General features: G+C 38.8%; 4 protein-coding genes across 5 annotated transcripts in view; 3 read left to right on the top strand and 1 right to left on the bottom strand.

Moving 5' to 3' along the window:
- Positions 1–15,779: 15,779 nt before the first annotated feature.
- Positions 15,780–101,736, bottom strand: VPS50 (VPS50 subunit of EARP/GARPII complex). The gene is made up of 28 exons (XM_082293745.1): positions 101,612–101,736; positions 99,180–99,248; positions 92,923–93,045; positions 92,243–92,314; positions 87,589–87,642; positions 82,117–82,187; positions 81,596–81,713; positions 81,464–81,499; positions 78,941–79,023; positions 77,289–77,331; positions 74,451–74,549; positions 71,324–71,464; positions 68,082–68,217; positions 63,324–63,421; positions 62,530–62,624; positions 61,785–61,883; positions 58,463–58,553; positions 56,761–56,937; positions 51,694–51,812; positions 50,240–50,346; positions 42,880–43,001; positions 38,864–38,944; positions 26,871–27,019; positions 25,040–25,136; positions 24,735–24,893; positions 22,199–22,320; positions 19,149–19,338; positions 15,780–17,726 (listed from the first exon to the last, which is right to left on the bottom strand). The coding sequence occupies exons 1-28, from the start codon at positions 101,642–101,644 to the stop codon at positions 17,607–17,609; spliced, it is 2,904 nt and encodes a 967-aa protein (XP_082149871.1). The 5' UTR covers positions 101,645–101,736; the 3' UTR covers positions 15,780–17,606.
- Positions 101,737–104,353: 2,617 nt separating this feature from the next.
- Positions 104,354–126,491, top strand: HEPACAM2 (HEPACAM family member 2; the record flags this gene model as incomplete). Its single annotated transcript, XM_082293764.1, has 10 exons — positions 104,354–104,423; positions 109,938–110,288; positions 111,416–111,700; positions 117,265–117,561; positions 120,439–120,564; positions 120,649–120,673; positions 120,799–120,836; positions 122,112–122,185; positions 124,349–124,461; positions 126,455–126,491. The coding sequence occupies 10 exons, from the start codon at positions 104,354–104,356 to the stop codon at positions 126,489–126,491; spliced, it is 1,416 nt and encodes a 471-aa protein (XP_082149890.1).
- An 11,279-nt stretch (positions 126,492–137,770) lies between these two features.
- On the top strand, positions 137,771–146,478 carry SAMD9L (sterile alpha motif domain containing 9 like). Of its 2 annotated transcripts, XM_082295958.1 has the most exons (3): positions 137,829–137,873; positions 138,058–138,158; positions 140,305–146,478. In XM_082295958.1, exon 3 carries the CDS (start codon positions 140,306–140,308, stop codon positions 145,067–145,069), a length of 4,764 nt encoding a protein of 1,587 aa, XP_082152084.1. In that variant the 5' UTR covers positions 137,829–137,873; positions 138,058–138,158; position 140,305; the 3' UTR covers positions 145,070–146,478. The 2 variants fall into 2 exon arrangements, with proteins under 2 accessions (XP_082152085.1, XP_082152084.1); XM_082295959.1 differs by lacking the exon at positions 138,058–138,158 and having other exon boundaries at positions 137,771–137,873.
- An 82,683-nt stretch (positions 146,479–229,161) lies between these two features.
- The window catches only part of CDK6 (cyclin dependent kinase 6), a 126,176-nt gene continuing 103,283 nt past the window's right edge, over positions 229,162–252,054 (top strand). Inside the window, exons 1-2 of the mRNA XM_082297156.1 lie at positions 229,162–229,243; positions 231,427–231,913. Coding sequence (XP_082153282.1) covers positions 231,681–231,913 — 233 coding nt within the window. The 5' untranslated portion in view covers positions 229,162–229,243; positions 231,427–231,680. The remainder of the gene's footprint in view (positions 229,244–231,426; positions 231,914–252,054) is intronic.

The following is a 252,054-nucleotide window of genomic DNA, read 5'->3' as shown; positions in this document are numbered from 1 at the left end:
ATCATCATTTTAAAATCTCCTTGAAAATAAAGAGATGAAATGCAGCAAACAAAACTCTGGTTAGATGACAGGAGATTCATTATTGAAATTATGATCCAAGTTGCCACAGAAAAGCAGTGCCTCTTTACAGAAGGCATGTGCATGTTTTTCATTTGCTGGGCTAATCTCACCCATAATTACACTCCAAGACCCCAGGGCCTCGTTCCTGCTGTTGACTGACAAAATAGATGAGGCTAGTTTTAAGACACCCACAACTCCCAGATATGAAATGAAAATATTTTAACGGCATCTGTGAATGACAACAAACAACATTAGGGGAAGGACGCTCTGGATATGCAGGATGAGTTGAAAAACGGCCATTGTTCACAGAAATTATCTTTCTAACTCCTAGCAAAATTGAAAAGGTTGCATTTCTATATGAGAAATGACCTCAGAAAATTGTCATCAAAATGCATCATGTAAGTCCATTCCCCACGGTAAGCAATCCAATGGAAGCTACTATTAGAGGACTCTGACGCTACTTGCTGCCATTGTGTTTCACAGGATATATCTACACCCAATTTTTACCCACAATTACTTCAGCCAGGCCTTTCCCTGTGTGTTACTTGCTACCACAGCATCAGAAACCCTGCCTGACAGCAGGTGCTGGCAGCAGCACCTTCGAGTCCTTGGGTTGAAGCAGGTTGAACAGGGACCTGCTCTCACCTGAACGGGGAGCTGCTGTCTGTTCCTCAGGGGTGCTCTCTGATAAATTACTGTAGGCTTTTGTATACAATGCCTATTGATATTTGTGTCCTTTAATGCAATACACTCTGCATTTGTCCTTCATAAACAGAAAGATTTGGATTAGGTGCATAACACCAGGAGAGGAGCACAGCAATAAGAAAAAGAGAACAGCACAGACTGGCCCCAGGGCTTACCGTCTGAGTCCAGCCCTCTTCCAGGACATTTTACTCCTGCCTGGCTTAGCCCTATGGGGCTTTAAGGCATCCTGTGTGCATGTAGCATTTTACAGATAAAACTCATAGTAGAGGACTAGGGAAGCTGCTCTGCCCAGCAGTGCCTAAGTCCTGGGCTGCTACCACTGCCCTCACTCAGTTTTGCCTCCTGACTCACCCTAGGTCACCGGTTACCTGCGTTTAATATAGCAGTGGTTTATATTGCCTACATATTTTGCAGCAAAGATCAATCACTACATAACATTTTCTCATTCAAACTATACTCTGATTCAGCAAAGGACCTAAAGAAACATTTCATTGTTTGAATGATTGCATTTCCTCCAGCACAAAGTCAAAAGATTTTGAAACATACACTGCAATAATTCTTGGCTAAGTGCAAATGAATAACAAAAGCCGCTTCTCTGCTGGTGTCCGTCAGAGCTACTCCTTCTTTCCATAAACTGGAAACAGAAAAGAATGTACTCCTAAATGAGGAAAATAGTATGATATGAAACATTCACATTTTATACAAATGTAAGTACTTGAAGCACTTCCACACAAAGCATAAAAAAAAAAAAAAAATGGAACTAATTTATACTTCTCAATTTTTATCTTAAAAGGAACCATTTTTTATTTGAGAAATAAGCAATATGAAGCTATGTTGACTTTAATATAAGGAAGGTTTCTGGGAAGGCTTTTTTCCACAAATCTGCTGCTTTGTGGTTTGGTTTTTTGCCTGATGCCTTTCTCTCTCTGGGGCTCCACAGGAGGTTCCAGTCTGAAACCCAACAAGAGTTGCATTGCTAGCAGAAACATAAAGCATCTTATGGCCTGTCTGGTCCCAACTTATTTACTCTCAGTAAACACACACAAAACACCCAAACAACTTGTCAGGGAAATGGACCCAGAAGAGTAAGCATGCCTTTACATAAGAAAATGAATCAATCTATCTGCTTCAGCAGAAGCAATTGGGATTGCAGAATGGGAAATAGGAGTCAGCTCTAGACAGCACTGCTCACAAGAGCTTGCTCTGGGTGTATTGTTCTTCCTTTGTATGAACTCTCTGTATTACTCCCCTAAGTGAAACAGTGCACAGAACCTGACTTCTACAGGCAAAGGCAAAGACTTTGAGAGTTTAAGGATTTAAGATTTAAAGTCCATTGACTCCATGTATTTTAGACCAACCTAAGCAGTGATTGTCTAAAACACCACCAATACAAAGAATTAATGGTATTATGTACTCAAGGGACTGGGCCTATTTCAATAGCTACCATGCAGCTTGCACACATAAATAACCATCTTTGGAAGAAATGCAACAGTAGCCCATAGAATTATGCAATCCACTATGCACATACAAATTTACCCTCAAACTTCAGACTGACTTGGACTGACCCAAGAGGATGGAAACTGTCAACCTGTGCCTGAAAGGGATAAAATACCCATACATTAAAAGGTAAATATAAGCCCGGTGCAGAAGTCACATTATACTGAAGATCATTCCTAGAAAATTACTTCCTACCAACTTTCTCCAGACCTGAATGGCCCCTGCTGCCAGCAGCAAAATGGACTTCCAATGAATTTGACGTAACAATGTCCCAGTTTCTAGCAGCACCGGCACCAAATTTTTGCAACAATTTTCTCCTTTTCTGAATTCCCTCAATTCCACCCTTGGTTGGACATCCAGGCCCAAAGAGTGGTGGTGAATGGTGCTACATCCAGTTGGCATGTGGTCACTTGTGGTGTTCTCCAGGGATCAGTGTTCGGCCCAGTACTATTCAGTATTTTTATCAATGATCTGGGTGAGGGCATCCAGTTTACTCTTGGTAAACTTGTGGACAACACCAAGCTGGGCAGAAGTGTTCATCTGCTGGAGGGTAGGAATGCTCTGCAGAAGGACCTGGACTGGCTGCATGGATGGGCCAAGTCTAATTGTGTAAGATTCAACAAGGGCCAAGTGCCATGTCCTGCTCTTGGGTCACAACCCCATGCAGTGCTACAGGCTGGGGGAAAGGTGGCTGGAAAATGTCCCAGTGGAAAAGAACCAGGGGGTGCTGGTCAACAGCAGCTGAACACAAGCCAGCATGTGCCCAGGTGGCCAAGAAGACCAAGGGCATCCTGGCCTGGATGAGCACTATTGTGGCCAGCAGGACCAGGGAGGTGATTCTCCCTGTACTCAGGACTGGTGAAGCACTTTGAGTCCTGTGTTCAGTTCTGGAGCCCTCACTTCACGGAGGACACCGAGGTGCTGGAGCATGTCTGGGGAAGGGCAGTGAAGATGGTGAAGGATCTGGAGCACAAGGCCTGTAAGGAGCAGCTGCCGGAGCTGGGGATGTTTAGCCTGGAGAAGAGGAGGCTCAGGGGAGACCTTATCACTCTCTACAACTGCATTAAAGGAGGGTGCAGCAAGGTGAGGGTTGCCCTCCTCCCAGACAACCAGCGAGAGGAAAGAGGACACAGTCTTAAGCTGTGCCAGGTGAGGTTTAAGCTGGACAAGAAGAATTTCTTTACAGGAAGGGTGATTTGGCTTCAGAATGGGCTGCCCAGGGAGGTGGTGAAGTCACAGTCCCTGGAGGTGTTCAAGGAAAGCCTGGACGTAGCACTGAGTGCCATGGTCTAATCGACATGGTGGTGTTCAACTTTAGGTTGGACACAATGATCTCAGAGGTCTTTTCCAACCTAACTGATTTTGTGATTCCAAACAATGCTGAGGAATCAACCAAGATGTGAGAACCAGGACATTTCAAGGCTCCTTTCTTTACTCAGCCCTAGACACTGGAACATTCAGAGCCCATACTCTATTAAAACTTGCTGGTTTTGTGAGAAGAATGGCTGAAATACAAAAAACTAATTGTTTTTCTCTGGTAAAAGAGAATGTGTCTGTTGTGTGAGTATGGAGATGTTGCACAGGACTCCAGAACATGCCATTCTTATCCATCTGACAGCTAATTATCCTGTGCAATATATCATGCACAACTAAAAAGCCCCTCCAAACATCAATAAAAACTAGTCATCCTATTTACTGTGGCCTGCCTGAAAGCCACAGTTGGATCTGTCTAAGCCTTCCAACGTAGCTTCTAACAAAATCAAGGTATTCTGCTAAGACTGAACAAGAATCCAAGTAACATAGGGCGGTAAATGGGATTTTTGCCATTACAACTTACAGGCTCTATACTGAAGGCTCTATACGCCTGAAAATGCATAGCCTGAGGCCTTGACTTGGACAAGCCTGAATTTAGCTGTTTAACTATGACAACAGTCCAATGTCTGGTACTTGTGGCCTAAGCTTATTTTGGTTGACTTATAGTTTAATGAATACCTGTATTGTGTGGACCAAAGTGCCTCTGAACTGCCTGGAATGAAATTGGTGTGGAAGATGGCAGGTGCAGGAACATACTGGAGGTCACAGATTATAAAACAAATCATGCTGATAAAGTCAGCAGTCCCTACAGGAGTGCAACCTTGCATTGCTCTGGTAAAAAACTTTCTAGCAGTAAGAAAAAAAATAGAAAAACTAAGTAAATGGAAAGCAGTGAACAGAGCACAGGAACAAACTGCTACAAAAAGCAAACAAAATAAACCCAAGTAGAACCCAAGAGAATTGTGCACGAAAACTTACCACTATGTTTGTCCTGGCAAAGTGGAGGGAGACAGGACACCTTTCTCTTCCCTGGTGAATGCTGCAGGGTACTGGCAGCTCTTCATAACCCACCCACAGGTACACACACTGAAATTTAAGGCCTGTCAACTGGAGAAACACTGCAAGGGTGAATATAAGAAATGTACTAGGAAGGAGATTTTATTTTATCACATTTTGGCTTTATTATCAAGTATTAATTTGAATTAGATATATGGAATATGAAGATATACTATTGTAAGCAGACTAATAATGTTGTTGCTATTATTATTAAACACTAATACCTTTTCATTAAAGCAACAACAAATTCTTATTTTCTCATATGGTTATATTCTCCTTTTTGCCTATAAAAGGAATTTGAGTGTAAGCATAAAATCTTCCTAATGCTTCCCTCCTGGCCACCGAGTTGCTTACCTTAGCTGATCTCCCATCCAGGCAAATTATACAGCATGTCTTACAAATAGTAATCTGTTATTAGATTGTTATTGGATCAATTTTGTGTTGTCTCAGACTCTCAAATGCCACGGTATTGCAGAGAATGACTCATTTGCACCGCATAGCAAATGTGTCTGAAAAAGCCAAAGGTGCGTGTTGGCAGGCACTGGGCAAGTGAAGCTTTTGTCACAGTGCAGTCAAAGTCAGAGTTAAGAATTACTCACTACTCACACAGGACCTGAGTGCAATCAGCCATTTCAGGAGTTTTATTCCTGGTAAACAAAGAAGTGGAGAGAAAAGGAGAAAGACAAGAGGAGCAGGAGCATGCAAGTAGAATCCAGAAAAGGGGGTAGGATAAATACAATAGAGAAATAAACTGTAGAGCAGTTTGACAAATTGCCCTGGACAGCATGTCTTGAGTAGATGGCAGTACATTTGACTCGTGCTGGTATTATGTATTCTCCTACATTCTTCATGAATTTGACGAGCATAAGCCTGTCACCAGTTTCCAAGCAACTGGAAACTGTAATATGAATTAATAAAAATGTAAAAACACTACCATAAAAGTTAGGGGTTTGAACTGTAAGCAGGAAGCAGAGAAATATGCATAAATTAAGTGGTTTGGGCTTTTTTTAAAGCACTGCTTATTTCAAAGTATTAATGGACTATTTATATTCAGAACTGTTTTAACAATTTTAGACTGAGACAACATGATACAGTTCCTAATGTAACTCTGGAATTATACAAGCAGTAATTCCATGAAGTATTGTAAGTAGAAATCCTTCCCATGCCAGGTAGAACAACACCAGCAGTTCTAAGAAAGATACATTTCTGAGGAACAACCTTGTAAGCTCCTAAATCAAATGGTAGATCTGTTCCATATGCTCTTTCTGCTAACATAAATTCATTTAGAAACAACTGCACATTCTAGATCACCCAGAAGTTTTGCTGATGGTTTCAGGAAATGTGTATCCAAGGCTGGCAGGTCTGAGCCAGCTCTCTTTCACAGCTGTGGAAGAGTCATTGAAGGTTAGCACGTAGTTTAGCTCACAGGGAGTCATTTTGATTTGCACAGGGTTGCCAAAGCCCCCATGCAGACATGTATATTTTAGAAATCTTGTGCATGCTAAGTCCAGCACCTTCCAGAATCTTAGGAGCCCCAACTCCCACTTGGTGTAGTGAATTTAATCATTTTCACCCCACCTTTCTAGACATAATATGTTTCAATTCCTATGACATTGTTCCATGAATGATTTATTCTACTAAATTGAATGCAGGTAAAATTTCAGAATAAATATATGGATTTTATCTATTCTGGAGGGGCTTTGGAGTTTTAGTATTTTTCCAGTTTTTGGTGTGGTCAATTTTAAAGATTAAATACCTGGGCTTTTTAAATAGCTGATTTGAAAATGAGTAAAATCAGGTAGCATCATTCTTCTTTCACAAGCAGAAGGATCCATTCCAGGGCAGCTCTTCAGTCACAGGGTTTATGTTTGACTGTGCTCAGGAGCTGCGTAGTGAAACTCCTCATGGTGTTAGATATGCATGCAACTGAGCTGAGCACTTAGAAACCCACTGGACGGTCTCCTAAGGGTAATAAATAGAGCTCCTGCCTGATCAAAGGAGTGTGTAGCTTCCCATAATACTCAGCAATTCCTCTACCAGCACTACTAGAGGTGCTGTTAAGTATGGCTTAACATAGGCAGAACAGCCAGGTCAGTCTCATGAAGCCCCTCCTAGAGCAAACTTAGCCACGGCCAAATCTTCCAAAACTGCCTAAGAAGCTCACACCAGAGGATCTCTTGGCAAATTATAAAAAACAACACACATCCTGTTCTTTTGAGACTTCAATTAAAATTTTTAAAAATCTGAAAGTAAAATTGAAATATAAAACCTAACAATACGGAAATAACTTTCAAGTAATAAGAATAAAAATCAAATAAAATAAAGTCATGAAACCAAAGAAACAAAAGCAGGGGGTTTTTTATGGATCCTGAACTCTTGCTCCTTCTGTGTTTCCCAAAAAACCCAAAATAGACTCATATTCTCAACCAAGAAAAGGGCTGGAACTAATTCCTGCCTTTCACAAAACACCTCACCTGGGGAAGTAGAGGATGGATAGAGACTAAAACTAAAGGTATAGAAATGTCTTCAGCAGCTCTAAGGCCAAGGATAACGGTAATCTAAGCTCTGATACTGGTGCATTAAAAAAGATCTATTGAAGGCTAAGGACCCAAGACTCCCCACAGATCATTACACAAGTTAAAAAAAAAGAAAAAGCAAGGGGAAAAAAAAGAAAGAAAATTGATAGTGTATTTAAAATTAATGACCTAAGTTTAATTGGTACTTCACTGACCCGATTTGCAAATGGATGATGATGGAGAAAAGTGTCTTTCTGACAGAGTTCACACATAGCAGTGGCCCTGAGCACATACATGTCTCTGTGGAATAAAAAGTACATTTCACCTTCCATGGAAGAAACTATTTCCTTCTCACTTTACTAATGGGTTTCATCTCAAAAGCTTATTTCAGAGTTTTTTGTATCTAATTGGAACTCAGTGTTTGATTTACTATTTCAAAACATATTTTTATGGAAGGCTGGATCTCAGCATTTTGTTCAAGGTGTTTCTCACCAATCCTTCCTTGCACTGTCAGTTTTTCCCTCACTGCCTTTTTGGTGGCTGAAGCCAGGCTCTGCCACCTTCCTACTCCTTCTGTGATCCATTGGTGTTATGGAGAAACAATTCTGGACTTCCATTGCTTCAGTCCTCTTCCCTTTACCTCAGTCATGACAGTGTCCTCTGTCTTTTGGGATTTATTACTTCCTACCTTTGAGAAACTGTGAAAGCTTCAGTCATATTCCTATCTAGCCTAAACGAGCACAGTGACACTGAGGCTATATTGTATCACAGCAGATGGTTAACTTCACAGGAAATCTCTGTGAAGAAAACCTGATAACCTTGTTTACAAGATTGCAGGAAACAGAGACCCTCACCATTTCCTCTGGCCTTCACATTTGTGGGCCTTCCTATCCCTTACAGTGGGAATTTGTCTTCCAAGCTGGCTGATGGAATTATTTAGCTTCTAGCTGCCTTTGTGCATTTTTATATTGAAATAAATGCCCCAGTGTTCTAAAAACCTCCTGTTTTCAGACACTTTATACCTTGCCCAGGTTTCTTCCTCAGCCCTTCCAGCTAAGGGCACGTGATTGGAACATGAGGGGACACTGGCAATGGGCTGGTTGCAAGGGCAACACCACCTACTTGATCCCACCTCTCCTCCTGTACTCATAGAACTCTTTGGGAGCTTTAAATTTCACAGGGAAAATACAGGCCATGGTGCTTCAGGTAAACCTTGAGACCACATTAAGGAAGATGGTGGGATGTACACATGTACAACCAAACTGACATTTGGGTAAAATGAAGGTTGGGGGAGGGTGGCTGAGTCAGAAGAGAGAATGATCTGGCACAATACATAAAAAAAACAGTCTGTCTTTTGTCTGTGAGCTATTGTGAGAAGCAAAAATAAAAGTTATTTGTCAGAGTAGTCCCTTTTTCAGATTATCTTGCTCTTAGAGACTGCAGGAGGAGTAATGAAACTAACTTTTCTTCCAAAGCACATTCAGCCTTTTTGTAGCATGAATATGCTTCCTCTTCATTACACCCAATTATTTGGACCAGCCTAATTTTCACAAAATAGGCATTCTAAACAACAGGCAATACATCTACACCAATTCTGCAAATGACTTTTCACTGACACCCAGACAGGTATTTAATGTACGGTGAAGAATGACTGCTTATATAAACACAATGTTTTCTGTATCTTCTAGAAGAAACTGTTCAACATATTCGTCATTTTCATTCAATAGGTTTGAACACAAAATAATGATTTGAGATGAACAGGAAAAACTAGGTATTAGGCTGACTTAACAGGTAAGAGGGGAGGAGTTAGAAGGGCTATTGTTCCCTCTCCATGGCAGGGGACAGAGAGGCCACTTTGCTCATTTGTCCTCCTACTCCTCTCCATGTATTGGGGTAGATAATGGGAGATTCCGTCAAAAGTGCAGAGCATTTTGCATTTCTCTGGTCCTTCATTGCTTTAGTCCTGAATCTGATCACCACAAAATCTATATAAAAAGTCATCCATTTCGTAGTGGGATTTTTACCATTTGTTCCTCTCTTCAGCCCAGGAACATATTGGAAATATGGTCTCTGCAAGGTGGTGACTCTGTTCAGCCTGCAGCCTGGCTACTCAGTCTGTATCCTGCTGATACCCTCCATCAGCCTCCCTCCAGGGCTGGCATGGGAAAGCTTCTGTAACCAGAGCCCAAGTTCCAACATGTGCTGAAAGACAGGTCCCTATTGTCTCCTTGGAACGTTCCATTAAAACCAAGATTAGATGAATCAGATCAGATTAATTTCCTCCTCTGATTGTACTTGAATCTCCTCATCCATCACTACCAAAGAAAGGCTGGTGTTTCAGAGTGATGGCCTAATTCAAGCTCCACTAATACAAAGGGCAGGCGGCTGAGACTGGCTGGTGATTTCATTAGGAGGAATGTCCTCCCTGGGCACTGTGACCGAGAGCTGTGACCCCGAGAGAGAGGCAGCCCTCTGTGTGGACCCCCAGGCCGCTCCCCTGCTTCAACAGCGCAGGGAAGGCAGTAAAACAAACCAGATTACTTTCTCTTGGCCAGCAGATCTCCTCTTGTCACCAGCCCCTGGGTCCTTGTCATCCAGCCTGGGGGTTTTGCCCAGTTTCTCCCAAGGTTTCTTTGGCTGGCTGCCACCACAACTTCCAGCCCTCTCCTTGGAAGATCCACACAGCCAGGATGGGTGGCACAATGCAGGTCACAGAGCTCCCATGAAGGTGTGGCTGAACACCTCGACAATTGGGGAGCTGGATTCTGCTTTCCACTCCAAGGGCTGATGTCTCCAGCCTCGCTGACACCAGTGCTAACCTGGGTATCTCGACAGAAGGTGTTCTCAGGGTTAGTCTCTGGGGACAGGGGAGAGAAGTGTTTCCACTGGGTGACTTTGCGTCCCTTTGGAAGGAGAAATGAGGCAGAATTCTGTGCTGTGGGTATACACAAGCTAGCAGAGACTAGCCAAACTCAGCTGCAACCTATATTATTCTTAGATTCAAGCCCTACTGAGGCAAGAGAAATCATTAATTCCATATTTTAACTGGGTGAAGATGGGGCCCACGAACAGAGCTCCCAAGTGCTGCTGGCAAGACTCATATAAGTTGGAAGTAAAGCGCAGGGAAAGGGCTTCCCCACAGGCTGCCACTGACCATTAGTATGTTATTTTTGGTCTTGCAGTGTGCAGTAGAATGCAAAAGAAAAAAAAAAGCCAAAAATTCACCTGTCAGTTGTGTGCAAAAGAAGCTAATGCTTTAATCTCTATTCTCCTCCATACTGTATAAGTAAAGCAAGGTAAACATATTATTAAATATTTAAAGAAGCCCAGTGTTCCGCATTTTTTGTAATTTTCTTTTCCTAAGAAATCAATGTTTATAGAAGAGCAAATATGAACACTACCCCATTTTCAGGAAAACATGTGAGAGTACAAAGTAGAAGAGCCCAGTCTGAAAATCCTTCACTGACCTCATGAAATAGTGAGAGCAGAAAGGTTCATCATGAAGTATCGGATAACCCCAGAGAATACTATATTTCTATTTTTCAGGTTGTGATACAGGCACATACTGACCTCCAGAAAATTATTTATCTACTTCAAGATTTTTATTCTCATTCCTACAAAGAGCATGGTTCAAAGCATCCTGCATGAGTGCCATTCAGTCCAGTTCCCAGTTTTACTGACCATTCATTAGAGGTTAATAAATGTGTTTTAATTATTCACACTATTCCCTTCTTTCAAATGCAGAAAACTGAAACTTAATACAGAAATGAGTCTTAACCTAAAGACATGAGATGAGAGCACCAGAGTTCATGGGAACTAATCATACAGAATCTTAAACAGAACCTACCAGCTTAGAGTCTGCATACTCACCCAGGCAACCAAAGCTAATCAATTTACAGCCTCAAGAAGAAAAGTCCCATGAGCTATCCCATCATTTTCTATTACTGAAGACATAGATCTAAAAAAGCATGGCTAGGCATTGAAAAAAATGTTCTCCAACCTCTTTACCTGATTATTTTATTTGTAAGAGTCTCAGATTTGGGCTTCACAAAAAAATTTTATTTTTAAGAAAAAAATAAATGCCCAATAATTTTATGTCTTAGTTTTCTTGTGAGCAAACAAGATCTTAAATCTCATCTACACTCTCCTTGTACCTCCCGGTCTAGCTTTTTTGCATATTAATTCTGGTACTTAGGTCTTAACTCAGTACCTTAAGAAAACTAACTTGAACTTCAGGGAAAACAAAAAGGTGATCCACACTGGCTGTTCGCCTGCTGTTACCCCGTGAAAAGAATCAGTTCATCTTCCCTGGGGTTAAGTCACCAATGGCTGCTAAAAGTACAGCTCGTGCCTAATGAACCAGAGCCTGACAGCGCCTCACAAAACATGACAGATAATGTCATTTCTAAAGAACAGGAAAATATAACAAACTTCCCTACATCAGGGGCTGAGACACAGCAGAACCTGAATCAAAGCTCAGGATGACTCTGTGACCTGGCTGCTGTGGTATGCAGCAGTTCTAACATGTTCCCTGATGTGCCACCCACGGGGGCATCCTTCCTCCCGGCCAGGGTAGCCATGACCACCAAGAGCTCTCTTAGCACACAAGGCAAAAGCACTTGTGCATCACCCAGAGCCCTGCCCTGCATCTCACTGCAGATATTTTGAGCAATTGAAGGCAGAAGTAAACACCTCACTAAAAATAAACAGAACTCAGCATAAAGGTCTGAGAAGGAAATGCCTTTTTGAACAGCAGAGACAGCAGCCCAGCACTGGGCTGCATCTGCAAGGGGGAAGGAAGGGCTAATGGCATTACAGCCATGACGCACCACTACTATTCATGGCAAAAATTTTCTCTAGTGAAATGTAGCATGTTATAAACCACCCATGACCACCCAGCTGGTTAGACTATTTGGCTGCTTAAATATTCTAACCGTGCTGGAGGAGACAGCTGAACTAGCTGCTCAGGGCCAGGAATCAGCCCCAGGTCAAATTCATTTACATAAATGACATTTTCCTACACTTCTAGAAAGAAATGGTCCTGAAAAATCACAGATGCTTAGTACTGCGCTAATAACTGCATCAGGCATCTAAATTCCTGCATTTATTGGGGTCTGAGGTTTCAAGAGGACAGCAAGCTGTCCCAGAGCAAGCTACAATTTCACCAGGGTGCCCTTCCACTTGATCCGCCCATGCCCTGACCCAGGAGTGCTGTGCATCTCAAACAAGTATCCTCCCCAAGCAGCCAGGACAGCAAGCATGACTATCCATGAGCTTTCCTTCAGGGCAGGAGCAACCTGCTCCACCAAGTGTCCAACCTGCTGCTTTCAATGTTTTGGGCTGTGCTGGAGCTCCTCTTCAGCCAGCTCACGCATGGTGCTTCCTGCAGAGCACACAGCAGCAGCACACACAGGCAGTGGCAGTGGGAGCACAATGGTAACTCAGGTGTACTCAAAGCTCAGAATTCAAACCCAGATTATGACCTTATCCTCAATGAACACCCATTACTCCCACAAAGAAACACTTCTGCTCTACCTACCCAGGCTTTAGGGTCAGTGTCAATGATGGCAGAGAAATCAATAGCATGTGGCCTGTTCAGTTTTGCCATTCTTTTTTGGTAGTTCCTTACATTGCACACAAAGCTCTGTGCGTGTACATATTTATGCTATATTATATGGATGAATTTCAAGGAACACAATTTTATGGTGCATATCTCACGTGCCATCCCTGCAGCTCTCAGACAGCAGCCCCAGGATGATTATCCTGTACAAGGATTCTTTTTATTTTAAGGCTCAAGTGACATTTCTTTTTTATTGTTTACTGAAATGCAATGAATGGGATGACTTTTTATGTATGAATAAAAATTACTAGTGATATAGGGTAGGAAATACCTGCAGTCATTTTGCACATCTGATCATTCATTTTGTGCTTAGTGACAAGAGGTACCTCACTGCCTCTCTTCCCCTAGATCTTCAGCTTGCTCATATACTTTGTTTTTCAAATCTCAACACATTTAGACAGTTATTTGACAACTTTAAATCTGGCAATATTGAAATCTGTGCAAGATAATCTACAAATGTAACACAGATCTGTACATCTCTGCTCTGAAAGTAGATTTTTTTCACATATGTATCCAGATCCAGAGTTTCAGACCAAACCAGCACAGCTGAGAGATACTGTAGAGATTTTGTTTAGCAGAATAGCCAAGTAGACTCGAGTTTAGTTCACATACAACCATTTTTAATTTAGCTTGTACATGTAAACTCTTTGGGACTGGACAGAATACTCCACAAAATTAAGCAGTGGATTCACAACACAAAAACCAAGGTTACTCATGTCATCATTTGTTTCTCAAGCATGTATTTTATCATATGGCATGGTACTGACTTCTGCCTACTTCAAAAAAACCAAAACACAACACGTGTTTGTGAAGTTCTGAGTATTAAAGATACTGCTCCATATAACACTTCATGATCTCATGGATGAGCAGAAGATCCTTAAAAACCAAGTCTCTGCTGTGATGAAAACCAGCTCTGGCAGTGCAAAAACAACACACTCACAAATATCCTTAAATAGCCAGCAAGCACAGAAATCTTGCTGCTTGCAAACTGCATTATTTCCATATTTGCACCATAATCCCACTGTCAGTACATTTAGCCTTTATGCTACGCTGTTTCAAGCAGTGGTTATAAAAAAATAGATACCATCAAAACCACAATAAATCTGCAATTTTTGTCCATCTCCATTTGTGTCATTTACAATACAGCAGGTCTTACACAGGGAAAGACCCCAAATAGATCACTTTCATCGTAAGAAGAGGGGATCCTTATAATTTTGTGCATTCTGTGACACAGTAACAAGCAAAGAGCACAACTCACTGATGCCACGAAGATTTTTTGCCTTTACTTTTATACCTATTACACCTTTTTTACAACTTCTGTATTCCTAGTGCTTTTTGCCTACATTCTTGGACTTGTTTGTCAAGCTAGGAGACTAAACATTTTAGAAGCTTTGTAGGTAGGGATCAGTGCACCCCAGACCCCAAGGTCCTCTCCAGAACACATTCTGTAAACCAAGATAGAACCATCCAGGGGAAGGTTCCTTGGGGAGGGGGGCTCACTCAAGCCTCTCATTGGGGAATCTTTGATAGATATGCTAATTAGTAAAACCTATAATGTTACACCAGATCTTTCGGGGTGTGCATTGTGGTGTGCATTTTGGTGCATTCGACCTGGACATAGTGCACCTAAGGATCCTTAAAATGAGTACCAAGGTAAAATCCCTTTTCCCCTTCTAACCATGTCTGACTCTTGATTTTAAGACCAGGAAAAGGCATCACCACATCCACAGCTTTGCATCTGGTATCTATCACAAGACATACCTTTATCATTCACATCTGCAAAAAATTAAGAGGGAATGCAAACCTTTCACTGAAGCTTTGAGGCAGCCATTGATCACTCGTCCTCTTTTGTCCCCTAAAGGAGTAAGGGCAAAGAATGGAGGCTGTTCTTTCAGCGAACACAAGCTATAATCTACACTCCACATCAAGGGCTTGCTAAGCAGATCCGGACAGGGCCTAGTTTTTCCCACTGAAGATCAGAAGCAAGTCAATGGAACCGAGAACAGTCAATTACCTGAAAATGTAGCTACTTGCCTGAAAGCATGGAACATCCATGTGCCTACCAAGATCAGGCATTTGAATTAACACCGCTGGGGGCTGCTCTGTGTACTATCCCTTCAGCTGAAGCACTGCTGATCCAGGATGCTCTTTCTCATCAATGTCGTTCTGCTTTGAATAATTAAACCTATACTGAAGCAAGGACCTCAATCTTACACCAGGGCCATGCAAGCACTCAGCTGGCTTCCCCCTATTTTTGTCCCAGTAGCTGCTTTTTTGAAGAACAGTGTCACCATGAGATATAACTGAGAGAAGCTGACTGTAGAAAAGCCAGTTGTGTGTAAGGATAGGCTTTGCCTAACCAGACTTGAAAACTGCTCATCTGTGCTCCAGATGAGTTTGACAAGTATCAGAGTACTTCGTGTCTGAGCACCAGGATTTAAAGTCTTCATCAGGCTAAAGAAGGACTGACAAATGCCCACTTCTGCACTGCTGCTCAGTCTTCTTGGAGACTGAAGGAAATTTTCTTCAATTATTAAAGTATTGCAAAACACTCCTCTAAAACATGAAGAATATTTAAGCCATATTCTCTATTGCAGAAAAAGCAGTTATAAGAGGCTTCTTATTGCACAGGAGAACAAAGATGCACAGAGATGCTCAAAAATCAGTGGTTTATAAAAAATTCTCATTATCAGAGGATGGAAACTACCAAATATATCCTTAATAAGATAACAGTTCAGCACTCAGCAAGAACTTAGCTTCATTAGTCAGTCAGAACAAAGTAATAAAAAATATTCTGAGTTAGAATGGACCCACAAGGATCACTGAGTCCAACACCTGATTTCAAACAGGGCAACCTAAAAACATGTATCTAAGAGTGTATGTAGGCCCTTTAGCTGTGTGGCTTCCTCCTTGGCATCAATCCTGGACAGCATGGGAAGGTTCTTGTGGAAAATATAATGATTTCTGAGGCATATATGAATGAAGATCAAACACTTGTTGCTTAACACTGCTTCTTGCACATTCTTTTATTTGGGGGCTTACTTAAAAATAACAAGTCAAACTACAGATATACTACAAAAAAAACCACTCCTGATTGCAGTTCATGCAATTGCTCACCTTGACCTTGCATTCCAATGATTACACCTCTACCTTCTGGTAAGCAATAAAATTACAGTGACCTAAGCAGTTCAGAAGAAATTAAATGTGTTCAGCTCACCAAAGCTCTGGTAAAGATATTTGAATTTCTTATTTCATCCCAGAGAAGAAAATTGAAAGATACTTTACACTAATAGTCCCCAACATGTTTCTGTTTCTTCCAGGAGCTCTCGCTCAGGATTTGACTCCAGGGCAGATACGCTGACGCAAAAGTCCACACTTTCATTTGAATCACCTTTTTAATGAGGGTGAAACGGATTCAGCCTCAACACATATGGTAACAAACCACTAAGCAAGTTTTAAACGGAACTAGGCAAGACAGCATGGTCAATAAAGAACAGTGTTAAATTTTGTTCTAAATCTTATTTCCTTTAAAATACAGATAAACAAGGAAGCTGAATACCATGCAGTCAATATTTAAAATGTAAATTCTATCATTCTTCTAAAACTGTACACAGGCTTTCTCTAAACTCACACAGTGATGCTCAGGACACTTCTGAGGAAATTAGGCCACAGAAAAGAACAATTATGATGACTCCATGGGGCAATTTTCTGTCACTACACTACTGCTGACATTCACTAAGTCCTGGTTCCCCCACGTCTGAATTAAAGTACAATGGCAAGTATGAATCCCAAACTGAGCATTTACCATGTTGTACACATTAGAGGATTGCAGCCTAGGTAATTTATTTTTATTTATAAATTACCTATTCGCTCCATGTTTCCTTTAAAAAGGTCTGAGAGCACTGCAAAAAGTTTATTGTGTAATAAAAAATAAAATTCCTGAAAGTTTACATACTGAAAACAAATGTGAACCTGAAAACTCCAGTGAAGTCAGTGATGCTCTGACAAATTGATTTCTAGGACACATATGCAGTCAAGTCATTTTACTTTCCTCAGGATCATTCAGGATATCTACAGCAGCGCAGGAAACAGGAAGATTATCTTAGTATCAATCCAAAACTTCAGTCAAAAAAACATTATTCCAGTTCCCTGGCATTATTGCCATTTTGCATTGTTGAATTGGAAAAATAAAGTCTCACAAAGAAATCATATTAGCATACAATTTTATTACCTTCTATTAATCTGAAGTCAATAATTTTGATATGACTAAATTAATTCTGAAATAAACAGACATTTTAAATACATATAAAGATGATGGGCTTTAACATGAGGGTATTTGTTTGATCTGCACTCTTAATCCACATGCAGGATACATCAATCAAATATTATACATATCCTTTCATTTTACACTGGTCCATAATACAGCACAATTTCTGAAGGTGAAAGCAGGGAAGAAAGAAATCATATTTGCAAGTAGCCCTTTTATTTCAAAAGGGCATCAATGATATATTAAGCCAATGTGTTTCTCTCTGATTTTGATTTTACTTACAGTATACACTTTTGCAAAATATACAGCTCATCAATGATACACAAATGGTGGCCCTTTACTAAGGGCAAGTAACCAGAAAAAAAAAAAAAAAGAAGTACAACAGGAAAGAAATCTACAGATTAGAAAACTCATATTTTAGAACATTATGTCACTTCAGAGTGCCTCCAATGTTGGTAAGAAAGGTCATGCACAATGTTTCTAATGTTGTCATTAGTCCATGAGAGAAATGTCCGTGTGCTTCACATGAACAGAAAAAGGTACAAGTCAGAAAGAAAGCAGCTTTCGCCAGTTATCTCTTAGGCCTGTCTATGTCATCAATGGTAGCTAACAGCTTCTGTCTTGCCTTTTTGTTGATGTAGGTGCCCAGACAAATATTCACCAGATTGGTCAACTGCTTAGTGGAATATTCCTGGCAAACAAAAGCAGATCATGTTAGAGCAGAATAAAACACCAGACAAAGATAGAAAATTTTAAAAAACGCAGACATACTCAGTGTGGATTTTACAACTGATAGAAGCATCAGTACACAAGGGAGATTTAAAGCTGTAGTTAAGTCATGTCTGGATAGTTTTCATAGTTGAGGCACAGAGAGGACAAAACTGTATTTTGCTACACGGCAGCTTATAATGGAAAATGCTTATGACTTTAAAAGTACTGGACAGAGTTCACAGAAAGTAACTCTGGGAACATGTTTATAAATCAATTTTTAATGTATTTCCCTTTCTTTGGGAGGCTTGGTGGGAAATACGTATGCAAATGGTTAAGCTTTTAACACAAAAACTTTGTTTTAACAAACAATGATAAATGTTGGTGATCTTTTTTATTTTGATTTCTCATTTCCAATAAGCTTCTAAATGCTTCTGTCCGCAGTGTCCAAACAAGTTTGATTTCAGTACATAATGAAGGAAGAAAAAATGTCAAAAATGTGAAGAAAATAATTCTTAGTACCTGTGAAAACACCACATTTGCCAGTATTACCTTTATCTAAAACTATCCAAAACATAGCTTCCACCAATGAGTTTAAAAAAGTTTTTCCCTGTAGGTCATCAAACCCCATAGCTCACAATCTCTCTTGGGGCTCCAGGCAATACAAGGAAAATTCTATCAAAGACATACTTTTTTCCTCCATTTCTAGTGGGATTTAAAGTAATCCCAAAATACAGATTTCAAGTGCGTCACTTTAAAAGACTTACTTTAAAGATGGGTATCTCCAATAGCATGTGACTATTACTTACACAGACCTGTTCTAATTGTTAGTTCATGCTATAGTGAAAGCATCTGAATGTTCTCAAAACACAAATACAGACGTCTCAGGAAGAAATGCTGATTAAGCATTATCAAATGAAGAAAAAGCAATAAATCTTCTCCATTGTGCCATACAACTTAGTTTAAGCAATCTACTCCTAAAGGCAATACAAAACCTAATGGTGTGATCCCAAAACATAATTCTTGATGATCAAGCTGTGCATTTTGGCATATTCTGAACAGCTCACAAATGCTTTCAGTTTCCCTTTGCCCTAGTTCTCTGCGCTTTTTGATCCAATAGGCAGGTGTGACTGGCTCAGTCATCCTCCCCAGTCCTCAGATGTTGAACCAGTTCAAGCACATACTAACTTCATATGATAAAAATGAAAATGTACATGCACACATACATTTATATTTATACTGCTTCCTACATAGGTTTTACTGTAATAAATGAAAATATACTTATATATGCCTATATTCATTTTTAACACATGGAAGGATTGATTATTTATAGTTGTTAGCATGTTTTTATCATCATGGTGAATTTTCTCAATAGACAGGAAAAGAATGCAAATTTAATTGTTACCCTATGTTCTTTTATCCAGCATTCCATGTCATTTTCTGTCAGGTAGTATGCTTTAATGTAGGTCTCCACAAATTCCTTATCTGGAATAGGCCTAATGTCTGTTAACTTTTCTAGCTTCATTAAAAACTGTTGAAAATCCAGTTGCATCAAGGCACGTCCTTCATTGCTGCACTTCTTTACATTAGCATAACTAAAAAGAGAAACAGTGAAAAGCAAAACTTAGAAGGAAATAAAAATGAATTTTGCTTATCAAAGTTAACTTAGTCTTTTGAACATTGAAGAGGAGGAAAATTATGGTCTTAAGTCAAAAGCAGACAAGAACTTCTCTTAGGATGTCTGCTGCAGAGCTTTATTCGCAGTAGCATAACACATTTTAGCCCAGTCATCGAACAGAACCCCACTGTACCCAGTGATACTTAGAAAAATCACACTCTCCTCTCCCAAAAGCCACTAAAAATCATCCTACATTGAACAACTTACTATAAGTAGGTTAGAGGAAATTAAACCAATGCTCATTAGCACACTGGACAGTGGTTTCAAGTGAGCACGACCACTGGAGTCTGAAAGGTACCATGGCAGCTTTAGGAATGGTCACCAGGAGCTTGCTGAACCAAGTAGGAGCATCAAAGAAAGACACAAAGGTATTTGTTCAAAAACAGCCACAGCAAGCAGACAATAAAGGGTAGCAGCACTGCTCATCTCTGTGAGAAGCTGATGTTCTAATGAGAACAGATTGACAGCAAACTAGTGACAGGTTAGAGGAGACAGGAGATGAACTTAACAGCAGGGTAATACTAGCAAGGATCACAGTGGAGTGATAGGCAATAAATAAGGAAAATGATCTTTGCAGTTCTTCAAACAGATAAGGGACTGCATTTGTCAAGATCAAAGGAAATGATACTGCAATGGCCTCAAGAATGCCAGTTTCAGCTGTGTACAGGGTCTGAGGCACAGTGTCTTGAGCAACTTAATCCAGCTCATCCACCAGTTGCACCCACAAGTGACAACCCTGTCTAACTGTTTCCACTCTTCCCCTCTACCAAATATAAAACAAGCTCAGTTTTTCCATAGATTCATGAAGGTGATCCTAATTATTATACAGTCCCTAGACTATTAGGATTGATGCAAAGGAGGCAGCAGAAACATGCAGCTGGGAACTGGATACACAGCAAGGTCAGGTAAAGAATAAGAAGAAATTTCACACTTTGAGTGAGTTGGTACACAGAAAGAATTTGCAGAATGCAAAACTGAGGCAAAAAGAGAGAGGACCAAGGCAAAAGTCCTCTGGAGCTTCATAGAAGACTAGAAGATGATTTTCAATAGGCCCAAGAAGCCAGCAGGGAAAGAGGAGAGAACACTGAACGAGGAGATAGGGAAGGACAAAATTTAAAGAAAGATATAGCTGACTGCAGTGGAGGTAATTCTTCATTCAGTGAAGAGCCTGATGAAAGCAATGTCAGTTGACTGCATGACTGGATGTGAAACATCTCCTTCATGGCTTTTAACTCCATACATTCATTGAATTCAGAGATAAAAGAAGTTATGAACGTATTCAGAGAGCCAGCTATTCAGAACACCTTCCTTCCCTTTCCACAGTGGGAAAAGAACCTACAAGATATGTAAAAATTAACAGAACTGACCAAGAATAAGAAATTCCAGGCAAATATTTGGGAGATGATAATGAGTAGTTTTTACACCCTCAGAAATGGTACAGGACAAATTATATCAGCAAAGTATTCCTAGTTCACCCTGCTTAGGTGAAAGTAAAGGTCAAAGTTTCATGGTAAGTCACAAGCATGAACCTTAAAATGGATTAAATGGTTCATGTACACTGAGGCCACAAAAGATGAACGAGATGTGATGTAAGAAAAGGAAACAAGTTGAAAACAAACACAAAGGCTGAGGTAGAGGAGGTTGATAGTGACTGACTCTTACCTATTTGAAAGGTAAGAGGAACAGGGGGAGGAGAAGAGATATGCATTTGTTTCACTTCCTTTTATTTGAGGCATGATAAGTGAAAAATAAAATTTCAAAAAGGAAAGCTAGTTGTATAGGCTATATGTCATATGAAGGAATTGAGAAGCCAGAAGCAGGTCATGGATGGATTCAGTCACCCTGAACATGAACTGATTTCTCTAGAGACTGCAAAAGGATGATGGCATGAAAACAAACGGGCATGAGATAAAAAATGATGGCTTTATGGAAGCAGTGGAAGCTGATGATCCTCAATAGGCAGCCAACACTTGGAGAAGAAGGGTGTTTTGTTGAGGTCCTAATTTAGAGCAGACAGCAGGAGAGTGGGATGGAAAGAAGTAAAATAAGTAGTAGGGAGTGAACAGGGTAAAGATAACCAGGAAAGAAGCATGGAAACATATGTAGAAAGAGTGGAAGACAGCACATATTCTATGATGCAGAAGTTCCGATAAGAGCCCAAACATGTAGCAAGGGGACAAAACCATAAAAATAAATGCAGTGGATGAAAAGTCTGCAACACTCAGGCTACAAAATTGCATCTGAAAAGACTGGGACACTGATTAAAAGAGAGAGGGATGAGCAAGGTGTAGCAGTTCCTGACTAAGGGGCTCGAGCCTCTTTTGATCAAGCCAACTAAAATACCTCTCTGTTCTTGATGAATTTGGAAAAATCATATTCCATGGCTACTTTAAGATAACTGATTTTCTTCCTGGCAAAGATAAATGGCATCATCATAGAAGTACTGACAACTATATTTTAACTTCCTTCTTTGCTCTGCTGGGAAATCATAATTTTCATATAGAAGTTTCTTTGAAAGAGTAGTGTATTTTCATATGCTTCAGTAAAACATTCATTGTAATTCTTCAGCAGTATCTAGGAACAAGACCACCCCCTTTAGGCTCAATGCTGCACCAGACTCTGTGAAACAACTGCTAAGGAGTATTTTAAGCATTGATAATTTTTAGGGTCCCCAGAAGAACATGAACTCACAAGAACACTATAAAATTAGAATTTTTAACTCTAATAATAAACATTATCATTCGAAACATACTTACCCAAAAGCAAGACTTACTTACCCTTCCACAAGAGTTCTATTGGCCAAGCGTATGCAGTGTTCCCAAAGGATGTTGGAGACTGGCAATGGAATACGGACTCTCTTAGACACATCATTCAACCTCCTGTTAAATTCTTCAAATTCCTGATAAAACATAGAAGATGTTTATTCCTTTAGCATAAAATGGATCATACTCTGTACATCCAACAACAGCAACAACCAATTAGAAATGCACATGAGAGAATACTGAAAAATAAGAGCAAAGCAGAGAGGCTTAATAGGCACAAAACGTAGAGAACTTAATGTGTAAAGTAGAAAACATAGCACTTTCTAGTGTATCACTCACAGCATTACCTCAGTGACTTTTTTTAAACCAACTGCTGCTCTGTTCTCCAGAGCTGTAGTTCTCTGTGAAACTGACACCTCTGAAAATGAACCAAGTAGCTTATCCTTCAAATGCCATTTTCACTGCCTCACTCCCTACACTTATATTTAGCTTCTTCAAGTCAATATACAGCCACTGAAGAAAATCCAGTGATGATCTCTTTATCCCTCTAAATACCTGCCCCACCAGCTTTCGAAGAGAAGCTCAGAGATATTGTAACCACTTTTCATTCTTCAACCTTTCACATGAGATAATTCCTCAGCGCTTTAGAAGGAGCTGAGAGCACCCAGTGAAAGAGGCCAAATCTAACAGTTTAGGACCACACTGCAGCTTTAGATAACAATTCCAGTTAAGGGAAGGCCCCTCTTTCCACATGGATCATCAATGGACTGGATGGATTTGAGCTGATACTACAAGTGAGAAACTAGTCATAACTAAATGCAATTACTGCTACAATGATTTTGTGACTTAAATAAAGTGAAAAGGAAGTCCTGTGCCAATGATTAAAGCCTTTATCATTTAAAAAAGTATCGAATGACTTCAATATCAAGCAGGCTGATAATGAACTCCTTTGTATAACTAGCAAAAGCCATTTGATGTGCATTCTTTTAAGATCATACTTGCCCCACAGAGATTTTACTTCCAAGGCTGTTAATCTAGGGTTTCTTCCTTTTCCTTTTTTTCTTACACCCCCCCTTAAAAATTCAGTAAGTGAAGAAAATCAGAAGAGATTTTTTCAGTAGAAGAGAATCTCAGTAATCAACTGGCATTTAACACAAATTTTCTGAAAGATTAATTTGGCAAGAAGATGCAGGGTACCACAATGTCATGCTTTAACAGGCAGACAGCTCACTCTTCTGAAGATGAAGATGCCTAATGCTCCAGGATAATAAATTTCTTCAACAATCCTCTTTCCCCACTTTATCTGCTTCCAACATACTATGACTGAATATAGAACTTTGTGTATGTGTGCACATGACTGAAAATAGTTGATTATTACTTTAAACACTGTGCTTACATTTGACGTCCCTGGAGCCCCAGTGTACACAGAAAATCACTCATTGCTTAGCAGTTATCTAAAAGATTTTGTAGCAACTAGCGCTAGTTATAGAATAGAGAGACCAAAATTGGTTTTAAATGGTATTAGCTCTGATTGTTCTGAAGCAAATTCACCAGCAGTTGCATACTCACAGAAGGAAAAAGTTTTGCCCCAGAGATCAACTATTTTAAGGACAAACTGGTCTCAAAAAGTCACGGCAGCATAAACAAGGATAACCACAAGGATTCCATCAAATTCAGTGCAATGATATATCCTCTGTCAAATTCTTCCTTCTTTGCCTTGATTTTTTTTTTTAAGCAGAGAAGAGCTACAAAGTATGAAGCTGTTATCCAAACTGTTATTCCACACAGATGTGTAGCTTATTCTGTGATTCACACTTCACACATCTTTAAAATAAAATTTTCAGTTTCTCTGAAAAGAATTAGTAATTAATATAGTATAATTAATTTGCAGAATTCTACCACTGCCAGAACTTCCCTCTGAAGACTTTTAGAAACATTATTTAGGCATATATAAAAGGATGAGGAAGGGCTTGTCCCAAGAACTAGTTCTGTATGCCATAAGACGTGGCAATTGTATAATGACATCTACGGAATGCAGTGGACAAGTTGGCTGAATAACTTCCCTTCCTTTTCAAATTTTAACTTCTAAATACAGCAACTTCAGTCAGATACTGCATGATCATTTTTGGTGCTCAATTGACCTACAGCTCATATGATACATCTCAAAGACAATCAGCAAAATTATTTGGAAGAGCAAATAGTGTGGTTTGGGTTTTTTTAACTATCTCCAGCTAAAGGCTATCTCTGGCCACTGGATTTCCCTGAGTGTTACTCTGTTTACTACAAGTTTCTCTACCATTCAAGACTTAGACATGAGACTCATGAAACTTTTGCGGTCACTTTCACACACCATGTAGTCAAAAAAATCATCACTGAAAACAATGCTTTAGAAGCAAGAATAATGAAACTTCTGGACAGACCTCGTAGTAATTTCCCATTTGTCAGGATGATGTATTGTCCTAGCCATGTCACTTTAACAGTTTTAGTGAAGTATTACAGCAATGTAGCGTTTATATAAACTCTAGCACACCATTTCCCATTAACTATTCACCTTTAAAAGAGCATCTACATATACATTGTGCTGTGACATGATTTCCTTCACATCCCATTTCACATTAGCCATGAGAAGCAGCATTTGTTCATAGTCAATGGCTTTAGCAGCAACAATCCAATAAACTGGTTTACGTAGTTCACTGGCAGTTGACACTGTCTGAAAAAGAAAAAAATAAAATTCAATGCTTTAAATTTCTGGCTAGTAGGAGCAATATATAACTATGATGTACAAGTATTTGCACCATAATGTACAAGTTTCAAATCTTCTGTATGAAAATCAGCTGTGAATTACACAATTCTGACCTGAGAATAGAACTGCTGAAGAAAAGGCTTCTTGGCAGCTGGCATCACTGCATCAAGATGAGGCTGAAGAAATTCAAACTGCTCAGCCAGAAATACCCTTTGAAAGCAAAGAAAATTTATTGTGAACTAAGTGCAATATTTGGCATGTGTCCTTACAATTTTTACTCCACAGCTGACATATTTGGCAAAAACAATATGCAACTCTGGAAAATTTGGTCCCAAGAAGAACTGTATCAGTTGCACGCCAGCATATCAACTAGCATTCTCAATTCTGACAATTTTAAAATGTACTTGTGAACAAGAAAATACTTGAATAAAGAGACTAAGGCTTGAATATCAACAATTCATATTTCTATTTTACTGAGGATACACTGCAAAAGTCTGAGCCAAGGTCTAGTAAAGTCAGTGTCTTGGGGTGACTTTGTGATGTGTATCCCCTATTGCTGCCCCATGCCCAGAAATTAATTTTGTGTCTTTCTGTGCCTTTAAAATGAGCCTGAGAGGGGAGAGGAAAACCCGAGCAAAACTTCTTCAAAGCAGTTTGCAGCTTGTTCAAGGTCACACAGAGATAGAGGCTTTTTTTTCAGCTGCGGCAGCAGAGAGAGAGTGGGGAAAGCACCCGGCTTGTTTTCAGCCAGTTTTTCAGCTCCTTTTTCTTTCTCCAGAGAGAGACAGAGAGTTGAACTTTTGTTTTCCTGGGACTTTGTTTTGTTTTTTTTTTTCCTCTGCTGGACTGTTTCAACATCAGAATACATCAGGAGGAATTTCCACTGAGGCCTTGGCCCTGGAGGTGGGCCCACCATCCCGTCCCAGCTCCAAGGAGGGGGAGAGAGAGATCTACGGAAGGACTCTGAAATTTTCCCAGGTTTCTCTCAGCAGAGCGAGAGGCTTTATTATTTAGCATCATTATCCTTTTCCTGTGTGTTTGTTAAATAAATAGTTTTTATCTCTTTCACTTTCTTTCGAGGAAAATTCAATTTTTCCCAAACCTGGTGGGGGAGGGGTGGTCTGTGGCCTGCCTTCTCTCAGAGGATGTATTTCTAAATTTGGCCAAACTGGAACAGTCAGTGACCAAGAGTCATGCAATTCCCACTGCAGGACAGTCAACATCAATATTAATAAATCCATCTCAGCATTTCAAAATAACATACCTAATTTTATACTAGTGAATCTATAAAATAGAACTTGATCTCATATTCCTTCTCAGGGATAGAATTTGTTAATAACAACATAATAAGGAAATACATTTCTATCTAAGCATAAATGGAAAAAAATATTTTTAAAACTAACTTCTAATCTTTAAGTGTCATCTCGTGTGAGGAAAAAATAATTCCCATCTGGCTCTTACTATTACTCTTATCAAATAAAAATAATTTTGTAACACTTGCATTAATTGCTGGTTATAATCTCCTCTTCTCCTGTGCTGTGACATAGGTACACTTCCACCTTGCAAAGAACATGGTAACTCAAGCCAAACCAACTTAAACTAAGAAGTTCTGAGTCAAGTATTTAATATAAGGTGAAAATGAACCATACAGATTAAATATTCCCATTAGAAACATTGTCCTGTTAGATTTGGCCATGTATTGCCACAAATTACTGGATCATCTGCAGTAAAATTTCATTCCTTGTGCTTGCATGTTGCTAGACCAAAGAATTAAGACTCCAGTACCTTTAATAAAGAAATTACCTTCATCACTCATATTTAAAATCACATTGAGAGATAGGAATTTTTGACCTGTCAAGAAGGCTTTGGATTGTAACCACAATTTCTTAAACAATCAATAGCTTTCAGTGATCACAAATACAATGAGTACAGTAAACAACCTACAAGGATTCTGTGGCCACCACTCTCTCTGCCAAACCATATAGCGAATTGCCAGATGTCAAAACTACGAGGTGACTGAGATGTGGGCTTGGCACCTTCTCTTTTCTCTCTTCAGCAGCTGTGAGAGTTCCTGAAGGATCAGCAGACACCTCCTGAAACAAAGGATCAAACCAATTAAACCCCACAAAACCAGCAAGGATGGCTCCAGCTTCAGATGCCAGATAAGATGAAGGAATATTTCAAATTCTAAGGTGTAATTTAAATCAAGCCTATTTCTATTTGAACACTGTAGTAAAATAAGTGAAAAAAAATCATCTCATGTAAATCAGTATACAAGGAAAAAATAAATAAAAAGAGAAAGGCAGCAAACAATCTTCTCGCTACACCTTAACACCCAAACAGGCTTTACCCCAATTGCCTTTTGGGAGACTGACTTCTCATCCTTGGAGACAGCATCTTCAATCTGACAGCAACCAAACAGAGAGACTTATCAAAGGAATGTTACTTATGCATGGGCTTTACTGCTTATATGAGCTGTGGCTAACTTAGGTAAAATACAATTGATGTTCTCAATCAAGCTACCATTCCATGGAAATTTCTATCCTGCAGACATCTTGATGCTAGAAAGCAAGGAAATATTCACAGCAAAGGAATAGAATCCGTAGTGAGAAACAGTTTATACCAGTGCCTTGTTGCAAAATTAAAGGAAAAAAATAGAGGAAAAATTCTACCCCCACATTTAAGGAATATAAGTACAAGGTACAGCTAGTAGAGGAATCACAGAAGGAAGAAATTCCCAGAGCAGGCGTACAAAGGGACACCCTCTGAAGCCTGGCTATTTCCCCAAACTGTTTCAGGCATGAAAACATGAAAACATAAAGGTAGTTCTGGCTGGCTTGGATTAATTATTCATACCATGCTTATACACAGCCCACAAGAAGATGAGAAATGCTACAAAGTAAAGGTAATACTGCACCCAGAACAGGTAAGAAGACAGGATTTGGCACTGATTTAATCAGAGCCTTTCAAGACCCTAGGGATAGAAACTGTGGCCATAGTCTACAGTCTATGGATGCTACAACGTTTCAGCCTGTATGTACGGAATGAAAACAAATAACAGTAACACAGTCCCAAAGTAGTGGAAAAAATAACTTTTACAAAAGTAAAATCAGCGGCCTAACATGGCTGCTGTAAACAGCGTAGAAATAACCAACCAAGAGGATAACAATAATGCTTAAACATAATATTTACGGTTGGACTCAAAAAAAAAATCAGTGGAATTCTGAAATCGCTGTTAAAAAATGGAAAAAGATAAAGCCAAAAACAACATTATGAAAAAAAGCAGCTTTCAAGTTTTTGAATTGTTTGTTTGTTTCAACTAGAGATAGAAATAAAAATAGAAGAAATTGCAGTGAAGTAACTAAGGAAGGAGGGAGAAAAATAGACTCAAGCTAACCACAACAGTAGCCATTAATTTCTTCTGGGCTTCACAGCAGAGAACAACTGTGAAGAGTGACCTGAAAGAGCATACTTGCTATTCAAACAGGTTTTTTTCAGACACTTTTGCTTAAGGAGAAGAGGAGAGCAGTGAGCACCTGAAGCACTGGTGGAACTTAGTAGCGGTGTCACTCATTCTGTATGTCAGGATTCAGACAAAGAGGAATATTTCATTGCAGACCTTGAAATGCCAAGAGAAAAAGTATTGCACATATGATCAGGTGAAAACTGGAAAACCAACAGGGCGGTTATTCTGATAGCAAAATATCTGACAGACCCATTGTGGTTGTATTGCAGCAATTAAAGGTAAGGCAGGTGAAAATTGATTATGTCAAATGTGTAAGGACCTGGTGAGAATTTAAGTTATACAGGATGAGCAGAAAGATCAAAACTTTGCTGCTATAGACAAAGCAGCACCAGAATGTGTTTACTGCTTGGATGAAAGCCAAACCAAAAGTGACATTAAGAATATACGACAACTGAGAAGATAATAGCATGCAAGCTGTTAAAAGCGGTTTGAGGTGTGGAGGAACAAAAATTCACAAGTTCCACTTTAACTCTCTCGGATTTTATTTGGCAGTTTCCTCCCGTGGTGTGACAGCCCAAGGCAGTAGGGAGGTGGATTTGCTAAATCAGAAAGGCTCCTTCAGTTCTGCATCTCCAGAGATGTCAAACACAAGCATAAAAATGGGCTACAGCAGATGGAACAATGCACAGTCTGGGAAGGCAGAGTTCTCACTAATAAGGGTGAGGAAGTACCTTCGGACTTATAAAAAATATATTGTAATAAGGTTACAGACATAAAAAGCAAATAAAGCAGGGAACCTTGATGGTTCCCCACAGAAATTTTGACATTAAAAACAAGGACTGCTGACTGACCAATACCATCAACACATCATTTGTAGCACTAAAAGATCTCACAGAAATACATCAATGAGCAGAAGATAAAACTTCTAAAAGAAGCTTATGGTAAATGCAATCAGATACAGTTGCACTGAGCACAGGAACAATTATAAAGGCTAGCTATAATGTTATGTTATTTGAAAAATTAACTTTCTTTGCTCTGATCTGTGTTCACATTCAGCCGGATAAACTTGGAATTAAACTGACTAGATGCTTCACAACACTATGAAGTTTGCATTCTGCTGAGTCTATCAGAATGGATAAGCAAGCCAAAAGGCCTGGATATTTGCTAAAGCTCATGTAACCTCTTTCGGAGAACTCAAAGGTATTTCCTGAGCACATCCACATGCTTACTGCAGATATGCAATGACATCTAACCATCCAGCCACAGCAATCAATTCTCTGAAAGCATTAACTAAGCCAAAGACCATATTGATTAAGTATTAAAATTCCCTCTTTATCTGCCCTCTTTTCTTTTTTCACTTCATTCCATTCTGAAAAACCCAAACCAAACCAAAACAAAAAAACCAAACCAAAACACAAACAAACAAAGATGTTTTGAAGTGTTTACACAAGACAAAAATAGCCAAACCCACAGCCCATCAAGCAATGCTTATCCTTAGGAGAGACAGCGAGTGACAGAGCTGGGGGAAGAGTATCAGTAGTAAACATTCTTTCAAAGACTAATTACAAATTATGTAAAAACCGAGTATTATGAAGACTTCATTTTGTATTCATCGCACTTCAGAGTTGCCTGCCACTTTGGACACATTTTAAACATTTTTTTCTTCCTTTCTGCTTCCCATGAAGGTGAGTAACTAATGAATCTTTTGAAAGCCAAAATTGTGTTGTATCTGAAGAACACAAAAGGTACATGAGAACTGGCTAAATCAAAGATATGCTAGCTTCAACTAGGGAGTCAAACTCTTGTTCAAATATCATGGCCAAACAGCACAAGCATTTCATTCTCTTAATTTGTTCTAAAAAGCAGGCACTGCAAAAGCATGATGACAGCAAAAAGGAAACAGCCAGTGCGCCAATACCCCAAAAAAGCACAAGATCACTCTGAAAGGGCCTTACTGATGCAGGTGTTTTTTCCTCCTGCCTTCATTAACAGAAGTGATAAAAAGACTGAAAGCAGAAAATAAAGGGGCAAAACATACAGGCTGGAACAGGAAATAAGGCTACAGACTATTTAAAGAAATCAGATGTTTTTCAGCGTAGTGGACTTGTTAAAGTTAACCCTTCCAGTAATGAAGAAAATCTGGAAGAAAATGTCTGTTGCCAGAGTTTCCCTTTGTGTACCACAGCAAACAATTATGAGTCCTGTAAAACTGCCAGCCTCAAGAGGAAGAGGAGAGGAGGGGAGTAGAAGCCAGAAAACTAAATAGCAGCCAGCCAAACTTTAATTTCAAGAAATGTCAAGTTACACTGAGAACATATTGTAGCACCCAGTATTAAGCATGTAGAGAGCAATACTAAAGCAGAATAAACTTGCTTAGCTTTTCCCTGCATCAGACTAGTAGGTCTTGCTGATCCAGCAGAACCGTGATATGTCAAAGACATATCACAGCCCACACAACATCCTTGTAAGAAAACTGGACAAAACAGATTTAATAAAATAATTTCAAAGTATACATGGAACTGATGCAAACTACAAGGTGCTCTTTTCCTTCCTTGACAAATAGGAAAAAAACCAAAGTGTTAAAAAAAAATTTTAAAAATTATTAAAAGCGCCAGACTTATCTGAACAATAACCCAATGAACTGTAGCAGGCACAGCAGGACAGGTTAACCAGCATTGCCTGCAGACACCTTACAGCAGGTCTTGCATATTAAATTTTCTCTAGCCTTAGTTTAATTTCCTCATACTGTCATAGGAAAAGAACCGAGTTTTGTAATGCTATACCTGATAGGCATACCCAACTAGCAATTATTTATAAAAGCTGCTTTGCTATAAAGGCCTGAAAATATCAGGATGAAGCGTTAAAGCAGGCTTATGACTGCTTTGCCTATTTAAGGGTTGCTAATAACAGTAGTGTGAACTACAGTGTGCGCTTTGCAAAGTATCTTTGTAAGATACCTACAGTTGAATACAACAAAAAGGTACGCGTTAGCAAATAACAGGTATCAGATGAATGGGAGCATGATACTGTTTAATTGCTGGGTATTTCACTTTATCATTTAATTGTTTACTCCCAAGAAGGAAATTTTTAATGAACGGGTAGAAAAATAAAATCTATCTGCTTAAGGAACAAGCCTCTCCTTCAACCCCTTCCTCTAAAAATGTCATCTGTAACAAGAGAACGTTTTCAAGTTTGGCTGAACCCAGTGGTAAATCTCTGTTAAGCCTTCCATCTCAATGGGAAGAGGAGATTATAAAATAATTACCTAAATTAGAAGTATAAATTATATCAGGTAATTACCTGAGTTAAAAATTTGACATTCAGTTTGCAAGAGAAACATTTTTACAGGTCTGATCTCATCACGAGAACAGAAACACTTATTTCAGTTATAAGAAATAAAGAACTTATAACTGAAGTAACTGATTATCTGCCAATTATGGTGAAATAGCTGACAGATAATTAATCATGCACTTTCACTAACTTTAAACAAAATACTGTAAACTCCACAACCTGTCCCCCGCATACAAAGTGCTGCAGATCACACTCATAACCAATAATCTTTTAAAACTGCACTTCTTCTGGCCTAATACTTTTTGCACAAGATTACAGTTTTAGAATCGTTGTGATTTAATATACATACACAATAGCAAAAATTTTAGGTTTGATTTTATATTAACTCTAAATGTTACTGAAGAAATTCTGATCTTAAAGGAGTCAGTGGTGTCCAAAAAGCATGGACAAAATGGTACTATCTGAAAAGGTTCTGGCAGCAGAACAGTCTACAGCACCTGTGACATACTAAGACTGTTACCAAGAACTTATGTGTGCTGATGGACAAAGAAAAGCATACTAACCCCAAATGTTTACATAAAATAGGCTAGCTCTATCATCTCTGTTTATAAAACTGCAATTAGTAGTTTTTGTAATATCACGAGCATAGATTACAAGAAAACAAACTGATCAAAGAAAACATAACGCCTTACTGTATTCAAAAGCTGTCTGAAAGTAAGTTCAACTAAATCCAAGTAGACGCTTAATATACAAGAATTTTTTATCACAAGAAATGCACTGAAGGCTTTTTTCCTCCCCTTTCAGCTTGCACATCCCTAACTCTTCTTGAAACTGAATGCTGAAAATTATAGGTAGGGCCAATTGCAAAAGCACACTGCTTTCAAGGTAAAAGTACATCTTGAATATGTTGTAAACGTGTTAAGGTTTCAAAATGGTACTTTACAATACCCCTACTATGTTTTAAGTTGCAAAATTAGTATTTTCTTGCTGAGGGGCACAAAACTTACCAAGAAGGTAATCTTGCCTCAACCTCAGGAAAGTAAATCAAACATAAACAATGTAAGCTACTACAATGATCGCTACTCTACCGACTTTAAGAAAGCAGATCTTTAAAAAACCAAACAACAAACCATCTGGAGAAATAATGCTTCTAATATTCGATTATTTTCAATCCTTTCCAAGCCAGTGATATCTTTATAGCATTATTGAAGAGCCATAAAAGGGATCCCCAAGCTTCCCAACACTTATAGCACACACATTTCACACTGTCCCCAGGGTTGAACTGATCAGCATTGCCTCACAGCAGACATGAGTGTGGATCCTCCATGTTCTTTGTCACAAAAAAAGCATGTCCTAAACTTCAGTTGGGTCAGTCCCACTGACTTCAGTAAAAGAGTTCAATAAAGTTTGCACTGAAACTTCTGGGATCTTTGCATTTCTTTTGTTTTTTAATGTTCAAAGTTAAATGGCAGACTTTTTGCATAAAAAATTACAAGAAGCTGGAAAGTTTATTTACTATCTTGCCTCAACCAATGTAACAATGCCTCTATCAGGAACCACTGTGTACTGACAGACAACTGAGAAAATGAGTCATTAACTACGCCCTAAAAAATAAATGCCAAATGAGACTCCACAGAAAAGCACACACACAGGCAACCTTAGGAACCTGAACCACAACCTTGCAAAAAACCCACATAAGCTGGTCTGGTCTGCTCATACACATTTTTACTGCAGCACTTTCTTGTCAAAGAAAGTTTCTCAGGAAGAGCTGCTGCTGGTTCCCAGGTGCTCAGCTGTGACTCTGTGGGCACCTGCACTCCTCTGGAACCAGCCCATTTTGGGTGCCCAGAAAGAAGAGTCTGAAGTGACTAAAATGAGATGTCTGCAGAGACTGCTTAAAGAGAGACCAAGCAATTGCCAAAATCCAGAAAATGTATCCAATTAAATAAGCTCAAAAACTTCAGTATATTATTCCAGTCTACTTGGTAATACAGTCAAGTAAACAAAAAAAAAAGATGTATGAAGAACTCTAAATGAATAATGTGAGGAAGGAAAACACCTGCAGAAGTCCTAGCATAATTTCAAAGTGCTTGTCATGTCAGAACTTTGTATACACAGAGTTCTCTTCCCTTGACAAGCAATTCATACAACAGCTTAAAAATTGTCATTATGTACATTTAGAAATCTTTTTTAAATAGAGGAAAGAGAAAACTCACAAATTGCGTTTTCTTCTTTTTTTCTTCAGGTTTTTTTTTTTTCCTTTTAAGCAGCAGGAGACCAAGCATGGATAAGAAACATTGCACAAGTTATCTTAAGCCAAATAAAACCTCACCAAGAATCACAGCTACGATTTCACTGAGGACCTTAACTACGCCCTTTAGGAGCTGCCTCCTGCGCTAGGCACAGCCATGTCAGGTAAACAATTCCACAGCTAAGACTCTCCAGAGCTTGCCATTAGTATTTTGCCAAACCATATGTAACAGGGCACCCATCCACAGTAGGTAATGCAGGACAGTGATGTGACATTTTAAGTAAAACCAAACGGTTTGTTTCCAGCACTGGGGCTAATGTAACTGAACTGTACCATTTCACAGGATCAAAGAGTCAAAGCCAAAATGGGATGGGAAGTCAGGCATGAAGAAAAAAAATTATTCCTACCAATCTTTATCTTATTTGTACAGCTGAAAAATCTTCATTTTCCATCTCTGCACCATCAATCTCTAACCTGACACTGCCAAAAGACGTATACTTTCTGGGGAAAGAGTCCAAAAGGCAAAGACAGATTCAAAGATACAGTGACCAATACTACTTTACATCAGCAGTTCCTCCCATCTACTCTTCTATACATTGCATTGCAATGCTTAGATACTTTATTACATTGATTTATTTTCTACTGCTGTAAAACACAGTAACTCTAAGAAACTCCGTTCTAAATTTCAGTTTTGCTTGAGGAAACCTGTTTGCAATGAATAATTTATGAGCATTCCATGGCTATTTGCCCCCCAAATCTCTCTTTGCAGCAGTATCACTCAAAGCAGCTATTTACATTCACAGGACATTCACAAACAACATCTAAGCAATGGCTGTATGACAATTACATTACATTTTGTGAAGATAAGGAAGCTGCTTAAAAAACGACAAAGCAAGGAATCAGAAGTAGGCATTTTCCTTCCAAAGCACGAATTACCACAACAAACTGATCACATAACAAACTTACTGATGCCTTGTACCTGGGGGCTCACAGGTCCCAGTGAACTAACATGGACATCACTATTGTGTAAAAACACATTCCTGTTAGAAATGACAAACACAAGGACATAATGTGTGTAGGTACCTCTACACACCTGACTCGGAAATTGCCAGTGAGGAGATATAAGCAACTCAAAACAGGGGCTTGTTTTGGTGTATTCAGCCTAATCTAAACCACATCTGAGTGAGGCTGAAAGAACAGCACTTCTTCGTCCCCTTTTCACTCTTCTCTTTCTGTGTTTTCTTTTTAATGCAATCTGCTTATATGAATGAGTAGAGTGTTTGAAGAGCGCTACTTTTGGAGGATCCAGAAGTAACTATTAAATTATTAACTCTGAAGCTGCTGCATAGCAGAAATCTGTATGAAAGCTTCGTGCTAGATGTGGAAAGACCTGACTATGAAGTTCTGATACACATATGAAGTTCAGTACAGTGTAGCCAAATAAATCTTTTAAAGTCATACTGTTCTCTTAACTCTCAGACATTAAACTGGACTCCAACCCACTTAAAAAAAAATATTCCTAGTGCTTTTATTTTTTATACTCTTGATTTATCCTAAAGGTATTTCTTTAAGGCAAAGACAAGTAGGTTATACACAGAAAACTGCTTACTCAATCTCTGTAAGCTGTCAGCACATTTCCACATAACTTACTATAACAAAGCAAATAAAGTTTTGCTAATTTGTAGGCCTGTTTTCTTTTTTTTTAAATTAAGCCTGTTTATCTATCAAAAGAAATTTCAGATCATACTTAAACCAGTATCAGCCGCGCAGAGATTTTAAAAAAAGCCATAATTGGACTTCATTATTATTAAATTTGTAACACTTTGAAATTGGAAGCATATCTAAAGCAGTAGTGTTTTAAGAACCTGCTTGCTCAATTAAGGCCTTTCATCATTGTCATCATAAAGTCCTTCATAACTGTCATTTTGATTACATCATACAGAACATCCAAATTTTTTTAAAAGTCCAAATTAAAAATGCTTTTGTATCACAATTACAACCAGCAGGGGCACATTTACTACCAACTGAAGTGGTTTGGTCATTGCTTTTTGTTTGGGGGGTTTTGTTTACTATAATGTGGTTTATCATTTATCAGTGTAGGAGAGACATACTGACATTGAATAGTATGTATCACAGCTGAGGTGTCACAGTATTGCCTTGCAAAGAAGTTAACAGGACTAAACACATGTTCACATCTCAGCTATTTCCTGTTCACTGTCTAAAACATTAATCTAAACTGCAGGAGGACTTGCTGCAGGTATTAAAGTACATTTGGTTTTGCTATGAAGTTTTAGACTGCAAAACAGTGGAGAAGTGATTCAGCTATAGTTGAATACTGCTCAGAAGGGACAAGGACCCCCAGAAGAAGCAGGAGGCACGTGATGCATGGGAAGGGACGGATGGAAGTAGAGGAAGTGCTTTAAATTGCTGCACTCTTTTGCACACTGGCTACAAGTCAGAAATTTGAATTAGTCTCTCAGTGGTCCAAATAAAAACCAGACTTACTTCTTTTCCAAGTGTGGTTAGTATGCTGTAAGCACAGTATATGCTAAAGGACAGAAACCTCTTGCACTGTAATAATGGGAAAATAGAGCAGCTCCATAAGGAGTTACAGGGAATGCCTCCAATCGACCTCCATACTCTTCATACTGAACATGCTACAAAAATGCAAGGAAGAACATTTAGTGCTTTAACTTGCCAGAAGTGGAACTCCTACTCCACATCGCTTTTTCCTTCACAAAGGAAGCTTAAAATTCAGCTCAATAACAATAAAATAGTATTATACAAAAAAAGGTATCTGGTATAAACTAGATAGCATTAATTCAATCTCAAACAGAAACTCCCAGAATTCTACACAAAGCTGGAGGGGGTGGCCACTAAATTCTCCAATTATTCCTCTAACTCCTGACAATAAACATTGAGTTAAGAGGCCTTCATCCACTGATATCTCAAAAAGAGGAACAAACAAAGTCCAAGAGGAAAGCTAGAAATGATCCAGTCTAAATTACTGAAGAGTCTGGATACAGATCATGTAGTTCAACCTTCAAAGACACTGACAGATTTGTGAAATTATTCTGATCTACATGCAAGTCTGGCTGAGCTTTGGTCACAGATTCAGTATTGTCAGATTCAGACTATCTTTATGGAAATAAAATATTGATGCTGCCATCAGGAACTGAAATGTGACAGAAATGAAGCCCTTAATAAAGGTACCATGCATAGAAGACAAGGCAACAACCTTAAATTCCCAACAGGCCAGGGGACTGAATGCCACAATGCAAACATAAATACTTTCAGAAAGCAATTTACAAAAATCTAAAGTAAGATAGGAGAATCCCTTGAGCGGTTCAGAACTGTCCATACAGTCTTGAGAAATACCCTTTTTATGACACAATGAAAATGAACCTTGACTTCCACAAACTCTTAAAAATAAGCAAACAGTAAACAAAAATACCCAGAACACTTTTACTTCCTCATAAATCAAAAAGTGAAAAATTTCCATTTATAGTATAAGACTAGCATAATTTCATAAGATGTTAATAAATTTCATGGAATGTCTTTAAGTTAATAGCATTTAGCTAAAATTTCTTTCTTCTTTCAAATCTCACATTGTATATAGCTATTAATTTCAATTGTCAATAACATTATCTGTTACAGTACTACTAATGATTGAGGAAGAAAACAAACTGCTGTTATTTTTCCATTTCACTCCTAGAAATGTTTCTTTTGTTTTTTAATCATTTTAACTGCTAAAAAATTATGAAGTCTGCAAAGCAGTCAGGAATCATCACTATAGAGAAATTTTAAAAATTAATTCCATAACTTTCCATTTTTCCATAATCTTTAACTGATTCATTTGCAAGTTCTTCCTAGAATTAATTTTTCTTTCTGCATACACTGCCTTTGAGAAGAATATCAAGAAGCAGTTTTCTGTTTTACAGAGGCCTAGGGTTATTAGTTATCTCATGCTCCCTCTACTGACTGTGTAAGAAATGGCCCCCAAACCCTCTAAGATGCTTCTCTGTGAGAACAGTTTAGGACTCGATATAATGCTTCAAGGAATTAAAAAAGCATAAAGTAAATTTCTGTGGAGTGTCAAATCCTTGTGCAAGTCAGAGCAGAACATCTTTTTCTTCCTTCTAAGATAGAAGCCTCAGAAAATAAAACCTCCCTGTAGCATCCATGGTATTAACTACTATACAAGCCATTTATGATACCCTTAGGAAACTTCTTCACAATGCTTCAAAGGTTTTATATTTAGGTGGAATATAAGAACTTCAAACTTCCATTTCTGGTGTAGTTTTTAGCAATATTTTTTTTTTATAATCTGTTGTTCAGTTGAATCCACAAAAACTACCTACAGTCTCCTTTACCATCCTCCCGTGAAGGACAGTAATCTACTGCCAGTGTGACACGAGCACCATATTTACTCTTCACAGTCTGAAAATAAATCATGAAATGACTGATGGGATATAATGTAAAAAATACATCCGGGAAAGTTCCCCAAAATTAAGGAAGGACTTAGTATACTACCTCTATTATCTTGAAAAGCAAATAATCTTCAGGATAGCTTACTGTTTTGCTATTCTTTAACTGAAGAAAAATGAGTCATCTATTTCTTTTTATAAAATGTGTCTTAGTAGGGATAATAACTGAATGACTCTCTTTATTACATGAACCATAATAGAAGATTTAAATGCAGAATTTCATTGTTACATTTAGCAAAATCTATTTAATTAGTTTTGTTGCACATTAGAAACAAGTGATTTCATACAATAATGACCTCTACATCATGAAACTAAGCCTTTGTTATTAGACACTGAATGTGAAAAGAGAAAAAAAAATCAAAAAGCCATGATGAAATATAATTCCTGAATGTTGTACACAGACCTCTATCCCACTGAGCATTAACAAAATCCAGGTACTTACCAGATCAATCAGACTCTCCTGGATTCTGTTCAGTGTGGTGCGTAATCTGCTGCTACTGAGGCCCAGTCCCGTTGATTCAAACTGGAAGACATACATTCTACTCAAGCTGGGAAAGGAAATCTCATTGGTTTAAACTTTAAAGTTGTACAGCAAAACTTAAGTTTGTAAAAACTATCTACAACTTACTTACATTAAAATTTTAGCACAGAATCATAACCGTACAAAATGAAAATCCACAGAGGTCACAGCACTCAACACTGCACTGGTGTGAATAATGACCTAAGTATCCTTCATGAAGATGACAGTGTATCATTCATACCAATAAAACATCCAGTATCTTTTATTGTTGTAATTCTGTATTTGGCTGCAGGACTCTGGATTTTCTCATTTGGGTGATGAGCCCAGAATGGTGCCCCACGATGCCCCCTCCGAGCCTTGCATTCACATCTCACCCAAGTCAAATGGGCTTCACTGCTCTTTCTAGCTATAAAATCTCTTGTATTATCAAATATATATCTTGCATTTATAAAAATTGTAACTACTGATCTTTATAAAACAGTCATTACTACTTAATGCCTATAAAGATCTACCTCAGACATGTGCCATCTTCATGTTCATGGCTCAGGAGTGTGTGGGGCAGAATATCAGCTGGGATATATAGTTATATATACACCTGTGCTATATATATGTATTTATTTTATATATATATATATATATATACATATACACACACATATATATAGCTACACTAATTTCCTGCTAAGTGCAATGGATTATACCAGCTGAGGGTCTGATGTGACATGCATAATTATTGTAACTACTTGTCTTCTACTGTTAATAAAAAACCCCAACAAACTAACACAGTTAAGAAAGTGGAAACAGGACATGTAAGAAACACACATTTAAGTCAACAACCTGAAAGGATTTGAATACAGTTCTGGTATGTGATTCACACCAAAAGGCAATTTGCTGAACAATATTTAGGGCACTGTTGTTCACTGCATTATTAGACTTCCTTTCAGTGAGCTGAATCAGGCAAGGAAGTATTTGAGCTCACGTGACCTCCTCCTCTCCTTTTGAATACAAACAGGTATAATTTAGGTCCCCATTTACTGCATCTAAAGTTTCTGATTTAAGATGTCCATCTGCCCAAATTCTTCTATATATTAAATGACAATTTACATCTGAGTTGAATTCCCACCAGAAGTATACTCTGATGAAATCTAAAACCTGATCTAGGAGATACATCCACATTTGATAAACTGATAAATAGAAATGTTCATGCCTTTATTTTATTGCAAGTGAAGTAACCTTTTTTACAAAAAAAATTTTTATCTTTCTTCAAATATTTACTGTAGAAGCATCAGTTCTAAACTGTCTTTGACTTTGCAGGTGTATGGGTGAAAAAGAAAATAACTTTTTTTCCTTAAAGAAATCCATCCTTGATTCTCCATGTTATCTTTTTTCCCTTCTTAACATCATATAGTACTTTTTCAAGACATGGACATAAGGACTGCAAATTCAAGACTGACTATTCCCTCTGTTAAGGTAAGAACAAACAGAAAAAAAAGCCCTGCTTAAATGTAAAAAACCCACATATGTTAAAAATATATTTGCAAGTTTCAGCCATTTAAGGAATTTGCATCATCAAATCTACCATTAATTCTTTCTCTTTCTGCCTTTCAATTGCTAACTTCCAATTGCTAACTTCCAATTGTTATCAGTAACTTCTACTTATTTATTCTATAATGATATATTTCTTTCTAAAAACTGGTAATTTTGAATTGGAAACATATCTGAATGAAAAAGAAAGTAAAAACAAACATAAATTTCCATGAAACTTTACATGTTCACAGTACTCCAGATTTACCAGGCAACCAGTTACACCCTGAAATCAGAATTGTTCGTCCATATGTATGAGGGAGGAAAAAAAACAAGAAGCAAAGTAATTGTTGCTCAGAATTTTTCCACAAGGACAGAACCTCATGGCTTCACAATGAATGTTTCACTCATCAGTACATCCGACTCGCTTCATACAAGATTCTGCTATTTCTATATGCAGAACTACAGATTTCTAAATTTCACAAATTGATGGCCTAGTAAGGCTAGTAAGCAGAGCATTAAACAATTTGAAGAATATTTCTATTCACCAAAAATTTTACCCTTATAGTTATCAAAAAAACATTAAGTTTACAAAGTAGTGCAATGTCCTGTCAAAAAAAATAAAACCTCAATTTTTTTCTGCTAAGGAAGACTATTTTATGGCATGTTCATTAATGTCTTACGTTTTAGTGAACAGATGTTAAATACAAGGAATTCCTTTTAATTTTATTTTGTTTTGCTCCATAATTTGAAACAAGGCAGGTTTAATTTGCATCCCACAAATAAAGAAAGTTTGGAAAGCAATTCTAGTTACAACCATGTTTAATTTTTGGCAGTGAAGAAAGCTAAATACTGACTACATAGGATAATGATTCTAAAGAGGTCTGGAAACAGCAATGACAGCATCATGAATGGACATAGAACTCAACATGTGTATTTTAAATCCCTAGTTTTCACTGAGTGGCAATGAACTCTGTATAATCAATCACTCCCCTTATGTGTGTACTAACTGACATATACAACATAACCACAAGTATTCACAAATAATTTTAAACATTTAAGGAAGTCATACCAGCATACTCTAAGAATCCCATTTGACATTATTTTCTGAATAAAAATAAAACAGGAACACTCTGAGTGGTCTAAATCACATACCATCACCCATCTCTACTTTCTACTACGGGGAGTGAGGACATTTAAGCAGCATTACAAGAGGATTTATTACAATCATAAACCCTTGTAAGCATTGTGTTTCCCACGGAAAACAATCTGTCAAAACAAATACTAGGCACACTACAAAAACATCACAATTTTACCACTCATCTGCTATAACATTTACCTGCCTAGCACTGTGCTGTTCTCTGTTAGAAGCACAGAGTGAGGAAGTCAGTATGGGCTTTAGAAACACAAAACAGGAGGGGCAAAAAAAAAAAACCAAACAAAACAATAAATGCAACACAATATGATTACCAGAGCAACTAAGCCAATGGAAATCCATTATCTTAACAAAATACCTAAAAAACCCCAAACCACAAACAAACAAACAAAAAACCAAAACAAAAAACCCAACAAAACCAAAAAAACTCCCACCCATCTTGTAAACACAAATTGCAAATACATTTGTCCTGCCAAATAGAACAGTTCATATTTAGAACCATATGTTGTCTGAAAATTCCTTACGATGTGCCAACACACGATGATGGATTTGGAACCCCTAAATAGTGTTACTTGTGGAGTAATTTAGGGGCCAAGAAAGCAGAAAGTTGTTTTTACACGCAGCTATTAAGACAATTCTATTGAAAGTTGATCTATGCTATGTAAAGACATTGCCAACAAGCATTTATTTCAACTACAAGATCACTCAAAAAAACGTTGTTTCCATTAATGCAAGTAGTTTGACAGAAGAATACTAGATCTGAAAAAGTCTCTTTCAAACATCTTAAACTTGAGTTACTGCTTAACTTTCAGGGCCCCCTCCCTTTTCCTACATTTGCTATTCTTATGTAAACTAGAGAAATCCATATAGAAAAATTCAATCACCTTATACTGTCTAGGCTCAAACCACCCTCCTTGTGCAGACTGTTCCTTTGCTTTGCTACCCACTTTCTACCGCTACTTCTAGGTATTTAACATTTTCTTTCCTACTTTTCAATACTGCTGGAAAAAAGAATAGAGAATCTATCGATTCAAAACATAATATGATTAATGTCTCAGTGACAATAATGCTCCCAATACTTCTTTCCCTTATTGCTGATCTAATCAGCCTTTTCTTTCTCCTACATTCAAATCCATTCTCTTGCCACTAATTTTTCTGTGGATTACATATTAGGTAGTATCTTAAGCAAAGAGATCTCCTTTGTATTTTCATTCTGTGTATATAGTGATACGTGAAAAAGAAAAATGCTTCCACCTACCGTGTCATTTCGGCCAAAAAATGTATAGACTGCATACAGATAGTAATCAAAGAGCTGGGACATGAAGTGGATCACATCAAATGCAATCGGTTTCAGAATATTCATCATCTGCATGTATTTCCCTTAAAAATTAAATATAGAAGATCAGTTTCCTCACCACAAGTGCTAAAAAGACAGTGCCAGTTTTACCAAACTCAAAACCAGCTTTACAAAGTGTATTATTTAGCCTTCAACGTTGATTAACAACAACTTAATAATAGTTTACAGATTGGGAGGTTTAAAAACAAAGCTAAAATGATGGCTTAGACACCACAATTGTCTCAAGACTTCTCAAAATGTAGATGTTAAACCATACCAAAATGTCTTCAACCATTCTTGGCCTTCTAGTACCAAATTCAAAACATAGAACTTTCTGGATCCTCTACAAGTTTCAGCTTCATTTAGCTAAAAAATAATAATCTGCTAAAGTAGTCTCTGGCAAATACTATATAGAGCCACTGAAGATTTTATGCATTAGTGTGTTTATATATGCACATATGGATCTTTTTCAAGCAATAGAAAAACACGGTATAAAAATTATATGTCCAAGACTGGATTTTACTCAACAACTCCAGGAATTATGTGCTTCACATGGGTGATATAGCATTTTCTGCTCTCCTTCCTTTTTATCGTATGGTAAGAATCCCAAGTAGTTTTAAGATTTAAGTTTGAAATGTTTCCAGGGGGACAGACTGTGAGTAAAGGAGCATGTCAGTACCCTGGCACATCCAGGGAGAAGAATAATTCCTTCTCTTCATTCCTTGTCTCTGTTGTAACACACTTGACTTGGGTAAATAATTTTTTTTTAAAATAATAAAAACACCCCAACAGGACCTTCACCTATATGTTATGTAAATCAAATTGATCATAGGATTTGGACACCAAAAGGGATTTTTTCCTACAGACCTAGCTCATAGGGTCAGTAGCTTTCAGTCATTTTTATTTTCCAGCATAGGACATGGCTCTTCAAAGGGTCATAAAAGAAGCATACTTAAAGAAAACCCTGATATTGCAGAGACCCCACATTTCCTGCTGGCTAGGTCAAAAATGACATCCTACTTGCCTTTTTAGTGTTTTAAAAACAAAAAGAACACATAACAAGCTTTTGGTTACTATAGTAAAAGACAGAGAGCAACTTTTGAACCAAAACACAAATGCAGACTACCCAGCATGTAGGATACAGCAGGTCATTTCACAAAACGTCATGTTCGAGATGTGTTTTGATGTGACAGATTGGAAAAATTACAGGAAGGTGCTACAACAATTTATTTTTCTTGTAGTCAGCAACACTTCTTTTCAAGTTAATACTGTGCCCAGTAATAGATAGAGAAAATATTGGTTTAATCAGAGAAACTGGGTAACAAAGAAACAAAAGCTAGCTTTTAGTAATGGGGGAGTTACTTGAATTTTTCAAGCAAGTAATTGAGCAGGTCAGCAAGGATAACTAAGTTGAAAAATACATGATACAGCTACATAACCGATAAAATGGTAGAGCACTAGAGTAAGAATCAAGCAACAGCCTGATATTGCTACCTTCCATGTTTCTATCTAATTTAGACTCCCTATTGAATACTATGTGACTATGCTCCTGTTTGCTAAGACACACAAGAATACATTTTATTATTTTTGGAGATTTGACACAGGTTGTAATAATTAATATTTGTCAGTTTAGTCCATTTGTTAACTCTATAATACTTAATTATTTATGTTGAGACCCACAGCATTATGAACAAACTGAAAAGTGGACTTAAAAAATTTGGATGTTTGTGAAATGATGGTACTAGTACCCTAATTCAAGCGTCACCTTCATCTGTGCTATCTGAATATTCTGTACTGCCACAGGCTGACTTTTTCCACTTACTCTGTGATAAACACATTTTTAAACTTGCCTGCAACCCAAACACAATATAAGAGTGATAAGTCACATTCTGGACAGTTAAGACTTCCAAGTATCTGTGCAGCTGGCATGAATACTGAAGGTAATCTCTTGGGCAGTGTCTTATGCTTTTCCAAAGGGCTGTGCACTGTACACTGCCCAAGTATTGTCCCTATAAAAATCTTCCGATGCCAAGAACATTTCTCTATTACTACATCACTCAGCATCTTGATACAACAAGTGTTCCAAGAACATTTCCTCCTCGTTGCTCTCTCTAACAGGACACCAATTTTTTTAATGTCTACACATTTTTACCTACTTGTGCTAAAGTTACTATTTTGGGTTAAAAAGGGATATATAAGAACATTTCCAAATAGCACAAACACACTCCAGGATCAATATCAAAATAGAAACTTCCAGAAATACCTGAAAACAACAATTAAAGTTTCAGCAACTGAAAGTAGCTTGAATTTCTAGAGACTCCAGATAGCTAAAACTGCTGAACATTTGCCAGATTTCTTTTGAAGTATTTCTTGCAGAACTCCTTCTGTCCTTAGGGATAGCAAGTAGAAAGTATTCTTTAAGACTAATCTATATAGAACTGATGCACCTCACAAATTAGCACACACAAATCTTTGCCAATAAATCTCTAACAAGTCAACATGGCAAAGTGAGCTTTAAACTAGGAAAGATGGGGTAAGGGGAGAGTTATAGTGACCACGCATGCAGCAAAATAAGGTTTAAGTGGGAATACCTCCAGCAAGTACAAGCAGCCAAAGACATGAGTATAAGACAGGACTACGGGACATCCCTTTGCACTCCCACTGGGATATTGACACACTCAAACACCTCTGTAAAGTGCCTGTCCACCAAAGTACACAGTGTAGGGAACAAAGGGCAGGAATGTTGGGATAGCTTGTGTGACTGGAATATTGTCATGAAGGGCTACATGCTGTTTAGGAAAGACAGACCTGGAAAGCACGGTGGTGGAGTTGCCCTATATGTGAGGCAACACTTGGAATGTACCAAGCTGTGTCTTGGGGTGCATGATGAGTCAGTGGAGAGCTTAAGTTTTCGGGTAACAGGGCAGACTAGTAAGGGTGACACTGTCAGGGGTGTTTGCTACAGGCCACCTGATCAGGAGAAGGAAGTGGATGAAGTCTTTAACAGACAAGTAGAAGTAGCCTCATGGTCACAGGCCCTGGTTCTCACAGGGGACTTCAATCATCCTGACATCTGCTAGAAGAACAAAACAGCAAAGCACAAACAGTAAAGCACTGACAACTGACAGAGACAGTGAAAGATGCCAATGCAGAATGGTGTGCTGCTCAACCTTATGCTAATGAACAAGGAAGGCCTTGTTAGAGGTGTGAAGGTTGGGGACAGCCTTGGCTACAGTGACTATGAGATTGTGGAGTTCAGTATCCTGCATGAAGGAAGCAGGACAGCAAGCAAAATTGCAACCCTGGACTTCCGGAGAGTTAACTTTAGCTTCTTGGGGATCTTTTTGGAAGAATCCCATGGGGACTGGCCCTGCAGGAAAGAAGGGTCCAAGAGAGATGGTCAGTACTCAAGCACCACTTCCTCCAGGCTCAAGAATGGTGCATCCTGATGAGCAAGAAATTAGGCAGAGAGGGCAAGAGAAGAGCATGGATGAACAAGGAACATGTGTCAAAACTCACTAAGCAGGAGATATAAATGAGGTGGAAGCAAGGACAGGCCACTTGGAACAAATACAGAGATGTTGTCGGAGTGAGTAGTAGTAAGATAAGAAAAGCCAAGGCCCACCTGGAATTAAATCTGGTCAAGAACATGAAGGACAACAAGAAGGGCTTCTTCAAATACATCAATGACAAAAGGCCTGCTACTAAATGGAGAAGTAACCCCGGTGAGGGGATGCAGAAAGGGCTGACATATCAAATGCCTTCTGTCATCAGTCTTCAATGACAAGACCACCCCTCAGGAGTCTCAGACCCAGGGGACCAGGAAAAAGGAATGGTGGAAGGAAGACATACATTAAGAGCCAAGATGCCACTTTGAAGTGCAAAGTGCAAATTCCATTGTAGCTAAGTCATTCTGAAAGACTATGTGATTTACGGTTTTTTATGTCATGTGAGGGTCTGTTATGTGACCAATCACTCACTTCAGCTACCGACTTCTGCTGTGAGAAGCATGTTTGTCACCACCATTATTATCTTCTCAAAAGATAATGGGGTTTAAAGAAAGCAAAATCTAAGAATTTGTCCTCAAAACCCATTCTTAACACATGCAAAAATGAGACTGAAAAAGCATTAAAACCCTTCAACATAAGAAATACCCACTAACCTATTTCTTAGGTCAGAATGATATTAATTAAGAGATCACTGAATCAATATACATAATGACATAGTCATTAATTATTCTTGTTGATATATAGCGCTTAGTCAAAATATTCCACACAAATTTAACACAAGTTTACTCTTCCTTTACATTTTAAGTCAACATGCAACGGCTTGATAGGAAAAATTAACCTTATAAATTAGTCTAATGGCTACTTCATACTAGAAAGAGAAATAATTACATTGGATTATTAACGCAAGAGAAATCTGATTAATTGTTCACTTGAAATTCAAACACAATTGTAGCAGCTCCCACTTAAATTATACATTAGTAACTCATTTATGTAGTTTATAAATATTAAGCTACATTTTTTTTATTCATCTAGCTTACATACAAAGCATACAGCACATAGAAATAGTTCAAAATGCTTAACAAACACTGTCATACTCATTCAGTGGGTACTACTACATTCATAAAAAGTAAGGCAATGATTTCTGTTACTTGACTGGGCAACATAAATCTGCATCTTCATCACTATGACTGAAAAACAGCAAAGAAAAACATATTCAAGAGGGAAAATAGTCATCCAAATAACTACTGATCTACTGTATTAACTTTTAGGGTGCAGAATTTCAGATTGTTTTGAAGCAAGTATGGAAATTACAGAAACAGAAATACAGAGACAAAATTAAGATAAATCTAACAGAAGTGAACTGTACCAGACTAAGGTACATGATTTTCTAGACAAAGGACACAGTACATTTCACTATCTGAGATTTAGTGAAAGTATTAATTTAAAAATATTGCACAGTAAGTATGTGAAGCTAGAGTGTGTTGAAAAGGGAAGTAACTGAAAAAGCTACTAGTGGAGCTCCCAGCAATAGGCCATTTCTTTAATATTGTCATTAATTACTCGGGCACAAAAATGAGTGACAATAGAAAAAAATAAAGGGGCACCATCAAAACAGAAAAGAACTGACATATGTACAGGAGTACTTGATGACTGTTGTAATAAAAAATGGATGAAATCCAGTAGCACAAATTGTAAATCTATTAATTTAGGGGACAATTAAAAACACGCATCTTTCTATTATAAGCTAGCAGCTTTTCTCTTGGGAAAAACTGGGAAAGTGAAGGATCTGCTGGCTGTACAAGGTTGTTACACATGAATTGAACTGCCAGTACAAGGAAGCTGTAGGAAATCAAAAGAGGTGCAAAATGGAAGGAGCTTGTGACCATGATGTAATGACAGAAAAATTAGAGAATGCAGGAAGATCTCATCCAAAGTATTGCACATGATTTTGGTAAGATTATAAAAGGAACAGAAAATTTAAGTTTCTAGTGGATAAATACAGAGGATACTAAAAATCTTGGCACATTGTTTAGCAAATCAAAGACTGAGAAGAAATAGGATTGCTTTCTGTAAACAGTACACATCAAAAAACAAGACGATCCGTTAATCCTGAAAGTTTCTTTTGTCATAAGATCAAGTCAGCAGAAAATAGGTGGATTTTTTTTTTTTAATCTATAGGTTTCTGGAATAGAATTCCTATTAGAATGAGTGGTGGGAACAGAAATATTTTTAAGCTCAAGCTCAAAACAAGCATATTTAAAGGCAGTGTTAAATGACATCTTCCTCGTGCACGAGGTCCCTTTCTAATTCCATGCTATAAATAGCACTACTATCACTCATTACAAAAACAACATAAAACACCCCAAACAGCAGAAAAAATGAAAATTAATAATAATCCTAGAAGGAGAAAAAAGCATATATATGAGCTTTTAAAATAATGCTTAATTTTGGGGTTATGAACACAATCCACAAATAGAAAGACTCCTCACATAAAATTGGAAAACCACAACTACTGCTTCACCTACTTGTACAATGTTTTATGGCAGGGACAAAGGCTGGAGTTTGTATGGAAGTGCCATGAGCGGCTTCCAGATTCAATCCTAAATTTTCTTAGAGCAAAACCTTATAGTAGAAAGCAGCAAACAAATCTCTCCAACCTAAGTCACAGATCAATGCCAGAAAAGTCACAACAGAATGAACTCTCATTTCAGGTCTCTATGGTAAATGTTCAAGTGAAAAAAAAGGTTTTAGCAGACCTGCAAAAAAGGTTTAGAAAATTAATTCCCAACTCTCATGTTGCCCTCAAAGACAGCAAAAGGTACTAACCAGGTGTTGGAGTAACCTCTTTTAAAAGGGCTTACTCTGAAGTGCAACAATCATTTTCAAGCACACAAACATTGAAGGCAAACCTCATTAATGTAACACATACAGAATTCCTCTCTCTTCTGCCTACTCAGATAAATTTAGCAGTTACTTCCCCTTCTCTATAAATAAAACAGAAGTCAGTAGCAGAAAATTGCTATCGTACAATTATCCAGATCATCACACAGAAGGCATGATCACGAAAAATCAATCCCATCACATCTAGAACTGGAGGCCAGTGTTTACATAGACAAGTTTGGCAAGAAAAGACCTCAAGAAGTGGCCTAGTGCAACCTCCAGCTCCGAGCAGGTCTAAAGAGAGGAGGCTGCTCAGCAGCCTGTTCAGTCACATCTTGATCACCTCCAAGGACAGAGATTCCCTAAACTCCCTAGGGATTACTAGGATGTATGAGAGGGCTCTTTTCTTCTAGCTGATTACCATGCAGTATAAACAATTATTCTGAGTATGAGGATTTGAGTAATGAAATGGAAAAAAAACCCCCAGTCTTAAAGTTCTTACTTGTGCAACTATTCTACTTTAAAATAAAGGATTTAATAAAACACATTAAGCAACATAGAGCATTCATCTTTTTGCTTGCTATCTCCACTCTTCTAACACATTCAATATTTTAGACAAATAAACTACCATTACAGGTTAAAACCAACATATGCATGCAGATTAATTTTCCAGTTAAAAATAACTCACAAGATATAAGCAAATTTGTCTATTTAATTTAAAATATTTGTTTAGTGCTTTATTTCTATTTTATTAACGTTTTCAAAGAGTAGAAATAGACCCCAATTAGGGATATTTTTCAGGGCCTTAAATATCATTCAACATATTTGCTATAATCCATAATTTTGCACAAAAATCAAAAACACTTATAAAAAACTACAATTATTCTACATACCAACAAGCCTTATTACATTCAGTGTAGTGTTTGTTAAAATAGGTGCATTCACTTTATTGAGGTTATAATCTGATCTCTTTCTGCTCCTCAGAGTTTCTCGAGAAACACTTGAAAGAAAACAAAACAAAACAAAACACAGCAAATGTGAAAACATTCAAAGATATACAAACAAAATTTAGTGGAAAATATATTATTCCTCCCCCCTTCTTTCACATGACGGTATGTCTTCCAGTGCAGTATTTTATTTATGCCAAAGCACAACTGGGTTAGGATTCTAATATTTAGAGAGAAGCCTGATCTAATTTACATAGAATTGTGCTGGAGAAAGGAATTTTTGACTTTTATTTTAATGCTGGAGTTCTGCAGGCTTCTGTCTTGCCTCAACAGTCATTTTAATCACTCTGACCGAAATTCATAATTCATAAAGAGAATAAAAACAACACAAGTCACAACAAAAAGAGGAAGATTAGTCACCTACAGCTGAAAGTTACTATCTAGAAACAGAAGTAATATTGAGGAAGGTTAAGCTAAAATAGTCATTAAATTTTTCATAAATGTAATGCCTGAAGGAGGCAGGAAGTTAGACTTGATGATATTTATCCAACTAGAGACATTTTCATTTTCTACAAGAGAAACCTTCTACCAGCTGCCATACCTCAAAATTATATTCTTAGAAAAATTTCAATTTTGCAGCATAAACCTATGGACAGCAACTCTTGTACATTACTCTGCTCTGACCCAGGTGATGGCACTCTAGTTGTCCTGCAAACCCTACATAAAAAAATGTTAGCCTGCTTCACAAAGTCTGAATGTATATCCAAATTGTACAGAGTCCTAGACAGAAACTTTTTTTCAGATCCTTTTAAAGGATACGAAGTTGGCTCTGCTTATATGAATATATATAAATAAAATACTTTTGTATATACATCAAAATAGAATATGTATATTCATTTATATATCTACGTGTGTATTCGTAAAGAAAAAGAGAATTTAAAATTCAAAATTACTGCCTTCAAGCTATGGAAGAATCTATTTTTTTTTTCTTAACCTGAAGAAGTTTACTGTTCTGCAGAAGCAGAAGCCCAAAACTCAAACCACTTGTCTGCGAACAACTGCTTTTGACACAACAGAAATTACACATATACACAACAGCTGCTATAGAAGAACCTTCAGTTAACATCTATCCTTACTAATCAGTTTTCCACTACCTGCTTCAGAGAGCCTTTATATGCTTTCAAAATGTTCCTTTCTTCAGGTTTTGTCTGCAATAATGATGAGAGGTTTAATGCTCCTCCCCATTCTGGAGATCTAAGTGCTGAGCCTTCTAACTATGCAGGCAGCATAATGATTATTTGATTATTATTCCACTGTTGTAGATTAAACAAACTGAACTAATTAGAATACTGAGATGAAAAGCAGATAAATTATACCAAGGATGCACATGGCCTACTTACCTTTTTATCGGGGCATCTCCTGTCTGCTCATCCACATAATCTCTTTTCAACTCTTCAGGAACATCACTGTCGCTATCATACTCCTGATACGCACTTTTTTCTTGTTCATCTGATTCATACTGTTAAGAAAAAAAAAGAAAATAATAAATTGACTACGATTATTTTTCTTATAATATTGTCACTCATTAATGTTGCACTTTGGTCACTTTTTGGCTTTTACCTTGATTGCAATACAAATAACTTTAATGGCTGAAAGGCTGCTGACATGTTCTTTAAAAATGCAGCAGGCAAATTATATTATGTTGATTGAGTAAATATTTGCATCATTCTATTTCAGCTACCGATAGTTTGCTTTGCTTTCTAGTCGATGTATAAAGTACCCACATATTTGAGCTTTTATAATTTGCTTTATAATCTGAAAAAAAAAGGGTAATAAATCCTCAAAATTCATCTATACAGTGGCAGTAAAACAAACAAACAAAAAAAACCTGGCACTGCATAATACTTAATTATTATTGCAAGAAGAAAAAAACTATTGCTTCACAAAAATACTTGTTTATATTGTACACATTTAATTAGGAAAAGAAACCAAAACAAACAAAAAAAAACTTGCAGTCTTCTTGCACAACTCCAGAATGCACCTGCACTTGAAGACTTGAAGAGAGAGACTTTTCCTTAACACATACATCGCTTTGAAGCCACTTCATACACACAGTCAATAGTGACACAGGTAACACACTGGCTCCAGGATCCTTAAGAAATGGCAGCCAAAACACACTAGGACATGTATTTTTTCAGTCATGCATGCCCTAGCCCCAAGTTGCTGAGACTTTTAAAGGCTAGCACTATGAAAGCACTATGTTATAAATGCAAGAACCCCCCATTTGTACAAACAAATTAAAAACAAAAACAGCTCCGGTGGAAAAAAAACAATATAGTATGAGACACTCAAGAGAAATGTTCAGACCATTAGTATTCCCAGGCAAAATATCTGCCTTATGAACATTTTAGACAAAGGAAAGTTGTAATGAAAGCAGCTCAGTTTATTTCAAAAATAAGCCGAGGTCAGCCTTGACTAAGAGCAAAAAGAACCACAGTTTAACTAACTTGGCTGGAACATCAGCACAGAGAATTACCACCACTTATTATGCATTAAGATATAATAAATGATGCGCTGATTCAATTAAAATCCAGTGAGAGTAGAACAATAAATTGACTAAAAACTGTTAACTATAATTCCTATTGATGTAAGAATCTGACAGTTGACATTAATTAACTGTTTTAACATCATAGAATAAGAGCTATTTTGAGAATTTTTTTTTTTTAACTTGGAAAAATACTTTATTAAGTTTCCTCAATCTAATGCTATTAATGATCTGGAAAAGCTATTTATGAGATAAATGCATCTGTATTTTAAAGTATGCATTAACTCACAAAAATTAAATAGTGACCTCAACCTGAAGAGACCTTATAAATCTATTTTGAACATGCACAGTCTGCAGTAAATTTTAAAGTGCTAAAATGAATTCAGACATCTTGTAGCAATAATCAGTTACAAGTGTTTAGGCAATCCACTCAAACCAACCCATAGGCAGTGGTAAGATTGATCAAAGTTGAAGAGCATTACAATACTCGAAGTTAACTGTACCACAACAAAGACATTTTAAGAAGCTACAGAAAAGGGACATAAAGCATCTCACTGATGCTCAAGATACATAGCTGAGGTGACTGGGCCCAGGGGCAACAACTAAGCACTTCAAAAGACTTTAAAATTCTCAAAAAAAGTCCTCACAGTTCTTCCCACCCTACAGATAAACTGACAAGTAAATTAACTGTTTATGTCCCTATCATGCTACTTCTTTCTACATTTGGTAACATGCCTGCATTCTCTGGAAACAAAATTTTGCAACCTCCATTTGAAATAATTCCAATTTTCAGTGCTAAAATGTGCCTCCACCTTAACTGGTCAGCCAAGACACCGAAACACAAAACCTCAGTAAAAATTTTATCCTACATTGTCCTAGAGCAGGTTATTTATCTTTCTATGTAAAGAATAACAAAACAGGTGTACCTTCTACTTTTTAAATAGGAGTCCTTTCTGTGTCAGCACTTTGGAACAACAGTCGTGAGAGACTGAAATGTTACAGGTTAATGGCTCGAACAATCCGCAATTTGCAAGAACAGCAGGTGCTCTGCTGAGGCCAGGTTTGCACACCCCAGCTGTGTGGTGACAAAACCCCTGATGTACTAAGACAGAGGGGGTGCACACCCGCCACCAGAGCATGACCACAACAAACCAGCCTTTGTTTAGCAACAAGCCATTTTTTGAGCCAGATAAGGGAAAAGGCCAAGAATAAGCAGATCCTGTGAGATAGGATAATGATTTTTATCATGCCAATGTCCTTCCCATGAGGAGGTATCACATAAGCCTTAAGGTATTTCACCCCTTCTGATAAGGCATAGCTGGCTCAACTAAGCAAGGCCAAATAGCAGTCAGGTCATTTAGAAGGGGCCACAAACCATCGAAGACCCCCAAAGTGTCCCCAGACTCATTTCTGGGGCCTTCCACCGAAGAACTGCACATGATCCAGAGTGTTGTAGCAGACAGTGTAAAACACCCCCCCAGGGGAGGTACCTGGGTGCTCCTCCCTGAATGTGAATGTCTATTAACCCAGTGAACTTTATGTTTGGTGGGTTTCACTCAACCCCAGCAGATCAAGACTGTGACCATCACTTTGACCAATGGACACTGAAATTGCAAAAATCAAGTCTCAGTTGGATCCACAAGTGATGTTATCTTTCCACTATCTACTCTTACCCTTTCCTTCTTTCTTTTCATGGTATGTTTTCTTAAATTATAACTTGATACTTTTATATTGTTATATTACTATAGATAATAACATGCTAGATAAAACTGCTACATACCTCATTTCCACTGAAACCAAACTGTTCTAAAATGAACCTGCCATGTATATGTATGTATAAACACCAATCATTCAGTGGTGTTTCACTCTAATCCATCCCAAGGGATCTATTAACAAGAACCTCAGTTACCCTGCCTCTGGAATAGTAACAGAGAGAGAAGATTAAAAATGTCAAAATGGAAAGTAGGATGGTCATCTGTGGAGTATAGTCACCTCAGTCACAAAATACCTTCATTCCAGTACTGGCCCTGGTAGATGTCCTGTACACCTACTCACAAGTTAATTAACCTGTCCTGTGCCTCCATTCACAGAGATAAATTTCTGTCTGATTTACATTTATGTTTTGTAATTCATGAAGGTTACAAAGAGTGCCAGAAAGACCTGCAGGACCACTACCTCTCATAAGCCTGCAGTGTCTGTGCCAGATGGTACCAGAAGTGGGATGCCGTAAGAGACTTCAAGCACTACTACTTCTGAAAAAGGGTTCATCTTTGGAGGAAAGAGGGAAAAGATAATATTCAGCTGAAGTCAGAAGAAGATATTACAAGGAGCTACTGGAGAGAGTCCAGTGGAGGGCCACAAACATGATTAGGGGTCTCTCTTATGAGGAGAGACGGCAGGAACTGGGCCTGTTTAGTCTGGAGAAGACAGAGAGGGGATCTCATGAATGCATATAAACATCTCAAAGGCAGATGCCAAGAGGATGGTGCCAGGCTCTTTTCAGTGGTGCCCAGCAACAGGATGAGGGGCAATGGCCATAAACTAAAACACAGGAAGTTTTACCTCAACATGAGGAAGTGTCAGAGAACTGGATCAGGCTGCCCAGGGAAGTCATGGAGTCTCCCTCTCAGGGACATTCAAAACCCACCTGGACACATTCCTGCTCCAGGTACCCTGCCTTGGCAAGGAGGCTGGACTAGATGATCTCCAGAGGTCCCTTCCAACACTAACAATTCACTGATTCTGCGATTCTTTTTTACTGATAGAAGACTGCTTGGCAGCAATGTGACACTTCATGCTGGCGAAAGCCAACCAAAACAGTGTCTCCAACATATTCATCAGCATTTGCTATTTAGTTTTTTCATCAAATGATTTCATGCTTGTAAAAGCAAAAGCTTAGCACAGAGTAAGACAATGTCTTTTAAATTTTTCTTGAAGCTAGGAGAAACAGATTTCTGCAGCATAAAATGTTAGAAATGGAAAAACCGAAGAAGGTCTGTTCTAACTTGTTTGCAGAGTTTTCATACCTCATATAAATGTGCAGATAGAAATAAAAATACCTCAACATATCCACAGTCAAGAAATGAAGACAATTCTAGCCTTCTACAAGTGTAAGTATGTGCTTACAAGTCACTAAACAAAAAATATGGGAACAATGTAGGCTCTCATTCACTAGCAGCAATCTGCAAGGTACCAGAGGAGTTTGAAATCACCAACCAGCAATTATTCTTTTTTGTTCTTGAGATGTTACCCAGTCTCAGTAGCACAAGTTAAGCTCAAGAAAACATTATTCATCAAAGGGATAAACAAGAACAAAAGCTTTAACAAAAACATGCTAAAGTAGTGTTTAACAGAATGGTACAAAGCTTTACATTAAAACTCACTGCTAGATTTTGACAGACTTCTGAAAAAACCCACACAGTTGTTGTTCAGTTTTATAGAAGGACTCACAATAAAGAAAGTGTCCTGAGCATTTAAATTACAACTAAAAATGACGTAACAAACATCAGGAAATCCATGGCAAATCACGTAGGTGTGAACAAGCACAACAAAAGGAGCAACCCACAATGATTCTTTCCTATGAAGCCAGAAAGCAAGTCCTAAAATGATAAAATTATCTCCACAAAGAAAGCTAACTTAAACCCCTGGAAAAATACTAATTTAGGTGGAACATGTCTTGCTAACCTTCAGGAACACTTGACTTCAGTGGAAAAAAAGTGCTGATTCAGTGCAAAACAAACTGAACTTTAAACAGGATGCCTGGCTTTCTGGCACGTGTAAAAGCAAAGCAGCACAGTACTGCAGGCAACAGATTCTTGTACTAAGACACTTTGCCATCATTGCTACACAAAATAAATCATAATTTACTGAAAGCACCATTTGCTTTTATTTTTTTTTTCTATTTTCCTGAAACACTCCATACCCCATTGGAAGCTAATACGTCTTCTGTCTCATCATCTTTGCTGTCGGCCTGAATTTCAAAGGGGTTTCCTCCGTTACAGTACTGCTCAAACAACGTTACCGTTGATGAAATTGCTGAGGCAGGTTGCTTACTCGGTGACACAGATGGGGACCGTGACTGCTCCATGAACTTAAATTCCTAGCAATAGAAATAAATTACCATTTTAATCAGGCATTTTCAATATTATTATGACTCCAGTTCCATAAAAACAGAGGATAACAACAAACCTGTGGACAATTAACTTTTAGCCAAAGTTTGCTGCTTATTTTGCTTTTCAAGCTGGCTCAAGCTAATCTTGAAAGTGGCAACCTTACACTGCTTGTCTTTGTAATTTTAGCAGTTTTCTGCTATGACATGCAATATAGCTGCATTCTGAAAGTATTCACTGCCTAAAACTAGGTGAAAACTAATTGGGTCTTTTATTTCACAGAAATAAGGAGATAGAAAAATACTTAAATTCTACCAAAAATGCAGTTTGCTTTACACAAGTTACCTAGTAATTTACTAAAGCTGAAATTTTCTTGTCGATACTTTACTTTTAAAAAGTTCTCAAAATTTTTTACTTCCCAAATGCACTGCAGAGTTTCTGATCATCGGGTGAGTACACAAACTTTTGCAAGTATATGGACCAACCAGGGTCCATGAGGCATGATTTTTGACTTTTTTTTTCTAAAAAACACAATTTATCTCAGATGACATACCATTTTTATCTGTTAAACTCTAGCTATTGATATTCATAAGGGCAAAATGTATATTTTCAATTTACTAAAGGTTTAAAGATCAAAACACACGCAGCTAAAAGGACTACAATGTTAGATTTCTGTTTGCTTAAACAAATCAGTAACTTCCTGCCATTTCTGGCTGCTCCAGTCCCTTGAGCAGTATGTATGGATTTATAATCCCATTTCTTTATTAAAAATATTATTTCTTTTGCTGCTAGATGCTGCTGAGGGTCCTCCCTTCCTTTCCCTCTGTACTTTTAGTGACCCAGTAGCCTATTGCTTACTTCTACTGTTAACTCCACAGAAGCTGCAGAATGATCTTGCTTAACATTGCTGTGCTAAAAGATTTTTGAACTTTAGTCATAGTTTTAATCACAGGCACCATGTTTTATTTGGCAAAACAAGTTAATTTCACCTACCACATGCTAAAAATCAAAAAAATCACTTCAGGTGATTGGAAGGTGAGTACACTAATTACTTGTTTTCAGTTGGCTTCACCACAGAAGAATTTTTTTCCTTTCCAAATGAGCCCATATGACCTACGTTTTCAGAAACAGATGCCAAATTGGTACAAGCTAGTGAGTGCTCATGCAACTACTTTTAAGCACCCATCTTTTAGCATCTTACTGTCAGATAAATAATTTAGAAAATAAAAACAGACATATTAACAGTGCATTGAAACATGAAAAATAAAGGCTAACATTATGCTTACAACTCTAGCATCTTCCATAAAAACCTCTGCCTGCCTGAAACAGAAACACTACTGTTTCAAAACCATTTGACCCTAAGTTTCTAATACCATAGAAGTAAAATTGAGGAGCTTTTAGAAGCCATTAAAAACATTTGTACAGTAGTTCATGGATCTTACTATTTCTTAGAACACCTGGACTCTTAGTTATTCAAGTATTAATACATTTGTATGTTTTATTCATAGAACGTACATGAAGCTGCAAAATACTAAAGCTTGATTTAACAGGACAAAGTTCCCAGGTCTCATTCTCCAAAAACATTCTTAGTTCTTCAAGACGGGTTCTGAAACACAAATGAATACTCTTAATTGGCAGAAAGTAAATCACAAAGTTGTCAATTACTTCACTTCTGCAGTGAAAAACTTCTAAAACTGTACAAAAAGTTACACCTTAAAACAAGTATTTAAGTAATTCTTCCAACCAACAAACCACCCAAAAGCTGTGCATACTAAAACAGTGTATTTTTTATGACACCTCTGAGAAAGATATTCTTTGAGACTATCTCCAAAATTTGTAAACAAATTTTTTTGGTTGAAACCATTACGAATTATAGACACCTACAATTATGCAGAAATACTGGACTTTTTTTTCCTCTGTAAACTGTAGAAAGCAATATAATACATACAAACCCTCTACTAGCAGCACAACAGCTTTCAAGAGCTCACATAGGACAGATGCTTTTTTTCAAACACACTGAAGCCAACAGAGAGCAAAGGGAATTGGACAGAACTAATATTCTACAGACATCTCAACTTGTCAGAGAAGAAAAAAAGTTAAATGGCTATAAATCTCTAATTTTCTTCATAGCTTAATTTTACTTTGGTGTCAATACAGTAATAAGGAAAAGTAATCAAGCCATTACATCTCTGCATTTTTTGTACTCTGCTTTTAATCACTAGAAAAGCCTCCACTCTGTCATAAGCAGAAATATCTTTAATAATGAAAAAATTTTGCCACATAAGTGGAACACATATAGGAAAAGACAGCAATGAGTGCTTTTTGGGATCATATTACTCTATCTTTTCTTCTTAATATAGGGCATATTGTTTCGTTTAACAAGGAACAGTTGGTAAATTATGCACTGGGTTTCTAATCAGGCAATAAAATATTCTAGCAATACCACAACTTCAATAATAAACTACAACCACCACTAAAATTAAAATTTGCTTGCCACGATGAGATAAGCAATGTGTTGAATTGTGCTGCGTCTATTTAAATTCACCAGCTAAATACAAAGAGACTACAAGTGCTATTTTCAGGGCATTGAGAACCCATAGCTTGCAGATCTTCTCACAGTAAAGCCAACAGAAACAGTAGATAGAGGTGCTGTGAAAACCAGCATTACAGATTAAAATTCTTTGTGAGGGAGACTAAGGCAAAAGAGTCATAGAAAAGCAAACATTTAAAAGCCACACAACAACAGGTTTTGTAGCATTTCAAATCTGAAACTGAGGCTCTGACAGTATTTGAATAAATGCTGTAAATTTTCACCAGCATATACGTCTAGAAAGGGGAATGCATGAAGACCTGATGCATTCATTCTCTGAAAAGCTTTAGTGATCAGACACACCTTTTTACAAGTGTATCAGTACAAAAAGTAAATTGCATTTCAAAAATCACCTTACTGATGCTCTTTGCCAAAAGCTCATTCTGATTTATCAGAACAATCAATTTCCATCCAAAAAAAAAAAAGCCTTTATGTATGCTCTAGTACTATGTTCTCTTCTATGTTTTTTGAAACACATGGCCAGTTCCTTTCAATATTTTCTCCATGTTGGCCGTTCTCTATAACACCACACTGGCTCAGGAGGCCATATATGTCAAATTACAAAAACAAAGAAATGATTACTCCCGGACTCTAAGCATTTCAGCTCTGTGTAGCTTTCATGTACTAATGAATCCTTAAAAGCACTACTGCTTTTTATTTTTCCCCTCCAATTAAATACCCAAGAGGAGTGAAAGCCACATTGGCTTGATCTGAAAAGGCAAGATGCTTAAAACTTTTTTTTAATACAACCTAGGGGATACAGCTCTGAGACAGGGTTTTTTTATATTTTTCCTTCTGAGGATGAAAACATCATTCAATTAATCTTCACAATACCCATGCAGCATAAAACATGTAGAAATTATTAAAAGGTCTCACATAACTTAAGTCATGTCAATAAATATTTCATATTCTTTTCACAAGAATTACATTATCCTAAAAAACACAAGTTATTTCAAAAAAATTATTATTTTTATACATATTCCATCAATGCTCCTTAACCTTTATTTTACTCAAAGACAATTCAGAAAATTAGTCTATGAGTCCTTAAGCTGTTAAGCAAAACCATAACAGTAAAAATGATATTTACTTAACCCAATAAGGCATTAAGTGGTAAGTCAGTGTAGGAATAGATGGTTAGGTAGACCAAAATCAGTTCATGAAATTCAGTTCAGGATTCAGAGAAGTTTCAAGAAATAAAAATAGGTGGTATCTCTTGACAAGACATAATGTGGATCTGACTAAGGCTCAAGTTTTTCAGACAACTCAAACTGAGGTCTTCATCAAATGTCCAGAAAGAATTCCTAGCTACAAACTACAAAAGCTGGAAGAAATTCCAAACCACATTCTGATCTTCTGAATTTAGACACTGCTTCATGTTCTCCTGCCCTAATTTTCATACTTTATACATTTTAGGCAGAAAGTCTCGGACTTTTCAAATGGGCCTGGATTTATTAGTTGTATGACAGCTCCCAAAAAACAGAGGACAACAGATCAAGACTAGAAAAGTAAGCATTTCTTAGAGCATGGGGTGCTGTATTTCTTCTCATATCTTCCTAGCTTTTTATAGACAACTAGAATTAAAAAGTTATCAATGACACAAACCAAAACATTTGGAAAATCAAGACAACTAAAACAAACAAATAGAAAGACAAGTCTTGAAGCTGTCATAGCCATATACATATCTGAGTCCAGAGAATGCCTGTCCACAACAACACATGACTGGCCTCGGATATGACAAGAGCTGACTGAAATGTAATTCAATCCTGCCAATGAAAAAGCTGTGAAAACACGACTCAAAAGGATGGACTCGGTTCTAAATACCTTATTTGATGCAAGACAGAACTGCATATTGAAAAAAAATATTTCATAGTCATACATGATGAGTCTCCTTAAGCAATAGCATAGAAAAGGAAGCCACAATTTTGCTACAAGGTATGGACTTCAGAGGCATTCCTCCTCAGGATACCAGGAGACAAGAGGCAACCTAAAAAACTATTGAAGTTCTACATAAAAAAGCTTTTCACCTTTATCTGGCTTGCCTGCTTCAGAGCTATGGTTTCCCACAAACACGGTGGAAGCCAACGCTTCTCTATCCTCTTCCCTTCTGCAGGCTTCAGAGCCTTATCATGAAACATACTCTGTCATCCCCAATGCAGGAACATTATGCAGTGGAATTCCTTTGGAAAGCGTTTACCCAACAATAATAAACATCATTAGAATCATTCACTGCACATGTAATTGTCTCACCTGTGGTATGTTTTGAAATAATTAACGCTTTGTTTTCTGATAGATTCTTGCAAAACTTCAGACTTACTGCCACAGAATTCTTCTCCAACCTGCATCAGCCTAGAGTAATAAAACAAAGTTTAGAAATACTTATTGATTTCTTAATACTGGTGTTCCAACTGTGAGTGTACATGTATCTTCATAAACGGAGAGCATCAGTGTTACGTTGTAATGTTAAGGTTGCATTCCACAAAAGTCCATGTCTCATTTTCCTTCAAATCCTATCATTGTGTATCATACAGAGAGAGACAAAGAGCCATAGCAAAATAAACGTATTTCTGAGAGCCCACTACACAGGGAAAGCTGTCAGTTCACAGTCTCAATCTGTCATTTTATTACCAAAATAGAAGGCTATAATATTGTACAGGTTGGCAGTACCACAGTATTTTTCTGCTCAACTGAGACTCCTTTTAAAAGCTCTTAGAAAAACAATCATTAGACCTGCACATCCCAAACCTTAAAGGGAGACAGTACTGAAATCATATCATGCTTAAGCACTACTTGGGAGCAAAGCAGTTCATGCTACCTCTCCCAAATACATCCTCATAAACTCTCACAATAAAAAAGAATTGCTCTTCAAGCTACCAGCACATTTGAATGAAACTGGCATCAAAATGCAAGTATCAGCCTTAATCAACAGTGCTATCTTATCACAGCTCAAGTTTGCAGACATGTACTGAAAGGTCTTACGACCACACCAGCATACCTGCTGATAATATCAAGTACAAATATGAAGTCATCGTATTTGAAGTTAGACAGATCTGTTCCCAGAAGATATGTTTTCACTTTCAATTGAACATCCTGCAAAACACAAACAAGTGTTTGTACACTTTATACACTGAAGACAAAAAGTGAAGGTTTGGATATCTGGTTTATTAACACTTTTTGGTTTCTTGCACTTATAAATTATTTTTTAGAGATTTAGCGTAGAATTCTATTTTCTATAACATGGGTAATTTCTCTAAAATAATTTTATAATCAGTGTCTTTAGCACTCTATAACACAGACAGAGTCAATCCTAGATGCTTTATTGTCAACACAAAAACAGAACTCAGCTTTTTCATCATACATTTTGGGTGACACTGCCCATCAAACTGATCCAGCAGTCACACCAGGAAAACTGTGAAACCAGGCAGGTTCACAAGGCTTCAGGTTCTTCATAGCTATGGTTATACCAGAAATATAAAGCAGTATACAGAGAAAAGCACATGATAAGAAAATAGATTGTGTGGCAGCACAAAGGTTGAAAGAAATAGAATCAGACTGAAAGTCCTGTTACTGTGTTTTGGTATCTTGACTGAGTTTGGAAGCATTGCAACCACTGAGTCATAGAAATTGCATTTCCATGGTCTTGATACATTCAAATCAAAACAAATCACTTAAAAAAAACCTGGAGAAATTTCTTAAGAACATTAGCATAAATATAACTGTAATTAATACCTGAGAGCTGGAGGGGGGGGGAATAAATATTTAGGGGGAAACAAAATTCAAAACCCATACCTGCCATATTCGTGAAAGCCCATGTTCCAATTTCTTTTTTACATAGTTGCGGTCAAAACTGTTCTCTTCAGTCCCAATCGCATTGTTGCCATCTGAAACTTCAGGTTAAAGGCATTGTAAATATTTCCAAAAGCTTTGAAAGTTATCCTACACAGAATCAAATTTCCTTAGCTACTACCATATTATCAATTATGCAAACTCCAGAAGAGCTACTTTGCTCTAAACTTTTGAACGGAAATGAATAATGCACATATAAGCATTATATGCTAATGCAGACCAGGAGAGTTTCATCACCTGCATACCAAATACCTGTCCCAATAGTGTTCCTTAGGTAGCAATGTGCTACAAGGATCACACAGAGAGCTAACTCTGACTGACCTTTGCAATTCTTCATTACTAGGCTTCACAGCTTTTGCCAGAAAAACTCCTGGTTTAGTTTCACCTTCCTTAGAGAAAAGAGCAATTTTTCATGTCTAATTTTGTTGTCTACTGAAGAAGAGTCCAGAAACATAAAGAATGTACATCTGTCCTCCATTTGTCAGCACTCAGAAATTTTCATCAACAAAGTTAAATGCTCTTTCCTTGTCATGCCTTGCCCTGAATCCAGAACTGGCAGTCTAGGTGAATATCATGCAAATATTGTGTGCACCTTACTAAAGAGGCCAGTAAGGAATGGGATGCTGGATACAAGATTTTGATCAACCTTTCAGATGTGTGCAGAACAGACCCTGCAACATTGCCTGGACTACCACATATTTAAGAGAAGGAAAGAAAAAACATTCACTAACAGGAATTGTTATGACTTGTATCAGACACTGACAATTCAATTAAACCAAAATACACAAGAGCACAGCAGTCTGACCATGTTTTGATTGTACCTTCTTCAGATCATCCAGTGCTTACTGTCAAGTGAGCAGAATTTCCTTCTGCAACAATCACCAATTATAAACAGCACTTAGCAGTGACTCATTCTCCCAGTCCTAGGCCAGACTCTTTTTAAGCCGAAGAGTATCATTTACATTGTCCTTCTCCCCATCAACCATCTGGTTTCTGATTCCAACCTTTCCAGAGTATGTTTCTCAGAACAAGAACTATTGCCTATTATGTTTATGTAAGTTTAACAGGAACGACAAAAATATGGTATCTTCTACATCTGTACCTCCATTTAAATTATGTGGGGAATATGAATACTGAGAAGGATGCTGGCCTTGCTTGATTTCTTGCAGATGGAGCCATAAGGTGTGTCTGGACATGTTATTAAATTATGAACTTTATCAAACACTTAGAAAGCTTTACCTGCAAGCTAGGGATTACAGCAGTGAACATACAAACACTACCAAGAACAACTGGCAAGCCAGTTGAGTTAAAGTGTCTGCCCACTCAGCTGGAACTCAAGAACACAGAACCAGCATAAAAACCAGCCAGAATGTAAAAGCTCCAGTACTGTCAATTGAATAACTCCTCATCAAAATTAAAAACATAATAAAATACAGTTGGGAATTTGGGTTTATATTAGGGATATTAATTTCTTCCAAGGCTGCAAAGCTGTGTTCAATTTTTTCCTATGTAAAGATATTAAGACTGCTTTTGCAGGTTAACTGAGAATTTACCCTAATAAGTCAAAATGAGATGATGAATGCCTTGTTTGCACATAAAACAGCCTTAAACATAATTCCGTACTACATCTACTGTTGCAGGGCATGCAAAAAAGATTTTACTTATGAAAGAAAAATCATAAAACAAATATTACCTACTGCCTACATAAATTATAATTTAGTAACTGCACCCAAATATGCTCATCTTCTGAAAGCAATAATTCTGACAAATGCATTTTCCTGATCTTCCACAGAAGATTAAATGAAACATAAACAGAAAGAATAACCCAAGCAGAAAACCTCTAAGTGGATTTAACCTTTCTCAGACTGTCCAAGGAAACAAAACCAGCAATCCTAGCAACAGCACACTCTTCATACGTTTCTGCAACCTCCTCTCTTCTAAACTCCTGCAGACTGAAGCCAATCCTAAACAAGTCAGTGCCTTTGACCAGTTCTCTAGATTAAGACCATAGTACCTGTACTCACAAGCTGCCATTCATGAAGGAATGGTTGGACAGACACTGCAACATAAATGTTATTGTTCACTAAAAAAATCAATGGAATATTCTCTCTCTGTCAGTCTCCCAATGCTCCTGGTTTATGGCCAGTCATGCTAGAATGTCTTGTTTCCAGTCTTTTAATGAACTGCACTGCAGCTAATTTCACACATGCAAACACATTAATTTAGGATAACTTCCTTGAAAATCAAGGACTGGACAAGCATTTACACATTCTGCATTGAGGAATTTGGAACAGGTAGAGAACATATAAATATTCATAACTACACATAAAAATAAGGAACAAAACCACCCAGGAGTTATTATTCTAGATGCCTGATTTAAATACAGTAATTCTTCAGGTTTTTCAGTATTTCTCAAAAATTCAAAAAGGCAGCTTTCACCCATAACAAAAGGTTTTTGTTTAATCCTTGTATGGTAGAGGAAAGCCAAAAAAAAGGAATCAATCAAATCTCTGTCCTCTAGCTTCACTCTTTGAATACTAAGCAGGTCTTGCACAGAATTTACACAGTACAATAAATAAAACATTTTGAAAATTAAAATGGTTGAAATTCAATTTACATCCTACATCATTTTCTTCTTGCTTTTCTTTGAATCTTTTACAGATACTAGAGTTGTTACCAACTTTTACCCCTAGGATTACACTTGTGAAATCAGGAGTTTAAATGCCATAGTGATCATTTTACCACTCACTTTCAAGTCTTTTGTTAAATCATTGTCTCATGAATACATGTAAATTGCATCAACATCATAGTAAATTTCATGGTATGTGAAAATCCAACTGAACCAGGCATGCCCTCACACAAACCAGTGACTTCGAAGTTAACTTTGATTCGAGCAGGAAAGACAAAAATGATCTGCATAGGTCCCATTAAAACTCATTTTCTGTTTGACTCTCTACTAAAAACATAAACAGTGCTCTGACTACAACAAACAGTGTAATGGAAAATTTTCTAGTAAGTAGTTTATTTTCAGGGATGAAACCCCAAATTACAACAATCTGCTGTTTACTGTACAAACAAAAAAATCACAGAATAAGTAGCAGCTCATTGAATATGACGTAGAATTAATTTCATGTTATGTTGATAATTTTAGTTTAATCTTACTGAAGAGAAAATTAGTGAAAAAGTTCTACATACAAATACTTAATTCTGTCTTTCTAAGGACTTCTTTTGGATAAGTTTCACTATTAAAATACAAAGAGCTATATAAATAATGTCTTTGAAGTCCAACTTCTACAGTTGTGCCTGTGCCCTAAGATCAAGACTCCCTTGACACATTTAAGGTACTTTCTCAGAGCGCTGACATTAACTGGGACAATACTGGGCCAGCCTTGAGTTCCCAAAATTATAAAAGCCAGACATAGTGGTACAACTATTGCTCCAGTCTATGAGGCTTATTTGAGGAAAAACTTTAGCATAGTCTCCTGAACTGCCTCCCTGCTTCCTTCTGACACACATGCCTTTTTTACAGGAATTTTGCTTTGGCTTTACCACATATCACAGCCATTAAATCAACAAGTATGAAATGAGAATTCCATGTACAGGTTTAATAATTACCACAGAATGAGCAATGAGTTTTAGAAAAAAAACCAACCAGTAGATATTTATAGTCCCTCTGAAATTATACTGTACTTGTAAAATTCCCTTTTGTGTGCTTTATCATTGCCGAGGTATTTGAAAAAGTGATTCAGTAGACCTACATTTCAGTTGTACATTATGGCTAAGCCACATCTCCTCCAGAAAATTAAAAACCGAGTGACAGAAGATTAGTAGTAGACATACCAAAACACTCCGGCATGCATTTAAAAGCACTGCATTTAAAATTATGCATGTGACTGTATATATCACTTTATTAGTGATAGATAGATAAATATAGATATAGATATAGATATATATATATATATAATATATTAGGCTGAATAGTTTCTGCAAAAGGCTTTAGAGTGCCGATTATTTTCTTTCCTCAAGGCAGCGCAAGTAACAACACTAAGTGGAACTAGTTTTTTAAGTACATATGTGGCTGAATAAGGAGTCTACTGTGGTAATTTTTCCATGAAATAAGTACTTTATGGTACCTGCTTGGTTTTACATCAGCAAAAACCACAGCAAAATGGAAACAAGAGAAGAAAATGTAACTATCTTATTTAAAATGTAAATGTAAATATAAATATTATTGACAATGGGCAATTCAATCAAAACTTTAGAATCTTTCTTCACATAGTGCATCTCAAAAGCAAATATTTCAACTCTGAATTTTACGTCTGATATAGTTATAAAAACTTTCATCTCAAGTAATGGCTTCAAATCAAAAAACAGCTTCAGCAAAAACACATTTTAAAATTTTTTTTATTAGCTGCTTTTAAGATTCCACACAATAGGGGAAGGACGTTTAGCTTAAGCACTTTTAAAATAAAATACTTTATATCTGCTAGACTGGCACATACAAATATTCATTAAAAAATTAACCTTATACTGAAGAGCAAAATAATCCAGTGAGTGTTTCAGTCTTTACTGCACACTATAAGCACAAATGCTGAAGGCACTGAGCCAAGACCTCAAAGATACCAACACACAAACTAATAACTTGAGCACAAGAAAAGTTATTTCCAAATATCAGAAGTTTTGCTTCCAGAAGTTTCTTACCAGAAGACACAACTGCTGCCTCATCTTGGTCATGGTTCTCATGCCACTGCATCGTTCGGTAGTAACTGAGCATGACTTCCCAGAGGGCTTTGCAGAGATCAGCAAGGCATGGGATGTAGCTGTCTGATGTAATATGCTACAGAAAAACAAAACAGCATTGTGAAACTTCAAAATTGTGCTCATTTTTTGCTGCAGTGACACAAACCATACAAAACTCTCCAAATTCATACAGCTGAGCTGACATACATCAATTTCATTTTTAAACGTATTTTAAGAGGTGACAGATTCCTGATTTTGGTCAACTGATCAAATGCTGTTCAAAAGTACAAAGCGCTTTTGTTACTGGATTTTTTTTTTCCTTTTCTCAATTGGCCTTCATGTTAACTACCTCCTACAGAGAGAAGTAAAGCCATGAAGTCTAATAGTCAGCACATCTCACTATCAGAAGGATGCAGCCACCCCAGTGAGTCAGTTCAATGATACAGACTTTTGTATTTCAGTGCTACAGAGAAGCCCTCCTGGCAAATACCCCACTGGGTTGAACGAGCTCTAAAGAAGTAGTCTAAAAACAAACAAACTTGCTGATTCAGCAATTTTCACTACTACCTTATCAGGAAATGTTACTCTTACTGTATTTCAGGGCTTTTAGTATGTAAAATCAAAAGTTTGTGCAGATCACTATACTTGAAGACATACTGACTTTCAGGTGGACAGGAAGAAAGGATTACTTACTAAATACCAAGATAATTCAATACAGACTAAGGAAACAACTGAATTTCTTTAAGCTTATACTAGAATAAAGAAAATCAAAACTTGAGACTGAAGCAGCCAAGCTTTGCCCTGCTCCAGCAATATTCAAAAAGAGAAAAGATGTAAAAGCATGGCATATTGCTAAGAAAAGAAACACTCAACAGTGAAACAGCAACTCTGAATGTATAAGCACTAACTTTGATAAATGCTTAAGAATTTCTGAAAATATTATTCTTTTTTAAAAGACTCACATTATTACAATATCCAGTATTCAACTTCCAAAAAGATGCAAACAAAACAAAGAAAAAAGCCACTTTAGTCCCCCACTAACCATATACAATGGAAATAAGCTAGATGAGTTCATTTTGACAGATTTTGAGAAACACACAGCAGACTATCTGCCTCAAAAGGAATACTCAATTTTATATTACTTCCCTTATTTAATTAGAGTAAGTACTCCATACCCCTTTATATGTTAAGGGCATCCTGGCTTAACAGCATAGATAGCCTGAAGAGGGCTCTCACTAGAACTAAACAAAGAGAAAGAAGGCTCATATTTCAGTCTTAAACAATTTATTCCCCAACAACCGAATGCATGAGATGAAAACCTGCTGGTTTTTCTACAGGAAGTTAGAAATTGAATTGCTATGATAGTTCATCTTATTGAGCATCCTGATTTCACAAATGCATTGCAATAGGTAACAACCAACACCGAACAGCATGGTTTGTAAGAGACCAAAATTTCCCATCTGCAGCCTGTCCCTAAATATCTAATGGTTACCAAGATAGTAAAGAAAAATTTAAAAAGCAAATTTCAATGCAATTACAGCAACATTCATAGTACATTAAAGTCCCAAAGTCTGAGTACCTTCCTTTATACAGAATGCCAGCTATTGAAGGGTCACGTAACTTAAGCATCATCTCATTAAGGTTTTGCATAAGTAAAAACAAATAAAAATAATGAGGTAATAATTTTGTAACCATGCAGTTAAAACCACTCTCTTTCTGTGTAATACAAAATGTGATATTTCCAAGCACCTGAAAGATTCCTCCACACGCTCAAATATAAGGATAAACAGTAACACACAAACTGTATTTTAGAAGTGGTCAGAAGCAGCTCAGTAGTAGTTTGTAAGTGTAAATAAAATGGGCTTAGTATCATTAGCATTATCAAGGAATGAGAAATAAACTGAAGGGCATACACAATTATAAACCAAAAAAAGAAGAGAAACTTAAAAGAAAAGTTCATTAGAAACTAAGAAATGAAAATAAAACCACTCTGAAGGCTCATAGCAAAAAATGGAAGACTGCAGTCCAAACAACAAAGATCAGGGTTTGCTGGCTTTCTGCAGCTAGAATTCATCTCAGTGAAGTGGAAATACCACCTATCCAGAATCTTACTCATTATGTTCATGAACACTTAAGTCAATTATTTCCAATAAATCTATTTTGCATATCACACTTTCATTTATATGAAGGCTCTTAGATTATATAAGCTTTTTAAGTCAAAGCAGCACCTCTTTAAAATGAAATGTTTTTCAATGCAGATGTGTTGTTTACTAGTGGAAGTTACATGATCCCAGGAGATAAGAGAAGTGAAAGAACAGAAAATGGATCAGAATATGAATTTCAATCTCCTTGTGACTGTATTTTAATTTAATAAATTGGAACTGATGGGATGGGTCCTTAAGTTGATGAAGTATGAGGGCTTAATCTGTGACTGAAATAAACATCCTAAAGAACATTTACGATACCAAATTGTAAATCAATGTTAAAACCACCTAAAATATCTCACATTCTTCTTCCCCATAACTGAAGTTTTAGAAAATTTCTCAAAGTGTAACAGTAAAATCACAAGTGAAAATATTAAAGAGTGAACTAAAAATGCTACCCAAATGACAGTAATTCATTCTAACAACATTACAAACTATGCAAGAAGCTGCACTTAAAATTTATACTAGAAGAAAATACATGAATATTTCCAGTCCGTGATCTGCCTATCATCAGGCTTTTGATTCTCAATATTACAGCTGCCCCTTACCCAGATATCAAAAGAGTGAAATTAAATGTGAGGATGAAAAGTGAATGATACAAAGTCAGGAAAAATGGGAAGACTCCAGTTAAATTAGCATCTTTACAAGAATTCTTACTGAAATGCAGTATCAGAGAAATTGTGAATACTACCTAAATGCACTGGAATAAAGTTCAAAGATAATAGTTATTCCAATAACTAGCATATCATACTGAAGAGACACATTTTGAAATGTTGCTCTTTGTTTGTTAGATGGAGTGCAAGTAACTCCAAGGTCCTAAGATTTAGTGCAATCAAAATCAACATTAAGTTGTGAGTAACAAATATCTCAAGTGGCCATAAGTTGTATTAAGAAACTAGAAGCTGCAGGGTTAACAACTGAGTGTACTGACATAAGGTACACTTACAACAGTGAAAAAAATCAGATTAAAAACCATACATATATGCAAGAATTACATACTGTACAGAGGTCTTTGTACTGTAACTTCTGAAACTTGGTGTCAGTGTTTCCTGCACACAGCTCCACATATCCAAGGACTACTTGAAACACGGTGTTGTGAATGGCTTGAGTGAAGTGCATATGTAACTGGTCCATTGCTGTCTGAAAGAAATGGAGTAACATAAAATCAAATAGTAAAATTCAATTTGTCATATACCATCACCTTTTAGCCACCATCTTTTAACATAAGTCTGTTTCAGTACTGAACACTTGTAAGCATGTCCTCCAATCTCTGTCTCAAAAATACCTAACATAGATCTTGGCAATATTACAATATGGTCACATAAAAGAGTTCAGGTATTACAAGTAAAACCAGTTTCCTCTGCCATCTTCTCTCTATAATTTATCTTTTTTTTGTACATTGTCACTAATAAATATTAATTTTACAGCTATATAATATAGCTAATTATAGAATTTATTCAATCATTTATTTACCCTTCCAAATACTGATAATGTGTCAAAAAAAAATTAGTTGAGATTCATGCTCTTTCTCCCAGTGGAAACACTTCCAACTAAATAAAAAATATTTCCTTTGCAATCATTAAAATTAAAAGCATGATTACAAAGTCTTCATCCACTTGCCAGAGCGAAGAACCCAAAGTAGAATTAAGTATCACAGAAAGGCATGCACATCTTATAAATAAATTTCCTATAAAACTCCTCTTTTTGATAGAAAAAAAAGACATTTGTTTTTAAAAAAAAGACTACTTTTTCCAGCAAAAAGTTACATATATGTACTAAGGACTAATGACTACATAACATATTAGTTTTGCCATAATCATGTCTGAGTTTCAGGTCAGGGTGTTTCCCAAGTGTCTCTGTTGTTAATAAACTGTAACACTATTCCATTTCAGAAACTGAATTTTCTCACTGTTTCAGGATATACATATAATCAGCACATGGTATACAGGAACTGATAAAAATAGTCTTTCATATGCAAGAATAAAGTTATCAGATCCTGCAGATTTGAAAATGTTCAGTTTCACTACTTCATATTTGACATTTTTACCTACTGACAAGAGCTGAGAACTCAATTACTCCAAAAGAAATGAAGAAGAATTCTGCTTAAATCCTATTGAAAACAGCCCATCTTCTACAGCTAGTCCTGACTTGAATTAGCTAAAGAAAACAGAATGACAAATGAAATAATGAAAAGTACTGAAGATACTGAAAGATCTTGACATTTTGTTTACTGCAAAGAGGTCAGTGTGGGAGATATTTCAATAACAATGCAACTAAATTATTTTCAGGACAAGTTCAAAATACTTACTTTAATAAAAAGAATGTCAAAAACAAGTCACTCTAAATGGAACAAAGCAGGCAAAACCATGCAGTAACAAATAACACTTTAGTTTTGTCAGAAACTTCACTCCTTTCCAACAAAAAATCTGCCTTTCTCAACATGTCGTGCACTTGACTTGGAGCAGTGAATGCATTGTATCCATTTTTGTTCAGTTAATAAGAAATTGCATACAATGCACTAAAAGAAGAAAAAGTCTAATTAATCTTCTTCTCTGATTTTAAGTTGCATTCCAATAGTTCTGCACATTAACAAAGTATGGGAAGATAAGATTTCTATCCTATTGCAGAGCTACACTGTCAAGCCAGGAAAAAAAGAACCCAACTTTGCTAGAAAGGTTCTAATTAGAAAGAAGCAAAACAAACAAACAAAAATTTAAAACAAACCCAAGAAAGGCAATCTTATATCAGATATGCTTCTGACATTTGGAAATACCATTAAAAAAACCAAGCATAATAAAACATTAATGGGGTTCTTGTCCTGTGCTCATCAGGGGACAGGTTCTTTGACTTGATCTTTAGCAACTAAATCTTTCTGGGAGAATCTCTTGCCTAAGTAAATCATCACTGTTACACTGGCACCACCACGTGCAGCCTCACTGTGCTATGAACACTGATCACTGACAAAACATGCCTCCAAGACTTTCAAGTCTCCTTACCCTTTCTCTTTACTTCACAGGACCTTGATATTATCTCCCATACTTCAGACCTGCTGCAGAAGGAAACTGGTTGACTGCCTTCTCAGAAAAACAAGCCAGTATGAAGCCTCAAAGCAGTGCACCAAACAGAAGAGAACTCCATCCTATGGGAGAACTTGGGTCTTCTCTTATTTACACAGAAAATGCTCTAAGCACACACAGATGTAACTTTCAGGACACGTTCACAGTATGTGTCTGACGTGCCATGGGATGTATTTTACTGCAAAAAAACTACCTCCTCACATGTACCATTCCCACCATGTTAAGAGTGCAATATAAAATGGAAATACTCAAGGCAGAGGTTGTGCACAACCCAGAAACACAGACCTAGCTATAAAAAAATAGCATTCACATGACCAAATAGAACGAATAGTGCCAAGAGTAGTACAAACAGAGCTGAAATATGCAACAGTTACAGTTATAACCTGTCCAAAAAGCTACATGCTGCAGTAACACACAGCTTACCTTTAGCAAGTACTGCTAAATTATCTGAGCATTATAAAAACCTCTGTATACTCAGCAAGATCCATCAGCATTAGTGTGCTGGTTTTGGCTGGGATAGAGTTAATTCTCTTTACAGTAGCTATTATGGGGCATGGGGCTGTGTTTTTGATTTGTGCTGGAAACAGTGTTGATAACTTAGGGAAGTTTTAGCCATTGCTGAGCAGTGCTTACACAGGGTCAAGGCCTTTTGTGCTTCTCACCCCAACCCTCCACGTTGGGCAGGGGGTGCACCAGGAGTTGGGAGGAGACACGGCCAGGAAAGCTGACCAAAGGGATATTCCATTACATGTGGTGTCATCCTTAGCAGTAAAAGCTGGGGCAAGAAGACAGAACAGGGGGATGTTTGGAGTGATGAAGTTTGTCTTCACAAGTCACTGCTAACACATGATGGAGTCCTGCTGTCCTGGGGATGGCTGAACACCATCTGACTTTGCCTTCCCACCAAGGGGGAGGAAGCATCCTGCTGTGGGGGGCTAAGCTGTCACCTGTGATTAAACCACAACAATTAGGAAAATAAGTTTCCATCACAGTACTCAAAGCTTCATGCTGAATATTCTCTGTAACTTTCTCAGAAGATAAGTACTAACCTGTGTTTTTCCAAGCAGCCTGTAAGCCTGCTGAACCTTTGTATAATGATTGATATCAAAATTCTTGCATATTTTGGAAAGCGCTACATCCAATTGTTCCTATAAAAATGAAAGAAAAAATGTGTTAAACACTAAACAAAAACAGGCCAAGTAATACATTACTTAAACAACAGCAAGTGAGGATGACATTTATTTAAACAGTCTGATAATTATAGTTGTAAAGTAACCAAGACTGTATGGGACTTGACTGTTCTGAGATGCTTAAATGTTACTTCTTGCAGTTCTAAGTACTTCAGTGTCAGCCAAAAAGTTCCAGCACTCCCAAGAACAAGCAAGAAAAAGAACATTATTTCACTGAAGTCTAATTTGAAGTGATGTTTACTTTTAGAAGGCCTAGCACCTCAATAAAGAAGTTGGTCTACTTCCACCCCTTAAAAAACCCAGATCTGGGGGTTTCAGCTCAAGCAATTCAGTTATAGACCTCTTAACCCTCTGACTGCATCTCTGAGATGGAACTAACACTATTTGAATTAAAAATTCATTGGCAAGACAGCCATTTATACAACAATCAGTACCTGAGAGAGTCAAAAAAGAAAGTAGACACACAATTACTGGTTTTGCCAGCAGAGCTGTGTCTGAGCATACTGAACAGCTCTGCAATAAATGAAGTTCAGCTATTATGTAAACTAAGTGAAAAAAACTTCCATAGGGTCATGTATTTAATGACTAATAAAGCTTTCAAGAATTTGACTATGTAGCTTAAAAACATAATTCTCACTTAGACACTGTAATATATTCAGATACACAGCCTAACTCAAGCTATTTTCAACCAACAATGTAAAAAATAAAAGCAGGATGAATCAATAACATACAATAACATACACAGCTAGCAAGTATTTTCTTTCCTTGCTAGATACTAAAGCCATTTCAATTATTATTTAATGATCTTGCAGTACAGTCTTGCTCTTAAAAATAGAAACCACAGTAGATGGGTGTTTAGTCCCCCATGTACTTTTACTTACTCCATTGGAAAATTTTCATGAATTACATCATTAGGCACAAAATATTTTTGGTTTTAATCCTAGAGATTTGGTGGGGGTTGTTTGTTGTACTTCCTTCCCTAAGCCAAATGGTAAAAGGACAAGCAACCTAAAGATTCAGAACTTCTCTAAAACATTACTCAGCAATTTGAATTTCAGCCACATACTGATTTTAAAAAAAAAAAATCCTTCTCTTGTTTCTTGCAGAGCATCTGTACAAAGAGAAAAACTGGGATATCAAACTGCCCATGAGCAGAGCTCTTAAACACAGAGAACATTAATCTTTTCAGTTACATTTTTCAATAGTTCCTTCCACTAGCCATCTTGTATTTTATTTGTAACATAGTATAAAAGTAAGTTCTATATTAAAACCTAAATTAAAATAAGACAAAACAAGGAAAAAGGAATGGACTTTAGTAAAGACACTCAACTATTTAAAAGACTCATTATTGAAATCTTAACTAGCAGAATATTATTCTATATTAACATCAGCAATACTCCATGGACCCAAGGATGACTTATGTTTTTCTCCCATATGCACAGGCATAATTCCAGTAGAAAATAAGATACTTTCACAAAAGAAAATAAGATATTTTTATAAATTCACAAGTAATAAAAATCTTGAATGTGATTATTTATCTAGCTGTGAATTGCTCTCACCAACCAATATGGCACATGTTATCATATTTTGGAAAAAAACAGAATTTGCTCTTCAAAGCTGTTACTAGAAGGAAGTAAAGATGCATGTCTCCTTTCAAGCAATATCAGTATTTGCCCACAAGGAGAAAATGAGCGTGCTCACTCTCACAAGGCCTGTGTGAGAGTGAGAAGAAAACAGTCAGTCCATCAACTCTTTTGAACCAGACATGCTCTGAATAAAGCACTACCAGAGAAAGACTAAAGGAACAAAAAAAGCTTTGCATAAAAGCTGAAATACAAAGACATAACTGAAGGAATACAAAGTTCTAATTTTACAGGGAATTGAATAACAAGGTACAATAAAACATGTCTGACTTTTAGAGAGCATGTGACAACGGGTGTAGACAGATGCTGAAGTAGCTAATTCAGGTTCCTGCTAAACATTACATGTGTGTGCATTACATGCATCACAAACATACATACCTACATTGCTAGACTTCTTACAAAAAGCTTGCCAAGTTCCAGCTCAAAATTGCTTAGCAGTGGAGTTTAAATTTGAATTCCTCCTTTTGCACCAATTTCCAGCAAGACACTTAACATTTTATATTCATTCGCTTTTGTGATACTATCTACCAACTTAAACTGACCTTAGTTGCACCCTTCACAGCTATTCAAGTCTTATTTCCTACAGCTTAGCACAGACCCTATTCAGCACTTTCCAGTCTGCTGAGCTCTAAAATTTCCTGTGAAATTGTGATCTCTCGTATATCTCATCCAAACCTACTGGCTTGCTGTTAATTTATTTTTCATAACTACTTAGAGAAGTATTCACAGAAGTTCAGTACGTCAAATGTTATGTGACTTTTTAAATTTGACTGCTCTACCATTTATAGTGGGCACAACTAGTGAACTGGGTCATAACAGGATAATATATTAAAGAGCATTTAGGTTGATTACAGCACTAAATTCTACATGAACAGCAATGGCTACAGCATGCAAAGAGAGTATTTGAAAGAAATGTACACATTCTGTAATTGCTAACTAACAAAATTGCTTTTCTAATTGTATTAGAAAGCTCTATTACTTAGAGATTAAATACTAACACATACTTAGAGGTTAAATATTAACATATACTAAACATCAGTATATTAATTCTTACCTCTATTTGTTCCAAGGTGTCCTGCAGTTTTGAATTTAATTCACTATTGATGAAAGAAAAAAAATGTTTAGAATAAATTATATATATACTGATTATATAAACATTTCAGACCATTTCTTATTTCCAAAAACCCTGCTACTGAGCCACAACATAGTAATTTATCATAAACCATTAAGCTGCTGTTGCTGTGTCAGACTAGCACCATCACACCACTGCTATGTGGAAAAGCACATTATTTTAGGTTTATAACGCAACAGTGTTAAGAGGGCCTAGACAAGACCCCATCCTGCTAGGATATAACCAAGTATTCAAAGACATTCCCAACCCCGAAGAAACTTCCTTTAAATGATTTGGTGTGGCACTGTGGTCTACAGCAGAACATACCCAGAAGGGTCAGGACTGTCAAGTCTTTGCAAACTACAGTAATTTTTATTTGTTGCTCAGGACCCCCTTACAGAAATGCTATAGGGAAAAGAGAACTTAAGCTTTCTCAGAAAAAAATTAAAGGTTGGTATAAAAGATTAACAAAAATATCTACCAAAAGAGAAACTATTTAGGACAAAGAAAGGCACCACTGCACCTTTGCAACAATCATCTTTAAAAATTTCAGAACAGCAGCAATTAAAAAAAAAGACAAAAAATACGACTAGTATGCTTTTGTTTGGAAGGGTCAAAACAACAAAGAAATAGGCAGGATATTCTCTTCAAGCACAGAAAGCACAGTTTGCATTAAATAATCACCATATCTAATTTTAAACAACTTCCTTCTGTACTCCTCTCCATGCTTCTCTTCTCCTAAGAGGCCTACCTACGTTAATTATCAAAAGACAGATTCTAGTTTCTCTACTTAGCTCTCTATGCTTAAATGATAGGCCCATCACCCTCCTTTTTTGTTTCTATTAGATAAATTGGGTACAACACCCTCCAAAGAAAAGTTCAAATAGAAAAAAAAACTGCATCAAAAAGAGTTGCCATTAAATACCAAAGAGAGTATCCAATGTTTCCTTATTGTTTCTCCACGTGCAATGAGCCTTCAAACAGAAGGACCTCCATAATAATCTGATGTTACTACATCTCCTGCTGGAGTTTATGAGCATTTCCTCCAATTTCCTTTTTTTTTTAAAGCAATGGAAACATCTAGTCTTTCTAAGTTAGAAGGTGCAGATATTTAGATTAGTTTTGGTTCTGAAAGCAATTTCTTCATGTCAGCATGAAACTCTGCACTTGCTAATTTCACTGCCAAGAATCAGGGCAAGTTATCTTGCAGAAGCCATCTTGCTATAGGCAAATTAATTCAAGAATACAAACTTCGCATTAAAAACTCAGCTCAGGTATCTCTAGGCTGGAGGCTGTAGCACAGTTATAATTCACTTTAAATTGAAACTTTACCTGCCAACATATTACAACAACTATATAGTCCAAACATTGATTATATACTGTTATGATTGTGAAGCCTGGTTAGTCATGGTAGAGGGAGATGGGAAACCACTGAGAATACTTATGCTTTTATAACTGCCTCAATTTTACTTTTCTAAGCTGAAAATTACTTTTCAATTAAACTTTCTTTAGAGAATGAGAATTAATGACCACTGTTTTATACTATTTACAAATAAAATAATACAGAAGCTGAAACCTGCACAATGTCACCCTACCTTATACAACTGTAGTGTTTGAAAGTGCTGGCAGCTTTCTGGCATTCCAAGCACAGCTGAATAGCTCCTGGATAATCCTCTTCCTTAGGATAAAATACAATTGAAAGTTCACGTGAAGCAACAGTACAATACCCATTTTTGCATGCATGCTTATGTATAAATATTAAGAATAAAATATTTTGCCTTTTCTGTCTATACAGTAAAGTTAAAGAGTAAGCATCTACTGCAGCATTTAATGTGCAAGTAGTTCAGAATTAGAAGCAGATGTTAGCAACATCAAAAAACACTATGTATTACATTACCTTATGCAAACAACTTGCTGTATAGTTTCCTTATGCATACATAAAAAGTACATCACTAAGTTTTTATTACAGAACAACTAACATCTTCTCAGTTATCTATCTATTCATGAACATGGAAAGAGGTTAGTTCAGGCACTGGCAGGCTGTTCCCAAAGTTTATAAAACCTAAAAGGAAACAAGGAAGACACTCCCAACAGTACACCCAAATAAACACTATCTAAATTGACACATTCTATAGCTCATTAGAAATTAACTTAAATACAACTGACTCACAGAAGGCCTCAGGAAGCAAAGAACACACTATGGACGCATTGTCCTAATATGTAAGAAGAATATCCAACAGGTAGACAGCTCAATCAGGAAGTATACGATGATGCCGGGACAAAACAAAAACATACAAAAATGTAAAACCCAAGGATCTTACCAACAAAACATGGGCATTGCCTCAGATATACGTGTTATTTTTTATTCTATTAGGCATGAGACCAGAATGGGAAGGAGGAAGGAAAACCCTCTTTAATAGCTAAGAGCTTCCATTTTTTGTCGTAATTACATCTGTTATATTACGTGCTTTAGAGAGCTCAAATGCAGTGCTGTTACTGGAATTTCAGTCATTGATTGAATAGTAAAAATTCAAGGGTAATTTATATTCAGCTATTATCATAGAGGAGTTTCTGAAATGAAATTTGTTTTAGCAGCAATGTTCTAATGCAGATCAAATTTAGCGAAAAAAAAAAAAAAAAAAAAAACCCAAATACATTATCCATTAGATGAAAACAGAACAGTACACTGGTCTAAAATGAGGGTTGCGTTTATAGCTCTTTACATCTTCCTCCACTGGAAACCTGGTACTTGCTCCATTAAGTCTAACAGAACTCAAATCAGAAAGCCTGCTTGCATAAAATATGTTACTAATATATTCCAGATGCAGCTCAGCCCTGTAAGATACTGTAGCTTCATTCTTGTTCTTTTTTTAATTGAGAACCCTTTCAAAATGTTCTTCTGTGAGTGGCTGCTAACAGCTCTCCTGCATATTCCAACCTATATTAACTCCTTTGGGTACAGAAAATAAATGGGCCAGCAGCTGGGATAACTTATTGGGTGCAGATACTAAGCACAGCTCTAAAACTGCACTCAGCCAAAAACTGAGTTCCAGCCCTTAAAAAGCACTGACCAATTACAATAAACAGACATTAGGGTCTGTGTGTGGATGTAACACCCACACCTCCTCAGGACAACTCCTGCCAGTAGACAGTGAAGAGTTGATTTCCTGTGTAGCAAAATACAGCACAGAAATTAAAAGCTCATCATTGTGCAGGGATTACTGAGCAGAAAGCAGCACTTATGCCACCTGAAAATGGGTGTAGTTTTGCTTGGTAAAGAATAAGAAAGTTTGCTGACACAAGGTGACTTACCCAATGGAATTAAATTCACAAAATCTTTTAAGCTAAAACTATTAAGATTCAATTTCCAAATTTAATAACTGAGGATTGTCATCATGACATTTCATCCAGTATTAGCTGTAAATACTTGGCAAACTAGCAAGTCGAAATTGTTACACTACATGTACTATAGCTGTCAATAAAATCCCGAGGCTGTCTTTCAGACTATTAATCACCTTAAGACAAGATCTTATTTTGCTCTGTGCAGTATCTACTGCATGTTTAGGCAGTATAGATAACAGTATCAGAATTTTCACTGTCATGGCCTGCATGCTGCAATGTTTTCTACAATTGAATTAAAAAGCCAACCCAATGAATAAGGAGAGAAGGCTACTACATTTACAAATAAAATACTAATCAGGGAGCCCATCTATAAATTTGTACAGGAATATACCAATAGATATTCTTTATCCAGACCCAGCATATCAACAATCAGCTAAATCTCATCTTTTTTTTTTTTCCCTAAATATCAAGCTAAAGAAAAGAGGTATAAGTTGAGAGCAGGGACAAGTGAAGACTCCACAGCATTTTTACTGAAGTAATTCAAGCTTCAGTGCCCAGATCTAAAGGCAGGAATGAGTTTTTGATAAAAAATACTCTCCCCCGGCAGAGGGGCTCTAATTCGATATGAAGCTTTTCTCAATTTAAAAGAATAAAAGTATAATTTCATCCCATGCAGACACCCTGTCTGCAAAAGGAAAGGAACAGACAAAATTAAGATGACTGACAAATGTAAACTTAGAATAGGTTCAAATTATACCAGTCTGGTAGGGACTTACCTCCAACATCTCACTCAAACGCACATCAGTTCTTTGCTAAAATAAACAAAAAAAAGCCAAAAAAAAGTCCAGTCATTACTACACAGAAATGAAGAAAAATATTTGTCACTGAACAAAAACAACTGTACATACCAGTGTTTTTATTGTTCTCAGAGACTTCAGCAGTCCAATAAGCAGCTGTCGTTTCCTCTGATTTGCAAGTAGCCCCAAACTAGTTTGTGTGAAGCCTTCCTTTGCTATATTCAGGTGTCTGCGAAAGTTAAAAATTAACATAATCTTCAACAATTCACAAAATAAAACTTACTTCTAATCAATTCTAACAAGTCCAACAAAATACATGGTAGAAATGAGATTGTCAGCATTGTTAGGGAAACTCAGAAAACAAGATTATACCAACAGACTACTAAGAAGGTACATCCTTCTGCATTTGTCTGTGGACCAGTGATGTATCTCAAAAGCTTTCTGTTTCAAAGAGAACTCCCAATTGCAAGAGTGAGAGCTGCAAGAGTTTGCAATTGTTTGAGTATGTCTAACTACTACCATTAATAGCATTCAGCACATAAACAGGAAATATCAGCAAGCAAACATCCTGCGTTTACGGATTTCTTCTTAAATACTTCCCCACTTTCAATCTCTGCAGTTACTTAAGATACCTTCTTCCATTTGTGCAAATAACCGCTGCTAACTGAAGGCCAGTCTGCAATGATGTAACACGTTCAAGTTCCTACAGAGAGACAACGGGTTAAACAAACATACAAGTTACACACCAGTGAGGACTGATTAGTAGATTTCTCTTGAGATGTTATAATGACTTCGTAAAGTTACTTTATATATTATTTGTTTCATCACACTAAGCACTGCAATGTAACATTAATATAAATGATATTTTAAAATACAGTTCTCTTTTGAAGATATTTGAAATCTGTTTTCATTGCAGTGGGACCCTCTACATTTATATTGCACATTTAGCCTAAGAATTTCTGTACCATTAATGTATTACAACATAATGATCAAAGCTTCAGGGATAGAAGCACAGGGCTTAATTTGCATTAATATGCCAGAGAACAGCAAAACAAAAAAAGCATATTGTGTTTCACACAGCATTTTCTTTTTTAGAAGCACTTGTGTTCTACCAACTTAATAGATGCCACATCATAATGAATGTTAATTGTATCCTGTTGACTTTCAGCTGAAAACTCTTCAGCAGAGGTGACCTGAATTTAGCTTGATTTTGACTTAGTGAAGTGCCTAGCATAATCTCAACTCCTTGAAAAAAATAAATGTTTAATATAAGTATTAGGATTTCTTTTGTTAGGAACAGCACTGCAGAAAAGTGTATTCTTTCCCCAGGCTACAGGAAAAAAGTGTGGGGTTTTTTGGGGTTTTTTTTTGTTTTGTTTATTTTAATTCTGCTCATAATTTCAAAACTAATAAAGTGCTTTCCATAAGAAGCGAAATTTTCACTTTTAAAACTAATCTAATTCTAAAAATATGACAAGCAAAAACAAGTTCAAAGTTCAGTTCAGTTTCAGAGCAGCTCCTGGTCAGCCCTCAAATCACTCAGCTGCATCTTCCACCAAAACCTTCTCCTTTATGTTACCAACGTTGCTTTTGTAAAAATGACAGCTTAGTTGCTGATATGCAAAATATCTTAACAAACCAAATTCAAAGATTATTTTCCTCAATACCTGCTTCTCTCTAAAAACATACTTTGCAAATATCAGAGCTATTCAAAAAGCCATTTTGTTCATGAGGAATTGCATACAGTAAGGAGCAACTCCACTCCAGTCTTGCCTCTTGCAAAGACTGTAAAATCTCTCCTTTAAACATGACTGGATGGAATGGGAAGAGAGTGCAGTCTAAAGATCCCCAAAGAGGGAGTCCTCTGCCCAGCATTTAGGGCTAAATACAGTTTTTCTGTTCTCAAAAACAATCTTCACCCACTGGTTGTTCCTAAAGTATGTCTTTCCTCCAAGAACAGAAAACTGTAAATCCCTTATGATGTGTCTGTGCCATGCCTCTTGTGACCACAGGAGCGTATGGTAGACCAGTACTTCATACTAGGCATGGGGTTCAAACCATGATATCCCTAAACTACACTTTGCACAGTGAAAATGGGTCCAGAAGATGTGTTCAGCTGCATTTTTGATTCTTCTAATGATCTGTTAGTGTAGCTGAACACTGAACTGGAGCTGCCATTACAAGTTCACACAGCACATCAGGAGGTTCATTTCATGAATCAGTGGGAAAGTGAATCCTATAATGCCCACCAGAAATCTCCAATAAGTCTCCTGACAAGAATAACTCTGTGCAGGCCTGTGCCCGTAAGTAACACTGAAGAATTACTGACATCAGGCACAGATGCATTTAATAAAAGTTTTTATAAGATTTTTACTGGCACAATGGATTTTTAACTGTCCCTTTGGAACATCTGAAAGCACTTCTAGGTATAAAACAGATGCGCCTCACTAAGATGTTGCTGCAGTAAGAATGTTGGAACCCTGGGTTCTGAGAATTTCAGCCTTTCAGTGCTGACAGACAGTGATCCTCAGAAGTACACTGTATTTGACCCGAAACCTTGGGAAAAGCTCCCTAAATTGTGTGATAACACTGAGGTTGTTGCTGTGTAATTAAAACTTATATCACTGGGTGGAATATGTAGAGACGTAAAAAATTAGATTTAGGGGATATAGGTAATATTAGGTTACAATATGGAGGAATTTGGGTGTGGATCTTCTTCTTCCTTTCTCCTTCTTCTTCACAAATCTAGGGGTTATGCTATTGGGTCAAAAGTCCCTCATTGCAGGACATGAAAAGTTAGTAATTGGATTATAAATAAAAAGAAGTTACTTGGTATTTCATAATTGGTTAATTTAGACCTTAAAAAGCCTTGAAAGTTAGAACTCATGGCCATTTTCCACCCTGTTACCTGGGAGGCATACTCCCGTGCAGCTGTATTATAGATAAGATATAATAAACAACTAAGTCCGAACAAGAATTCTCAGTCTCCTGCATTTTAATTCAAACTCTGAGTAAAAGAACTTGTGAAACAGAAGCAAAGAAGAGAAAAGCAAAAAACAGGAAAATTCATAACTGGTGCCCCATGTGAGGATCGAACTCACGACCTTCAGATTATGAAACTGAACATTACACAGGAAAATGCAAGAACATGTGCCGCAGTTCCACTATGCAGTGAGAGGTTTTCAAACAGAAGCTGCTGGATTCCAAAAAAGCAGCACTCACTCAAAAACATCAATTTCAAACCTGCACAACAGTGAAAAAATACCAGAAGATTTTTATACCATACAATTACCCTTTCTGCCCCTTCTCCACTATCTTGTGAAGACTCAACCAGAGTAGCACTTAGCAGCCTCCTTCTGCAATAGCCTCCCACCTAACTCCTTTAACTAAAACTGAAACATTACTGTTACAGCCTTTTTCTTCCACCTGCTACTGCAGGATATGATGCAAGCAATGGTCACTTCTCCCCCCTCCATTTTTCTTTAAACAGCAGCACTCCTTTTACCAGGCAATGTGCCAGAACACAGATGGCAACCTCTCTAAGGCTGGTTGTGCTGGCCATAAGAACAAGAGAACAGAAGAGGACATTGTGACCTCTGGATAAAAGAGGAAAATATTTGCAGCTCCTTGATATCTACCACAGGTTAATAGCCAGAAAGCCATCTTTTTTCTTCCACGCTCTCTCCAGCTTCTTGCCCAAAATGAGAACTGCCATAATCACCATTTAACAGTGGTGACACATGGTGCTGTACCTACAAAAGTATTCACCACATGATCATTCTTGGACTAACTTTAATCACCATTTTCACTTTGCAGAATTCTCCATGTCATTTCATGTAATGATCAGATAAAATCAGGAAGTCCTGACCAAAAGTTATAGGGACAGTATGAAGACAAAATGAGTAGGAAAAAAAGCACCTTCCCTTAGAGAACTGTTACAACACCTGTTGCAAATACATTTTGGGAGAAAGAAGAGAAGCCATGCCAATACTCTACAGCAAGCAGCTAAAGCAGTTTTGCTTTGTTTTGCTCTTGGAGATCTTTGACATGTTGAGACTCTATTCATTTTCATCTTCAACATGGATGACAGACCAAAGGGGTCTGAGTCAGAGGATCACGACAGCAAGACTGATCAACTCCTAGTCAACCCTGAAATTCTGTAGGATCTGCTCCAGCTGGATCTCTACAAATCTATTTGGCCTGATGGGATTCATTCAAGAATCCTCAAAGAGCTGGCTGATGTCATTGTAAAACCTCTCTTAATGATTTTTGAGCAGTCTCGGGAATCCAGAGAGGTCCCAGCTGACTGGAAGTTGACAAACATTGTCCCAGTTTTCAAGAAGGACAAGGAGAACCCCAAAAACTATGGGCCTGTCAGTCTCACTTCAGTGTCTGGTAAAGTTATGGACATTATTCTGGGAGGTATTGAAAAACACCTGAAAGACAACACAGTCACTGGTCACAGCCAGCATGGCTTCATGAGAGCAAAATCCTGCTTGTCAAACCTGATTTCCTTTTATGACAAGGTAATTCACCCAGTCGATCAAGGGAAGCCAGTTGATGTAACCTTTTTGGATTTCAGCAAAGTTTTCAATACTGTCTCATAGTATCCTTCCAGAAAAAATAACCAGCACACAGCTGGATAAACACATCACGTGATGGGTGAGCAACAGGCTCACAGTTCAGGCACAAAGGGTTTAGTCAATGGGGTGACATCAGGCTGGTGACCTGTCACTAGCGGGGTTCCGCAGGGCTCCATCTTAGGCCCTCAGCTCTTCCACGTCTTCATTAATGACTTGGACACAGGACTGGAAGGGATAGTCAGCAAGTTTGCAGACAACGTAAAATTGGGAGGAGCTGCTGACTCCCTTGAAGGCAGGGAGGCCCTGCAGAGAGACCGTAGAGGGCTGGGCAATCACAAACAGGATGAAGTTCAACAAGAGAAAGCACCAGATTCTGCACCTACGAGGGAGCAACCCTGGATGTACAGACAGACTGGGGAATGAGAGGCTGGAAAGCAGCACTGTGCAAAGGGACCTGGGGGTCCTGGTCCATGGCAAGTTGAACGTGAGTCAGCAGTGCCCTGGCAGCCAGGAGGGCCACCCGTGTCCTGGGGGGCATCAGGCACAGCATCACCAGCTGGGCAAGGGAGGGGATTGTCCAGCTCTGCTCTGCACTGGGGCAGCCTCACCTTGAGTGCTGGGGGCAGTTTTGGGAGCCACAATATGAGAAAGACATTAAGAAGTTAAAGAGCATCCAAAGGAGGGCAATGAAGATAGTGAAGAGCCTTGCGGGGAAACTGTATGAGGAGTGGCTGAGGTCACTTGGTCTTTTTAGCCCGGAGGAGACTGAGGAGAGACCTCAGTGCAGCCTACATGAGGGGGAAGAGGAGGGCAGGCACTGATCTCTTCTCTGTGGGGCACAGTGACAGGACCCAAGGGAATGGCCTGAAGTTGTAGCAGGGGAGGTTTAGGTTGAATATCAGTAAAAGGTTCATCACCCACAGGGTGGTTGGGCACTAAAACAGGCTCCCCAGGGAAGTGGTCACAGCACCAAGCCTGCCAGAGTTCAGGAAGCATTTGGACAATGCTCTCAGGCACATGGTGTGACTCTTGGGGATGGTTCTGTGCAGGGCCAGGAGTTGGGCTAGGATGATCCTAGTGGGTCCCTTCCAACACAACATATTCTGTGATTCTGTGACTCTCACAACTGCCTGAGATTAGTGGCAGTTATGTGATCTTACGAAAGGTCACTGCTGCTTTCTCTTACGGACTAAGATGTGAAACCACTCCTAAGCACAGGCACTAAAGCAGCTCCTGTTCCAAGTCCATTATAGGTATTAGCCAAGCCTATGAATTCAAGTCTTCAGAAAGCCTTCTTAAAATGAGCATATGCCAAAACCTTTATCATGTTAAGGACCTTCAACTCAATACACCCTTGGTTTCCACTACAGAGATAGAGCTTTAGCATACAAAAATAGCTGGTTCCAACCAGGCACTAGCATCCCTACTACAAATAGTACTACCATAACAACACAACTGCAGCATTATAACAGAACAAAATTGAGCAGTTTATTCTTGAAAAGTAACTGTTAGTTATCTTACCTCAACATATGCAGGCTGTTTTTCAAGGATTAAATCTGCAACTTTCTTAGATACCTTAAAAAGAAGAATATTCCATGTGACACATAGCAATCTCAATTAAGTAGGCTATCCCCATACTAAAGTTCTACACATTTGTGATTATCATTAAATTCTGCATTTTTCAAATGTATTAATAAGTATTCCACGACACATTAAAAAAAAATCATAAAAATTATGATCAGCTTTCCCTAGAGCCAAGATAAGAAAAATGTTCACAATTCATCTAGGGATTAGTGGGCATTTTTAGACTACTCACTTAACTCTCTGCTTGTTGAGCAATATGCTAGAATAGCAAATAGAAATAATTTGGGACACTGCAAATGTTTACATTCTGCTCATGCTATTGCTAGAGTAGAAATTTAAGTTAACCATACAGCATGGTGTGCTGGCTTGGGCTGGCATAGTTAATTTTCTCCAAAGAACCTGGTATGGGGCTGTTTTGGACTCGGGCTGAAACCAGTTTTGATAACACAGAGGTGTTTCAGTAGAGCAGCGCCTGCAAAGGATCAATGCCTTTTCTACTCCTCGAAACACCTCGCCTGCAAGTGGGCTGGGGGTGCACAAACTACTGAGAGGGGACATAGCTGAGACAGCTGACCCCAACTGACCCATGGGATGCCCCAAACATATGGTGTCATGCTCAGCATATACAGCTGGGGGGAGAAGAAGGAAAGGGAAGGGAATAATGCTCAGAGTGATGGCATTTGTCTTCACAAATTACTGCTATACGATAGAGCCCTGCTCTCCTGGAGAAGGCTTAACAGCTGCCTGCTCATGAAAAGCAATGAATTAATTCCTTGTTTTGCTTCACTTGCTTATGTTTTACCTATTTTTCAGCTATTTCTTTTGCATTATCTACCTTTATGTCAACCCATGAGCTTTTTCACTTTTACTCCTCCCATTCTCACCTCCCCCCCCCCCCTCCTGGTGGGGAAGTGAGTGAGAGACTGAGTGATACTCCATTGCCATCTAGAGTTAAACCACAACACGTGGAGATCTAAGAGAGCCATGAGGACACCTACCTTTCAGACTGATACTGCATTAAATTAAAACTATGTCAAAATTAATATTCACCCTCTACACATTATACCCTCTCTTTAGAACACAGAATATGTATATTTTAAAATTTTCTCCATTGCTCTGAGTAGAATTCTAAGTAGAATGCTCCTGAAATCTGCTGTCTGTATTGAACTTAAAAACTGGGCACTGCCACCTTAATCAATCTCTTCTGCACAAACACAGAAGCTTAAAAAGAAAACCAACACTACCAGTCTTATAAATGCAAGCTTGAGAATAGTGTATCTAGATTTGTTTTTCAGCAGGGACTAAAAATACTTAAGAAACAGTTTCAAACATAACAAAGGAATTATCGGTATTGCTCTATATTCTTTTGGGGGAACAATACTCCCAAAAATAAAAATAAAATAAAACTGGCTATGACAGCCAGCCCACAATGCACTACTGGCAAAGAGAAACAAAGAGGTTTTTCTAAACTTGACTGCTTAGTCAAACATAGCACAAAGTTGAGCTCTTCAATCAGCATTTCTGTAACAAACTCATATTGGCTCCACCAGCTCCATTCCCATCCTCTGGAAGAGCACTTGCACATAAATGGTCTTCAAAATATTCTGATGTCATCAGCTGGCAATCTTGACAAGGAGCATATAACCAGCTATGCTTTCCTCCTTCCCTAGCAAAAGCAGGCCAGAATCACAAAGCAATTTTAAAACTTTTCAGTTGTTCTTAACCTCATAGATGTTCTATAACTACTACAGCTTTCCTCTGCAGGACAGCAAAAGAACCACTCCAGAGGGAAGTGGGGTCAGGATAGGATACTATCAGGCCAAATGCTACACAAGCCTACATGACCTTGTGGCTCTTAAGAAATTTTGTTCACTCCGCAGTCTATGCACTGTGAAATTTTCACCTTCTTTTTTTCAACATATTCTTCATTCTAGTCCTGTACCTGTAAAAAACTTTAGGACATGGATATACCTGCTAGTTATTCAATGCTCTAGTACAAACTTAACTGTTTGATTCTTCACTGTTAAGCAATGTTCAAGCAGTACACGTGAATAAAATACACATTTCATTTTCAGTTCTTACACTCATTTTGTTTTGCAAGTCCTCAGTTACCCTTAACTAATAACAACCTCAACACTGTCAAGCACTTGCCACAGCCACTTTTTTCCTTTCTCTTAGTGATGCTACTTTTCTTTCTGAGCTTCCAAGCTATTCTCTCAGATATTTTTTCAGATGAGCAATATTATCCCAAATTACTTCAGTCATCTCCAAACTGTCACACCCCTTTTGGCATCTTCCATACAATTGTGCTAAGTCTTGGAATCCTGAATTGCAACTGCTAGCCAGCACTGAAGGTGACTGTGGTTATCAATGCCTGCCAACAACATTTGATGAAGAGACAAACAATTTTCTCTTTCCTAATCACATCAGTAAAAAATATTTCATCTCCTGATGAAAAAGAAAAAACAATATAGCTAAGGATATTAGATTACTAATTAAAATGAAGTCTAGCAGACATACAACTAAAAAGCCTTTCTAATCCAAATAGTCTGTACCAAGACAATTACAAATTAAAGTTGTCATGATACATACATTTAAAAAAGTCTGAGCAAGTTGGGATCCTTCCAGTGGAATGGAAAACTAATGAGCAAACTACAGAAAATAAGAAGTCTATAGTGACCCTGAAAACGAAGGGATGACCAAGATCAGCTGGGCAAAAACAGATGGTAAAAGTCAGCGAGAAGTGGAAGATCAGAGCTCTAGTACCTGTAATTCATGCTCATATAAGTGCTTTGCATTCGAGAAATTTAGAAGTTGCTGTTATCTCCAAACTACTATTGTAAATCCCTATGCCAGCTGTAGATACAGACACTGAAGCGAAAAAGGCAGTATTTAGTTTTTTGCAAAAAGAGAGGTACTGTGTGATATGTCAACAGGCTTCTTGAATCCTCTATCTAATAATCTATTCACCATCAAAATATTTTTAGGACTGAAATAACAACATATAACATCCTGCAGTTTTGTCTTCCAAGAAAGACACTAATGTCCTTTATGGCAGACAGTACTCTAAATGATCCACCACAAGATAAATGGATAATAACTGAGACAGAAGAACAAAATATGCAACAGTCTCTCACACTCTACCTGAAAATATGACATAAGAACATGAAATACAGCATATCATAAATTTTAGCACCTTGGCACATGCCCAAGGATGAAATAATTCCTCCCTTACCAGAAGCACATTTTGATGAGATTAAGAAAGAAACAACCAAGGACCAATCCTGACTGGGGGGGATGGTGAGGGAAGAACCAGGCACATGTTTCTTGTCAAGAGTTTTGGCTTTGAGAGTTTTTACCTGTTTTTATTCTAAAAGAAAGACACATCTGGTCACATTTACTGGAAACCTTGTGCTCAGTTCTCTCCCCTATTATTCATTAGCTGCACGCACTTTCCAGTTCAAATGTTTGCAGCCATGCCCTGAAACTACTCCTCCAGTGGCAGCCAGTTCCCGTTCTGGAAGCAAAAACGGCCATGACATTGATAACACGTATTGGGATTATGTAGCATATCTCAGTGAAGTCGTCTCAGTCTTGAGAGCACTTCCTTGCAAAACAAGGTGACCAGCAGATGTCCTCTTAAACTTAAAAAAACATCACCAACACCACACAAACAAATACAAAAAAACTACTACCTCTCACTCACTTCCAACTTCTTTCCTTATAAATCTTGGTGAGAAACATGGAGTATTCATTTCCTCAACTTCTCATTAATCTTCCACCAAACTTCATAGGTATATTATGGGGAAAGCAGTCTAAGGCAGAAGGCATTTGCTTTCTATGTATTGTTAACAATGCAACATTCTCCTGTTGTAGTGGGTTGAACTCATTTCATTTATTTAAAGACATGAATTAGGATTATTACTTCTATTTTACTTGCAGATACTCTCCAAATTCCACAGTTAATAGATTTGTTTCCCGTACCATGTTATTCATCTCAAAAGAGCAATGGAACAACAATTAATACATGAATAGAAAATTTTAAAGTCTGCAACGTAACAAGCACCTTTCAAAAGCTGCAACTCCGATTTCTCTCCATTCCTCATAGTGACTGCTTGTTACATGTCATTTGGTGTATTACATAGTAACTGTGTATCAATGTTCACTAAAAACCCTTGTGAACAATTAACATATCGGCAAATGAAATGTAAAAGAAAATAGCATCTTCAAAGAGAGAGTATTTAAAACATTTTATGTCTTACATTGCCAGAAATCCCTCAAAGAAATACTACTGAACTATTCAGCACCATGTTGAACTGCAAGATAAACATTCAAAAAGTCAAGTTTCTAAAGAAATAGCACATTTGCTCCTTGTTACAATACTTAACACTAAGATTTACTTCCATGATTTCATATGATTATATGATTTGGTGATGATTTTCCACTATAAAGGCACACAACATAATATTAAAAAAACTACTTAGTATCTAATGCGTTTAAGATATCAAAACTTTTTCAGTTACACTTCTTGCTAGACTTACAGACAAGACAACAAATTGTGTGAGGGTATGAAGGAAAAAACTTTACTTACAGCAGCTTGCTGTTGTTTTAGTTTGTCTCTGTACTCTTCCAGTTCTTGAAGACTAAGTACTGGAGGAAGCCTCTGCATTTAAACAATAAATTAAAATCAGTGAGAAATTAAAGAATGTTAACTCACTCAATGTATAAGCTAGGCAATCAGTTACATTAAAGAAACATTCTTATGGCTTCTGCAATCTAATTTGCAGAATTAATCCATTTTTTCAAATGATGGATACTGAAATCAATTAGTGTTGTTATACAACATATGATCATAATTGCCTCATTAAATAATGTCATTACCTCAAAGTTACTTTATTTTATGCCATATATGTATACACACAACTACCCAATCACAGAAATTAGTCTCAGGCAGTTTGCTAAAAAAATACACAAAATATAGAACAGATTTTTTCCTCAGTTCTCTTGACTTTTTCACTATAGTTTAAATTATGAAATGCCTGTTAGCACATCTGGTATTAATTCTACCACATTAAAAGAAGAGATGATATACTATATATATACACCAATACTCTATGCTAGAAGCCCCGTACAACTACAAGATGATGTAGGGGAATACAGTGTTGTATTAATGCAAGATCTAAGAAACAAAAAACGGCTCATTAAAACAAGCATACTTTAGGTCTTCATTTTTGTTAAGCTACCATTTTTTCTTTTAAGATGACAGCTTACCTCTAACTCATACTTCACAATATCAAAGGAGTCATTGGAAAAATAAACTTCTTCAATGCTGTTAATTATTTCCTGTTGTGCCTGAGGATCAGTTGGTTCTTCATGCAGTTCTCTGAGCTCCTCCTGCACAAAACAAAAAAGAACTTCCATAATGTAACAACATTACATCCTAGAAAGAACAATGTTTCAACAAAACAAGCATCTTTCAAAAGCTACTTCCAACATTAGCACAAGAAGCAATGGCAAAAAAACAGAAAGATCAGTACACTGTGGCTTGTACGTCCCATTAGGGAGAGAAAGACATTAAAAACTTTTCAAAAAACATAGTGTAGACTTCAATGTTGCAGCCCACTTAAACACTTCTTCCTCGATACATTTACGGCACCAAGTGCATGTTGAGTCCACAGTTTTTTCCTCCTTAACTTTAGAAATTCTCATAATAAACTAAAAATAAACTGGCAGACTGTTCCTCCAGAAGGAGAAAAAAATTGCAAAAAATACAGCTAATAAAATCTGAACTTTTAAAAACAGAAGAACCCTCTTTGTAAGTGACAAGTAGATAGTGTCACTACAAATGCATAACTTTTCAGCTCAGCCCTCACAATTCACTGAAATACAAGTCATGCCATTAAACACTCGAATTTCTACAGGTAAAACCAGAACAGACCTGCCTTCTTTGAACAAGATTAACAGCTCTCAGATTTTAGCACAGCGGTCTAAGCAGAGATGCGCTGTCAGCTTTCTGAAAGCTAATATTCAAGAGATAAGCATCCCCATCCTTGCTGGCACTATCTCCTCTGCAAGGTCTCCGCAACAATCCAGATGCTTCTGGTGGTTGAAGCAAACCAAGGACTCAGCCTGAACTTCCCATTCCCCTGCTGCACTGCACATTGCAACTAATACTGGCCCTCCCCTGGATGCTGTTCCCTCAAAAAGAATGAAAAATCCTTTATCAAAGACTCAAAAGGGAGAAGTGTTAGAATATTCTTTCATCAAAAAAAAAATTACACGGATCAAATTGCTTGATAATGAAATTAAACTGTGGTGAAGCAATCCAGCAGATTGAAGAGCCCCATAATGACCCTGAGCCTCCCAACAGTGCTGAGTTGTTACTGTGAGGCAAGGCGCTGCTATTTTCACCACAAAGAGGTCAAAGGTTTATTTCACCAGCTAGTGGTATCCGATTTTAGATTAAATGACTGAACAACCACTGACTTGCTTATTTCGCATGTCAGCCGAGGTAAGGTCAATGTGTACGTGTTCCGAGGCAAAGCGACACTTACAATACACAGCAAGGGGCTGTTTCTCTATGCAGTTAGAGGCAGCCAAGGGGTCACAAGTGGACGGTTTGCAAGAGCATCAGAGGAGCTGCTGCTCCTCTGAAATACCTCTCACAAGAAAATAAAAGAGGGGGGAAAAAAGGGGGAAAAAATAAAGGCGGGGCGGTGAGGAAATAAAAAGCAATGGCTCTGATACAGAGGAAAACGGGTTTCAAGCATATTCAGCGTCCCCGAGCACCCGCTAGCGACGCCGAAAGAAGGCCTCAGGCGGTGCTCGGGCGCCCCCCGCTGGGCCGCGGGCCAGCCCGCAGCCGGGAGGCTCCGTGCCGCGATGGGGCAGCAAGGAACGGGAGAAAAACCATCGAGGAAGCAGCCGGGAACCGGAGAAAAGCCTCGAGCAGCCACCTTCTCCCTCCCCGTGAAGTTCCAGGCGCCTCCGACCTCCGTCTGAAACGCCTGATGCAGTCACTGCCACCAGCGCAATGAGCGCAGCAACCCACCCGCAGCCAGAGGAAGGGCATGGACTGCACCGACAGACCGAGAGAAAGAAGGAAATAATAGTTGTATCGTTATATATCTGTATAACTATATATATAACAAAAATAAATAACAATATCAAAGGAAACTGATGCAGTTCTTTAGACAAACTCTTCAAAGGCGCGTTTGGATGTGGCCCCGCTCTCAAGCGAGCACACGTCCCCAGCACCAGAGCCACAACGTGGCCCTGCTGAGACCGGGCCAAAGGCTGGGTCAGCTCCGTACCACTGGCGACAAAAGGTGCCAACACAAGTTTGCAGGAAGCTGGCAGGGAAGAGCCTGCAGCTCCACACCGGGACCAAAGAGACACACAGGACTCCAGGCAGGCAGGACTGTCCTGTCAGCTCCAGCCACCCAGCTCACCAGCAGTGACACCTTTCCACCTCACATTTTATTGTGATCATGAGGAACAGAGGAGAGGAGGGCTGGTTAGGGATGAGAGCAAAAAGATTCTTGAAAAATAGTCCCTTCAGAGTCTGTTTCAATTTTTTAACGTATGGTTTTGTGGTTTCCCACATGAGGGTGCATGCATTGGCCGAGGATGCACACATTCAGATTCAATGGCATGCTGCTCTTTCATTAATTTAATTTAAAAAGCAATGGAGCTATTAACTAGCCATATGCATTCCTGCCCTTTAAAACAGGAAAAAAAATTATTTCCCTCTAGACTGCTTAACAAATGGTAGCTTTATATTGTACATCCTTCAGTAAATTAGTTTCACATCTTACAGTACATTGAGTTTTAGCTATATGAAACTCAAATTAAAAATTATCCAAGAGAGGCAACAGGGTCCACTGAACCACTGCAAATGGAATAACTGAATTTATCATCTGATATTTGCCTACAAGTTCCTGCATGGCTGTTTCCTGAAAGTAAAAAAGAAAAAAAACTAACCAGAGAAGAAATGCCTAGGATCATTTGAAATTCTGGACTACTGATATCTTGTCATATTGGTGAAATAATATCTCAGTGCCATAGGTCAGTCGTGATTTACATCTGCTAAAAATGCATTAAGAAAGCCATTATGGACACATATTTTGGATTTGATGTTGAAGTGACTAGGAAAATTACTAAGAAACCTTTTTATCCTGTCTTGTCTCAGTGTTTCTTGCTAAAACATTACCCAGGAAAATATTTATTAAATATTTATTAAATATTTAAGGTTTTTCTTTACCTTGTTCATTTTCTTCTAGAAAAGCAGTCTAGTTAGAACAACTCTCCGGGATAAATTTTAGCTGCCACATGAATTACAATATCTGACACCAGACTTTTTGCCATGATAACCGGCAGCTTTCAGCACATCATGCTCCAGTAGTTTGAAGTAACCAACATAGTGAAGGCCAATCTATTGAGTCACCACTAAAGGAGGCAACAATTCCTAGCTAAAGTTTATTTGCTGATGCCTTTTCATTTTCCTCATCCTTTCAATTAGATACACAAAAACGATTTTACTATATAGAAATAAGCTCATAGTTTCAGGGGTCTTGGCGAAGGGCTGGGTTAGCTCTGTCTATTTGTACTCAGACACTTTCTAGAAGGAAAGAGGGAAGTTCTATTAAATCCCTCAAGGTATTTTTCCACCTCAAAACCTTTCTAGCTATTGCCATATAAGTATCTTCCTTAAAAAAAAAAAAGCATTAAAACACATTTAACATTTTATGTTAATTCAGCAATTCCAAGTGCTATTCTGAATTTAAAAACCTATAAAAAATTGCCACAGAGGGAATCTCATGATAATACCCTTGCAGAGAACTTTGCCATTGCTAAACTGAATCAATTAGATACATAGGAGGCCAGGTAGAGCAGCATATTGGCAAGGTTGCCCCCACAGTACTCACTTCAATCCACACGTCTAGGTTAATCCACACATTCCGCAGCAGGAACTCTCCAAGCAATAATGGGCCAACACAGCCTTCTAAGATACTGTTTCACAGGCTACTCATTTTTCCAAAGTTTTATTCAACAAGAGGCTTCACCTCCTACCTAAAACTTGTGTCACTTGTGGTACCAATTGTACTTTTTTTCCCAGTACTTTGGGAACATACTTTCATGGAAAGACACTTTATCCCATCAGGTTACCATTAGTGAAACCCACAGCAGCAGGTCTCTCTCATAATGCCACCTAAATAGATCAGTGAAAGACAGCTTCTGGGAAGGAAAAGAAAGAAGGAAAAAGAAGTCTGACAGCTTTGCGTACTCAAAGCCATTGCTAAATAAAACACAGTGCTTGCATCCACACACTTCTCGCATCATTTTGTCTCTCTGTTCTATGGAAAAAGGAGTTTACAGTCTAGAAGCCTGTGGCAATTCCTTGAAATATATTTCAGAAGAGTCATCTCATTGCAGACTCATCTGAAATGTAGTTCAGCAAGTTTTAAATGTCTATCCAGCTATTTTCCAGTGTGTCACACTCCCACACTCTTTGTATGCTGTGTAGCCTGTAGCAGCAAAACCAATATTGCTCTGTTGAATGAAGCATTACTGGTAAGGAGTAGAAGCAAACATCTTGTGCATTCTAGTCACTACCATATAAAAGACTGGGAAGTGAAGACATTGAAAAAAGCTAACTGATACTACACAGAGAAAAAAAAAATTAAACAGTTTCTAATCTAGTTAAAAGCTGAAGTTCAGCAACAGCCTGTGCGCTTCTATCCAGAGATTACCAGGGGCCAAGTCTGTGCTATACTCATTTGGACACAGCCTCCCTCTTTGTCATGAGCCAAAAACACACAAACGAATATGCTGCTGATTTATATCCCTCCATTCTGAAAGTGGATAACACCTGTGTTAAAAGCTAATCCTAAATACCAGGATGAGGGCCGTGCTCAACAGATTCAATCAGCAGGTATAGTGCAACATCGTACCACTGTGAAATAAAAGAAGTAGTAAAACATTTATATATGTATCTGTATACACACATGCAAACACAATCTTTTAATTTTATCTGTATACAAAGATATAGATTATATTTGTCTTATAATCACAGAATATACAGAGTTGGAAGGGACCCACAAGGATCATTAAGTCTAACTCCTGGCCCTGCACAGGACCATCCTCAAAATTCACACCATGTGCCTGAGAGCACTGTCTAAACACTTCTTGAGCTCTGCCAGGCTTGGTGCTGTGACCTTTGCTCTGGGGAGCTGTTCCAGTGCTCAACCACCCTTGGGTGAAGAGCCTTTCTCTAGTATCTAACCTAACGTATATATTATATTGTTATGTATTATACTATATTATAACAGTATATATTTAATATAACGATATACACCTATATTATATAACTATATATATTTTATACAGCAATATAATATATCTCTATGTATTTTATATAACAATTAATGTATATAATATCATATCATACAATGTATATCTATAAACTTTGCTTTTCCGCCCCACCCCTCCCTCCCCCTTCCCCAGCTAGGAAAGGCAGTACCACAGAGAAGTTTGTGGTATTCCTTATCTTTGATACAAAATACCCAGAACCTCCTTTTGATCTTTCCTTGTTCAGTATGTATAGAGAGTACTAATTAAAAAGCCCTCACTCTAGCAAAACAAACATTATACTTTGAAAACAACTCTCCTGATGGAGAGAACAACAAAGCTTATCCATAGAACACAGCCACACCACCACTTAATGCCCTCCTGAAGAGCACTCAGCTACTGCTGGGTAAATAGAAACCCACACAAACTAACAAAGCCACACTTCTATAGCTATACAAAAAGCATTAAAAAAAGTAAAATTTCAGTGTTATTTACCATGATAAGCTACAAAGTCAAATAATATCTGTATATTGCACATGAGTTGATTATCATCAGAATAAACATAACCTAATTCGAAGTCAACTCACCATTAACCCAACACACTTTAATTCAAGCATGCAAAATACCTACCTCAGCCTTTTGTTACAGAATCTGCAAAACAAAACTGTTACCAGCTTGGGAAACAACAATAACAGAGTGGTTGAAATAGAATTACAGTTTCCCTGGGCAATCAGGGTATGCCAATAAAGTAAGGTATCTCAGTCAAAAAAGGTATTATGTCCTTCTACAGGCAACTTCCTCTTCTAGGTATCATAGAATCATCAAAGAATCATCAAAGAATGATGGAAGGGACCTTAAAGATCATCTAGTTCCAACTCCCCCATCACAGACACCTTTCACTAGACCAGGTTGCTCAGAGCTCCATCCAAGCTGGCCTTGAACACTGCCAGGGATGTGGCATCCACAGCTTCTCTGGGAAACCTGTTATATCCAGCCTTGCAGCTCTGATTTGGCTTCTCTACAGACTTTATCACAGACTCAAACTATTATACACTTACTTCCTACTGAGATACCACCCAATGTGAGTTGGCTGCATGAGACACAACTAAGTGTCATTTAATTATAAAATGAAAAACTAAAACCAAAGAGAGTGGGAGGGAAGGGATGTTGTATCATACCTTAGTAGGAATCCGAAAGCTTTCAATAGGACTGAGGTCATTAACGCTCTCCTGAGGACTTCTTAGACCCTTTAAAAGAATTTTAATAATCAGTCAAGTTTGATTCCTTTATGTATCTTGCAATCAAGTTTTATCTGATGTTGAATAGATATCTACAGGTCCCTTAACACTCTGACATGTAGCTGGAAGGTTAAGACCTCATTCTAGAAACGTTTCAGCAAGACCATTGGTATATAAATTATGCTCCTCAAACACCTAAGCATTTCCAGTTTTATGCTGCAATATGTACCTTTTCAGTACAGTTCACTAACATTTTCTTTATAAAATTCACTCACATCCTCCCCTTAATGTCCAGATGTTATCTTACATTTTAGAATGAGCATGTGTCCAAAAACCATAGCATACTTTGTTCCACTAACTTAATGGTTTAATGGAATTAAATAAATGAATTCAAGTTAAGTGTCATCTAGTCTATAGCAAGATTATTTTTGCTTGATGGCATATTTTTGTACTTACCATACTCCACTACTAGGACTGGCTTTTCCTATACGTAACTGAACTGAAAAGGTTGCATAATCCACATTAGCTGCTTTATATAATTATTACTCCTTAAAACACAAATAGCCACACAAATAGCATGTATGTTTGTTGAATATCAAATGTATTCACAATTTTCATAGAAAGGTTTGCATTAGAAGGAATCTAGAGATCATCTAGTTCCAAGCCCTGCCATGGGTAGGGACACCTTCCACTAGATCAGGTTGCCCAGGGCCCCATCCAACCTGGCCTTGAAAACTTCCAGGGACGGGGCATCCATAACTTCTCTTGACAACCTGAAACAGCATCTCACCATTTCATGAAGCAATACCACAGAACATCCTGCTGAGCATATTTTCTACCAGCTCCCTAGGCAGAAATGAATCTATACATTCAAGTTTCAGATATGGTTCTGACTGCAGCTTCCCTTGAGACTTCTGGGTGTTCCTGTGAGTCACGAGTTTCAGGCAGACTTCTCTCCTGCTCTTGTGATTGACATTAACAGTATTTTTCCCAAGCCCCTTTCTGGCCCTTGGTACCTGAATTTCTAAAAGGACCTATGCAAGTACTATGTTAATTTATGGTGAGAAAGTTTGTATTTGTTCTTTGAAACTGACAAAGTGCTGTACATCAGTTTGGTGGTAACTACATCATTTTACAATTGTTTCATCTTCCCAAGATGCAAAACCTCTCCATTTTGGTTTTGATTCTCAGATTTTTTTGCACATCATTTCAAAACATCCTCCCTTTGCAGTTGCCACCATCAAAGGTGACTCACCTCTACAAATCACAAATTCAAGGTAAGGAACAAGCAAAGCAACTGCTGCAGCTCCTCATACTTCACACAAAATCTTCCCCAAGTCCTCTCAAAAATATACAGTTCTAGTGGCTTATCTCCAGAAGAAATAAAAGGTTTCACTTAGCAAATGGTAAATGGAACCTCCCCAAGGCCTGAAAATTGCCTAAGTTATATCATTTGCAGACAACATCATCTCCACACTGGGCAGGCTTCCCAGCACTCCTCTTAGTCAAGCTGAAAACGAATCATGTACCCCTCTACTGAAGCGGAACAGAGCATTATTTTGGCAATTTCATTTCCACGTCAGTGTTCATTTTTAAGCCCTGTCTCCTGCATATGCATCACAACTCTGAGGGCATAGTTTTAGAAAGTAAAAGTTTCTGACTTTCCCATGTTTTTCTACAACTATCTAGAATATCTGATGCAGTGGGTGACACAAGTGATTTTTTAAGTTCTCCAATTAGACACACAGATAAACAGGCTTCTTTTCAAAGGTATTTGATATATGTGAATGACTGGAATATTCTGCTGATACACTTCCTTAAAAAGAGTCTCAACCTCGGAAGTACTGGTCCAAATGTAGGCTAAGATCTACATAATCGTGCAGACAACTGGTACAAGTGGCATACAGCAGCGGGCTGAAAGACACACACCGAGTGCTCTGGCACACACTCACTATGTGCCCAGCCAAATATGTCCCTGGCACCTCCACAGCCTCGCCTTCGTTTGGACCAAAAGCATTTGCTGCCAGACAAAGCCATGTTACAGAACCACAGTCCAGCGCTCAAAATTACATGTCAAAAAAGCAAACTGACACAGGCCGGCCCTGTCATCTTCAACAACGATTTCTCTGTTGTGACACCAGCTACGCGTTGGCACCTGCGCACGCTGCCATTTCTCGGCGTAATGGGAAAAACAAGGTGGATGCGTGTGCAGCAAGAGCTCGCACGCCCCAAGCCTTCCCTCCCCGGGCAGGGCAGAGGGCGATGCCCGCGCACCGGCGGCTCCCCGGAGTGCCCGGGCACGGCGGCCCCGAGGAGAGCCCGGGACCGCCGCGGCGGAACCCCGCCGCCCCCGCCCGAGAAGAGCCGCTCACCTGGCGGGTCATCAGCGACTTGATCTTCTGCATGATGGCCCCGCCGCCGCCCCGACTGCGCTCAGCGGCCGCGCAAGACGCCGGGGCACGGCGGAGCCATGTTGGGCGCCACCTGACCGCGCCCGCCCGCGGCTCCCTGGGAGCGGTAGTTCCGGCCGGCCGGCCCGACTACAAGTCCCGGCAGCGCGACCGGGCGGGGCGGGCCCGGGTGCTGCGGCTGAGGGGCCGGTCCGCCCGGGGGGGAGCGGGAGCCGCCGCGGCTGTGTGCGGTGTTTGGACATTGCAGTTCGCCTGTGTGGCTTTCGAAAGCGGTTGCCTGAGAGGGAAAAACGAGGCTCTGTCTATGGAGACAAGTTGAAGCATACACGTAGACAAGGAGCATTTCCCGTTGTCCCGGGTTATTACAGGCATTACGCACAAAGCGCGCCTGGCCTGTTCACGAGTGACGGAGGTAGTTTTGCGTCGCCAAAACAGACTTGTGTCGCTCTATTTAGTTGCACAGATAGCAATTAAAAAAAAAAAAAAAGCCACAAACCCCACACCAAAACCCACCAGATAGCTTTTTAAAATCTACTTTGTATCAGTGCAACAAAAGAAAGAATTAATCCTGCAGTCTTTGCTTAAGTGGAGACAGCATTCGACGATAAGACTACCGGCACATCCACTGTGGCACGGTTGTACCTGTAGAAAAAGGGGGTTTTTTTTCCTTCTGGAGTGCACATGGGTCAGCCCAGCGTGTTTCCTGATCCTGCTGTTGCTCAGCGCCCCAGCTGCTGGTGTGTTGTTGCAGGGCAGGGCAGGTAAGAGCAGGTGGCTTTGAAACGACACACGGACAAAGGGAGGGTCGGGACCGATGGTCCCTCCCTGCTTTCTTTAGTAGGAGCTCATTACTTCTGGCTACCGTTGGAAATAACGTGTAATTGTTTTGTGGAAAACTTCTAACAAGTTTAGCACATAACAAAGTTATTTCTCATTAATAAAATAACTAAAATTTTCAGATTGTTGGTGCTGCAGATAGTGTTGCTTTAATGTAGTTGCTTCTATTCAAAAGGAGGGAGGTTTGATTTGTATTAAGTCTAAATGCTATTTAACAGCTAGCACAAGCTACAGTTCTACAGAAGAAATACCCATTTTTCACATGCACTAAATTTGTGTGAGTTTGTGTAAAAACTTGCAGTATATTAATGACATCGAGAATATATTCAAATGCTGGAATTTGAAATTGAAAAACATAACTGTGCTAATCTGTTCCTTTTTTTATTATTATTTTCTTTGCCCATATGGGGCATTTAAAGTACCAACCCAGGCTTTATTCCAATGCAAAAGGTCCCATTATTTTAGTTAGAACTTAGTTAGAACCTATGACCAATATTTTCTTACATGGTGAAATCAAGTAGCTAATAATTTCTAACCTAGGTTTTATAAAAGGTTGCAATTTGATATATCTAGCCTACAGTTAAGTGGATGAAGCCGATTATGAACAACAACATTCAGGTGGGCAGGACAATGGAGCCAGAAAGCCTTTGGGAATATGTGAAATACCCTAATCATCTCCTGACATATGTCGGGTGGTGATATTATTTCTGGTGGGACCACTGTACTTCTGCTTTATTAACCTGAAATAACCCTTGTGTTTCTTAAATTGGACCTGGAAGCATCTGGGTGCTTTCACCTTTCTTTAACTGAGGTAAAAATTGAGTGTTCAGCCCTTCTGATGGGGACTTAACACCTTGCTGGACCCCTGCTCCTAGCACACAGTGACAGGGAGGCAATACCTTGCTGCCAGTCCCTCCTGCACAAAGCAGGATACAAGTCTAGCCTAATATTTGTTAATCTGTAATAGTCTGCCTAAGTGCTGTTTAGTGAAAAATATTGTGTGGGTTTGTATGGATAAACCATCTCTGTCACCGCTAACATTTGCTGCTGCAAACTGTTGCTGCACAGCTCTGGGAAGGTTTGTCCAGTTTGCTGCTGATTTGTATGGTGAGTGACAGCTTTGGACAAAATCCAAACCCTACATTAATATTAATTTAAACTGATGTAAGTTAATGGAGAAGAAACAATAATCAGCAGTTAACAATTGTAGTAAGCTCTCCACTCCAGCCATAGGATTTTCATATCAAAGATGTCTCAGAGGCATTTGGCATCACATGTTGTTTAGAGAAAGGGAATTCATTCTTTGCTGAGTTATGTTAAGGAAAAAAATACAGAAAAGTTATGGGTTTGAAAGTGCAAGGAAAAAAATTAGTAAGGCTCTTTAATAGCTGTTTAATGGGGGTTTTTTAAGAGAAAATGAGAGGTTGTCATTAGAAAAGATCTGAAAAAATATTCTGAATACCGATTTTAGTTTGAAATAAGCAGAAGCATGTAGTATCATGGTATTTTTTACGAAACTGTAACTAAAGGAAGTTAATAACTGTATAACCTGTTCACTTGGTGCGTTTACTTACTTCTATTAATTAAATGTACTTTGTATTGTGTGCCCCATTTATTACATTCTGTGTCATATTTGCTGTGACTGTCGGGGCAGGGTTATGATAAAGTCAGAGGCAATGAAGATGGGTGCTCATCTAACAGGTGCTCCACTCCCTTTGTTCTTTGTATACACATATTCAAATCACGTAAGGCAGGGGACAGGATAGGACCTGTTAACTCATTGCTGATTTCCCTAGCAAATAAACCAGCAGCTGCAGGTCCAAGCCCTGGCTTAGTGCTGAGAAGGTGGCATTTGTGTGGGACAGGATGCTTCCATGGAGCCCTTTAGCAAACTTCTTTTGGGACTTACAGTGCAAAATATATTTTCTGCTTGTAGGTAAGATAAGATATGAATTATATTTGATTGTCATTGTGGAAATGTGAATTGATTATATAAGATTTATCTTTATAAATTTAAAGATATTTCTGTTGTATTGTCAGATGTTTTATTTCAGGAAGGTAGCCTAAAAGCTTTTCATCAGATAGTGGCAACTTGTTTTGTAGTTGAAGCTAAAGTTTTAGCAGCTGAACAAAAATGAATGCTATACATAATCTCTATGTAAAACGTGGCTATTGATTAAATATGTATAATCTACATTTAAAACTTGGGTATTGATTAAATATATATCATTACATTTTATTGAGTAATATATACATTGTGCATTCTTTTTGACAAATCAGGCTGGACAGGTTCTGAACCAAGGATTATACAGAAGCTGTTACACTTCTTTAAAAATTTATTGAGACAACACTGATAACATTTTTTTTCACTTCTTTATGATTGATTAATTTATATGTAATACCTAAATGTAATTGGTATTGAAACTAAGTTAAGCTTTTAGTCAACTGAAGAATGTCTCCCCGTTAATAGTGCATTTGTTTGGTGTCTGGGTGCAGTTCTCATTAGTGTGCATTTGTTATCCGTGCAATGGATAAAAAATAGATGTTCTATGTACTTTGGCAGAAATATCCTGTGATCAAATGTTAGATAAACTTATTTCTACAAACTACTGTAACAACCTTTTTTTATATTTAATTGTTTTTGTAAATGTCAACAGAGGAAATATATATTACAAATGCAGTGCTTCCTCTAATCATTCACGTAAAAGAACAATTTTTCTTTTATCATCTTTGCGAATGTCACAGTTCTAGCTTATTATAGAGTCACTTAGTTTCCTTGATTTTGAGCTCAATACTTTTTCAAGACTTTTGGCTTCATAATAATTGATGGTTTATATGACGAATATTGGATCTCTTCTTTAAAAATGAAAAATATTTGGTTGATAAAAACCAGTGACTTTGTTCTTTACCTACTTGATCACTTTATTGGCTATTTCTCATTAAAATCCTACAAGAGCTATTGCCATGCAAGCAGAGTGCTTTAGAGTACATCTTTGTTCACCAGGAAGTCTCACACCCTTACCCATACTTATTTTCTAGTAAGGGAAATTGCTGTTCATACTTTATATCATGACGAGAATTAGGTGCGTTGGAGACATGACACAAAGGCCACTGAAGACATTGACCTCAGCAAATAAAACTGAGTCCTGTAACAAAGCTCACTGGAACTTTTTCTTGGGCAAAAATCCCAATCCAGGGAAGAGTATGTCTGAGTTTTCCATGATATAAATGTAGGTATAGAAATTGCAGCTTCCCTGGACCATTACATCTGGGTTATTTGGAGCTTTTTTTCATAAATGAACATACCTGTAAAAAGGGGGAAAAAATATTATCACTGATCTAGAAACATTTTCATTTCTCACATTTCAGGAGAGCTGAAAGGGTAAATGAACACTCTGGTGAAAAGCCGTTGAGAATCCAAACTCAGACAAGGAGATGTGCATGTTAAATTCAGAGAATGCTAAAGCCTCACTAGGCAGGTTTCAGTTTGTGCCATAAACTCAAAAGTTATGTCATAGTTTTTTATTTAAACTAAAACTGCAGCCCTTGTTTTATGTCAACAACAATTCTGTTGTGCTTGCTAATACTGGTGATAGCAAAGTGCGATGGAAGCAAAGCACAGATCACTGAGCTCCAAATGGAGGTCGTTGTGGTACAGCCCTTACGATCATTTTACAAAAACTAGGGTTTGGAATTCCATTGTCTTGGAAAAAAGTGTATTATATTTGGAAAGCTGTAGGGATAGGCTTAAATTTTATGGAATTTGTGCCTGATAAATACGAATTTAGTTTGACACATTGACTTGATTTTGCTATTAACGTTAATTCAAGGATTAGTCATAACAGTCTTCAGTTTAAATTAAAAATTAAAATTAGTCTAATACAAGTGAATCATAGAACCTTTTAGGTTGGGGAAGACTCTTAAGAGCATCAAGTCCAGCCATAAACCTAACACTGCCAATTCCACCATTAAAGCATGTTCCTGAGCGCCACATCTGCACATCTTTTAGGTACCCCCAGGGAAGGTGACTCTTCCTCTTCCCTGGGCATCCCATTCCAATGCCTGACAACACTTTTGGTGAAGAGCATAACCCTCTCAATAAAGAATATTCCAGACTGAAGAAGACATGATCTCTGCGAAAACCAGAATTCTGCCATCGCTGCTCCTGTAAAACCCGTGCTTTTGACAGAACACCATTATTTAATAACTTGCGCTACTCTCAGCCTGCCTTCTTCCTTGCCCTGCCAACCACAGAGAAGCTCCTCTGTGATGCTGGCACTCCACAAAATCACCCCAGCAAAGCCAGAGAGAGCAACAAGAACTGGAGTTATCCAAAGCCACTCCTGAAGGGACTGAGGGGAAAATGGGGTTTTTGCCCTCACCGCCTCTGGTCATAGCTGAAACAATTTCCTTAACTGCAGATCAAAATCTCTTTCCAAGACATTACACAGAGCCAATTTTCCCTGTGAATCAAGTGGGACAAAGTTAATTTGCAGTTTCTATTCCCACAGTTTTTTAACTGCAGAGAAAATAGATTTTCCAGCCCCTATTCTCTTTTCTTTACTCTGTTATGCTGTTACCTTCCATACTGGTGGTCCCAGTTATCCTGGTGCTCACAAGATCTGCTTAGGTTTTGTGCTAATTTTTTGCACAAACAGAACTGTGAGAAATATTATTTGTTTTCCATATTTTGTGACTGCACTGCTTCTGTTACTGGCATGTTGTCCAACAGCACAATCACCTATTTACAGCTAAATAAACCCAAAAATTGAACAGCATTGTGCATAAAGAATGAGTAAGTTTATGGACAGATCTTTTAGTTACAGATCTCTCTGTGTTTGAGAGATGTGTTTGTTTCAGTTGATCTAAAAATTGAAATGGGTGGTTATATAATTGGTGGGTTATGTGAAATAGATCTCCAGCATTAAATATTTTGTGAAGGATTCTCCCAAGGAGTCTCTCTTTTTCAAGTGGACAACAGCAGTTTAAATCTGATTTGTACTGTAAGGTTGTCAGGGAGCATATTAACGTCTGAGAAGTGTTAGAACAACAAAATACTTAATCTCCTGTTAACCAGAGTCTAGCAATCCTCGAAGAGTTGTGCAATGTTAGAAAACTGCGAGAACAGCAGGCTACAAATAGTGTTAAAAAGGGCTAGGGGAGCAGCCTTCAATTTGATGTGCATCATCCGTTTTAGGTTTTTCATCTAGAAAGTTAAGTATGTAAACATCTCTGTCCTACGTACCCCCACTTAAGCCATTTCACATTTTTTCTACACTCTTTTTTTACCCTGTTCTCCTCCTGTCTCAGCTGAACCCCAGCCAGTTCTTTGCAAGTCAAAGTCCATGCAGCCTGAAGCCCTCTGCCTGCTTCCTCTTTAGCCCCCATTAGTGAGGGCTTGCCAGATATTCTGTCAAGGGATTTCACTGTCTTTCTGTACATTTCCCTGTTAGTATTCTGCAGCATTTCCTTTGGTTTTCATGTCATTCCCTCAGAAATGCTGTGAGCTATCTTTAGCTGAGTGTAATACTGCTCAGCTTTATGAAAAGTGAAGCCAGCCACAAAATTATTTTCTTGGGGTAGATTCTGTACAGCATTGCTGGCAACCCATGAGCCAGTCCCCTTACACACCATCTCTGCTCTGCTACTTTGCATGCCCTTCCAGAGTACCTCTGACAATAATTACTGGCACTACTGCTGCATCTGTAGCCATCACCCCCTTTTTGTGTCCCCACCCTGATCCCCAACAGGTTTTCCTTGCAATTAAGTCGTGGCAAACCATGCACTAAAATTTGGTCATTCTAGCCCAAAAGGTATGTACAGATACCATATTATGCTACTGAGTTGATATTTTTATCTTTTTCTGTCACATAACCTAGGAAATTAGACAAAAATGAACCTTTGACAATTTCTGTCATAAAGAATAATGATATGAAAGTAGGAATTTAAGAAATAAAGTTATCTCTGCATCATATTAATGAACACAGTCACATATTTTTCATACATAGCTCCCTCTGCCCTTCCCTACCCACCCTCCTCTCTCCAGGTAGAAATTGATTCCCTGTACATCAGCTGGGAACTTACTTTTTGATTACAGGTATTTGTGAGCATGTCAAGAATCACAAAATCTCAGATTGGAGGGACGTCAAGGATCATAAGGTCCAACCAAAAATGATCATTAGCAGGACAAGAATAGATGGTGAATGGTGGAAAGTGTTGCATGTTGTCCTGGGCAGTGTGTTCTCAGTCTCCAGTGTGTTCTTATGCAGTAGCAGATGGATTACTTAAATCACAGTTTTTACATTTCTTACTTGTAAGGGGTTTCTTTTTCCTAGGGTTTTTTAGCACTTGCAGCATGCTTTTCAGCAAGATTGAACACGAATCTGAGCAATCAAACCTGCAACTAGAGTCAATTGGAGTTGCATCTTGAACATACTAAAATGTCTTTATAAGTATTTTGAAAAATCTTGTCTTTAATATTTCAAATTGATCATCCAAAATGAGTCTGTATGTTTGCTGTTAATTTTCTCTGGGCTTAAATTCTTCATCTGTAAAGTTCTATCAGTTAAAATGGTGTTGTGAGATCAGTTCATTGCTATTCTCATGAGTGCCATGGAAAAGTTAATGTGAAAATCAATCCCTTAGTCCCAAGACTAAAGTTTTAATGGTGCTCTATAAATATGTCTTAAGCCAGCACAAGAAAAATTATTTTAAAAATATATGGGAAAGGCAATGATTAACTGAGGAGTGAACTTTTTGCACCATAACAGAGACAGAATTCTTGGAATACAGAATTAACCATGTGGCTGAATATTTCACTTTTGTGTTTATCAACAGCAAGCCTTAATTCTGCCAATTTCTTTAGACTGGAATACTTGACTTTTGCAAGCTTAGTATTGTTTCTGGAATTTAGTCTTACAGGTACAGAGCAGTCAGCAATAATAACAGCAACAATAATAATATGTAGTTTTAGTCAGACATCCGTGAAAGTGCTGCTTGTCAGATTTTCAGTCAGTTTCTCAGTATAACTGGCAGAGTACCTAAGAAGCTCCTTTGTAGCTGAACCAACCCAGAAAAAATCCTAAAAACTGAGTGATCAATCCAAGATTTTTAGTGTAAGACCTAGAAATATGAAATATTTTGAAGGGAAAATATTTTATACATTAAGGTAAATGTACATTATCTCATTTTTGTCAAACTTTCAACAGTAAAAGATCCTTCCCTTGGCTTTTTGTATAGTTTGAGGCTAGAGCTCTGTAGCTAGATCCAGCTTCAAGGTCAGTGAGCTCTTGCCCCTTTCTTACTTAAAATCTGAGTTATAACCATGCAAAAAAATGTAAGTTTTAGCCTTGAGAGTTTTTTCACAGTGAGAATTTCTCATTTGAATTTTCCAGGTTTTCCATTTGTGTTTTGGGTTTGTTTATTTGTTTGTTCTTTCATTTTTATGCAGGTATTTGTTCTGCCTTAAAATTGACAGTACCATCTCATACCATCCATGGTATTGAGGGGCAACCACTTCATCTTACTGTTGACTACAATTTCAATGCTACAGCTTCTGAAATCCAGATAATTTGGCTTTTTGAGAAGTCTCAAAGTAATCCAAAATACTTGCTTGGCTCTGTAAATCAAAGAGTAGTTCCAGACTTGGAATACCAGCATAAATTTACCCTTATACCACCGAATGCATCTTTGAGGATTAATCCATTGCATATCAGTGATGAAGGCAATTACATTGTAAAAGTCAATGTCCGTGGAAATGGGACCATAGCTGCAAGTCAAAAGATTCAAGTAGCTGTTGATGGTAAGTTAGTGAAAGATAGTATCTTCATTTTGAAAATAAAATTACAATAGTTTTGATGTACTGGTTCTTAGTGTCCGGTTACGATACTGTCTCATTTAACGCAACCATACATGAATAAATGCTAACAATTAAGTTATGTTGTTTTCTACTGCTGCTGGAGGGAATACTAAAATATATCTTTAAGCAAAATTAATATATTGACTGATGTTTCTATATCATAAGGAAAAAAACTGAAGAGGTATAGAAACACTTAAGATTAAATTAGACAGACTTCTAAAAAATATGATTTGATAAGTTTCTGCTGTGCTATCACGAGGATGCATTGAATTTCAAATAGTCTTTTTCTCTGAACAACTTTACCTCCTGTAACAAAGAGAAGTCATTGACTTTTGCTGGTGACTGTAGCCCTGTGTCTGTAAAAGAAGCCCAGATCTGAATTCATGAAGTACTGAAATTTTCTCTTTAGACTCTGCTTTCTGTATTGGGGACTTAAAAGAAAGTGGAAATGGGAAAGAATTATCTAAAAGGATGACAAGAGGCTTCTGTAATGTATGGATTATACAGAGGTATATATACAGAGGATTATACAGCCCTGTAGCTGTTGGTCTTGAAAGTAATGAGATGAATGACATCTTGAGATGACAAAGTTGTAGCTGCCATTTTACTCCCAGACCCATCCCAGTTTGCAGACATCTTCATGACCGGAGCACCCATATTTCAGTGGTGCCCAGCGTGGGCAAAGCTGTGGGCAGTCATGCTGAGAAGTCACACACGGTGGGCAATGTCATGCTTTGCACTCTTTTCATTTCTGTGGACTCAGTGATTTGTATACAAGAGGCAAGAGGCCGTGGTACACCTGACTGCAGCCTTTATCCTATTACCAGTAATATAAACAGTCTGGTTTTATTTATGCACCATAACAATTCTTACAGTCACCAGCTGAGAATATGGCCTTCTTTTTTAACCTTTAACTTTAAGAGATAAAACTTGAAATATGAGTAATTTCCAGAGACAATGATGATTGCTATTTGAACTATCTTGACCATGATGACTGTAATATAATCATGTAATCATGAATGTAATATAATTATCACTTTAACAACTCTTCATATCTCTTTATTTTACAGTTCCAGTCACAAAGCCAACTGTACATACTGAACCATCTTCAGGAGTAGTGGAGTTTGTAGGGAATATTACCCTAAAATGTACTGTGGATAGAGGTACAAGGGTAGCTTACCAGTGGATGAAAAATGGGAAGCATCTCCATGCTGGCCCTAATTATATCTTTTCATCAAACAATGCTACACTTCTAATTGTTCCTGTTGTAAAAGAAGATATTGGAAATTACAGCTGTCTGGTATCTAACCCTGTCAGTGCAATGGAAAGTGAGATAATTGCACCAACCATATATTGTGAGTATATGAAATATTCATTATTATCTTTGTATGAATAATTTCTCTGGAAGGAGTGCCTCCAAATATGAAAACAGGCAGAAAACAGTTGAGCTTGTTTGTAATAGCTCTAACTTAAAATGGGATAATAAAATTATTCAGTGTTGTGTAGTTGTGAACATCAGTCTCAACTGCAGAATTCAAATAGGAACTTCAAGATTTTCACAGATGTCTTCAGATGTGACTCAAAGGAAAAAAATAATTAGATTGGTCTACATTAAAATATTGTTTAAAATAGAAACAACAAACAGTATCAAAAAGCCAAGCACAGGAAGTACCAGGCTGAAGGACTGCTATTAATGGGTTTCTTCAAAATCATTTCAAGTCCAGTCCTTTTTAATATTTCCATTAATGGCACCAGAAAAAAGATAGGGAGCATCTCAATGAACTTCATTTATGACACTAAATAGGAGGGCTGAATGACATTGACGAAGTAATAGAGCTGGGATGAAATTTGCTAGTAGAAAAGGAAATGGATATGCCCTTTCAGAGAATAAAAAACATGAACTTCTGCTGATAAGATTGAGATTGATTGGAAAGTAATCAAGGCAGTGAGCCTGGGGGATTGAGCTATCACAAGATATCTATGAACTGATAGCATGATTCAGCCATGTATTTTGACTGGAAATGAAGGCACCTGAGAAACCAATTGAGTTGGAGGAAACAAGATTGATTTAATCAGCATTCAACAATTATACTATAAATCTTAGGGCATTCTCATTTTGGTCCATGTCAGGCATTCCCAATGCCTCCTCAATTTTCAAGTAGCACATGCTACACATATGTGACCCTGCTATGCTCTAATCCTCATGTCCTCAGGGGTCGAATTATCCTTCTCAGAGGAGAGCTGAAATTAGGTTAGGACTTACTTTGCCACCAGTCCTATTCATATATAGCCTGTTTACCCAGGGGCCAGTGTGGAAGGCACAGTGCAAGGACTGGAACTGGATTCCTGTCCAGCCAAGGAGTGGTGCTCATTCGTGCTTTCACCAGGCTCTGTCATCTGGCAGCTGGTAGGCAGCCCATGCTCAACTTGTTATGATTGTACTCCCAATATATTCAAAACCTACATCTCTTACATCTCTAGCTCTCATATTTTCCTCCTCCTCCTTTTATCTCCTTTCATCTCTGATTATCTATTTTGCTACCCTTTTTTAATTGTAACTTGGAAGAATTGGGTAAGGGGGTGACTTGCATCTAAACTATGAGGGAAATCTCCACACTGCACCAGAAGAGAAAAAGACTGCCTAAATTAGCAGAGGTGAACAAGGACATTGTTAGATATGAGCTGATGTAAGCTTTTAAGATTGACAGCAGTGCAGACTTGAAGAAGCAGTTTCAAAGAGTCCTAAACAGGGCAAATATTAATGGACCTTTCATCTCATTGTACAGAGGAATCCTGATACTCTGATCTACAAGGAAATAACCAGTACTGATGGAGCTTTTACTTATCACTACTGTAATTTAAAAAAAAAAAAAAAAAAAAATCACATTCTTTCCTCAAGGTAGCACATTTTTATATGCCTGCTTTTGTAGAGAACAGTCTCAGCTCACTTATGTGCTTAAAGTGGTAAGAAAGAGAGCTGAAGGTGTATGAATGCAGTTCCTCTACTGTGTTTCTCACTTTAATGAGCTGTGAATCAACCTTATACTGGGCTCTCTTCAAACTTGGGACACTGTATCCAGCCTGACAGCCTTCTTCCAATGCAATAAAGTCAGGTCAGGCTAGAAAAATATCTGCCACTCTTGCTGCCTTTCTGACAGCTCTGTTTGTTGCACAGCCCGTATGAGATTTGAATTTCTGACCTGTTGCACACAGGATTGTCTCCAAAGCACTGATCACGCTGACAGGTGCCTGGGACACTTGCTCTGACAACGTGTGTGCCCTTCAGTCCCAGCTCTGGTACTGCTTCTTCCCGTCTTCCTCACTCAATTACATGCATTTGTCAGCAAATTTGTAGAATCTTTCCAAGTTCTAAATTGGAAACCTGGTTTTGACCTATTGTTTACCAGAATTTTAAAATCGCAAAGTTACTTAAGTGTCCACATTTCTTGAATCTTCTGCTGTTTGAGTGGTTGTGCTATACATCTCTATCAGAAACCTTGAGATTCACTTTTTCTCCATGTGTGTAAATATTATTGTGTATGCATTTTCAGAATGTCCTTTGTAATTCATCAGAACTGAGGGTTTGCTTTGTGCATAATGTAAAATCTGAAAAAAAAAGTATTAAGAGCAAACAATGCAATGGTGAAAGGCTGCAAATATATATGGTATTCTCTATATCCAAGTCAGTGATGGGGATTGGGGTCTTACTTCCTGAGCTATATGAAGTCACCTAATTTGGTTCAACCTCTGCCTGCAGAAGTAGTTTGTCTCCCAGCTCCCAGTTGTCAATAACAATCCAGAACAGGCCCCGGGATCTCTGTCTGCCATATGTCAGTGCTGTGGGGGAGTTACTGGAGGTGATAAAGAAAAGGTCACTCATGGTAAATACCTGCCATCTGCTTGGAAACTGTAAGAGTCTCGTAGTGATAGGAGCAATTGGAAATATTCCCACAGAGCAGTAAATTGTTACTCAGAAAGATTGATTTATTATTTTACACATCATTTAGTTAACTGGTTTTACTGAGACAAGAGGCAGTTTTCTGTAGAGAACAATACTGGGAAGGGAAAATAGAGCTGAGGGATCCATGAAGGCTGTAATTGTGGGTTTTTACTGAGTATGAAAAGTGTTTTTTAATTCACATTTTATTAATATTATCCTGCTTCTCTATTAGTTATGATGATAATGCAGCCTGGAACATGGCTATTGCAGCCGTGTGACTCAGAAACAAGTTATTTCAAGACTGGAAGAAGCTGCTGTCCTGTAGGCTGCAGCAGACACTGTTGTACTGTATTGATAGAGTTGAATTTAGCAGACCAAGTGGGATTCTCTTCCTCAAGTCTTCCAAAAGATAGAGTATCCTTAGTCCTAGAGACGTAATGGTTCATTGCCTGCTTTTTAGAATCATCCTTGAAGCTGTGTATATCTGTCAGTTACACCGTGTTTAGGGACCTTGATGTACACAATGCCCAGGAGAGGCAAAAGATTGCTCCAGGCAAAGCAGAAGGGTAACCCGATCCTTGTGTTAACTTCAGCAAGGAATGCCACTTTTCAGATTTTGCCAAAATTTGGCTATTTCTTAAGATAATCTCTCTTTGATTTTTTCAAAGTTACTTCCCCAGCCAGTGTGTGTCAGTGTTTGTATAATGATTTTTTTCAACTTGCAGCTTTCGTTAAAATCTAGTTCTCCATGTTATCTCTTTATGCTGCACTGTTATGGTACTGACAAAAAAAGCAGAACTCAGTTCTGATTCTTTTGAAGGCTGTGGCAAACCACCCACTACAGTGAGGGGGCATGGGAACCAGTCAGCTATTCTTACCATTAATCTCTGTTAACACACATCAAAGCCATATTATCAGTGAAAATAAAAGCTAATTTTCTTAAGAAGGGCGAATTGGATTGGAAGAACCACGGAATTGCTCTGAAAAGTAAAAAAAGTATGTTCCTGCCTATAAATAGTGTGTGAGGGGCTTTATTTCATTTATGAAAGTGTCAAAGATCAGTACATCTCTTCTCCTTTTGGATCTGAAAAAAAAGGGAAGTAAATACCTGTATGAGGTGAGCCCCTGTGAAAACCTCCCCTTCCACAGAAACATGCAGCCCAAGTGAGGTCAGCCAAGCCAAAACAGTGGGGTATAGGTCTGTATTTCACAGAAATGGTCATTACAGAGTCAGCTGGCTCTTGGAGACAATAAAGCAAGTGACTCAGGAACTGCAGAGCCTGTGAGGAAGCAGCCCAGCATCTAGAACTTTAAGAAATGCTTTGATTCTTCAGAGTGGCTGCTGCAATGTAGGTGGGAGCAACACTAATTCATGCTGAAGTGAATTTGTATTTCATTTCCCAAGAAAATATTATGCGTGATGTTGGCCATTCCTTAAAATGAGACTGCAAAAAGCTTACCACTAGGAAGTAAGTAGAGAAAATGGAAAGGTTGACAAGTTTATGTTGTGAAATATGGACATTTACTTAAATGTGGACTAAACTGAGGTCATATGTGGTGATCTATATTCTCTTGTCTAAGACTTAAACAGAAAAAAACACAAAATGGCCTGGTTTGTGCTGTGTGCTGGTGGCTTAGGTGTTCTTGAGAATAAATGAGTCTTATAAAAAAAGACAGACAGTACATGGAAGTGTATATTAGAGGAAGTTCAAACAGTATCCTGCATTTCCTGGTGGGAAATAGAGTCTGAAATGTACCAGTGTTCAGCTTCATGTAACAGGGACTTTCCCATTCAAACCCAGCAACATTATCTTAATTCTTCCAGACAGCCATAGGAAGGTGGAGATATTATTCAATTCCACTGTACTGTCCCCATTTTGTGCTACACCACTCTGTGTGAGGCAGCTTTATTGATCTTCAGAGATCCTACCAAAAAGATACTCTGCATATTTTCTTCTTTGGCTCTCTCAGTATTAGGTCTGTACATTTTTGGTTATCCATGTAAGTCCTCAGGGAATTAGCGACATTGAAATCATTAGGTTATTTTGGGGCTTTTTAAACTAGAAAAAGTGATTTAATAAGGCACACTTCAATTATTATATGCTCTACATTAATTTACTTTGATAACTGTAAAAATAATTTTAATGTGTAAAGATATAAAAGCCCCAATGATCTGAAATATTCTAGTAAAAATAGCATGAGAAATATTCCTTTAATATTTAAGTATATTGTTTCCCTTTTTATTTTCCTATGCAGGTTACACTAATAATACTGATCTGCTAAATTTTTTGAGTAATGAACACATGACTATGGAACAACATATGCTTCTTCTAAGTATATTCAGGAAAACAACTTTCCTTTCAGCAGAAGGGCTTACTCTTGAAAAAAACATAGTTGTTGGAATAGTACAAGCCTACTAAAGTGGAGGGAAAGTTAAAGTTTATTCTAGCAGTTATTTATGGAAACATTTTTCTGAACTTATCTAAGGTACATCCCACTCAATATTATACCTGTAAGGTAGTTCCCTAAATAATTATTATACTGTAAATTATTGCAGTGAATGTAATATTCCAAGGCTAATTTGTACACTTTTAAATGTGCAGAGAAATCACTTCTGCCAGTAAGTTTGACATTGAAGTAGAAATCAAATTATGTCCCTGAAGATGTGCTCCTTTACTTCATAGAAATCCAACTGATTTCAGTTTTCATTCTTTTTATCATACTGAGAAATACATAACCGTGCTTTTTCCCTAAACAACAATTAGACCAGTATTAAATGGGTTAGCCTGAGCTAAGCCTGGCACAAATCCAGTTATTGAACAGAAAGCCTTTTAATTGAAATGACTGAATGCCAGCCGTTCTAAAGGCTAGTTTAATATAAATATTCTGACTTCAGAGATACACTTCTGATTAAAGTTTAATTATGTGATTTGATTTTCATTTTCTCACTATATTTCCCTTTTTTTTTTTCCAATGCAGATGGACCTTATGGACTTAGAGTCAAATCAGACAAAGGTCTGAATATAGGGGCAGTGTTTACCGTTGACATGGGGGAAGTTGTACTGTTTGACTGCTCGGCAGATTCAAATCCACCAAATATCTATTCATGGATTCAGAGGGATGACAATACCACTCAAGTAATCAAATATGGACCCCATCTGGAAGTTGTATCTGATAAGGTGGCCCAGAAGACAATCGATTACATGTGCTGTGCTTTCAACAATGTGACTGGAAAACGAGATGAAACTCATTTCACAGTTGTGGTTACTTCTGTAGGTAAGAATGTAACTTCATTGCTGTCAATGTAACATGTGAGTGGAGCGTCAGCCCCAGAAAAAGGAAGTCATTCTTAGAATATGTATCAAAATTGAGGTCTTGCTAAGTATATAGTAAAGGGGCTTTTGGACATTCTGTGAGATACAGGTTTTACTTGCAGTATGACACTGCTCAGAACACAACCCACTAAGACACTGAAGTTTTGTGGGATTTTATTACAATGTTCATGCAAATGATTTCCCTGTCATATTTATGAATCTCTGGATTGATTGCTGGGTTCTGAAGAACACATGCCTTTATTTCTCATACACTATAATCTCAGCTCCTGTACAATTGTGTTCGACAGCAACAAAGCAGTTTTTCAGAAAATCTCCAGAAGCATAGAGCGAAGAACAAGATATTGAGGAAGTCTGATATGTCTTCTCAGTACAGGTGGATACAAGTATTTCCAAATAAGGAATTTATGCTATTGATGTTCAACAAGATAGACTAAGATTGCCTATTGGAAAATTTAACAAAGCAATTTCACTTGTGCTGAGCAAAGAGGTCAACCATTTGTTAGTCTGGTAAACAAGAAGAGGAGATGTCCATCATTCAGGCTGACTTACTGATTCATCATAAATCCAGGGCTTTCAATATGCTGGAAGGAAGATGTGTTGCAATTTCGTAGTAAGAATACTGCACTCAAAAACTAAATATTGTGGTTAGTAGTGAAAGCAAATGCAACCAGAACTGTGTTGATAGAAATAAACATGATGTTTCTCCAGGAAGTTCATGTAAGCTATGATATTCAGCTGAGATTTCCTTTCAGAGGCCAAAAAGAAGGAAAGACTCCATAGATTCATGTTTAGTTGCACTTAAAATAATAGATTTGCTAATTTCAAATATTTTACTTAAATCTTATTAAAACATTTTATCCTGTGTATGTAAAAATATAAAAAAGATAATTTCCCCCCTCTATAGCCATTTTCTTTTTGATGAGTGTTTATTCAAATAGCACTAAACCCAGATGTCAAGGCTATACTTTGCAGAGCAGCACTGACTGATTGTAGGAGGTGTGAATTCACACATAATTCATTCTCAATGATGCTGCTCAGGCTAAATTCTGATTGCAACTGAATAAACCTACTAAGCAAAGACTATGAAAATTGTCTATATTTCTTTTCTTTATCCCCATAATCCTAGATACAGAGCCTGGACCATGGCATTCAAAATAGTGGAAACCCCACTTTCAGTAGCGACAGGAACTCTGATGTTTCAGAAGATCTTACACAACTTCCCCATGGGACAGAAACTCACCTATATGGTGCTATAGACAGCTGCCTAATTAACCCTAAAAATTATCAATGAAACAATGATTTTAGTAAGTTACAATGATATGAATAATTGCAGTAAGTTGTTACCCAGTTTTAGCCAACATTCTAAAATAAGATGCGGTATCTCATGTACACAAGTCATTGCTCAGTTTTCAAGTTTAGTCAGCTTGAGTGTGTTAAATGCATGCAAAGAGCATGTCTTTGTTTTCTGCACTGATATATCTATGGAGATGTGATTTATTGAGTCTCTATTTGAAATGACTCACTTTAAAGAACAATTTGAAGGACTCATCTGATTCTCCAGCATTTGGACTTTTCCTTTCTAAGGAAAGCAGTACACTGAAGGACTACAAAATAATTGATGAAATTGCAGTGATTTATTTTCCCATGTCTTTAGGACACATCTGGCTAGAAATCCTCATATTTAATCTTCATGAAAACCACTGCACATTTAGCCAGCACAATGCCAGTGAATTACATGGAGATATAAGTAGATGTAAGCAATTCTAGCTCTCTGCACAGGAGCTCATCTACTACTGGAAACACATCCAGCTAAATAATATACATTTTAATTGTACTAATAAATCTGGCACTAGCAAATATGCAACATTAATTTACCTGTATGGATTGTGACACGTCCTCTAATTACATTAATTCTGCGCAGTTCAGAGCAAAAGGAGGAAATTAAGAGTGCACAAGCAACTATGTCTGGCGTTTCCTAACTTTCATATTCTTGTCTTTGCAAACTCACTGCAGATGTTTTCTATGTGCTTTTAAGTATGTAATCTATGCAATTTGTGTTTGTGTTGTATCAGAAAATCCTGCTGGAAAACTGCTGCTAATGCATACCTTAGCAAAAGGCCTGAGCAAAGGAAAGAAATATTTTGAATATGTTTAGATATGAATACAAACAAACATAACATGGTGGAGTCACCATCCTTGGAGGTGTTTAAGGCAAGACTGTGCATGGAACTTAGTGCAATGGTGGTCTTTGGCCATAGGTTGGACTCAGTGGTCTCAGAGGTTTTTTCCAACCTAATTAATTCTGTGATTCTGTGATAATTTATTGGTTTCTGATGTGGTTTGATAAACAACCAGACTGTCAGTGATCTGAAAATCTTTAGAAAAAGCCTAATGGATCTTTCGTCCTCTCCTCCTTTATAGATCCTACTGCTAGGAGGATTTCCCTCCAATCTAGCACAAGCTGCTCTCTCACCCTATTTTTTGGTAGTACAGTGTCTTTATGCCTCAAGTTGTAATATGCATCTTTTTCTGGTGCTGTAATTTGTGGATTACATTTACTTACTTGCATTTAGCTCTAGGCACTAATTTGCTCTGGAGTCTTATCTGATATGCATATCATTGCTTTTTCAGTTCAGGAGATTTGTGGGGAAAAATAGATATTACCCATTCACAAGACCCCACATTTTGTATCTGTTTTGTATCTCTATGCAGGTTTACTAGCTTCAGATTAATTTTAAAAAGATGAATTTTTCTGTGTCATTGTAGCACATTGTAAAGAACAAGAAATTAAATACAATACTCATCTTTTTTGTCACAGGGTTGGAAAAGCTGGCCCAGAAAGGAAAATCTTTGTCTTCTCTTGCAGTAATAACAGGAATTTCATTATTTTTGATCCTAGCTATGGCCTTTTTATTCCTATGGAAAAGCTATCAGCCACATAAAGGTATGTAAAAGTTAAGCACAGTCCAGCTCTTCTTTTGGACCATTGGAGCAAAAAGAATAATTTTTCTTTTTTTCTTCTTTTCAGTGATACAACAGAAGCTACAGAGGAGGTACAAAAATAATTCATTCTTAGGTCTACAAGTCCTTTCCATCCAGAGAATTGCATTTTTATTAATATTAATTTTCTTTCCTTGGCTTATGACGTCAAACTGAGAAACATGTTTATGTTTTCTAGGGCAGAGGCTGACTACAGAAAGGCACAGGCCTTTTCAGGTAATGGTAATGAAATAAGTGTGAGCATAAGGTCAAAATCCATTCCTGAAAAAGAAAAATAGCATCCCCACATAGAGGAAAAAAAAAGAAGAAAAGGAATAAAAGTGTGTTTTTATGTTGGGTTGCACACCTCTATAATCACTTAATTAAGATAAGACCTAAATGAGAAGTCAGCATGGGTTTAGCTCATGTCTGGAGCTCATAGCAGTATGTACTGTTGCCTTTAATTCTACCTGTTAGTCCCAGTATTCTGGGATTGGAATACCTGTATTCCGCTGTTGTGACCAAAATGACTTAAATTAGTGTTATTCTGGGATAGCAGTGAAAGGTGATACGCTGTGGGAGAATTACAATTGAAAATGTTTGTGGCATCAACTGTTACCAAAATCATGAGAAAATGACATTGCAGTATACATACCTTCTACCATATTCTGTACTATTTTCTGTGTCGTCAGGACCCAGAGTGGTTTTTTCACTGCCTCTTTTCCCTCCACAATCCTTCCCACATGATCCTAGGCAGGAGATGCTAGAGACTAGCCATCCTTTGGAAGGATATCACTTTTATTCCCATTCCTTTCTACCAAAGCATCAGAGCAGACCATAAACATGCACAAGGATAGGGAAGTATATGAAGCTTAGGAAGGTAAGAAATTCACTTGAGCACAGAGGGCCCATCACCCTGGCAAGTCATATCAAAGGCTGGAATCTCAACCCTGTTGTTAGTTCTGCAACCTTTGCTGTGGAGTAATGCCCAAGAGACAACCAAGAGCCTCAGATCTCCTGGACAGTACGAGGGTAGATAAAGAGACTAACTGCACCTAAATACACGCTGTATCTGAAGACCCAAATAATACTGTGGCACCTATTAGTACCATGTTTCCTTTTATTATTCTCAGCATTATAAAACATTCAGGTGCTACTGCTTCACTACACTATAGTTGTGCTGAATTTATGAATTCAGCCTCTTTTCTATGGGAAATGAAAGTAAATTGGTCATTTTAGCCTTCCAGAATAGAGAGTTGATTTTGAGGTTAGGAAGAGGTTGAGGTTAAGAAGAGGCTCCTCACTTGGTCCAAGGTGTGGGAAATCACCAAGCAGCTCTGCAGCTGTCCTGCCTTGCTCCACACCAGTTTAGGAGTTTGGCAGGGAAGTGGTTTAAAGCAGATCACATAACCAGTATTTGGATGTTTTAAAAATTAGGGCAAAATACATTGCCAGTCATTATTTTCCAGGTTCATATTACGTCTCTTTTTTTAATCACTGTTCTAACTTCAGGACATGAAAGTGCTTCAGATGATTTTGGGATATATGAGTTCATCACATTTCCAGATCTTACCAGTGGTTCTAGGGTATGTGGTTTTATATCATAAACAGACAGTTTAGTTTCTCTTCTATTTCTCTAAGTATGCTAAAATCTGTACTAGAATCTTTCTGTAGGTTTGCTTCTGTTGCTTTTTATGGATGTCTGTATGACACCATATTCATGGCTATTGTTCACCCAGTACTTGCTCTTTCCTTCCTGTGTTAGTAGTTCAGTACTTTGTAATCGACATAGTGCAGTAAGGAATAACCAAGCTCTAAAGACAGCAATCTCCATTCAACTACCCTATATTAAAAGGCTGTTTGCAGTGTTGAGTAGTTGGGTAGCACTGAAGCACTTGTGTCACACAGACAAGAGTACTATTGTGATGCCGTTTTCTCCCTTGACCCTAATATTTCTGCTCATGCAGCATTCAACCCTGGCAGTGAAGAAAAGGCTCAGGGGGAGTATTTAAAGTTTAAATGTAAGCTAAGTCTCAGCTATATTTCACAAAAATTATTTTGTTAGCTTTGTGTATTGTGGGGGAGGAATTAAGCAAAGGAATTTTCCTGGCAGATAAAAAAATCCTGCAACATTTGCTGCTTCCTTGCATTGTGTCTTTGTTGACATTACTGTATAGGAGTTGGAGATCATTCTGATGTGATTTAAAAGGACAAAGAAAAAAATTAGAAACAGAGCCACAAAATTTAGGGACAACGGTAAAACTTGGAGGAAGTAGAAGAAAGACTTTCCCTTTGCTGGGGAAAATTGCCAGCAATGTAATCTTGTTCCTTCGGAGAGCATCAATTTGGTCAGGTAAGGGAGAGCTCTTAAAGCATGGTCACATTATCACACCTAATTTTTTTTATGATTAGTACTCATAATACATGATGTCAAAACCCAGTCATATATTAATTAATTATCTTCTCTGATGGAGTTAGATGTTTGAAATATACATTTATAGGGCTGAAGTGCTACCACAAATGTTAGTGGAGAGGACAGACTTTTACAGCAGCAGAGATAAAAGACTTTTAGAAAACAGAGGAGTTGAACTGTATCTGTTATAATTTGTGCCAGTAAGAGTCTAATTAAGTTTAGAGATCAGGCCCTAAATCATTACAGCCTTAAGCACACTAAGTGATAATCACACGTAAGTGATATTATGCTGAAGAGGGTATATTTAGATTACATATTAGGAACAGATTCTTTACTGTGAGGATGGTGAGGCACTGGGACAAGTTGCCTCAGTTGTGGATGTCCCATCCCTGGAAGTGTTCAGAGTCAGACTGGACTTCAAGCAACCTGGTCGAGTGAAAGATGTCCCTGTCCATGGCAGACAGGTTGGACCTGGATGATCTTTAAGGTCTTCCAACCCAAACCTTCTACGATTCTATATCCCTTAAGCTGATCCTATCACAGTATCACATTCTTGCAGGATCAGGGCCTACGTAGGTCAGGAGGGAGAGAGCAGTGTAAAGAACAACAGGATGGATGAACAAGCCATGAAATCTACTATAATTTCCAGTAAAATTTCAAGAAAGAGGAGAAATTCCACTGGTTTATGTTCAGCTACTCAAATTTATAGCATTGTAGGTTAAGTCCACATCTGATCCACTGCTTCATTTTAGTCCACAGAGAAAGGGGAAAATAAGAAAGTGGTGATAATGAAGAACTGGAGGTTGGGTATAGGCAGAAAGATTGGTATTTCCTTATGGATGCAGAGTCTAGGTAAATCTGTCTTGACATAAGAGGAAATTAATATACTTAACATATTGAACAGTCAGTATTACTTGACTTATGGAAATTCCTTGCATCTCTCTCTCTTTGACCGGCCAGTAGGAGCTTTATGCTGAGCCCATGCCCTGAATATTTCCTGCTTTTTTACTGTCTGTTCTCCTGCTTTGCTCTTTATTAAAAGTTTCTCTTGACTTGTGGTATGTTAATATAAAGTATTTGCTGTATTAAATGCAAAAGATGCATCCTAAATCTTTTAAGGGGCTAAATGTATTTAAAACTATTACTTGCCTTTCTATTAATGTGATGAGAACTTACCCAAAATGAAATGTAAACTAGCAGAGATTACCTGTTCAATCCACAAGCAAAAAATATTTGATGAAAAGTTAAAAAAATTACAAGTTACATTATCTGTTTAATTTCTGTTGAATCTTTTCCTATTTGTACTTATAGTAGGAATACACTTTGCTGCTTTCAGGTTTCAAGTCAATCTGTTCCTGGCTCTGACTTTGTCGCAGGCCAGGATATGCTAAGTACGGTTTATGAAGTTATTCAGCACATTCCTGAGCAGCCACAACAAGACCACCAACAGTAAGTTACAGACTGTGTTCACTCACGTGGTAGCTCAAAGACAAATACTTTTGCACCCAGAACAATTTACATTTTGGTAGATGTTTTTTTATTCCACTGAGAGCGTTATGGAAGGAAAGATATAAGCTACCTTAATTCCTCCACCATTTCCTATCCAATCCCCCACTTTTCTTCAAGACTCCAGTCTGTTGTTTCATCATGCCAGTTTTGTTAAAGTGTGAAAAACAAAAGGTAAGATCTTTGAACACAGCTTCAAATGAAAATTCCCACTTAATTTAATAGGGCACCAAAACATCAGCACTTCCTACTGAGCAGGTTAAATATTCAGTCAAGGCAGTTTAATTGGCACATAGCTTCCAGACCTGTCAGCCATGTGCCAAGTAGAGTTAGGGTGGGGTTTTTTGCAATGTTGAAACTGGTCAGCTGAATAATAATCAGTGGTTGTTGAAATAGTCACTGAAATATTAACAGACTAGTACTTGAGTAAGCAGTGTCTCCATAGCAAAAGAATTCTTGTTCTGTGCTACCCTGGCTGGGAACTCCACAGAAACACTTTTGCTGAGTTAAATACCAGGAAGGCCCCAGCACATTGTGCTTATGTCTCATAGACCTGGTTTTGTTCAAATCACCTACTGAGTATCACTTACTGGCATAAGAAGGGTGAATACACTAAAGTTTCTGTAGTTGTGGTATAGCTGCCATAAATCTGTTGTGAATATTGAACATCTTTCTTACAAATTAAGAACAGCACACAAGACTTTATTTGGTAACAAGCCTATTATATCACATTTTCTATGATTTTTTAATGTGTTTTGTTTCTTTTATACTTGAAAAGAAAAGTACACACTCTTAACAATATGCTAATCAGTTGCCTGAGTAATCACAATGTTTATGTGACTACATTAGTATGCAGTACTTAAACTACAAAAAATTTTGTGCAGGTTGTATCTTCAACTGTGTGTCCAAGTTATGTATGAAAACATGCAGCCATGCTTGTCAAAACAAGCTGGTCAGTGAGAAAACAACACTGAATTGCTAATGATGTTTTTGTTCTGCTTGGGATTTTTCACTTTGAACCCTAAGATTTTTAAAGCCATATGTAAAAAAATACCATTCATAAAGTACGTGTTTTCTTACTCTTCCTCTTACACGCCTTCCTTCTCAACTTTCTCACTGATACATGACCTCTCTGAAAAAAGGAATAAATGCAACAACAACGTAACTTGAACTTTGTGACAATTCAGAGTTCAACTTAAACTTTGCAAAGCATATTCTGTAGTTGTAAAGGACTCATTTGCATAAACCAATTTTTTCTGCTCTTTTCATATTTCATATTTTGAAAAGGAAACATAGGAAAAATTTTCACTAATAGCACAAAATCTGCTAAGCATTATACTGAGTAAAGTACTCAGATTAGAAAGACCACATTCATGAATTTTCCAGTCCCCTGATCTGCTGAGAAGGAGCACTCTGAGTGGTAAATAAATAAATAAGGACAACTAAGTCAATTCTGATGCTTGCAGCAGGATGCTTCAGCTTTCAGTATAACGGAGAAACAAAACACCACAGAACAGAGAATGAAGCTGGGAAAGTAATTGCAAACCCCTGTAGTGCAAAGTAATGATTGCTTATGGATGAATCCCACAGACTTGGTATGCAATCATCTGTACAATAATCAGCAATATTCATGGGAAAAATGATACAAAACTTGTCTGCACTCTGTTTATGGCAGGAATCTCTCCTTGTAAAAAGCAAGAGAACAGATTTTATGGGAGCCAAACAGATTTGTTGGTTAAGTGGTCACTTTATTCTTATTCCGAGTGCTTCTGACTGGAACTGCTGTGATTTCACTGATTTCTTAAAATAAAGATGTAAAGAAAAATCAGTCAAAAGCAATGTTTAATTCTCAGATTTACAGTTTGAGAATCTTTCAAATCCTCACTTTGAATGTAACTTCACCAGAATTAGCTGGTGTTTTCTCTCTTGCTCTTAGAAATCCCAGTGACAGTATCAGAAAATTTGCAGACTAGTCAATGCCTAACACCTGGGAATAGCCATTTCCACTTTTCGTCATGCTTTTTTCAGCCTTTTTATCCTTTCATTCACAAATGCACTTTTGCCTTTGACACTAAATAATTACAAAATTTTTGATGCACACCAGCTCTTGAAAGGTAGAAATACTACTGGAAAATAATTAAATTCTTTAACCCTCTTGGGTTTGGACTGACAGACTTATAACTTAATTGCAGTCAAAACAGGAGGTGAGATGATAGCTGGCTTTGCACTTTTACATTCATGTGCTTCCATTAGTTGCTTTTCACAACAGTCCTTTGTAGATTCACCTCCTCTGCTCCTCCAGAGAATCAAAGGGAAAACACGAAATCAGATTTTGAGGAAATTGTTCTGCTCCGTCTCTGGACTCCATAGTCACAGGGAGTTACGGGATAGTCACATACTTAAGTATTTCATTAAACAGATTCTTTTAAGCCATTTTGGTTTGATTCTTTTCTCATCCTTGGACATTTTTTTACACTAAATATAAATCCTGTGACAAACTGAACAACAGGTTCTTCCTCATATGAAAGAAATCCAAAAACGACTGCCAAAGCTAATGAGCAAGAGGTTTAGCCAGCTTTCACAGATAAGCACTGACAGCTCATAACTGTATTGCTTACAAAAACTGTTTGTAACTTAAGTTTCATTTTCACTCCAAATTAAGATAATTTTACATCATCTTCCTCTCCTCTGATCCTTACTGTTTCTCTCATATCTAGCATTAACCATTTCACAACTTTCTGCTCTGCCAGTTGTTGAAGAGCAGTAAGGATGCAAAGCCTTGCCAGGCATTCGGCACAGGGTTGTACTGTGGACTGCGCTGGCTCAGTTCATGGTTACCACCACCCTTTGGCAGGTACACTATTGTTGTACAATATGAGCAGCTTGAAATCACTGTACAGAAAGAGCAGCAATGCAGGATGCCATATTAAGCATTATATTATTTATGGCTCAAACCTCTGTTGTCTTTTGAAAACTAGACATACTATGCATACTAAAAATTTTGTCAAAAATCAGTGTGTTGCAAATATGTCCCCAGACAGAGATCTTATTCAGGCTGAAGAACTGTTTTGTGTTTAGAACTGCTGGTTTGTTTACATGTTTGCAATTGTTCTTTTAAAGAACAGAAAAACAGCATTGTGGACAATTGTCATATATATATGTATGTTCTTTCCTAGATGTATATGAAGATACGGGAACAGGAAATCAAAGCATCTGAAAATACCAAAGTTACTTCTCTTTCTTTATGATATATTGAAAGGAAATGCCAACAACTCCAAGAGTAGCAAAGGCTTATGCCACCTTTTCTTGAAATAGCAACTTCTCTTCAGACTGACAATCCCTTTCCTTGGGGTGCTCCAAATTGCCCATTTCTTAATTCTTTGTTCTTTTTTTTACGTAATAATTCTTTGGAAAATATGGATATTTTTAATTCTTTTTTTTTTTCTTATCAGTGAATACAAAAGACAAAGGGATAGCTTAAAAAATGCACTATAAAACATGCATCTTTTTTTTAAGAACAATCAGCAGAGGCACAAGTAGGAATCAGGCCCAAGATGCCATCCATGCTTGTTTTATTTAAAAAATTGCAAAAAATAGCATACAGGAGGTTTTTGTATTTGGGTTGGCTTTCACAAGAGAAGACCTCCATACTGGCCTGAAAAATAATAAATGCAGTATGTCAGACTGCAAAATACATTTGGGATTTAAAGTAAAATCAGTCTTTTAACTCATTTAATGTGACATAATTTACAAGCATAGATACTGATCTGTCAGGCAGTTACAGTTTTAAAATGTACATACATATATTGTTCAGAATAATGTGTTCTCATTAAATTCTGTTTCCTTTGCATTTTAACTGGTTTTCTATTTGCTGATGAAGAGCCTGTTTCTCATTGACTAGGAGAGCAAGTAATATTCAAGTTATTTCCAAAAGCTGCAGAAAGTTCAGGCTATTTGTACATTAAGATAATTCTCCAGTGCAAATGAAACCAATATTACTCTGTTTAAACAGTGTGCTACAAGTCCCTTTGCAAATAGAGGAACACTCTTCCAGAAGCTTCTGTTAGCTGACTTCTGAATCCTGCAGGAAAATTCACTATTATTTCCACAAGGTCAGCTATTAGTTGGTGTCAGTTAGATGCGGTCAGGGAAAAGAAGAAATATGAACAGAATTAATCTACAGGGAAAAAAAAGATACTTCAGGAACGGTTAATTGTGCAGAAAATGAGAAAGCATACAGTGTGTCCACGCTTTAAGATGGGCTGTATGGTATTATTTAGATCACTCTGTATTATGAAAAATAATTTGCACTTGTTTAAAATATCTCCTTAATCCATATTTACTAAATATTCTTCCAGTCTCCATCTTTCAAAGACAAGGAAAAATAACATGGTTTTCAGTGAGCATTCTGATCTTGTGAGGCTGAAAAAAAAGGGAAAAAACAATTGCACCATTGTGCATGAGAAAAATAGGATTTGGCATTTCACAGAGGCAGCAGGTGAAGCCCAGATATGCAAGAAGTAGTGACATGATCTCAAAGATAACGTAGTCACCAGATTTGCTCCCTAAGAAATAGCCATCTGACATGAAGGCATCTAAGGCAGAGGCTCTAAGTAGGAACATTTGGGCAGAACTCTGAAAGACTGAGAAACTTAGAGAGTTCCCCATAAATTCCTCCGTTGTTCAGTCAAAGCTGATTTCATGTGTGTTTCAAATTGGGACAGCTCTTTGGGATTTGCAAAGTCTGATTTTCATGCTCTTTTCTCCTCCTCTTCTTGGTGGAGCAATAATTTTAATTGCTCTGAAGGGAGCATGCTGATTTCTGAAGTGCCTGAGACCATTCCATCTTACCACACTGCATGTCACTGCAGGCCACAGGGCAGGAAATGCAGATAAATTGAGAGAAAGTAGTTTCTCCACCTCTGGACCCTCTGTATTTAAAACTGACAGTCATATATATTTTTCTAAGGTTTTGTGGGGGGAAAAAAAGAAATCAGGTCAATTTCAGTTCCAGTCTACATTCTTTTAAGCTCACCTATATATATATGCCTAAGTGCATTTTAACGGTCCCAAAAGATTTTGTTTCAGAATCTGTGCTCATGTCCCAGTAAAAGATGAGCAGAGTGTTTTGGATTAAGCCATTCATCTATAGTGTAAGATGACTTCAGCAGTCCAATACAAAAGTCCACCATAACAGTCTTTTAAACTTCTGAAAAGTGCCTGTAAAAATACTTGTAAATTTAATAAAACAATTTTGTTTATGCATCATGTAATGTCTAATAGTTCTGTGTGTCCATGCATTTTCACTGGAAAGGACACCTATCATTAGGTTGGAAATAAGAAACAAAAACCTGCCTGTTGCAAGTAAAATGTTCCTTGGATGCCCTGTATGCTGGTCGTGGCTGCCACATTCCTACTCTCCACTTACAACAAAAATTCACAGCGAAAAACTCAACTGGTAGGGAAATTTATTTTACTACAGAAAGAAGAAAAACTGTCTTAAATAATTCTTCTAGCTATGGCAGCAGAACCAGCTCTGCAAATAGGAATATGTTATTGAAACAGACAGAGAGCAAACACAAGCAAGTCATCTTCTGCTTATAATATATTGTTCTCATCTGTTTTTGTTTCACTGTGTCTTGTGTATTACTGACTGTTAGCCAAAAATAGACTGGCATAAATTCCTATTCAAACTGTGCTCATTCTTTAGAGTTCTTCCAAAATTTGCACAGTGCATTGAGCTACTTTTGGTGGAGAAATCCATTTGGTGGAGGTATAAAAACAATAAACTGTGAGGAAAAAAACAATTCTGAAATGTCACAGAATCTTAATGGATGACAAAGAAAACCTTTACATATTGTACGCTTGCCCCTTTTTCACTGCTACCACAACATTCAAAAGAGATTGATAAGCTTTTATTTATTGATGTAAAATCTATTCCAAATTTTACCAAAGCAAATGGAGTGTGTGTCCATTGAACTAGATGATGTATACACTGGGAAGTTCAAATATGAGATGGGGATAATGAGAAAGCAATGTGAAATGGGACAGGGGGGAATTCAAAAAATCCTCTCTTGTTTTTTTTCCCCCATTCCTTTTGGTGGAGGCTTTTGCCATTTCATTTGCCTGCTGATGAGGGTCAAGAACATCTTTCTTTGATGAAGTAAGGCTGTGGTGTGGACTTGAGATAAAAGGTAGGGCAGATAAGCCATAATTCTGGGATTCTGAAGTGTAGGAACAGCAACAGAAGTCATAGCACCTTCAGGCACTTATATCACAAGGTGGTGTGTAGTACTTGGTCTTTCTTACTACACATCTTAAAAGCAATTTGTAAGTATACTGAAGAGTATCAGCTTTCACCACTGCTCGTATGGGAATGCTCCATCTTGCACTTTGTTATGGCTTTGAAATATTAACCCCTTACAGGCCACCAGACTATATTCCACAGTCCTTTTAAGACTGCAGCAAAATCAAGGAGGCCAACAGTATCCTTGGCAGCATTAGGAGAAGCACTACCAGCAGGTTGAGGGAGGTGACCCTTCCCCTCAGCACTGCTGAAGCCACACCAGGACTGCTGAGTCCAGTCAGTGCTAGGCTCTCCAGTACAAGACATGGACACACCAGAGCAATTCAGCAAAGACCCACAATGATGATGAGGATCATCTGACATACAGTGGTGAGTTGAGAGAGCTGGGACCTGAAGAAGAGATGCCTCAGGGAGATCTTACCAGTGTTCATAATACATTAAAAACTTTTTATACTGTCGAGGTGGTCACAGACCAGAGAAGCTTTGGAGTCTTCATACTTGGAGATACTATAAACCCAACTGGATGCAGTCCCAGGCAACCTGCTGTAGTTGACCTTTGTACTAAAATTTGCACTGGACCATGCCATATAAGGAGACCAGCTGTGATGCAAAGCATAGAATTACGAGAGTAGTTCTTTTATTCATGCACAGGAGGTGTCCCATTCAAAGCAGTGCAGGCATTCAGGTGCACATTTCACTTACTGCTGATTAACAAACACGCACTAATATTTACTAATCATAATAAAACTTTGCAAAGCAACTACATTTTGATGATGTCTTCATCCTCCTGCTTCTCTATTGATCAGATGCACCCAGAGTCAGTCTTGCTATACTTACTTATCTTTAGCGACAGACAGTGGGAGGGTTTCAAATACATGTTAGAGGGGCTAGAATGCTAGCATTATCTTGGTTGCCCAGGAGTATCTTTTATTCTTCGTGGACAGGTATTAAAATTCCAAGAAGCCAAGTCCTTATCTTGGGAACCAGGTTGTCCTTCTTACAATGAGCTGGGGTTCTTTAGTTTGCTTGCTTAAGCATGACTATTCAGTATCCAAGGTAAACTATACATATGGTTTAAAGAAAGTTAATACTATTTTACACTACAAAGATTAATTGGTATAATAGTTAGGAAATGAGATTTTCCTGAGACCCTGCTTTGAGCAGGAGTTGGACCAGATGATCTCTAGAGGTGCTTTCCAGCCTCAGTCACACTGATTCTGTGAGCTCAGGGAGGGAGATGATTAGTAGATAGATCTCAGCAAAAATGACACCAGCAGTTACAACACAGTGAGTTCATGTTAATGTAAAGGGAATGTATGCTTCCATTAAACACCTCCTTAAATATGCATGGCCAGCTAAGCAAGATATGATGGCAAAATACAAGCACAATACTGTGCATGTACCTCCATGCTTTACCTGTAGAAAGCTTAGCCTTGAAAAGGAGACACCTCATTGTTTTATGATCTCAGGTTAAAACTTTTAAAGTAGCTTTATTCTTTTTTATTACTTTTTGCTTTACTCAGATAAAATATAATTTTCTAAAATACAGTATTTTCTATGGACTTTCTTCAGTGTTAGCACGATTCCTTTGGAAATCTGTCACCAGTGTGGTGCTATCAATGCATTTATATTGTACATCTTTCTGGGAGCTAGAGGGCAACAGCTTCCCACAGGACATGGCAGGAGCTTATGGGAGCTATGCTTGGGACAGTGAGAAGGACAAAGGGAAAGGAGCTAATATTAGTAAACATTAACTTTCTGACAGATGTGCAAATCATGTCCCATGTGACTTGTACATTTGAAGGGGGACTGTTTCCTCCATGCTGTGTCCTGTAAGAGGCTTCCTGATTAATAGAAGCTACTTTCTAGGTAGCTAAGTGTCTGTATTGAGAATACTTTTGCATCCAGCCAAGAATGTTTTTTAATGCCATTATATTAGAACACATTAGTCAGTCATGATGTATTTTTGAGTATATTCTCTACTCACACACAAAAATGTACACACTTCAAAATGTTCATAAGCATCTTTTAAAAACAATGTGCAGTACCCAAAATTTATCACTGGCTGACAATATAAAAGTCCATGTCAGTTTGTACAGAAATGTTTTTCTCAACAAGTAGTTCTTTGTAAAAACTCCTGAATGTATGAAATGATCCCCGTTCTTACAGAGGAGTCCAGCTCTGTCACTGCCTTTCTGTGGAAACCACAAGGCTTTTGTAGAAAGAGACGGAACTGTGGCAAAAGTTTCCAAACACATCACAGACAGATTTAAAGGGATCCCACTGTAAGCAATGAAACTGATGCAGCCTTGCAATGGAAAGTGACAGTTGTGCTGTGTCATTAAATATCGAGGAAAAAAAGCAAAGGATCATTTCTTGGTTAGAATCTGTGGTAAATATACAACAGACAAGGAGCAAAGAAGACAAATAAAAGATTAGACATCTAAGGAGCCCATTCAAGTATAAATCTGTATCCCAGTTCAGTTAAACATGAAATGCAAATACCAGCATGTTGGAAATCCTGCTCCACCTAAAAAGATAATATGTATGTATCTCCTCAGGCTATGTGCTGTGTTCCAGGGCAAAGTACAAAGTGCTGGTCACAGAGCATCTCATGACTCAGATACAATTAAATGTATGAATATTAGGGCAGGGCTTCTGAACTAGAGTACCTCATTACAATAGCATACCACAACCAAATATAACATATGTTCTTATTTAGGAAAGTACTGTCCAATGTCAACACTGATATCTTCGTCAAGCTACAAATTTTATATTTCTTGTAGGGCTAAAAAGTAGCTTCTATATAACTTTTTTTCATCCTAATAGTAATGGAATAAGGATGTCTTGAAAAGTCAAGACAAACGTTTATCTGGGAGAAAACAAAAATTGTGTTGGGCATCTTTCATATGTTTTCCTTAGAACTACACTTTCTTCTTTAACTTCAGCTTGCTGATTTTTGGTATGCTGATTTATCAAGCCATATTAAAATCAAAACTTGACTTTCAATCACTTTTCAAGTCCTTTAAGTCCATCATGCTTAGTCCCATCCACAAGTTGTATCTAAAAGTACAGAAAATTCCAAGTACCTTCGAATATTCAGGACCCCTTTCTAAATAGCAGGCTGGGACACTGAGAAAAGTAGATTCTATTTGAAATTCTTTTGAAGTGTGTCTGAAAAATACAGCCAAATGTGGAAAACCTTTGAGAAGCAAAATAAATGAGGAAAAAAGTTTAGAATAAGCCTAAAAAATATTTTATCTTGGAGTAAAAAGATACAAAGAAAGATGAAGTCCTCCAGTATGTAGAAAGATTTATGCTAACAAAAGGAGCTGTGATCACTTTTTCTCTATCTTTAATAAGACATGGAAAAGGACTCCTTCCACTGGCATGGTCTGCTCCATGCTAGTAAGGAGCTCAAGCAGCCTCAGAGAAAGCTGACCAGATCTGACCTGTCCATAGACTAAGCTGACCTGTAACATTGCTGCAGTTCCTTGGACCAGCTTGTCCCACAGTCATCCAGTGCAAAGGAAGAGGCCAGAACTGGGGGAAGGAATGATTGTCACATCAGCCCATACAACACAGCTCAGCGAAACACAGTATGACACCATACAATCAGAAAACAGCTGCAATTTAAGAAAATGATACTAACACCCACAGACGGGCTCAACAGATAACAGGCCTGCAAAAATCAAAGGAGTACAGCTGCTCTTTGCCTGAGCACTGAGATCATGTAGATGCAGGCTAGTGCCTGTGGGATTCCCTGAGGCTGTGAGCTCATCAAAGTGCACAACCAAGAAAGGCTGGTGTGAGTCTCAATCTGAACATCAATTCTGCTGGCTGATAAATCGAAAACTACTGAGAAAGTATCCACACCAACCTGATTACTGCTCCTAGCAGGTTCTGCTGTCTCTGGACTGGTTTCTATTATCATTACAGTGCTTGCAGGACTCATTCCCAGGGAAAAGGATCATTTTCAGTTCATTGAACTTTTCCTATTTGGAAACTGAGTATTTAAGGTAAGGCCAGGGAATATATCTTCCTGTGGGCAAGGCCAGTGGCAGCAGGCAAGAGAACATGAAGAATGCAATGCAGTGATCACTGTATTTGTATTTGTGGGTATTTCTGACTGCAATTGAAATTTCATTCTCATTTCCTTTCTTTAAAGAGAAGTCTTGGGAAGTACAATCCTACATGGAAGAGTAACATGCAGGAAGTTTTGAGAGAGGATGATAGGCAAACAGGAAATTACGACAGACATGGACACAGAGTCACATCAGCATCAGGGAAATACAGACCTATGTGACTAGTAAGACTTGTTAAAGAAAGGTTCATAGACTATTGCCAGAGTGGACACGGAAGTTATTTTCCTCTGAAGACAAAAAGCCCTGGAGGCCTCCCTGTGACCCCCACATATAAGAAATGGAGCAGAGGCTGGAACTGATAAATATCAGTGAGTACCAGTTGGAGAGCAATGAGAAACAACATAATAGAAGATGTGTAATAACTTAGGAAACAAAGTAAGGAAAAGAGATTGGTTTTTAATTTTTTTTTTTTTTTAAGGGAAGAAGAAGCAAGTTTTGTAAAAGATCAGGCAAACGTGGTGCTTTTTCACTAACGAGAAGAGCTCAAGGAGCTGACTGGATTATTTCAGGTGCCGATGCACAACATGATAGGAGGAATTTTTAAGGTAACAGAAATACAGTGAGGTAATAATCATGAATTAGAGGTGTCAAAAGATAAAGGCTGAAATCACAGAATAATATTGTACATGTAATGATTTGTCAAATATGACGAAATTAGAGGAAATAGCAGCAATAAAAATAACTCTGGAAATCTTTATAACTGGAAACTGGAGAACTGCTGGCAGTCAGATCTACAGATCACACTGGAAATAACTAGTGATCTCTAATTTCAGTGGGTAAAGAAATGCAGAAGGAACAGTAACATTACAGGAATTACTGACATACATTAGAGAACAAATTCTGTGAGTTGCAGTGGACAATAGGATTTCAATGGTGGGTTTCCACACCAGTCACTGAGAAACAAGACAGTATTTCTGATTCAGTTTTGCTGAATAATGAGATTACAGGGTAGACCTGATGCACAATAAGAATTTTTACTTTAATGAAGTCATTCCAGAAGAATTGATTTTATGCTAGAGAACCACATAAATAAACTCCATGCTTTAATGTCTGCAAATAGCATCTGAGGGAACAAAATTTGTGGGGAAGGGATGCTGCTGATGGCCAAATAAGCAAAACATACCGTACCAAAACAGCAGACCTGGTTAACTGATTAATGGAAATAGCTAACACATACACAGATACAGATGAAAAAACTGCAGATATCCATGTGTAGCAACAATGATGTGGTTAATATCAGGATATATTGTCTGCACAACCTCCCAGCCAGCCACCTCAAATATGGGGTAGGCAACCTGGACACTGAGCAAGCCTCCCTAGCTGGCAGCAGAGCTGTCACCCTATGAACTGGGATGAAGATGGGGAAACTCAACAGTCCCTCTGGGACAACAGCTCGGTTTGGGCATCACTTGGATTCCTATAGATGAGAAGTAGCCAGCTGCCTCAGCAAGCACACTCAACTACAGAAAGAAAATCTGAATGATCTCCAGGGATGCAGGCTATGCCTCTGTAAACAAAGGCCCCTGCCAGAGAAAGCAGTCTCTCTCCCCCAAGCAAAAAGGGTGCAGCAGTGTTCACATACAAAGTGCTCAGGGTCAGCAGCATCTAAAGCAGATGCTGCACTTCAAGGTTCTTAGGGTTCTCTGAGTCCCACATGCTAAGTCAATGACAGTATTATTATTTCTTATAATTTTTCATAGCAGAATGATTAGAATAATGACAGAGCTGTACCATATCCTGGGAAGGTGACATATTTGTTACATCATATCAAGCATTGTTTGTCTCCTTTGGCCTTGACATGAGAATATACAGGATTGTTGAATGTACAGCCATACCATTCAATCTATTGAGGATGCATTCCAGATAAGTGCAGCAATTAGAGATTCAAGGTGTGAGAATTCTCCTAATAAGAATCTGTGCAATAGCAGATGGGTGCGTGCCAGAACTTCAGAAACACCCATAGCTAAAGTACACAGGAAAGCATATAAGGATAGGAAGCAACAGTAGCATTAACAGCATCAACAACTGAAAGAGATGCTGGCTTGTCCACAGCTGGCTTTGTGGTGGCTGGAGATGCTCTTTGCTGTCTAAAATGTGCAGTGTTCTGATGACCTCACCCAGTTTTTCTCAGAGCAGGTATCATTCTGATGGATTGTGGTGAGTTGGCCTTGGCTGGCTGCCAGCTACCCATGCGGCCACCCTCCCATTCTGCCTTCTCAGCAGAATAGGGGAGAAAATAAGATGCTAAATCTCTGGGTCAAAAAAAAAAAAAGACAGGGAGATGACTTACCAGTTACCATTATGGACAAAATGGACCTGACTTGGGAAAAATTAATTTAATTAGTTGTCAAATAAAATAGAGTTGAATGGTGAAAAACAAGGTAAAAACCAAAAACATCTTCCTCCATCCTACTCCATTTTCCCAGCCTCAACTTCACTCCTTTCCCAACTCTCCTACCTCCTTCATCTGCCACCCCAAGCAGCCCAGTGGCATGGAGAATGGGGGACTGTGGTCAGTTCATAACAGTTTGGTCAGTGCATAGCTGTTTCTCTCTGCATTTTATTAGCCAAGTATTACTCAGATGGTGTTTCCTAATTTCTCAAGTTTCTGGATAACAGCTCAAGACAGTGCTGTGTAAGTGTTTTTAAAAAGACATACCAGAATAGGATTCTGACCTTAATTTCCTAAGAGAACAATGATTTCCCAAACAGGAAGTTATAGAAAGAGGCAGACCGGAAGCAACTTTGTTTGGTAAGAGAGAAAGTAATAGGAGCAGAAGGACCTCCCATACACCCTGCTCCTATATCCTCCCATTTCTCTGCAACACCCAGCTTGACTTGTCCAGTTGACAGCATTTAGACACAGTGTTGGAAGGGTAAAGGTCCATTTTGCCAAGGGAAAGGTAAGGAATAATAAATATTCTCTATCAGGCACTGTTCTTTGTATCCTCTAGAGATGAATGTTTGCCACGGGGAAAACTGATCATACATCTATGAAAACTCTTTTCCTTCCTTCTCTTTCTGGCCTTATGCTTATGTTAGAAGTTTACAAGGTGATTTTAAAGGGTTTTCTCTCCCATACTCTAGAAGAGCAGTTCAGCTGAATTTTAGCTGTTGGGCTTCCTGTTTGAAGAAAATATGTGTGTTGAACAACTATAGGAAAAAGCCTGCAGAACAGAACAGTTACAGTAAGTACATGCATATTTACTTCTAGGATTAAATGTTTTATGAAGATCTGATGGCTTATTTTGATACCATGTGTTTTGGTTGAGGTTTGCAGTTTGGGTGTTTAGGTTTCTTGGGACATAAATTTTATATATAAAATTACCCATAATCTACTAAGATAAAGTCTTCCAAATCTGCTGAATGTCTGCACATGAAAAGTTTTTGTTACGAGATTACAGTGAAATAATCCTAAAGAATATGACCTCAAAGAAACTATTCTGCAGATATTATGTGATACAGTTGTTCCATTTTGGAAAAGGTCATCTTTCAACTATTTCATTTGGCCAGAATCATTAACTAGCACGTACCATGAAAGATACAAACACTGCATTATGTCTGTGGAATGAAAGTATCCTGTTCTCTCCAGCGCAGGAGAGATCTCATCAGGGGGATTCCAAACACTAAAACATGGAAAAACTGTTATAAGGACATAACAATGGTTGCTTTTATGTTAGGATTAAATTGTACCTCTATGAGAAGGTATGGATTGGGTGGGAATTCAAATCACTCTTTTACGTTGCTGGGTTTAAGTCTGTCTCCACGAAAAGCTTTAGTTTCAGTTTCTTTTCTCAGCTTTCAAATACCGTGGGTGGAGTTACCAGTGAATAGCAACAGTTACTTCAGCCGCAGAATAAAACCATGGAGCTTCTTTCCCCCTGCACCCTCAATTTTTGACAATATGTGCTTACCACAGTAGAATTTTAAGGAACTAGAAACTAGTTTTTCTGAGCAAGAGCAAGACTCCATAAGGGAAAAAGCAACTGCAGTCTACCATAGCTCACAGCCCCACTTTTTTTTCTGCTCTCATCATTTGTTAATACAGGAGGCAGCTTGGCCAAAAGTAGGACAGCTGTTTTCCCCTACCAGGTATAAGAAATCTTTACTATTGCATCTCAATAAAGTTTACAGTTTAGGAAATCAAATAGTAATTTAAGGAAAGCATGTCACTAGAGTGGCCTAGATAACCAAGTGTACTTTCAGAAAACAAAGTTTTGCTGAAAAAATCTAAGAAGTCATTTGGTATAGGAGAAAGTTTCACGAAGGATGTCTGGACTTCAGGCGGCTCTCTTGAAAGCTGTTTATTGCATAGGCGAAGTTACAGCATTTCAGGGAGTGGGTATCCAGAGCCAGCCCTACAGCTGCCAGCTCCAGCTGTAGGCATACCTGAAGCCGCCTTCTGTTCAAGTTACAAAGCATTATATACTTTTCTTTGCAGAGTATCTTAACACATAACAACCAATAAGCACCATACACAATACCTTTACATTTGCCTATAGCCTATCATAACTACTATCATCACCATATTATAGTCATTATTATCCAATCACAAGAGTAAGTAAGCTACAATTTAAGCTTACAGTGGAAAATTCTCAGACCTTTCTTCTTCTTGCTACATCAACACTTCTTGTTTGCTGCTATATCTCTCTTTTTGGTAAAGACATGTTTTCTATTTACTTATGCTCTTCTTGAGATTTATTTACTTGGTGAAAAACATGTCTTTGTTTGTAGTCACATACCTTTGTCCTACTCTTAAAAATCTCCTTCCAACTCATCTCCAACCTTTGCCTTCTAGGTTACTCATCGATCACTGTTTCAGCAAAACATCTTTTATTCTATATCAAAACTTGCTTTCATTTCTATCTCATCCCCAGTTTCTACATTCAGAGATCTTTCTGCCAAGTCTACATACCTGTGAAACTTTCTTACCAAACTTTCATCCTCCCCAACAATTTGGTTTCAGGAACACTGAGCTATGAACAGGAAAAGGTGCCTGACACCTAGGGGCAATTACTACTAATGCTACAACTATAGGTGGGTGCAATTCCATAAGCTTAAAATTCCAGAAGAATGAATATAATTCTCCCAGAGGAAATGAAAGGATAAAGTAAAATTAGATGCTATTAAGGGGAATTTTTTCTCTTTCTTTAAATTTTCTGCAAAAGTCCACATTCACTAAGACCAATTAGAATGTAAGATGCTGTTCTTCCTGTCACATCCTAAAATGAAGAAATTAACGGTTAATAACAGCAAGGAAATATGTGTTAGTCAGCTATTAGGCAACGGTTTCACTCATTTGTTTAGTAATTTTGTGATTTTTTTCCCTTAAAGAATGGAAAAGGCAACCACTAAAAAAAATGAGGAATCATATTCGTATCAGCATATTGAACAGTGGACAAAAGAACAAGTCAAACAATGGGCAACTGAAGTAGCTAAGATTGACCAGGAACATGCAGAAATCCTGTTTCACCAAGCTGTGACTGGCTTTGCTTTGAAGAGGATGACTAAAGCAGATCTTGTGGAAATGGGTATGCCTCATGGGCCTGCTTTTCAAATCACGTGCGTCCTGAAAGAGCTTGACATACTAGGTAAGGGTTCAAACCAGGCTGTGGAACAAGAAGGCACTGAACAGAGTTTTGATGGAGGAGGAAAAGATGGAGAAATGGCAAAGAAAGAGTGCAAGAAGAACTGTGAATCACTTAATTCCAGTATACTGAAGGATTCTAAGATGAAGCCCATAGAAGACACAAAAGCAAGCAAAGCTGGCAAAAAGAATGAAACAGATGAGCCACTGTCAAGCAGCCAGAAGCCAGCTGGAAAGATGTGTATGCCACGTCCTTTTGATAATTTCAGTGATGGTACTCGATATATGCAGTATAATATTCTTAATGTCCCTGAAACAGGGGCATCCAATCTCATGGATCCAGCACACGAATTCAAATTACTTACCAACACTGAGAATGCACAGGAAGATGAAATCTTGATGAAATTTAGCAATGAAGCATTTCGATTTGCTGCAGCCTGCATGAACTCCCGCACAAATGGCACTATTCATTTTGGAGTACGTGACAATCCACATGGGAAAATAGAAGGAATAAAAGTTACCAACCAAGAAGTATACATTAAGCATTTTAATACACACATCAAAAAGTACTTTAATGACCTCTACACCGACATTGCAAAATATTGCATTAGACCACCTAGATTTGTGGAAGTATTATTACAAAATGGAACTCCAGCAGATCTCTTTGTCATTGAAATAGATGTGGTTCCCCAACACTGCTTCTGTGATACAAAATATTTCTGCACCAACACATATGAATATAAGAGTAAGAGTTGGAAAAAAGCTATTTTCATCCGGGATGGAGCTAGTTCCACAAATATTTACAATACAAAAGAATGCGAAAAATTTAAAGGTTCCTTGACAACTTTAGCAGAGCGTCGTAGAAGAGCAGAAGAAGAGCATAACTTTAAGCCAAAGAAGTCACCAAAGGAAGGACTAAAGCTAGTTAGTCTGCTCACAGGTAACAGGGACTCACTAGAGAACTCTTGTTATAACTACTACATTTTGGTAACAAACAAGTGCCTCCGAAATCAAACTTCAGACTTAGACTTTTTACATGAAATAAAATGGTTTGCTGTGCTTGACTTTGATTCTGAATCAGAAATGAATGGTGTGTTTAAGACTTACCAAAAACATCGAAATGCCAAACTTTACTTCCCAGATTACTATGAACACATGGGGGGTTCCGTTTCTGAACAAGCTAAAAGGCTAAAACTACGTCAGGAGACCAACTGGATTTTATGCAATGGTGGATCAGACTTCAAAGGCAATAATGAGCTACCACTGGATTCGACTTTATGGCAACGAGACAGAGCTGCTGGTGTCAGAAAAATGATTTCCTTTCTTTCACACAAAGATGTAAAGCAGAATGAAAAGTTTTTAATAGTGTTTCTTTTGCTTTCCATAGTAGAAGATTCAGTAGATCCCCTTACTGAAACTTTTATGACATTTTACCAAGAATTAAAGGGACTACAAGATATGGTCTGCATTTGCATAGGTACAGGTACACACCAGCGATGGAAAGATCTTCTTCAAGCTAGAGGCATCAATGAGGAAGCACTCTCAGAGAAATGTATTTCTACTCTAACCCTGGAAATGGTAAATGGTACCATCATAAAACTAGCGTCAGACATGCAATCTTCTGAAAGACTTCTGCCCTCTGTTGATCATTCTACTGTTCGTCTTCTAAAGAGCAAAGAAGATTCCATGGCAGGATTAGAAATACTTTGTGAAAATGAATGCAAAGACACAGAAATAGAAAAGGATACAGATAGATTTCAAAATTTCCTGAAAGAGCGGGAAGAAGAATTTTATCGAGGTGGTAAAGTATCGTGGTGGAATTTCTACTTTTCAGAAGAAAACTATACTTCAGATTTTATCAGAAGGGACAGTTATGAAAAGCTTGAAGGCCTAATCATGTCTTCATCTGACAGTGCTAATGACTCACCTGTAAAAATTATCAACATTTACCACCACCCAGGATGTGGTGGGACAACATTATCTATGCATATCCTTTGGAATTTACGGAAGCAATTCAGATGTGCTGTTCTGAAAAGTAAACCACATGATATTGGAACACAGGTGACAACTTTACTCACCTGTGGAGCAAATGACAACACAGGTTATTTACCAGTGTTACTTCTTGTGGATGATTTTGAAGAGCAAGAAAATGTCAATGTTCTGCAGAAAGAAATTCAGACAGCTATAACAGAAAAAGGCATTCGGTATGTAAAACCTTTAGTGGTAATTCTAAACTGTATGAGATCTCAAAATCCTGATGAAAGTTCAACCATCAATTTCTTGAACAGTGTTTCTTTAAAACAAATGCTTTCTGAAAAAGAGCAAAGGGCCTTTGACCAGAAACTAGAATATATTGAAAAGGTGCATTCAAATTCTGCCAATTTCTATTCATTTATGATTATGAAGAAAAACTTTGATCCACAGTATATAGAAAAAGTGGTAAAAAATACCTTGCATGACTTAGATACTGCCTCTAAACCAGCACAACTTGTTTGCTATCTAACTCTGTTAAACTCGTATTTAACAATATCTATGATTTCACTATCACTATGCGAAGAATTCTTAGGAATTCATTCTCGAGACACAGGCTGCAATAAAGATAAACTAATAGAAAAGATGGGAATTTGTTCCAATATCCTAATATCTGATCAGGCACATAAGCACATGAGATACAAAGGCCTTCGTATCGTTCATCCGTTGATAGCATCTCACTGCCTAACAGAATTGAAACTAACCTATGGCTTGTCTAAAAGTGAAATTACATCAAAGCTGTTGAAAGAAGATTTATTGTTAAAGGAAGACAAACTTGTTCGTGATATACAAACCCTGCTGATTACTAGGCAGCGCAAAGAGCATGGTGATGAGTCTGACACATCATTTTCCCCCTTAATTGAAGCCATTCATAAGGAGGAAAAGCGTGGTGATGTGGAACGTGTGTTAGAACAAGCATCTGCTAGATTTGAGCAAAATGTTTACATTTGCCAAGCCCTAGCAAGGTTCTACATTAAAGAAAGGAAATTTGACCTTGCATTGCGCTGGGCCAAAGCAGCCAAAGAAAGAGCACAACACAATTCATACATATCAGACACACTAGGTCAAGTCTTTAAAGGTGAGCTAAGAGACTGGGTAGAGTGCAAAGAAAAGAATGCAGCCCTGACAGCTGGGAAACTGGACAACCTGCTAGCGCTTGCTAAGAATGCTTCACGGGCTTTCCAAGAATCTCAGAGGCAAGCTGAAAATGAAGTCAATGAACAATATTTGCAGAATCAAAAACTTAAAAGAAAGTTTCAAGTGTACAATACTGCTGGCTATCAGGGAGAAATAGAAACTGGTCTTTATGTTATTGATGTCCTTTGGCATGTTCCTTTTTTCAGCAAAAAAGACTCACACTGTAGAAAAAGCATGACAAATTATCTGTCAGGAAATAGTGTTTTGAATGTAGAAAACTCCAGTGAAGACAGTGAAATGTTCAAGGTTCTTAGACATTATTCCAGCTTTTTGTGTCATTTGCGATCAAGGTTGAAAAGGGCATTTGACTTTTTTGAAGACTACTTTGTGCTTTTCAAAACACAGACCAGAGAAAAAGAAATGGTAGAAGCAAAGTTGTATGGGAAGGTTCAAGAATGTTTTACCAAATACACAGAAATATTTTGTGATTTCAGTTTTGAACAACTGAAAAATAAACAGGACTCAGAGTGGTCCATTTCTCAGTATATAGAAGCATACAGGGATGCTGTGGAAGCTTCCAAAGCACACTCATTTTCCGGCATTTTGAATTACCTTCACAGAAACCACAGAAATGCTGACAGAGAAATAGAAGACATAGTAGGAGCATATGCAATTTTGTGTGAGAAGGATAAACAAGCAACTCAGAAAGACAAACAGAATTTGATTTTGGCAAATATTGTTCTTAACTGCATTAAACCTGAATCTGCCAAGTTACGTGGTCCTAAGGAGTTGAAGAGTCTGCTTCTAAGCATTCTGCAGGAAGTGAAACAAACGTGTGTAGAGCCTTTCTTCCTAGCCTCCTTGTTGTTCTGGCCCCAAAATAAAAAACAACTAAATGAAGATTCCGGGAAAATGCAAACTTTTGTTCAACGCTTAAGTGAGTCTTTCAAAGAGGTCTATGGAACTGTGCATCATTCAAGGCAGCCTCTGGCTCTTTTCTATCTGGCAAAAGGCAAAGGTTTGAACAGATTTGTTCACAAAGGAAAAATAGATCAGCTTTTTAGTTCACTTCCAGAACAGGAACTGAATTCCCTTTGGCAGAGTGGAAATATCTGGAAGAATCAGGCTGTTCAAGATCTTTTGCTTCTTTTGGTTGGAAAAGTTGAGGATAACCTTATCTACATAGACTGTGGTAGAAATGAAAACGTCAGGATACCAGTGCAACCTGTTCCCTCAGGCCTAGTGAAAAATGACCCAAACATAGAAAGAGTGTCTTTTTACCTTGCGTTTTCTGTTGCTGGTCTCCTGGCATACAACATACAAAGCCTGTCATTAAAACAATAAGTATTTCAGTTTCTTAGTCATAAGACTTTTTCAGTAAAAATTATCCTTTAACTAGTGTTTGGATTGGGGTTTTTTGGCTTTTTTTTTTTTCTTTTTTTTGGTCAGTAATCACAAATCACAACCTCTCTGTTGTATTTCCTTCCTCACTATGTTAGTCTTCCAGTTCCATGCAGAATTATCTCTACTGTCATAACTGCTGTTCAGACAGTCAATCAAATGGAAGTGTTGGTGCAGTTAGTTCTGCAGACTGGTCACTATTGCTCAAAGTTCTTCAGTTGATAACAACATGAAAAATCATAAGGGGAAGAAAAAGGGAATTCTGAATAAAATAATATTCTGGAAATGTTATTTTTAAATGCTATTACTTTTGAGAACCTTACTGCTTTGCTAACTTTCTTGCCGTTGCTTGCAGGTGTCTCAACACGATTTTCATACTCTTGTATAAGTAATGTAAGAGCAAGGCATATATGTTAGAAACCACATATCATGTAACATTTCCTGATGTTCCATTTTTTCTGTTGTTATTTTGGCACAAGGGTAATGTGAAAGGCCATTCAATTGCAAAGCAGTGGGATTTTTTCTGTTGTTTATGTACATGCTTGACTGTAATGCTTTTGTATATGAGACTGTATGAAGAGCCAAAACATACATCTTGTGGGAGGACAGAAGCTTTGGTCTCCAACTTACCCAGAGCATTTCTAAATATGTGATTATTAAAGATACCGCTACTTTCTGCTGTATTACAAAAACACCTACCATTTGGAATCTGATGTCCATATTAAGTAGATTTTATTCTGTACAGTGGGTCTGTTTCTGCTCTACATAAAATTGATCCAGTTTGGTCATTCCTTTACTTACAAGTTTCATTAGTTTCTTCAGATGATAGATTTCACATCAACTTTGATCTTTGCAAAAAACAGGAAATTTAAATGCTTAAATTGGCCATTGATTGCATTGCCTTCCTCATATGTATAAAACTACCTGCTATGTTTAGACACAATTAACTTTAAAAAAAAAAATTAAAATATATTGGTGTGAAGCACCAGAACCAAGAAGTTACTACTGCTACTTCTACTGTCTATGTGCATATGATTCATGAAAATCAGTGGAGTTCAATGCAATTAACTGCCTGAAAGAGGTCTGCAGGACAACTCTTTCTTCATCCCACAAGTCTTCTTTGCTCTTCGGGAGCCAGACAAAAACAAGTGACATCTTGATAGACTCGTAAAAACAATTTGACAAATAGAATAAAGCAGCAGACCACTCTGCACTATTGCAATTGGCAATAAACTGTCAAACTCCCCAGATCAAGACTGTTCTGCCTGCAAGATTTGTACATCTACTAATAACCCTTGGGATCTAGTACAGTATATTACATGCTAAACACTGCACTCTATACCTATCTTAGTTTACAGAACTAGAGATTTTATTATTTGTATACAGTAGTCTGCTTGTTATAAAATTGTATTTTTAGCAGTAGTCCAATAATAAATGCAGATGTTTGATAACAATCTTATTTGCCCAGTGTGGAACTCTATTTGATTATGTATCACAGAAAAAGACTGACAGAATTGCTTTTTACCAGAATTTCCTATTTTCCACTACTTTGTAAGACTTTTTTTTACATGGCTTGTGAATTGATCAATCTTTGTGTTTTGAAAACTAGGCTTTCCCACACAAAATATCTACCTCAGATGTGTTTTGTGTTAATTAAGGCCAAAAGCCTCAGTAGCCTCCAAATGTGAGGTCAAGGGAAAAAAATATATTGTATTGCCTAAGTTAAACACCTCTACCAGCTTTTCCCAGCATGCTCAGGTATTTTTTTGGAGCATGTTCAAATAAGGCTTTACTCTGCTAGAAGGAAAAAGGCATATGAGAGGGGAAATTTGTCTGCACAGGCCTAATTTTGCCAAGTTGCAAGGCCTGAAAAGACTGCCAATCACATGTGGGCTAGGTGGGCATATGCAAACTTGGGATTTAACAGCAGAGTCTATACACAGGTGGCAACCCCAGAAGTTGCAGATCTGGGCTGTGATGGGCCAGTTGAGTGTGAAGAGCTCAGCCCCACACTGACAGTCCTGAGGCTAGAAACCTGGAGGAGACAACCTGATACAGCCTGGTTGTACAGGAGCCAAAGGCAGGTCTGCAGGAAGGAGGAGAGACAGGGAGGCCCAAGGAGCTGTGTGGTTTTCACAAACCACTGTGATGGTCTCTCAGCAGCTCCCTCCACCGTGCTGGAGGAACAGTCAGGGTTCCCATCATGCTCAAGTAGCATTTGTGGACTGCGAACTCCTGCATAGGAACAGAGGCTGAGGAATCCTCTCTTGGAAGAGTGTATTTAGGGGGTGGAAGTTAAGAGTACTGAGGAACCTTCCCTGTCTAAAAAGAGCTAGAAGTGCACAACATGGAGTGGGCTTCACAATCAGTAACAGAAAGGGAAATTTTCACTAAGGAGAACTTAGGGAAACAGAATGGAGCATGGCTGGTAAGATTTAGGAGAGGAACTGTGGCAGGGTCTAGACTAGGCAAGAAGGGAAAAGAGCTGAGAAACAGGTACCAAAAGGTGATGAAACAAGAGGCAGATATGGAGAGCTATGATGCTCAAGGGAAAGAAGCTAAATGGATCACAAGGGAAAAGGGAAAGGAAAAGGGAAGGGGAAGGGGAAGGGGAAGGGGAAGGGGAAGGGGAAGGGGAAGGGGAAGGGGAAGGGGAAGGGGAAGGGGAAGGGGAAGGGGAAGGGGAAGGGGAAGGGGAAGGGGAAGGGGAAGGGGAAGGGGAAGGGGGAAGGGAGAGGGAAGGGGGAAGGGAGAGGGAAGGGGGAAGGGAAGGGAAGGGAAGGGAAGGGAAGGGAAGGGAAGGGAAGGGAAGGGAAGGGAAGGGAAGGGAAGGGAAGGGAAGGGAAGGGAAGGGAAGGGAAGGGAAGGGAAGGGAAGGGAAGGGAAGGGAAGGGAAGGGAAGGGAAGGGAAGGGAAGGGAAGGGAAGGGAAGGGAAGGGAAGGGAAGGGAAGGGAAGGGAGAAGGTGGAAGGGGGAAGGGGGAAGGGAAGGGAATACTTCTTGGGCTGAATATTCTCTAGATTGTGGCCAGAGCAGGAACAGTAGGATTCATGAGGTAAGACAGAACGAGGAGATTTTCTAGAAAAGAAAAATAGAGGAGGATACAGTCTTCTAACAGATAAAGGGCTTCTGCAAAGGAGTGGATAAAAAGGAAGGTAGAAAAATATTCTACATGCCCAAGGTGGCCATGGAGTGAGAGTAAAAACATACCATAGGAAAGTTTCAAGCTATACCACAATAATAATTTTTTAGAAGTGTATCAGTAAAAGTGGTAGACTGGGATATGCTGGATATTCCTAGGGAATAAAAGGACATCCCCTAGCTGTTCAACACCAGATGATATTCTCTTAGAGGCAGAGATAAAAATTACACCAAGAATGTGCCTATGAAAATGTGAGTAATTCAATGGCAAGAGCATGTCCTTTCTCTTCAGAAGCTGTTGTGATTACAGACTGTGACACTCTTGTCACCAGAACCTCTAAAAGTCCAGCTATCCACTTCAAGATTTGAGCATATCTCTGCAAAAGTATGAGATTTGAGTAAAGCATGTTAATCCTTTTATGGCTATTTCTTTATAATGACTATCTACATAGTAGGAAAAAACGTCTTTTCCTAAATTTTAGGTGGGTAGCCACATGCACCACATGTGTTATCTGGTAATGCCTGAACTGAAACCTTAGGTCTGTCATTTAGTCTCCATGGGATATAAGGGAAGCAATTTTATGCCAGTATTTCTATCTGTGAAATGAAACATATTAATACTTTCTCATACTACAGATGTAAGAATAACTTACTTGGTATTTTTATGTTAAAATAACATAGGACTGCTGCTGCCTAGTCCTCCCCTCACCTCTGCCTGGTGCAATGAGTAGTGTTTCTAGCTCTCACACTTCACTCTCCTATTTCAAACCAAAATTGTGTGGCCCAAGTTTGTCTGCAGAACAAGTGTACTTCTGCTTATTTATGGGTTCTCGGGGCTTTTTCTCACACAAATGTGTACGGGCCGTAAAAGATTTGGGGCTGAAATAAACTAATACATCCATGGAACGAGAAAATAAGGCAGGAGGGATTTTATCAAAAATGAGCGCTGGGTTTATCTCACGGGCAGTGATGCACGGAAGCAGCGACGGAGACGATTCACACACTTGACCCGCACGGGCGCTGGATGAGAGGCGACCCTGGCGCTCCCGGGCCGCGCTTCCACAGCAGCCGCTGCCGGGCCCGGGATGCAGAGCTGCCCGCGCGGCCCGGCAGGGGGCGCTGCTGCTCCGCGCCATGGCGGGGCGGGGACAGCGGGGCGCGGCGGCCATCGCAGCCTGCGCGAGGGAATGCCAGCGACAGGAGTCACGGGCGGGACTCAAGGCTTACACCCTTGCAGAGATGTGCTCCGAGTGTACGCCTGAAGGGGTGGTGGTGGCGAGACTGTCACAGTCTGTAATCACAATGGCCTCTGGAAAGACACGCTCCTGCCACGTGCTTTGGTCGCTGCAGCAAGAGACCCCCTCGCCCTGCGTGAGACAGATACGGAGAACGCCATCCCCACGGATGAGGTGGGGAAATCGCTCCGGAGCTGCACAAGAACAACCGCGAGCGAAATCCATCCTGGGCGGGACAGGGCCTTCCCGACTGCATCGCGAACCCATGTGAGAGGAATTAGCGCTGGTACCGAGAGGGGACTGGGCGTGGACCTGTGTGAGGGTGTCATCTGTGCCAGGGCCGTGGCAAATGTCCCTCTCTATCGCTGCCACTGTTTGGGCAGATGCTGAGCAGGAGGACTAGAGACCGACTGGGCTGCAATAAGTGACATGGACTTTGTCTAAACACAAACCGTGTTGGGAAGTTTCACACGGGCCCGACCCACGTGTCAAGTGTGGCAAGGGTTAATGCATCCTGAGCGATGAGAGTGGCTGGGCTCAGCTGGAGAGACTTACCTTGTCCGAAGAGAATGAGGAGAGCCAGCACACCACAAGGAGTTCTCACTCGGCTGATTCAGGCTAGAAGCACAACCCACCTTTCAGTGAAAGGAGTGTTGGCCGTGACAAAACCATATTGCTTATTTGAGGAGTCTGCTGCAGAAATCTTCTTCTGGTTTCCCTTTGGCTATTGGAACCACAAATCTTCACTTTATGTAACCTGTCACAAGATGACTTCTGACTTCCTCTTTGTAGGCCCTTGCTTGTTCCTCACTGTTGCTTAAAAGCTCAGAATGAAATCCATTCCCTTTCCTACTCAGCAGTTGTGTTCTCTGAGAGCATCTTAGGGCTCCACCACTTCTGGCTGAGTAAACTGGAGCACCAGCTTCAGTGCAGCTATGGTCATGTTGGGAGAGGTCTGACTTCACAGCATGTGGAAGACTAAAGGAGAAAATTGCAATAGCAAAGAATATAGAAACATTTATGAATTAATAATGGTAATAAGAAGAAGTGAGGAAGAAGGGAAAAAAGGAGACCTGGTTTTGTGCTAACTTCCACTGTCTTCAATGATAACTCCTGTGTGTAAGTCTTGTAACTAAGGGAAATGAGTAAAGAATACAAACTGACTGGTTTCTTACAAGCAGTCAAGATGGATCCAGTTTATGCACATGATGGAATGTGTGTGCTCCAATGAAACAAAACCTAGGAAGAGTTACAAAGCATACCTCAGACATGAGTTACCACCTCATGATAGGCTGCCCAATGGACTGCACAGAACAGAAACAAGAAAAAACAGCTGAGATCCTTTGTAAAACTCCTATTTGCATCAATGTATAGATTTCAAGATAGTGATGATGATCATTTGTGAGTTACATGTTAGTATATGGACCTGCTCTCCCACAAGGCCACGTAGAAGGCAAAGATAGAGCAGGAATGAGAGTCTTGTTAAAAGGAGAAACAAAATGGTGTTTTAAAGTCCTATCTGGCAAAGCTGTTTATAACTAGTCTTTCAAGTAGGGTTTTTATATTATAACAACTATTCTTTATGGTTAAATTTCTTCAGTCTGCACTTCCCTTGAAAAGGCCAGCAGCAAAAGAAACAAAGTAAGGATAATAGCAAAGAGAAATCATCTTTCTTGAGAGCAAGCTGAACTGTCAGATACTTAGGGTCTACAGTGTGCTGATAAGATACACTGTTGTGTGAACTTTCCCTCCCAGAGCCATCCATCTCTATTATCACAGCCTGGAGATGGTTCTGTGTCAACTTTGCATCTGCATCAGTAACTCATTCTGTTCAGCCATCTGTTCCACAGACATCAAACTGTTAAGAAGCCCCAGTACAGCACAATCCAGTCCAGTAACACAGAAACAGAAAAGAAAAGATCTCATTACCATTTGAATTCATGGGCTCTCCTGTGATACACATACAATATTTTTTTATATTGACATGAACATGGTAATTTGGCGAGTAAATTCCCAGTTATAACAAAGAGATTAAAATCAAACACTTAATATGCAATAGCTTTATTCAGAGGCAAAATAGTTATTGAGTTAAACTAGGATTTAAGGTAGTTGTTTCTCATTTTGCAGACTTTAACAGAGTTAAGAAAACATTCATGTTAACTAGGTGACTATTACATATTGCCCATTTTAACTTCTGAAGATTTCACCACTAATTTGTAGTCAAAATGAAATAGGCATTTAAAAGCTAAGGTCTCCAAAGAAAATTATGACAGTAGATTGTTGACAGTGCAATTTGAGATTTCATATTTTGTTTCTATTTATTCAAGTCCATATATGGTTGAAACTTAGGATTTTTTTTATTTTGATTTGCTATGTTGTCTTTAGAAATTAGTATGTCCCAAGAGCTTGTAAAGTTATGTCTGCCTAATTCCGTGGCTTTTGATATTTTTTTCCTAGGCTTTTTAGCAGTATAGAGCTAGGATAATTAAAGGCCAGAGAGCTGGATTCCATTCTGGCCTATAAATCTTCAACAGAACTGGTGCTGGAGTTTCAATAACAAAATCATTATTGTGAATGATTACTGAGCCAGAGAAAACCATTGATTGACATTCAGATTCTTAACTGAATTTGCAGATGTTGCAAAGTGAGATTTGGTGGGAGGTCTGTGAGTCATTGAGACAGGATCTCAGTCTCACAGTTTTAGAGAGCTCTCCTTCAGAGACACGCTGCACTCCAGCATTGCTTTTGGGTTTGGGGAGACAGGGACTGAAGAGTTGTGCAGGAGCAACGTGCTCAAGCCTTGTTCAAAGGAACATGAATGCTGTGTTTAAAACAGTAATCCCTTTTGCTAATTGACATGTGATCTGATTGGTAAATTAGCCTCTATGAAGTTTTTGCTACCACAGCTCAAGTATTTTGAGAACCTAAGGGCTTTTATTTTTAAAAGGAACTCTTCCAGGAGAGGGGCAAAGATTCCTCTTATACATTGACCCCCTTTTACTCTTCACAACTTATGAAATGTATTCATCTGTTGTGACATGGTCTCCACTGAAGAGCTGGATATACAGCCTGATACAACTTGGGACTGTGCAGCATGCATGCCATTAGATATACTATACTCTTGGCCATGTGTTAGATTCTATTATGTTCTAAAGATTTAATACAACCTTTTTGTTTTTACACGACACTCTGATCTAGGCACATATTTTTAGTGCACAGAGCCTGTCTTTAGAGCTGAAACTTGCTCAGCTTTGTGATATATCTCTCATTTCAGCTCTATCTTTGTTTTATATATCTCTCCCTACACTGTCTCTGGGGAAGAAATACACCAGACCTGTGTCCCCCAACAGAGCTGTGGTCTCTAAGGAAACTCCTGCATTAATTAAGGAACGGTATAATGGGTATGGTTTTGTTTTGTTAACCAGTGCCCCAAGGAGCATCGTTTCACTTACATGAGTATTTTACGCCCTCCCCCCACTAGCAAATATCAGCATATTTCTGTTAGCTGTTCTGTGCGTATGTTCAAAACAATACTTATGAGATAAAATTTTGTCTTCTGAAATAGCAAGCAAATTGGCACATGAATTTAATTTCTGTAGTAACTTGGCACTGTCTTCTCTGGTTACTGGTTGTTGGCCTCCCCCTCAAAATGTTCTAGTATTGAAGCCAACACCCATGGCCACACACTGGGTGTGCTTGGCAGCTGCAGGGCCCAGATGCCAACCACTGGAATGCATTTTACGTACCAGTGTCTCTGCCTGTGGCTTGGTTTCCTGGCCAGCCTTTAGCAAAGTCTCTTCTCTGGACTCATCTGGCTCCAGTGCCTGCTGCTCTTGCAGCTGTGGAACTGAAGTAAAAGCAATTTACAGAAGATCTGTGTCACCGTTCCAGGAGCCGCTTGCCTGCACCATCTCCCAGCAAGATACATACACTGAGTGCTTTTAGCATGTGAAAGGAAGATGTCCCACTTGCCTGTATTTGTTGTGGAGGACCAAGTGTATGGAATGACAGGGGTCTGACAGGACAGAGCACCCTGGTAAACCTGACAGACATCACTGAAAGCTACTTTTTAATGTCTCATAATTTCTCTATCAAATGTCTGTTTCATGTTTCTTCTAGCTAAAGCCCCTGAAAAGTACAGTATTGGCTCAGCATCAGATATTTTGCACATATGATTTGCATCACTTTCTCCAGCTATTAGTGGTGATCTAGGCATGGATTTATTTCTACTGTTCAACAAGATAGGAAGGGAGGGAGGAAGGGAGGGAGGGAGGGAGGGAGGGAGGAAGGAAATGAAGGAAAGGAAGGGAAGGAAGGAAAGGAAGGGAAGGAAAGGAAGGGAGGGAGGGAGGGACGGAGGGAGGGAGGGAGGGAGGAGACAGATCCACCTGGCAAGCAAGAGTAAACTGTCTTGTTGTCTGGATATATTTAACAAGTGGCAGAGAAGATTATCTTTCCACAGAAGATCAGTTAGTGTAGTAAAAATTAAAAATACAGCTTATTTCCGTAAGTTATTTACTGAGTAGCTTTTTGTAGAATAATTATTAATGTTTTATATTTTGTACTATTTCCAATCTTAATGCTTTCTTTATTTCTAATCTTAATGTAGCATTCCACTGTGGTTTCTCTGTTGCCATCTAAGCTTCCACACTTGCCTGGAAAGCTGGCAGCTCACTAAAGACATGCCAAGCCGAACACTGGAGGTGTGTATTGCTACACGCCCACAATACAGAAATTGCCTTAGCTGGATTACATACCTCTGATTGCACTAGAGAAACACACAGCTTCTGCTAAGAAGCTGCAGTAAGAAAATGTGGATTTATCAAATACAGAAACACTCACTAAACTGATCCTGAATTGCAACCATTGACTGAGTTACTTTTAAGTATCTACAACACGACAGAAATTAATTTTACACCCCTAATTTGCACATGCTTTGGTGTGTGCAAGGGTAAATTCATTGAAGGATAATCTCAGCTCCCCAGGTTGTATTTAAGAATGGCTGTAACTTGAAAAAGTGGACAATTAGTTTACCATCTCATCCATTTAAGAACAATTATGTTGACAGTAGAAGAACATCACATCTAGTACATACACTTTTGCACCATGTGTGCACACACAGAATTTAAAAGGTGTACAAGATACTACTATGTGCTCACCTGGGAGCTGTCCTTGAGGGAAAAAGAATTACTGTATGTTATATTCTTGAAATAATATTGTTCAAAAATATAACCAATTATTATGAAACTGATTATTTTCTGCCTTAGCAGGGATACAACTATGTCTTGTAACCATATTTACTTCAGTGTGGTATTTCCTGTTGCCATTGGTGCCACTGGGAGCACCATTATTTACTGGTGTTGTAAGCCAGCTTTGTGCAGATTTGTCAGCATACTTTTTTTCAGTGGCTTTTTAAAAAAAATAACATTAAAATATAAAAAGTGGTTAGAAATCTCTAAGATTTTATTCTGAGTTTCTCTCCTGATGGAGAAGAAGAAAGTCTTATAATTTAGTACAAGCATTGGTAAAAGAGGGAAAAGGTGCAGTAAAATGACAAGAGGCTGGTGAAAACTTCAAGAGGAAATAAGAAAAAGTAGAAATATGACAACATAGAGAATTCAGTGTAGGTGTAGGTAAGCCAAGAAAATCAAACTACTTGTGCTGGTTGATATGCTGTAAATCTGCTGAGAAAACCTGTATATTATTACAAACCAAAAAAAGATCCACTCCAATTTTAACACTAATTGAAAAGCAAGCAAAATATTAAGTCACTCTAAGAAAAGCAGTGGGAATAATTTTGGGGCAATTTAGTTTAGGCAGAAGGGATATCAGAAGAGAAGGTGAAGTACAGAACATGATGGTGTATAGAAAGTAAATTAGGCATCTATGTTTTGCTTCTTATATTCCAAGGAGGATATCCAGTCAAATCAGTAATAAAGAATGAGTATCAGTGAGTGATGTTTTCTATATAGTGAATATCTGAAGCATGCTACTGGAATACCTGCTGAGCCAGAAAGCCTTGCAGTATTTTTTGTAAAATGGTTCAAGCATCTATTTACTTCATATAGATGTTTTCTATGAGTTCAAGCAGGACAAAATCTGTCAGATGTATCCACCTTTGTAAGAAACACAGAAGCTAGTTATGGGGCATATTAGTCAGAAAGGTCTGTTATGACACAGCTCTCAGTCATCAGTGTTCTCCTTCTGTAGAATTTGATTTTCACTATATTTAAGTACATTGCCAATATTGTGAACCTGTTTATCAAGATTTACATTACACGCTTTCTCTTCATTTAAATGCCTGTGAAAGAAAAATATGGATCTATGTGAACATAAGCTTCTTTTCACCAGGTAAAAATGAGCTCAATATAAAATTACTGGGGGGGCATTATGTCTGCTTGAAGCTTGTGCCAATTGGTTAGCCAATCATTTCCCTTTAAACAAGAAGGATAAAATAAATAAAAATCTGAGCAAAACAGTGAATAATCTCAGGGAACTTTTTTTAACTACTCCCCAGTGACAGAAGAGTGAAACCTTTTGTTATATAAGCTTGTTGTGGTTCAACAGTCACAGGTTCCCTCTCATTTTGGTATTTCAGCTTTTTTTTGAGCCCAGTTGCATCTTCACATGCACAGAGGTATTTGACACATGGTCCAGTACTTTAAGCAGCAGGAGGAAAATCTAGAACTTATAGAGATGTTATACATGTTACAGAGAAAGGAAAGACTAAATAACAGGCATATTCTCTTGATTTGTGATATTAAGAGAGCTCAACTCAAAAGCAGACCTACGTAATATTTTAAACATAAACCTCTGTGGAACTGATACTCATGTTTCAGTGAGTAGTACCCTGACATCATGCCACGTGTGAGTTAGAAAACAGTTTCCTTGCTGATGAGAGTCACTGTAATGTTCATAATGACATTTTCTGAGTGGCATATAAAATGGAAGCCTAGACTTAGATAGCAATCTAAATAATAGAATATTTCAACCAGTTCAAAAGAGCTGATCTTCACTTACAGTAGTATCTTAACAGTTCCTTGCTTACAGTGTAAGCATCGTTTTCAGTAATGTGAAGCAGTCTTTCCATTCACACATTTGAAAGAATAAAACAAAATCCCACTAGCATGAAATGGTAGAATGAAGACTTCAGGGTCTCCTTGCACTAGTTTTACTTCTGTGGAAGTGCATTACTTCAGTGGAAGCAATCCTGGATTCATGCAAGTTTTCCTCCTCTGAATTAAGAAGACTAGAAAAAACAGGCAGTGCACTTCAACAATATACAATAAAAATCAAAGTAGATTTATCTCTTTTTCATCTCTATTTTCCATACAAATTATTGAGGCATATAGGACTGGTCATATTTGTAGGTAAAATGAACATCCTTGTTTCTTCCAAATGAACATGAAGGATCCTGGGTGACCTTCTATTACAGTAAAATTTTCTCGTGATCCCCAGACAAATTCTCCTTGCCTATTAGACTGCACAGGTATCCATAAGCAGTTGCATATACATGAAATGTAGATGTCAATATTCATAGATATTGTATATGTGATATACCTACATATACAGTTTCTCACTGTGAGGATAGATACTGTATATACATACAGCATTATCTTCATTGATGTGTGTACAATATCTTGGTGCCATTAGCTAGTATGGACAGAACATAGTCTGTAAGTTCGGTAATGAAGGGATGGTATTACATGGTGAATATGAAATCTGTTGGATTTACAGCACAGTCAGTGCAGCAGGGCAGCTTGGATTCATCTCCCGTTTCTCAGAGGCAGCAACAGCAGTGGGAGTAAATCTTCTAACAAGTCTCAGTAGACAAAGATTTTGTTCCCATTCTTTCTGCCTCATCTGCTCATTTTCCTCCACACTACTTAGACAAATTACTAGTTTTTTGCATTTTCACTTTATCTATTCCAGCCCTGAACCTTAACTGGATTTTCATCTCCTCTAATATTCTTACCCTGGAAATTTCTGCTGAGTGTACATATCTATGCATTTGTCTGCACATGTGCAACTGTCAGAAATGTTCCTTTATATTTATTACATTATTGAACCTCTGAGATAAAATGCCTGTTAAAATGAAGGGGCCTCATCTAAGTGCAGTCTTTTAGAGCCCAGCATGAGTTTTACAGCTCACAGAAGCATGCAGTCTGACCCTATTTTTCTTCTTTCAAGGAGGAACATTGCCTAGCAATTGGTGGTTTTGTTTACTGGAGTTCACATCTCACAAAGCAGTTTGAAACAGAATGCAAAGGAAATTAATGTGCTAGCAGAGAAAAGAATATGGAGAAGTTAAATAGTTAATTTTTAGTAGGCACAAATCACATTTCCATCAAGTGCAAGCAGTCAGCTGTTATTGTAGGTCACTAAGATACAATGAATTATTTTCTGCAGTTCGTGGAAAACATTAGGCAGCTGTAATAAAGTCTATGGTATTTCCTTCCTTACGGAAACATTACTTCAGCAAATCCCCCTGTTTTGTTAAAACACCATTTCATGCTTGAGAAAATTTCATTGATTTCTTCTTTTATATTTTTTTTAATTTCTTTTATTGATTGCTTCAGATAGAGAAAACACTGAGGGAAAAATATCAGGAGTGACTTTTCATGTTCGGATAGATGACAATTGAGCTAAACTAAAAGGATTGTAAGTGGAAAGGGGAAGGGAGCACTTCAGTGGCTTTTTTATAACATAGATATTCAGTCCAGGGAACATACCACAACATAAATGTCTTTTTAAGACATTAAAGCTTAGCTTAAGCAACAGCTAGAGTATTTATACCCTAGTTCACCACATTTATTCTTCCTTACATATTTATCAATGTTTTATCTGTGGTAACGTACAAAGTTATATTTTCAAATTTTATCTTGCTTTATAAGCATCTATTTAAATAAGTATCTCTAATAAATCCCTTTCAATCAGTAATATATCTTTTATTCTTATTTTCTTTTAAGATCTGGTGGTCTCAACAATTGAAGGGTTCCTTGGAATTCTGAATGAATCGGTTAAGTGATGGTGAGTTTTCTTTTGGGACACTAATCTGTGGCAAATGTCTCACAATATGTGAAATGAAGAACAGACCTTGACTGTACGTATGCAAAAACTGTTCAGCCAGCTGGTTGTGCATTATCAGGGAAACACTTTTGCTTTCTACAGGGAAACAGCAGCCTCAGTGTTTTAAAAATATGTACTGTCCTATGGATTGGCTCACAAACAGTAGCAGCTGGACCTCAAATTAGGTACCCACACTTTAGTAAGGAAACTAACACTACAGCAGAGGAATGAGAAAAATGTAGTAATTAGTAAGGGCTAGAGGGCCATGTTTGGATGGGAGGTTATAGCATTTTCACAAGCTGGACAGGGACACACACAGCTTGGATAAAACCTGCAAGGACTTTTGTAAAATGTTGTATTAACAATTGCATACTCACTTTTCTTGACAACATTGTATTAATAAGATGGAGTTTAATTCCCCTCCTCTCTTTCAAATTATTTTATCTGCTTCAAATATATGTCCAATTGAATATGAGTTTAAAAATGCCAGATCACATAGCAAGTTTTCCTGAGAATTCAGGAACAGTATCCTTGATTCTGGAGAACGAATGATGTTTTATAAAAGTTTTTCAAACTAACATTGCTGGAGCTGGTAGATGCTGACCCTCTCTTAAGAGGGATTGGCTAAATTAGAAGATATAAAAACCCTGTGAATCATGCTGTGAATTCTGGATTAGACATGCATCAGGAGCAGCAGTGAGTTAAGGGTATATCGGTGTATGCATCATATTCAGATATGTTGTCTTCTCATCTTTGTACTTACTACTGAAATATTCCTTCCCTATTACCAGAGTTCTGTTCATGTTTATCATAAGTGATAGTGGTAAGTGGCCCACTCTATGTTAATGCTACTTTCTGTGTGCAGTTCCTAATCTGTTGCATATTTTACAGAGCCTTGAAAATATATGTGATGAAGTTATCATAACCAAACATACTTCTGCAGATCTTTTCTGCCCTTTTTTTCTACACACCATTCAATTTCTTACTACCTCATGGAGCATTGTATATATGAATACAGCTTGCTGCAGTTTCTTAGAAAGAGCTGATCATTGGGAAGTTCATGTGCCAGTAAAGCAACCAACTCAATTGAACTGACTACTTTTAAGGTTGGAGAAGTAATAGGAGCAGACTTGAGCCTAGTATGGGGGTCTGCATGGACATACACATACTCTACTGTACCCTAAAGCAAGCTGAAGAGGTACAGCTGTAGCCCTCCAGGCACAACTGACAAATTAATGCATTAACAAGACAGAAGACTGCTTATCTTTACCAAACATTTCCAGAATATAGGCAAGGGGTTACTAGTCAATTATTATTTAAGTCAAGCTAACGTGGGAATTGTCTGACCTTTATTACCACTTGTCTTTCACTTGTGTTCTAGAAATTATTTTTGTTATTCTGTATGGTCACTACCCCATCATAAAACACGGTTTGTGCCATAGCTTTAGCACCAAGCAAGCCCACAAAAAGCTGTGAAATTTACCTCTATAGAAAAAAAAAATGCTATTAAGTAATACATAATAAACTTTAAATAACAGGTTTGCAGCTTGTCTTAACTAACTTCATTTGCCAATAAGCATGCCTCCATTCTAATATTGAGAGCATTTCCATGTCAGAGCCTTATCTGTCCTGCAGTTAAACTGAGAAATTCATTGTCTTGTCAAGGTTAAGATCACTAGAGATCATTGGATCATACAATCTAATCAGTGTATCACTGATATAAGAAGGCCAAAGGACGTTGCTTTTCACTCCCCCACTGTCCTCTATCTTGTCTTCAGCATGTATTCTAAGAAAATATCTGATTGTTCTTCAGGCAGATTTCTCCATTTCCCTTAGTGGTTTCCTCCCTGTTTAGCTACCACCAAGGCATATTTTTGTTATTCTGCTTCTTTATTCTAAGAAGTATTTTTTCAGCTAATCTTACCTTTTACATATGGGGGTTTTTTGCTGTTTCCCAGTCAGAAGGTGGTGTTGTCACGTCTTCTTCTTCTACGTATATCCTCTGTGTGATGTAACTGAGCTCTAATCTGGGAACTCTAGAGGACATGCATCCTTTTACTAGCTGTCTGTAGCTGTTTTCACATCAAATATCTTTAGAAGCTAGCCTTATGACTGGTCTTGGTTTTAGGGGTAAGCAAATGGTGAAAGTTAATTTATACCATTTTTAAAAATAACCTTTAGCAAATACTGTGCTTAGAGTAATGAATATTACATGAGCCTTTGTATATATCTTGGATATCTAATTTTATATATTTCTTTGAGAAAAAAACCCAAACACACACACACACACATGCGCACACACACACATACACTTCATTGTGCTTCAACAAAATGCAGAATTCAAAATGTTCCACCCCTGCTTACTCATCAGTCAGCCTGAAGTGGTTTCTTCTTCAGTCACTGTGCCTACAGGGATACTGATATTACTGTAGTGTTATTTTAGTAATTGGTAAGCAGTTTCCAATTGCACAAAACACCTTTAAAATGGTTTTTATATGAAACTTAATCACACAAGATCACCATACACAGTAATAAACAGTAGTCATTTTTCAGGAGTTCACCCACAAAAATCAGCTGTTGGCTGGAGGTCCCAATACTTCACCTCACTTGTGTCGTAGAGGTTGGGTTTTAAATTCTCCAGTTGCAGTTTCTTAGGTACCTGGACAGTCTCCTAAGGCTTCCTAGCAGCTAGTAAAGAGACATAAGCCCTCTCAGAGGAGTCAAAGCCTTTATTTCAGTCATGGTTCTGCTGTGATCAGTTTCTAAATTTCCCCTCTCATCCAGTTCTTGCTTACAACAAGAAAAACACAAATCTGTGGTGAGCACTGGCTTTGGCAAGGTCATCGTTGGCCTGTGAGTGAGTCAGTCACAGCTCCACTCAGTCCCATCGGTGCAGATCTGATGCTGGAGTAGCTGGAAGTGGAGTGTCCTCTGGAAAGCTCCACAAAGAGGGAGTGACAAATACCAGGGTTGGTATTTGTGGACACTACTTCTTCAGGCAGTTTGTTATCAGCAGTGTAAGGTCGTTTGGTCTAACGGGTCATTGTGGTGATTACTTAAACAAAAGAAAGAAAATAGCACTTCCCTGGTGCAGGGACAGACCATGCAAACAAGGTGTTTTGTTAGAATCAGTGCACGCTCCCCCTCACACACAGCCCTGCAGTCAAGTCTAAAGGTATCAGAAGGCCTGTCAGCCAGGATAAATGCATTCAGCAAATCCAAACAGAAGGTGACCATCATCCAAAAGCAGTAATAAGAACCTAAGGACTTCTAGAGAGCCAGAAAGTCTTTATTATTTCAACTGTTCCTAGAACAGGATGTTGACTATTCAACAAAAAAGCAAAAGAATAACATATCTTTCCCCTCTTCCCCCCTTGCCAAAGGCAATCAAGGTTAAAAATATGCTTGGTTAGGAAGCAGAAATTTTTAATATTCCTAAAACCAAGAAGTTTATTGTGGCAATCTTTAAGAGGGATGTAATAGCCTAAGTGTGTAAATGTTAGTCAGACTGCCTGAAAAGTATTTGTTTGCATCTGAAAAGAAGCTAACTCAGAATTGTGTATTCCATCTTCTGTGAAAACATTTTTTCTACCATTTTTCCTTTTTTTTTCTCCTTACAGTTTCTTTCTGTACATATAATATAGGGGGAAAATAGTCTCATATAGCAACAGGCAGAACAAATACTTCAGTATAACAAACCATGCTGATCTCATCAGTCCTAAGAGGGCTTAGGTTAAAAAGAGAAATGTTCACAAAGAGCTTAACAAATATATATATGTATATTTATATTTATATATATAGAATTATATATAAATGACATTTTTGTGCCGTAAAACTAGGAATCAATCATGCCTCTTGGCTGACAGGCTGAGTGCTTAATCTTGAATATAGGCCCCAGCAGACGGTTTAACTTTTGGATACTCCCCATTTGAGAAAAAGGCAGACTTAGACTGTTGCTACATGAGGTCCTCCACAAACACAGGGAGTTATTTTCTTTGCAGCATTTCTACTGAAATTTTACACAGTTGCACACATTCTTTCACTGCAGCTGTACAGGGTAAGCCTTGCTCAAAGTGAAGTGAAAACCATAAACCAATTTCAGCTCGCATGTAACTGCAGAAACATACTTCCTTTTTTTTGCCTCTGCCTATGACTTCAACACAACCCTCATTATCACCACTCTTGTGACTATTCAGGAAGCATGTGGATGCCATGCAACATCATAACACAGATGTGTCTTATGTTCTTTGTATGTGACAATTCTCTTTAGTTGTATAAATTTTGCCTTGCTGTAGTACAGTGTATTACTAAGAGCCTGAAACAGAGCAAGCGAATTCTGCACCCCAGTGAAATCACAGAGGAAAAATACAATATTTCATGTATATCCCAGTTGAGATTTAACAGTTTGGGAGATGTTGTATATCTAGGCAATGAAATAGAAACCTGTCTTTCTGGTCCACCGTGGCATGGGAACTTCAGCTGTATTAATAGTTTATTTCAGGAGTTTTCAACCCTTTTCTTGCTGGAACTTTGACAGGTCCTTTAAACTTCCGTCTTTTCATATTATTGGGAGAGTTCTGCACAAAGAACTTATAACCTTTGAGACTCACCAAATACAATACACTTCAGCATTTCCACCTCTTTTAAAGCTTTTAAAGCCTGTGTGCTAGCTTCTCATTCCATGCATCTCCAAGCAGTTCTATTTGGATAGTTAAATCAAGGCATAGGTTTCCATATCGGTCTGTGGCACCTCAAAAGAAAAATTCTAGGTTTATGATGTGTAGTGTGCCTTTCCATTACAGGTGTAATACAAGCACTTCTACAAGAGTAGAAATGCACAATTTTATTTGTGCATAAACAGCATATATGAACCAAGATTAAAACAGGATATCAGTCGAATGGAAGCAGTAAAAGGAGACAGGTGTATGTGAGGCAGACTATGACCAAATTATACAAGGGCATGGAGAAAATAGAACTGAGAAGGCAGACACCTCTGTGACTGCAGTGGATCCTACGAGGATAGCTAGCTTTGTATCCTGCTAACCAACTCAAACCTTGTCATGAGGTCAGAGCATGTTTATTGTCTTCTGTGCCAGAAGAAAATTACCATTTCTATTTAATAATAATAACAACCACTTATTTTCAGCAACAACTGCCTATATTAGTGGTTCATGATAAGAGAAAAAAAGTGCTGGAGTCTTGTGAGGGTGAGCTACAGCTATACTATTACACAGAACAGATTTGGAATTTTGTTTTGCCAGTGAGCAGGGTCAGCACAAAAGACACAGACATCAACTTAAGGAGTAAGTGTAATTTGCTATAGTGCAAAACTGCAAAGAATCACAAAAGGATAAGCTGAGCAACTTACCTAATCATTACTACAAAAGATTGCCTATAGTGGTTAAGAAAAATACATCACCAGTTACTCTGAAACTTTACCGTCATCTGGATCCGCACATCAACTGTGGGAACCCCTGTCACAGCAAAGGACTGGAGAGCTGCTCCCTGTAACTGGAAAATCCTGTGCAGTGAATTCACCCACAGGGAAGGCTTCCAACTTTTCTGAGAGGGCCCAGTGATTATACTGTTGAATAAACAAGCTACCATAACTTCTAGTGTGGGAACGCCTGCTTTCATCCTCCTCTTTCGTTCCCCCCCAAAGCAGGGCCAGGGCTCAAGGAGGAACCAAGGGAGTTTTCTTTGATTATACACCTCCAAACAAGGCCAGATGTCTGATTTCGTGGCCTTGTCCAGCTTCTAAATAGAGAAAGGAAATCATATGTTTTGCTAATGAGTGGATACAAATATCATATTGCTAATAATACTTCATTAATGAGCAGATACATTTAGCATTTGGTTGGAAGGTTCATCTAGAGATGAACTTTGGCTCAAGGCCTGAGATTCAGGCCTCAGTCAGGGCCTGAGGTTCAGGCCGTAGTACTTCAAATTGTTCTCATGTTCTGATGCACATTTAAGCCATGAGGTAAGCAAAAGGAGTTAGCTGTATGTTCACACATCTTATTTCTCTTTCACCCAGCACAGGGTAGACACGTGAACTGTCTACTGTGGACAGTCACTATTACAATGATTCACAGTGCACATCAAATGCCTTTCCAAAATACTGGCTGGGGAACTGCTGACAAGTGCCAATGAAAACCATGTCAATGTAACAATTAAACAGTATGGAAAATTGGGGATCCTGGCCCTGCTTGATTGTTAGTATAGATAAAGTGAAAAGTGCTGAGAACAGATTGTATGGAAACAGAACCACTTCCTGAATTTCTGAAGAAACAAGTGTTGAGGGTTATGATGCACTGGATCAAGTTGCCAAGGGAGGCTGTGAAATTTTCAGCCTTGGACATATAAAAAACTCATCTTAAAAAGCCTCTTTAGGGAGCCTCCAAATGAAGACTACCACAAATCTGGTCTCACAAGTGCTGAACAGAAGAGAATGACTTCCTTCAACCTGTCAGCTACACTTCTGCACACATCAGCTGCTGAAGGAAGTGCAATGATGTAACATGAACATCAGTACTCAATAGTACTCCTATACTCACCGTTTCTAAGGCTGGACACCTGAGAACAGCTTGAGAAGGGTTAACGCTTACAGGGAACCAAGGGCAAGGAAGAGTAGCGGTAAACTGAGAAGCTTGTTGAGAACAAAGTTGACCGAAAATACCATTTTAGGGATGCAGAGCTTAACAAAACATGTTTCTTCTAACTTAAATAGTCTCACTGATTTGTTCAGCTGATGTAAGAAGTTCATGTATTTATTTCTGAAGTATAAATCAAAAGGGTAACATTAAGCTAAAAAATCTTTTCTGGGGGAAATCTGTATTCTCATTACTCCTCTGAGTTGGGCCAAAGAAATGTCTTTAACTGTTCTTTTCACTTCTGATATTAACTTTTGTGTTTGAATACAACATGTTTGCTACTTGGGGGAAGTCCGACAAACTGAAGACAAGTTTTAATGTACCATGCAAGAGCCAACTAAGAGCTGAAACAATTTTATACCTAATAGCTGGACATGAGGCAAGCATAAGAAACTGTGAGCAGTTTGTTACATTCTGTGTCTCAGTCTTTGTCTGTGAATCAGAGGAGCTGAGCCTTGTTTTATACCGCTGTGGGTCAGAAGAAAATCCACTAATCTCAATGAAATGACAAGTGCAACACCTGAATGGGTTGAACCAGAATCAGACCTAAGAGGTGGGCTCTTCACCTTCGAAGATTGGATTGGGTTTTATATAGACCATATTCAGTAAAAAAATACTGATCTTTGTAAACAAATTTCAGAATTATTACCGCAGGCCTGGTTCCTACGGTATATCACCGTGTCCCGCAGCCATAGGAGGAGGAGGAGGAGAAGATCCAGCAGGCAGGAATTGTGCAGCAAGATTGATTTATTTAATTATTTTACAAACTCTTTTATAGACTTTTTTCTTCATAGTCTAATTGGACAAAGGACCAGCCACCCCTTGGGGGTGATTGGCCAAAATCCTAAAACATCCATTATCAAAATATTTTCTACTATACCATAAACAAGACTTTCCAAGGTTGCAGGTGGCTTGGTTGTTTACATTCCCTGCTACCTCTTCTGTGAGAGAGAAAAGTCTCTCACGGACTTAGAAAAATAACAAGAAGATCCTCACTAACAGCATTTTTGTACCTACAATTCCCCCTTTTTGTTTTATAAGATAACAACCCTACTATTAATCCTAAATAGAAATCTACATCAGTTATTAATTCTAAATATGTCCTTAAGGCTTTAACTATCTGACTCCATAACAAGAAATTTAAAGTTCAGTCTCTGCTTGTGGAAGGACCATCCCAGTCTCTGCTTGTGGAAGGACCATCTGCCTGATGGTTGACATCCTGGTCATCATCAGAAGAGTCATTAGGCTGATGATCTACATTCTGGTCGCCATTTGGATGGTTGGCGTTCTGATCATCATTTGGAGGTTGCCTGTTCTGCCTCTGGTGCCGTAGGTCAGGGCGAACGCATTTTGAAGGTAGCCACTGTATCCCAGTATCTGTGGAAACGCAAGCATACCCACGACCCCAAACAATAAGCTCATGTGGGCCTTTCCACTGGTTAGTGAGCAAATTCCGCACCCAGACTTTTGCCCGGGGCAGCTGTCTGTCGCCTGCAGACTGCAATGAGAGCAAATGATTCAGAATAACAGGATTATTTGAATTTTGTGGTACTGTAAGGTGATTAATTGTATACAAAGCTTTTGCTAGTCGGCTCTGTGGAGTTTCTCCATGCATTCCCCTTTTCTGTTTGTCCAAAACATGCTTCAAGGTACCATGAGCGCGTTCGACAATGGCTTGGCCAGTAGGAGAATGTGGGATACCAAAGGTATGGTCTACACCCCATAGGTGTAAGAACTGCCGCGTCTTCTCCGAGGCGTAGGCAGGACCATTATCGGTTTTCACAGAAGCTGGCACACCCAGGACTGAGAAAGCCAATTTCCAATGGGCAAAGACATCACGGCCCTTCTCTACAGTGTGAGCAGTAGCCCACATAGCCGAGGAGAAAGTGTCAATAGACACGTGCACATATTTCAGCCGACCAAATTCTGGGATGTGAGTTACATCTGTTTGCCAAATCTGCAAGGCTTTTAGCCCTCTGGGGTTTACCCCCGCTGGCAAAGGCGCAGCGAGTCCGTGACAGTCAGCACAAGCGCTGACAATGTCGCGCGTCTCGGTTGGCGTTAAATGGAACTGCTTCTGCAGGGTATGTGCACTTTGATGGAAGAAACCATGCGATGCCTTGGCTTGTGCAATTTTGTCAGGCTGAGGCCCTACCCACGCAGGGTTGCCCAGCATGTCAGCCCTGGCATTGCCTTCTGTTAGAAACCCTGGTAAATTGGTGTGGCTTTGAATGTGCAGAATGTAATACGGATGCACTCGAGCCTGAATTGCAGACCACAAGGTTTGCAACAGCGAAAACAGAGTCACATTGTTCACCTCCTTCAGAAGTGAACAATCTAAGCGTTGGGTGATATCTGCTACATAAGCAGAGTCAGTAACCAAATTCAAAGGTTCCTGTGAGAATCGCTGAAAAGCCATGGTAACAGCCCTTAATTCAACTAACTGAGCAGAGTCTGACTCGGATTGGTGTGTTAATCAACACTGCAAAGGCAGTGTAAGATGCTGTGCGCCCTTACACACAGTGACCCCTGCTAAAATTTGTCCCAATCTGTACGCCCCAAGCTGCCAACACATCCCATCCCCAAAGGTTAAGGGAAGTGGTAGCAACATAAGGCCTAATTGTAGCTGTGTGCCCCTCTGAATCCCTCACCACCACAGGCCGTTCACTTAAATAGCTCTGTGTGGTTCCTCCTAATCCTGCAATGGCCGATCCCACCGGGCTAAAGGCCATGAGGGAGGCCACACAGAGAAGGAGATGCTGGTTACATCAGCACCCATATCAATCAAACCTCGAAGCTGAGTCTGGGGTGGACGGGCATTCGTCAGGATCAGGGTACATGTCATCTGTGGCCTTTGGTCAGAGATATCTGCAGTCCAGAAGGCCTGCGGAAGTCCCGTAGATCCACTGCCATTATCTTCGTGAGTTTGTTCTATCCTGGGGACACAAGACTTAAAAGGCACTAATTTAGCAAGGCAGGTCTTTTCAGGAATAGTTACAGGGGGTTTTTGCGTGGAGACCATAGCGCAAATCTGACCTTTAAAGTCAGCATCAATAACTCCTGAGTGCACTAAGATTCCTTGATGGGCAACGTCAGGTTTTCCCACCAGCATCGCACTGGATCCCTGGGCTAGGGGTCCATATGCGCCCAAGGGAACCTTATAAATACCACTAGAGTCTAAGATGACTGCGGCTGCGGTGTGGACGTCAAACCCGTCTGATCCGTGGGTGCTGTCTGATCCCTGGGTGCTGTCTCTAGGGTGGCTGGGTAGGCCTGTGCCTGTACCTGTGCCACTCTCTGGGGGAGCGACTGCATCGGAGAGCAATTCCCCCTCTTTGCACCCCAGCGGAAGTTTCCCGACAAAGGCTGACCATCGGCATGAGTCCGGGATCTACAGTAGCCCGTGCAATGCCCTGGCCTGCCACACCTCTTGCACTGGGGGATCGGTGTGTTCTCTTTTTGGCTCGGCTTAGGCCGCTTCCGTTTTTTCGCCTGTTTTGGTTGCTTTGTTTCACGACCAGAAGATGCATGAACAGGCTGCAGGAACGCAGCCAAAGCAGACCTTCTCTGGTTCCCAGATCCCACCTTAGCGCAGGCTTCGACCATGTCTGTTACCTCAGGATCCCCTGGTAAGGCATCTATGATTTTTCTGCACTCCTCGTTTGCGTTATCTCTCACTAACTGCCTCAACAACAACTGCCTTAACCCGTCATCTTCAACCTGCTTCTCGAGAGAAGCAGCGACTTTCTCTACAAAAGAAAGGAATGACTCTGATTTGCCTTGAACTATTTCAGTATATCGCCTTCTGGGTGCTGACAACTCTATGGTTTTCAACAGGGCAGCCATGCCGACCTGTTGAGCTTGCTGCAGGATGCTAGAGGGCAAGTTACCCTGTAGACTGGGATCAGAGAAGGGACCAGTCCCCATCAAAGCATCCACTCCTGCTGTCTGTCTAGGATCAGTAGCAGGGAGCTGCAAATTTGCTAATGCAGTCTTGCCGGCCAGCTTTCTCCAGGTTTTCTCAAAAACTGTAAATTGTACAGGTTGAAATAGAATTTGACCTAAGTGTCTGATATCAAATGGAGAAAGCAAATCTGTATTTATCACCCTTATTATTTGCATAACCTCAGCAGAACCTAGTCCATATTGTGCCACCTTGGATTGGAGGTCCTGGGCAACTTTCCAAGCAATTACCTCATGCTTGTCATGCTCTCCTGAATCTGGGAGAGCCTTATACACTGGGAAAGCATGGATCTCTTTTGGGGAACCAGTACCATCCTGAACTTCGGGCACAGCCTGCGGATGGAGTGTAACAGCTCCCCGGTTACCCCCAGAATCCTCAGATCTATTTGGCATTCCAAGGATTTCTAATAACCTCCAGTCACCCTCCCCCAATGCTTGCATCTTAATAGACTCTAGGAAGCGATTATAATGCGTCGGACACACTGTTACCGTGCAGTCCGGAAAGGTCCAGGGGCGAGACCGGCTCAGCCTTTTTCTTCGCCGCGCGGCTACAGCCGCCTGACGACCTGGGGCCAGAACCTCATCTGCCTCACTGCCTGACGAGGAGTCATCAGGCAAAGGCAACTTTGGGGTGCTGGGAGAGAACAGGAACGTACGGGGAGGGGGGGCACCTTGGCTAAGTTCGCCAGAGCCAGAACAGACAGCACAGACTGCAGCTGGCTGCGCGGCAGTTTTTACAGCAGTCTCTTTACGGGAGGCCATCTCGGCCAGTTCCGACCGAGCCGGTACTGAAGCTGCAGCCGACTCTGGGGCTATGGCTGCGCCCGGCGCCACGCTCGTCTCCCGCACAGCAGCCGCGTTCGGCGCAGTCGCTGTTTCCGCTGCTGTTTCGCGCTCCCCGGGCGCGCTCGGCGCCGCCGTCTCTGCCCGCTGCTCCGCAGCCGCCGCCGCTTCCGGGTTTTCCCGTGGCAGCGCTGTTCCCGGTTTCACCGCCGGCCGCGCCGTTTCTCGGCTCGGAGCCGCGGCTCCCGCTTCTGGCGGGGGGGGCGCGGGCGGCGCGGACGGCACGGCCGGCGCTGGCACCGCTTGCGGCGCGGGCTCAGGCATTCGCCGCTCTAACAGGCTGAGCAAGTCCTCCATCCTACGGGATAGGTTTCGTAGCTCTGACAGAAAGGGCAAATGCTGCATAAAAAGGTCCATGGTTCGGTTCTGCGACTGCGCAGAACAGTCCAGCGCCAGGGAGGGCAGCGGGCCATAGCCAGGCAGTCCCGGGAAGGGCACGCCCGGCGCTACGCCCGCTAGGTTAGATCCAGGTGCATACGGAACCGAACTAGGAGCCGCTCTGGGGGTCCAGTTGGCTAAGCCGCTGATCTGCGGCCCTGGATAAGCCGTGGCTGCCGTCCAGCCGAACGGCAAGGCAGGCTGTGCACCCTGCCTCTGCCCTGACCCCCCCGCCTCTGCCGGCGCGGGGTTCCTGGGGGCTGCGGAGTCCTGCGACTGTGCAGGGTGAGGCAGTGCAGGCTCTGCCTGGGGAGCCGGGGGGGTTATTCCAAATCCACCATCATTTGCCCCGGAAGCCCAGTCAGCGGGGCCCCCCTCGGACATTCCTCCGTCACTCATCACCGAGATAGGCGATCCAGCCCTGCTATCACAGTCAAGGGCTGTCAGCAGAATGAATAACGACCGCCAGGTTTTGTATAATTCTAACGCTGCCGGCTCCCCAGTCGGGAGCTCGTGTCGGACAGTGCATCCGAGCTCTTGCCATAAGGAAAAGTCCAGGGCAGTATCTCTGTCCATGGAAATCCCTTTTAAAGCAGCCCAGTCTAATAATTCCCGAACTGAGTTTTCAGGAATGGAGGTGCGCAATATGCTAAACACACCTTTCCAGACCAGTACGACAGCGTCGTTCTGTGAGCCGCTGTTCGCCATTTCTCAGTCCTGTCGGACCTCCCGGTCCCGGGGGGAAAAAGGAACAGCGTACCTCTACAGGAATTCGGCTTGGCTCGCAGCAGCAGGACACGTCAGAGAGTGCAAATCACGTCGGGCAGCACCAAATATTACCGCAGGCCTGGTTCCTACGGTATATCACCGTGTCCCGCAGCCATAGGAGGAGGAGGAGGAGAAGATCCAGCAGGCAGGAATTGTGCAGCAAGATTGATTTATTTAATTATTTTACAAACTCTTTTATAGACTTTTTTCTTCATAGTCTAATTGGACAAAGGACCAGCCACCCCTTGGGGGTGATTGGCCAAAATCCTAAAACATCCATTATCAAAATATTTTCTACTATACCATAAACAAGACTTTCCAAGGTTGCAGGTGGCTTGGTTGTTTACATTCCCTGCTACCTCTTCTGTGAGAGAGAAAAGTCTCTCACGGACTTAGAAAAATAACAAGAAGATCCTCACTAACAGCATTTTTGTACCTACACAGAATGATATGAAAATGTAAGGGAAATTGGTTGGGATTCAGGGATGTACAGAAAATCCGTAGCTGGGGACTGATTCAGCACAGGTGGAAATTATGCCAACTCTAAATCCAGTCATGTACAATAGGAATAACCGTGTCACATGAGAGCCAATAAGAAGAAATGGTAGGGTACTCTTAAGTTATTAGAGAATTTGGAAAGAATAAATATTGAAAATTACTTTCCTAGTTGCAGTAAAATAGTTTAGGAAAAAAGAAGGAAAAAAAGAAAATATTAAAGAGATTATAATAGAAGACAAGTCACCAATTCAGAGGAGAAATTTGAAGATCAAAAAAATACGTAGCAATCTGTATAAAGTCAGTGAATCAATAAAGAAAACTCACTTTTAAGTTGGAGTGATTTGTGATGGTATAAATACAACACCCCAATTCAATATTTCTACAAAGGAAATCAGTACCTGTTTTGAAAATACAGTTTTAGGTATGTTATGGGAACAAAATATGCAAACCACAAGATTATAGACACTATAGACAGAAAAATTAATGTCAAATAATGTATATCAAAATATTTAAAATTAAATTATCAAGTAAGACTTGAACTTTTGCCTGTGGCAGGGAAATGCCTAAAAGTGAACTGACAGGAGAATAGGTGCAATTCTGAAATTAAAAATGTAAAAATTCATGGAAATTAGGACTAGTTCCTGGAAACCGCAGTATTTTTATCAATGCATGCTTCCAAAACTTGAAGGGGTAAACCAGGAAGCTGTATATCAATGGACTTAAAACCAAGCATATGAGAAGATCTTGGAAACAATCATAAAAGATATGGTACAGCAGTTGATGGGAAGTACATTTTATTGTCTCAGGCAAATGCTTAACAATTTCACAGAGCTCTGAAGGCACAGCTTCCTGCACTGAGTAGATGCAGGAAACAAATATGTGCAAAAAAAGAACTTGACAGCCCAAACCAGTATCAACACAAAATGAGAAAAGCATGAGCTACAGTAAGAAACTATGTGCTTAAATAAGAACCAGTGTGGAGGAAGGGCAGGAAGAAGGAGGCTTGAAGAAATGGTACCAAAAGGAATTAGAAGTGGGACTGAAACCTTAAACAATGGCCAGGACACTCTGCCATATCATTGTGGTGTAAATGGATTACTGTGGAAAATCAGTCCACTGCAACTGGGTAAATAAAGTATGAAGGTAGGGTAAAAAAAACTATGAAGGAGAAGAAATATTAATTTAAAAGTAAATGACTAAACAAATGCATATCCATGTGGTTGTAGAAATTACTAATGTTTTGTAACCCAACTGGTAAAACAAACTATATCCCCAATCCAACAGGCCTTGAATACCTTGTGCACCATAAAACAATATGAAGTATTTCTCTGCTGTTGAGGACAAAGACATAATTTCTGCTCCTTCCTGGATATGAGAACTGGGTATTTTCCCACGTACATTTGTCATCTGTATTTTGAATGGACAGAGGGGTGAGGTAGCACACTGCACTCAGGCATCACCTTTGCCTTGCTAAAAAATGTTTTCACTCTGCTGGACAGGACACAGAAGACTCCTTTTCCATGCTTTTTTTGTTGTTGCTGTATTTTTGATGTTTTTGTGCTAGATGTCTCTGTAATGGTACAGGGAGCCTCCACACATGGCTGATCACTAGTGATACCTGTTCCCCAAGCTGGGAAGATAATTGTATTTTTAGCCTACTGGTAGTCACTCCACTTACAAGGTACCGCAGGAGGAAGACTCGGAGCCAAAGTCCACTTTGTCACAGAACTATGCCAAACATGTGCCAGTACTTGGAGAATAGAGGAACAAGTCTTGCGTTTAAGAGGTGAGGATCCCACAGCTGCAGCATTGACATGCTGCAAAGAGATGGACTATCTCAAGCTAAGGGTGTGCACTGAAATGTGCTTATCCCAGCTGCAGTCTGGCACTAAGACTCTTGAACAACACATGGAAACTACCTCCCTTCTGCTCCACCCTAAGACATGCTGCAAGGATTCTCATTGGGTTATTTTCTGATTCATACGTGTAAAGAGAAACTTAGACCTAAGCTGTCCTTGTGCAGCTTGGCTAACTCACCAGCCACGGTCTCAGATGGGGTATTCAGAAATTACCCAAAGCCAGGGAATTTGCCAAAATCTCCACTTGTATTCCTTATGGTCAGTGCCTAACAACTAAAGCCTCCACTCACCTCCAACTCACCTGTACCTTCCAGCTTATTCCTACAGAAACCAGTTAAGCATTCAGATCCTCACACAAGACATTATTGGAACTGTAAACATAAAATGCAATAGCTTAAACTGAAGTTCTGCAGACGTGTTTACCACAGCTTATGGCTTCTCTAGATTTTCAGAGAAGATTTTCATTTTGCCATTGTAGAAGTATTTAATCAATAAGAAACAAAGGGCTTTTGCACATGCTTTTTCACAGCTGTGTGCATTGCACAACTGTGTACATTGCTGAAATCTTAGTTATATGTAGGAAATATCAGATTATCAACAGATGTAATGACAAAAATAGAGAACTTGTACAGAGACCATGGTTCCCTTACTCCAATGAGTGAACAGTTTATAGCGTTTAGTATAAAATATAAGTCACTCAGAGATTCTTATGTTCAAATCTCATACCAACAGTGAATCCTTTAAGAAACTGCTCATTTTCTTTCACCAAGGCAATTTAAAACTTCCTCATAAATATTTATCATCTTTCCAATCTGAATCTTGGAAATAACTCCTGCTAACAAACTTGTTGGCCTGGCCTACCAAATCTGCAGTATTTGGACTATTTTGCCTCTTTTTATGTTATCCCGTCAGTCCATATGGTTCATCCAACATTCCAGCCTGTTATTTCCGGTTATCTGCTGCTCTTCAATCTGTTTTCCATGCTTTCCTCCCTGGTGTTTCCTATGTGGAATCTTCACAGGCTTTGTTTCTCAGCTGGGTCATAGAACTTTTATTTTCTGCACTGTAACTCTGCAAGACCTGTTTTCAGAACTGTTTCTATATCTGCAATAAACTAAATGATAGAAAATAGCAAATCTGAGGGACACATTCTCAAAATTGTCATTGTCAAGATGTATTTAGTTACTATTATGGCTGGTTTGTTCTTTTTATCCTGTCTCTTTAATCTATCCAGGCAGTCTTTAAAATAGGATACCTTCTCTGGTGTTTGTATCGCATCCATGAAAACAAGTTATTGTTTGTTCTAGTAAATATGAAAAATAAATAAATAAATCATTATTATAAATAAGTGTGCTACTGTAACAACCCTAGAAAATGCAAACTCAGTCATTTATATGGAAGTCATAGAAAGAATAGTAATTCAGGCTTTTCAGTTCCAAATGTGGTTTTATAGACTTCCCGTATTACATTTTATTCTGAAAGAAATCTGAGCACCAGACAGAATCTGACCTTTACATGAAATCAGTGTGACAAATTTATGTTTGGCCAAATTTTTTGAGGGGAGTTAGGCCAGATACAGAGTTGGCTCTGTGTCGCTAGTCCTAGCCTGCCTGGAACAAAAGTTAGAAACCATAACAATTTCTGTTAAAGGTCTTGGATTTGTCTTACACATGTTCAAAACCATCAAGAGGCAGCTATTTCTCTGAAATAACAAATAAATGAAGTTACCATTAGCATTTCTTCCTTCCAAATATAGGCCCAGTGTAAGGATTTTGTCGATTTCATGCTAGTTAAGTCTATTGACTTCTACAAATGACACGATTTTAAAAATCATTATTATTGTGAAGTTATACTAAAAACTCTACTATACTAAAATTTCTTAGAGACACATGTATTACTAGTTTAGTTACTCTCTATGTTATTGCTAAGTGTTGAAATTTATTACGGCAAATCTCATTATTTTTGCATATGATCATATTTGAAAATGTGCATATTTTCTGTGTCCATGCCTCTTAAACATTTTCATTTGCTGTCATAAAATCAATATTGTGTCTATGTGTTGTGATGCTAGTTTTCATACTAGATTTTTTTTAACATAAAAATTAATTACACTGCTAAAGAAAAAGGTCTTCCTTTTGCATTGCACTTTAGGAAAGAAGCTGAAAAATATGGCTGCAACCAGATCTCCCTAACACTGTTGTTATTTGATTTGACAGTGCAAAGGGAAGTTGAGAAAACTGTCTCTGAAAATCCCATGTCATAACAGTTGGTAGTTGAATTTAAGGAATCATTCTTTAATTAACTAGAGTGAAACCCATATCCCTAATGTTCTGTGGAAATCATTCTTCTAGATGCAGCCAAATAAATGAAAATGCTTCCTATTTTATGCTCATGTAAATATTAAACTGAAAGCAAATATGTGTCTTTCGTGGCTGCTGTGGAGTTTTACACATTATAATTGAGTTGGGATTATTTTTTAGTTATTTGCTTTCATTCACAAGAGCTTTGCTGTTGTTTGCTGTAAGAAATATGCAGTCAGATTTCTGACAAAACTCAAGAGTTGCAGCTGAGTTTTTCAGGTAGGGCTACATGGTTTCAAACAGAGAGTGAGCTATGTGAGTTTTTTCTATGTTAGCTGGTTTCTTAAAAATATGGTATTTTAATTTGTTTTTGAACAAGCATTCAGCCAACATGTCTGTTAATACACGAATCTCCTAGAACAGCATTTAGCAGCAGATACTTGGCACATTTATAGCATCATGTTTAGAGACCATTCAGTTCAGCAGGACGTTGAGCTTGGTGCTCTGATACAGGTTTATCAGTCTATACATGTTTCATAGGGCTTTGCACCTTTTCCAGGCCATTTTTAGGCAAGACTCTTCAATATTATAGTAAACTGAACTTGAAGCACATAGTCGAACCGTGAGCTGAACCACAGTTTTGGTGTTTTTTGGTGTATTGTTGCATTTTTGGCTTCATATGGCAGCGTGATTACAGAGGATGAAAAAGTGTATGATAAGAAACTGGTGACACGTATAAGTATTTTAAACAACCATTCACTGATCAACCACCGAGACATTAAGCATGCCCGTCCTACTTCAGTGGATGATCTTCAGGGTCATTTGTATTCATAGTCACCATTGACTATAGCTACCTCCTCACACTATTACAGAAGTACTATGTGTCTTTGTCTTTTTGGTGCTGTGCAATTGCATGTAATGGCAAGTTACCTAAAACCCAAATATTGCTCAGCTCTGTGTGAGCAGGGAGGTTGGACCAGATGACCCACTGTGGTCCCTTCCAACCTTACCCACTCTGTGGTTCTGCATAACCTTGTACCATTTCTGTCATACAGAAAATCACACTGGTCCTCTAAAAATCATGATCACCTTAGACAGGACTGAACCTTTGTCAAACACAAAACTGACATCAGGCCTGTCAAACAACACAATAATTGCGAAAAGGGACAAGTTGACTTGGAGCAGACACAAGATGGGATGATACACGCCTTTTTCCACTGAGCTGCACTGATGTTTAAAGACAGGGGAGAGATGTTCAGCTCAGCTCCAGATGCAATAGGGAAGTGTGAACACACCAGCACATCTGTGTGCCTACAGTCTGCCTGATTCTGCCCAGTGTTCCTCATTTCAATAACTAGCTCATCTCTCCTCTGTTCCTCAGTCCATCTTCTTTCCCCATCATTCCCGGTATGAGTCCCAGCTGTTTTTCATAATGCTTCTAACCTTCCTGATTCCCAGTCTTGGTCTTATAATTTCCTTCAAAGGCTACTCCTCTAAGCCATTTTTTCCTCTGTGGTTACTTCATCCAGGGTGTTCCCTGAACAGTATAGGCAGAACATCGGAAGGCTGCTTGCCTTGGTACCTAGATACTGCAGTGAAAGCTTGACTTTGGATATTGTCTGCAGCTGTGGTCTAATTAGCATCCAGGTAGAAGACTCTCATGATCATTATCATGGGTATGATTTCAAGCATGATCAGGAGAGACAGATTATTTCAAGACTTAAACAAGCAAAGTCCAGATAAGTTCTTACAAATTGGCATAATTTGGTACATTTTTTCTAGACTCTAAAATTTATGTTCCTCACAGATCCCTGGTGCAAAATATGGAACTTGGATCTGTTTGTGAAAGCACTTTTAGGTATTTATAATGCAAAGATAATGTACTGCTGGTGAACTCTTTCTTGGAAGCATCTGAAATGTTTCTGCTGCAACACAGACTAACCAGACTGAAACAGAGGATGTGGATAGTTTCATTCCAGAAGTCATATTTTAATGAAATTGTACACCACTGGTAGCAGTGTAGTCTTATAAAGTGTCAGAATAACTCAGCTGTAGGTGGTGGTGTTAGTTCTGCCTACAGTGCTGACAAATCTTGCTGTAGTTCTGTTCCCATTAAATACCAGCTAGATCACATGATGTACTATCAGTAAAAATTAAAATAGTGCCTCAGAAATATGACTTTTTGACTGCAATTACTTGGTTACAGAGATGCTGAAACTTTTAATCTTTGACAATTTTTACTACATTGAAGCTGAATTGCAAAACCAAGTAAGCTTCTAATAAAGGATTTGAGGTTTATGCTATTTCTTCTAACCAAGTATAACACTTCTACTGCTATACCTAAATCCAGGTGTAGCACATATCATTCAGGTCTGTACCGTATATATAATAGTCATTAATCGTTTGTTAGTCTTTATAATCCCTTTATGAATGTTCCCTATTATGCAATATGTGAAGAAACTGAAGGCTAGATCATGAGAACTTTTACATTGCTTCTCTGTCATGGGTTGTGTTTGAAGAATTGGATGTGACATGAAAATTTTAAGATCTTTTTAGAAGAATTTTGCAGCTATTCTCTCCACCTCTTTCTGCTGCTCTTTACTTTCATCTTCTCCTTTTCTGTGTCCATTTTCACTTCCCTTCCTTTTAATTTCTGTCTCCATATCTCCTTCCCACTCAATTCTAAATTATGCTAGACAGAGGAATAGTGAAGGAGTCTGGAAAGATTCATGTGAATAGACAACTGAAGTTTTGTTTACTTTTGAAATACTCGGGCCATTCTTAACAAGCCAATCTTGCAGAACTTTAGACATTCTCTCCCTGATAGGAGTTTGTTGTTAAATCAATTTTCAATATGAACTAGAGTACAATTGTTTTTTTACTCAAGTTAAAAATAGGACTTGGTTGTGTTCCCTGATAATGACAGTCACCCTGGAGACAGGCAGCCAGGTGGAATTGAACAGGCACCATCCCTGCCCCCTGTACATTTGCTGCATCCTCTCTGTTCCCTTCATTGACCTGTGTCCATTTGAATCTCTTTCTTCTAATCTCTCTGAAACCAGATCAGGTAAAGCAAAATAAGCCAGAAATGGCAGGCTGAGTGCCACCTGCTAGTTTCTCAGCAGAAAGCTCTCACATGGTGAAAAACACAAGAGCACTCTCTGAATGAATCCGTGTAGAAGAAAAAGTCAAATTATATTCTCCTGTCTATACATTCAGAGAAACTTGAGAGGATCAGATTCAGGATTTGCATCAGGATGGCCAAGGTCTGAATCAGGCTTGCACTCTTTGTAGACTTGCTTTCAGTTTCTTGTGGGAAGATCATTTCCTGTCCAAAAGCAGTTCTTTCTGTAATAACCCACTCAGCTGCAGAAGGAGATCTGAGTGTTGAAATTCACAGATTTTACTCATATGTGACACAGACAAATTGTGAGCCCAGTTGAGGGATTTGGCTGGTGGTTTAAAATTAGTAATAAACAAGTAATAGAACAGGAGTGAGTTACCACTGAGACTGGGATTGTACAGAAAAAAACCCCACTGATAACATTTAAGTATAACTCCAAACCACAAAATGGGGAGGTGACACCTTTCTCCTCTTCCACAGAGTCCAACTTCTAGTTTTCAGATTCTGGCCTCTGAAACTTCTGGGTGTGGTTCTTTGATTTGTTTTTAAGAGCAGGAAAAGAGAAAGAGAAAGAATACAAGTTCATAGATACAATTTAATTTATGCTCAAGTATACATTTAGTATTTGTGTCTAGATTTTGAACCAAAAAGCCCAAATTAAAATGAATTGCTAGCATATTCAGTCTGGGTCAATTGATTCTTCTCAGGTCATGGAGACTAAAACTAAGTGGTTACTGTTGGATTCTCTGCAGTACAATGTGTCCAGCACTGCACTGAGATGATGTCAGAAAATCTGCATTTTTTCCCAATTATGAAATGAATAATGGGGAGCTAGCTTACCATTGTAAGGATTGTTAAAACAGCTATTTTGGCTAATGCACTGTTGTCGAGCCAGAAAACACAGGTGCTTTGGTTTAATTTTTTTTTTTAATGCTTGGTTTCAAGATAACATTGACCATCTCTTCCTCACTTTCTTCAGAATTTAAACAGTAAAAGTCCCATATGTTGAGAAATATCTGAATAATTCAATCTTCTACTGTTTTCTAAAAACAGATCAAAGGAAAAGCTACAAAGCTCAAACAGCTGATAATATCTGTGAGGCCAGGGTAGATTTCTCTCTGAATGAGTAATCAGTGTTATGTAATAGATTTTAACTGTACTTTTTAGTGGGAGCTGTGAGGTGTATTTCCTCCAGTTTGACTCACAAACTCCTTAAATATATGCCATAAATTTCTCTAAACACCCTCAGCAATATCCAGGCTACTGTAATTCCAGAGACTGAGAGCTTGTGTTAGAGTTACGGCAGAGATGAACTCCAAACTCGGTGCTCATTCAGATGGTTTCAGATCAGCAAATTCAAATAGTTTCCAAAAAAATGTTGTGCATGTTCACTGAGTTATTCTTTTGGTTGAAGTTTTTAAAAGTGCAGTTTTTACTTTTCATTAGCTTTAAATCATCCTTAAATCAGACAGCTGGGTTGCATTAATCCATTTTAGGAATTTGGTTACCTCATCCAGCCATGTCATTCTGAATCACATAGTAGTAGAATATTCAGGGAATTTAAATATCTTGTTTTCATCAGGGAGGCAAGTATCTCCTGGTGTCTCCCTAGGTAAGGAGCACTGGGCCAAGTCCCCTGCTGCTGTAAACCAGCACTGACCAGGATCTATTCTACATCTTTGATTTGTAGTACTATCTTCCTTCTTATCATTATCAATCATGCCAAATATCATAAAAAGAACACAGAAGGGGAAGTGGTTGTCTCTACTAGCAGATGGTGACTACTGAGGATGTAGGCTACAGTCTGAGAGGCCATTCTGCTGCCTCACAGTGAATGAGAGACTGCACGTACAAACACTATAAAAGAAAGACAAACTCTTCAATTTCAGCGCTCTTCTGTCCTTCTTTAGTCTCTATTTATGACATGTGAAGATGTCTCTGAAAAAAAATTTCTATGACCCACAAGTGCTCCTCCAAAGAATATCACATCCTTCTGCCTGAGTAATGCATAGGATTAAATTCCACTGCACCTGGGGAGGATACAGTGTCCTGTCAATTAAGAGACACCAGGCTGAGGTGAGGCTGCTTTTGGTTGCTGTCTCCTTCAGTCTTGTTTTTAAAAATAGTGAATTGTCTGGTTAATTTTTACCCTTATTTTCTTTTTTTTGTCATTTGGTGGTGAGTTTTTGGTTGTTGGTGAGTTTTTTATTTTGGGTATTGTTTCTTTGTTTGATTGATTGATTGATTGGGGTTTTTTTTTTTTGTTTGTTTTCATCATCCAGTGACTCCAAATGGGCTGTGTATTTTCCTAAAACTGAGCCATTAGCAGAAATAACATGTAAAACATCTGGTCATTCCCTCTTCATCTACTTCAATCTTCCTGATTCACAATTTACTCTGTGTGAGGAGCACACTCCCTCATACTTGCCCCAGCTCTCCCATTCCATTAGTGAGAAATATGATGAGTCCAGCACCACACATGGGGCCAACAAAAGATATGTTTGGAGAGAAGGAATTTTATCTAAAATGCACATTAACACTAAAATACCAATCTGAGTAACATCTATGAGAAGGGGAAGACTGAAATCGGTGTAAAGCTCCAGAGTTGCAGAGGTAATGAACACATTTGATGTCTGCTTGGAGATATGTACAGTATATGTTTTCTTACCTGCCCCAAAGAGAAAAGCAGTGTGCTTTCCTTGTGAAATAGGGAACGAGGTATCTGAATCCTAGCTCCTTATGTTTTCCTGAACAGGGTATCTTGTTCTAACTGACTAATACAGCAGTCAGTTGTGGAATGAACTAAAATCAGAGATTTCTCAGATCCCTTCCCTGAAAAGATGATGGCTGAAATAGATGGCAATTGCCACTGTTCCTGCAGGGGGCATTCTAATACATTACTTATGCTCTTCATGTAGGATAAAAGAAAGCCATGAGGATTTCTGGTTTATAAATGAAAGCCATAAAGATTTCTGGTTTAAACCAGAAATTTAGAATTAAAATTTAGAATTAAAAAATAATTTGTTTTTCTACCAACAATGTAAATTAGTAGGAAGAAAAAAAAATCCTGAAAAATTTAAATCTTTCAATAAAATACATTTAAGTCTACAAACCATACAATAAAAGCCCAGATATTGAAATTCTGTTAGCAGAATTGTGCTATTTTCAGATTTTGTCAAAAAAACCCCTCAACTCTGTGACTTACCGGGTTATAGATACACCCCTGGTAAAACTAGTTGATCAAAGGTAAGAAAACACATGAATACTTAATACATTATCTGTGCAGCCTACAGAAGAATATTGCTAAAATGCAAAAGATTACCATTTATTTACTTTAATTTAGTAGAATGTCCATGCTTAAAATGAGATTAAAAATACCTTTTGAATGAGGACATAGCAGAAAAGGAAAGGAATGAAATTAAATTCAATAAAATCAGGAAAACTTCACACTATATGGGATTCTGTGGTGATCTGTTTACCCACTGCTTTTCTGATCCCACGTTGTTCCCCCCGGTTCCTTGCTCCTAGCCCTGGCCACTCCCTCGGGTTCTCCCTATCGGTTCCTGGAGCCCAACTCCGCCCATGGACCGCCCCTGAGCCCCTCAGAAAACCCCTGCGCCCGGCTCGCGAGGTCTCTCTGCCTCTGGGGGTCACCAGGACAAGATGTAACCATTAAAGGTCCTCTGAAACCCTTATGGAGAGACCCTTCTCGCCTCCTTCGCCGTCACTGTGCTGTAGAGCTGAGAGCTGCCGGAGCAAGAGTGCAGAGCCGTCCGAAAGGACTACGGGAGGACAGAATGGCTGCCCTGCCCTGAGAAGCCCCTCTGAGCTTCCAGGGAAAGCTGCAGCTTGCTAAACCAAACCTAGCACTACGACAGGGTTCCAGAAATTTTTTATTGGGCTTACAAATTGATGGTAGTGGCTGTTCTTAGATGAATAAACAAATCAGGCTTGCATGATGCACCTTTACAACATAAAAGAAGAAAAATCGTCTTATTACAATTCTAAATACTGGAGAAATATGACAAGTATTTGCTTAAGAAAATATTCAGTGCCATTAATGGATGCATACCCCAATCTATTGGCAGATAATTTCACAGTTTTGAAATATTCCCCAGTAGCTTTATTCATCTTAACCAAGTGGAATTAATTTATAACAGGTTGTTCTGTAATGCTGTAAAACAGATGTAAAAAAATAAAGTATAACCCATAAATGTTGTTCCTTGATCCTGAATGGGCATTTGAATGAGTCAAAGTTTGTCTTCTACATTTTACAATAGGTACACATCTCATGGTGACTAGTTTCTCACAAGAGCTTCTTTCATAGGATTGGACTCCTATGTGACAAGCATGTTTACGTGTATCCGCAAAGGAGATAACACTGAACCCTGTATTCTTTTAGAAGAACATGCCAAAAATGTCAGTCCTTCATTATCTTGTTTTACATAGCTATCTTTTACACGTGTATAAAATTATTGACTACAGGAAATTATCAATATACTTATAGCTTGATATTAAAAAGTCAATGTTAATATGAAGGAGTAACATAGGCCAACAACACTTAAGGAAGTAGAACAAGTATTTCCCAGAAAACCAGGCATTTACAAATTAATTGGGCTGTATTAGACATATTATCAGTCTCCAGAATTTGAAGATACATATTCCAGCTCAGTTTGAAGCAGTTTAAAGTATACAGTTTCTCGAAAATGAAAAATATTTACTAAACTAAGTTGGTTTTAGAGGACTGTGATAAAAAATACAAGTATCTGTTAAGGCAAAAGGTATAATGACATAAATAATTCTTACAGAGGTGAATTCTTTCCATTTTATGGGACTGGTTCCATTTTGCACTAGATCTGCATCTGGCTAATTTATATAATCCCAAATAAGATGAAATCAAATCTCCTTTCATACTCTTTACAAATTGTGCATTATTACATGAGGAAATGTAGGCTGGAGAAAAACTGACCAGAAACATTGGATGTGGCAGCTCCACTGTATAATATGATTGTAAAATGATCACATGCTAATTTTACAATAGTTTGGTGCTTGCAAATTATTAGGAATTTAAACGGGACAGTGTCTTTCATATGTATTCCTTTATGTTTATTTGAAGGTCTTCTATGAAATAGCAGAAGTTAGCAATACCTTCAGAAAATCTTTTGGCAACTCAGAAGGTGTCCTAAAATTATCCTTGGATTGACAGATTTTTTTTTTTACTACTGAAATTTCTAATGATTTGGGAAAAATTGAGCCAGATGTCAGTTGGATGTCCTGGACTACAAATTCCACTCTTGAATTGGCAGTCAGGCTCTGGGAGGATTCTGCTGTGAAGAACACCAGGACCAGCCTTAGAATTAAGCATCTAATTGCAAATGGATAACATTTGCACTTGCATTTGTAATACACCAGGCCAGAAGTCTGAAACTGCACTGGATAGAGAAAAACCAAACAACTTGTCTTTCAAAAAAAACAGTTGACTCTTTGGAGAGGGTTATGAACTTCATACTTATTTTCTGGTAGCCTTTTGTTGTGCTTACTAATGAAATACCTATTAATTAAGTGACAAAGGTGAACTTTTTTTCAGCAAACACAATCACTACAACAGAGCTCTAAGATCACTACATTCTCATGAGAAAGTAGCACTCCTGAAATCTACAATTACATTGCATCAGGCAAACTACCAGCCAGGCTCAGTCATAATTTGGTTTGCTAAAAAGTCCCAGTGAGTACAGTTAAGCAGAAGCAAAACCATTTTCATATATAAAGATGGGAATTGCACGTGAGAAACCCCCTCTTTTCAACTGGCCTTCTCACATAAACTCTTTACATACAGTTATAAATTTTTTTTTTTAATTGGAGTCCTTGCTGATTTTAAATACTGCTGTTCTTTCTCATGGTGTTTTAGCTTCATTCCTGCTGAAACACATCTAGCAGGATAGAGTGCTGCTGCTTTTTTTTATGCACAGATGAGAAACTGTCTTTTCTAAGGCCATTTAGGCACACTTGGCAAATTGGATATCTGCACTATACAATGCAGGAATAAGGAATACAAGAATAGCATTGTTGGGAGCCATGAAATCAATACTGGAGACTAGACCATAGATTTTTCACTCCTGCTTTATTCGAAGAGACATATATTCACCTGGCAGGTGAGCAAAGGTTTCCATGGACTGCATTCGGAGCCTGCTCCGTGGCATGTAACACAGAGCACAGTTTTAGAGGGTCATCATCAATGGGCCTGAAGTAGAATACAACAGAGTCTCTTTGGATGCCTTCAGTGTTAACTACGGGTTCCTGCAGGAGACAACTTCACTGTCTCCACTAAAGTAAGAGTTTTCCAGGTCTAAATATTAGTGTGTAACTTTGTATCTCAGAAGTTGGAACAATTGCTCTGTTGTTTGGGAAAGTTGAAAACCCACTGCTTTTGTTTTCTAACATGAGTTTTGTTCTAGACCTGTGTGCTAGATCTAAACAAGTTTGTATACAACTAGCAATTAGGAAGACTGAAGTTATATTATTTTTTCTGGGCCTTATCATATGATACACTTAGTTTTAAGTCAGATCTTATAAATGAGTGGCAACAAAAATAGCTTGTCAAAATTAAAAGACAGCAAATAATACCTATCACTCCTGGCTAGTCACCTCTTCATTTCAAAAGTAAGACCATGTTCAAACTGCAAGGATTGAGTGGTGTAAGTCATCCCTGACTTAGTTCTGTCTGGAACTACATTCAGCAGGGCTTGCAAGACAAGTGCAGAAGATCTAGCATGTAATGAATGCAAAGAAGACAGAGATGTGTTTTAATTAAAGATATGGAAATATTTGCTGGCTCTGTGTGGTTTTGAAAGTTCTGCAAAAGTGGCTACTATTTCCAAATTCACACTCTCAATTTTGCTATTGAGCTGCCTATAGAAACCACAGCATATTCTAATACTGCATGACTTGACTGGGAGCTGAACACAATGGACTAATTGCTAAATGCATGTGAGAAGAGGTCCAAAACGAGAAGACCATCTACAGACATTTGACTTGAAATGTTTTATGTTTCTACTTTATGTTTCTTTGGAAAATATGAAGTTACCGTAGGAAAAAGTATTTTCAGGAAGAATAGCCTAAAATTGGGGGGTTTTTACTAAAACATCAGATGAGTGATGTAGTAACAGGACCTCATGGCCACATATACAGAACAACTCATTTAAAACTATCAAGGCATTCAGACTACTGAGATGAAAAATGAGACAGTGTTTGATCTACTTGTAAAAAGTTTAAATAATGATGAAAGAAGTGTCTGTCTGGTATATCATTAATGCCTCAGATTTTGCAGTTCTTATAAAATAAATCAAAGAAATCTATTGCTCTGCCTATGATGAGCAAATTGGTATGAAGAGTGATAGAATGAAGAGAGAGGTTAAAAGGACCTAAATCTGAGAAAAGGGAAAAGGAAGAGCAGACTTCTGTATTATGGGATTGTTTTAGCTTGCCCCAAAATGATCACCAGAGATTATGTAGTTTGGGAACCTGATTAGAGCAAACTTCTACTTCCCTCCTATCCCCTGTCCCCTTCTATTTTGATGTCCTTCGCCTAGAAATGAAAGGCTAGTGCCTGTCTGTGCCTTGTCCTAATACAGATTTTGTGCATAATTCAATGATGCACCCAAACTGGTGAACGCAGAAGTGCTCTAAGAGCCTCTGCTAGAGTTAGTCATCATACTGGTTTTGCGTTGGAGGAGTTCATCGGAAACAAGAAGAATTTCCTTTTTTGTTGTTTTTTAATGTCCCAGAGAATGTGATTTAGGCAAATGTTCATTTTATTTAATATTAACCAATCTAAAAATTAATCCAAACTAATTAATAGGCATGATTGTTCCCACATGCTTGAGACATCTTACTGGGGCATAAGGAATCTCATTCTAAAGGCTGTCATTCCTCTCCAGGGAGTCAAAGAGTGCTTTGAAGACTCTCTTAAAGTAGACACTTTAACAGTGTCCTCACTTGGCCAAAGTCAGGTTAAATAAAACCTACCCATGACTGAGACATAGAGCAGTGAATCCATTAGAAAGATTAGAAAGATTCACAAAAAACAATAAAGCCAGCAGTTCTGCTTAAATTTAATCACCTGGCATAAGTTTTCATGGTTAATTTTAAAGGCAAAACTGTTCAGCACCTTGTAGAACCCTTACTTGGTTTACACCTAAGTCATACATAAAAATGTAAGTACATGAATATTTATGTGCTGAAGAAAGATCAGGTCATAAAGACTTATGAGAAGAAGTGCTGGAGCCCAGCTGTCAGAAGCTCCTGCCGAGCTAACCATCTGTCTGTAATCACACATCTATCAGTTTACTGTCTGTAATTACATGTCTGTCAATGGCCTCCTCATCTCAAATGCAGACTTCAAAGAATTCAGGTTTTTTCCTGAAAATCTGATCTTTCCTCTGCTTTCCCCAGCTCTATGTACCTTGATTAGTTCTGCTTTATTTCTTACTTGGGGTGATTAGGCTGACATCTTACAAATGGAGAAATCTGTACTTATTCTAAGGATGCAGGATGCCAAGATAGCATTTATTGGTAAGGTGACATGAACCTAGTTGAATCTCCCTTCTGCTTGCAAACAAACTGCTATGAAAGCAATTCTTTGTATACCTAATGCCAGATTTTAAGCAGTTCTCTAGAGTTTTGTTACATTTTACTAGTACTGTACAGGATGTCAGATTCACATTAGTCAGAAATGGGAAGGTACTAAACAGTGCAACACAAAGGTGAACTAGGATGTGCACAGTTGTGAGTAATTCATGTAATATATACCATTCTGGTGATGGCAGGGCATTATGCCTTATAAGATTAATATTAAGGGAAAGCATTGAAAATAATCAAATAAAATCCAACATATGCTGATTTATTTTTACTTAAAATATATACTGTTTGGAGACAAGATCTTCTAGAGCCTTTTTCTTTTTCACCTGGTTATCTCCAGCTTGCTCAGTCAGAGTAGCTTGCATGTCTCTCCAATACATCATTAATACAGCCAGGGCCGTAGAAAAAATCTGAGTTTGCAGCACCTACCATGTTTTCTCATGTTCCTGCCCTGTAGTAAGGATATGATCTCCGGACTCAATTTCAGGTCTTCCGTAAGACTCCTCCTGGCTTTTTAAAAGAAACGGAAATAAACTTTGTTTCCTAATGGTTTGTACAGGATTCACACGGAGAAATCTCATTTCTGTGCCCACCACTTGGATTTGTGTTCCAAGAAACACAAAAAATGTACTACTTTCCTTTGATCTAGATCCACACTGTTCATTAGCTTCAAATGTCTTTTTCAATGTCCTCCACATGGGTGTAGTCCATTCCTGAAATAGCTGCAAGCATTGCTCTCTCTTCTTCAAGGAGGACCTTCAGCTTGGAATCCTCCTTCTTGTTAGGGCCCCCTAACACTTCCAAGAGATACTTCAACACTTCTAAAAGATGTGTTTAAAACTCAAAGAACTGAAAAATAAGGGGGGGGGGGGAAGAAGAAAAATCTCAAAAAGTTAAATATTACCTAGTGAGGGGTAGAAGAGCATTTAGAAGTGAAGCATAATAAGCAAAGTGAGAGTATTTTATTTAGAATAAAAAGCTGGAGCTTTACAGTGTGGTAGTATGCTGAAAAAGAACTCTGTTAAAAAGTTGTATAGGATTCATTCACTCTTTGAACTGTACAACTCTATAGTGCTGCTTAGGAGAAATGGAATGCAAGTTTATGTTGTGTACAATCAAAAAGATACCTGTCCTTTTACTCATTTATTCTAGGAAGAGAGAGAGAAGAGATAATATCATCCCATTCTTTATTTGGAGCTCCTCTTCAGCAATTTGAACAAGGAGGTGCACTTGATTGTGCCAAGTGACTTCTACATCTACCCCACTGACAGGATAAAAAAGAAGCTTTTTAGAGATAGGCACTGAAAAGTCAGCCTGTGGATTAAAAATCATTTAGCTTCATGTAGGAGGGACACTATATGCTCCATAGCTGAATAATAATGTTGTTGTTTTGTAATGAAGCTACAAAACATGTTCCTGATATAGGTGCAGAAAAAAAAAAAAGAGGACAAGATTGGTAAAAGCACTTTGTAGAAGTGTTGTAGCAGGACCTTTTGGTTCCTAGAGTATACCTCCATCCTCCCAGTATCTCTCCTTCTTATAGGATCTGAGGGTTCCAGTAATGTTACACAAAATGTTGCATAGTAATGTTACAGAAAATGATAGAGACAAAATATCAGCTCTAAAAAAGAATTATTTTTTTAAGAACACAATGGATCATATCCTGATGATGCTACGTATTAAATCTCTCTGAGAGTGGGATTGTCTGGCCTAATTATTGATCTAGATAATGAAGGCATCGTTTTACATGTGCACATGGTCAGGAACTACCAAATTATAAACTCTCCACAGAACAGAGGTTATTGCCCTTATTTCCTGTCTAACTCTGCATCTATTTGTAAAACTACCAAACTGATCACCTTGACCCCAGATTGTTGCTTTAGGTTTGAGTTACATCAAACTTTTAAAATCAGATTAGCAACTGGAATGCTCTTGTTGGGATACATTTGTCTGGATGTATAGGGTTCACCACATCTACATTTAGCCATCTAGGAGTTGTGTCTAGTCCAAGCTCATCCTTAACACTCTCTCTGGTGAGCGGAGAGAAAGAAGCCCCCTAAGGTAATAGTGTAAGGTGGGCTGAATAAACCACCTTCAGGAGTTACTCATGTTTGTACATTGACTGTAGAAGGAGTCTAGGTGCCTATAAAAGGACTTTAGATGCCTTGGTACAGCCAGGCACAGCTCTGAAATCGCTGAAGTTAGGCGTGATAAATACCATCAATCTCTGCATGGCAGTTGAAATTCATTACTGCTGCTCACTGGGAGAAAGTTCACCTCATGTTTTGCGGTTTTGCCTTGTGTTGATTAGCCCTTTGGACCCCACTCCTCCTTTCCAAAAGAGAAACAGACAAAATCCTCAAAAGTGCCTGGGTAGCAGCAGGAATAAAGAGGTATTCAGAATGTAAAGAGCTCTGCACAAGTACTCCTTACGGTATTCACTCGGCTCTGCTGCTATGTGTGCATAAACTGACTAAATGAGTCAGTAAACTTTTCTGTATTGCGTTTTTAATATCCCTCACACCTGAAAGATTGGGCTATCTCTGAGGAGTAAAACCAGCTAAAATGCCATGCCTGTTTTTGGATTTTGACACAGAAAGCATTGCCAGAAAATGTGTGGGTTTGAGTTGTGGACGCTTGGACTGAAACACTTACTTCATTTTGCCGCTGTGTGCTCATTAGATAGTAATATCTTTCCATTGATGTTGCACTGTGCTACACACAACTCTCTGACCTGGACCAGAAAGTCTTCACAGCTGTCTTCCAGTCCACAGTCAGACGTCAGAGAAAAAAGTTGATCTAAGCACAGAAAGGATCTTAAGAGAAAGAAACTAAAAAGCTTCATGTGCTTATTTGAAAAACTGTGCTTATTTGCAAAATGTGTTTTAATGTAATTGTGTTGCTATTGCTTTGGCATTAAATCAAATTGCTAATCTTTGTTAAGCCAGCCTTCTGTATTTTTGTCACAAATGGATGAAAAATGCACATGACATAAAAATGAGACACAGACAACTTTAATTTCCATTTTCAGGTCTACCAGAAGAAATGTGCTTTGTCACTTACAAAATACACTGTAGTTCAATTTAGATCAGTGTAGAAAGTATTGTTTTACAAAAAAGTGGAGGAAGATGACCATGGTACAAAAAGCATGATTTTTTTTTTATGTGGCACTTTATTAAAACAGTTTTCTGAACCTTGATGATCCCAGATCTATTTTGCATGTCACCTCATTCTTTGCTCTTTCTATAGTGTAAAAAACACAAAGGTTTTAAGTAAGTTGGTTCAAACAGCTGGGTAGAGAAAAATGATGAGGTGCTCTGTAAGTTATGCTCTTCTTGGAGCAGCTGATTTAATATCTGCAGCTGCTGCCAACAAAGAGAAAACCGGTCTCCTTTGTAATTTCATTTTATTGTATGTCAAACCACAACTGCACATATTTTTTTTAAGTAATCAAGTGCAATGGGATACACCTGAGCAGCAGCACTTTATTGACATTTTATCAGCCAGAGTTCCTTTGAAGGGATACTGGTGATCAAGGAAATTTGCCAGTTCAAAATGGCTATAATTGTTCACTCATTTACTCATGTACTAAAACAATGCATGTAATTGTATTGCCAGTGATGTATTATTAACACAATATTTTTTGCTATACTATTCTTCCTACACTATTGATAGCTCTTTTCTACCTTAGATTAGCAATAGGCCATGCAAAGAAATCTTATTTGCATGGATCAACAAATTTACAAACATAAGTTGCCTATTTGCTTTATTGAACATAGTAAATCTGCTTGACAGATACATCTTCCTTGCTTTTATGTTGTTTCTGTTGACAGCCTTTGCCAGCATAGGTCTCTCAGAGTCACTGTAATATATTGCAGGTAGGTCGTCACGGGCTTTTGCAAAAGGTTCCAGGCAGCAATGGACATTGTGTTTTCACTTTCCCCTGAGATTTGACTGTCATACTGTAGGGTTACTATTGTGAACATGACAAGGGTAAAAGTGTGTGTTTCTCTAAAATCTGGAACTATTGAGATATTTGAAAGAAAAATCCAACCACACCAAATGCATTCAGAATCCTCCAAAGCGCAGTTCAGGTAACTTCCCCTCCAGCACAGCTATCTAGGGTTCTTCTCTGCATTTTTGTAGAATCATAGAATCATAAAAGTTGTAAAAGACCTTTAAGATCATTAAGTCCTACCCTCATCTTAGCACTACCACCATGTTCACCACAAACCATGTCCTCAAGTGCCATAGCCACACATTTTTTGAACACCTCCAGAGGTGGTGTCTCTACCAGTTCTTTGGCCAGTCTATTTCAATGCTTTTCAAACCTTTCCATGAATTTTTTTTTTCTTAATTTCTGATCTAAACTTTTCCTGGCTCCGCTTAGGGCCGTTTCGTCTGGTGCTGTCTCTTGTTACCTGGGAGAAGAGACTGACCCCCACCTCTCTACAACCTCCTTTCAGGGAGTTGTAGAGAGTGATAAGGTCTCCCCTGAGCTTCCTTTTCTCCAGGCTAAACAACCCCAGCTCCCTCAGCCTCTCCTCCTATGACTCATGCTCCAGACCCTTGACCAGCTCCATTGCCCTCTTCTGGACTCACTCCTCAATGTCTTCCCTGTAGTGAGGGGCCCAAAATTGAACCCACTATTCGAGGTATGGCCTTGGCAGTGCTGAATACAGGGGCACAGTCACTTCCCTGGTACTACTGGCCACACTGTACAAGCCAGGATGTCGTTGGCCTTCTTGGTCACTCAGGCACCTTGGCCACCTGGCCATACAAATTTCAAGTCACATTCCCCAACACTTCAGAGAAAGGAGAAAGAACTCATCACAATATAAATGAAATATGTGTTTTTCATTACTCCTGTCACTAGAAAGTGACAACAATAACTGAGGGATTTACAGAGAAGAAAATAATTTCCTTGCCCAGAACAGCCAACTGTCTGGAGTGGGTGTTTGTATATGCTGGAGATTACAGGGCAACAAGGTGAGCTGACACTGAATCACCAAAAGAGGGAGAATTAAATAGCGTAGCTCATTGATTCTGCAGTCTTTACTTTGTTACAATTAACTTTGTTTTGTTTCACTGGTTGGTAACAAGCCTTTCTGGAGAATATGCAGGCTGGTGTGGGGAAGACCTGTGGGAGGGCTGTATTTTGGGGGAGGTTTAAGTGTGGAGAGTTACTGGTACCTCATGGCTTTATAGAAGGATGTCTAAAGACAAAGATGACTTAAAAGAGGGCTTAAAACATAGTTTACAGACAGAGCTGGAACAAATTCTGACTTAAGGGCAGTGAAAAACACTCTTAACAAGGGAAGTTAAAAAATTCAAAACTTGTGGAAGCACTAGTATAGATTGTCCTGGAAAGTGTGAATCCCCGTTGTTGAAGGAAAAAGCAGGTTAGACAACATCTGGTGTTGATGAGACAAGTCCGTCTGATGCTTCTTTGAGGAATGATTATTTTTATGATTTTTTAATAAATAACTTCACAGCAATAAAGAGGCCCAGATGTAGAGCTGGTTTTGTTCTGGATACATTTCAATCATGTCTTTGTAATGGAAGAAGTCAGTTGAAGTTTTTGTTGTACTTAATGTAAAAATATTTCTTATTCTAGAGCTAACAAGGTTTGATTTTAAGAGCTCATATAAATAAAGAAATAAGATAATTTTAAGCTTTACATAGTCACACAGTTCAAGAGGCTGCCCACGCTTAAGCAAAAATTTGTACTGTTTCCAAACTTTTGCTCATATCCACTTTTAAATATGCTGTGATCTACCTTCACGTTACTTTGGAAGACACAAGAGTTAGAAAGTAGGCAGAATATTTTTCTTATTTCCCTCCGGTATTGCTTCATTTTTGGCCTATCTAGAGAATAATATTCACATCATGAGTGTCTAGAACTCCATTTAGTGTTGGGAAAATGGGAAGAATTGGTTCACTGTTCAGATTCATTCTGAACATCCATTCTGTGTGTTTAATTGTTCATGTTCATGACTGTCCAAAATCTATGTGTGATTTCAATCCGTTGCGTCTGAGCAGTGCTCATTGCGAATTTTGAAGCCTGTACAAAGAAAACAGAGTAGGCTGTCAATTCTTATTATGATTCATGTCATTCTAGCTGATTAATTCAATGAAACATGGCATAATCACACTAGGCTAGACATATGTCAGCAGAACAACATTTGGGAAAAACACAGGACAGCCCCAGCTCTACCCTATTTCAGTGGGTTTGTTTTTGAAGGGGGTTAGATGAGCTTTCCTGCCTTTATTACTTTCCTGGGCAGCTTTCTCCAAAATAGGAAGAAAATCATCTTCATCGCTCTCTCCAGACTGACAATTTTAGTGAAAAATATTAGTTTCTTGCATGTAGCAAATTTTCTTTTAGCTATCTTTACCTTTTTCTCAAGGCAGGTACAGGGCACTCCTTTTCCTAAAGCCAATTTTGAGCAGAGATAAATCAAAGAGACTTCAGGAGCCTGCCAGATTCTTTTTCGACATTCATCTTTCCTTCCTCTCCACAGCTCAGACAAGGAAGGTATCAAAGGTGACAGCTATTGGTATTTTGCAATTAAATGCTTGTAACATAGGACCATCTCTTTCATTTCCAAGGTAGAAGATGACCATTTTGTTCCAAATTTCAGTATTCAAAGGATAATGATGTTGGAGAAGAATATTGCTGATTTTTTTTCCCCTTAGTTTGATATCGTAGTTTAAGTCTAATGTTAAAAGTCCAAAAAGTCCAGTCCAGAACCCAAAGACATTCATTTTTGCCCATAGAGAATGATGCAGAAACTGCAGGTTATTTGCTTGTTTACTCTGTATTAGGAGCTATAATAATAACTATAATATATAAGGAGTTTGTTCTCCTTTCCCTGTGTCCTCCTCTACTTTGAAATTTAGTTTTAAAACGTGACCATTAAAAAAAATCAAACATAAAAAACCTCCTGTTGTTCATAATACTTAGTGCTTTGCTGCGTACGAACTTTAAAACATTTGACAGTCATTTGCCCTGTGTGCAGCACAAACAGCAGACAAACTGTGATGTGCAGCCATTAACATATTCAGGGAACCTTGGGTATAACTCATTGCAGTGGTCAACACCGTAATGTCCCCACGGAAATCAGTGACAAGTGGTGTCCTCAGGGGTCTGTGTGGGGATTAGCACTGTGTAATATCTTCATCAGTGACCCACACAAAGAAATTGAGTGCACCCTCAGCAAGTTTTCAGATGACACAAAGCTGCGTGCTGCACTTGATGGATGTCATCCAGAGGGACCTGGACAAGCTGGAGGGGTGAGCCCATGGGAACCTCATGAGGCCCAACAAGGCCAAGTGTAAAGTTCTGTACCTAGGTCAGGACTACCCCTGGTATCAATACAGGCTGCAGGGTGAAGGAACTGAGAGCAGCCCTACTGAGAAGGACTCACAGGTGCTGGTGGATGAGAAGCTGGACATGAGTTATAAATCTGCACTTGTGGCTCAGAAAGCCAGTTTTGTCCTGGGCTGCATCCAAAGATACATGGCCAATAGGATGAGGGAGGAGATTCTGCCCCTCTGCTCTGCTCTGGTGAGACTCTATCTAGAGTGCTGCATGCAGCTACAGGGTGCCCAGCACAGAAAAGATTTTGACCTGTTGGAGTGGGTCCAAAGGAGGCCACCAAGTTCATTGGAGCACCTTTCATATGAGGAAAGGCTGAAAGAGTTCGGGTTGTTCAGTCTGAAGAAGATACAGCCCCAGGGAAACTTTACTGTGGCCTTTCAGTTCTTAAATGGAGTTTATAAGAAGGATGGGGACAAACTTTTTAGTGAGGCCTCTTGCAATAGGACAAAGCAAGAAGCTGATAGAAGCTTCCACCATGCCTGGCAGAGCCAGTCCCTGATGGTTCCAAAGATGGATATGCTGCTGGCCAAAGCAGGGCCAATTAGAAATGCTGGCAATATAGAACATCCTTATATATTTAAGAACATTCTTAAATATGTTATCACAGAGGCGTTACCACCATTTCTAACCCCACTACTAAAAGCCAGGCCATGCAAAACCAATACATATGCTAAAAGTACAATTTAGCTTTGTGAAAGAAAAAATTACAGAGCTTAAACTCTGCTCTATTAGGTTTTAGTAGATTTGAAACCCTGGCAATTGAACATCATAGATGAAAAAAAAAAAAAATCCACAGATTTCAAATACAAATTTCAAAGGTATTAACTAATTTTCAAACCTTATAACGTCTGGAAAGCAATTCTTGTACTTCCTGCTGAGATGCTTGGCATTGTGGCAGTGGTTCTCTCTCACCATCAATGCAACCAGGAAAAACAGCAAACTAAGTTTGAGTGTGTGGCAGTAAAAGTAATAAAGGAAAGAAGGGATTGATTTCTGAGGGGATTTTTTAAATAAATTGAGCCAGAAGGATGACATTCATTTAAACAAAAATGGAATCAGGCTGCTGACACTAAAAATAGAAAAGGTCAAATGGTCAAATTTTTTAAGTTTGAAAGAAAGCTGGCAAGTGAGGGAGATTTTGAAATGCTGCATCCTCTAGATAGGAAGTTATAAACCCCTGTATCCTTAACTAAAAGATAGAACCGAAGTTGATACAACTGAAAAAGAAAGCAGCAAAAAAGAGCTTCAAGTAAAGTATTCTTTAAGCAGAGGATGTAAAAACAGACATGCAGGCTAACAAGATACTTATAAGGATTTCTAAACATATGCTACAAGTCTAACAAGTCTAGCTGAATGAGCTGAAATACCAAATGATAAATTAAGATGTTAAAAAAGCAGGTAGAAGGCAGGAAACTGGTGAAAGCCACAAGAGTGAGATATTAAGTGTATAACATCAGGTCATTCCCACCAGTCACCCAGCTCAGAGAGGAACAATGTAACACTGGAGGGAGACACAAGGAAGACAAGGGAGCCAACTGAACAAAAAGCAGTAGTAACTGCAGAATTTTCTTATGTCCATGTAGATTGTGTAAGAAAGGTTACAGCGCAGACTGGATTTTTTGTAGCCCTCCTAGACCAACTAATTAGCAATTCATAAGAGAAAAGGCAACTCTTGATGTAGTTCTAAGCAGTACCAAGAGGACCAACGAAGAGCCAAGGAGAGAAGGGATAACATTTTTTAGTTCAAAACCCTTTCTGCAGCAAGACTGAAAGTTTCACAGAATCACAGAACAATCTGGGTTGGGAGGGACCTGAAAGATATGCTACCCTCTTCAATATCATTTCATTAAATTGAGGGAACTTCAAAAAATAAAATCAAAAACTGTAATCTAAAAGGGTAAAATGTTTGCCTGTGGCATGAGGATTGTTTACTCACATCATATTATAATCTTAATGTGATTGAATAGTATCATTTCAAAGGGATTTTTGAACAGTCACACAAAGAGCCTGACCGACCCTACCCCACAAAATCATCATATTTAAACAGTAGATGAGAATATTAGAAATTTAAAGAGAGCAGTTGGTCCTGAAAAAAGTGAAAGTTGTGTTCAGGTAAGGAAAACCTTAGATTGTATGATATGATAGTATGTAAGATTGGGCAAATCAAGCCATAAGAAACCACGTCAGATTATTTTGAGGAATAGCTAGTTGGGTGGATAATAACTAGGAATACAAACATTTTCAAATATTTCAGAAGCCGGAGGCCTGACAGACCCTGCCAAATAGGTGATCACAATTTAAAATAAGCACTTGAGAAACATACAGCCATGGCAAAGTTGCTAAATGAGTTATTGTATTGATATTCATCACAAAGAGCCTTAGGGAGAATCCACACAGCCTTTCTTTAGAAGGGAAGAATTTGAGGCACTGTATCAAATTGACATGTCAGCAGAAGTTTCAAACAAATCTATCCAATAAACAGGAACAAATCACCAGAACCAGATGTTGCTGAACTATGAGATGTGCTATTTAGCTATGTCATCACTTAAATTCAACCAACAACAAACTAAATTAAAGGAACTAAAGCTGGCCAATATGTTTCAATTTTTAAAATGGTTTTAGTGAAATTTGAACAAATGTTCCTTCTGCACCAGAAAAAGGGCATGAAAATATTGAATTAAAATATATCAGAAGCTATCAGAAGAGATTTCAACAAACCTTTTGCAGAAAAATCACACCTCTTCTGGCCATTGAAGATTTTTGCCAGACTATTTTAGAAAAGCTCTGATGGTTTATAGAGCTTCACTGAACTTCCAAAAAGTCTTTGACAAAGCTCCTTAACACAAATTATTATTAATGCCATTAGAGGAAGGTCATTCCATGAATTAAAAAGGTAATTAGCAATTAGGGGACAAAGATATGAGTAGGTAGTTGTCACTACCTGCAGTCTCTACAGAGTTGTAATACAAAGAGGAAAAAAGAAGTTTCTTGGGATATTACTTGATAAAGTAACTGTGCACTAAAAAGGGCACTGAAAAGAGAAATCTTGGACTCATTTTGATTAGTTCTCCGAAGATGTTGGTTCCATGCCTAAGATGTTTCAAAAAAACCAACAACAAACCCATAAAAACATGTTGGGAAATAAAACAAGGATAAAGTGGGAAAACAGCATTATGCTACTATGTTATCATTCTGTGCCAAAAAAATGTGAGTATTGTTTGCTGTTCTGGGAAGTCTTCTCTAAATATTTATAACATAACCAGAAGAGGCACAGAGATACGATATTGATAATCACAGTAGAGAAAAACTTCTATACATGGAGGCATTACTCAGGTGGGGACTTTTAGAACTGGTGAAGAACAATTTATGCAAGGTAGAGTAGAAATTCAGAGGATAGTAAAAGGAGAGGATGCATAAGAAACTTTCTCATTTACCCCTGTCTTAAGAATAAAGAATTACCAGATAAAATTCTCAGACAGCAGATTTAAAACAAACAAGAGGAATATAAAGCATGTAATTACATCACACAGCTCATTATCCAAGGATGCTTAAAGAACCAAGAGTCTAAAAGGTTTCAAAAAGCCCCTACAGAAATCTATGACAAAAATACATTATGTGGCTCAGGAATTTCTAACCCACAGATTTCCAAAAGCAATACTCCCAATATTTTCCACAGTCCACCTCTTTGGCTATGCATTTGGTGAGACCATTAATTAACCCAATGTCCTTATGCATTTCTGAGGGATCTCCACACACCAGGATATATACTGAGGTACATAGTCTTCATTGCTTTCTGTCTTTCAGGTGACACTTTATCACTAGAGGCATTCTATGTAGCTTATAAATCCACAAGTGGGCTTATATATTATCTTGGTGAAAAACAGAAGAAGGTCTCCAAGGTTACTGGCTGCATTTTCAAAAAGGAAATTGATGCTACCATTATAAGTTTATTTTATAAATTCTTTGGAGTACTGGTTGCTTTCTTTTGCTTTTGACTTCTTTCATGTAGGGGGCAAGAAGGCACCAAAATAATTCCTCAAGGTTCAGAGGAGAGATGTCTGTGCTCCTCCTGCTCCCAGATTGCTGTGCAGTTATCAGTGGAGATCTCCAGGCCTTAGAACTGTCTGTCTTCCTGTGCCACGGCCATACTGCTCAGTGACTTCAGAGGTTGCCACACGAGCAGAAATACATAGAGACAAATCTAAAATCAGATGCTCTTGAGTACTAGGTTTTGTAAAACTAACATGAGCTTTTCCTCTTTTAACCAATCTAATCTGCCTCCATGGGAGTGTATTTTTCTGTTTTCCTTTTGGCCTCCTTTAGATGGCTGATCTCCCCCTAATTAGGCCACCTCATCGGAGGGCCAGCATCTTACAGCTTCTAAGGCATCCATGGCTAGAAAGTCATGTGTCTTCTCTGCTTGCTCTGACCTTAAAATGAGAAGAGAAGGATTAAAACCAAGCAAATTTCTCCCCTAAGAGAGAAGGGAGAAAATCCAGCTGCTGGCAGGCACACAGCAGCGGCAGAGCAGGAGCGCACTCCCCCCGCCTTCGCACTGGGCCCCTGAGTGAGCGCTCAGGGTGGTCTCCAGGGAGCTGGTACAGACACCACAGCCCAGCCAGCACAAGCTCAGTGATGCTCCCACAGGACTGGCTGTTGCAGATGCACAGCACCAGTGTTGTGATGTTACGTGAATAACCATTGTCTTACATGACTTTTATCACTGTGTCAAGACACAGCAGAGAGAAACTGAATAATTTAATTGAAGCTTCCAGCACTGAGAACAGATGAAATCACAGGTTTCATATTGGCACTTCTGCCAACCTGTGTTAGAGAGAAAGTATTTCTAGCTACGTCCACACAAAGAAAAATCAAAATATAGACTCAATAATTTTGATTTAAGTATGTCAGCTTTGATTTTCTTGTTTAAGTTCAGGAAGTGATGTTAAATTTACTAGACAAAGTACCATTCTACTAGACTTTGCCAGTACTATCATCTGGGAATATCCATATTTGACTATGAATCCAACATTTTTTTTTTCTGCCAAATAGGCTTTTGGTACTGTTTTGTTTTAGTCAATTCTTCCAGAAAAGACAGATAGAGGAAAAAAACTAATCTCAAGTAGATGCACCTGCTTCAATGAATGATGACTTTGTTCCATTATTTTATCTCTACACTTATCTTTATTGTAGCAATGAAATAATTCTTGCAGAACAAAGTAAATTCTTGAATTGACTAAATATTTACAGTACAGAAAACCACTGAGAAATTTACCTGCCGATTATCCCAATCACATACTTCAATACTTCTTTAACTACAACAGGCAAAGACAGAATATAGCTTTTACTTCTAATAAGGCATCCAGTGTTTTAAACTGTTTCAAAACTTTATTTCTTCTCCAGCAACAACGTGCTTTTGTGCCAACTCCTAAATAACCATAAATTTCTTTTTATATAAACCTTAATGAATACTTGGCCAAGATGCTGTGACTGTTGGCTTCTACCTTTGAGCATAAATGGAAAAACTGCACACTGAGCAAAATGGAAAAAAAGATCACAGCAAGCCCAATGTTGCATTTTGCATTTAATATGAAGGAAGCCTTGTTTTCGTGGTGTTGCAGTTTTCAGTGTTTTTAATCTTAAAGTGGCTGATCAATTTAAGGTAAGTGGCAGGCATTTGGCCTTGTTCCCAGGCTCTGCTTTCCTACCAGAAAAGAAAGGATTCAGTCAGACACACAGACAAGGGGCATCATCGGTGGCTCTCACATTCCAAGCATTTTAGCACAGATTAAGTTGGAATGGTTTTACTGTTTACTGAAATCTCCTAGGTGTTGCATTTTATCCCCCTCTGGTTGTGGTTATCCAGGTTGAGCTTCTCAGGTCAGGACCTCCATAAGAAAAATGGCTTGTAGGGCCTTGAAGGGAAATACAAAGTACAGGTCAAGACTCCTTATTAAAATGCAATTTCAGCAGCTTATTGCAAAATGTTAAGTCCCCAGACAACAGGTAGTTTAGCAGTGAACTTTTTTCCTAAAGCTTGCAGCAAGGCAAGAGCTGTTTTACATGCATTCCAGAGGAAAAAGCGAAGATAATCTTCTTAAGAAGGACAAAACCTCAGCACTTTTTGTGTCTGGAAATAACCAGCAGATAATTAAGTGTTATTTTTAGACTTTCTTCCCCTTTTAGGTGCAATAAAGTACAGATTTCACTGTCTAATAACAAACTCAAATTTGGCTTTATTATGTAATTGTGAAAATTTATTTGGTTGTTTTAAGAGCTTGTGTCTACAAACAATAACTTTTAATAAATGTAAGTTATATCTTTTAATATAGTCACCTCTTTTGCAGACACTCAGGCCCAGATTTTTTGAGATATTAAGGTGACAAATTAGTTCAGACTTCCTGGAATTGCATGTGCACAAAGGACACTGTGTGGAGCGTTCTCACTATCCACATTCATTGGAGCTATCAGATGTTTGACTGTTTGCAGTACCGGGGTCAGAAGTATGAATGTGAGGCTGCTTTCTTGTTGATAGCTTTAGAAAAAAAATCTTCAGCTATTCATCTAAATTTTTTCCAATTAGCTATGCCTTTAAAATAAATTGATCACCAGGTTGAAATGGACAGTATTTGTGCCCAAAAGTGACCTGGTAGTTTTGAAAATTTAAGCAGAATAGGAACATGAAAAATTTAGGGGCTGCACTTCTTTTTTACGAGTGAAGACATTTCTCAGATATATACTCCAGCCAATCTACAAACAGTTTCCCTTGAAAATGTCAGTCTTTCCACAGCTCGGGTTTTAATGACCCCTACTAACACATTTGAAGATATTCTGTTCCTTAAACCACTTATTGAAGACTGATGTTCCACATGTATACATGAGCATGCATATGCATGTCAGTGATTTGACTGGACTGAACTGACCCTGCCGGTGCCTCTGGAGTCCCAGTTGCACAGCAACACTCTGGGAGGTATTGACACATTGCAGCCAGGTGCCAGTGCCTTTCTGGAAAGCATCATTAAATAGTCAAATCTTCCATCATTTATACCTTTCTTTCCCAAGTTCAGTCTTTAAAAAGCAAGGACTAAATTCAATGGGAAAAGTTGCTTTTTTAATTAAGCAAGTTAAATTGCGAGGGAATATGCTCACAGTCTTTAGGTAGGAGATAAAAAACCAGTGGTGCAGCAAGAGTTTGTGAAAGCTCAGGAGGGCATGGAGAGCAGGGCAGTGCCAAGGACACTGTGGAGCCATATAGAATCCACACACACTGAGAGGCAGGGAAGGAGTTAACTGCAGCCCCAAGGAGGGGCAGGAAGCTGACCAGCTGTGTGCAATTGCAGCTGCTGCTATAAAAAGTCTTTGCCTTAGCAGACAGAGTCACACTAGAAGGGAAGGAAATTCTTTTGGTGAACTTAGTTCAGTTTTGAAGGGAAGGAAGTGGGTTCTTGATGGTGGGCTACCTGAAGTTTGGAAGATCTTGTGTCTAATGGATAGAGTGAGTTTATCCATTTGGTCAACAGCTCTTGCTTGCTCTTAGCGCTGTCAAACCAATGTCTGTCTTAAGCCTTCTTCTATGCTCCCATTTAGCAAAAAAATTGTTGAAAATTGTAAAACACTGTATCTCATGCTGATTTTTTTGTCCATTGCTGTGCAGAAGCCCCATGCTGACCCTTCTGTAAAGAGAGTTGGTTTTATTATGGGACTGTTTTCCTGAGGTCTTTGAAATAGAACTAGGTCTAGGTAGGTTGTGAGGGGGTATAAAATGCTAACTGGGCAAGTTTGTACCAACACTCTCCCAGAACAAGGCTACTGTGATAGAGGGTTCAGCTGTAAAGGGAAGGAAGCATCTTCCGGACAGTCCTTGAGGAAATGACTTAACCCTCAAGGGGAGTAGAGCAGAGGAAAAAGACTGCTTTATATAGCCCAATAAATACTCTCATGTGTACAGAGATGTTAAAAAAGCAGTTTTGGACTTGATACTGATTTATTCCACATGTTGCTCTCCTCTTCCTCCTCACAGTATTTGTATGAATTCTTCTGTGAGCGATAACCTTACCTGAACTACATTCCAGTAATACAAATGGATTCTTTTTTTAAACCAAATAAAATATATTAGCATGCTATCACAATCTCTAGGTGAGATTTTTCCATCCTTGTTTTTAAGCCAGATGCATATATGGAGGTCAAGAAAAAGGAATCACCATTGGTAAATAATAAAAATTTTGAACCCTGATGCTGCAGTTCAGTTCAGCAGCTGAAACACTGCAGGTACAGCATATGGCACACAAGTCCCTTAGCCATTCTTGGACAGCAGCTTTCTTCTGCTGGCTCTACAGCCTGGCTGGCTCTTACTTTCCTTTTGGCTAGTCTGTGGAAAACAGAGAGGGTTTTATTAATCAAGGTTGCGCTGCTTGGGAATGGTTTGTACCTTGCCAAACAAATCACAGCAAAGTGTCACAAGATTAGATTTGTCCTGGCTGACTAATTCAGACTCTTGTGAGACAGCAGGGAAAAAGTAGCAGAAAAGGACAAAGAAGATCTAAATAGGAATTAGGGCCGGTTGTGCTGCAGGGAGCAAAAGAAATAGCAAATCCAATTCCCATTTGTATTTGTGATCCTCTGACACCTGTAGAGGAGAATATAATGGAGTACAGCACAAATTAGATGCTGAAGTTTGCCTCCCAAATTGCTGGGATTTTAAGTGGTTGTGTTAGAGAGAGCTTTCCCAGAGACAGCTAAGGTCTGGGTTCCTTTCCCTTTCCCCACATATGATTGTTCAGCAGGTATTGCACCCCCGGTGTCACATGCAATGGCCAGGGTGAGCCCTGTCCGTATCAAGGCACAGTGCAATGGTAAAACTGACTCCAGCTGATAGTGTGCTGGGCAGTCCTGATTTCATGGACAGCCATGAACCACGTGTGGCATGCTGGCCATTACTCAGCAGCTGACTGACAGTTTTGCTTCTTTCCTCTTCTAGCCCAGATCATCAGATCATTCAGGCCCATTAAAAAGAGGTTTTTGAAGAAGGCCTCTCTGTTTGTTTGCTTAGGGTTTGTCTACGAAGAGCTCTGCAATGTCTAAATGACTCTGTGGTGAGCTGGGTGTAGCACATGCGTATAACTAAGATGCCGTGGATGATCAGTGAAACTGCTACACATCCCACATGAATACTCTTTATCTACCCCATATATAAAGTATAAATTATTGGATTCTCTTAATTTTATTTAGTTCAATCATTAATCTAATTCTGGACATCAAAAGAGCTCTTCTAGTTAAATCTATTCCTATCCAAATTGCAAGAATATGAGGAAAAATTATTTTGCCTTTAATTCAGATCCTATTTTTATGCAAATAAACATTCAACTGTGGACATCCTTGAGAATCTAATATTCCTAAATTCCTATATTATGGAATATATAATTCCACTTAATAAATGAGGCAGGAAGGGAGACCTAAACTCTCTTTAAATGGTTTATTTATGTTGATGTGGTTTACTATTTATTCATCTACCCAAGCAAGCTATGCTGAGACATCAGGCTCTCTCTTGCAGACTTCATCTGAAGTTATAGGCTTGGTGAATGATATCAACAAAGCAAATGTTAGCTCAGTTTTAATGTTTTGGTTGACAGAATAGCAGCCAAAAGACCTTAATTTAATCCCTAGTTAGGTCATTTTTTATTATTTATTTCTCACAAGAACATAATCATGATTAAAGCAGAGACTCATCATTTGGGTTATACAGTCCAGTCACTCATTTGAAGAAAGCCAAAAAATGGGATTGTTGATTGCTAATAACTGAGCTAATCTCCCAAGATGTTGGCATGACAGGCAGTATCCTTTGGAGTTTAGCCAAAGTTTGCAACTGGAAAATCCTATGAAAAATCCCTTTCTCCTGAGAGGTTCATAGGAGCAATGCTCTATGGATTGCAATCATTAAATGAGAAGGTCACTTATCTCCTTACTAAGCGTCTCTATTATTTCAAAATAGTATGTGGCAACCCCCTCAAAGGTAAAATGGAATATAATATACTGTGTTTGAAATCCATTACCCATGCACTTGTTTAATAACCTCTACCAAATGTTTTAACAATTGCATTAACTCTCACAGAGTCTCTATGATTAGTCACAAATAATTTTATCCATATTTACACCTACCTTTCAGAGCATAGGTTCCTCTTACAGGCAGTTTTCCATTGTTTTAAGGCTGTATAGCCTGACATTTATCATGCTCCAGGTGGTGACTCTCATAGGAATCTGTAAATTGTATTACTAAGATTTAGAAATATATGTTGATTTTCTGAATATATAGTGGTTAATTAAAAAAAAAAAATTAAAAGGTGTCCTATTAGAAAAAGTTTTCAATCAATAGCTGGAAATGCTTGAAATGCTTAGATGATTGAAAGTAAATCAAATAGACCAAGATAATTGATAATTAATTTCCCCAACAAAAAGCCATGGGAGGAACTGTGGAATTCAGATGTTAGTTCTCTCTTACTATAGCCATACCACACATTGCATCAACTTTTCCAGACAAAACTTGGAAGCCAAATTTTAATTAAAATTTTAATTTTAAGCTGAGTCAATTTTAGGTTAGCTAGTTCATTTAATGGAGAATTTCCAAGTAAATCTTTAATCTATCAAAAACATGACAATAGATTTCTCTAGAGTATTCATAAAATCTTTGGTAGATTCCACTTTTGTTTGTAGGTCCTGGGTTTTTAAAATTATTTTTGCTTGTTTGTTTGTTGGTTTGGTTTGTTTGTTTGGTGGTTCTTTGTTTTTTGTTTTTTTCTTACAGGTGAGTTTTAACATTTTTCAGGCTTCTAGTTTAATGCAAAATCAGAGCAGGGGAGAAAGGGAAAGATAGAGGAAAAAAGGTACTGTAACATCCATTTCATAGGTTATCTAATAAGACAAACACCATTTTTTCAATAATTTTATTTAACTGATCTAATTAAACCTTTATTTAGTTTAATTGCTATAAGCTAGAAAATTCACAAAGGATCAAGTTACTACGGAGTGCCATAAAATGACCTTGTTATTTTTTTTTTTACATACCATTTTAATAATATTTCCTTGCTGTTTATGCAGCATGGAATGTTATCTTAGTGTTCACAGTTCTTGGAAGAAGCCAGAGAGCTTTTCATTTGTTCCCATATTTATCTAAAATAAATTACAGATAGAGCTGATGGTATATGATCCTTCCTTCCCCTCTTTCTCCTTCTTTCCCCCTCTTTTCCCTCTGTCTTTGTTCTGGGTTATTTTTCCTTCCTTCTCTTTGGCCCTCCTCTAATGATAGCAAAATTCAGAAAACCTTGGCATTTTCAAAATTTTTTTGTTAATCACATGGTTTGTAAAAAAATTCAAAATAATTTCTTCATACTTTTTCCTGCCTTAACATATTGCAGATTTGTACAATGCGCTCAATAGCTTTCTAGTGAACAAACTGCATCATAAATGAAAATTTCAAAATTGTCATGTGCTGTTTTTCCTGTAAGTGACATTTTATTGGTTTTTTGAAAAAGAATCCTCTGTTGTGCAATGTTGGGATTTATCTGGCAGGTTAATCTTGGTCGGACAGTCTTTAAAGGAAATGGAGGGAAAAACCCAGCCAAGACCTGATGGATAATAAAGAGATGAACAAAATCTTCAGTTCATAAATGCAGGTTGAAAGTTTCTGGTTCAGTCTGTTAGCGTAAGGATTCCATTACCCTGCCCATGAATGTGTGGCTTAATCTCGTGCAATGCAAATAATGGATTCTCAGTCTCTTGGTGTATCTATTAAAAAAAATAAATAGATGTTTTGGTGAAAATTGCAGTATGGTTGAACACAAGGTATTACATTCAGCCCAGGCTGAGTGATACTCACTGTGATGCAGGTAGTGAGAGTAAAAAGATATGGCTTGTGCTAAGAGATCAAACAAAATCCCTGTGCCCCCTTCAGTTCCTAAAGCCTGTAATTAAAGCATGTTAAAGCCCAGTTTTGCACTAATGAAAACAGTCAGAGCAAAGGATAGCAGTCTCAGTCAGAACTTTGCTAAATTCATGTTGTTTTGACCCTGTTTTAACTAAATGTCATAGGTTTCATGGTCAAGACATCTAGTTAGCTCTAATTTGAAAGATACAGCATGTCTCCTTTGGCTTTATCCCAACAGTAAAAAAGAGAGCAGAGAAGCCCCCACTGAAATATCTGTCTTTCAGCACCATAACTGGCAGCCTCATACTTCAGTTTTATCCTAACCTAGCTGAAGACCGAAAGCACGTCAATGGGTATAAATTAGCCAAACTGAGAAGTCAGGTAAAATATATTCCATTAATATCAGAGCAGAAAATTCTAGAATAGTGCTATTACAAAGGCACATAGATTAATAATCTTAGTACATTTTACCCTGGAAGATACTCTTGGCAATCCAAAAAAAATCAGTTACAGCTCACTGGAGTGGGTAAGGATGGGAAACCTTAAGAAGTTAAGTTGTGAAAAAGTTGAGATTTAAACAGTATAAGCAATATACTCTTCAGAGTACAAGTCATATCCAGAATTTTAAAAACTGCTTCAGTGCTGTTATTGGATGTTAAAAAAATGATCAAAGAAGGGATTTGGAACAACATGACTACCTTGCCTCCTCACAATTCGATGGAAACTGCAAAGTGCAAGTAAACATTATATAACCTGACAGGATCTGGGAAGGTTATAAATCTGTAGATAAAAAACAACATGGGAGATGTAATTTATGTGGTTTTCAAGAAGTTTTGATAATAAATTAATAAGGAAGTCAAATTATTTTGAATCACTGGGCAAACGGCTTGTTTGGATTAAATTTTTTTAAATGATAAAATCAAAGTAATAATGAACAGGTGCTCTTTGGAGTGATAAAAAATAATAGCTAGATTTCCCAGTTGCTGCTATGGGCATGGTGTTATTAGATACACTTAAAGCTCATGCCTTGAAAGCGGAAGTTTTATTTTGAAAAGGTATTGTATTCATAGTTGAACACCAACTGGAAGAATAGGAGATGTATTTGCTTATTAAAAGTGTAGTGGCTTTCAGAAGGTTCTGATAACACCTGAAAAAGGAAATACAATAATCTTCATTTTCCCAGCTCTTTTCTTCATTAGAACAAGATAAAAATGAATAAGTATTGTAGGGAGCAGCAATTCCTGCTGCACGTTCTCTAGGAATTCTTGTACCATGGCTAAAGGTGTTTGAATACTGGAGAATACAACCATTTTTTGATAAACATATGAGAAATAATATTTTAAAACCATCTTTTTTTCTGCTGATAAACTTTGATTCTTTTCGAAGGAAGATACAGACTTGCAATAAAATGCATTATTGTTTCTTGTCAGCAGCTAATGTTAGCAATGGTCATTTGCATATATAGTGGTATTAAATGCAATTCTGTCTTACGTCTTTACAAATTGCAGCTAAACTTACCCATTGTTGAAGATACAGAACAACAACCAGAAATGATACGCTCGGTTCTGCTAAGGTGTCATTTGTGTGTTAACTTACGTTTCCAGTCCTCTAGTACAGAGTGAAATGATGGATAACATAGAGGATAAATAGTCTCAGGTACACCCAGAGCTTGTAAAGATGGATAGTATTTTAATCCTAAAGAAAAGAAAAAGTTTAAAGGTACCTGACTGAAGAATTGAGAATTCTCAGGAAAACCACAAAAACCCACAGTCCATCTGTTGTCCCCAGCTGTGCAACAGAAGACAAAAAAGAGTGAGAAATGCAAAAGCAGTGCTTTTCCAAGAAAGAAAAGGAAGTATTTCCTTCAGCTGTGTGCAGTCCGACTGAAATTCAGTACTGCAGGAGATAGTTGCAAGACTGCAGTTGGATTTTACAAAAGGATTATTCATTAGTTGTTTGTTCATTAACATTTGAAGCTTTACAAGTCAACCCTGTGATAAGAGTGCACAAACTTCCCACCTCAGGACATAAGCAGTCAAGATTAAAACTCCCTGCACACATAGTTTTTGAAAAGTATAGAATAATTTCAGTTGGAAAAGACCTCTAAGGATCATGAAGTCCAACTGTTACCTAGCGCCACTGTGTTTGCCATTAAACCATGTCTGTAAAAGCCACATACACACATTTTCAACACTTCCAGAGATGGTGATTCCACCACATTCCCTGGCAGCCTGTTCCAATGCCTAACTACCCATTCAGTGAAGAAATCTTTCCTGATTTCTAGCCTAAGCCCCCCAGCATAACTTGGGGCCATTTTCTCTCATCCTGTCAGTTGTTGCCTGGGAGAAGAGACCAACCCTCATCTGGCTACAACCTCCTTTCAGGCAGTTGTAGAGAGTGATAAGGTCTCCCTTAGCCTTCTTTTCTCCAGGCTAAACAACTCCAGCTCCCTCAGCCACTCCTCCTATGACTTGTGCTCCAGACCCTGGAGGTATCTCCATAACAGCAGTGTTCCCTAGGCTGCAACCACAACTTTAAGAGAGAGAGGAAAGCAATAGTCTCAATTTAAACAACAAAGTGCAGTAAAACATAGCCCTGACATGTTTTAGCTGACAAAAACTCTGTTCCTTATTCAAACCACAGCAGCATTTATCTGTAGAAGCACCTTTCACTGGGTATGCTAGTGCCAAATACTTGGATTGGATGAGAGTCAGCAGCAAAATCTCAAGATGTCATTGGCCACCCAAAGGAATGAGAATCCTTTTGCAGGTTCTGCAGTTGTAGGTTAACTAGCAATCAGCATGAAAATACAATAAGAAGTCATTCATCCCAGTGAAAAAAGGTCCAGAATGAATAGTCTCTTGGATGCCCATGGAAATGCTGGCAGAAGCACAAGAAGAAGGATCTGTTTAGTGTGTCCTATTTGAGTATTTGTTCTGGATATTGACAGCAGGGCTAAGAGTTTAGACAAATGTACATTCAGCATTAGGAGATCTCAGGGAACTTTGGTACTGAGCCAAAACCGAGCTGTGCCATCTGAACAATGGAAAAGATCAGGATTTTGATATCTTATATTTTGGCCAGTTTTGAACAGATCTACATAGCTCCCACAAAAAGCATTTTCTTGACTCCAGGACTCCACTGCCACCAAATTTCAAAGCCTATTTGAAAACCAGAGATATGTAAACTTTTCAAACAAATGAATTATATTTCAATGTTATGTTTTCAACCAAAAAGAGTGGTTGAAAGCATTAGGCATCCCAGAGATAAGGGGAACTCATACTGCCCCTGCGTTGTAGTTCAGCTGTTATAAAACAACACAGAGATCCTTAGACAGTAGACTTTCTCTTCATAGGCATTGTATACGTTTTTTTCAGAGCTGCTGAAATCCAGAAATAAGCAATCTATTATTGCAGCCTTGTTCCATGTTGAGAAAGACATATCCATGTCTTTCTGCATACAGCAGTGGAAAACACAGGTTGAAGAGGTGGATGAAAGGATAGATATACTGTTTAAAGCTCAGGGATGAAACTCATTTAAGCCAAGAATACTTTGCTCTCAGATCATTAATAGCAAGCAAATCAGGCAATGCAGAGGGAATCTGCAGTGAAAAGGATCCCTTTCAGTCTATATTTCATGGTTCTCTTTAAGGAGGGGTCCCCTCTTTTCTTTTATTTTAAAATCAGTGTCTTTTATAGCCGTCATTGTGCTCGCTGTCCCCCCCACTGAAATGACAGGATGGGTTTCAGTTTATCCCAGTGGGAGCCCAGCAGCCTGGAAGCCAAGTGGTGGGATATCTTTGTAACTGCTTGGCAATTCTGATCAAGGCAAAAGTTCTCCAGCAGGTTAGAAAGATGGATTCAACAACTACAGCACCAAACCAAACCAACAAACATTGGCCAAATTAATTCCTTGTTATAAGCTATTTATTGTGCATTAGTGTGATAAGCCCAAGAATGAATCTGGTACCTGATGTCTGGCAGTGCTGACTTGAAAGAATTCTGACCTGATTTTCAGAGGTACACACAGCTCCTTCTGACTGTTGTGGGAGAGCACGCTCTCACTACCCAGCACTCCCCAAAAACTGGCTAGTGATCAACTGTAAATTTCCCCACAGTCTAAGAGGCCTTTTAAGATGCTTTCTAAGGCACTTTTTTGAATCCTTTAAGATTTATCAAATCTGTAAAGAACTTCTTCAGAAAATAAAACCAACAAGACATGATTAGCTTCTCTGTTAGTTTAAAAAAGTGACCAGAAAACCAAAATGGTATATACCATTACTGAAGTCTCTAGCTCTGTACACATATTAAGCCCTGGGGAGGGGAGGGAGAAGGTATCACACCCAAAACTTCATTTTTCCTCAAGCAGTGACTTCTTTTCTATTTTTTATGACCCGAGGAAAAAAAATACTGGCATGCCCTGAGCCAAATATGCACCTGTGTTCTGCTGCAGCTTTCTGCCATTCCCTCTTTGACATGACCAGGCCTACTGAAGCTATTGTGGAAAAGGTAGACCTGTTATTGACAAATGAATCACAGAGGCTGTAGAAGAATATTGTTTTAAATATTTACTGGATCTAATACATTACAACTAAAACATTTATCATCTCTTAACATGCTGAATATTGTACATTTACTAATAACTGAATAATTTTTAAATTCCTTTTGCCACCACACATTACAAATGCTAACCTTTACTTGGAATATCAATTTAGTTCTATTCTTGAGCAAGGATGGAGTTTGTCCCATTTCCCCAGCATTTCCTCTTTATCTCTTTGTGCACTGAAGTAATTATTCAGTTAACAGAATCAGGTATGATTATGATTATTGCTCATTAGAAAACTACTAGTCCTGAGCCAGAAGAGGGAGCCTAGAGAGCAAAACATTCTTATCTGTTTGCCACTAGCTTATAGGCTGGGTTGTTGGGTTTTGGGGGTGGGTTTTTTGTTTTGGTTTTTTTCTGCATTGGTTTGGTTGATTTTTTCAAAAATAATTGTTCAACAATAGAGCTTCACATAGGAATGGGGATAATAAGAATCGTCCTCCTCAAGTTTCACAGTTAAACAAAATATCATCAAAGAGCAGAATGCATTGACCTTTGATCATTGGATTTGGAGAGGACATAAAGATGCCATAGTGAAAAGCTCAGCCTTTTACTGTGAATCTCAACCACTCCACTTTGGCATGCCCTAAGCCAAATATGCACCTGCGTTCTTCTGCAGCTTTCTGCCATTCCCTCTTTGACATGACCAGGTCTTTAGTTGTGCTTATGTTTGTCAACAGTTTCTGAATTCACAGACTTAACATCTTTTAGGCTTTAAGATAGCATAATTCCACCTTCTTTTGTATGTGTTTGCAGGGAATAAGAAGTGTTTCTATTAATAATATTCATTTTCCCCAGTCTCACCTCCAAACTCTTATTATAGTGTGTTTTTTTCTCTCTTTATTGTCCTTTTCCTTATTTTGGCCACTTAGAGAAATGAGGAAGGGTCCTCCCCGGTGCCATGTTTTCTCAGTTGTCACTGTTCTGTTTTATATGGGTTCCAGGGATCACTCCTGTAACAAGCACAGTTCTCCTGCAGTCCCCTGCCACAGAGAGGAGTTCCCTCAGCTCCTCTGGATTCCATTAAAGACAGGCACAAGGCCCTGAAGCTGTAGTTGTGGCTCCAGACTGACAGACTAGGTATTATTTTCTGTGGTGGGAGACAGTGTTCCCTCTTCAGAAACAACTATCTTTAGACTAGATGTGAAGTTCACTAAAATCAGTTTTCCCTGTATCTTGAGACTGTAAAGTCATCAATATCAATTAAACATGAAGAAGAAGAGGGAAAGAAGCAGCTGATGATTCACAGAAGTGAGATGTACTTTTGTAAGACCTGTCAGGAAAAAAGAACAAAGTCTTTCTTTTCATCCATTTCTTTCTGTGAACAAATGCAGCAGGTTGCCTGGAGAGATCATGGAGTTGCCACCCTTAGAGATATTCAGAAGCCGTCTGGACATGTCCTGGGCAACTGGCTCTAAGTAACCCCATTTGAGCAGGGGGGTTGGAGCAGATGACTTCCAAAGATACCTTCCAGCTTTGACCATTCTGTGATTCTGTGAATAATAGGCATAATTTAAATTTAATTGAAACTAACAGGTAGTGATTGTTTTTTTCTCAATTTATGCTAGTTTATGGTTTTTACTGAATTGAAAAATATGTTCAACCTTCTCTTGCTTTTTGTTGCATTTTTGCTTCTCTGATTCTTAGTTTTCTGAGATATCAGATCTCTGAATGCCACAAGAATGATTCTCTAATGATATTCTTCACCCAACTAAAATTGTGGGACATCTAGAAATCTCTTTTTTTTTTCAATACTGCAGCAGCATTTTAGAACCAAGGCGGCTGAGAAGGAGTCTGGCCCAACTACATAGCAAAACTCCCCTGGAAAATAACTTCTTTCCCAAGCTGATCACAGGATGTGTTAACAGCTTCAACAGTAATTCAGATGCTCAAAGAAACTGACCTCAAGGTTAAATAAAAGAGTTTTGCATTTCCTAAGCTGTGTGTTTTAAATTACTAAAATACTTTGCAATATCATCAAATTTTGCAAGACTGCCTCTCATCACCAACTGTTACCCTGGCAAGTTTCACTGAAAAAAATCCTGTTTGAAGGACTTTGTTTTATGGAATGGTGACAGTGACAAAAGGCTTGAATTGTGGGCCCTGCGATTTAAAGACTCTATTTAGATAAAGCCTGTTCCAATGAAAAATACCTACAGAAAAGCAAATTATCCTAAACCTAATTCACACAATTATTCAAATTCACACTTTTTACAGAAATGAGTACAAATCAGAAGAGGTTCCCTTCTTATATTAAATGGAGCCAACTTTTGGGTTGTACTCATTCCAACTCTTACTGCAGTCAGTGGATCTGCCTACAATGTAGTCAGTACAGATTTTGCCCATGAGGTGATTGTATTCAGCTACCTTTTATGGCACACTTTGAGGCACAGTATTTTTGCCTATTTTCTAATGTTAATCTCCCACTCCTCGATAAAATGAACAAACACAAAAAGAATGGAGAGTCCTGGCATCCATTTCTAAAGGTAGTTAGTGGAGCTAGGAGCTAAAAGCAAACCTTTGATAAGAAACAAAACATGCTGATTTAAAAGAATGTTTAATATAATAGTATATTTCCTGTAATTCATAATCCTTACTTCCTTGAGTCTAAAGTATTTCTTTATCTCTTATTATTTTCATTCTCCCTTCTGAAAGAAGATACCTTGTATCATTATTTCCCTTTAATTAAAATCAGAAGCAGCCCAGAATCGAGAGATTCCTGAAAGAGCAAGAGAACAGAACACTACGGAAGGCTTTGGGCACGAGATACAGATGCTACTCCAAATAATCTAAGAGTAGACCTTCAAAAAAGTGTTGGTTTTTAGGGTTATAATCATGCATGCATCATTTCTTCAAGCTGTGTATTGCCACTGTTGAAAGTTTTTCAGACTGAAGCCATTAGAAACATTTTGTTTGTACCAAGATAATAATAAGTCTCCTTAATTATTTGTCTTTTAAATTTTTCAATGGTCTAAATTCCCATAAATCTCCTAATCACCATCTTAGTTCTGATACCTCTCGTATTAGGGACATAGGGCTCATAACCTGATGATGTGGTTCCAAAGCTAAACTGCTTAGGCTGATTTCCTGGTTTAAATCCTACAGTTTATTCCCCACCCCCCCCCCCCCCCAAAAGATGAACTTGTTGCTTTTAACTACCACCACCCCCTCAAATTTGGAGGGCACAGAGCATTCATGGCAGTTTTTTGGTTAGGCACAACTCCCTTAGGGAAAGGCACATTCCCCTACACCAAAGAGGGCATTCATCTCACCTCCCTTCAGTGATCAAAAAGATAGGTGTTACGTTTAGAAAGACATAGATACTTACAGCATGAGTCATCTGGCCTTAAAACAAGATGGTTAAAAGCAGTAGTGTGACTAATTCTCAGGAAGTGCCTAGCCTCTAGTAACTATGGAGGGAAAACAGCTTGTTCATTTGGAGTGGCTGTCTAAATTGTAGACAAATAGAATTTGGGAAGTTGGACCTCTCCATAGGGTCTTTCTACTATGGGTGTCTTTCAGGACAGCGACATAAGCACACAGCTCCTATCAGACAATAATCTGCAACTAGAGGAAATGTTTTGAAGGTGCCTCTGCCTGATGAAACTGGTGTTTGTTAGCATCATAGGGACTGAGAAGCTCCTGAGTGTACAACAAGCACATTTGCAGAACCATGGCAACTTCCTCATTAACTTCCATATCTGCTGTGCTAGAACACGTCTTAGAGATTTATTCTTGCTCCTTTATGTATAAAAATGTTTATTTAACTCATAATTATATTTATTTTATTATATTTTCAAAACAAAAATAGGGAAACTGAGGTTTAGGGAAGACAAGTTCGCTTTTTTCTGTATTTCAGTTATTTTTATGCCTTTCCAATGCATATTTTAATTAATTAGGGCTATCATATATTTCCAAGGCAACAAGAAAGGTCTAGCCTCTGATTCAGTGGACTTCAACAGAGCTGGAACCTTGCTCTCCAGAATTTTTTCTCATATGTTTACCCATGGATTTAGCTTTTGCAGTTACAGGCTTTCAGATACTATTATGCAGATCTCCAGTGATACTGTTTCCAATCAACAGTAATTTGCTCAACTTCTGTGTTCCGAATGTCTGAGCTGGTACAGATATACTGCAGGAGTCCTTATTAGGTTTCTTTTGCCAAGTAAAATGCTTGAATTCAGAGTAACCTTGTTAATTTAGTTTAAAATTATAATGTTACAGATTTATTGCAATGGATAAATTCAGCAACAACTCACATAAACTTAATCTTTTTTAAGAACAATTTGTGTTTTCCTTTCCACTGAAAGACTGAACAACTAAATAAAAATCAATTTCCAATACCCACCTTGTAGTTTAATTTTAAGTTAGTACATTGGTTATTACCCAACAGCAGAAAGGCAGTTGTGTGCTTAATCTGATGTGTGCACCACTGACAGCTTACTTTGCTGAGTCAAATTTCTTGTTGTGTAGCTGATAAGCAATAACCACAGTTACTGGTTTCGTTCCTGTGTTTTTTCTGTGATGAAAAATTAAGGGTTGATAAAACATTACTGAACAGTGAGTCTGTTGCAGCACTCTTAAATTCCCATCTTTTAAATTTGTTCTTTTGGATGATAAGCACCAAAAATTTTATTGATGGATAATAAGTGAAATTAGCCAGTAATCATTACCCTCAGATCTCTTTCTTTTGGTGCATGAGTAAGTTCCCAACCTATTATGGAGAAGTAAAACATGACTTTGGAAGCAGGAGCCTTAAGTTAGACATCTAAATAATAGATCTGTTTTTAAAAATCTTTAGAGTCCTTGAAAGCCTCTGAGTTCCCAGCAGCTCCCCTGGAAGCTCATGCAAGATGCTGGATGGACTTTTGAAAACCAGGTATCCCATTTGCATCCTTTTCTACCTCAAAGGTCAGCCAAACCAAAGCAGTTTTTTTAGAGGAGCTGTCACATCCCATACAAAAAAGCTGTCACTTCTAATGCATCCTGGTGCCTGTAGATTTCCAGTCAGGTCTGTGCCTTCTTCCCTTAACATGGTGGTTTCTACTTGGGGAAAAAAAAAATTAAACATCATAACTATAAATGCAAACAGCCCCATTAATTAATTGTAGGTTCAATCCTAAAAGGTACCGAGCCTCTTTTGGTGGTATGAAAGCCTTGACCTTTCTTTGCCTTCAGCTACCTTTTATGGCACACTTTGAGGCACAGTTCAGCTCCTCCTTGCAGTCTGAGACTCCCCTGAGCAAAGTTTTATGGCTGGCTGAAGCCAAATCCTTCCAGAATGATTCCTTTTACTCTAGTGCATCATTTCTGGGCCCTTTATAAAGTGAAAGAGCCTCTGATATGCACAAGCACCCTTTCCTTTCCTCTACATCACACAGCAGCTTTACTTGTCATTCTACTGTAGCTTCTGATACGTACGGACAACTCGTGTTTGGGGGATGACAGTGTACTCCATGCCCAGGAAAGCATGTACATCAGCTAGAGGAATGTTAAAACAGCAGCAAGGGATCACCATGACTGCAACAGAGGAGGAAAAGGCTGTATCAATAATACTGTTATTCAACAAACGTGGTATACAACAAAGTGGCAAATTGGTGGAATGGGTGTGTGTGCCAAGGGGAGGAATGGTTCAGCACCGTGTCTGTGGCCTCGCTGCCTGCTTTGCCTTTGCCAGAAGATAGAGGTGCAATGGCAGTGCTGGTGCCCATGCTTGGCAGGCTGGTCCCAAGACACACAGGCCTCCAGTGCCTCTGTTTCTCCCTCCCCTTCCCTCCTGCAGTGGCAGCTGGATCCAGTCGACTCCACAGAGACCCATCCTAGCTTGTCCCTTAGCCCTGCCACTCTCTTTTCTGTGGCAGGAGCAACCCACTTACAGACCAAGATGGCAAAATTTGGCTTTTCCTCCATTGTCTCTGCCTTGCACTAGTCTTTTTGGCTCCATTTTCCTATCCTTAAATTTCACGTAATGTCTTCACTGAGTTCAGCAGTTCTGCAGGACTTCACAAGGTCTTTACAGAGTATATTGAGATTAGGTATAAATGATCATTACCTGGCCCTCAAAATTCACTGCATCTCTACCTAAAACTTCAAATCTGTGAGGTTTAAGCTGTTTCCAAGTTCTTCAGGGGTCAGGGTCAATTTTTTAATTAACAACACTAAAGGAAAACATTGATCTTCTAACTGCTTTCTCAACTGTAACATGGCAAAGAGGTCGGGGAATGCATCCTCTGGTGATGCAAAGCATGGTAAGAAAATCATCTGCCATGTGATCCCAACCTTTTACACCATTTTTAAGACAGCAAACAAAACAACTCATCATTTTCTAAGGAGACTGAAGCTGATAGAAGGAACCTTGACTGAAGAAGTATTTTCTGTTGTGCCACATGACTTTTTTTTTCCCCTTTAGGCATGGTTTCAAGAGAAAACCCAGTCCTGTGCAGCGTGTTTGTATTTCAGCTACTGTGTACTTATGCAATGCAATAAAAGTGGTGAAAAGTGCAATAAGATTCTTATCTTGCAACAGAATCCTTTGAATAATTAGTCTCTGATAAACAGTGGTTTAAAGTACTGGGAAAGTACTCTCTACAATAAATACAAGAACACCTTTAGCTTTTAACTGCAACTATCTGGTTTTCTCTGAATGGCAGGTGTTATGGCAAAGCTGTTACTCATAACGGTTAAGAGCTCTCAAGGACTGGGGAAACAATATGTAAACGCATACTTGGAAAGAAACCAGTCTAACTTCTGACTTCAGATAGACTTATGAGAAGCCTATTGTTCTTCGAAGATTTTTTAAATTACTGTCCTAATAGCTTTTGTGCTACATTACTCCTGGACATTTCTGGAAACAGCTGTGCCCCCAAATGCAGAAACCTGAATTACTGAATTTGGTGTGCTTCAGTTTAGGCAATAGGGGAGTGGGAGTTTTTGGAACTGTGATTGTAAATCTGTGATTTGGACACCCAAACTCCTTGCAAGTTTTATTTTGAGGCATTAGTCTTTCCTGGAATGGAGCCATATATAAGAATAAACTGAAACATTCAGTCATAGAATTAGTATGGAGAGGTTCACTACTGAACTGTGCCAAAGAATAGAGCTGGTTGATGTTTTCAGCTGTGACATGAAAACAGATCAGTGAAGTAGAGAGACTAAAAAATGAGTTCAGTAAAAGCTGCTCTTACGCCAGTAACAGGCTGGATGAAGCAGGCTGTGTACACCTATCTACTTTATTTGCTTCTGCTCTTGCCTCTGGTTTGTTTTTTCTCCAAGTACTTAGAAAATATGTACAGTCAATTATGACATGGTAAAGCTTTTAAAAAACAAAGAAGTACTACATTAACTATGTTAGTTGGGTGTTAGAAATCTCAGAAGCACATCTAAGCTGATCTGTAGTGAGGAACCCCAGTAGGTTACTGGGTTCTGGTGGAAAGTTTCCAAAGTCCTGTCCAGCCCAGAAATCTGAGTGTACCTTCTGCAGAAAAGTGAGGCATAGAGAATAGGGAAAGGAAGAGGGATAAGGAGCTGTACACACCCTTGCCTCGCCCTGACATGGGAGTACTGCAGCTCTCCCAGGTCTCTCAGCATAGAACGAGTCAAAGTATTCAGTACAACCTTGTTCATAACTTTGTCATTTATTAATTCTGATTTCAATATATATACATTATCACAAAATATGCAATTATGCAGCTTAATCATCAGGTAATTATTTTGCCTTTTAATGCTATCTCTTTTGAATACCTGGTGAGGTTTTGTCAGCTATGTTAGATCTTGTTCAAAGAAAAATATTTGAGCTGTGTGTATACATGTATGTGCACCTATATACACCCACGCTTGAAAGGTGATGCAATTTCCCAGTAAAGTTCAGAATATTCTTAGCTAGGGAGAGGTAAATAATGGTTTTACTTACCTGTCATAAATAATGACAGTGACTAATGACAGTGCTCTCTTGTGAAGGACCTTCAAAGTCTTCACACTGTGAAACAGGGATAGGGGGATCATGTTAGCAATGGCTGGATTGGTGCACACACAGTTTCTTATTTGCTCAGCTTTATGTGCTAAAAGCAGAGGCAAGGCCAGGAACTTCAACTTTCGGGGTTTAACCCCTAGTTCTAAGTATCAGGCAATTTCCTTTATCTTGAAAGTGTTAACAGTAGAGTAGGGAACTTAGAGTACTGTGCTGATACTATTCTCCTAAGCATGCATTATCAACCACTGTCAGGGACTGCACTACAGAGATCTGTTCTGACCCAATAAAACTGCTGCGTTTGTTTGTTTGTTTGGACTTTTTGGCTTGTTTTTTTGTTTGTTTTGTTTTGTTTTAATTAGCAGTTGCCATTATTGGGTACCTGAAATCCCATGTTTACCTGCTTGGTTGAGAAATTAGAAATGCAACATCCTGACATCAATGTTGGCTTTTAATAACCACAACACATTGTTTGCATCAGGCATGAAAATGAAAAATTAATTTTCTAAAGCAGCTTGATGAAGGCCAGATTACACACTCAGAACTGACCATTCTATAATAGTGGTCATACAAGTAGGGAATATGGGCAGCCATCCATTGTACATAATCTACTGCATAATTATATTTGATAGAAGCTTTCTGGTATGTGTGGATAACGAGCTCATGTATCTATGAATCTGGAATGTTCCTAAAATGAGTCAGTGCATGCTCAACATTAGTTTCCCAAGTTTTTTCATACCATAGTATTGTATTACATTTACTAAATAGATTAAACTCTATTGCAGCCTTAAGGGATACAGGATTTCAGTGGACAAGCAAGAGGATTTATGGAAGGAACACTGATTTATTTTAATAGAAGTTATGTGTGTAAATCTATGTGCAATGAGATCACATCATACTCTAGAGAATACCAGTAGAAGTGTTTTTATCCTGAAAACACAGCTGCCCATATTTGCAAAGTTTAATTTTCTTTTAAAAGAATAGACAGCAACATTTTATAGCCACTACAGTTATCTACATGACTTCAGCATTGCGTTTTGTGCCTGCTCTAGAAATATTAAGGTCTAACCAGATTTGCAGTATAATGAAATCAATAACAGTTTTAAATTGGATTCATCTCCACTGTATTTCTAAGTCTCTGTCATGGACAATATTAAAGAATTGTTTACCAGAAGCTATCAGTCCCTACCCTATGGCACCATGGTGATATGAATAATCCTCAACAGCCTCCATTCTCCTCAAAAAGAGAATTATTCTTTCAACATTGCACAGGTTGAAGAGATGGGATTCACAGAGATAAGAATAATATAGTAATTTTTTTAGGCAGTGTAACATATGTAATGTAGAAAAAGATATCTTTAATAGAATTTCTAATGTACAGTGCATGGCTATTTTAGATGAGGTCATAGGTAATTATATTGGCATCACTTACCAATATTCACAGCATTGTGTTTGTCTTTTATGGGAGTTTACACAAAAGTGTCATCACTGGATGCCCAATACGGGCAACTTATACTGGCTGGTATAATTTGTTGTCATTACTACTAATTTTGATTGTTCTTAAAGTTTTGCCTTCTTTCTTATCCCAGTTATTAATCCACAGACTTGTGTAAGGCAGACCATGCTTTCCCCTTTGCAAATCATTGCTATGTATTTACCACATAACTGGAAAAAACAGAGCTGGGTGGATTGATGTGACACTGTAGACAGAATGAACAGTATTAAACACTTTCTATTGCCAGAGAGCAGTTAGTTCCAGAGTCTCAGTGGTTTTCCAGAATATGTAAAATTAAAAAACTTATTCTGTCATAGCTGTTGTTGATGATTATATACTGATTGCATTTGTACTCAGGAATGGTACATTATCAGAAACACATACAGCTAGATGGGAGATGATCTCAGAATGATTTAGTCCACCCCAGTTCTCTGGAGCAGAATTAGATCATTCCCAAAAGATGTTTGACTCCTGCGGTTGCCCAACCCCACGCTAGAATACTTGTACTTAACTATATACTTGCCTTTAGAAGGTGTTTCTCAATGCCTACATAGGTCTGTGCTGTAAATTAAGCCAATTGTTTCTGATACAGATCAATAACCAGCACAGATCTGATAGGTTGGATGGGGCCTTGAACAACCTGGTCTAGTAGGAGGTGTCCCTGCCCATGGCAAGGCAGTTTGGGACTAGATGATCTTTAAGGTTCATTCCACCCACTAAACATTCTGTGATTCTGTGAGTTTGTGGTACACCAGCATAAATCAATCGATGATACAACGTACCTCAGTTATCTCTACCAAAGAAAACACTGCTCCCTGTTGCAGCTGCTGAACAGCTGCCATTCTTTATCCCCTTCATCACCTGACTGATAGGACACAATGCTGCTTTAGGGCTTCAGACATCAGTGTCTTACCAGCTCCCAGCAGTTTTACATTATTCATTTCTTCTGCAGTTAAATGCTATATCATTTCAACTTAATTTTTTATTACATTTATATTTACTGGCTGACACCAGAGATCATACATGGTTATACTTCTATTTGATTTTTTGGCTAAATATTCATTAATGTACAGTGGCACCATACTTTGGGCAGGTTCCTTTCTCATTCACCAGTTTTGATAGCATGCTATGAAAAATGTTACTACACTTTTCATTAAGCAGAAGCAAATAAGCCATGTCTCTCCAAAATGGGACAATATAGATGGCATGCTGGGGTTCTGGGTGAACGGGAATTTCCAGCTCAAATTTAGCTAATTCCCAAGTGCAACACACAAAAGGCTTATTGGCTGTCCACCACAAAAATGCCATGTAGGCTCTGTGTTAAGGTAGGTTCTTTCTGCATGACAGACAGAAGCCCACACTTGGAACACACTTAACAACTTTGTCCATGCATTATATATCCGTATATAATATTATATACATTCACATATCCGCATTCAAAGTCTACTCCCTTTCTGTGAAATGCTGACAGAAGAAAACATATAAAATCTTGTTTTAGTCACTTATACCAACAGATAAGTCCATGCTTACTTGGCACCAGATCATCTGAGTAAAGTCCTGTTTTCTGTGGCCAACTTTCCTGATCATAGCTACATTCTAACCTAAGTCATACTCTGAGTCATTTTTTAAGACCTGAATGACACAAAAGGTTTAAGATTATGGCATACAAATCAAACAGCTTTCTTTGAAAGCTTTCACAGACAACACCAGTTGTCACAGCAAAAACTCTCTCTGCTTCTTTTCTACACTGAATGGAAAACAGAGATTAAGAGTAAGCATTCTACGAATGGCATGAAGAAAGATACATCCATGCAACGAGTATATACACACAGATGTCCATACACTTACCTGAGCAGATGTAAAAGTCACTAAAACGAACAGAGCAGAAGAGGGAAGAACCTCACGCATGCCAAATATTGCTATAAAGGAGTGTAGAATATAACACCAATGAGCAATGACTGCAAATTAGGGAAAACACTCGGAAGTAAATACAACATGGGTCCCTTCTTCACCATATCCCTCAACTGTTGGCTATTGCCAGCTTCAGGGTGGCTGACATTTCTGCTCCAATGAGCCCCCTTTCAAAAGAATCTAAATCTTGGGGCCAAGACAGATACCCTTCAGCTCAGCACTCTGGGCTGAAAGGAAGAGTGCCAGCAAGAGACCACAGATGGGAGATGGCATCAGCTCCTTGGGAGTTCCACCTCGTGCTTCATGCTGTGGGGTCCCAGGATGAGCTGGCAGTGCCTGTCTTAGCAGACTCTGCTGGCTTGTTTCCCCACTGTCACTCCTGTTAGGGATTTGGATTACCTAGCAGCTTCCACAGTGGCACAGCCTGGCTGCCAGCCCTGTGGCATGAAACGTGCCACCAGGACCCCACTGCCTCAGACACCGTCTGCAGTGTACATGCCAAATCTACCCCTGTATAAGAGCATAGGATCAGGGCTGCAGGAGTCTCCATCTTCTTGCTGTACTCTTTCACTACTGTCCTGTGGTGGGATTTTCAGTGAATCTGTTCCCTTCCCTATCCTTCCATTTCCCTGGCTCTGACTGCAAGCCATTTGGTGCAGACTGCCTTTCAGTGTGAAGCTGCACAGCGTGGAGCCCAAAGGGGACCCAGTTCTGAGCTAAACCTTTAGGAAACGAGGCAAGCTGTTTTCTTCACGGTAGGTATACATTTTGCCCTTGATCATCCACTGTACAATAATCCCCAAAAGTCAACTTTCTGAAGCCAGCCAATGACATTCACTGGCTCTTGCCTTAAGAGCTGGATGGCAAAATATGGCTGATGGATTCTCTCAGGTGCATTCCTAGGAGAATACAGACATTATTGGAGCAAACAGGCTTGTGTTAGTTGTAGGCGTGCTCTTCACATGGCAAGTTTCTTGGCCACTTCTGCCACTGGTAATTACTAAAGCATATACAAACAAATATGGGGAAATATGTGTATGTTTAAACCCTGACATTATGTTATGGTTCTTTGTACTAAGAAACAATAGCCCCACAGTACAGTTTATTACTGTAAAAACAGAAAGATACCATTTGTAAAACATAAAATGATCTGCTATAAACAAAGGCTCTGATTGAAAGAAAAATAAACTAAATATTCATACTGTAATTGGTTTAGATGCCTTAATCAGTGCCAATTATGCTGTGGCTGCTATGTTTTACATGGATTAAATAGTACTTTCTCTCACTTAAATTAGTTAAAATACTGTATGAATGTTAATGACTTATTTTTCTGTAAATTTATTAGTAAATATGCTAGAATTTTTGTGTGTTCATCTTAGAAGTTACATATGAAAAATATTTTCATATTGCACATTGGAATTAATTCTTAGTGTTCAGTTATATCATCTTTCTCATTATGCCTATGCTTCGCTACAAGTAGCTTTAAAATATGTAGTGTATATTTATAATCCATTTTCACACAGCTATAAGAAGGCTAATGATAGGTGAGAATAATTATTTCCCAAATTTGGTTTTAGATGTGATATCTGAAATATCTTTTCAGGAACAATTTTCTGTGCAGTATAATTACTACTTTTTTATTTAGAGAACCTATTTTGGCTTGCTAAAGGGAACTTCTAAAAAGTCATAATTTATGTTAACATTTTAAAACAAATTCTAAATATTCAAATTCACAATAATTGACTGATGTGTCTCTACTACAACAATTGTTGGTCTGCCATCTGTTCTGGCGTTTTCTTGAGGATAAGTGTCTAGAAAAATTGGTTAAAATAATTTTAGCTGAGACAGAAGATGAAAGTTAATAAACAAAACCCAACAATAACACCCTCAATAAAAGCAAACTGTTTTCCAAAACCTTTATGAAAATCTGTTCTTTGTAAAGGAAGCTTCATGTTGTTCTGCAGAACACTTAAAAGATCAAACTGTGAATCTCCAGCAGAACCTCAGCTGTTCCAGAAATACAGATAAAATGCACAAAGCAAAACAATACATTGTGTCTCATCCCTTCTGAAAGTCTCGATTTATTCATCACAATTCTTGGTACTGCCCACCACTACCAGCTTCTTTTAATCAACTGCTTTATACTCATTCCGGTAATTGCTTGTTATCCATTTCCACACCACTGGCTTATTCATTATTTCCAGCAAAACAGAACAGACCTCATTTTATGAAAGTGATTTGTGTACAGTACATAACATAATTTATTTTTAATTATAATGGAGTTTGATTGAAGTTTAATTCAAATAATACATTAGAATTTTCCTTTTTAAATGCATTTCAGTATAAGTGGATTCTCTTTTTCTTGATTTCTTTGAAATTACAGTGATTTTAAAATAAATTAGAATTAAAAATAATGAAATTGAAAAGTATTGAAAAACATAATTTCACAAAGAAAAAATTGATGTAAAATCAGAAAACAGTGATGCAGAAAGAAATTTCTTCCTCTTTCAATACACATTCCCAAATTTTTGTATTTCTAGAGCAAAAAAATACTTTAGAATTACATAAGTGTAGAAATAGCTACAAATGGTAGTCAGAATTCATTTCTTAACAATATTTAATAAGCTTCTTAAAAGATTAATTTCTAAAAATAGCTGTAAATTTCTAAAAATTAAAATATAGTCAATTTTAAAATAAATAAGGGATTTCTTAATTTCTGTATGGGGAAACTTCCATTGTTGATAAAAAGTAAGTGTATACTTACCTTTTCTAAATCAGAAATGTTAAAAAGTAGCATGTTGTTTTCATGAACACAAAGGATTAAACCTTTTAAAGGTTGTTATGCAAAGAAAATATCTATTATTCACAGTGGGTTTTTTATGATTTATTACTATTCTAAAATGTATATTGTTTGAAACATCTCCTTGATTTTGAACTTTAAAACAAATGTAGTAGAATTTATACTTTCAAAGAACTCTGACAATCCAAGTAAGTAATTTCAGCCTCTACAACAAATTGTTTTTAATATCATCTGGTTTAGCTGGTGTTTATATTTAATCATGTTTGGAAATTTCTTCCTGAATCACTTAACTTGTGAAAATTGAGAAAATTGGTTTAGGTAATTTTAGAGATTTGTATAGCTTCTTTGTACTTGGGGAGACAGGATAGTTTGACTACTTCAGATGGGGAGGAAAAAAAAATAGTCCCATCATTTTTTTTAAAAGTCCCTCAAAAAAACTCTGAGGAGCATATAAAGCCACATTAACTATGTGGCACTTTTTTGTTATAAATTTATTCAGTTTGACAGCATGAGCATATAATCTCCCATGGCAATCTCTTCTGACATCACCACACAGAAAGGTGGCTAGAACACTTTTAAAGGACAGAACAATTACATATGTTCCCCCAAAATATTGAGAGAATTTGGGGTGAAAAGATGATCTTGCATTGAACACCGTTTAGTAGGAGAGTGATAAACCAGCACATTTGAGCACAGAGGTAAATGTCAGGGTACTGAAGAAATCTCTTTTCTACGTTCATCTTGAATGTGAGGCTGCATATTTATCTGGCCAAAGGACCCTGTGCCCCTCAGCCCCTCCTTGGGAACAGCACAGTTAACAGAGCCCGTCGAGAATTTAAAGATCCAAAGATCTTCAGGGGGAGACAGCAACCAAGGCTTCACTTCTCCCTCCCTAAAGTGAAGCCCATTGCATGTAAAGTGAGACAATTAATGCCTGTGGAACCTGAGAAGGGTTTTGTACCATGCTTGTTACAGATGCCTAAATATTAGGGAAAGGAAAGGAAAGGAAAGGAAAGGAAAGGAAAGGAAAGGAAAGGAAAGGAAAGGAAAGGAAAGGAAAGGAAAGGAAAGGAAAGGAAAGGAAAGGAAAGGAAAGGAAAGGAAAGGAAAGGAAAGGAAAGGAAAGGAAAGGAAAGGAAAGGAAAGGAAAGGAAAGGAAAGGAAAGGAAAGGAAAGGAAAGGAAAGGAAAGGAAAGGAAAGGAAAGGAAAGGAAAGGAAAGGAAAGGAAAGGAAAGGAAAGGAAAGGAAAGGAAAGGAAAGGAAAGGAAAGGAAAGGAAAGGAAAGGAAAGGAAAGGAAAGGAAAGGAAAGGAAAGGAAAGGAAAGGAAAGGAAAGGAAAGGAAAGGAAAGAAAAGGAAAGGAAAGGAAAGGAAAGGAAAGGCATGAATATTACTAAACAAAAAAACGAAGGGAGATCGTGTACATACGGACCTTGTACTGTGATGTGATTTTTCACACTGTTTATGAAGAAATATTTGATCTGTGTATTTGAATCTGTGACACTTTCACATTTAAATATTATGGGGTTTGCTGTTAACTTCAGCATATTTTTCTTATAAATCAAGGACTTCAGAAGTTGATGAGGAATTTCTGTGATTTAAACTAAAATATATTGTGAGCATAAATCAAGTTCTTGAAAAGTATGCACAGTCTCCTGCAAAAACTCACATGCTGCTGGCCTTTTTCTTGAAAGTGAGTGGTACCAGCTCCCTCTTTTCTCTGGGGGAAATCAGGGGTCTCCCTTCTGCCCTCAGCAAGTTTCCCCTCACTGGCCTTCCAGGTGCTGCTTCTAAACCTCTTAGAAATAGGAAGGGCATGTGGAATTGCTGGGGTCAGTTTTGAAGTCACTTTAACCTGTAGGATTTTTTATATGCTGGTTAGCTTTGTGAGCCCAGATAGAGTAATTATATGCTTCTTTCTGACATGAATTAGTTTTGTTTGTACAGTATTGTATCTTTTTTTGTTTGTTTAGTTATTCTAAATCAGTTAGATTCTAGGCATACACATTTGTAGCTACAAAACCACTTAGTTGAATTACACTTCTCTCTGTGTAAGGGGATTTGGGTCCACCCCTTCCCAGTTAAATCAGTGTATGAGGTGGTTCAGGAGCTGGATCATAATCATCCTTGAGGTCCAGAAGATCATGTGCTGGAGGGTACCAGCTGGGAGAACTGGGAACTAGGCCATGTGCTTTTGCCCCATGGAGACAGAGTTGATTGATATTTGTTTTGTGATTTTTATTTTTTTTCCAGTGGCAAATCTCAGTATTTGCAGGAATTGGCTCCAAACAGAATATTCTCTGCATCGGAAAATGGACTGCCTGTGCACCCTACTCCTCTGCACACCCTGTTCTCCTTGCCCCCCTGCCCCATGCATCTCCAGCTGCAATTCTGTCGGGGCAAAGACTTTGCTGTGATTGGGGGTTCTTCAGCAACCAAGTTTATTGATGCTTCCCAAAAGCATTCATGGGCGCTTACTTCCTGCCGGAGCTCTGTGCTGACTGTGAAAGGAAAGTAACAAAAAAAAAAAAAAAAAAAAAAACCAACAACAAAAAACAAACCAGAAAAAGAAAAAGGAAAAGACAAAAGAATTCGCGTTTTTCTGGAGGGAAAAAAAAAGTTATTTCCCATTATGGAGGCGGGGGGGGGGGGGGGGGGGGCGGGGGGGGTGAGAACCGAAACCCCAAAAGGGTTATTTCCCAGCGCCTCGCACGCTGAGCTCTAGGAATGAGTCAGGGCTCTCAGTGCTGCCGCAGCCGGCTGAGCCCGCGCCCGTGCAGCGCCGAGTGCGGCGGAGCCGGGCCGGGGCCGGGGCCGGGCCGGGCCCTGCCGGGACCCCCCGGGGCGCTCGCCCCGGGCCATGCCTGGCCGCGGCGCTCGCGGCGACCCTTGCGGTATGCGGCTGCCTTTGGCAGGGGCACATGAAGGATTTCATTGAGTGTGAAGACAGAGAGCAGAGACAGAAAGCAGAAGGAGGCGGCTGCAGCCTTTGTAGTCGGGGAGGAATGCGGAAATGTTGAAGCACTATGTCAAACTTTTTTGAAACGGGGTCAAGTCACATTCAGCCAGCGTGGGAAAGCAAGGGAAAAAAAAAGTTGAGGAGAGGGGGGGAAAAAAAAAAAAAAAAAGGCAGCAAGCTGCTGCTGCTCCCAGGCAGAACAGAGGCCGAGGGAGCGAGCGAGGAGCGGCAGCGCAGCGCCGGGGCAGCGGCGGAGCGGCGGCGGCGCCGAGGACCGGTGCCCGAGCCCCGCACCGCAGGCTGCGGCCGGCGGGGCTGCGGTCGTGGCGCTGCAGCTCCCCGGGGGCCGCCGGCCGCGATTTTTATTTCGTGTTTTCCTTTTCCCCGGGCAGGGTGGGGGCGGGAGGAGCGGGCTGGGGGACGAGTGCGAGCTCCTTCTGCGCCAAGGTGCAGCCCGGCGGCAGCGGCGACAGGAGGATGCGAGCCGAGGGCGGCCGAGCCGCGGACCAGCTACCTGTGTGGCCCGGGCGGCCGCTGCCGGGACCTGCCGGAGACATCGCCATGTGAAGGGGCAGACCCCGGGCCGGCTCTCCACCCCGCCTCGCTCAATGGGAGGTTCGTGTTAGAGAGGACTCACCCCCTCCCTCCCCCCCCCCCCTCCACCCCCCGGGGCTGAGGATTATTTGGGGAACTGGTGGCGGTGCAGGCGGCCGTGGCGTACACCAGGTAACGCGGGGCGCCCATGTGCTCCGCGCACCCGGCCCCGCGGCGTGGCCCACACGCCGCCCCCTCCCCGCCCGGCCCGGGAGCCCACACCGCGCACCCCTCCTCCCCGCGGGCGGCACCGCGGACGCGTCCCTTCGGCGGCCGAGCTAGGGCAGCGCGCCCCGCGGTGCCGCTACAACCCCCTCGGGGTCGGTGCAGGGGCGCGGAGGGGCCCGCGGGGGAAGGGGTGCCCTCAGGGGGAGCCGCCGGGGGGGTCCCCTCGGCGTCCTGCCGAGCAGCGGAGCCGGCCCCCCCACCCCGCCCCGTCCGCTGAGAGGAAGCGCGGGGACGCGGCTCCCCGCGTGTCCTCCGCCGCCACCCCCCGCCGCCTGAGGGGCACCCGCGGAGGGGAGCTCGGCGGCGCGGCGGGGGCAGCGGCGGCCGGGGGCAGCCCCGGTGCCCCGCCGTGCCCGGGGAGGGCGAGCACGGGTAAGTTTCCACGCGGCCGCGCCGGGGCAGAGGCCCGCCGGCCCCGCCGCCACGCACGCGCGGCGTCGCTGCCCGCCGCTCGGGGGCGCCCTGCCCGCGGCGCGGGGGCCGCGCCGGGGGGCTCGGGGCGGGCAGGGGACCCCCGCACCGCCGGGCTCGGGCAGGGGACCCCCGCACCGCCGGGCTCGAGCAGGGGACCCCCGCACCGCCGGGCTCGGGCAGGGGATCCCCGCACCGCCGGGCTCGGGCAGGGGACCCCCGCACCGCCGGGTTCGGGCAGGGGACCCCCGCACCGCCGGGCTCGGGCAGGGCATCCCCCGCACAGCGGCTCGGGGCGGGCAGGGGATTCCCGGCACACCAGGCTCGGGGCGGGCAGGGGTCCCCCCGCGGCGGCCCGCCCCTGGTGTCGCCCGGTGGTGCTGCCCACCGCTGGCTGGGGCGGTGCGGTGCGGTGGCAGCTGTGCTGGGAACTGAAGCCGGCGAGGCAGGGAGCCGTCTCTGGGTGCAGCCGGGGAAAAGGGATGAGCAGTGGGCACAGGCTTCCTTCAGATTGCTGTTTTCATCTGCAGCTAAGGTGTAAGATAAGTGTAAGTGTGCGGAATAGCCCTGGCGCTTTGTGCGTGAATTCCACTTCAGGGATCCCCGACTGAGCTATGTGGGGCTCTTTCATCCTGGGACGGTAAAAATGCGGTGTAGGAGAGGGCTGGAGTCCTGGAGGTCACAGTATCGCTGTATTAAAAAGGGTCAGGGGGAAGGGAGGAATTGATGTGGAGCTTTGTGAGCAAAGAGGATTTGCCCAGTCCTGCAGAAAGTGGATGAAACTGGATGCAGAAGGAAGTGCTTCTGCTTTTCAGCCTCATGCACTCAGCAGCAGAGCATGCTGTTCCTGAAGACATCTTTTACCATGGTGCTTTGCAGGGAGCTGCCAGTGACACACATTGCAATATCCACAGCCAAAACCCTTGCTTGTTAATAAATTTCCTGAAGTGCGTATTTCTGAATCTATTTCAGCACACAATGCTTCATAACATATTATTGTCATTTAAATATGTATGTATTTCACCTCTCCACAGGTGCTTTGTTTCTTGCGATGTGCTCATAATGTGTTCATGAAGGGCTTAGCACAGGAGAGAGCAGACCAAGGCAGCAACCTCCAAATGCTATTATTTACAAGCAAGTGACAGTAATATGGCATAAAATATATCCAAGACTCCACCATGTTCAATGACTCAAAACTTTTGAGTCCCAAAATCCTGACATAAGTTCTTGGATGTACACTTTGTTTTACACATGAGTAGTTAGCTCTGCCATCTCATGGGGTCATCATCTTTAGCTCGTTCCTCAGTAAAACCCCTCAGCATGCTGTTGCTCTGTAGCCGTGTGCCTGCCCTTCTGCACAGACTGTGATAACTTTGTAGTGTATCAGCCACTCGGGGACATTGATACATATGTCACCCTTGTGGTTCACATCTTCCTTTCCACCACGATTTTGCTTTGCATGTAGCTATCTACTGTATTAGCTTAATTTTAGCAGGTTTTGAACAATGCAAAGTAATGAAGTAAACTAAAGTAAACTTACTTTTCTTGCTTGGTTTGTCCTCCAGATTTGTTTGGCTTTACACAGGCAATGCTCCCAAAGACTGTATGATAATTCCTGGTGGCCGAAAGAGGAGGCACATTGTGGCCAGTATAGAAAAGGAACAAGAACAGGAGAGCAGGAGCTTCTACTGCCTCTCTGCCAGAGGTACCAAGTTGCGTGGCCTGTCTGCACCCAAGCAAAGTACTGGTTTTCAGAAAGTACGTGAGACTGAGAGCCATCTTGAGGCACTTGGAGAGGAGGAAGAGGACTGGTGCCAGCATGGATAAGGACAGCACAAACCTGGCTGACCAGCAGTATGAATGTGTGGCTGAGATTGGGGAAGGAGCCTATGGGAAGGTGTTCAAAGCCCGAGACTTGAAGAATGGAGGACGCTTTGTTGCACTGAAGCGGGTACGGGTGCAGACCAGCGAGGAGGGGATGCCGCTGTCCACCATCCGAGAGGTGGCGGTTTTGAGGCACCTGGAGACATTCGAACACCCCAACGTGGTCAGGTGAGGAAGTGGGGCCAGGGTCCTGATCAGTGGGGTCCTGGGTTTAGTACGTGAATTGGGTGAGCAAGGGTTTGGGGGCATAAATGGAATGGACACTAGTTTGGGTTTGTGGCTGAAGTGAGCACTAAACTGTGTACATGAAGTGTGGTTTGAGGTTTCAACAGGCCATGGAGCTGCCTGCCAGACCTCACCTCATCCCTGTGCATTGCCTCCCACACACACAAACACCCATCTCCAGAGGCATAGGTGTGTGTTTTAAGTGTTGGAATGGATGGGCAAGGAGCCATATAATACTGTTTCCTCCGGCATGAGAGAAAATGAAGAAAACCCCAACCTCTGCCTGGTTTTGTCTGAACTATTAGTACTGCCAGCTGCAGCTGATTTTTAGCGGCTCTGTTCATTATAGAAATGGCAGGAATGAGAGCAGTAGTGGAATGTGCATTCTAGCTTTTTAGATGTTCTTATAGAGAGCTATAGATCATCATGTTAAAGAGAAGTAACAGCTTAAGACTTCAAGCTTTTCAGGCAGCCTTATGGTTGAGTACTGTTTGGTACTAATTTTCACCATGAGCTGCTGATTGTGCTACCAAAAGGGCAAAATACAGGTGTCAGACCTTGCTCACAAAATGGTGGCAGTGGCCCCAGGATGTCCTTTCTGTTGTGTCAATAGCATAAATCTCTGATAAATGGCCTGTGCTCTCAATGATAAGACTAGCCCTACTGTAACCTCTTACATTTTTCTGTAGCTAGAAACCTTCAGCAGCCTGTGAGTGTCTTTTATTAAAATTACGGACTTCAAGAAATAATTTTCACTTTGCAGATACTCATATTGAAACTGGTCAGCATCTTGCTGGTGGTGCTGTATTAGCAGGAGTATTCCCCATTCTTTGCGTTACTTATGCACATATTATACAGCGAAAGGAAAACATTTTGTATTTCACTTAACACCAAGACTCTCTCAGTCCTAGAGAAATAGATACTCTGAACGTACAGGTGAATTTCAAAATGCCTTGCACATGTAATCATCCTTTTTTTGGAAGGTCTGAGATGAGGGGGTGAGATTATTAGGTGCAAGAGCAAAGGTGAGACAGAGAATAATACTTAAATTACAAAAGTCAATAGCTAGAGATGAATTAATTTTTGTTCATTTCAAGGCAGCGTAATGTAACAGTCTCCTTTATGTCAAAGCTGAATAGGCAAAGTGTATGTATTCTGAAATGCTGATCATGGAGTGCAGGTCATTGGTCTCACTTCAGTGAGCAGTGGGACACATACAGGCTGCAGCTGACACTTCCATTGCTCATCAAGCAAATCCACAATTGGCTGGCACCTGGTAATGCCAGAGGCTTACTCAGTATCCTTCAACAGTGTGGATGTCTTTGCTTGGAGATCGTATGTTTGATTACAATCAAGTGGCTTGGTTTAGAGGAGCACATACAAAGTTCTTTGGCAATAGAGGGATAATTGGAAGTTGTCAAAATCTTTGAAATTCAGCCCATTAATTTATGAAAGAAAATGAGGATTTAGTTGTCCAAGTTTGGCATTTATGTATTTGAAAGCTAAAACTTGTTTGGGAATAATTGAACATAATACTTAAGAATTTTTCTACCATTGACATCTTTCCCTATGATGTAAAAGATCTTTTTAAGAGCTTTCTAATCTTGAATGCAGCTAAATCATGAAAGTAGAGTTCTTGTTTTCCAAAGAGCTATTTGATGAACTGACGATGCAACTGCAGGCTTCTTTTGCATGATTTAAGTGCAGTTGAATCTCAAGAGAGCATTGTATAAATAGATTGACGCTTCAAATATTTTTACAAGCTTGAATGAAAACTAATTCTCAGCAAAGCAGTGAGTATTTCAACCAGCAATATGAGAATGTAATTTCAATATAAAAATCTTTGTGTGTTCCAGGTCCTCTTAGTGGTGTTGTGAAGCCTGTACCTTTTGCCATAAGCAGCCTTTCAGACACAAGGGGCTGTTTGGTAGGGTGCCTGGGGCATTGGTTGCACACCTTCTTCCACAAAAAGGCAGAAGATAAGCAATTTCAAACATCTCTTCTAAAATGTGAGGAATGCTGTTCAAATACTCATGTCTTTTGTCCATATTTTTAATCTGTAGAGCAGATGAGGAGCCCTCTGGAGTAACCAGAATCATGTCCTTCAAATGGAAAAATTATTTGAAAACATTTAAATGGCCCAGTTCTGTTAGAAAATATGGTAGAAGAGTTTGCAATTTATTGAAATAAAACATCTATTTTTGTATTATGTAAATATACTCAGAAAAGGAAGTACTATAAAAGAAGTGCTGCAGTCTTAAGCAGCTGATCTAACTGTACTTTATTGAACATATTATGCTCAAAAAATTTTAATTGTTTGGGCCTGCATTCTGGAAACTGCTGTCATGGCCAGGCTAATAACTAAAAACAATGCCAGATGCATTGTCTACATACTGGATTAAAATGTACATTGTTTTCACAGCACTGGGATAACAGCACAAATATTTAAAACCAAATATTTTTGATTTTGAGGGGACATCTAGTTCTTTTCTGAATATTACAAGCAACTAGCCTGAGAGAACTACGTTGGAATTGCAAATTCGATGTTGTGTCTGTTACCTTTAAGTAGTGGCATGTGTGAGCCATGAGCTGCTCAATGCAAGCCAGCAGCCATTCTGTGAGTCAGAATTTAGAGACACTTTGTACAGATGAACTGCACAGGCTCTGTGCTCCGCTGTGGTACTCTGGCATCAGCTGACAGCAGAGATCACAGGCCACATGAATTTAGGCTGAGTGTCATTTTCAATTCAAATGGTAGCTCTGGGCTTCTCCAGGGAGTACAGTAAGGAGCTCAGCAGCTCAGGGCTTCTCTGTTGCCATGAAGTGGTGCTAAATGTGAAGAACAGTTTGGTAAGGAAAGACCCAGTATTTTCTAGGCACAGGTAGAGCTCCATGGCTTTGCTGGTCATAGAACCAGGATTCAGGACCAGCATTGCTACTCCAGCCCAGGTTTGTCTTAACAGTTGTAGATTCAATTCCTCTGAGACATACTTAGAGCCAAAACTGGTTTCCAGTGCTTGGCACTAGGGTTGGAAGAGAATTTTATCCATAAGGGAGAGATGTCTAAATAGCACAGAATAATTTTAAACACAGTATTTATCATATTTTTCCATGCTACAGCTTGCTAATTATGAGAGCTTTGTTTTGTGTTCCTTTGTTCCAAGTCCATAGTTTCCATATTTGTACAATGAAGAGATGCATTTTTCACAGCAGAGTTGCTTTTACAAAGATGGATAGTGAAATTAGATAAGGCTTCACTACAGAATAAGGCAATACAGGGTGCAAGAAAAGAATCAAAGGGAAATATAATCTTCATCAGAACAGTGATAGTAATGAAAATCTCTGTACTGTAATGGAATTAAGGTCTGGAGGACTGATCTAAAATTTTGTAAGACTGTTAAGAATGATATATAGAAAGCATGGGGAAAAGGCAGTTAAGATAATTGTTATGTGCTTAAAATTCTTTCCTGTTCACATTTGCCCTTTGTATAGAGCTCCTCTCTGCCAGGACACCTTACTCTATTCTATTTATTTTCACAAAATAAAGTTAAAAATAGGATCTTCAAGAGTAAAGCTTACTGTAAATCCCTCTAAAATTAGGTATGTCATGGGCTTGGAAAAGTCCCTTGTAGCTGGTAGGATGATCAAGGTGCTCCTCTAGCTCATCTTTCAGATAATAAGATGTCATGCTTTAATAAAACTTTAATATATACAGTAGGTAAATCTGGCAAAAGTTGGTCCAGCGCTTATATAGCTTAGTGCTGTTCTAGTTGGGAAAAATGAAATATATGTAGATAAAGAACAGACTTTGCCAGGAATAAATGACAGATTCAGGAAATTCCTGTGTGTAAAACCCTGCTGCAAGATAGCTGTAAAAATTCTTCTTGTGATTATAATGCTAAATTCAGCTGTATTTTGCATTCATTTTATCTCTCTCCTGCTGGTAATCAGATGAATAATTTTCCCCATATCTTAATCATCATCAAACTGTGAATTTGCACTCTGGGAAGGTGATATGCAAGACAGACTACTGTAATTCTTGCCATGCTTGTTTTCTATCGTATTTATATTTAACAGTTTTAGTAGCATTAAACCTTAAGCAAATTGAACAAACATGCAAAGCTGTGTATTTTTGCTTCCTATCTCATAACTTTTGTTTTATGAATACAACTTCTTTAGTATTTTCATGGTTTAGTAACTATTCAATTTTAAAATATCCAAAATTACATTGAATATGACCTATTAAAGTATAATCTAGTCTGGGTTGTTATTTCAAAGGTAAGTGTTAGAGATCTTGCCATTCAAAGTGATCATAACCATGTAAGAATTAAAAATCTTAATTCTCTCTTTCCTGTTACTTTGCAGAATATGTGCCCCAGCTAATTGACTTAGGTTCAACAGAATGATCCACCTAGCTGGAAGTCTAACTCTCTTCCTCATTCTTTTTTGTATACGAATCGGTGGGGGGCAGCACAGTAATTATGATTATTTGCACAGTTACGCCATGTCCAAGTTTCTGTGTTACTTTATACCATTGAACTATAAATGGCACTGTAAACTGCTCTCTGCAGTACAGCAGTCGTGTCTTGCTGCCTTTTCCCTGCTTTTGCAGTCCAGTGGTCCATGCTGTTATCTCTTGGTTTGCGCTTGAGTGGTTGATGGAGGCCATCAACTAATGGCCTTGGCGAGGCCACCTGAGTGTGGGGGAGAGAGGCTGGCACACATGTCACTCCCCCATCCCTGCATATGCTGACATAAAGACCAGAACTTGCTTGACCTTGCTCAGAGCTCCCAGAAGTGTATAAATGGCTTGGGGCTTAAAATTCTTATACTTAGAAGGTCTTTTTATAAGTGTCTTTATAAGTTCCCTGTCTAGCCTGATAGGGCATTCAGAACATATCAGTAGCATATCATCAATACTTAGCTAACCTTTTGCAAAACAGTTTGAACGTGTATTTGTTTTGCTTTTTTCTGTTTGTTAAACTAAAATGATGAGTAACTAAAAGAGGGAAAAAATTTCGAAAGGCAGTAGCTGATTTTATTTCTCTTTCTGGTTTTGGTTGATGCTGATGTTGGCTTCTGGCTTTATTACTGTACTGTTAATAAGTTGAAAGGATGATCTTCTCAAAATCATTGAGATGTTCCATCCCGTCAAGTGAAACATTTCTGTTTTAGGGGGTGTTTGTCTCTAGTGAATTCTGCTTCCTTCCTTCTTTTTTCTGCCAAGCTAATGTTAAAACTTCTAGTCTGTGAGGTCATTCTTCCACATCACCGGTGTGCTGTATTGTGCGATACAGTTTATTTTTGTGTAGCATCACTCATTGTGGCATCTGGCAAGCCCCTAGAGACAAAGAAATGGTGATCTTTGCATTGCTAGTTAGAGAGATTGTCTTGCACACAGAAGGAGTAAAATAAGATACCGGGATGGAGTGAGCAGAAGAAACTGAACTTGAAACTTGCCAAGTATTTGTGTGGCAGATGAATCTCAGCTGAGGTAGAAATGGTGGATGAGTAATGGGAAGGAAAAACTGAATGAGCTTCAGAGTCAGTTTTAGTCTCACACAAACAGGATGGGTCTTCAAGGCAGATGTGAAGACAGGAAGTGCCTTGGCAGGAGAAAGGCATTTCCAGGCTGGAGAGCAGTTTTGGTCAGAGGGGAAGGGAGATTGTCCCTGCACTGTCTGGCCACTGCAAGGGACACTGCAAAGGTCTTGGGGAGGAAGGGACTGCCTACCTGGAAATACGGCTTCTCTGATGGCTGGAGGGCAAAGGGGAATGATGTGGCTGCCACTGAACAGGGTACATAGGACTTGGAGAAATTAGTTGACAGAGGACATTGGGCAGCGAGTGGACATGAATGTTGACCTGTCATCATCTGCTTGCAACCTTACAGTACACAGAATGAGCATGTACAGGGAAAACAAGGATATTCTTGCCAACCATATGAATTGTTTGTTAGTTATGGATGTGATGATTTTGTTTTAATACATGATCTGGCAGAAACAGGACAAGATAAGAGCATCTCAGGAAGGAAGGGTTGAGTATGGAACGGACTTCTGAGCCTTCAAAAATTCAGTTTCTGGAGTGAGTACAAGAGCATTTTTAAAAAGTATTTTGTCTCATTCTAAATCTAAGTTTTTTACAAAAAACATGTTTCCTGTTTTTGTATTGAGTAAATGTTAGTCATTTTAGATTATGTCCAGTGCGCCCTTCCTTCTTTAAATCTGTGGATGGTTATGTCTGTGCTGTTCTTGGAGATATTTAGTCTTGCTGGGTCCTGCCCGGAATGGAAAACCAACTTGTTTCACCACAACCACTGCTGATGGTAGGCTGTGACTTCCAGGCAAGGGAATGGAGTGGGGTACGGGATTCAAAACTGAGCCTTGAAAAGGTTTAGATGCCAGGAGAGCGGATAGTGCACACTTACAGACAGGGGCCAGGGCAGGTTGATTGGGACTTTGCAGTTTACTTCATGATACTCACTTCCAGCTGAAGTGTGGAACAGAGCAGGGAGAGGAAAAGTGCTTGTTTTCCCAGGGTTTAAAAGAGAGCCGGCTGGACCTGGAGTTCGTGACTTAGCAAAGCACTAAGTCACTCAGGTGTGCTTGGTGGGATTTAAGCCATTGTTTGAAGCTTAGCACAGGTCTGAGTGCATTATCGAATAGAAATAGCTATGATACTAAGAATGCACTGAATTTTAAAACATCTTTCTGGATAGAGGTTGGGGAGAATATACATTACAGCATGAATCACAGATGCTGATTCTTATTCATATATTAGATTAAAGCCTTATTTCTAGAGAATATTTCTATTAAAAGTTAAAATGAATCATCCAGAATTAGTAATACAACTATCCTGACAGAACAGTAACATGAATTTGACATCAAGAGTGATTATTTGTCATTGTAATAATTCTTAGGTGGTAGAATTTAGTTCGGAAGTTCTAAAATTATTTTGTGAAGTTTTGTAACAGTAAATACAATAGAAGTTGCAGTTCATTCCAAAACTTTGCTGTATAGAGAAGATTTAGTTTTCTTGGCGTGAAGTCTAGTTGTTTTCCAGTATTGCTGAACAAGTTGATTCTTAATGATCTAACAAATTATCAAAAGATAAGTGTGCCCACATACATAAATAACTAAGCTGTGGGGTTTTTTTAAAAGAGAGGAGATTTCTCCACTTATACCTGTTCTTCATATCTTCTTATATTCTGAAAAATACTTCTAATTATGCATGCATGATTATTTAACAGGTATGCCTTTAAACTCTAAAGCATTTGTATTTAATAAATAAACCACTTCAGAATTTTCCAAGGGGTGTTTTTTTCCAACATGTACTTTGACATTTTCCATTTGGGAAGCTTTTGATGAGATGATCATCAAAGAGTGGAAGTGTGACTGTTAATTTCTAAACTCTTTTCAAAATACCTCATTGCATCCAAATTATTGTATTGATTTTTCTATTTATTTACCCTTCATCTTTAAAAAATTGTCCCATCCGTAGAAAAAAAAGGAAGTAGTCTGCTAAATAATCCCTTTAAAATCAGGCTTTAAATTTCTAACAACACAGTTGTGTTTTCTTTAGGCAGTATAAAAATGTTTTATATGAGTAGTAAGAAACTCTTTCATATGATGCTTTAGATATTTTTTAGGGTTTTAGAAGAAGATGGGTTTCTGTTCTCTGAAGTATCTTGCATAATTTTAGGACAAGGTGAACATTTCACATACCTAAATACAGGGCAAATTTGCTTGTATTGGTAGAGTTGTGCTAGGGTGGGTTTCCCATTACATTCCTAGCAAACAGTTACAAACTTAGCAAAAAGTTCTGTACTGTTTTAAAAGGGTTCATACCAATACTGACTGCTTATTACTCTGGAGTATCATTAACAGGTGACTGATCTTCTCTTAATAAAAGAAAATAAAAAACTAACTCAGACATGAATTCATCTTTACAGGAATTTCCCATATTTAATGATTGAAAACTCAGTTCTAGTGTAGATGAATCATACAGAGTTTAAGTGAAACCTGTTGAGTCTGGACTTTTGAAACATTAGTCAGTGCAGAATGTTACATATTTTGATAGAAACAGAAATGAAGTGAGAAATAGAATGGAAAAAGCCTGGGTGATTTGTTTCTCTCTTTTATGTGAAACTTTGGCTAGTCTTTTATTATCTATTTGAAGTGTGGTCAGTGTGATAAATTGCTGTTTAACAGTGCCAGAGAACTCCCTTCTCCCTGAAATCAATTAATTATAAACTGGAAATTTCAGTACTTTGTTCACTGTTTCTTAAGTTAGCATATTTCTAGGAGCTTTCTGTGATCGTAATTCCTAGCTGCACTGGTGCTTTTGTTTCTCTTCGTCTGTGGAGCCAGGGCTCTACTGTAAGGATAGAATTCTATCACTTTTTTTTCCACATTTGATGTGGTATTTTGCATACAGCTGCAGAGTAGACAGTTACCTTTGAAAAGAACATTTGGCTGGTTTAATTTGATTAGAGCAAACCACCTCAATCATTACTGAACTAGGACCGTTTTCAGTTTAACTTGGCTGTAGGAGCTGGGAATGTACTGACTGTGCTTAGACGTTTGGGGGAGGACTCGTTTGGGTACACAGCTACCGCCGAAGTGAAACAACCTTAGAGGACCTTGCATACTCTGCTCTTTTCCAATAAAAAAGGAGGGCTGTGAAGCCATTGAATGTCACATTTAACTTTCCCTCATTGTGACAAGGAATTGCATTCCTTTTCTACAAAAAAATTGGAAATGTTTAACGCATAGAAATACAGAATCATACATTTTTTAAAACCACCATGATACTAAAAACATATATAGGATATGAAAATCTTACGTTTACAACAGATTTAAAACATACCTAGCAACAGTATTTTGAATAAAGTTATAAAAAAATCCAACATATAAATAGAAATATGGCAGGATTCTCATAGATACATTATATCCAACTTAAAATTGCATCCTTTTTAGTAAGTCTCAGTAAGATTCCCACTTTCTTGCATGAAGTTTTGATTTTCTACCTCTTTCCTCATCTTATAAATACATTGGGGTGGTTTTTACATTGCATATTAAAGATCAAATTAGATACTTAAGATTCACAGTACTATGTATTCCGTATGACTTTTGCTTTTCAGTTTCCCTCACTGATGATCACATAATTTTCCCAGAAAAACTCTGTCTGTCTAGAATATAAATATGTCTCATCATAAATGACAGACCTTCAGTGAATTCTAGTCAGCTGGTGTTCACTAGAAAATACAGTTCTGATCTTTAGGTGCCCTGACTTTGAGGTAGTGCATCATCATTTATACAGTATTTTAACCAGGGGATTACAGCTGAAGGAAGAGTTTCTGCTTCTTCTTGCATTATGTTCTGAAAAGCAATATGCATAGTTAACTGTTCATCTGTGTCAGCAGCCTGGCACTTGCTGCTAACGGCAGAATTGCATACATATCTTCCAGCTAATCCAAGAATCCAGTTGGAAATTTAGGGCTTGAGTTTCCGCTGGTGAATTGAAAGAGCTACACTGATTCAAACAGCTTTGGTTGTTCAAGTCATAAGGTCCTGATGTTAAGATGACCAAAAATGCATTAGCACAGGCAGACTGTGCAGAGGTGTCCCATCAAGCATGCATGTTTGAGACTTCATCATTTAGAGTTCAGATGCTGCAACTATTATAAAAATAGTTTATATAAAAATAGTATATTTTTTATTTTATACTCTATATATAGGGTATAAAATAATATAGGGCTTTTATACCCTATATATATATGCATATATATAGGGTATAAAAATAGTTTATTCATTGATGTAGCATTTCTGTTGACCTGTTTCCCTCCTAACTAGACTCCCTTTTAGCATCACAAATAATTCCTCTCTAACTCAGTATATATCTTCTGAAATACTTGATGTCTGCCTCTGTGTTGTCACCTAAGCATTTTGTACAATGCTGTGTTATCTCTGGAACTCCAGGTTGAGTCACAGATACAGTCATTTCGGTGCAGAGTACATCTCCTTTCTTCAAGTGCAAATGCTTCCAGTGCAAATGCTTCCAGAGCTGCAGTTAGAGACTTTCTGATTGCTGTACAGTATTGAAGTTTATGTCTAATGTTACTAACACAGCACTGGAACCTTTATTACTGGTTGCCAGGTTCCTTTGGGACAGTGAATGTCATTGACCTGTATTACTTTTCTCTGCTAGGAAGTAGATTATAAAGCGAATCTCGTTTTGCCGACTTTATCTGTCAGCATACTTTGTGAACTTTATGACATGGAGATTAAGCAACATCTGCACTTTAATTAGTGTGTTGTTTATCCTTAGATAACCTTCTAGATTGTTAATGGAGATAGGCCTACCCACTGATCTTTGTGGTTTCCTCGCAGACATCTCTAATCAGTTTGTTGCCTCACTGTTTATCTCTGCTTTTTATAAAATGCTGAGCAACAAGTTTTGATCAAAGCAGTAATACCCATATCCAGACAGGTTGGAATCAATGACTATAGTCTGAAAATTAGAATGATATGTTTCATTAAACTTAAGGAAGGGCCCAGACAAGTTAATACTTCTGCAGAACTGAGCACCTGTATCTCTTCATTGCATAGAATCCCATTCATCATACTGCCTTTATGTTTGTAGCATCATTTAAAACAAAAAAGTGTTACCTGGAGTTTCTTAATTCTCTGTTGCTTATTATTCATGTTGTCTCTATTCTTAAGAACTCAAGAAGGTTTTATTACTTTCAAATTCTATTTGGTCAGATTAGAACATCTTTTAGAGATGTCAGTTATTTCAGAAGCAAATATTTATGCAGAAGTGAAAAAATACAAACAAACGAGACTGGAACTGAGGATCATGGCAGTACAAGAACAAGAATAGTTAGAATTTGCACAGAAGAGTCAGGTAATCCATTTGTCTAGAAATTAAAGGTACTTGTGGATACAGATAAATGGCAGACAGGTGAATGACACTGATGAGGCAGTTTTCTTAGAAGACATTTAAAGTATATTGGAATATCCCAGATCAATAGGATATTGTGATGTCTGTAATAAAATACAGTTCAAAGACTGCTTGGTTTCCAGTAACCCAAAGTTGAGAGTGAACAAGACTATTTTGCAGAAGCAAAGCTTAAGTCATGAAAAGCAAATAATCTTTTGCTGTCCTTTACATCAGCGAAGGGATATTGAGCCTACAATTCTGGAAGAAGCTGTAAAGTCAACTAAGTTCACTAAAATAGTGATAAAGGACAATTTAACCACTGTTCATAGTAGACAAAGTTTAAAGACAAGTAGACAAGGTTTAAAGACAAAACTTAGAGATACAATCAATGAAGTAGCTTTTCCTGGAGTACAAAAAAGTGAGATCACTCTCTGCATGGACTGAAATAACCTGCAATAGCTGGTTTAAGAAATTCTTATAGTCAAGGCACACAGTCTTTTAGTCTGACATTTTTGGGAAAGGGATGGTTCCCAAACTTGACGTAGTAACAATAGGCTTTAGAAAAGAGAGATTAAGAAACAAGAAGTAATCAAAAATTCAGCAGTCAAGAGGAATGATATGAAAAGGCTTAGATTTAAAATTGTGGGTACTTAAATAGAGACTTGTAGCAACATGGTTTTTGTCATTTGGGTCTTACACCATTCCCTGACATCATGCTCTCTCCAGTCACTGAAATCCTGGTTGCTGTTTTTATCTATATCCTCTTCCTGGGCACTAGATACAGCAGGACAGTTTATGAGTATTGGTTTCTTAAACTCTCTGAAGGAGTGGGAGATGTCAAAGGGTTACAACAGACTTTCTTTTTATGGCTGTACTCTGGTATATCATGATGGATTCACAAAAGGTACACATAGCCATGCGTAACAAAGTACAACAGGGATGTGAGATAACTGTGAGTAGACACTTAACTTCAATCATCTGAATATTAAAAGTGTACTCCATCCTAATCATTTAGGGTCTCCCCATAGTGAGTGCAGAGTGAGCATGTGCTTTATGAGAATAATTCATCCTACTCGCACTCGGTGCCCACCCTGGAGTACAATGAATTGCTCTCTGGAAGTGCTCATTTTGACTCTAGAGGGAGCCCAGGTGGGCAAGTTTGAGAAGTGGCTCATGGGAGTCTGGTGAGGTTTAACAAGACCAGGTGCTGGTGCTGCACTTGGGTCAGGGCAACCCCTAATACCAACGCAGGCTGCGGGATGAAGGGATTGAGAGCAGCCTGGCAGAGGAGGACTTGAAGGTGCTGGTGGATGAGAGGCTGGGCATGACCTGGCCATGGCACTCATAGCCCAGAAAGCCAAACATGTCCTGGGCTGCATCCAAAGCAGTGTGGCCAGCAGGGCAAGGGAGGGGATTCTGTCCCTCTGCCCTACTCTGGTGAGACCTCACCTGGAACACTGAATCCAGCTCTGGAGTGCCCAGCACAGGAAGGACATGGACCTGTCAGAGAAGGGGCAGACCAGGGCCACTAAGATGGTTAGAGAGATGTATCACCTCTTCTGTGATAGAAGCTGAGAGATCTGTGTTTGTTCAGCCTGGAAAAGCTTTGGGATGACCTACTTGTGGCCTTCTAATACCTTGAAGGGAGCCTACAAGAAACATGGAGAGGGACTTTTTACAAGGGTTTATGGTGAAAGAACAAGGGGGAATGGCTGAAAGAGGGTAGGTTTAGATTAGGTATTAGGAAAGAATTCTTTACTGTGAGGGTGGGCGAGTCACTGGAACAGAAAGGTTGCCCAGAAAAGTTGTGAGTGCCCCATCCGTGGAAGTGTTCAAGGCCATGGAGCTGAGCAACCTGGTCTAGTGAAGGGTGCATGGCGGGGGGATTGGAAGTAGATGACCTTTAAGATCCCTTCCATCCCAGACCATTCTGTGATTCTAATGCAGAGTGGCCACCCAACTGTAACTTGCTCGGTCTCAAGGAGATTAATGCCAGTCAGTAAAGTTTGAAGGTGGAAAGTGGAAGTGCTAGTAGAGAGTTCGTACAGTAAATAACGGATGTCACAAAATCAAATAGGAAATTATTTTGGGTGTGGGAGAAGAAAAAGTTAGTATTGAAATCAGAGAGTACTTGGACTATGAGAATTTAGATGGAAGATGAAATGAGTATTATGGGGGAAATTTTTTTTAACCAAAGTCTCTCGTATGTGGATTGTTGGTAAGAGCTTGTACAAGGCACTTGTTTTTATCACTTGGCAAAAATTATGCACTTTCTGTAATAGGAGAGTTTGTTTTCTGTGAAATTTACTGACTTCAGACAGTCTGCTTCTAGTTTGTGTTTGGTATTGAAGTGCTAAAGGGAACTGGTTGCAGCTGGGATGGATTGGCATTGCCTGCTTACCCTGCACCCAGTTTTACGCTTCAGCAGAAGCCATTTTGGTCAAAAATTGTTAATGTTTTACAAGAGGAAAAGTAGCTGATGATGTGTGTTGGAGGTGGCCGCTCATGTGGTCTACAAGTAGTTTAAGACACCTTTCAAGTCTTTCTCAGTTGTGGTTTTTCTTTTTGTCATTACTCCTCATGCTGCCATACTGATCTCATACAGGATTTGCCACTAAGTGGGTTTATTATGTCATTATTGAAAAAATTCTGATGCTGCACATAGTTTCATTACCTCAATTTCATTTTGAGCTAATTGCATGATTGTACAATTGCAAATAGTTGGAAAACTCTGCTGTCTAACTTACATTCCAGTCTGAATTATCCAAGACCTGAGTTTTTGGAAAGCAGGGGTGCTATACCTTTGTTTCTTGGAATAATTTTGGGGGAATTTTTATTTTTCCATAATCTCAAAACATGTCAGCCCATACTGTTCAGTAATAGCTTTCAAAATGAAAATCAGTCAATCAATATTGCTAAAAGATTCTGCTCTGTGATTTTTTATGTTGTTTGTTTTATAATTTGACATAACAGTCTTGAAAACAGTTTTGCTTATTGTGGAACTACTAAGACAATACAGTAGTAGTAAAGTAAATAAGATGCTCTATTAAGCTGTTTGGATATGCGTATTACATATGTATGTGGGTATATGTGGAAAAGGAAAATGATGAAAATGTCAAGATTTGATATTTAAATTTAGAATTATTATTTTGTAACATGGATTAGGATTGTTAGACATAGAGGACTGCAGTTAGTTTATTGCCTGTGCTTTAAAAATGTGTGAACTGTTTTCTTTTTTTAGGTTTAAGAAAAATGGAAAGGCGATGAGGGCAAGTCAGGAAAAAAGCCATCCCAAGAGCTAATGGCTTTTTAAAAGTTGCATGACATTGAAAATTGGAACATGGAACTGAAATGCCATCTCACTCTTAAGTATAATAAAATAGTACATTTTATTAAATGTGTTCTGGAAAGAGTAAATAAAAATTATAAATCCTGATGTCAGTGGCAAAGAGCCCAGGCATCTTTTGGCATCTATTGCCTTAACCTCACCAGGGCAGCAGGCAATGGAACATGGAGTGTCAATGTTTAAAACCAGGAGAAGTAATTTTTTTAATAGATGGCTTTTTTCTGTGCTTGTTTGCAGTACAAATACATATTTTTAAAGGCTTTAGAGAATATTTAGATGATGGGATTGTGTACCTCCTTTTAATATTGACTTTAAAGTTTTCAAATCTTGCAAAATTCAAGATCACTTTAATCTTTCTTCTTTCAAGCATGAAATTGCCATCCCTTATCAGCATTAGTCACTCAGTTCAAGAACTCAGTCATCCCAGAGCACATCCTTTGTACAAAAATATTGCAATATCACTTGTCGGCTTTTTAAATGGGGGCTTTTTTTGAAAACCCTGTTGAGTTCTCGAAGTAATTCAACTACAGTTTTCTGAATGGACATGGATAATCATGGCTTTTCTAATATATTGATCACGGTTATTTTCGGAAGCCTGAAAAAGTGTTCTTGTGCTTTGGAAGATCTAAATCCATGTCACTTCTCTGCCTTCTGGGGTGAAACTGTGTGAACTGTACTGTGTTTAGATGAGTAGTTGTCTACCATAAGTGCTTGCATATGGAAGCATCCATTGAAATGAAGACTACTGTATCTTCCTGGATTTAGCAAAAAATAAAGCTCTACTGTGTATGTTTTTTCCAATGGACTTGAGACAGATGTTTGTCAGTCAAATATTTTCATAATCGAGACACAGATTTTTATATTACAACATATAGATGCCAGTTGCGATGTTTGAGAACCAAGATATGCCTGCATGAAAAGTAGGTAAGGGAAATCACTGGATGGTTTTCTTTCTTCACAGAAAGTCACTTCAATTCTGCGATAGCTCAGGAAGCAGCTGAATGGACCTTTATAAAACATGTGAACTAAGTCACTTGTAAGTGGAGACAGCTGGGGTCTATTTAATATCCTGTGTAAAATGGTAGAGGTCAGCTTCCTGGAATAACTTAGGAGTTTTATTTCACGAGTATCCTACTGCTTCAGGGACCTGGGGTGATGGTAAGGCTCTCAAACTAAAGTTCACCATAAGGAAAAGTTTCAGGGCTGGAGGTTCCCTAGCTCTGCATTTGCTGTGGAAGAGTGGGAAGCATCTTGTGGCCTGCGGTATCTACACGTCCTCAATGTAAATGTCTGTTGTGTGAGTGCTTATTAATGCAGGCAGCTAATCTCAGTTTTTTCTTCCACTCCACGCCTATGTTGTGATTTAGGCTTTGGGATACTAATTGAAAACCACTGAGAAGTCATTGAGAATCATCGAGACTTTAGACAACAAGTGATTCCCAAATGTACTGATTACCCTAAATACCAAGATTATTTTTTAATTTGTGACATTTGTTCCTAAATCCTAAATCTTGACAGTTTATGATGTCTTTTTTTCTCCATGCAATTAATAGAGCCATATCTTTACTATCTAAGATTGTACACTTTCTTAATGTGTTCCCTGTATTTATTCAATTTTATTAGTCCTTGAATTTGGAATCTTATTTTATCTCCTGTCTCCTTCTATTCCATTGTGTGTTGGACATGTCAGTGAAAAAAAATTACCTTTGTAGGCCAGTATCACTGGTAACTGTTCACTCATACAGAAGTTCGGAAGTTACATGGTAGAGCAATTGATATAATTGGTAGTTCAGTGACATCTTAATTAAATACCTGTGCTGCAGTTAGCCTGAAGATTCATTTAAAAAATTGTACATTTCTAGTGATGTCCGGCATGATTACATACTTTTCGTATTTGTGACAATTTGTCTTTTCCTTGACTGCTTTTTAAAATTGAAGATAAACAGAAGCACTAAAGCAGAAGTAAAAGGAGTAATTGTTTCTGTTAGATGGGAAAAAGGTGAAAAATAGGGGAAAAAAAGCAGTGTGTCACTGGAGTAGGCAAGCTGACCACAGAAAAGGCTTTTGTAGGCTGTGGTGGTTCTGTGGGCCCTGTATTGAGTGTGCCATTGCCTGTTCAGTCAACTCTACGAAGGCTCAAGACCATCAGCTGTGGTATTTTTGTGCTCTTTCTCCCAACAGAGATTAATAGGGTGGTTGTAGAGTTTAAGGATGGAATAGAGAAAATAATGAGGAGCAACTCCTTCAGCCCTCATTGTCTCTTGACTCATTCTTGAAATGAAAATAATTACATTAATGGAACAGTTCCTATGTGGCTTAGAAAGGGTTAGAACAATTTCTGTCTCACCCAGTGTTTCACTGAAGTGAGAAGGTAGATCTGGCGTAGGGAATAGTGTAAGAGCGGGACAGACATGAAGTGATAATTCCTGGCTAATTAAGGCTCTCACTGACGTCTCTGTGATCATGAGGAATCCGTGTCCACTGCCTTGTAAGTCTGTGCATCATCTGCAAGCAGATGGGAGCCAGCCCTGCCTCACTCCCAGGCAGATGACTCCTGACTCGCTGATGCCATGAGCTGGCTGGTGGCCACATAGCCATGTTAGCTCCAGGAGTCTCAGCCATGGGGCTCCACTGTGCCCAGGCCTCCTTCAGCTCAGCCTGGGCCCACGTGGTCTGCCTGGGCATCACAGAGCACACCCTGCTCTGCTGGCACCACCTGGGTAGATGGACCTTGTTTTCATTTGCCTACATGTAAAAATGTTTTAGTGCTCCAGGAACCAGACCTTGTTTTGCGAGATTTATTGGAGTTTGCTCATTTCTTTCAGAAATGTGAATGATGATGTATGCAAAACAATCAAAATGCAGTTTTGCCATGTGTTTACATCTGGCATAAACTGTAATTTACAAAATGCTGAATTTCTATCAAAACTATGCATACATTAAAATGTAAACCCTCATCTCATGCTGCTGAAAGACACCCCAAAAGAAACAGTTGCCTTTGCCCTGTAGTAATAAAACGGTCAAATAAAATTTATTGCCAGCTGAAAATGCTGCTAACACCTCATTTTCGTTGCCAAACTCTGCAAATAATCTTTATTTTGTTTTCTTTTACATATGTGTGCAAGAGTTTAAAGGAAATACTTAAAGAGCTGTATAGCCTGTAGAATACTTCATGTGCATTAATCTTTAAATGGTTGGCTCACTGTGCCATGTAAACTGGCTGGAAAAGGAGGAAATGCGTATCAGGCATCTACCTTAAGAACTGGAGGATGAAAGCACCTGAGAATCTTACAAAAATAGATATTTTTGGTTTAGTTTGCATGTGCTGTGAATTAATTAAAAAAAAAAAGCTTGATAGAGGAAATGACAAGACAGGCAAGGAGCTTGCATGGCCACATGTGAATGGCCATGAATGGGGAAAAGAGCACTATGATGTTCACCTCTTAAAACGCTTGCAAGATGTAGTTCTGATGAAACATGTAAGGAATTTGCATGCTAATGGAAAAAAGGATCCCTTTTTATGTATTGAGTGTTTAAGAGCAATTGCCCCCAGCTAAATTTATTAAGCCAGAAGAATCTTGTAAATTTCTATTGAAGATTTATTAGTCCCATTTTTTTCTGTTCTTCAGAACACGAATATTAAACTCTATCCTGCAAGATTGTCACAGGTGAAATTCCCTTTCAAATTAAAGGAAATTCTGGATCTGAGCCAAAGCCAGTTAAATACATGTACTGACTTCATAAGGCCTAGGTAAAGGCTCTTGTATGCTGAGCTGTTTAGGATTGATCCTGGTCTTTGAGGGTTGAGTGACTAGGGCAGAAATGTTTTTAGTATATTTTTTTTCTTTTGACCTCCCTCTCATTTTAACTTCTACATGGAAGAAATATTTTAAAATAACTTCAGAAATGAACTGAACAGAACCTGTAATCCCACCAAATAAAATTGCTCAGTTACAGTCTTTCTGGGAAAGAGTCATCTCTTCTAAATTCAGTTAAATTTAAGTATCTTGTCTAAGTTAGTCATCTAGACATCTTCCATAGCAAGCAGGGAGAGACAGTACCTTCCCCAGAGTGATTCAACCAGCTTACTTCTTTCCCCTGAATAAATGAAGACCTACATGATCTATTTAAACTAACCACCAATCTCTGAGTGGCTCCATTACAGGAGGAATTCCATAGGAACTGCGAGGAGAACTCGTTGCTTCACAAGCTGTGCAGGGCTGTGGTGTAGATGGATGGTGTTTGACCTGTCTGTTGATGGGTAGCCAAAGACTGCTATGTTCAATGAAGTTGATAGTTTTCTTGCAAGCCTTAAATCTGCCTTCTGCTGAATTTAAGTACTTTGTAGTCCCATGGTTTTGATACTTTGGTTTTAGAGTAAATATCCCCTCATGCTTTTCTTTTTCTCTTAAAGTTATCTATTACTCTGCCACTCACTTTTTCTTTAACAATGCAACTTACAAAGAAGAGGGCAATGTTTACGTTCATAGATCTGGCTGCCTCACAAAACCTGGCCAGATCCTGTTTGGTTTTTTTACCTATGTGAGCAATTGCCTTTGTCTTTTGATTTTTGGAAATCAGCTGAGTGCTGTTTACTTTGGGGCAGATGGGATGTCATTCGTAGCATGTGGAGTAGTGGTGACAGGACACAGTACAGTGCCACTGGAAGGTTGCTTGAGTTCACTGTGCTCCTTTCCAGGTTTTGCTGAAGTGAATGGAGGAATTCCCTTTGTCTGAAGTTCATGGTTCCACTGGCATCATGGCGTGCAGCAGTATTATTGGGAATACATCTGGCATCAAAGCCTGATCGAAGTCACTTCCCTTACCACATGTATACAAAAAGCACTGTGAACTGCATTTCTATTTTTATGTCTTATAATCTCATGCAGGGCAAATTTGTGGAAATCAACACACAAAGTATAAGACGCTGCTTGGATTTTCACTTTACTTATTTCTGAATATGGCAACTGCGTTCACCACCTAACCATTTGAGTTGAAAGTGGGCAGATACATCTGATCCATTTTCAGGAAATTTTGAGTGAATTCATTTTGTGTGAACTTTCAGTTTTAGTGAATCCATAAACAGATTTTTCCAACAGATCTAGACATTTTTTAGAAGGTGTTTTCATGCAGTTTAAATATCTGATGTTAAATTGCTGTTTCCATTTTTAAGATATCAGGAACTATTTATATCTATTGATGTTTTCTAGTCCCCCAGGTTAAGACTGGGAAGGCAACAGTTCACAGTTTCGTTCATTTCAGAATTTAAGGACAAACAAATGCTGTGATGAATGCCTTAGAATACATCATGACCATAGTTTTCAGAGATGGAAGCCCATATTCAGGAATTGAGTACTAAGGGTAACTAAAAAGTTAGGAAGGAGAGATTGTGGTACAGATAAGGATGCTTAAGTGCAAAAGGGCATCATGCATGTTGGGCCCCATGTTGTAGAGTTCTCACTGCATGGCTAAAAACCAGATAGGGGTTGAAATGACAGGCAGGGGTTTGCATTCCTCTATCCAGGTGATGACTGGCTGAGTATAAGAAAGAGGAAAGATACCAGACAGATAAGGTGGATGAAGCTTTAGGTGATGTAAACACTTAAAAATCACTCAGGTGCTTTACGTGCTCCAAGTGCAGTATAAGTTCTCAGGTAATTCAGGGCTGGTGGCTCATGCAAGGTCAAGATCTATGACGGGTTTACTCTGCACACTAGTACTCTGACTTCAGAACTGCTTTCTTCTACTGACAGGTCTAAAAAAATTTCATGCAGTACTACTCAAAGCTTGTGTT

The sequence above is a fragment of the Coloeus monedula genome, assembly GCF_965178545.1.
Source record: "Coloeus monedula genome assembly, chromosome: 1".
Lineage (NCBI taxonomy): Eukaryota > Metazoa > Chordata > Aves > Passeriformes > Corvidae > Coloeus > Coloeus monedula.
This window is presented reverse-complemented; position numbering and strand designations above follow the sequence as displayed.

Excerpts from the sequence above, each read along its gene's own strand:
- SAMD9L (XM_082295959.1), top strand. The coding sequence starts at position 140,306 with ATGGAAAAGGCAACCACTAAAAAAAATGAGGAATCATATTCGTATCAG.
- VPS50 (XM_082293745.1), bottom strand. The coding sequence starts at position 101,644 with ATGCAGAAGATCAAGTCGCTGATGACCCGCCAG. Across the intron at positions 93,046-99,179 it reads GCTTTCGGATTCCTACTAAG|GAGGAGCTCAGAGAACTGCA; the intron begins GTATGATACAAC and ends TGTTTTGTGCAG. Across the intron at positions 63,422-68,081 it reads GGCAGCAGTTGTGTCTTCTG|TTTCAGATGGCAACAATGCG; the intron begins GTAAGAAACTTC and ends TTTAACCTGAAG.